The sequence below is a fragment of the Tachypleus tridentatus genome, chromosome 1 (genome assembly GCF_004210375.1).
Source record: "Tachypleus tridentatus isolate NWPU-2018 chromosome 1, ASM421037v1, whole genome shotgun sequence".
NCBI classification, from domain to species: Eukaryota; Metazoa; Arthropoda; class Merostomata; order Xiphosura; family Limulidae; genus Tachypleus; species Tachypleus tridentatus.
The window spans coordinates 152,154,081-152,442,438 of record NC_134825.1 but is presented as its reverse complement, the minus strand read 5'-3'; the positions used below and the strand labels follow the sequence as shown (position 1 = coordinate 152,442,438).

The window sequence follows — 288,358 nt, the reverse complement described above, 5'->3', positions numbered from 1 at the left end:
TAACATTGTAAAATAATTGTCATATTTATTTTTTAAAACAGAACACTATTTAAAATCTCATTTACTTAACCAAATGTTTCAAATAACTAAAAGCTAACTGCTATAATTTAAAAATGATAATTTTACATTGACAAAAATGTATCTCAAGATGGCTGGTATGGGTATTAAAACTTTTATTAAAATAAAGTAAAAAACAACGTTTTGACCTAAGAAAAATTAAGCCAATATAAAGGAACACCTTTACACCTATACTAAGATGACCTAAGAAGGTCAAAACACAGTTTTCTACTTTATTTTAATAAAAGTTTTAATACCCATACCAGCTATCTTGAAATACATTTTTACTTCACGTGGGTTTCTTCTCATCATGAATTACAGTCAAAGTTCTGGTCTTTCTATATTCTTTAAAACTTCCAAAAATCAGAAAAATCAGATATGGTGATAAGGCTAACTTAAATCTTTACTAAGAAACCTAAGAAACAGGAAAGGAAATTGTTATTACACTAGAAAAACACAAAACACAGAAATGTTAGGATCCTACAAATAATGGTGGCCACCTTCACCTGTGTACAATTTTCTCTACCTTTTCAGAATTGTTTTTTTCTATCTTACCTAACAAAACCCTTAAGCTTTTAATCAGTGCATGTAGGCATAAATAAACAGTAATTATCCATAAGTTGTTTTATACAGTTTCTACAAGAAATTTTCTTAAAACTTTCTAGCTTTCATCAGACATCAGACCACTCCTTTGACTAATAAAATACTTCAGCATTCTATCAAATTCTTGAAAATGAAAATAACTAAATTCAACAACAACGTACCCAACAGATGCTCTGGGGTCAAAAGAGCTCGAGTTTCCTCCATCTTTGGGTCGCAATGGATAGATCATGGGGTTTCTCTTACCGTCTGTTTTAATTTTGACATTTGTTCTCAAAGCATAACCCAAATCTCTTATAAATAGCTTATAGTTGTTTTGGAATTCCTATACCAGTAAACAACAATTCATGCATCAAATCTGGCAGTATTAATTCTTACTTTTTTATTTTCAAATAAAACAATGTACAAAATCATAATAGTAAAAAACAAATCTAAGTCCATTTTGTTAGTACATAAATAAGTGTAAACATTTACATGTATAAGTAGTGTTCCACTGATGAATCTAATTTTAATACAAGAATGATTAAATATCTTATGAGTTATGTACCTTGCTCAATCTGTATCATTAATAAACAATATATTACATGCACTAGGCAAGATAACTAATATAAAATACTAATAACTTTCCACTTTGTATCATAGGTTCCAAATGAAACCACATTTATAATTTTTAAATAAAATGAAATTTATAGATTATCACAGTTCTATGGAATATGAAATACAATAAATCAGTTATTATAGTGTGTGTATTTATAGGTTTTAATCAAATGTTGGGACAATATGCAATGTCTTCAGTTGGGGAGAGAGTCACTGGTTTCAAAACATAAGTGGTTTCTAAAGGATCTGTGGAATGCAAAATAAGAATTGGGATTTTGGTAGCATACTAAATGTAATTTGTGATGACATTAAAAGTGTACAGTACTAAGTCTTATTGATTACTGTTACATGAATAACTACGTACGATATCAACAGCTTCAACACAGTGACATTTACATGTTATTCAAAAAATAAAAAATGTACTTCTTGATACAACAATTAATAAGATCATTACTAAAAAAAATATAATATTTATAGCTTTACAAACACACACTGCTGGTTAGATTGGTAATAGGTAACAGAAATTTTAGTAATCACAAATACTGCACATTAACTTATTAAATTAAAAATATACCAAAACTATACAAAAGAAATATTCTTGTTCACCATAAATATTATTTACATGTAAATAATGAAACCAATACATTTTGCACAAAACTTAAAACTATATATGGAATCAAAATTCCAAGTTATAATCACATTTGGAAAATAGTTGTGTTACCTTGACAGTACATGCATTATTCAGCATTTATATAATACCAAAAGAGATGGTGTATTATAAAGCAGTTTTAACTCTCTTTTTGCATATTCCCAATTCAGATCCTTGTGACATTCAAGTTTTAATTCATCTCAACCTGAAAACACCAAATCATACAGCTTTGTTTCTTTCAAAAATTTAAATAATAGCATTTTTCATTAAAACAAGTACTTTTAACACATTTTTAACAACCAAATCAAGTTCTAATTCTAAAAATACAAGAAATATTGTCCTACTAGCCTTCACTTACCACAAAATCTATTGAGAGAATGAAAATAAGAGTTCCATCAGCCAAACGTGGAGAATCTGTCTCGCAGTCAAGTCCATCCCAATTACACTCTTCATTGTTGCACCCATAGTCACAGTAACCATTCCCATAATTACGAAGACAATAGGAATCATACAGTTCACTATAATAAAAATTTCATATTCAAATACATTGACAAAACTCGTTTTAGTCACTGTCACTCCTACAGAATGTTCTCAAAAGTAAGCAATTTCTAAATGTTTACTTATATTTACACTGTTTTAAATTGTATTCCTAAAATGAAATGTATGCTTGTTAACGATGTTGTCTGTTTTAAAGTTTTTATTTAATTTTGTATACAAGTTTTCAGTTTTTTGTTTCTGTTTTTGCTGATACAAAATTAAGTTTTGATGGCAGTTCTTGTCTTCTAAATTGTGTTTTAACTTCATCAGCAAAATGAAAGTTACTTCAATGGAATCATTAATCAACTTAATCCTAAGATATTTTCAGAATTTTAAAAAGCAAAAACCATCCAACAGGTTTTTAGTGCATAACTGGCTGATCCTACCATGTAATATAATTACATAAACTTTAATCAAAACCTAGTTTGTTATATCACAATAAAATACAAGTCCTTCAACTGTCAAATGTTATACACCCATAGCATAAAAGAATCGTCTTTAAATGGATGTTGTAGCTGTTAAGTTATGTAATTAAAATGCTTCAAATACTGTATAACTGTACTCAATATTTATCAGTCTTCCATAAAAGTTTATTTCATTCTTTCTCTTACAGGTGGATTGGCTTATACTTACTTGCAGGATGATAGTTCTTGTGTGCAATCAAAACCATCAAAGAGACAGTCCAAGTTGTTGCACTCTGCATTACATTCCCCATTACGAAAGACATCCCAACAACTAATAGCTGCAGTACAGTTAATCCATGGATTAATTCCTGAAATATACATATATACATATAATTAGTAGTGCAGTATTGAGGAATAAAAAACTTCTGTTACATATTGCATATAATCAGTAATACAATATTGGGGCTAACAAACAATAATGTGTACATATATAAATTTATTGTGCAGTTTTGCAGAACAAAATGTACACATACACATAAATCTCTTCTAAAAACTTTATTATAATAAATAAAATAATGTATAAATTGTTTCTGAAACATTTTGAAATTAATAACCAGTGGAAATATAAGTATTAGCCAGCTTTTTGTGAATCCTTGTTTGCTTATTTAGTTAGATTAAAGACTTATAAAACATTTTAGAGAAGAAACAGAACACTAGTATCTTATCTCTTTAGTATCTATTGTAATCACAGAAGAATAAAACAAAGTTATTTTTTCCTATAATAGCATTACAGACTTTTGTTTTTTTCTCCCTTTTTTTTTTTTTTCCTCTTTACAATCAGACCCACAAAGCACACACTGCTTGTTCTCAAAGAATTGACAATATTTTGAGCAGGGGCATAGATTTTTTACACCCGATAGTGGACTTATGTGGACTGTTCAATTTGCAAATTGATAATCTCTGATTACATGAACCTGAAAGCTGTAAACATGCAGTCACAGAGTAATCTTGTTGCCACGATACTTCAAGGTTTCCATGTAGGTTTGTATAAGTGAGGTGTTGTGAACAGTTTTCAAAATGTTAATAAAATAAAGACAAATGTGTCACAAATTAACTGCCACATGAATTTATTCCTGCACACTGCACAGTATAAAAGATGGCCATTATACTTGATAAGGTTACTAATAACTTTCATTGCATGAATTACATTTTCAAATATTAATAAAATTAGTAATTACCCTTGATAAGTTTATATCTACTGAAAAACTGTTCATGTTGTTTGATAAAAATAATTAAAATGTCTTTGCAAACTCTTGAAAATTACACATCAATACAATGTAGCACATAATTATTCATACTCTTCATTGAAGCAAGATTCATTTAGTCCTCTAGTCTACATGTTCCCAAATGTAGACCTCCTTTGTGATGATCTGTTTATGAATTCTTTTGTAAACTCTTCTATATTTATCTTGTCAACCTCATCTTTGTGAGTGTGACAAACTGCCACATGGTTGAGGTGGCACTGAGACATAGTTGACCTTAACCACATCTTCAACAGTCTTAATGTAGAAAAGCTGCATTCACATTCACAGCTGGATACTGGACATGCAAACAAAATTTTCATGAGAGGAAACACTTCACTAAACATCTGCTGGCTTGTTTCATGCATTTTACAGTAAGCATTCTTCGCACCTTTCAGAGATGCTGCTTTTGTTGTTCCTTTGACAAGGGCAACTGAAACTTGAGCTGTTGTGCAGAGATTTCTGGATAGTTTATAACCAAGTTGTCAATCTTGCCAAATGTGATCATGTTCTCAAGTGATAGATATTGCCTCAAGTCATTGTTGTCTGCATTGAATCTAGTGGTCATATGTTCTATGACTGTGTCCACATATTCAGAATACTGGCTTCTGTAGTAATCTCTATCTGTTGCAGAATGGTGTGCTGAGCAATCACCTGTGATCCTTCTGAAGGGTCTGCAAATGCGTGGTAGTTCAATAGGCACCAGATCTAGGGAAGTTACCTTTATCTCAGCTTCATCAAACATCTTGTTGTAATTTTACTCTGTTCGTAATACCCGCAATTGCTCAACTGTCATTGCAGATGCTTCAATCATGCCAGATACTGTCGCTGATTTTGCTTAGAATGCACGGTTTAGTTCCTCTAATGCAGCTAATGGATACCAAGCCATCAATCCTAAAACTGTCTTTCCTTTGTCAAACCTGTCCAGCAGACCTCATGCTTTCACTGCTACATCTGATTTTTCATTTGCTAATTCAGAAAAAGAATCAACAATGTCACTGTAGTGATCATTAGCACATGTAATTGCAGATACGCAGCACAACCAACGTGTTGAACACAGTGGGCAGATGTATTTAACTGGATCATTGTGGCTGTCTGACTATACAATATTTTCAAAGATTGTCTTGTATTTGCCTGACCTCTAAAGCAAGACACCAAGTTCATGTACCCGCTGGATAGAATCTAACACATTCACAAGCTTCAACTGCATGTTGCATTATTAAATTAGCCTTGTGTGCTCTGTAGTGAAAAAAAAGCTGACGGTTGCTTCTCTTTTATTTTTGTCTGGCATCCACTGTATGCACCACTCATGTTAGCAGCTCCATCATAAGTTCATGCTCTTAATCCTGACAGTGGTAAATTGAGTCTAGTCAGTACATCAAGTATAGTTGAGGATATTGTTTCACCAGTTGTATTGGAAACACTGTACAAACCAAGAAATGTCTCATGGACATCAAGGTTCTCATCTATGTATCGTACACATATTGCTTCCTGTTTGGCACCTGTAACATCTTGAGTGCCATCAACCATTAATGCAAAGATTTTACTTTGCTACACTTCGTGTGCTATGTTCCTCAGTACTTGATGGCTGAATATCTCCATTATTTCATTCTGAGCCTGGGGTGATGTGAATGTGGTTTTCTTTGACAAGTAGGCCATCAACTCAGAAGCTTCATTAACTGCAGGAAGTTCCCCTCCGTATCAGTATGTCCACGTAATGCTAAACCTTGACGCAGTAAGAAACGTAAACTTCTGAATATTTTGGCTAAACTTCTTTTGCATTCTTACAGCTGCTTCTTTTTTCCATCATGTAGCTGGACAGTCACTGGAGTTGCATCAAGTGAACCACCTGGAGATATAGCAAATTTGTGCTGGGAGGAGGATAGGTGTTCGTTGAATTTCTGTTTTGCATTTTTCCAGTTGCAAAAGCCGGTGGATATGAAGGTATACTCCACTGGCCTCTCCAATTTCCCTGTAAAAAGGACTCTATTTTCCACCTTGGCACAATGAAAGCATATGACTTTTTGAGTCTGATTGTAGAAGTGCAGTCATGGGAACTCATCAAACCACTTGCCCTGGAAGTTGATGTTTTGAGATTTTACTTTGTCGTGGTATTAGCTGTGCGTCTGGATGATATGGCTTTCCACACTATCTGTGGAGTGTCAGAATTTTCATTACTGCACAAACTTGTTTCACAACTATCTGGTGTTTCATGATGTGCAATAGTTGCACAAGCATTTTCAGACTCATCCTCTGATGAACATGGTATTTCCTCTGAAGGTCAAGTTTCTATTTCTTTGCTTGCGGTTGTTGGATTATCTGCATCTGCATTGTCACTTGTAGTACTAGTAACTGGCTTGCAGAACTGTCTAATATCGGAAAGTTTCAGACGCTTGTCATAATTGGAATCTGTTTCCCAGATAACTCAACAGGCTAAAATACAGTCTTTATTAAAAAACTCTAACATACAAGGAATGAAGATAGGTCAGAATTGAAGTAGGACTGAACTGTGCAATGTATTTAAGTCAAACACACAAACCTTACAGTGACTACAGAGCCGACTGACCACCTGGGCATCACTGGGACAATAATGTGTGCTAGTTACAACACAAGTAATTGCAAGTTTCTCGAAAAATACTTAAACAATCACAAATATATTATATTCCTGTTTAAGCTCATCAAAAGGCAAACACATTGTGATATAAATGTCTATAAGCACATCTATTAGTTAAAAACTTAAACAAAAACTAGCAATAGAATTCGAGTAGAGGCTTCAGGCCGTTGAAATGCTCCTTTTGTGTCTAATTATACAAGGAAGTACAATATTTTTACTATCTATGATAAGAGAATATATTGTTCTTTTACCATAAAGCACTAGCACTTTATTAGAGGGAGGTGATAATCTGAAATTTCATGGATTAATGAGGGGCACAAACACAGGTCAAATGAGCCCTGTTGTAAAATCGAAGCTCAGACTAAAGAGAGTGGAGGGGTTGATGTAGGACGCGTCTGGATCCGAGCAGCCCAAACCTGTCATTAACTGTGCACTAAACATACACTATGGTCAGCAGCTTCGGCAGCTAAGGAGAGTAAGGTGTTCGACAATAAAACCAGCTAGACATGCATAAGAACAAATGGTGTAGGAAAACCACACAATATACACATAAGATTGGTGCAGCTACAAGCTACAAATGGCCTGCCAGATCTAGATCACAGGAGTTTACGACTAGGAGTAATATTTTCGGATTTCATGCTATGTTCAATCCGTTGTGATAAAAATGTTACTTAATCTTACACTATGTATAAGACGTAGGTAGATTCTGTGATAGTGCTTGCAATCCTTGCATGTATACTTAGGCCTACTGACTGATACTTATGAACTCTTGCTTAGATCAAAAAGCTTAGAAGCATGCCTATGTTAAAGATGTACATTTCAGCTACTGAAAAAGCCTACATCTAGGCCTAATTATGTAATTCGAGTGGTGAGAACACAAGAATCACAAGAACAAACACAATTTGTAGGCCTGTGATGCAATAAAAAATTTAAAAGACCAAACTGTAGGAGGGGATGATTATATGCACCATATCCCCCACCTAAAATAAAGGGGATGTATCCCTCATCTCCCCATGATCTATGCCCCTGATTCTGAGTAAATGTAATTTTATGTAAATTCCACATTTTTCCTTACTGTTTATTATTTTCAAAGTAATTAAGTATGAATTATTTTATACATTTATTTACACAGAGAACTGTTCACTATCCAAAAGACATTTTGAATATCTAATTATCTGGCCCTTGGTCATTCCTAAAACTAAACTGGTTAAAAGCTTTGTCCTTTTCTTGTAATTTAATTGAAATGTGATATGGGGACACTTATAACAGGATCCATGCTCGAAGTGCTACATCTAACTTCACAACATGGAGATTTCCTATTTTACAATTACAAAAGCATACAACACATAACACTTTCAGTGTTTTGTCAAAAATGATATCTGTAATGTTGAACTATGTCAGTAAAGTAAGGGAAAGCATCAGTCAGTTGGGAAAAAACAAGTTACTATACAACAGTCTTACACATTACAGCTAAAGTGGGAATCTGGTTTGAAACTATTAACAGGGTAATTCACTTCAATTGAGGTATACAAAAATGATAGATGCTATCTGTGAAGCAAATAGAGAAATTAAAGACTTAATTATTGAAAACTTTACAAGCATACAAAATATGGAAATACATTATATTAGACAAAGCACTTATGTACTTTAGTATCAGTAAAAGTCTGGATAATTGATTATTATCTTGCTGGTAAAGAAAACACTTAAAATTTTTTTTCCCAAGCAATATGCAGAAGTTTTCTAAAGGATTTACTGTGGCTGCAGGTATAATGGCTATCATAACAAGTTAAACTTCCAGAAAGTTAATAAAAATGGCAAAAGCCTCCTGTTATTAAAAATCGCAGAGGCATCACATATTGTACACATTCTATAGTGTACAAATATGCTTTAAAGCCTAGCAACCTGTATTTGTCTCACTGCCATAGAATATGAACATCTCTCTCAATTTCCTTATGCTGATGTATTTTTACATATAAATGAGGTAAAATCAGCACAAGGAAATTGAGAGAGGTGTTCATATTCTATGGCAGTGAGACAAAGATAGATTGCTAGGCTTTAAAGCATATTTATACACTATTGGAAGTGTTCTGTGTGATGCCTCTAGCCATGAACAGTTTTAACAATAAGAAGCTTTTGACATGATTGATAAAAAAACTTTTAGTTCCTTGTTGACGATGCAGACAACACTACCAATCTGAACAGAATCTCGAAGTTAGCTTAAGAGTAATACCCTAGCCAACCTACAACAATCAATGCTTGGTATAGCTCATATCTCAAACCTTCTCACAGGCTACACCACAAACACGAATACACAGTTCATAACTGAAAAGCAATGTAAAAATTCTGTTATGCATATCCAGATGTTTCAGTTTCTAAATTTATAGATATCCAGAAGAATGAAGGAAAGATCAATTACCTTTTGAAACTATGTAACAACACAGTGTGCTCCTAGTGCTTTGCTTCGTACATTTGGTTTCAACAAATGTTTGCTTTTCAGGCTCTCACAGTATTTGAAGAAACCATACCTCTAACTAAATGGATCATCATTTTTAAAAGAAAATATCCCATGTGCAATTTTTGTTATACATGTTTTAGTACCTTTGAAAATGCCATAATCTACTTCTCTATTAATCAGTAACTTTGAAGAAAAGTAAATCTTCATCGACCAAAACCAGATGCAGAGAACTTGCAATCCACTAACTTCACATGGCCACAAACATTTTATATCTCGCATACATGTTAACATCTCTGACACCAGAATATGTCAATAAAGCATCCCACTTACAAAATGTAGTATGAAATTAACAACAAAGAAGTGACTCAGCATAAACATAAGGAAGAACTATGGACCAACTACCTATGCTGAAATGTCTACAAAGTGAAAGTGATACCTGAGAGCCAGATATAATGCCTACTCTGGCACACTGGAAAGATATGTGTTGGATATTTTTACTCAGCAAGATACTTACCACTAACCTCAGCCTAACTTCTTTAAGTATTCTTCGGTTCATAATGGTTTATGTATTGTAAAATGTTTGACAGAATTGTTCACGAAGAATTGAGTTCGAATTTTTTGTATAGCTACTTGAGAAATATTTGTTCTAACTATCTTTAATTTTGAAATGACAGAGTAGAGAGAAGGCAGCTATTCAACACCACCCACCATAAACTCTTGGGCTACTCTTTGCCAATAAAAAAAAATAGGATTGACTATTACATTATAATGATCCCACAGCTGAAAGGCAAGCATGTTCAGCGAGAAGATTCAAACCTGCAACCCTAAAATCATAAGTTGAGTGCCTTACTCACCAAGCCATACACAGCTCCAGAAGAAGAAATGGGAGAAAGAGATGACACATTACTGAATACACAACACAACAGAAAATATTCGGTTACACTTGCCAACAATTACTTATATTTGAAATACACTTTAAAATTTCTTTGAATCAGATATCTGTATAAAGTTACATATAAGGTACTTGCTCTAACCATTCCTAATTTTGAACTAACGGCTTAGATAAATAGTACCTTAGTAAACAACACCAACCATTAACTCATGGACACTATACAGTGTGATTTGACTTTCACTTTAATAATGTAGTCATAACCCTAAAAGGTACAACGAAAATTTGCCAAAATGAGATGTAAACCATGGACACTTGTTGTCACAGTACAGCATGCTAAATAAAAGGTCACACCCAGCCCACAATATAAAACAGTTAAAGTAATCTTAGTATGTGTAAATAAAAATTAACATATTTTTACATTCCTGAAATTCCCATTAATATTTGTATCAATGCACATTGTTTTAACCATATGATAATGCTAATACTCTGTTCCTTCTGTCTACTGCTGTGTCTTCAGGAAAAAAAACAAAAAACAGTAATATAAAGAAAAACTTAATTTCATTTCTAGGTTTCATTTCAACAGAAATTTAAGGTTATAAAATATGTGAAAGCAATTGGTGAACTATTATTGGTACTGCTGTAGATATTAGAAATTAATAAATTCCATCTCAACACAAGTTTTATATTTCTTAATATCATTTATACATGTATTTCACAACATACTGATCAGAGAAAAATTCACATGTTGCAACCTCCAATAATATTATTCTGTTTAACAGATTTCCTTAACTGGTTGCAAACAATGAATGATAAATATGAGATGTTGAAAGCTTGAACACTTATGATTACTGTTAATTCTAAATTCAAATTTTATCATCATTTAATATGTGAAACTCCTATTCATAGGTCAAGTATGAGATATGTTCTTCTATACCTGCTTTGATTATATACACAAGTTTTATTTGTTCAAGATGATGAATCTACTTTTTTTTTTTAGCATACTTATGTTAATTTATATCTGTATACTTAAGGGTATTTCTTACCTAACGAACAATCACCGCCATCAAAATTGCACACATAACTATTGCACTCATCATCACAGTGTCTATTTCCAGCCTTCTTTTTACATCCATTCAGCTCACACTGTTTCACTTTATCTACAGATTTCAGTAACATAAGAATATCACTACAAGATTCTTATTCCTTTTTAAACATCATAAACAGATGGTTATTATGTATTATTATTTGTCTATGTTCCCAGTTTATTATATATTTAATCAGAAACATATACCTTGACAGATCCTCCAAACTGCAAAAATAAGATCCAACAATTTTTTTCAGGTAAATCCACACTTAACTACGTGTATTGCTTATTATTGTAAAAAATTAGTGAAAACATAAAAATTTGATACATGCAGATTTATATTCCAATTATTTCAGTGAGTTTCACTCAATATTACATATGAATGCAACTATAAACAGGTGAAAATTACAGACCAGGTATGATGCAATAAGTGATACTTATAATGTACTCCTGTTTTAATACATGATTATTAAAATAATCTGAATTTCATTTATAACAATTATCTGAATTCAAATTACTCCACATTTTATTCAAAATCTGCAAGAGCATTAAAACTGCTTGATTTACACAAGTTACATACTTTTCATAACTTACAGAGAAATATTTAGAACATTTGTTCATGGGACAATCTGCTATGCAACTAAAATTTTCTGACTACATTTGGTCTTTAACACAAAAAATAAATTGTGTTACCTAGTAACTATACAAATACTTCTAAGTCTCACTGGTTTTCCAAGTTATCATCGGAAGATATTATCAAAACCACATTTGTGATACATATAAAGAAATGAAGAACGAAATAAAAAGCAGAAAAAAAAACTTTTAGCTAAATGATGAAAAAAATGTAAAACTTAACACATCACTAGAAACTTGGTACAAATAAATAAAAAAGATGCAAGTACAACACAAGTAATTTTTATTTTAGTCAATTACTTCAAAACCTTGCAATCTACAAGTTTCCTCTTTTTTTTTTTTGTTCAAATATAGCTAAATATAATGATAATCATAGGTTTCAGAACTGTATACTTTGTAATAAGGAAAACATTGGATGAAATCTTATTACTCCTTTTGGAAACTCATAGATGGAACAATTATTTGCATGATAACATTCTTAAATTTCATTACAATTGCTTCCCTGAAGACACTTTCATACTTCCATACCATTTTAGCTTAGTATCTCATAAATGATTGAGTGTTTTATCTATGAATGTGAATTGGGCAACCAATAATATAAATATTGTTATTAAGCTAAGTCTCATTATCTTAAGTCTTCAACAGGTAAGATTTAGAAGAAATATTCTAACTGGACATTCTTTACTGGAACCTACATTTCACAAATAAGAGAAACAATGGTAAGAAATATTTCAGTGTAATGTATATAAATATTAGATCACTTTTACCTATTCTATCAATAGAGGTAGAATCCTTTTGACAAAGAGGTGACAGACATTCACCATCATTAACTGTTTCACAGTGTTTTCCCGTTGTGGCTCGAGGACATAAACAAGTATAGCCTCCTCGTCTTGGACGACACTGACCTCCATTCAAACAAGGGTTACTTATACAAGTGGTGTTGGTCAAACCACAGTTGTCACCCCAGAATCCCTGAAGATGGAGAATTTGTTTTTACACATTAGCAATGAAAAATTCTGTAACTTTGTGATAATTTACACTAACATTTAAAGTGAAAAACAAAATAACAACAATGATTGTTTTTTAGAAACCATAAAAATGGTGCCTTATCACTGAATCCCTATGAAACATAAAATAATATGATAAAGGTCATTTTACCAGGTCAAATAAATTTCTGTTAATAACAAAAGTGTGAGATAATAGCAAAATAAAGCAAGAAATATATAAATTTTAACAGAAACCATTTCACGCCCATTAAAACTAAGGTTACATTAACACAATGTTTTTTTTACAAAATTACAGTCTAAAAGGTATTTCTAAAGATCAAACTAACTACACACACAAATAAAGCACAAGGTATTATTCACCTCGGGGCAGACACATGTATGACCTGACTGTGTACTGCTACATACTCCTCCGTTAAGACATGGATTGGAGGCACAAAAGTTCACTTTAGTTTCACAATGACGACCCATATATCCTGGCTTACATTCACAACGGAAGTCATTGATTAACTGAACACAGTCCTGTGTACCAGGACTTGTACAAGGATTAGACAGGCACTCATTGACATCACCTTCACATCTAAGAAAATAAAAACAATATAACACAAGACACAAACACAAATTTTACAAAAGTTATGTTTTAGCTGGAATATTAAATATACACGTTTCCGAATGAGTTAATTTAACATTTCACTTTAATTTTGAACTTGAAAAAAGTTTGTCTGCATATAGACACAGTTTAATCATTTTAAGAAAAATAAATGAAGTCCATAATTCTATGATAATTACAACTAAAAACATTAAGAACAAATCTTTCCTTTTTAATAAAAATGTGAACTGAAGCTAAATATTTGTTACTGAGCAATAATGTATCATACTCATTACTTTTCTAACATATAAATGGTATCAATATTCTTGTTGAAAAGGTAACTGCAGCAATATTTTTATTAACAGAAAATTAAATCCAAGATTACCTCAAATTATTTAACACTCTAAATCTCCTTACTATTAAACATAATCTAAGTCTAAACTTTTAATATTTAAAACTTATTATCAAGTTGGATAAGTGGACTTTCAGTCCACTCAAGTTTCTAGATCTACTGTCTTCCCTTACCTTGGTCCTACAAAACCTGGTGGACATTCACATTCATAATGTCCAACTTTATCAATACACGTACCATCGTGATGACAGGCACCTTCAAAACACTCATTAATATTGATTTCACAAAGAATTCCCACAGTCCCATGAGGACAGGAACACATGAATTTGTTGATTAAATCATGACAAGTACCTCCAAACAGGCAAGGATTTGGGTCGCAATCATCTATGTTAAATTCGCAATTCACACCTGTCAAAGCAATAAAAACCATATTAAGTCAGTCTAATTTTAAAAGAAAGGTAATAAAAATAACATTTAAAACATAGATAATTTGGTTTAATTGGTTTCAGCAGTAAACCATTAATAATAATGGCTACACTTATTTCTATCACGCAAAGAACGTGAATATTTTATTGATACTTTATTAACATATCAGCAAAGTATTCTTCATATATCCATTCTTATATAAAGTAAATTTATAGCTACTAACTCAAAATATTGCAATCTATTTAGCAAAGGCTCATAAAACATATTACAACAAAATAAAACTTTTTCAGAAAAGGTAGTCAAATATGTGCTTTTATTAGTGCTAGTATTTTGAATATGTTTAACTTCCACAAAAACTGAAACAAGTGGCTCACCAATTATCCTAGATAATTACTTACTGGCTTTATTCTAAATAACAGCACCCAAGTAAAACTCTTATGGTCAAAAGACATCATACCTTGAAAACCAGGTTGGCAAGTACAAGTATACTGTCCAATTAAATCAGTACATGTTGCATTGTTCTGACATGGTTGAGAGGCACATTCGTTAATTTCGTGCTGGCAGTAACTTCCCTCATATCCCTCAGGACAGATACACTGATGGCTGTTGCCAATATTCTCACATGTACCACCATTTTTACATAGGTCTGAAACTTCAATACCTTTGAGAAAAAGAACACATTAATGACGAACTATGCTCTCGCATAACATAATAAAGAATACAGACAACAACATGTAAATTTATTGTATTGGTTACTGAAGCTTTAAGAGAAAAGTAAAATCTAAACTATTTCAAATTTAACACTTGTAATAAAAATAACAAACAGAAAACTTTAAAACATATAAATGTATACAAAATTATTACAATATTTTTGAAATTACTGTACAAAATGAAAAGGTATTATTTTAAGCCTTTAACTCACCTTTTTGTGAGGCAGCAACTGTACAAGACACCATAGATACATCACACAACATTCCTGTCCAACCAGGACTACAAGTACAGCAATATGTATTATTGCTTTGTTTGCAAGTAGCACCATTCATACACGGATTGGTGCTGCACCAATCAACAAAAGTCTGTGAAAAACAAAAAGAGGGTAAACTCATAAGAAAATTTGTGTGGCTTTATCAGTTTAATATGAGAACTTAAGATAAATCCATATCATATAAGCTGCCCAAACCTTGATATATTATTCGGATTATGGCTAAAAATGCCAGTAAAAGCACGGGTACCCCAAATGATGAATCAATAAATTCTAATTATTATAAGTTAAATATTTTATAGGATATGATATAAACATAATTAGTAAAATTAACATTAGTTCATTCATCATAAATGTATACAGTGCATTTATTCATTCTAGTACACACTTTTTCCACATTTACAATATAGATAACACAAGTGTGACTTCACTTCGAAAACCTAAGATGATTAGATTTTAAATCAATAAAACCAAAGCCTCATGATTTAGCCTGTTTAGTTTTATTAAATTTCAATAACAAGTATGCATTATATATCTCTATTAAAAACTTAAATTTGCAGACAACACATAATGGTTAGAACGTCCTAAAAACAAGGTATCTGTATAAAACTAGAATTAATCATATTTTATATTATAATAAATTGCTGCTTAAAAAAATTGCCTAAATATTCTCTGATAAGAAAAGAAAAAGTAACATGATTCTAAATAGCAAATTCCTGAGAAGTCTCTGAATAAAGCTTATAAGAGATGACTACTAACTAATAAAATTAATAAATAACAGAAAAAAGCTTGGAGCACAACAACAATTTTGTTTAAGTCTCAAGTCAATAGTACTATAATATTCTTTATTTCCCATGAAACTATTTTACAGACTAGAAACCAAGCATGTTATTTAACCTTCAAAAATATCTCCAAATATGGCTAACAAAGTCACATCAGTTTACTAAACATTTCCTTAGTGTGTGTGTGTGTGTGTGTGTGTGTGTGTGTGTGTGTGTGAGGTAAAATTCAATTTCCTTATATAACACAAGAAGTAACAAACAAATAAAAATGAGTGTTTTCTTCTAACCAAAACTGTAATTCTGTGAAAGACAATCTGCCCCATGTGAAGTATTTAAATATAGTTAATCAGCATATACACCAAGAAACTAAATTAAACACTTATGACCTACACTTTTTTAATTTACAAAAAAAGTCTCAATTGTTTAATAAAGCTGCTTACGAAAAAAACTTTAAAATATCATGATCAAAACTATTAGTTTAATGAGTTCCAAGAAAGAGTTGATAAACAAATCTTTAAGTTAACACCAATCTACAGATATATTTAACAATCTGATTCAGTACAACCAGTACTTAGTTATTCATCACTCTTATGAATCTCACTGAACATCACGTAACTGCATAGTGTTATGAAGACTCATCTTTAAGTTCACATAAATGTTAATTCTGACTACCTCACAACGAATCCCAGTGAATCCAAAGGGGCAGTGACAAGTGTAAAAACCCACATGGTCAACACAGGTGGCTCCATTGGAGCAAGGATGTGAATCACATTCATTAATGTGAAACTGGCAGTTGGATCCTGTGTGGCCTACCGAACAGTGACAAGTGTAGGTGTTGATTTCATCAATACAGGTTCCACTATTCATACACGAGCTACAAGAGAAAATTCTATTGTAGAAATAATATATTTGAAAGAATTACACCTAAAATCAATATTAAAAGTCATTTCATTCACTGAAATAAAAGGATCACAATAACTTAGTTCACTTCCTAAGTGGTTCTGATAACACATTTTTAACTTCTTAATGAAACTCTCAAAGTAACTTTTAAACTACAAAGCAAGAAAAAACATTAGCAGTACTGAATTACCTCAGGTATTCACAATAGAAAGCTCTCACATACTTTATTTGGTATGTTTACACCTACGAAAAAATCCACAGGTATAGGCTAAAAAATTCACAAGCTATAATTTATTGAATTTTAAAAAAATGCAGTACTGAATGTTGTACGATACTACCATGAATGGCACAGTGAATCTTAAATTTTGAAGTGTATATATTTAATATTAGTAAACCAAAATTAATAATTACTAAACGATAAAAGTTGTGAACAGACAGTAACCTACATTTCTGAAGTTTTTTCACAAGTTCACCTGCTGTAATAATCATCAGAGTAAAAGAGTTGAAAAAGCTAAAAATAATGTCAGCATATACTAATGTCTTTTTTTTATACACCTTATGACTTATACAACACTTCAAGTAGAGCTCAGCATCAGAGTAATAACAACTAAATAGTCCTGTAACATCAAAAATTTATCATGATAAAACTGTGCACGTCATGAAACTTCTTAAAGTTCAAAACTCAGCTGTTTATTAATTATTGATGTCTGTCAATAGGAATCAAAACATATCTAATATGTCAAATTTCAACTTAAGTTTTAATTTCTTTACTTCAAAAGGAGATCAAACATTCTCAAACTTTACTTTTGAGCATTATGACACTTGAAACTGAATAATTTAGATAATCTATTCAATCATATTTGAATTCTGAGTATTAATGTAATTTACATATTTAAACGATTTACTCTGCTAAAACACAGTCTGATATCTTACCATTTAGTAATCTTGTTTTACTCAGACAAAAACCAGAAAGTCTAACCTGTATGCCATGCCCTTCTGTCACATTATTTTTTCCAAAATGTCAGTAATTCTCTGTTTGCTATAACACTGTTTATAACCAATACAGAGATATTTCAACTTAATGACTTGTGTATAATGCCAGCTTGTTCTTGTGACAGATTTTGGACTATGCAGCATGTGCTCAAAGTTGTTATCATTGAGTTCAGCTCAACCAGCTAGTGGAAATATTTTAAGACACATTACTTATGTCCTAAACTGAATGCATGAAAAATATAAAAATTCAGTTAAGTACTAAAAACAAGCCTAGCCAAAATTACCATTAACTTTTTATCCATACTTCTGAGTACTGAACTACAATTTGAGACCCACATAAGTATTACATTTATTGTTTTTATGTATATTTTTATTTATTTATTTTATTCTTTTAAAAGTATCTAAAATTTAAAAAAGTTGACCTTACTAAGTTAGATAATAAAACATTAATGAAAAAAATTATACACAAAGTATGCACGTACGAAACTTGTGTGTTACATAATTCACTACCATAACTTGAGTCATGGATTTGCTGGGTGATTTCTAGGTTATTTGCAAGTTTAACTAAGTTAGGAATGGTTCAAACACAAATAAAATGTGAAAACTGTTACGAACTTCAGTCTATTTAGAATAAATAATTGTAATTTTTCTCTTATAATATTCAGCAAGTATTTAAAGAAAATGGGATAATTTAGATTTAATTTGTATTTTTTGGGTTGGTTATAAGACTGGTCAAACTAACTGAAACCCACACAGCATTAAGGTTAAGAAAATAACAGAAAAACAGTTTTACTGAGAAAAAATTTTTGATATTCATTAAGTAGGCACAGGAGGCTAATAAATAAAATCTGTAAACTATGGGATGGAAAAAAGTATTTTTAATCTTAACATGAAAATTACCTTACATTCAGACTTGTCAGAGACTGCGTAAGACTGATATTATAAATTCACAAAAGAGTCTGATAAAAATGCTTGATTGAAAATTCAATATCTTTTTAGTACAAAACACTTGTATGCTTTAATAAACACTTGTCAAATTTTATGAAAATACACTTACTACAGGCATAGTCATAGTATGTATTTGCTCATGGTTATGTAATGGTTGCAAAGATGGTTAAAACGATCAAGCCCACACAGAGAGGATTAACACTACCTTACCTTTGCTGTGAGTGTAATAAATGTATTAAATAAAACACTTTAATCAAAGTTCACCCACTGCAATTACAAAAGTACTTTTTTTAATTAATATACTGGAATTGACAACCAACAAAATAAAGAACTTCTGCCAATTAAAATATTAGATTTTAATTTCTAAGTCTTATTCTACACAAGATGAAAAACAAATAAAATATTTCCTGTTGAAATAAACATGTATTAACATGTTCTATAAAATATTTCTATATGTGATAACAATAGATGTATACAAATTTAATGACACCATATAAAAATATTCAGAACTACATGTCATATACTATTTTTTGTCAACTCTGGCAAAAAGCTAAGTTTTATTTATTTCTTCATTTTTTTCTAGTTTTAGACATAAGTACTTGAGAAACTAATTTAAATACTGATTACTACATTCTTATACAATAAGTTATCTTACAAAAATAAGTGTTTGGTAACAAAGTAAAAATTTACCTAGATGTGCAGTCTTCATCATTGGTCTGACAGTTTGTACCACTAAAGCCCAGCGGACAAGTACACGTATAACTATTAACGTAGTCATTACAAGTAGCCCCATTCTGGCAAGGATTGCTGGCACATTCATCTATGTCAGTTTCACAGTTTTTACCTCCAAATCCTTCCACACAAACACATGTATACTCCCCAACACCATCAAGACATGATCCTCCATTCTGACATGGAACTATCAATGAACAGTGGTAATTCAGAAGATCAGAATGTTACTCAAAACATTCAAAAAACATTCAAAAACTCAGTACTGGTTTCCTGTATAATATGCCTTTGTATCTGATTTAATTCCTTCATATGTATAAAAGATAATAACTATACAGATAATTTCAATCCTTATATGTACACATGTTGGTACACTGTACAACTTAAGTAACATACCTTCAGATTTTATTTTGTATTCTGTATTTACTTACTACACTATACTAAAATTTAAGCAGGTTTTACAAAAACATACTGAAATTTAACAATTTACTTACATGAAGCACAATCATTGGTATTAATTAAACAGTCCCGACCTTCATAACCCTTAGCACAGTTACACAAATAAGACCCATTTAAGTTCAGACAAGTGGCTCCATTACGACATGGTGATGAAATGACACATTCGTTAATATCTTCATCACATAGGCGACCTAAAAGACAAGAAAAACTAGCATGAAAGAATTAAAAAACAGCTTTAACAAGAAAATTATTAACTCTTCAGTGTTCATATTATTAACCACAGTTTGTCTTTGCTAAGGAAACTGAAATCAACTTTTTATTTTCATTAAAACAAATCAGAATATTCAAAACTTACTTTTAAAATAGTTTTTATTATTTAATTAAATGGAAAATTGTATAAATACTTACCTGTATATCCCAGTTCACAAGTGCAAGCAAAATCAAGATAATTTGAGGATGGTGTGCACTTTGCTCCATTTTTACATTTGTTTGGACTACAAGGATCAAGTTCAGTTTCACAATTTGGACCACTATAGGGCACTTCACACACACATTTATAATCATTGACTAAGTCAATGCATGACCCACTGTTTCGACATGGTTTGGAAGCACAGTCATCAATGTTAATCTCACAGTTTTTCCCTGTATAGCCTGGCACGCATGAACATGTATAAGAAGCAAGTTTATCATGACAGCTGCCTCCATGTTGGCAGGGTTGGACTGACATTCATCAATGTTTAATTCACATCGGTAACCTCTATATCCTACATCAGAAAAAGAAAACATTAACTTTGCAATTTCTCATTTGGAAAGATCTACGAACAATTTTTTTAAACTGATAAAACTGAATAGATTAAAAATAAAACACCTAAGGATAAACATAATTTCAATTTATACAAATCTACCATTAACAAAAAAAGAAAATCATACATATGTAAATATTTTGAGAAAATTAATATTGATAGGATTAAGTAAATTAAATTAAAACAAAATCATAAGGAAAAATTGTGTTAAAAATGAGCAAATCCAAACTTGTGAATTATTATTAAGTTTGTTATAATCAAAAACAAGCCAAAACAAAACAAAAAATGTTGAACTAAATGAAAAGATCCCAGAGTACAAGCTGTAATGTGAGATATAAAATATATCCTCGATTCTGGAGTTTGCTGTGGAAGTAGGACACACATTACAGTGGGAATACACCATCTATCAGTCTTAACCTCCATTTGCCAGTCTTGCATAAAGTAAAGGAATAGCAATAGAAATAAAAATTAAAATAATAGATATAGAAATAGAAATTAGGAGAGTGCCAAATTGTTAAATGACCTTATTTATAACTAAAAATAGTTATTAGAAATGTTTAGTAAAATTTAATTTTTTATTTCTTTATATTTATTTAAAACATTCTTATATTTGTTCCAGAATAGTTTAATAATTTTATTTAAAGTTTCTTAATTAAATCCATTAACAATAAATTTGTGTATCAGTATTTGTTACAAATAAGATCATTTAACAACTTGGCACTACTTTGTGCAAATGTACACCTTACCACATATAAAGGCTTATTTAGAGCATGATTGTTACAGTAGACTTATAAAGGTGGTGGTTGGGAATTACACTAGTTAATTTAGATAACTGGATTGGACACATCATACTAGTATAATTTGTTTACTGAGCTACCAATTAGTGCCTTTCTACCATAATGGGGTCTGAAATGATAACTTCAAGAGGTAAGTTTATTTAACTTATTTACCCCCAGATGGTAGTACCTTATTTTTCTTATTTTCCAATTATTTTTTTCTTCTTTACTTTGGAGAGCAGTCACCTTCCCACAACTGTCTGCAAGCAGTGAAGAGTGATACAGATGCGAGATGATGTGGGCTTAAGAACCCACATCTCTCTCTCCTAATTTCCATATATCTATTATTTTTAATTTTATTTCTATTGCTATTCATTTACTTTATTTCTACATGTTAGACTAGCAAATAAAATTAAAGAGTGAAAGATGATGTATCCCCACCGTAATGTAAGTCCTACTTTGCAGTCATCTCCAAAACCTAGGGTACATTTTATACACCACATTATAGCTTGCACCCCAAGATCTTTTTAATTAGTGAAGCTTTTTTTTTAAATTTACTTTTGTTTCAACTTGTTTTTGGTTATAACAAACTAATGTGTATATATAATATTGATTTATATAAGAAATATACAAAAGTACCAAATTTTTCTTCAAACACATTTTTATTTCTGGGTGTTTATATGTTCTTTGAAATTTCCCGTAATGCACACAGAGTGGGTTTCTAGCATTTCACAGTACTGATTCCAAATCAGTTATGTTAACATTCACAAAAATATATTTTTAATAAAGTCCAAAATACATCAATATATTTCTTCCCTCTCTACATTTAACATTGTGTCAACAGGGCAAAACAAAAATAAATTCATTTCAAAAATTCTGAATTCCTTATCTAGATTAGTTTTCTAAAAATTGAATTTAACAATGTCCACTTTTTTGTAAAAAATAAAATTTTATCGTTCATATGCAGAACTACTTAGTTTGAACTTATGAAAAAAAAAATATACATGTATATGTACTTTCACATCAATACCTGAATGTCTTATCACAAAAAACAAATACAGAAAATCACTTAAAGTACCTTTTTGGCAGTGACAAATAAACTTGTTAACCTCATCCTCACAAGTCCCTCCATTCAAGCACGGATTACTCTCACATTCATTAACGTCAGAAAGGCATCGAGCATCATAATACCCCCGTGGACAATCACATTTGAAACCATTAGTAAGATCTGTGCATATTCCACCATTAGCACAAGGGTTGCTTGCACATTCATCAATATTGGTTTCACAGTGTATTCCTAAAAGAAGATTTTTTATCACATGAAGAAAATGATGCGGTTTCTTGATATTATCAAGCTATGTAGCCACACATTACTTTGTCTTCCTTCACAGCACTATTTTTTTTACTCAGTATAATCCATGAAATTTAAATTATACCCAAAACTACTGTCTAACTTCTGTTATCCTACAGTAAAACATTTTGCATCAATAGCTGAAAATTAACTAGATTTGCAATTTTTACTATAAACAGTGTGTATTTCCACTGTTCTTCACTTTTAAAAATCACTGCCTAAAATGACTAATAATTTCTGTTTTCTCAGCCTGTATATAAGATGGATTGATACATATCAGGTAGTTTATGTGAAATTTTCAGTTTATGTTTAAACATAGTAAAAAAACAGAGCAAACATCAAAAACACTAATATATCTTCCTTATTAAGCATTACCTTTTAAAATATAAATCAGAAGTGACTTTCTTTTTGCAAATAATCACCTTTAACATGAAAAACAACATGAAACATTTTACAAAGCTACCATTCTTTGTAGTATACAATAACTCCTACATTAAATTACTTACCAAAATCTTCCTACTCACAAAAAATTAAATTAGAAGTGCATAGTTTCTTACATAGATTTATTCTAATATAATCAATGAAGCTTTGTAAAGAATATGCAACTTAATATACATTTACATACAAATGAAGTGAATACTACTAAATCACATCAACTTACCCTGATGCCTTCATGTGTTTTGTTTTTTTACTTGTAAGTAAGCAAATACCAAAAATAAATAAACAGCAGGTATAAGACAAATTCAACTACAGCATACATTGTATATCACAAAAGTTACTAAAATAAAATTTTATTAAAAAGTGGGTGAAGGACATGATTAATGGATTGATCAAATCAAAGAACTTATTATTATATTAATAAAACAAAACAGAATACAACGAGCCACGAAATACTTATTAATAGTTTAGAAAATTTGGTTGACAGCAATACGTAAACAAACACACCTGTAAATCCTGGAACACATCTACACCTATAGGAATTGATTCCATCTTCACATGAGGCACCGTTACGGCATGGATTGCTGAAACATTCATTTAAATTGTGCTCACAATTGGGTCCTGTTGTGCCTGGTCGACAGCGACACTGGTATCCATCAATAAAATCTTCGCAATGACCGCCATGTTGGCAGGGATTACTACTGCACTCATTAATCTGGGTCTGACACAGTATACCTGTATAACCTCTATGACAGTTACAAGTGAACCTTCCAATACCATCAATACACTCTCCATAATGACAAGGGGAAGACTGACAGTCATTGATGTTTGTTTCACAAGCAAATCCTGTAAAACCTACCAAAGAAAAATTCAGGCATCAAAATATCTCAGTAAAATGCAAGTGAAATATTTTCTAACTTATAATCCTACATGAGAGACAAATATGTAGATACTCAAACACAACATCAGAAAAAATATGCCTTTCAATTTGAATTACAACCCATTTAAACAACCAGTGATACATCATGTTACTGAAAGTAAAAATGTTTTCTTTAGATTAAAAAAAAAAGTACACATTTTTAGTCATCACTTTAAACAAGTCCCTAACTTGAACGAAATATATCTGTTCCAGCAATGAGATATAATATCCCCAAGTACAGTGGTTACAAATTCTTTACCCAGTTATAACTGTATTTGAGATAAAAGGAAGCTGATACTAGCAGATGAAAAAAATTATATTACATTGTTCTACATGAAAAACATTTCATGCATCAAAAACTTACTGAGCATACTTCAGTTAGAGTATCTAGTATCTATATCTTCAGTTAGGGTATCTAGTTTCTATATCATACTTGTGTATAAAAACTTACCAGGTGGACAGTCACAAGTAAATCCTGCTACTCCATCATGACAAGTTCCACCATGACGACAAGGCTGGCTCACACAATCATCAATGTTTATTTCACATTTTGTTCCAATAAAACCCACTTGACAAAGACATTTGAATCTGTTGATTAGGTCATTGCAGATTCCTCCATTCAAACATGGATTCGGTAAGCATTCATCTATATCAGTTTCACAGTGTATTCCACTGTAGCCTGTAAAATAGCAAGTTAATAATTTTCAGTTTCCTAACGATGAATAAATTCCATTACTGAACTTTTACCAGTAAATGTAACCTTGTTCAAAGGTAGTAGTATTATTTTATTTAGTATGTAAGATGAATTTTTACTAACATTTAACAAAAACAAATGATATTGTAGTATCAGACGCTGTAAATTCATGTAGCTCAATAGTGCTTTAATTAATTATTAACGTGCAAAAATGTTCCCCTTATATACTGGAAATTAAAGCGAAAAATATCAGCTGAAAGTTCATAGCTGGGATACATGAAGATGCTTGCTTAAACTGTTAACCTTTAAATCACCGACTCGTTTCTATGTCGTTTATTATTAAATAGTTCACATACTACTAAGCAATTTTATTCTTTGCCCGTTACATCAACAAGTGTGAAATCAGTCCTCCTCAACATTACATACACAGGAGATCACAGGCGTGTTTACAGTCGTGATGTTTTTGTTTATATTTGGAGTGTGTTTAATATATTACAACTGATCCTGTAAGAAACGAAGACAAGGACCCATAAGCAAGTTAAACATACAAACAACAGTTCATAAATGTGTTTAATTAGCAACAAGAAAGTAATTCTAAAATTAAAGTGATACAAGATCATACTTCTGTCGTATCAAATTATCAATAAAAATGTTTCGAGTCTAGTAGAATACGATAAAAATACCACAGATTAAAGTAACGGCCATTACATAAACATTCCAGCCAGTAAAAGTACCACAGATTATATTAACGGCCATTACATAAACATACCATCCATTAAAACTTTTCTTAAATAGTTAAAAATATCCAAAGGTTTTGTTTGTCTGTCTTTCACGTTTTATTATTATTATTATTATATTTAATTATGTTGCTTGGCTTCGTTAAGTTAATGTTACACTGAATTAAGCCTAGGTCAGTCAGTACACGTATGAATACAGACGTGTCCTATGTCGCTACAAACATGAGACTTATATGAAGTACACAATTTTCAAGGTATTTTCATCCAGTGTTACTTTTCTGCGTTAATTTTTATGTCTGAAAATAATACTTTAATCGGCTTAAATTATTAAAATAGGCATAACAATGCCATCAGAAAACAACTTCGAAATGTAATCGCACTGCCTTCGGTCTTTAAGTTGTTTAGTAGTGAACAGGACAACACTACCAAGAACTTCCAGTCGTGACCTCTCCGTGAACTGCACAAGTTCGTTCCTTTGAGAAAGCTAACATTCCTGCAGGCTCGAGCAATAAAGTGGGAGACCGCGAGTTAAGGTGGAGATCCGGGGTTCTCACACAAAGCACGCAGGCATCCTGCAGAGCAGGTTATAGCTCCCGCCTCCCCTCCTGTTACCACCCTCTTCTCATGCATGCCCTATCAACCAAAACCATTCCTTTACTTTAAGCTAACATGTGCATACACATTAATGTGGTTTTATCATGTAGTGGTGATAATTCAACTTCCGTCAAACTTAGTGATCGGTCATAAAAAAAAGCTTGTACTAACGCAATAACATGTGAAAAAAGAAAGAACAAACGCATCGAACAACGCATGTATACACATTTTCTACCTTCATTCACTCCTAGAGCAATATGCAAGCCTCATTAATCATAAAATTCTTTTGTAAATGTAACTAGCTTTCAAGTATTCCGACTATACAAAACCTGCACTCACTTGTACACACAAAAGACGGTGATATGTGAAATTACATTTCCATAAGTAATTGTGTATCCCTTGAAACATTTCTTTATCCATGTCACTAATTAAAATACATGCTGAAATTTAAAAGAAAATTACACAGCGTAAAAATTTACTCCGCGTCTTAGTGTCAGGCTACTTCAGCTATATACATCGCTATGGTAAAATGACGCCTTCTTGAACTTGATACAAGTATGCTTAACCAGGATGTAATCCGAGAAGTATAAATATACAGTTACCCATTTAAATTAACAAGTTAAACTTTTTCCGTTAGCTTCTGTTAATTCAACCCTCCCTTCCCCCTCAAAGTACCATCATATTAACCCTCCCCCCTTGTCAAGTTAAGTGAACATCTTTGCTGTTAAGTTATCGAATCTTTTTAAACGTAAACTTCGAAAAGAGGTCTACCTCACTGGATAACTGAGGAGAATTGAAAGTATAATATGATATTATATTTCCTTTACACCAGCTGTATTTCAATGTTAGGGGAAAAAAATGTTTGATAAACATATCAGCCTTATTCTAATGAGTTATGAACGAAATTCCTGGACTACGAACTTTAAACACTCAAATTATTATTATTATTATGGCGCTCGTCCTAAACACAAACATTTCATAAGCCAGCAAAACTACTTAACACTTAATACTTTCCAGTTCAACAACAACAAAAATGTTAACTTCATCAGAAGTACCTATAACAAATTAACCAACAAAACATACATTCTGTTCATACCTAGGGAGTACAAGTCACATTTATACCATCTTATGTACACATGCCATGATAAACCATGAATCAGATATATTAAAATAATTTGTTGTTTAAAACTAACAGAAATAATTTCTTAGTCTTATAAATTTATCTTTATGCAACAACGTTTTATCACCTTTTTTTATTTATTATGATTTCTAAGAAAAATCAAAAATAAATGTCATCCAATACATTTCTGGGCAATGACATTCGACGAGTCATTGAGCTATCGCTTTAGGGTAACGAACTGGTTTTATTTTTCCTGAACACAAAACTAAATAAAATAAATTTACGAGCTTTTCAAGACCTTAATTTCAAATACTTTAATGGGACACTCACGCCAATTTTTGTTTATTTAACATTTAATAAACAACTTCCTCGCATTAAAACCAAAATTCTTGCTTGGACTGGTACCACGTTTCGCATGAATAACCAATATATGACGATTCTTTCTTTGTTTTTGAACTTCGCGCAAAGCTACACGAGGACTATCTGCGCTAGCCGTCCCTCATTTGGCAGTGTAAGACTAGGGGGAATGCAGCTAGCTAGTCATCACCACCCATCGCCCACTCTTGGGCTGCTCTTTTACCAACGAATAGTGGAATTGACTGACACTTTGTAATGCCCCCACAGTTGAAAGGGCGAGCATGTTTGGTGTGACGGGGATTCGAACCCCTGTTCCTCGGATTACGAGTTGAGTACTTTAACCACCTTCCCATGTCGTATATGATGACAGAAATCAAAGGGGTAAAGCCTCCAAACTTTTATTTGTTATTACGACAGTTTTTTCGAATACAAACTGATCTAGTTTGTAAACGTGTAAGAACATGTGATATTGAACATACAAAAGATAAGAGGGCACTGGTCAACCTTAAAGAACAGTTTCGTATGTCTCGTTTTCTCAAATTTGTAGCTTTTGACTCACAAGATCTTATTAACTTTTATTACAGTTTGCAGACTAAACTGATGCACAATAAAATAATTAAAGTAAGCTTCATAAAAGTATTACTTAAATTTATAGATTACTGTATGTAAAAAGTTGCTAAAACGACTGAAAAAACAAAGACAGATAATGACGCTACTAAACGACTGCAAAGACAGGCGGGAAGGTTAACATTATACCCCCCCCCCAAATTACCACGTGTAACATACTGAAAGCGTACTCCATTCCAAAGTACAATATTACACTTGACAAGCACAAAACACTCATGCAACCTGCTAGGAAAAGTGTACACATCACAAATGGTGGATACGTCGAAAGAACAATAAACGAAAAATATTTTACAGAATGAGACTAACAAAACCTTGGACGTTTACAGTTTGTAAAGATAACTTCGATACCCTTGTCTTTTCTTTGTTTGAGAGTTGGTAGATGTGTGTGTGTTTTATTATAGGAAAGACTCTGCTGAGTCCACTGAGGAGAATCAAACCTCTGATTTTAACGTTGTAAGTCCGAAGACTTACCGCCTGGAGGGGACATATTCAGAAGTAGAATTATTTGAATGAGAGGTCAGTAATATGAAGAAACTTTAAATTTTATTTTAATGTTTATTACAAATTTATATTCAATTTTCCTTGTATGTTTACGGTGATGTGTTAGGAGAAAATGTTTTCATGAACATTATATATGTAAAAAATGGCTGGTATGGGTACAAAAAGCACTATATAGAGGACCAAACAACGTTTTGACCTTCTTCGGTCATCGTCAGGTTCACAAAGAAAGAAAGAGGTAACTGCCTTACTTATATAACAACTCAAGCCCAAAATAAAGCAATACAAAAGAACACCTTTATACCTTCATTAATAAATATAATCCCACATCTAAGCACGCCCTCCACCTTCCCACATTCAATTACACAACTGCTTTCAAACATGTGGTCAGCTATCGGTCAGTTACCTCTTTCTTCCTTTGTGAGCCTGACGATCACCGAAGAAGGTCGAAACGTTCGCTCCTCTAGATAGTGCTTTCTCTACCCATACCAGCCGTTTTTTTACATACATAATTTTCTCTACAAGTGCGTTTTCTCGTCATCACGAACTACAAACATGTAAATGAAGAAATATACGGTCATAACTCTCAAATTTAAGTTTACCACCCAATAAATTTTTCATAACATGTCCGATCTAACTTAATAAGAAAATTTGTTTCAGATGTTCAAAGCACAGCTACACTGGGAACTATTTTCACATTACTGTCCCTAATTTTGCTCTAAAATACTAGCGAGGGTTACCTGTCAACAATACCCACCACTAATTCATTTAACCATCACTCTTATAACACATCCACAAAGCAATAGTACAGAGTTCGGTTTTAGCGGTAATGGACCACAAACCACTTTCAAGGCTTTGTTTGTATTTACCTACAAGTCACACCAGCCTATTCAACAGGAAATAACTGAATGCTTTTGACACTGCACATCTTAATAACAAAATTTATTTTAGATATAATGCCTACAAGAGCTAAAAATAGTTTACTGTACATAGAATATTATTTGAATAATTGCATAAACTGGCGGCAATCCAAGTGCTCTTTTTGGAAAACTAGTTTCGGATATGTGGTTCAAGTTAACACTGCAAGTCCACAACCTTTTACACACTAATCTTTGCTAAAGTTACCATCAAGTATCTTTACTAATGTTAGCTCCAAGAAGAGACGCATAAAGATGGATCACTACACAATCTTGCAATTACATCCTACATTTTTACATGACTGAATTCTCAAATAATCACTCCACCATTATGAGCTCAAATTACAGTTTCAAGTTACAGCTGTCACGACAGTCGTTCTTGTATACCCGTTTTGAAAGCCAATTACGTTTAACGTTTATATGTTGCTGTGTTTACCTCTTTTTACTCACTTATTTTCTTTCATTAAAATACACCATGCAACACGATGTTCAAAACTGATCAGTACCATCCTTCTACAAACCATACACACTATTAGTTCATCAGAGGACGAGAAAACCGGCAAATAAATCTATATCACAGTAATTAAATTACTCATACTACCCTAAACCCTATTTCTGAAGGGAAGAAATGAGTTAAAGGATTTATCTGAATTTCATCTTTGATATTTTACACTGCAATTCCAGCATTTCGAAATATCTCTCTGAAACATGGAAAAAAAAATTATCCAAGTTGTTTGTGAAAATGAGTAATTTACTAACGCTTAATATTATATTTTTTAATTGTGATTACATGCTCCTATTCTTGAAAATTTGTTTCAAATATTCCGACCAAAGCAACAAAAAGCCTATTCCCGCTAGTCGTACCTAATTTTTTAAACAGGCTAGAGTGAAGGCAGTTAACAGCAACCACCGTCAACTGTTGGGTAATAATAATAATAATAAAAAAAAAGCTGAATTTGACCAATTCTCTTGTAACGTCTCTACCACTCTAAATCGTAGAGCGAGTTTTCCAGTCAACATCATACTAACTATGAGCCCTTGGATTTTCGGTGCGACACTATAACGGTTGAGTCACACGGTCTTCCAAGGGAAAGTACTATTCATGTAACGGCACAAAAACTTAAGTTTCCCTTCACACATTTCAATGACTAATCGTACTTGAAAGTTATACACGTATAACTTAAAACATTCAAACCTATGTGAAAACACAAAAGTCACTTTTTGAGAATTGTTTCCTATAGTGCGATTCGATGTGTATTTTACTGAAAACATTCACATACCCAACCGGACAAAGATTTGATGAGCTAATCACCTATCTACAATCGTAGATTCAAATATCAAATTCTCACCAAAAATTAAATTGTACTGGTATTTCCAACTTCGATGGCCTCTTTTATTCACATGGACAAAGCATTAAGTACATATTTAAAAAATAGTACGATTCCAGTATGGCTGTCCCTAATTTTAAACTAACTACTTAAGACAGCTAGTCAGCATAACATGCCGCTAAAAACCTTCGTCTGCCTTTTCACCAGAGAGTAAGATTTATTATCACGCTTGTAATTATTGCCACAGATAAAAGTCCAAGGCGTATTTAGCGGCATCGCGACGCGAACTTTAGGCCTACCAGTCCTCTACCTCTGTAGTTTAAAATAACACTCCAAAGCGAAGTTGACCCTTTTGAAATTGAAACAGCAGCTCTCACAACAAGCACACTCGAATGGTCGATACTAAGTCAATAAAATACTTACCTGGCATACACACACAACGGAAACCACCTCTTTCGTCCAAACAAGTGCCATCGTTTTGACAGGGATTCGAATCGCATTCATTTATGTTAATCTCACATCTGGGCCCTGTAAAACCCTTACTACAGTTGCAAGTGAAAGAACCCGGCGTATTGACACACATTCCTCCATGCTCACAAGGCGAACCTAAGAAATATAACAACAGTTAGTTAACACATTGGAGTAACAAGTTGGATAGGTGTGTCCAGTTTACTTAATTAGGATATGTCTAGTCTACTTAACTTCTTCATCGTTTTATGTATTTTTCATAACTCTGACTTAACTGTTTCTGTCTTCACCCGACAACAGTCTCACTTACAGTAAAAGTTTTAATAAGAAAAATGAACCCAACTCCTTATAATGGGCATATTCTTAATAAAACAGGAAACTATACTATGAATAGTAATAGTTTATTTTACATTAAATGAAAATTTCTGTACAGGAATTTACTTGATATGGATTACCAATAGTGGAACCTGATAAAGATATTTCAAGTAAACCATCTTTCCAACTGTCGGACATATTTTTTAAGTCAATCTTCGCAGCTCTGAGAGAAATTCTATCAAATAAATAGCATGGTGAAAACTTACCCAAACAAAGCAAAATACCTCTTTACAAAAGAGGCACAGCTAGCAATAACCAAATGGAAATAACCATAAACTTTTCATTTGTATCCAATGGTGAAAAAGAAAACAAGTATTCGCAAAGCCTATATTTATGTCATATGTTTTGTTTTGTCAAAGAGGAACTAAAGAATCTTAACAGATTAACAACTTAAGAGTTTTAGTCCTGACACTGTTCCTACATCCAACATGAAAATCACAAAAAGCACTGGTTGACACAAAACCTGCTGCAGCAACTTTTACAAAGAAAATCGAATTAGTGTGTCTAAATACAGTTATGCTTAAATTCAATGAAACAAGACTACTGATATCTTAGTTCTGCATGGTTCACGAACAAAGGTTAAAGAGATCCACATCGCTGACGAGCAAATTGCAAAGAACTTATACGAAGGTAACGACTATATACTTCGTGTTTATATAATAAAAATAAATATAGAGAATAACTGGGCAAAAGTATGACCAAAATTTCAACCTCTGTGGACACCAAACATGGAAGAAATCATGTTAAACCTTCTGTGTGATTTGTTAATATTTGGCATGTTAATAAAGATCTAATGATCAAACATATTAATTTTAAACCTTAAATATGAGCTTTGATTAAAACTGTTGCCTTCAATTATGATAATGCAAAGTATATATTAAGCCATCAAATGATCAGAAGTTTAGAGGTGTCAAAAACTGAGTTAAAAAGTCAAACAGAAGTGAAGCGCAACTGAACAAAATAGTGATTATGCAAAATCAGTATCAAATAGTGCACATTAACTTTTGTATAAACCCCATTACTGGGTATTACATAAAATCATTATGTCTGTCGCAGTGCTTCTTCCATACAATTTGGAATTATTTTCCACCAAAATTAAATCCTTTTGGAAATGATATTAAAAGCAAAAGCAAAAAGAGTGGATGACAACGCTAAAAAGCGTTGCTTCTGCACAGTAGAAAAGCTCTGAGCTAAAACCATTCAACGTTGTAAAAACGGTTTCAGTAAATTCAGACATTGTAGAATCTTCAGATGAATGAAAAGATTATTTTCCAAAGACTACTCTGTTAGCATACAAAATAAACAACAAATTTTAACATAACAGAACTATCGTATCAATACATGGTTTAATCGTTTAAACAAGTCAAGTATTTTAAAATATGAATAACTGTTTATACACATACCTTCTTGACACTCGTTCACATCTACCGTGCAGTCAGTGCCCTTAAATCCATTGGGACACGTGCAAAGGTAAGTACCATCCGTCGGGTTGGTGTTGCATTCAGCACCGGCATGACAAGGATTGCTAGCACATGCGTCATCCAAATGGCACAACAGACCTAAATAAACAAAGAAACCCTTTAAAGACGGTGTTCTAATTAGAAACAGAAACAGATCTCGTCTGATACGTTACAAAATGAAACTTCCTTCAAAGCATCACAGCAGGTTGTTTGAACAACAAATAACACACACATCAACAGATGAAAACAAACCGTACCATATACCGTGTATTGTTAAACTAATTTTTGTTTCGTTTAATAGTGTTATTTATTTAATAAATTTAAAACTCAAAACTATCGAAATTTGGTTATATGACAGGTGGGATCCAATTATAATAACAAAGAATATATATGTTTTTATCTTTAAACACATAAAATTGATTATGTATGCATATGAATACACAATATACATAAAAACAAATTTATACAATCATTACACAACACAAAATCTCAGAACTTAATATCTTAACTTAATATTATGCTAAACTTTTTTTTTTTTACTCAATGTACTTGAAACCTGAAAATTTGATAAAACTAATCACAGGAAATACAAGACCATCTATTGTTTTATAATTTTCAGTTGCATTTGTGTTTTTTTGGTTTAGGAAATACAGTGAAAGTCAAGACACTGAAACAGATGTTCCAAATAGATAGTGGTTTAACCAACGTTACATCTAACATTTCTTACAAGTATTTTATTACATCTGCACCTGTTTTTCCGGGTGCACATTGACAATAAAACGATCCAACTCTGTCATGACAGGTGGCACCATTGAAACACGCTGCGCCTGCGCAGTCATCTATGTTTTCGCTGCAGTCTGGACCTGTCCAACCGTTAACACAAATACAGGAATAGCCTCCAATGGTATTGGTGCACGTTGCTCCATTTCTACACACGCTAGGCCTTAAAGCACACTCATCTACATCTTGACTACAGTAAGGACCTGGAAAACCAAAACAGTCATAAACAATCTAAAAATAGCAAATTCACACCTCAAAAAAAAAAAAAACGATTCGTTGCATTGTCATCAGAAAACCGTAAATTATAATTAACTGTACCTGTTTCAAAAGAAACTTTTATTTACAGAAAGAAACACTTGAATAGCTGTTTAAGTTAAGTACATAGTGAACGCGAAGGCCTTCCAGTTATATTTTGTAAACCAACACGCGACCATATATAACAACCATGTTGCAAAAATATTAGACGACAACCTCACCTTTACTGGACCATCATCAGAAAACGTACGTCTGGAAAACATACACGATAACAAAAACTAATGGTTAAAATTTTGCATGTAACCACCTTTTCTCATCCAGTTCTCGTTTAACATTTATTCATAACTGTGCTGCAACCAAACAGTATTATTTTATACGATTACACAAACATACACACGGATCAGATGCACAGCTACTGTTTGTTTAAAACGCTCATTCTATTAGTGTCACGTAAAATCTTACCAGTATACGTAGAAGGACACTGACAAGTGTATCTATTCACTCCATCTATACAAGTAGCTCCGTTCTGGCACAATTTGCCGGCACAGTCGTCAATATTGTAATTACAATTGGTCCCCGAAAACCCTAGAATAAAAGATCAAAAATGTTTTGTACCAGATGTACTGATAAAGCAAGCAAATAATTTGCAATGTCTTGCAGTATTCTTTAACATACATTCACAGAACAGAAAAACAGCATTTAGGAATAATCTCTTGGAATATCATAGACACGAAAATGGGCCCCCCGCTAGTACAGCGGTAAGTCTACGGATTTACGACGCTAAAATCAGGGTTTCGATCCCCTCGGTGGGCTCAGAAGATAGCCCAATGTGGCGTTGCTATAAGAAAACCCACAAACAAATAGAAATGGACATATTTCTGATGCTTCCCTAAGTCAAAAGCACACACAAGAATTGTTATTCCTTACTACATGTGCTACTGTTTTCAGAACAAAAATAGCTAAGTCTAAGCCGATTATGGGTTATAACAGGTGCATCCACAGTTAAGCCTTATTACTGGTACTCTCTTAACTTTGATTCATTACAGACGCATTAAAAGATAAAAATAATTAAACGTTTACCATATCCAATTTACTTCATACCGGATACAACGATAGGCCAGGATAATACAATGTTTATGAAGCAGTTACAAGTCAAGGAACTGAAAAACAGGCCTAAGATACACTGGTTATAAATGTGCCTACAGAACAGACAGATCAAACAAAATGCCTGTTTAGATGAAACAAAACATTAGTAATTTATTTATACAAGAACACGTAATATAATTACGCCTTTGTTTTCACAATAAAAAAGTGCCTATAAAAACAAAACAACTAAGTGTTTAGCATTATATCTTTAGAATAAAAATACATCATATTTTGAAAAGAAAATGTGATGCAAGATTAACAGCCGAAACGATAACCGATATTAAAATATAGGAAAAGAAATATATAAAAATTCTAGAATTTCACTACGCAAGACGAAACTGATTTCACTATTATAAAACTCACAATTTAAACTAAGATTTGAGTTAAATGTAAAATACGTTACCATATCTCAAAAATTCGGAATAAGTGATCTTACTCAAAAGTCGGTAAATAAAATATTTTTTACCATTTAATAACATTTATAATAAGTTACAGATAACAAAATACTAAAATTATTTTATATTAATGATTTAATTATAACTTTTATTATAATTTATAAGAAAAATATTCTAATTAAATTTCTCTAAATTAAAACTTCAAAATGATACATGCATAGTTTTATTAAATTAATTTTAGCATACAAATGTATTAAAATATTTATGTTAAGCGTTCCCAAAATATGTATTTTATTACTTAAGTGTGACCTACAAAATCCTTTTCTTTTAAGAAGTTTCAATAACTTATTTTTCAAAACGGAATATTTAAATATACAAATTTCTTTCGCACTAAAACTTTTTATACAGCTTAAATATCCTATATATGGGCTTCCTGTAAAAATAAACAAAACACACACACCCTAACTTTGACTCTCCCTACTTCTGAGTTTCTAAACCACTTTTCCAGTCCCTAGCTTATGTACAATCCCCCCCCCAGTCTTTATAAATAAAACGTTTCTAAGCAACTGACTCCTCAAAAACATCACATATCTCTTCAGATTGTATGTATGGTCTGAGACAAAAATATCGACGATTCTTAGAAATTCGAATATAAAATTACTTCTTATTTGATGTATGGAAACAAATTTGTTCACTGAAAAATTAATAATAATATAGTGAGGTTATATGGGATGCTACACAGAAGAAGCAACAATGCTCCTAAGTGGCTCAGTAGATATTCTGAAGGCTTACAACACTACAAGCTCAGTTTCGATATCCGTAATGGGCACAACACACGTAGCCCATTATGTAGTTTGTGTTGACAACGAAAAGTATCCATAACAAGAATATATTTTACAGCGCAGCAATGTTATAAAGTTATGAAGACGCAAGTTTGTCAAAATACCGTTGGCATAATTATTACGTTGAAAAATAGAACTTTTCAGCCTGGTACCATAAAAAAAAAAACGTGATAATTTGATAACTTTTATATGAGACTACAGAAAGATCTTCAAAAACACAGTTACGAAGTTCTTAAATCCAGAACGTTTAATAAAACTAGAAACTAAAGAAACTTGTTCTAACACATACACAGTTTCAAATCAACAAAGTATGGAAAAAAATGGGTAGACTTCAAGGTCAACTAGTTTAACGCAAGTTTTAGACCCAGGAATGCGCGCAGTAGGAAACCTTAAATTAAAGGTATTCCATAATGCGACTTCAATTCCTACTTGGCTGCTTCAGTTCGACCCTCCAAAGTAGACGGAAGATAAAAAAAAAAAAAGCAGCTATAGAATGGTGGGGTGTGCAAGCAATGACGCATACATAATAGAGGGCACACAGTGTGGAGTACCTAGAAGAAGTGATTTGCCCCACTGGGGTTCTGCAACGTTAGTCATGCACTTCATTTGTAATACATGCCCTCTTAAATATCACAAAAAAAGGGAAGAGAGGGGACTTTAAAAAAAAACCTCCTACTCAAAGATGTAATAAAAAATAAACGATCGACATTTCACTTAAGAAATATTAGGACATTAAACTTGATCATCCAAAATATATTAATTTAATATCTTCATATTCCTACGTGAAAATTACAATCTTTAATAGTTTACAAGACCTGAACACTTTCTCGCTTTCAGGTACTATTTTCTCTCTTTCCTTAACTCTAGTTATTTCTATCGTTATAACGATTTCAAGTAAAGCGGCAGCGCTTCTAGCCGATAAAAACTAGTTAGTAATTAACATCTACTAATTACTAAATAATTAATAATTACACTTTGGTGATTGTATAGCAACTAACCATCATGCAACTGATATCCGATTGCCACAAGCTCACTCTAGTAGGCCCGGCACGGACAGGTGGTTAGGAACGCTCAATTCGTAATCTGCGGGTTGCGAGTTCGAATCCCCAGCACACCAAACATGCTCGCCTTTTGAACCGTGGAGGCGTTATAATGTTTTAGTCAATCTCACTATTCGTTGGTAAAATGGTAAAACAGAAACCCAACCAAGATTTAGTGTTAGTGGTTAGCTGCTTTCCTTCTAGTCTTACACTACTAAATTAAAGACGCCCTCGTGTAGCTTTGGGCAAAATCCCACAGAAACAAACTTCGACCTAAGTATTTAACAGGATTAACGTGTCTATAAAATATCTAAACCACTATTTAACAAACAGCCACATTGTTTCATCTATCCTAATGTGTACCCTTAGAGCGCCCTCCCCCAGGGAGTAACATGGGGCTTCTGACGCACAGTTATGACCGACTCTTCAATATCAGCCCCAAGGGGAGCTCCAACGTCGTCCCGTGAGTGTCAACTAGTACTTACATAAAACGAAGCACGCGCGATTTCTCCGCCAACTTTGCATCACAACCTAAACGAATTTGGTTTTATTTTTTAAAAGCCACTTCAAGGAAACGTTAGCAAAGTTCACATTTCACAGGATTTAAACTTGTTTCTTTTTCATATATGGTTTAAACTAATTTTAATTATCAAACACATTTAAATGTATCTTCTAACTCGTACTTGGTGTGTAATATTCCATGAATTTCTGTAATTTCTTTAGGTTCGTGAGATTATTACATAACCACTTTGACCTTAAAGCACAAATAAATACTGACATTCGTTTTAAGGTTTTACATACAGATCCAAAATACCATGTAAACACAAAATGTTAAAAGTTAACTTCTGATATCGAATTATTTTAACATGTTAAATTGCACTTGTTGTTACAATAATATGACAGACAGGCAATGTGCCTTTTTTTGTGTTTAGCTGGAATCTGGTAATTTTTGTATGCGTTATTAACTGCTACTTCTTCAAATGTGTATAATTCTTTAAAAGGTTTTATATATGTAGGCAATAAAACAAATATCTTCTATGTACTTCTATGTAAAATGCATTAACCCAAACACCTGGTTTCAAACCATCAAAACTGTCAATTATGGTATTTCAGATGAAGTAACGACGTATTATCTTATGTAGTTGGAATTTATAAGCATGTGAAAATTTTCAAGTGCCGTCAGTGACGTCTCTTAAAAGAGTGCAAAACAACATATCAATGCACATTAATAATTCACTGCCAACAGTGAAGTATAAATTATAATTTTTATTCTTAATCAGTATACGAGATCCTTCGAAAGTTTTCCGAGAAATATTTTCATGCGTGATTCAGCACTGTTGAGACAAGGCGTTTGTTCAAACAAGTGCCCATTAAGAAACATGATGCTGCACAAATTTCTGTGCCAAATTCGCCTTGTCATACGCGTAGAAATTCAACTTAAAACTCTCACGACAGAACCGTTCTGAAAAATGAGTAAAACGCTTTCTAGGATTGGTGGAGCTTCTCCCAAAACCTCCCCGCACAGCCTAGCCTGTCTGGACTTACTGGCGCATGTGAACGTTTGACAAAAATTCACTCATCACTGTGAAAGTTTGTCCCCAAGCGCGACTTTTTATTTTTTCAAAACTGATAATAAAAAGCATGATTTTAGTTAACTTAAAACATTTTATAGACAGCAATATAAACAAATGGTATTTTTTTAACAACACTGAATGAAAATTTCCAAAGTTTGTATCGTATGTCATGGCATTTTTACAAGTTTCTGTAGCCTCAAAGTGATGGGCAGAGCACAGATAGCCAAGTGTGTATTAACTGTGCTTAATTCCAAACAAACCTCAAAATTTCAATAATTGATATCCAACAGCCTACTGCAATACGAAATTTCTTACATCAAACTTTAATAATAGTGAATGTTTTCTAACACGAATGTACAATTTTTACATTTACAACCAATGCTTAAAAGTTAAAATGAAAATAATTATTATAATTAGTTTTAAGGCAGTATTTCAATACAACGAAATCTATTTGTATGTAACACAGACACATCCAGAAAAGGAAAACAAAAACTGAATGATGCATTATATCAAAGGAAAATTCAATAAATCCCATTTTCCCTCATTTACTTCCAAATCTATACTTGCTGTTAATAAATGAAAACAAAACTGTCATTCCAACTTGAATTTCTACCTTCTACTTGTAAAACTTTTGTTGTACAGCATCGAAATCTTTCAGTCGTGAAGGGGGTTTAAATGTACGGTCAATCACATTTGTTGGTAAAAAGAGTAGTCCAAAAGTTGGCAGTGGGTGGTAATGACTAGCTGCCTTCCCCTCTAGTCTTTTATACTAAATTAGGGACGTGATAGCGCAGATAGCCCTCGTGTAGCTTTGCGCAAAATTCAAAACAGACCAAACTTACTAAAGAACACAACAGCAGAGCAAATTTATACTACTAACAAAACGGATTTATTTTGGTTTTGTTTGTCCACTTCCATTCTCAGAGGGTCAACTGAATCTGTTGATACAGGATTCAAACAGAATAATTACAGACTGAGTGTGATAACTTGTGCGAATACTAATGGTACCCACAAAATTATAAATACTAGTGGTTAGAAAACATTATCGCCCAGGAGCATTCAAATACGTCACTCATGTAGCTGTTACGTACAAAGGACAAAGTAATTCCAGTATGAATAAAAATATTTTTGGAGAGATTAGTTTCACTACAGTTTTGCAACTGAGGTCAAGGAACTTTATAATAACATTGGCATACCTGAAAATAAGCAAGCTATTCTTTTCTTACACAATTTTAAATCTCACCCTCGTGGATATGGCTCAGTTTCTGATAACACTGTTACATTTTATTTGACTTACAATGTTACTTCTGTCATTCAACCAATGGATCAGGGCATTAATCAGAATACGTAAAGTTATATAGAAATGATTTCTTTAGAAAATTAATCAATCATAAAGGTACTGTACAGAATTTTAAGTAACATAAAGTATTCGATGCAAACTGTGTGGTCGGTCGCCTACGTATGGAGAACAGTAAAATATCTAACATTAAAGTTGAGCTTGGAGAAAACTGTCCTATAGTAATGTATGAAGATGCGTCATCGCAGGATAAATGATTTGAAGGATTCAATGTTCAGTCCAACATAGCTGTTTCCCACAATCTGGAAGCTGTAAAAAATGCGCCTTCTTCCAATTCGTTGGCAGAGTTACAAGACAGTGAGATTGAGAAATGGCTTGATGCCGATGCAAACACTTAAATAACACGTACTGTGACCGATGCAGAAATCACAGCAATTAAAGAAGACTCAGATGAAGAAGGAAAATGGGCTGCAGTTAATAGACTACTTTGAAAAATTAATACAATTTGCTAAAAGCAAGACATATTTATATTATTCTGTAGAAGTTATGCAGAAGCATATCAATGATCTTTCCTGAAACAAAAAACAAACAACAATCAAGAAGTCACCATGTAAAGCAGATATCAGAAATCCCGTCGAAAAACTAAAATTTGCCATAAATTTTCAGAGCACGATATAAATATATCATCAGAAGAACCGTAAGACTGACTTCCACGATCTGTGAAAGATGGACAGCATCACCTCCACGGTTTCTTTCTAGCAACTACACGGTATTGTATTTGTTTTCGTATTTAAATGACTTTTCAAGAAACTGTAAAAACCTAAATCTTAAACTGCCATGTTTTAAAGGGAATATTTAGTTGGTGAGTATATTACATTATACGGCAATAACTTTATGTTTAAGATACTGTACTTACAAAGATTTTTTATGCGATTTCTGTACCGTATTTTATTACTGTTTAAAGTTATTATTATTATTATTATTACAGAATTATAGATGATGTAGAAATAATGTCCTTTAGAACATTAACAAGGTGTCAAAACTGTTTCCGGTAAATATCGTAAATGTGAAACGATTTCATATCGGTATTTTCGCCTATTCGACTCAGCCCAGATCCGGTAAAAGACGGATAATAAAGCTAACCGTGTTTGGCATTTGATATATAAATAAGCAACTGGAACAATTACGACAAATGCAATCAACAGTAAGAACTAACCTTATCAGATTACAAGCATAACTTTCTCAAGTAAAATAATGTTAACTTTCAAATAATAAAACAAGATGTAAAGCACTATATATTTGATTTGCTCCACCTAATTCTTAAACAAAGCAATGACAAAACAATGTCATTATCACATATGAGACTTATAAACACTTCCTTTTCCAGTATTAGTACAGTCCAGATATGGTACACAAACGAACAACAGATGTTCAGCGAGAATAACTTACTACAGTTTTGTTGATCTCTTATCACTCACAACTGTTTCTGTTTTGACGATACACTTTATGGTTTTTATTCTACAAGAAATTCTTGGTTGTTGTTAAGCGTAAAACTACACAACGGGCTTTGTTCTGCTCACCGCAGGTATCGACACCGATTTTCACGCTATAACCTCTCAAACTTACCGCTGAGCCACAAGGTTACGAATGTTAGATCCTTGAAAATCTAGTGTATCCACACTGAAACGCAAAGATGAAGTCACCCAACAGTAAAACAGGTTCAACTTACCTTCAACTTTACTTCCTTAAATAACACACTGCTAAAACGCTAAATGCAGCGATTAAATATACGCATTGTTCAATCTGCTCAACTATGACAAACTCTGTGATTCTTGACCAGTGAAAGCGTGAATTTTTTAACTATATTAATTCCTATAAGTTGAATAGATGAAGTCAGTATGTGTCATACACTGATGTGCTTAAGACCACAAAAGTCGCTATTAAATGACCAGCTCCTCAATGGCACAGCGGTACGTTTGCTGACTCATAGTGCTCAAAACCGGGTTTCAATACCCGTGGTAAGCAGATCATCCACATCCCATTGTGTGACTGTGCTTAACTACAAATAAGCATCGAAAACTAAAACCAAATAATGGAGAATCGAAACTCGTTTGATGTGATTTTCACGATATGCGTACGGTAGTTTAACTTTAAATATTTTCTTTAAATAGAAAAGATTCGTAACTCTCATTGCTGAAAAATAAATTTCTCGATGATTTAAGTTTCTGTATGTATAACGTGAAATACAAAGGCTTCACTTTTGAACGAAGACTTACATACTGGCGATTTGACCAGTTATATATCCACTAAAATTTTAGTTTTTCTGACAGATACTGGATAAACTTCTTATATTAAAAATCACGAAGCAATCAAAATCAGTTTTACCAGTTTGATTGTGCACATACCTAAATTAATTACGAAATGGTCCCTTAACTTGTATCCTATAATACGATGCATCACGTTTTGCCATCGTATCAATGCTCAGTTTGTAGTTTCATTTAATTTTCACCCTTGCCTGAAGTTATTCTTCCCTCCCCGTTTCCTGTTGTATTTTTTCCTCTAACAGAACATCCTAGTTTTTATTATACTTCCTAGTGATCTGTCTAGTAAAAGAACTCAAAGTCTTTTGTAATTACGCACATACTAGAGTTCAATATTACCAGAAGGAGAGCGTTCGCATAACACACATCTTCCTTACTCTATAATAAGTTGTTGTTTTTTTTCTCTTCTACATCACCTCTATCAGACAATGAGGTTGTTATCCTTCCCTGAGATCATGGCGGAACAAGACCGACACTGGCAGATAATACTTACACCATTGTGTGAGAGCTGTTTGTGAATTTACAGACAAACGGCCTGTGGGTTAGGCCTAAGACATTCCAAAAACTCGTACACAGTGTGACAAAGTCTGTGTAAAAAGCCTAAGGGAGTACAAGTACAGTTAAATGCCCTCGCTAGTCTATGGCTGTCGGATTCTAAAATGACGGAATGACGCCACTGTGGCCCAGAAGGAACATTTAATAAGCTGGAGTAATCTTTGGTTGTCAGCAAAGTTATGAGAGCTTTAAAAATTAAAACTGTTTTCATACCACTGCAGCTAAAACAACAACGGAATATTACTGTATTGTCATCTACGTAAAGCAAAATGTAAATACACTGAAACTATATAAATAGAAACCGCACAACTTTGTACCTGTTATCTCTTACTGACATGTAAAATATCTATATCTTGAGGCTTACCTTGCGGATAAGTAAAACGTACTCATGCTTAGACGAACAAACTAATTGCTGATTATCACAGTTATATATGCTTGCTAATTAGATAGATAAAATGCAACTGATTAATATATAAACACAGGACTGTTTTATTCAATAAACAAAAGGGGCAATTTCTCCTTTTGCCCTTAGCGAGTTGCGAGTATAATAATAATAAATAATAACATCTGAAGTGTGTAACAAAATAATAAATCAGATTTTCTAACAAATATCTTTTCTCTTTTTGATTTCCTTAATTTTTTATCACTAATATTTTTTTAAAGCTAGGGGGCCCCACTAGTTTATACTCTAATCAGGAGCCACCAGTGCCTTAACGCGGCACTACATAAACCTGCAAGATAGATTTGTTAATTTGTAATTAGTCATTTATTCGAGCTTTTTTCTTTTAGCAACAAACGAAGTTTTCCTCACAAATTCCAAAATTAAATGAATGATTTTAATTTTTAAAAAATTATCGAATTAAAAATTATTAATATTCAAGCATATAAAAAAAAACAGAAGTTTATTTAGTACGTTTTCCCTTTGATTACCGATTAACCTAGAGATTTCTGATCACAACAACTATGACTGTCGAATCTCAACCGACCTGATGAGACCTGGTACTTTAAGAAAGGCCTCATCGTCACGGGGGCAGGTCTCGTGTAGTGTGTGTGTGTGTGTGTGTGTGTGAACAGTATAAAGTGCTTCTTCACTTAAATTCATAACTTCTTATAATCAACTGAAAACTAAATACAAAGCTGTTCACAAATGAATCGAATAGAGTTTGTCTGGATACAAGAATATTAACCCTAAACAAATATTCATTGCAAATAACTCTGTCTGTACTCCTTATGAAAACAATTTCTACTGATACATTGGAAATTACTCTATATACTTTTTATTTTCATACCTTATAAATTATATCCTTAATTAAACCACTTTTAGCCTTTTATGAGACTAAAGGTTAGAAAGAAGTTTTACAAAAGTAGAAATAAGATAGTTTATTCAAATCAAATCATAGCAGGAATTTAGGTTTAAAAACCTTTCAAGCCTAAAAAAAAAACAGCTTCTGAGGCCTGAAATATAACCTGTAGTGGTCAGAAAGTTTTACTCCTCTTCATTCTGTGGTTTATTTAGACTACAGGGTTATTTTAATATCTAAATATTGGGGTGATTACCCAATTTCATTTCATTTTGTGATACTTCCTGAAAACGGTGGAGGTCGGAAGTCTTGAAATTGCAGAAATATAGGATGTTTTATTTATACTACATAGCTGTATTTGAAGTGCCCCCAGTGACTCAGCGGTATGTCTACGGACTTACAACGTTAAAAACCAGGTTTCGATACCCGTGGTGGGCAGAGCACAGATAACCCATTATGTAGCTTTGTGCCTAAATAAAAAATAACATAACTATTTATAACAAAAGGCAGTTTGAGTTGAGACGTTGTGGGTTCAAACACGCAACTCCTAACCTCTAATTAATTTGACATCTGCGTTTGGATCATGTTTGATAAATAATCTTCCCCATACTTTTGGAACTTATGACCACAGGCCTTTTCCATGATAACTTAATGGTAATGATTACGGATGGTAATGGAAACATTATTTCCGTGTTTTTTAAGTCTCATTGTAAACGATTTGCGTTCGACCTGTACACACACACACTTGTAAATTTTCTAACGGATAATAAATTTCTCAATATAATATCATATTTAGTGAACCCTAAGGGTGTTTCCTGTTTATGATTTTATTTTTTCAAACCCTTCTACCTACTTTTTTAAACCAATATACCTAACTACAATGGAAGAGTACAGAACACAAACAAGTCTTACCCGGAGCACAAGTACAGCGGTAGTTAAGGCTATCTACTGCTGTACAATGACCACCGTTTTCACATGGACTAGGATCACATGGGATGTACTGAGACTCGCAGTTCTGGCCAGTGAACCCCACATCGCACGTGCATCTGTTGAAAAATAAAAAAAAAAACTTACTCCAACACAGACATTTACTAGACAACTCTAACCATTACTTCCTGCCCTGGTCAAATCAGTGGGAAGATTACAGTGCATTTTATTTGGTTTTTCTCTAACCAAAAAACAATTTTGTAGATTTCTGTAAAACCTCACTTCTGTATTGTACACAGAGTTCCTTGTCTAAATCAGAGTATAGAAATCAGATGACGCAAATCCTGATATCCACTCTAAAACTATTTATCAACTGTTCTAAACACGGCTGTGTGGCTTGGCGTCTGATTTTTCAAGTTTTTATATCACATTACCTATTTTAATGGTAAAACCAGTTGATAAACAATTTAACTAAATTCACGCCATGCAATATTGTAATAGACAGGCGGTTTTATTTAGCTGTTGAATTTACTTGTTTTTCGACAATTGACTTAACAGGTAGCTCCAACAATGAATTTATTAATTAAACAAACGTTCATTTAACACGTCAGCTGCCACATCATAAATTAAGTATAATAAAATTATACATTCGGAAAGTACCGAGTAGCAATCACAATGTCCCAAACTTACATGTCACAAGAGAAATTTGGCTTTTAAACATATTTATCTGTGACCCTCTGGTGAGTCTCGTGATTCATAACTAAAAGTCAGTTGTGGCCTTCCTCTGAGGCACATGGCAGCCATCGTGACTGTATAGTGGCACCACGTTTGAAGATTTACGGAAAATTCAATCAGGTTACGTATTAAAATAGCTGAAACAACGAAGTCTTCTCTCGTGTGCAGTAACTACAGAAATAATTATAATTAGTGACCGTGAACTCAGAATCTTACCACAAGGTCCTGTCTACAGATGCTAAAGGACAATGATTTAGCGTTGACGAATTAGTAATGTTATACATCCACAAATGTAATATTACTAATTATTTTTATACCAAATGTACAACCACATAAAACTAATTTTCTAGATGTTTCTATAAAACAAATCACTTCGTTATAAAGTAACAAGCGATCCCTGTATTCGTTTATGGTAACCCTAGGATTGGTGGTAATTGGTGTCGACTAGCTGTCTTCCCTCTAATCTATCGCTTCTAAATCAGGAACGGTCATATTGTGTATTAAGAATCCTATAACGAACAAAGTAACGCATTTACTAAAGATTCTGTACAAAAAAAAAAAAATTATAAAAATGTGTTTACATCTGATGAAGTTTTTCTGTTTTTTTAATAATTCTAGGATTAATACATTTTTCCTTCTTACTTACTTGTATGATCCCACAGTGTTCTTACATCCTCCATGAACACAGGGGTCTTTGAGACACTCATCAATGTCTTGGGTGCACGTTTGTCCAGTAAATCCTTTCGCGCACGTGCAATGGTAGCCATCACGCAAGGATTCACACTGAGCATTGTTCCGGCATGGCTGGGAAGCACAGTGGTCGACTAGTTCACAATGTTTACCTTAAAGACAAAAACATGACGGATTATGCTACAGAAACTTAATTTACACACACACACACAAAGCTGAAGTTGTTCACCTGGAAAGATACGAAACTAATAGGGAAATCAAGTATTTTTATTCTATTTTATAACATTCAAGTAATGTACTATATTTACTCTGAAACTTTTTAATTGCATTTGTTAGATTAATTTTTATTTGCGGGATGATATTTTTTTCGAACTAAGATTTTTTTTTCACTAAAGACAGCTGGTATGGGTATTAAAACTTTAAAACAAAGTACAGAACAACGTTTCGAACTTTCTTAGGTCATCTTCAGGTTAACAAAGAATATGCAACCTAAGACAGTCAAAACGTTGTTCTGTACTTTAATTAAAAGTGCTAATACCTATACCAGCTGTCTTGAGAATACATTTATATTTCAAGTGGGTTTATCATCATCACGCATAATTCTGTATTTTGGATTCAAGTTCTGTTTTTTTAATTTTTATACATAGTTCCTTAGTCATAAAAACATAAAAAAAAATTGTGAACACCATCGACTACTAAAGTTTGAATATTTACTGGTATTTCGACAATACAACCGTGTTTTTGAAAAAGTTTTATTATTATTAACGTAACGTTCAAATGTCATACACAAACCACGTTCAGCTTACCTCTGAATCCAGTGGCACATGTGCAAGTATAATTATTCAACGTAATTAATGTGCACGTCCCTCCGTTCTGGCATGGGTCGCTATCGCAACTGTTAGGAACAGCAATCTCGCACAAAGAAGCAGAATAACCCACAGGACATGTGCACGAAAATATGGGCCCACTAGTGGTACTCATCTCCACGTTACAGGTACCACCATTCTGGCATCGAGGACCGGGTCCGGTGTGACAGGGATTTAAATGTTGACAGTATTCACCAACGTACATAGGTGGGCAACTAAAAGTGTAAATAAAAAAACATTAGTCCTTAATGACTATATTAATATTTCATCTTTCAAACTCGTATACTTACTTTTACAAATGCGCTTTTCTATGTCCATGTAGTTGGCACCCTGTGGCTTAGTACTACCTCGAGAACTGACACGAGTAGTCAGAACTCATGTCACTTGTACTACCATTAGTAAGTTTAAACTTGAAAACCAAACTTCTTTTACCTCACCCACTTAAAGTCAATATTAATACTTTTGATAATTCCAGTGGTTAGCACTTCGTCTGTAATACTTTTATTATAGATAAAACTAAGTTTGTTTGTTTGGGGAGAGGGCAACTTCACGCTAGCCTTCAATGTTGAAATTAATAGTCTAAAGAATGTATCTAAATGACCACGATGGGACGGTCAAACAGTATTTAAAATATAACATTGACCATTACTTCTCTTGTTTCCTATCAGGTTTCTTTGTGTGTATTGTGCCGAGTTAACAATGAATAGTTTATCTGTAATCTGCCCATCGCGAGTGCTGAAACCTAATTTTAAGCATTACAAGTTAAAAGCCACTACGGAGGCTTCCTATGTGGAATGCATTTTATAAAATCAGTTCATGAAAATGTACGTTCCATTTAAATTTTACCCTCTGTTTACGTAAATCTCTACGTAATGAGTCTTTGTATGTTTTTTACATACAATATATCAAATAACTACGTGTTTTTCATCATTAAAAGTATAAATAGTACAGTACTTCACATGCATTTTAGTATATAAAAATTATTTACACTTTATTTAAGGGCAACAAGGGACCTGTTTGTCTGTTTATACTGTCCCATCCATTACAACAAACTTAAAACATTCAAAGTCAGCCCTCACCATTCAAGTATCTGTCACGCATTCTCTTTAAAACCCCTAAATTATTAACTGCATCTATCACACTCACGTGAAGGTACACCCACTCCAAAATCCAATCACTCTAGAATAATGTATGGGAATGCTTATGTAGTTATTCTTATTCAAAATATTACACATTATGTTAAATTACGAACTGCTTTAACTCTTTTCGTTTTATCGGTGCATAGTAACCAGATATTACACCATAAGGAGTTTTTCATATTAACACTCATGGCAAAGAAATGACTACACAAAATACGTGAAAAACCTCATTTCTCATATAAAATACAGTATTCCAACATGAATTCATGAGGTTAAGCAATATTCATGTTACGTTTGTTAACATTTTTGCGTCTTTTATGTTATTATATGGACTGTAACCAACAAAGTTGACACCGAGTGACTCTGAAGGCTGAATAGACTAAAAACCGTGTTTCGATACCCGTGGTGGGAACAGGACTGAAAGATCGTCGTCTAGCTTTGTACTTAACGAACAAAGTCATAGACTCATAAATAGTTTATACAAAAAGTGTTTAAAAATACGGCGTGGTCGGTTGTTATGGGAGTAATTTCTCTCACTCCATGGTACTTCCAAAGACCCACTAGCTGTGTTAGCTTTTAGTTAGATTGCTTTAAATCATTTACGACGGGCTCTTCGACTGTTCGTACTGATCCATAATTATGAGTTCTTAACGTCACAATCTTGACTTGTGCACAACGCAGGTATTTTAGTTCCATGTACAACGTAACTACTTCTTCTGGTTCTTAACTATCATGTTTTATAGTTAACGATCAATTCCATCCGCTTTATGAGTAAATACAGTTTGTTTCTCGCAACAGAATCTAGCAAATTTAGACTTACGATTAGGTATTATTATTAAATTTAAAAAAATATATTTGTATATGCCTGTAACATCCATTAATATAGTTGGCATCTGAAACACCTGCTAGATAGGAAAACAACACACACTTAAACACTTTATGTACTATGATGTGTATTTAGCTAAAACACACCTCTGAGACAAAATATGTATTTAAAATAACCTCTCAAATAATAAGGAAGAAAAAAAGGTTGTACATAGAACACTATTACAACTTAAAACTGAGTATACAAGACGTTTTTCAATAGCAACAAAAATATTTTAAAAACACACTGGTGTACCTTTAAAACCTTCAACAACAAAATGAACTGGAGTATACAAATCATCCCATAATTCCGTTAAAATAGCTGACCCAAAAAACGTTGTCATTCTTCACATTGCTATATCTAATAATTCTTCCTCAAACTGTCATAAGAGGTTCCTCAAGAACAGTTTTGGAAACTATTGTATGTACCTAAAACATAAGCCTACTAATATCATTTACACCAGAGATATCATCTAACACCCATATCTTCTTTTTAAATAGAAATATCCTTTTAGACAATACATCAGAGGGTGTAAAAAAACGCATTATAACCTGAAACATCCGTTATTACGGGTACAATATCGACATACTTAAGAGAACCAACCGAGAACTGAAAACTGTGTAAAAGGTTTAATGGAATATGGGACTAAATAACCGTCGTTTCTGTACGCAACTTTATTATATTATAGTGTTAATAATACGTTTCTTGAAGGCTATGAAATACCACGTTAAATTCTAAAATTTAAACTCAATTACACGTGTACTTTATATATTGCATGTCTCGTGGCCCTTTCGTCTTTATTACCCAAAAAAATTATATGTCGACTTGTCACTTCATGAACGCTACTAATGTTTGTAAATTGATAAATATAACTTAATAAATCAGATATCCTGCTTATTTATCAAATATTCATACCTATTGTGACATATGTACTACAACTTGGAAATTTACACTTCTTTATATTAAGTTACGTTTATTTTCTACATTTACGTTTCATAAATTATCATGTTCATTTCACATAAGCAATTTATAAATCTATGAGATTTAATACAACGATAAGGTAGATTATAAATTAAACACATTTAACAAGTCGACTTTTCAGCCAACGTGAAAATTTAGAAATACTTTTAGCGGTGACATTTATAAACTGTCTCATATACAAACTGCACATGTATTCAGCTTAAACTGCAAAGTTACATTTAGCAACTCTTAAGGGGGTTCCCTCTAATTGGGCCCGGCCTGGCCAGGTGGTTAAGGCACTCGATTCTTAATCCCAGGGTTGCGGTTTCGAATTCTCGTCACACCAAACATGTTCGCCCTTTCAGCCTTGGGGGCGTTATCATGTGATGGTCAATCCCACTATTCATTGGTAAAAGAGTAGCCCAAGAGTTGGCGGTGGATGGTGATGACTAGCTGTCTTCTCTCTAGTCTTACACTGCTAAATTAGGGACGGCTAACGCAGATAGCCCTCGTGTAGCTTTGTGCGAAATTCAAAACAAACAAACACTCCAACTGAAATTTCTCACCAAGCGGCTTTTTCTTTAAAACCTGTGTTTGAACATGTCCAAGTTTTCTGACAACGATAAACACAAACATAAGAGCTCTCCCTCAGGGGTAAACCTGTAACACTAAACCTCAAGGCTCGATCTCCGAAGTGACGACGCACACAACAAAGCTATACAAAAATTTTCGTTATCATAACAGCAATTTTAAAACAGTCGAGAAAATTAATGGTGATAAGAGTTAGCGAAGGCTAATTTGAACGTTTATTTCCCTATACACACCCATCTTTCATCCGTCTATGTTCAAAGGCCTCGAGCATATTCTAAACCGGGGTTCAGGAAAGTCTGCATTCCAAACTCGCCCACGTTAAACGATACATTCGACACGTTTAAAGTCTAAACGGCTCTCGCATAAATTAATACTCATGTTGAAATCACGAAACTTGGACGGTTTTACTAATTCAAGATTATATTCATGATTAATATCTTCTCTTTCCTTCTGTTTCTCCTTCACGTTAGACCATGAAGGTTCGAATTGTTACTCTTGCAGTTATAATAAGCTATGCCTAATTCTTGTATTCAAGGCTGTTTAAACCCGTCCTTTGTTTCATGTTATAATGCATCAGTGGTTTACCAATGACCCTTATTCACCCTCCTCACCACACCAAACGTGCTCGCCCCTTCGGCTGTGTGGGTGTTATAATGTTAGAGCCAATCCCACTATTCTTTGGTAAAAGAGTAGCCCAAAAGTTGGCGGTGAATGGTGATGACACGCTACCTTCCCTGTAGTCTTACACTACTAAATTAGAGACGTTTAACGCAGACATCCCTGGTGTAGCTTTGTGCGAAATTCAAAAACAAACAAGCAAAATATTCACTTTGTGCTCCAATCAAGTAAATAAATTCATTATTCACAAGCTAATACAAGCTTTTGCCAAACGAAAATATTTGAACTTCCACAATTCTCTGTAGCGAATAAAGAGTGGACAGTGTTTCAATATAGTGTAATTTTACAAAGTCACTGTATTTCTATATTCTTTGTGTCTGAATGAACACGAAATTTCACTAAATAACTAGACTTTGGTTACAACGCTGTTTGCTAACATCACATCAACTTTCTGACTACGTTGTGAAAGTTAAAACTAAATTTATTTTAACTGTATAACTAACTGTTCATTATAAAGAGTTTGTTTTTACACAGAGTGCGAAAATGTTCATTTATTGGGCATTAAGCACACAGATATATGTGTTCTGCCCCCACGGGTATCGAAGCCAAGTTTCTAGCAATGTGAATCCACAGACATTGGATTCAAAAACATACAAGCAAAATATTCACTTTGCTTGTGAATACCTGCAGAGTATTAGAACGTTGGGGTTTACATAGCTGTAAACTCAGCTATGCCACTGAGGGTTAAGTTATGATTAACTAAGCTTATTTGTTACTATATGTTTTACATATATATGTAATCCTGACGTTGCCGTACGTGAAGCCCAATCGTTTATAATTTTTTAGTCGGTTTGCCCTCTTATTTATATTTTTCCTGAAGTGAGAAATTAATATTTTTATGGAGTAAAACGAGCATAACAATGATTGTGTTGATGTATATGTGCATACAGCGAGAGAAAAAAGGTGAAATGTATTATATTTAGTAAAATAAGTATTGTTTGTTTGTTTGTTTGTTTTTCTTACAGCAAAGCCACGTAGGGCTATCTGCTCAGCCCACCGAGGGGAATTGAACCCCTGATTTTAGCGTTGTAAATCCGGAGACATACCGCTGTACTAGCGGGGGGAGTAAAATAAGTAGGAAATCTAAAACATTTTGCTTTGTGCATGTAGTCCCTTATACCCTTTAGGTGGTCTTTCATATCACTTGTTTCCGTTTGTTTTTACCTCAAAGCCACAAGTGGACTTTCTACCACGGGAAATCGAATCTCCGACCTCAGCACTGGAAGTATGTAAGCATAACAGTGGCCCACAGTTCTTTTTTTTTTTTTTTTCTACCATTACAAAATAATAAAAGGAGTTACTATTCAATAATCATTCTCTTTGGTTTTGAGCGTGATTTTTACAACAGAATAATTATTTAAAAAATGCAATGAAACATGGTTATATATATTATGCGTGAAAGTTTTCTACATTAATCTAAAGCGATTAGCTTTTTTTTTTCACAATAATACAATGAGTCTTGGAAGTAAAATTACTTCTTCATTTTGCTTTGTATAACTCTGAAGAAAAGAACAAATAAATATTTTACAGTACAAGGATTTTATGACTTTCAGATTTCCCGCTATGACTAACAAAACAATTACTTAATATTGTTCGGAAACAACTAAGTGTCTGATGTAGTAACAGATGAGTTTGGTTTAAAAGATTCTAGAATTATGACAACATGAACAAAACAGGGATTTATGATATATTATGAAATTATATATATAGGTACTTCAAGCTCTTAATTGATTTTAAGAGGTAAAACAGCTGCTAATCATTTCAGATGTTCTGAAAAACACTGGTTTATTTGTTCTTGTCAATAAACATTAGTCACCAAAAAAGGACAAAGTTGCCCAAATATTAAATGCTGCCAAACGTCTTTTGTCGACAACTTAAAAATAAAGGAAAGAAAGAACCTCCAAGAAAACTGGTTTACGTGATTGCTAGAGTTTGCAGACCTTGAACCACTTTCATCTCTTGGCCTCTTTCTCAGAGACTCCAAATAAAAACTAAACCTGTCGTCTGACTGCAAGGCCAAATCCAAATATGAGATGCATTGCAATTTGCTAGCCAATATTCAGTAATTTGGTAAAAATGCTTATTTTATTGGGACACTAAAGGTGGGACCTAAAGGCCACTACGAACTTAATGTCTACCAGAAATCGTGGAAGCAAATAAACAAAGACAACATTACATCATAAAAAGTCTGAAGTTTTGTTTTCTGATAGTGGATAATGGATGTTACAGCAGGACTGATGTTTTCCTGTGATCGGTATCATACACTGAAGTGATTACCAGAAGATGCTTAAAATCATCTAATAAATGAATTATATTATAACATGTATTAACACTGAAGACTAAAATGTCATTAATCGTATTTAAAAAATGAAAGCACGCAGATACTCGATTTAACAACAATGGGCAGTAAAGAAGTATGTCAAGTCACACAAGTGCAACCATGGGAAAATTAATATATGTCGATCTGAACCTGTTCCGATAACCTGTTTTCATCCCAAAGAATCTACATCTCGGTAACTTTATCACCGAGCGCGATAGTGCTTAGTATGTAGAAATGGGCGGTGAAAAAAAATGGGTGCTGCATTCACTCTGTTCATTTACACCTTATTTAAGCACCTAATTACCATTATCGAATGTTCACAGCTTATGACACTCCCAGTATCATTGAAAAGTGTTGCTAAAATGGAGAACTGGCAACTAGCTAATGAGTCAAAGTGTGCATATTTCTTTTATATTTTCTCATGCTAGCCAAAAAATGTTGAATATTTCGCAATGGCTTAAGTGCTGTATCTTAGGAGCACTTGGGAACAGACTATAAATAAATATGGTAGTGCTTAATATACGCTAAAAAATCATAATTCCAGTCTTAAAAGATGTTTTCATTACCCCTTACAGAAATCTGGTGTTCCTTTAAAAACCTTATGAACAGAGTGAAACAAAAATCACCTGCCAATCACAGGTAAACACAGACGGCTGTAACAAGAAAAATACTCAATGTTTTGTACACCATACAATCGGTGTTTTAGGGAGCTAACCCCTATATTATGTATGAAGTGAAGAAATTTAAAAAATCAACATACATAATGTCAAATTTTATTACAAACTCACAGAATACACTAACTTTCTGTCAGAAGAATAAAATCACAAAACAAGTAATAAAAAAAATATTTTGTGAGCGTAGAGTCATGTATAGATGGCACTGCGAATCAAGTACAGAAACAACGTGAGGATAAATACACAAAATCATAAAAAAAAAATCACTATATATGTTGCAAAATCTTCCAATAATAACTTTTATCTACAACTAAATGTTGAATTCCTGTGAGTGGAATAAATTCAGGCTTAAATAAAAGCATTTAAACTTAATACCGTTATACAGTCTGGCAGCTGCAAATAACCGTAAGTTTGTAAAACAGACTCAGTACTTAATGGCTAGTTACGTAGAAATTTTATTTGGTTTTACATATTCACTCTTATCTTGTTTACGTAAGTTTTGGTGTTGCCATGCTACATCATATTTAATTTTGTTAAAAAAAGTGTTTATCTGAACTTTATTCACCAACTAAAAACTTAATGAAATACGATACACCTTTTCTTTTTTTGCCTTATTGATACAGTGATGACTATATTTTGCTGGATTTCTATAAGACTTAATAAAAGCATAAGGGTTAACATCACAACGGTGGAAACGTGAGGGTTTTTATTATTATTATTAATCTAAGGACACAATATTTAGATCCATTAACAAGAATGCATTCTTAACCAATTTAACCTTATATAAACCCCCCAGTAGTATAGCGGTATGTCTGAGGATTCCTTCTGCTAGAAACCGAGTTTCGATACCCGTGGTGGACGAACACACGTGGCCCTTTGTGTAGCGTTGTACTAAATAAACAGCCTTGTATAATCCACTAGTGATAAAATAATAAAATACGGCAAAAACAAACACTTCTAGAAAGAAATAAAGTAACAGAGAAAATAAACGATGCTCATTTAACTACCTTAAAGTAAGACCTTATTAAGGATCTTTATCATTCACAGGGATTACAACCACAATAACCGAAACATTTGTGAAAGTAACGTATCAAGCATAATAAAATATATTACAAATTTGTTACACCCAATAAATAATAAAGAAACTGTATCTAATATGTAACTATGCCAATAGCAACGATCGAACGAGTTTTTACATTATACACCCTCACATTTACCGTTCATTCCCGACTTTACTAACCACACTATTTCAACACCAACAAAACTATTCTTTATTGATCCTTTAATAACCTCATCTGGAAGTTAACGGAAAGCTATGTACGCATGCTCTGGTCTTCGGGACCAGTGTTGTTGATCTGACCGAAAGATCTTTTTTTTTTTTTTTTTGTAGCACACGCGCAACTTACAAAGAAAAAGTACAAAAAATCTGTTTTGTAACTAAATATTAAATGGATATTATATTACACTACTCAGAAACACTTGAGAAATAAAAATATATACAAGTCTGAATAAGAAAATGTTAACATAATGAGCAACGTTTGTAAAGTTCTGGAAGTTTTCTCCTGTTATTTTCCCTTAAATAACAGACAAAGCTGCCTTCTGAGGTGGGGGGTCTCCATGTGCTTGGCAGACAAGACGTGGTTTTTCTTATCAGAAACGATCTTTTGTAACTGATGTTCTCAAAACCAAAGTACAAATGGTCTTCTTTTGTGTCTGATACTTTGATTGATATGTTCGTCAGTGCATGTTATACATCGTCCATCACTTTGTCATAATCGTTCTGTACTTGCACTTTGCCCTCCCTTCAACATTATTAACGTTGTACTTCAGCTTATCACGAACAGACTCGTACTATTAAACCTAACACATTGCTGTTAATTACCCTAACTTAAAACACCTGGTGGTATAACTAGGCCTTGTTTCTTATTGGTAAAATATTATTTCTTTCTTCGTCTCTCTCTCTCTCTCTCAGTTTACACGTTCTCTCAAACATCTCCTGATCCTTCTCTTCTGAGGAACACATCTCCTTCTCAAATATTATGCCGAATACATCTGTTTCTCTCATATCCGATTACAATGTTTTATAATCAAAAATGGGGTTCCGTAATTTCTACAGTCACTAAAGAAGAAAGGCAGTCATCCGTTCCATCCTGTAATTTTCTAACGACTTAAGAATGCTGCAATCCCCCAATACCTAAAGGACGGTCCAACTGTTAACCAATTTCTCATCTCTCTCAATATTAACCAATGTTCCTTACACCGAACTTCAGAACAGTGCACTCGACAAGGTGTTTTAACTTGTACCATACTATTAAACCGACACAATCCTGCTGAAATTTGCTTGTCTCACTGAGCAGTGAGACTGCCCACTCACGAACCCGTTAATACCTAATACAAACTTTAATGACACTACAATGTCCGCTGTATAACTATTCAACAATAAAAATAATTTTCTATTATCAGCAAACAGGAGTCAAGTTCTCGCCATGCTACTTTTTGAGCTGCATTTTCAGAACATGTATTTATTTGCATATAATTTCATTAACGTGGCCAAGCTCAGGATCAATAACATTATAAAAAACCAACTGTAAAACAGCTCTCACAATATGATAAAAAAATTTCAGAAACAACATAGACAGGACTAATTAAAAGAAATTAGTAATGATATTATTTGATCATTTATAAGGCTACTGTTTTAAATGCATTTTAATCTATTTATTTACCAAATTTCTTACTGATCCATGAATTGGATGGTTAGGAAGATCCTTTGTGTGTAAAGTATTAAGCCTACTTTTCTACAACTAGGCTTTACACGGAGAAACGTGCTGCTACAACAAACAACAGTAAAAAGAATTTTCTATCCGAAATCTGAAAAAAACTACTTTTCTACAGTTGGGATTTGCACGAAAAATAAAATAAATAAAGTACTATAACAAATAGCATAGTAAAAACAATATATAAAGTTCGTTACGACGTGTTATATATCAGAACACAAAATAATCAAACCTCAGTGAATGTTGACGAAACTCATCTTTGGTCACACAACTTTGAAGTCGTAGGATGCATCAAAACTTTATCTAATCACAGTGTTACAGTTAGTAGTCTAGAATTTGCTGACAAATCAAAATAAAAAGTTTAAACTTTAACATTTGAACATTCAACAAAAAACACCAATGCATATTTTTGAAAACTTTTACCACAAATTCCCATTAAAACTACGTTTAAATTAACAGTATAAATATATGTTTACTATAACAATGTGATTCTCACATTCTAAAAGCACTTACGGGACAAAGTTTCTGCAGGTAGTGTTTGGTCAGAGTAACTGGCGTTAAAACCTGTGTACTATACGATAATTTATAAATAGCTTCAATATTATAACCAGCTGTGCACAAAAGTTTACGAAGCATAATAATACGTCTCGAAAAATGAATAATTAAGAAAAAAAGGGATAATCCGTACATAAAACTTGTATGGTACAAAATAATGTTTCACAGTCCGTTATTATGGACTAAAATTGAATAAATTAAAAATTCTTACAATACAACAAAAGTTAACTGACGATAATTATGTTAAAAATTGGAAAATGTTGAAAATATTTATATTTAATCACCCATATTTTTCCATGTGTACTTTTCCGTGCATCTATTATCAGTACTACTAAATAAGTTTATGTACTGAACTGATATTATTAATTCTACAATTTGATTCATTTCGACGAATTACTAAGAGTTACACAATTTTGTTTCAGTTGATATAGCAAAGTCTCGCTTATTAATGATTTTTATATTAACCTGCTTTGCCCTAACTACAGATGAGTTTCATCCAATTATATTTTCAACGATAGGCCTAAAGGTACCTTCGATATGATACACATTCTCAAAGAAGAGACTACCAAGTTAATTTCCTGTCTTTGTCTCTGTAATATTTATCATTATACACAGTATAAGTAAATACTTCATTCCATAAAATGTACTCTTTTAACATTTCAAAAGAAGCGTGTACACCAAAAGGCCTAACTCACAAGATCTATTTAACTAATTATATCCTATACTACTCTCTTAACAAGTCTATATATAGTGAAATAGTTTTCAATGTTTGGGATGATTAAACCTAAACAACCCTGGTAAAGTCATTTCTGCAAATAGTGGCATAGACTTTAGATTTTTTTACGCTTGATGCTGTGAAATATAACTACAATTCTTATTAAAGTTGCTGTAAAGAACAAGTATACTGTAAAGAAAATTACAGCCAATTAAACGTTCCTGCTTTAAATAAAAGGCAGAAATGTAAAGGCAGAAATGTACGATAAAGTGGTTAATTTCAAGCTAAAACCGTTTTATAGTATTTTCACTGACTAGTAAAAAAGAAAAAATGTCCAATTAAGTTCATGATAGTAAAGAAAATATTAATATAGTTATGCCACCATCTCTGTTTTCAAGCCAACCCACACTTGTCCTTGGACTTTGAACTGAGCGTATGTGCCTCGTCGGCATACAAAACACAAGGTCGTGACACACGCTCACGAGTTCTCTGACAAATTTACGTCAGCAACAAAACTTTAACAAAATCTTAAAAGCCACACATCAAGCGGGCGAACATTATGATTACTGAAAATGCACTTTGGTATTAGTGTGTAGAACGTAAAAGGTCATGACACGCGCTCACGATCTATCTGTCTCTTTCACCAATGATTTTACATGGCATAGCATAAAGTTTACAGGCGCATATGTTATTTAACACACCATAAAACAGAGTTAGAATATTTAACAGAATTGGACCTCTTAAGGGTTCTTGGCAAATATTAAATCAAATCATATATTTCAAGTGTTTCCTGTGTCCGTTTGATAGTGGTTACAACTTGCGTGATTCAGAACTGTAACAAGTGTTCGAAACAATGAAAAAATTTCTAGTAAAATAATAAATGACATCAGTTGAAGTCGTTGTTAAAGTCTGTCAGAAACAGTAACACACGAAAACAACCAAACTGTTAATAAAATTACATCTGACTTCAAAACATACTTTAAAGCAGATTACCACATCTCAACTTAAGTTCCTACATGCAACCCCATTCGCGTGAACCTCTCTCTATAGGTACTCTTGATGGTGGAGACAATCTCCAGAAAAACTTAGATAATAATCCAGGTCATAAAAAACTGCATGCGCTAGATTTCACATAACCACCCTGTTTCTACTACTATATACTTCATCTGTCCGCTCACATTTTAAATGGTGGTGTCCATAGACACCTACTAACTGTACCGCATCAATTATAAAGAAAACCTAAACCTCAAAGTCTAAATTGAATAACCTGCCTAAAGTTCCAAGAATTAAGACAACGTTATTTTCTGTATTAAGTATATATTAATAATTTAAAACACTAATAAACTTTGTTTAATAACAAACATACTACGGATGACTAACTTTATGATATGAAACTATGGTTTCATACTCGAAAGAAGTGTTGGCTATATTTTCTAGTGTTTCGTATAGAAACTTGTTCACCACTCGAAGACGTCTGATCCTTTGCTGGATTTTGGTTTTTATCTACGTAAGAAATCCTAATAGAATCATCATCAAAAAAACAATTTTATAGACTAACCTATGCTGGATAAACTTTCGAAAAACTTGATCAAACGGTCTTTCAAGTCTATAAAACGCCGATCTTGTAGATGACCAAAAAATGGCTTTAAGTGCATACAGAACAGAGACAGCTTCTGATTATTCGGTGTTCTAAAGATAGGACGGGAGAAATACCAATATATAAAATAATGCAATTACGTTACACGGTCATTACGAGAAACAAGCCTCTCAATTACTTCGGTACAGCAGTGCGTTTTATGGTTTATTTTTTACACATTTTATTAAAAGTAGTCACCACGAGGGTCACATAATAATTAATTAAGTCTTTACAGTTCCGTATTCATTTAGTCTGAATGAATACTCTTCATACTGCAGCAGTTGTGGGTCTTCATTACATAGCTTGTTGAAAAAAAGACTGCCATTCAGTTGATGCTGGCAACAACTAAAAATAACAGCATATCATTCATTCTGATACATAAATACAACTATACATGTCCTAAAGGTATGGTGGTGTTTCTTAACGTTATAAAGTGAAATCATGAAGCTAGTGAGGTTAATTGTACTTTTTTATAAGAACAATGTTGAAGGTTATTACATTTTGTCTTATAATATTCACTGTAAGAGATCCCTGCGAAGGAAGACGAGTCACTTAAGCTTAGATCAGACATCTTAATAACCCCCCACACACAAATCGTATGTTGTACGTGGATGTAGGCAAGCTTCTAAAATCATATTTATGCCAATACAAGCAACAAAAGAGTACTGGAGCTGCGTTCGTAGACTTGATAAGAATGTCATGGTGTAAGATTACCCTGGTCCTAGTTTCGTCATCAGTCTTTGTAATTAAAATTGCATGGATTGAGCTTTCGTCTTTTTGAGCTTTTCGTCAACTTCAAATGCTTGTTGATTATCTTGTTATCGGTAACAAACGATAGGATCAGGTAGAGGTGTTACGAGTCAGAGGTATTCTTTTGTAATCATAGCCTTCATTTTACAGATTGGCTAATGGTATAGCTTCGAAACCCCTTGCTAAATGGTCATCTCTAGGTTTTTACTTCTCTCATAAAGAATAATGGACAATTCATTCTTTGAAATGTTGCGTCCGTTGGTTCTACATCATTAGAATAGGTATATTCATATTCCTCCAATAATAAACTACTTTGGAGACATAAACCAAAGAAATGGATGCTAAATATGTCGACTGTGGTGTCAAACATATCACTATAAATGGCAAATAGAACTGATTCATACCCAGTAGATTTAACCATCTGCACTATTTCTGGCTTATTTCTGAAATATAAATCAACGTTCAAAGGATCTGTTTTTAAGCTTTTCATTTTAAGTAAGATTGGAAGTACTTAAAAAAAAAAATCGAACCGACACGTGACAATCATGACACATGCCAACAGTATACGAACTAACAAGTGAAAGCAAAGGAGGGTGTAAGAACTTGTCAACCACATATTTATACTTACTCCAGTACTGAGGCCTTTCACCTAATGCCAGTTCTAATTAGGCAGGGTAATAACATGGTGTGGTGGTTGAGATGCCATTGTATTTAAAACCGCTCGAAAACAGTTATTTCGCTTTCGGCAACATTAAATTGGTGAACTGTACTTTTGTACATTTTAATTAAGTTTCACATTTTGCGGTTTTTATTAGCGCTTTTGGTACTGAGAAGCCTTACACCTAATTTTTAGTTAGTTTAGTTATCACCATTAGATTCCATCAAGGAACATAGGGCCGCAGTCGCTTGCGAATTCTTCAACAGGTATTTTAAGTTAAGTGAGTAGGTTGTTAGCCCGCTGCACCGAGCCGTCCTTAATTTAGTAGTGTAAGACTAAAGGGAAGTCAGCTAGTCATCACCACCCACCGCCAACTCCTAGGCTACTCTTGTACCAACGAATAGTGGGATTGACCGTCACAATATAACGCCCCCACGGCTGGGAGGGCGAGCATGTTTAGCGCGACGCGGGCGCGAACCCGCGACCCTCGGATTACGAGTCGCACGCTTTACGCGCTTGGCCATGCCAGGCCATCTTACACCTAATACCAGGTCTAATTAGGCCGGGTAATAATATGATGTGGTGGTTGAGATACCATTGTATTTACAACTGCTTGAAAACAGTTATTTCGCTTTGAGCTAAGTACTTTTGTACATTTTAATTAAGTTTCGCATTTTGCGGTTTTTATTAGCGCTTTTGGACGGGTACTCCAGCTAGCTAATATGTTAACCACACTGTCTCCTATACCCCATGCCAATTATTTGTTCATGTGACAATAATATTAACCCCATTGAAGAAGCTATGCATTTAGTATTTCAATAAATTATAATGCTAGGTAAATTTAGTCTTACATTAAAATATTACGTGATATATGCTTAAACGTTCAAAACCACACACTGGTAAATAAAAATATTTTTATACCAATTAAGTTGTTTTTTGTTGTTTTGAATTAAGCACAAAGCTACACAATGGGCTATCTGTGCTCTGCCCACCACGGGTATCGAAACCCGGATTTTAGCGTGTAAGTCCGCAGACATACCGCTGACCCACTGGGGGGCTACACCAATTAAGAGTTGTTGTTTCGAAACTTAATACACACTGTACTTGCGCTACACAATTTTTTTTTCACATCACACATGCGTAAAGTGTTCCACAAAAAATGTAAAGTGCTCACCAAGAGGAGATATAGTATATCAGACACACATGCACTATACATCCAGATTTCCACAACTATCATAATATCCCGAAAATTTAATAGCCTATCCCCTCTGAAGCTTTACGTGAATTCCATAATGCACTGCTACGAATGGTTTATACAAGTCACCAACAGTCAGAAGTCAGTCTTCCATCAAAACGAAGTTCACAAGCCTTCTGAGAACAGTGATTATTGAATGTTACACATACTGTTCGGGTACTGAACACTTTTAAGCATCTTAAAACCATGGAAAAATAAGAGAAAACAGACGTTGTTATGTGTAATATCAACATAAAGTTAATCGCTCCTTAGGTCACGTAAACGATGAAGACTGACACGAAGCTGTATTTTTTGCAGTACGTCACCCAAGGCGGAAGGCTTACTGGGGTTCAACATATCTATGGGCAAATATCTTCATACTACCAAATTTTATGAATGGCTGCAGCCTATAAGCCGATCATCACAACCATGAACACAAATATCGGCTCCATGGCGCCTCGAGAACAAAAATAGAGGTGATAATGAACGGAAAAAACTATTGGATGGGGCAAACAGTTTCACTATTTAATGTACACTTTAGGTGGATGAGCTTGGGTTTGGCGGTGCGACTCCAACAATGTGAACCTGATTCTGCTGGTTTGAACATAAATAAGCTGACAAAGAATAAAAAAGCATCATTCATGCCTTGTTCTACTGTGAAATTCTGGACATTTCTGCATGGATGACATTACATAACAAAGAACCACATATCTTACACCAAGGAAAGGTACCATGTTGCAAGAAAGTGGTTTAAGACCAACAACGTCGAGAACCTCTTCTGGACAGCCTAGTATTCTTATCGTTTTAAATCCAACATTACCACTCGAAACACCGAACGAAAGGCAGACTCCAAAATCTGACTAAACTTAAGGCTACCTTTCATGTCAGAAGAGTGGCAAGTGGCAATCTATTCCACCAGCTGGTGGCAAATATTAATAACAAAGAACAGTTGGATTGAGTATCCAGTAAAATCGACACCCAGTAGAGAAACACGCCTCCTTCTTCAAAATGAACAGTACACATTTTGCGGTATTCCAGAATATATTTATATTGATAGAAAAACCAGAGTTTCAAGCCTTAGAAATTTTACAAGACTGCAGCTTACAAGTGTCAAACGCACGATCGTCACTGTGGTTACCCTTGGTAATAATAATATTAATCACATCGAGTTTCATTAATGAAACTTGTCAACTGAAACAGACCCATACGTTTTTCAACCTCCCTGGATACAAGTACATAAATATACATAATTAGCATCAGGTATTAATCGTATTAATGCAATAGGTAATTAATACTACAGTGAACTAAAAAGTGTCACGAAAACCATAAAAAGCTTAACATGAAAGAATTTCCTAGGCATCATCTTTTAAATAAAACTGTATAACAAACCTCTCTTGCTCTTCCCCACTACAAGCAATCACTTAAAAGCACGTAGTCTAAAAATATTGAACCGGTTGTCTGCGTCATCCTGGCAGTTTTCGAAATGCTCTGCTTTTGTTGTTAGCGTGCTCAACACAACCATGTACGGAAGATAAGTCGTGATGAAATATAGGTATCATTAAACTACAATACAGTGTACTTTGTAGACTGAATAAAAAGTAAGTTTGGCCTCAGTCGTTAACCTTTCACAGATATCCGGTATATCCACGTGCAAGTAAAACACACCTACTATTCCAACATTGTCCTGCTAACCTACCAAATATATGTATAAAAGAGCTGTATATATTTCTATGATACACACTCACATTACATATAAAAATAAAAATTTGTAAATTTAAACAGTTGCCAATAAGGATCGTAAAAAATAATAAGACTATTTTGGGTCCATGTTGTTACCTACAATTACATATGGTGAAGTGAAAATAGGGGGTTTGGCGTTTGAGTAAATAATGTATACAAGTATCTCCAGTCTTGTTTCTTTACTTTTTACGATCCTTGTTTGCAGGATTTTAAATTCCATTTTTTTTTACTTATCTTGTTTGCTGGTTTTTATGCTTAGCTTAGATAACTTGACAAAATATTAGTTGATATGGTAACTAACTTTATACACTAATGATAATAAATCACAGCTTGTAGCTAGCTCATACGGATCATAATGATTAACTGTAACTACTGACGTTTTGTTCGCATTAGTTCAAGTTGTAAAATGTTAAGCTGCAGCTTGTGATTCGTTTGGTAATACCAGTGAGTATTTATAGTTCCTGTACAAGTAAATTATACACACACACACACACACATCGCATAGCAATGGGCAACTATGTACCTAGATTAAGACAGAAACACCGTAAGCGCGAAACAAATTCCAGTATAAAAGCAGCCTTTTCAAATAAACAATATACATATAAAATATCACCTTCAATAAATTTTGTGCATTTCAAGGTAATTATTCTACAAATGTGTAATAAAATTTAATATTATGTGTGCTGTTTTTCGTTTGTTTTTTAATCCCTTCACTCCATACATAATATACGGATCAGTTCCCTAAAGACAACAATTGTACAATATACAAAGCATTGAGTATCTACATGTTACAGTCACCCAATGTTCATCTGTTATTGGCTGGTAATTCATATTTCATTACGTACTTATGTTTTTCGAAGGAACATCAGATATTCGTAAGAAAGCTAGGGGGAATGACAACATCGTTTATACCGAGATGACGTATTGTAGATTATATTATACGTAGAAGAAATAAACCAACTTTTCAATACTCCTACGTCCTTCGCAGTGTTTTACTGAGATTTCTACAAAAGGTTTGCTGTTTTTGTTGTAGGCTGGTAAGAGAATAAAAAGAAAAATTACAAACAGGCCGTTTTGAGCTTATTTTATTTTCATTGTAAATCTGACAAGCGTGTTTTTGTACATTTTTATGTATACATCCTTATCAGTCTAAACTAAGGTTTTAAAGTGCAGTATGAACTGAATCTTTACTGTTTAAGGTACTTTTTATCCGAACGTTCTATTGGGGTTTTGTGCAATTCCTTGCGATCCGGCCCAGAATGGCAGGGTGGTTAAGGCACTCGACTCGTAATCTGAGGGTCGCGGGTTCGAATCCTCGTCACACCAAACATGCTCGCCCTTCTAGCTGTGGTGGCATTACAATGTAATGGTTAATCTCACTACTCGTTGGTAAAAGAGTAGTCCAAGAGTTGGCGGTGGATGGTGATGACTAGTTGCCTTCCCTCTAGTCTTACACTGCAAAATTAGGGACGGCTAGTGCAGATAACCCTCGTGTAGCTTTGACCGAAGTTCAAAACAAGCCAAACCCAACCAATCCGTGCGATCCCTTATGGTGCATCACTTCTGTGGCAGGACTGCAAGATACAAATGGAACACAAAGTTTTCCGTATAAATACTTCGTAACATATCACAATTATATACTGTAAAGGCCTGCAGATCTTTGTTTATTATTCAGTTTAAAACTGAAACCTTACTTTCTTAACAGCTCGAAGCAAACAAGACGTGTTGTTAGTATCAGTGGACTTTTTTTCTTTTTTAAATCACTGAGAAAAGCCACTTTGGAGATAAAAGAGAAGGAAGACAGGGACTTCAGCCCACTCAACTACCTCCCTATGCACGTTACAGATACCAGCTAGTGATCAGAGATTATTTTCATATTATGAAAATAAACACATTTTGCAAGTTGTTGTTTTTTCTGATACAAGCTTTCAAGATATAGTCACAAATCTAAATTTTAAAAGAAGGCCTCTATCTTGGAGCTTAATTAACGAAGACAGAACCATCAAATTTATTAACCTCAACAGGCACAGTGCCATGCAAACAGAAGTGTTTCTAAGTGCTCTAAAACAATGCATCTGTTGTCGTCTCTGATGTATATTTAGTGTAATTTTAGAATTCACCGTATGTTACTTAAAGTACTAAGGTAAAGAACTAAACAGCGAGTACAAACTATATTTAAAATGTGCATATGTTTTGTAGACTTTAAAATCGCTTGTATTGTAAACCTTCCCATGCTTGAAAGTGTTGTTTTCTACCTACAGTTAAATATTAATAGCCTTAAACGATCTGTAACTTGCATGATCAAATCGTGGTAGCAGGGTTTCATAATTGGCCGAAACGACGTTATGCCTGCATTGGTGTGGAAAAACCAGTACCCTTAATAGCTCGGAAACACGAACACCCAAACCTCATGAATAAGGTAGTGTTCCAAAACCTCCACAGTTGGGTACTTCGACCCATCTTGAAACTTTCTTTCATTATATGCCGAGAGCGTCGGTTTGCAAAATACTCGACATGGCGTGACTAGATATCACATCTAAAGCCATACAAGTTTATCTAGTTATACGTATCATAAACTCACGCATAACGAAGAAATAGAAACAAAACACGATGGTTTGTTTAGATCTTCTAAAAGTAGAGAAATGTTGCAAATAATAATAAAAAAAAACTTATGAACGTGTTATTATTGTTACATCAATCGCATTTGTTCAACCCTTCTCAAGATTTATGAAGCAAAGGGTGCCAACTACAGTTATATTTTAAACGTAATTAGTGGTCTGTCCTAGGAGTGGTCCACAGTTCAGCCACTCCTACACAATGCTCAGTGCGAGTTCTTTCCTTCAGTTGTTTAAATCTGTCATTTCTCCTGAGGTCACCTGATGTCTTTTCATGCGTACTTCTAACACAAGATTTAGCGAAGTTTTACCTAGCTATATATGTCTCAGCCATATCGTCTGTCTCTTTTTAATGGTTCAACCATTGCAAGCACCTCTTTACCGGTTTTTCTTTCTACGCAAGGCCCGACATGGCCAGGTGGGTTAAGGCGTTCGACTCGTAATCTATGGGTCACAGGTTCGAATCCCGTCACACCAAATATGTTCGCCCTTTCAGCCGTGGGGGCGTTATAATTTAACGGTCAATCCCACAAAAGAAGCTTTTGCCCGATGCCGAACCGTTTTTACAACCATAAGCAACGCAGTAAACCATGTTATCATGAAAAAAACATAATGTAGCAATATCAAGACAAACAAATAGTCTCACAAAGTATGTAATTCAAAACAAGCACCGATAGATTTACATAAAACACCAGCACTGAAAGGAACAAAATGGTCGACGCGCAACGAAGCGTATTTGGCAACTATTACGTCATAGTTGTAAAACGTCATGGAAACAGCCGAACGACCCAGATGAAGTTGAGTTCGAGGACCCGCATTTTGTTTCATTTTTTACTCAAAAACTAAAGTGTTTGAAATATGACAACCACACAGAAATTATACCTAACCAACGTACAGTTTCTAAGGCAATTATTAAATTTGTTGAAAATTCACCTTTAACACTGAAATATGGCACACTAACCTTAACTTTCACTCTGACTTGACTTGGTAGGTATTTCGATTTAAATTATTGGACTCTGAATTCAGGAAAATTTCAATGTCAAAGGAAACCGGGAGTGTTCAGACAACTATTTATCTTCACCCCACTTCATTCAATTCTTAGTATCATCATTCGTCTCAGAAGGAAACCAAATGGTGTCTGGGGATTTTCACAAGACTGGTCAGTATACAAATAACGTATACACTTCGTCAGAGACGGTCAGACTGTCGTTACCTTTACCAACGCCCATTTGCTTGTATACACTTTTACTTTAGTAAATCTGTAGGACTTTTCATGGACATGCTTTAAAATTCCTAAGACAAAATGGAACGACTTTTTGTCGTTAAATGTAAACAGGTTATCTGTGTGCGTCAACCCCGTTATAATACCTCAGATTTACCACTGAGCCACGGATGGGGTGAGAGAAGATAGCATCAATATGTAAAAATATTGAAAGAGTTCCATTAATTAAAGATTTCACTTTCTGCCACATGTCGTTATATTATTATTTTGTACTTTACTGAATTAATTTCTAAACAACGTTAACACTTCACAAATGAATGAAACTACACTGGTAATCATAATTATAAGAACAATATTCTCATCGAGATATCATGTTCAGCATGATGTCCATTGACGAACTACTACAACTCTATCTAAAATAGTTCGCAATCTAAAAACATTAAAAACACACATTAAACTTCCAAATTTTCCACGCTTGCATATTTCAAAATTGCTTATTTCAATGTCTTTTTCCTGATGATACAAAATGTTTCGCGCAAAGCTGTTACTGATTTTGGACAAATAGACTAGAAAGAAGCTACCCAACAGTAGCACCAGCAAGCATTTAATGGACTAGCGAAGTGGCATTTGACAGTCAGTCTTAGAGCACACAAGCGACCGGACGGAATGACGAAGGGTTTTTTTTGTTTCTTCGACACTGAAACGAAAACCACTAATCGTCAAATTCCATACAATGTAATCACTAAGTCACGTCCGGACCAACGTTACTTTTTTTTATTTATTTATTTATTCATCTTTAAAACATGTTTTAGGACAATTACTATCTAAATGCCAAGGTCAATATCGGCATTCTGATAAAAACTTAAGTTCTGACGTATTTTCACAAAATTCTTGACTTGAATAACTAAAAATCAAAATTTAAAATGTCAAAACATAAATACAAGAGAGGGACATAAGCTTAATTTTTATCTTTATCTCTGGAACTAAAGACAGTGGAGTAACAGTCACGTAGGTTCACGTCCTAGAATACCAAGTCACTCTTTACTCAACACAAAAAATTTACTGGTTTATTTGAAAGTTTTATATTATGACACTTCAAAAGGTTGGCCACATGTCTTTATTCCTTCACTACGCATACGTACTTTTCTTCTATAAAGCTGATTTTCATTTGTTTACAACTAATACTCTTTTGCAAATTCTTTCCAGATTTTTTGCAAATACTAATACAGGGACAGTGATTACAAAAAAAAAAACTGCGCACTGCTGACGACCATTTTCTTCTAAAGATAGGCCATTGTGCGCCGAGAGGTGCTTATCATCCCTACCAGTAAGCACTGCATATTGTATTGCCTTTTACCTCTGTAAAATATTTTATGTTAACATATGAAACGATAAGAAAATGATAATCCAGTCTAGCGACTGTCACGGAAATCCAACATACGTACCAATACACACGTTACAACAATTACAACACTCAAACCGTCATGCTATTATATTATAACAATTGAGAAATCATATTTAAATTGTACTCATAAATCCTATATGCGACTTCATGACTAATAAAAATGTTTCTTTCACAATATTTATGCCGAGTCGACAACCCTGAACCCTAGCGGTCAATACTACTAACAACAGCTGGCAGACGAGATTTCTTCCCGCCAAACACAAACATGGGGAATATTAGATCAAGCCCTCTTAACAAGCGCTAATCTTTATGATCGTTCACCACATCTTTAATATAATAATGTTTTCACGATTAGTTTAACCACAATGATTTTACAAAATTTCCATTATTTTGAAATAGTGAATAAAATCGACACTTAATATTAGCAAGAGTGGATTTGATGAAAGCATTTATTATTCTTTTCTTCAACGGCAGTGAAATGTATATACATCCTATCCTGTTTAGAAAATTGTTATGAATTTTTGAACAACAAAGTATACCCTTCACGATTTGATACTTGTCAGACCTTCTACGTTGCAAGCTATCATACAAAACTTAACAAGAAAGACTGAGATATCCTTCTGTTGATTCTGTCACTGTTCCACTCATCAACTAAATACCACGAAAGTAATATGTGTTCATACGGCATACTCCAAATACGATACCTCTTTTCAACAGCGTACTTCTAACGCCCTTAACTAAAAGTTGAATTCACTATTTTTATATTTGTCTTTAGTATTTTAATGAAAAAAAAAACTTGTTCATCGTAAACAAAACGATCATATTTATTACAAACGTATATAGTTATTAGTTCATGTAGTTTCGCACTTTTCTATGAACACAATTGTGTTCATAGAAAAGTGCGAAACTACATGAACTAATAACGATACTGTGATGTCCAACTCAGTGGTTCGCTAGTATGACTTAATTAAGACAGAGATTCTCAAACTGTGGTATGCGTACCACTCGTGGTACGTGGAGCTAATATCGATGGTACACATTTCACACAACTAATATTAAAAAAATCAAAATACTTGTAATATGTCCTCTCTGAGCTTTCAACGTGCATGTAGTCTACTCTTGTAACCCTCTACTTGCATAATCTCGTATTTTATTCTCTTAACACTGACAAAAATGATACCACATATTCCTCAAACGTGCTAGGAAAAACAGTCGCATCTTTTTTTATTAATGGGTGTTAAAATATTAATTTCTGTTATCGGTTATTGCTTTTTTTATCTTTTTTGATTAATTAAATTAAACAAAAAGTGGTAAGGGAGTCTGAAATTTACTTTATGTATTACAATATATACGTATACAGCGTAAATACGCATCATTAACAAAAAAGAAGGTAAATAAGTATCATTACGCAATGGTCAGTGCGCTAAAGACCATTCATATGCCATACGTTTTATATCTTTACAGAGAAACCTCAGTATCATAGACATGTGCCTTTCAACGGCCATATGTACGTAGTAAGAAGCATTTTAGTGGTTTACCAATTAACTTATTGCGATTTTCATACTCTCATGTTCTTCATCCGACTAAACTGTAAATAATAAATAACGAAACACCAGAAGAGAGATACGATTAATCATGCTTGATCGTTAATCAAGTAAAGCTAAACCAAGTATATCGATGTTAATCTTGGGAAGTGATAAAGAAGGCCAATCAATCAACAGCATCCGCCGACAACTTTTGTGCTATTTTAATAGAGGAGTGGGATTTGATCGTCACTTTTATAACGCATATACAGCCCCTAAACTGCAAAACGTAACTTTTCAACAAAACGACGCGAACCATGGATACTCGAACGTAAATTCCAAAACGTAAATCATTAGCCCATAACTGTGTCGCAACAAATATATACACAGCCAGGACACGTGTCGTTTAGCATTTACAAACCAATATTTTCAGTTTCCCAACTGTAACAAACACAAAATAAAGTACACAACCTCTCATAAATGAATTGAATCAATTCACCTACAAAGATAACGTATGTAATTAAAGAAATAAAACTATTGAAATAAGAATGGAAATAGTCGTCAACTATCATATATACGACAAGATGTTAGTCTTTATATTTATAGCAAAGGCGCTAACGCCATCTGCCAACAAGTCTGATTTTTGAACTACTTAACCAGAGATAAAACATCCAACCATCAGCACCCAACTGCTCAACATTACGCTTAAAGAATGAATATCACTCTTCTAACGTATTCACAGCTAAGTGCGTGGAATATTTCACAATAATCAGTGATGACGAGAAAATCCACTTTTAGAGAAAAATATATACGTGAAAACGGTTGATTTGGGTTGAGAAAATTTTTATGTGGAGGGGCGAACAACGTTTCGACCTTCTTCAGTCATCGTCAGGTTCATCAGTGAAGAAGTCGAAACAAACGTTGTTCGCTCCTCCACATAAAATTTTTTTCAACCCAAACCAGCCGTTTTTACATATAAATATTTTACAATATTCCACGGGGTTGAGCCCAGCTCTGGAATCAAGAGTTCAACAACAGGCCCAACTCGCACCCTCACAACTGATGAATTTTGAAACGTAATCATATAACCTTCTTGAAACAATTTCAGTCAAGTTCATTTGTCTGTGAAAGAGAATTGGCACCCATTTTCGCCTTTGTTTCATTATGAATACATTGCCCATCTCAACAACTTGATAATTAACTTGTGTAATTGCTTCAAAGAAAATTCTATACATGTTAGTGAATATCAAATATTGTAATTATTTAATATTTATAATGCTCTTACAACGTTGATGAAACTCCCTGGTTTCACTGTATATCCTTGTCATTTATGACCTTTAATGTTCATAAATTACCAGGTAGTTCATCGTTACAACAAGGGCTATTAAAACTGGTCCCAGTAGTGCAATCACTAAGCTAACAGCTCGTGATTATTAAGCTACACACCAACTTGTAAGTACTAATTCCCCGGAAGACTGTAATCCAAACCCAAGCAAAACGTGACCGCTTTTGCTTAATCTCTTTATGACACTTCAGCTGAACACATTGACCTCCGAAATGACAGTCCGTTATTTCCACGTAATACTCTGTTATAAACCATTATTAAAAGATAATATTCCAAATGGACTATGTTCAACCACATACATTCATAACCTATATGAACCTGCAAGTAAACACTGAAATGTATGTTTCATCCAAACCTTGCATACGTAATTGGTATCAGGTCAGAGATGATAGAATAACAGAACTGTAGAACCGTTCTGTAACGTATCTGAATTAGAGCTCTGAAAGCTATTTACTGGTGACATCAGAGAAAACATCACATCATGACTAGAAAAACATCGATCGATCTTGGTGGTCTCAACTACAGCAGTAAATGAAGCACAACAGTTAATGTAAAAATTAACAAAGTCAATTTGGAAGAACTACTTCTACGATTGTTAATCTGCGTATAGAATCAAAACACATCTATGGTTGTTTAGTGTAGCTCAGGCGTCGTTTCTTGAATAGGTGGGAGGTTGAGTCAGATCCATAGAATCAAAATTAGCAGCGGGTATGTTGAGATATCCTTCGTATAGGTTATAAAAAGAAAAGAACTACAGATCTCGGGAGAAGGGGGACATGACAGTCTACAACAAAACTGAAACTCATTTAACATCATTCATACAAAGAACAGAAATGTTCCGGTGTTTAAACGATATTTGATCATTTTAACAGCAACAACACAGTAACTCTTGTGGCAAGTGCAGACTTTCAAATAATGTTTACGACTACTACACTGAAATTACATGAAACCAGAATGACAGCTTTGAATCAAAAGAACCTAAAGAATACGAACTGACTACACCATGTTTACTCATCACCACGACAATCATTACACACGCACGCACACATGTATATATAAATATATAACGGAAGAGGGCCGCCCTTCCTTCGCATCCAGGTGGCCAGTCACATGCTTCGAATGAGCACACATACACACCTTAAGTGTGTTTGGTGTTCTATCGCTCAGGTTTATTTTATAAAGTCACACCTGTTTTGTAATCCTTTAAAAATCATTAGTCAGCTATAAATACAACTGATTTGTTAGCTATGATCTGAGAGAATGCTCCACCAAATACCAAAATAGCCATATTTTCCCTCGTTCAGTTAGAGGCAGAAAGAATGCTTGTTAAAATCGTTGCATGAGCCCTCAAAACGCTGAATAACTGCTCTATTGTTCTTTTTATAATTATTTCTTCTAAACCAGTCCTCAGGTGGTTCAGTGGCGACTTTGAGAGCTTATAACTCTTAAAAATTCGGGTTCTCGCACAGGGTATAGCGCAGACAGTCAGTTGTGTATATTTGAGCTAAAGAACAAATAAATCATGTGCAACTATCTAGGATAAAGTTTTTTTTGGGGGGGAAGAATGTTTTCAATAAATACAAATAAAAGTGTAACTCATAACGTAACACTATTTATTCATTCTTTACGTAATTATAACTCAAATAACTTTTCTTGCATTCTGCGAGATTTTATTAAGACTTACACGAAACAAGGAATGATACTGCGACCGTAACAAAGGAGGAAACAGCACACAACTTACATTTAAATAAGGTGTAACCATGTGTTGTTTGACGCAACAGAACAAATCTCCACACACACATTTATATAGGTTCTCATGCTACCCCATTATTCGTACTTTCGACAAACAACGAGTAAATATTTACATTATTATGCTGACACCAAACTAATGTGAACAATACTTTTACTTTTCTAATCTTTGACTTTTGACCTACTTACAGAGCAGGATTAAACTTCTGGTGATTGCGCTTCACGTACACCAAGGTTATCGGCTCTTCGCGGCTTGCCTTTGTATGCGTTTCACTTTGAATCGTTACAGAAGTTTATATACTGGTACCTTTGGAACGGACGTACAAATCGTGTGCTACCACTCAAAACAAAGAGTGGCTTATGTCCCCTCCCTACCATTTATAGCACTACTTTTTAACCCCAATACTGCCAAGTGCCTTTGTTAGTGCAATATAAAGAAAATAAATACCCACGTGACCCAAACGAATTTGTACGACGAGCTTCGTCAATTTCTACAGTACCTTTACAATAATCTAGCTGACTACCGTTAACTCTGGCTAAAATAAGTTACGTTACAGTCGCATGGCAAAACATTATTAGTACAGTATCACAAGTTTCGCTGTCATTTACTCGATGTACTGATTTCGAACATACAGCCAAATATTTAGATTTCTATAAAACTGACAATTTAAATCACTGATCACACAAGACTGGCCTTCTGCTCTATCGATATTTACTGGAGACCTGAATAAAATATATACAATCTATGGGGAAAAAAAAGTCCCACTACTAATAAAACAGCATACAAGTGTAATACTAATACTTGATTGTTGTATATAAATCAAAAGGAAAAGCAGTTTGCTACTTGTTGTAAAAATGCACAATTTATTTCTATGTCTACGATAATGTGCAATTTCATTTCATTTTGGGGTTGACAGTTTTCTATTGCTCTTTTTATTATTATTGTTTCTTTTTTGCCGTGTATCCCCAAGCATTTCAAATAAGTATTATTGGATTTGACATGTTGTTACTGCCAGATGTTACAGTCTCTTGAGGTAAATTCCTATTAAAACCTGTTTCCTCTTCATTTATTTGATAATGTAAAATAAACAGTTCCGTTTTTAAAGTGCCTTAAACTAATTACTGATACTTACTAAATATTAGGTTAAAAATAGAATAATTTACCCTATTCTGTAAAACTAAGCTTGTTTCCTAATTACCAATAATTGAATTCAAATATTTAATACGCAGTTTTACACGAGTATTAGATGTACTAGATATTTGAAGAAATACGCCTACCCAAAGCTTTGATGAACCAGACAATTCTTAATATTTAATATAAGCCTTACCATAATACTTTATCGGGATCGTCTGTTACTATCAAAAATGATATAAATCGCACATTTCTACTAGCTAATATAAGATAACCACCAGAATGTGGCTAAATATAACCTATAAACTATAGTCAAACCCTAGTTACTGCAGGTCATAAGATAATTTATATAGACAATGTACTTTTGTTTTATTTCCTTCAATGTGCGTGTGACGTGAATTTCCTTTAGATGTACCACTTTCAATCAGTCTTCCATTAATAACAAATTGTTTATTAGACCTTAGGTCCTGAAAATGTTTTTTATTGTTTAACGTAATTGATTTTCTTTGTCTCGGTCTAATTCTCTTCTATACACTGTTATCCGAGAACATCTTTCAACCTCTTATTTTCTACTCTAAAAACGCATTTAATAGTTTTAACGTGTAAGATGTAGTATGTACGCAGTTCAGAGACTGGTTTGAATTTCGCGCAAAGCCACACGAGGGCTATCTGCGCAAACCGTCCCTAATTTAGCAGTGTAAGACCAGAGGGAAGCAGCTATTCATCACTACCCACCACCACCTCTTGGGCTACTCTTTTACCATCGAACAGTGGGACTGACCATCACATTATAACGCCCCCACGGCTGAAAGGGCGAGTATGTTTGGTACGACGGGGATTCGAACCTGCAACCCTCGGATTACGAGTCCAGTGTCTTTACCACCTTGCCATGCTTGGCCGTATAAAGTTGGACACGTTATAAATCAAAATTACACACTGAATAATTCGGTATACAAGTACCACAACTAACTGCAGTATGAGGACGTACAATAAGTCTGGATCGATTACCTTAAAATTCTACACCATAAAACTCAGTCTTTAATTTTCTGCTCGTAACTTGGTGCTACATCACCGACCGCTAAAAACGCCATACACATTCAGGTTTACTGTAGTAAACAGTACTATTATCATATAAAAGATCTAAAAAAAGAAAAACTTGACAGTTCTCAAAAGGATTGTTGTTTACTTTCTGATAAAACTAGCTACTCTCCAGACCCTCACGTGATCAACTAGTTTCCACAGCGCGCCTTTCCCTGACATGTTATCCCCACACTTCAAAACTTTCTGTTATGCCTTACAGTACCTTCAGCACAGCCACAGCTGCTTTTTATCAACACTGCTCATATTAAACTAGCTTTGTGTGTCACAAAGAACTGGAGTGTTGAAGTGGCGAAGATATTTTTTTCTTGATAGTATAATACTGTATAGGGAAGTAATTTTTCAATGGATAACCTATGCGTTAATGTGTTACAGATTGTATATCTTTCAAGGGTTGATACAGATTGTATATCCTTCAAGGGTTTAGCCAGGGGGTGAGGTTGGGATTGAATAACCTCCCCAATATTTGAAAAACTATTTTGTAATTTTTCCTGACTATCATGCAAATCACTAAGCCATAAAAGAAGAGGTCAATTTTTGGTTTTAGAAAACGCCTCTCACCCCACTTGGTAGTGCTGGCTGGTTGCTCACTCCCCTGTCCTAAACAATTCGTTCTCCCGTAATGAAATGACGTTCAATCTTTAGAAAAATAACAAGGAATAAAATGTAAACGACAAGTATACTTAATGTAGAGTTCACAAGTACATACAATTTTTACTCCCTTGAAAACATGAAACACTGCGGCCCGTCAGCCCCGGATTAAGGCATGGGCTTACCGAGCTGAAGCCCAGGGCCTCACACTAATTAGGCCTCACGTTACGACTATAAATGTATCGCACGTAGAGGTTCTGACACGATGGGGCCTCTGAAAGTTGAAAAGCCTAGGGCCAATAAGACCCTTAATCCGGCCTGTAAAGCCACTGAATCAATATTACAACACAATCTTAGTTTATGATCAAATACTGTGTATTATCAGAGGAATATTCCATAGTTCGTCGACTCCTCCCATACCAACAACTGAACCATCAAATTTATGAAATCATATGCGTTGACAATTATTAAATATAAGCCTAATCAGTTTAGTATTGATCTGTTTCCTCACAAGTTCAATTCCTTCTAAGCCTAACTTGTTAATCTCAAGTTATTGAAAACAGTGTACGTAACACATTAAAAATTCTGAGGGTTGAACATAAATGAACATTAGCTGATCACCTCATGCTTTCACAACACAGTAATCACAAAGGCTTCACAAGGAAATTCTGAATTAACGTATCCAATTACAAATCTTTACTCTGAAACAACATGACTTTTTAGCTTGGGTTTACCTGTATCGCTAATGTAATACAAGTAGAGACAGACAAGCAAAACATTCACGGTCAAAATAATGTCTTTGTGCAAAAATACTTTTTTTAAATACAAAATTTCTAGGGTAACACAAGAATTCTAATCACAGGTACCGAAATCTAAGTGAAATTATCTTAGTCTAATATTTGTTAAGCCTTTATTTAGTACCAACTATTATATTCCATAAATAAGATAAATTAACACTAACTTGTGCACGTCTTTTGCTTTAGTTTACTTAGGACTACATTTACCGCACTTAATGCTATCAACAGATAAACTTACAAAAGTTATTCCACGGCCTAACGTTAGATCTTTATAAAAAGTTTTAAGCTTTTAATTTGTTGTTGTACAAAATTTCTACTGAAGTATATTTACATCACTTGAAGTGGGCCCGGCATGGCCAAGCGTGTTAAGGCGTGCGATTCATAATCTGAGGGTCGCGGGTTCGCATCCCCATCGCACCAAACATGCTCGCCCTTTAAGCCGTGGGGGCGTTAATGTGACGATCAATCCCACTATTCGTTGGTAAAAGAGTAGCCCAAGAGTTGGTGGTGGATGGTGATGACTAGCTGCCTTCCCTCTAGTCTTACACTGCTAAATTAGGAACGGCTAGCACAGATAGCCCTCGAATAGCTTTGTGCGAAATTCCAAAAACAAACAAACAATCAGTTGAAGTGCGCATGCATTTTCGGAATACACAAAAGATGCGTATTACAGTAACAGATTAACTATCTCGATTCACGTCGATTTCTTCTCAGTGATTTTTTTTTATTATTAACATGGTGTTTGTCAACAACTACACAACATAGGACACAGAAAAAATACCAATTTATCTGTAAGCGCAATTGATCTCGTTTATTTATTCTCGTCAGTCACGTTCAGAATTAAGTTGTTGGAGTTGCTAAATTCAGATATCTTTAGTATAATTCTGATGTACTACTTATCCATAAAACCTCGAGAGAATAGACCGGAAGAACGGGAAAGCTCTTCAAAACTACCAATTGACAGCCAGCAGCTTACAATACCGCGTATACCAAAGCTCCACACCAGATGGCAGGTTTCGATGAATGTGTGCCTAGCTGGCTTTGTTCAGTGCGAAACATTCCCACGAGAGACAAGAGGAGTGCGTGCTGAAAGGCGGTTACAAAGATGGTTATAGGGGGAAGGGCGGAGAGGGGCAAGAGAAAGCAAAACTCTGAGAACTAAAGGTAAGAAATGAAATATTTACCAACTGACAAGCATCAGACAGTTTTTGATTATAAAAAAAAAAAAACTATTCAGCTGGGTAAGACAAAACAAAATATTATTACAAACCTCTATAACTTATTGTTACTTTTTGTTTTATATAATGACAGTATAGCACACCCTATATTCAAATTATATCCACCTATTTTACAAACGTAACATGTCAATGCAGTTGACAGAAGGTGCAATGGCAAGTTGACAGTTTCGTTAATCCTGTTTACAACTAACTCAACATTAGATCAATGGCATAGTTACCGTTCAATACACTTTTTATCAAATTACGCACTCAAGGCACAGCGTATTTCGTACCACATGTATTAGAAAATGTAATTTACTATTTTACTCTCTTTACATTAACTATGCGCAAAATCACAGTAACACGGTTGTGGTTCAGCGCCTTGAAGTTCCTTAACTTTGGACGTTAATATTTTTAAAGCGTCTGAAAAACAACATAAACAATTGAGAAATTACCGTGCACTAAAGATTCTAAATCGTGGGAACAAAATATCAAAAAGAAAATATTACTTCTCGTAAAATTACTGCAACTTAGACCCGAATAGAAATAATGAACATTATAGCAAGTCAAATGCGCACATTTTAGCTATAAGTAACTGCTACAACACCTGTTACATAATAATTGAAAACTGTTCATTACCAGAGCTATTAAGAATTACGTCAAAGCAAACAACAATAATCACAACGCGGTGAAATTAAACCACACTTTTTAATTCACTTAACTTGTTCGAAACATAAGCTTGAAACTTACGATGTAACAAATAGAGCATGGAGCAGATGATTCACTTTCCGAAAAAGCCAAGAAAATTTAAATCTAGTACAGAGAGCTACAATATACATGGCTATTTTACCATTCAACACATAAATAATCTCAAACATTAACGTATACACTAGCGTTTATATACTTCATAGTGTGCTCTATTGTAACGTGCCCATCCATCACACTAACTAGACTTCATTCTTAAGCACGGCTGAGTAAATTAAGGAAGTTGTTTTTATATTTAAAAATACTCCCAGACTTCACGTTTCAAGAAACAGAACCTTATTATTAAAACACTCAATGTCCCTGATAACTCTAACATAGATATATAACCTTTTTTCATTATATGTCTCAGGGCGGCTGGTACGGGTATTAACACTTTTACAAGTAAAGCAGAGAACAACGTTTCGACCTTCTTAGGTCATCCTTCAGGTTATATTTTTTTTTATAAATCACGTGTGTAAACTGAAACCTTTTTCTGGGTGAATCTTAAAACGTGTCTGGAGTGGAACACAATACCTGATTTATCTTTTAATAAATTTTATTAAAAACAAAATCCTTAAAGGTAACACAATGAATATAAACAAAATGGTTTCTTTTTAGGAAGTATGTACCAGGCCCTAGTGCACCGCACAATGATCGACAGACTCCACGAGCGGTATATATCAAGCAGGTCGAATTTCTTACGGATCGACGCTGATAATGCTGCTATACAATTACCGTTAAATGCAAGTTTTTTGGTTTTTTTATGTGGATAAATCTTTTCGTACTTGGAAAAGCCTTGGTTGGATTTCATTAAAGCCACATGTGTACCAAACTGTCATTATGGATTGGAGGCAGTATATAAATGGAAAATCACTCTGTAGTTGGTTGGCTTGACATTTTATGGCGTAAAACAACTAGGCTATCTGCGCCTAGAATTCCAAGTTCTTGTACATCCAACACTATTTACGAAAACGATTATTGAAATTTGTTTGTTTTGAACATATCGCGAGCCGTCTCTTATTTAGCAGTGTAAGACAAGAGGGAATGCAACTAGTCATCACCACCCACCGCCAACTCTTGAGCTACTCTTTTACCAACGAATAGCGGGATTGACTGTTGTAGTATAACGTCTCCACAGCTGAAAGAGCGAACATGTTTGATGTAATGGGCATTCAAATCAGCGACCCTCAGATTACGAGTCGCACGCCTTAACACGCTTGGCCATGCCGGGTCTACTGAAAATTTTGGGAATGTTAAGCATGTTTATGAAAGAAAAAAAGAAGTCCCCAAGTGATACGTATGTATAATTCGTTATCATGCTAAATAAAAAACAATTCATCTGAAACAATGAGAACAAAGTTGATCGAAACAATGCTTAATTGGTACAATTGGTAAATGTGACGAAAAAACAAACTGACCTGCAAAAGGACTCTCCGCTGTGGATGTGGACACACGACGCACCATTTTTGCAAGGATTAGGTGAACACGACACCAAACCTGTTAAAACATGTACGTCTTATTTTTCTCATTTCAATTATTAAACAGAAACATTATGTCATAAACAACGTTAAAATCGTCAAACATTATTTCTACTATACAGGATAATTGCTTTATACATCCAACATGCTTGTTTAATATTTGTGGTACTATAACTTTTCTTCTTATGCGTAGAAGACATTTAATAAAATTACGCTCCGAATTTCCGTATGTTAAATGTGAAAGAATGAAACTAGATTATGGCTGAGTCATTCATTATTAACAGGTTTTGAAGCTTCCACGAAAAAAAAAAAAAAGAAATTAATCATGTATATATAGTATATATATATATATATATATATATACACACACACACACATAAACGAGTGTGTGTATGTGTCCATTAATTGGTACATTTTCAGCCCTAGTGCAACAGGTGGATAATACAGCAAACCGAAGAACGCAGAACTTACAACCCCACGAAACCTGTTTAATTCAACTGGTATAATTTATTTTTGGTATGCCCTTCCTAAAACCTGTTCTGTTCCCTCGTGCCAGCACCGCAGCAACTATGCTAAGAAAGGTCCACCCTTGCCTCTACAGAATAAAGTGTAAAGACCTAGGTTGTTCCCCAAAATAACTTTAAACCGCTGGCGTAGGCACTGTTTTCGCCCTTTGTTCTCGTAAATGCACATAACACAAACACATAAACAAAGACCAAAGGTGGCTCCTAATACTGCTAATTTGTTCTGACGTCCATGCTTTAAGACAGAACTTGCAAGTCTTGCATTTTTAATTATCAACACACACATGACCAAAAATTTTGTTTAACCACCTACATTATGTATCAAAATTAATACACCAAAACTAACAGAAATAATACACAAATATTATCATTCTGTATTGAAAACTCATACTGGCAAAGTTTCATTTTTATATAAACGGGGTTTAGGATTAATTATCCGACTGAAAATATCCGTCCTGAAGTGTAATAATAAAAGTTTAACAAACATCAAAATCTACAAACTAAGTAGTAATTCTTCTTGCGTGACTGGGAGTTGGATAAAAAACAAAACAAAAAACAGGATATTCAAGAGTTCGTGTGAATATGTCTTCAGCCCATTCATAAGAATAATAACATAAAGGAAAGACGAGCAAAGAAAGCCATACGTTGATATAAGGATTAAATGCAAGGCAAACAGTCTGTCTGCCTATGGTTGACAGCGATCTCAGAGAACTGAACTGTAAAATCTGTGGTTTTAGTTTAAAGTGTGTATTGAATAGAATAACCTTTACCACTATTAAACATTTTAATCGCTTTTAGGTTAACATACAAAAAAATCAATTTGTACTGTTCGTTTAACAAGAATAAAATTAATGTGTGTTCAGTCTAACTGTAAGGTATATCAAACGTACGAGAATTTCCGAACTAGGCTTAAATGAACGTCACAAGATACACAATTGTCAGTATAATTACTCGTAACGTCCAATTAAGCCTAGTTCGGCAATGCTCATGCGCTTGATATACCTTACAATTAGATTGACTTCGCTTACCTTAACTATTACCTGTAAAAACAATATACATCAGATTCAATACACTTCCTGGAGTTCGTGTTGTACCACAGCGTACAAAGTTACAACAGTAAAACAACCACCTTATACGTCAACAATGTTACATACAACCTACTGTTATTGCAATCTGAACTTAAAAGAAAAAACACACAGAGTCATAACGATGGTCTATTAAATAACTATGAAATAAAGGTTTTTAAACGACACTGTACATAATATACTCTATGTCTACTACAAGGTCATCACACAAGGAATTTCTGATTGGTTGCTTTTTAACTCACAGCTTTTTTTTTCGTACTGTATACAGTTTGTTGTCGTTTTAAACCATATTAAAATATTTGTAACCTATAAATACGAAAGTATCAAAGAAGCTTTTAATAACACGTAATAAACAGCCATTAAACATTTTATTTTCAACTTAATGAATTTGAATTTTTTTATGTGTAACCCAGTGAATAGTGATCGTAACTAAAAGACCTATTTATCGACATATTTTTGACTCGCAAAGTTAACAGAGTCGAACTCGCATAAACGTGGGATGAGGTAAACCTTTATGTAAGAATCTCCCGAAATAAATAGGGACATATGATGGGGAAAGATTTAAATAATTTCGAAAACTGGTAATACCCAACTTTGTTTACCACCACATTTATATTATTTCAAATGCAGGGTTTGTTTTTTCTATTTCGCACACGGCATTCAAATATAAAATATATATATCTTAATATAATTTTAATACTGATTTCAGAAATATAAATTACAATTAGAAGAAATGAAAATAAATATTATTTTACATTTTTTTTACTTTGCTTATTAAACAAAGGAATTAGTTTTAGCGTTATATACATACACACACCTATATATTTTAAATGAACTGATAAACATCAAGACAATACAAAGTATCTAGTGAGAATGTAACCATGTGAAATTTTCTAAATATTTCTAAATATTTTTTGAAGAGATCATAATTTTCTTGCCTACGACGCCATATGAACTCCCAGATACGAACGAGCCAATCGTGTTACGATTAGTTTAACAATGTCGCCTGTTACGTCTCTTAACCACATTCCAAGTATTTTCAATTTGCTCAAGATTTCAAAAATTATATTAAAATTTGTAGAATCGATATTTAAGGAATGTTAAACTATTTTAATTGTTAAGAATGTTTTAAACTGTGTTATTTAAATAAGCATGTAATTATTTGCCAATTAGTCAAACTTGATCTAACCTTACATAAAGTGACCTAACCTAGCAAAATAAAAATACATAAAAATATTTATTTTCACTTCTCTAAATTTTACCTTTCTGAAATCAGCATTAAAATCTACACTTAAAAATATTTTATATTCGAACGCAGTGCATAAAACAGAAAGAAAAGGTCCCTAAAACGTTTAAATGACCATAGTTTCAAATTATTTGAAAAATTATTCAAAAAAGGAATAAACTGAAGTTAATTGAAAAAGACTGTTAAGTAAAAATAAAATACGAAGTAATGGGACAAATTTAATGAGTTTAAGTTTTGAACTAACTCTCTACCCAAGGAGTTTCGGTTCCCACGTCAGCTTCAGATTTTGTTTCTCATTTTATTAAATAGGCTGTATACTAAATGCGATGGGATACGGCCACTCCCTCTGTTATTCCTAATTTATTACATTAAAAACGGAGACACTTGACATCCATTCTAACTACAGTGTATTTCCTTATTATCTGCAAAACCGAATGACCGCGTTATGTTTTTTTTTTTTACAACTAGCCAACACATCAAGGGGTAGTTCGTATTGTTGACAGCTGCAGTTTCCAGACGCCGGACGTGAGGGGCACTCCCACGTGCCAACATCCTTCACAAAGTGTTCTGTTGATGAAGGGGTCAATCTCTAACGCCACAGATCACGTTAATTGACCGATTACTACTTCAGTACTTGTGAATATGAAAATATCACTAAAAATATGTCAATATTTTAAGTTAACTATCAACGAACGACATATTCAGTTTAGCTGTTGCATACAATACTTCATAATAAAGAATAATTTTTAGAAATACTTTATGTAAACGCAATTTTAAAAAAAAATTAATTTGTAAACTTTATGGTTGTAATAAATTATTCTGACATAAATACAATATACCTTAAATATAAAATTTTATATAGGAATAAGATTGAGAGAGAGAGGAATACGTCGAGCAATTCTAGTTCAGCGTATGTAACGAAAATAAAATAAAAACTGCAGTTTAACAGACCATGGGTGAAAATAAAAAATCTGCAAGCTACATGAAACCACAAAATCACGTTAGAAAACTATATAAAATACTAGTTTGTAATATATATTTATAGCAATAAACCTAATACGTAGAACTCACGATCGACATGTTAGAAAAACCATTTTCACTGACCAATCACAGTGCCGCACAGACCGTGGGAACGTAATACAGCCGAGTGTCATAACATATACACGCCAAACAGCGGTCCATGGAGCTCAGAATCACCTCCGCTTGGACTTAGCATCCAAACAAATAAGTATGCGTGCAACAAAGATGCTGTTCTCAATAAACATTTAAATGTATAAAATCTGATCTTAATAAACAAGAAATTGTTTTCATGGTCCGTTCCAGCAGGATAATATACCATCAACCTCTTAAGTACAATTGTGAAAATACTTAAAATAAGACTGAAGTTAAATAATCCTCAAAGTGAAGAACAAACTGACTTTAAGACGATTAATACTTCTAAATCTTAGTGCGATATAATACACTTATATTCTAGTTCAATCTTACTAATGGCAATCACTCAATATTTAAATACATTTCGTTTTGTACTTTGAAACAATATAATGTATTATAAAGCTTATTTTCATTTATTAAGACAGTCGTGGATGATTTAGTTAGAATAGACAAAACGCAAATACAAACAATTTAAACAGCTTCAACGATCCAGAGCAGCCTGACGAGTTGAAACAACAATTATATCACAACACAATTTAAATTTGACTTTTCTGCATAATTACATGGAAGTCTAAAAATCAACATGTCCCAAAACATTGTATATTTCCTAGACAAAATGATGTGTCGAAAAATGTGAATATTTCCAATAACAATATGGTACCACTACCAGTGATACTGTTACTTTTAATAATACTTGAGTCAAGTCCTCAATAACATTATTTGCCATAAATAACCCTTACATATCACAACCTGCAACCAGCACAAAAAAAAATTCACTTAAATTTTAAAATCTGTAACTCATCATCATGGCTTAGTTTTAATTATGATGTACTAGATATTATATATTTATCATAAGTAATTTATCTCAATAATTAACAATATTACTTTCAACCGTCTACCATGATAGTAATGGAAATAAATAGTATTAATACTATTATTTTCTCTGTCCTTTCTTATTATAACTGTCCAAACTGAAGGCTTAAATTTTACGGTACTTTATATTTAGCTTATCGTACTCATTTGAAAACAAGAGCAATTAATAAGACCAATTTTTCGTTAAAGTGTCACAGCCCGAGACTAACCATATTATTAGGTTTACAAGTTAAACTTACAGACCACAGTCGAAGGTATTACCCTTACCTTTGACAACGGCGGGCCCGAAAGTAGCCACGAGGACGAAAGTCAGAACACAGACCGAATTTCGCCACCGCATTCTCTATATACAAGAGTATTCACAAAGTTAATAATTCCGTTTATTCTTCATTCACCAAACGAATTAATATATCCACTGTATCCTAAAGAGGTAAAATCCGTTATCTTACACACATATACAAATAAATTACTGATTGCACATCACTCTTCCACATCCGCCTTCTTCTGAACACCTCAGTGTCTATTTTCTTAAACTTAATGTACGGCGCTTAGATTCACTGGAATCAAGACGTGTATCCTTCCGCACCTTACAAATTGAGATTGTCGTTAAACAAACGAATATATATGTACATATGCCTCTTCACATATAGTTGTAATAGCAAAGAATTTCAAGTGTTAGAAAACACATAAAGAATCAACAGATTTGGATATCTCTGAAGGCTTTCAATGATGGACTTACTTCTTTATAACTTTAAATTGGACTAGCACTTGTCCTGCCCGAATGCGAACAAAGTGCCCTATGTCTGGTACGCTCCGCTTCGTTTGGCGATCAACTCTCAGCCAATCACTGAGAAGGTACCTGTGACGTAAGGAAAGGAATGAGTTTCTCGTATTCGCGGAAGAAATCTGATAAAATCAAAAACTGATTACAGATCAATGTACTTCTACATTAAAGTTCAAGGCAAATGGTAAATATTTGCTAAAGAAAGTAAACCATTTGACGTAAGCTACTAAAATATTTTGAGCAAAATGTTTTAATAAATTCAAGTTTACTCCAGCTTGTTTTCCACATTCCTCGTAATTTTTCTACTCGTATTCAAATTGTAGGACTTATTCTTATGATTCCAATGTTTTGCCAGATTTAGATTGCAACTATAAAAACAATTATTTTACAAGTTCGTTTGTATGTCAGACGATAAATTGAATCAGATCATCCCATAAGTAATGTCTGAAAATTTATTACAGAAAGTGCATCATCATTTCTGTTTTTTGTAGAAGGCATTAAATTTAGACTAAAATATGCAGTAGGACAAGTATAAAACTGTTCAGACATATAAAAAAAACTAACCCAACTCCACTTTTTCACATCATTAATCAAATGAACCCTTATGAAGATGGATGTGTCTGAGGAGCATATTAGGCATACAATGCTTTATGAGTTCAAAAAGGCAATAGTGCAGCAGAAACTACACGAAATATTCAAGGTGTTTATGGTGAGGAGTCTCTCAATGAGAAAAAATGTCGAAGATGGTTTCAGAAGTTCAGACCAAATGACCACAGTTTAAGTGATGTGCCACGTTCAAGCCCTTCTGTTGAGTTTAATGATGACTTGCTGCTGGCTGCACTTGAAAATTGTGATGTAGCAGTTGAAGGACTAGTACAGAAGCTTAATTCAACCCATTCAACAGTCCACCTTCATCTGCAACAGTTTGGAAAAGTGTCAAAACTTGGAAAATAGGTCCCCCATGATTTGACATAAGCCAACCTTAGAGCGAAAGTGGACATTTGCACTTCTCTGTACTCTTATGAACGTAACTCACCTTTATTGGACAGGTTAGTGACTGGAGATGGAAAATGGATATTTTATAAAAAGGTTAAGCGCCACAGACAATGTCTCAGTGCAGATAAACTGGCTAAAGCACAGCCCAAAATGGACCTCCACCCCAGGAAGTTCTTGTTAAATGTTTGGTGGGATATTGATGGTGTGATCCACTTTGAGTTGCTGCCACTCAAAATAACGATTACATCAGACTTCTATTGTCAAGAGTTAGAGCGCTTGAATGTTTCATTGAAAGAAAAGAGGCCTCCTTTGATCAATCGTAAAGGTGTTGTGTTACACCAGGGTAATGCACGACCCTATACAGCAAGAATCACATCTGCAAAGATTGAAGAGCAAGACTGGAAAAAAAAACAAAAAACTTCCATGTCCTCCTTATTCTCCAGACCTTGCCCCATCTGATTATCATTTATTTCGAAGTTTACAGAACTATCTTGACGAAAGAGAACTTGGAACACATGAAGATGTCAAACTTACCTCCCTACATTCTTTTACCCCAGACTCCAAGAATATTATAGAAGTGCCATTCAGAAGCTTGGGAATCGTTGTCATGAAGTAATTAATAATAATGGAACATACATTATTGATTAAATAACATTAAAACCGTTTGAAATCCTTTCTTTTTTCCTGAACCTAAAATCTGACATTACCTAAGGGATGGCCTGATAAATGAACATATATACATAAATGTATGCACATAAAACCTAATTCTTTAAAAATTTGTAATGGTCATCGTGATCGTAAATAAAATATATTTCAATAATAAACACTTTTATGACCGCTATGGTCAGGTGGTTAAGGCACTCGACTCATCATCTAAGTGTTGTGGGTTCAAATCCCAGTCGCACCAAACATACTTGCCGTTTCAGCCGTGGGAGCGTTATATTATGACGGTCAATCTCGCTATTCGTTGATAAAAGAATATCACAAGAGTTGGCAGTGGGTGATGCTTACGAGTTGCCTTCCCTCTAGTCTTACACTGCTACACTAGGGACGTGTAGCTTTGCGCGAAATTCAAAACAAAGTTTTATTATCAGTTACAATGCTATATAATGAGTTATCTGTGCTCACTACGATTATCGAAACCCGGTTTTTAATACAAATGACAACTATAACTTTTATTCTATGATGACTGATGTGTTTGTGTAGAAATCTGTAACCACTTATACCATTTTATTTTTATTTTATTTTGGGCCCGGCATGGCCAAGCGTGTTAAGGCTTGCGACTCGTAATCTGAGGGTCGCGGGTTCAAATCCTGTCGCGCCAAACATGCTCGCCCTCCCAGCCGTGGCGGCGTTATAAAGTGATGGTCAATCCCACTATCCGTTGGTAAAAGAGCAAACCAAGAGTTGGTGGTGGGTGGTGATGACTAGCTGCCTTCCCTCTAGTCTTATACTGCTAAATTAGGGACGGCTAGCACAGATAGCCCTCGAGTAGCTTTGTGTGAAATTCAAAAACAAAAAAAAAATTATTTTGTTCTGTGATTTGATTGTTTTTCAGCATAAAGCTACACAATAGATTATTTGTGTCCTGTTCAACGCAGAGAACAGAACCCCTGAGTTTCGAACTGTAAGTGTATAAAATTATCATTGGCTCACTGGCGGACGTGTTCATTGAAATAAGACTGACGTAAAAGCTGTCCTTAATTTTGAATTACAGGTCAGAGGGGAAGTAGCCAACCAGTAGTATAGAAGCTATAAGGTTTATGTCCAGTTCTTTGAATCGAATAGCAGGATTGGTTTTCGATTTTACAATGTGCCTACAGAAAAGTAACTGCTCGAACCACAAACTTATCAATCCACAGCCCAACACGATAATCATTAGGTTGATAGCAGTTCATCGGTGAAAGTAACCTGTTGAGTAGCATTTTTATAATGCCTTTTACTCGATTCCTTCCTCTCCCGTATATATGGTGATTCAACAGTAAGATTAAGGGCTTACTCTGTTTCAGTTCAGGGTTTGATCTCATACCGCATAATTTGCTGTCGGGACTGCTTTTTGTTGATGTCATAAACACACTATATTTATATCAACAGGTCCCCAAATTCGGTTATCAAATAAGCAGAGTTAATTGTCACAGAAAACCTAGTAGGAATTTTCAATATTTGATGCCTCTTGTGGTTGCAATGATTTTTCCATCATAAATGTTTTGGACCTTCATAGTTTTGTAGCTTATTCATTTATACATTGACGTTTTTCTGAATAATTAAAAATTGATATTTTAAGATTTGGTTTGTTTTGAATTTCGAGCAAGGCTACACAAGGGCTATCTGCGCTAGCTGTCCCTAATTTAGCAGTGTAAGACTAGAGGAAAGGCAGTTAGTCATCATCACCCACCGCCAACTCTTGGGCTACTCTTTTACCAACGAATAGTGGGATTGACCGTCACATTATAACGTCCCCACGGCTGAAAGGGCGAGCATGTTTGGTAGGATTTATCATGTTCACTTTTCTTTCTTTAAAATTTCTTCTAGACAAGAATTTATCTAACTTTTACTAGAGGCTTTCCAAATTATCAAAATAGGACTATGAAAAAAGTAATTATACTATGTAACACAAATTATGTTCCTGGATAGTATGTGTTATTTCTTTATTGCTTATATTGTAAAAGTGCAGAAAATAGCCATTATTCCCTTCAAACTTTGCTTTATGACCTGGATATTTATAAATTAATCTATTTTCTATGTAAAAACTGGCAAATTTTCACATTTTTATTTACATAAGATCTGAATAAAACAACATATGAATCAAGATTTACATGTATTTATACTAAAGTTATACAAAATACAGTCTCCCATCATGTTTTTGGTATACGCTCCCAGGTCACAAAAGCAAAGTTTGAAGAGAAAAGTAGGTATTTTCAATTTACTTTAAGCATAAGCAATTGGGAAATAACACTTTCTGCCCAGGAACAAGACAAAGTAAAAATTCTGTTACACAGTGTGATTGGCCCCGCATTGCCAGATTGTTAAGGCGCTCGACTAGCAATCCGAGGATCGCGGGTTCAAATCCCCGACACGCTAAATATGCTTACTCTTTCAGCTGTGGTGGCGTAATAATGTGACGGTCAATCTCACTATTCGTTGGTAAAAGAGTAGCTCAAGAGTTGGCGGTAGGTGGTGATGGCTATCCGCGGTGTAGTTTTGCGCGAAATTCGCAAACAAACCATGTGAACCGTTTCCACTTGTGAACAAATATCATTTGAAGTGTATTGCCATTTTCCTTCGATTAAACGTCGATTAGAAATAGATGTACTTAAAAAAAGTAACAAAATATTCCCACTTACAACAATATCCTGAGGTTTATTCTTAGAGAAATAGATTGCGATGGGAAACTGTGTTTTCGATCAGTTTTTAAATTTTTCAGTGCTGACTATAGAATTGAAACCATGTTTAGGAAAAACCAACAAATAATATCAGAAGAAAAAAAATGTTTTTATTCATCCAAATTTCGGTTTACGCCATTTTCGAGGGTCTTTCACGTCACACACTATAGGTATAATTTAAAAATCTTAGCAACCGAAAGAAATACAGGCTACAACAATATGGGCTCTTACAGAAACTGTTGTGATACAATGATATTGAAAAAAGGGTGAATAAGTTACACTGCAAAAATATATACGTAAATAACGAACAAATATTTATAACGTTGCGAGCTGATAATTTTGAACTATAGTTGAATAAAACTAAATTGATTCAAAGTTTAAGATAACTAGAGTAAAGGTTTTCCGACACGAAATGTTGTGGACATTAGAAACGTCACAACAAACATGCTCGCCCTTTCAGCCGCGGAGGCGCTATAATGTTACGGTCAATCCCACTATTCGTTGGTAAAAGAGTGGCTTAAGAGTTGACAGTGCATGGTAATAACTAGCTGCTTTCCGTCTAGTCTTACACTGCTAAATTGGGGACGGTTAGCGCAGTTAGCCCTCGAGTAGCTTTGCGCAAAATTCAAAAGCACACAAACAAACAAAATTAGGGACATTTATGTACTCTTACTCAAAAATTCTAAAACGAACATTGGACAGTGTATCTCTGCAAATAAGTAGTTTTGATATGTTGTATCTATTATATAATACTGTGGTTGTTAAAAATGTAGAATATTAACTAATGGTTTTCTCACTTTATTCGTGACTTTAATATGTTACCAACTTAACTGATTTAAAATTTCAACAAAAACCGCACCAAACCACTAATGGTTAAGTGCAGTAGATTATTTAAAGGTTGTACAGTATGTCTAATGCCAATACAAAGCAGTGTAACATTATTACACGTAATTGTCGTTAGTTTATATATCAGCCATCGCTGACCAAATTTTAAGATGTTAACATTTTGAGTTTTTTATTCACATACATGTGCATTTACTAGATGTACTTCCGCAAGGTCTCCGAAAGATTCTGTTTCAAGAGTAAATAAAACCAAATTGAAAAGGTAACAAATCTTTTCCTTTTTCTTTTGAATTTTATATGTCATGCTGTGTTTCAGCCCACAGGATTCATAATTTTTCTTGTGATTCATGCAACCGCACAAATTATTAACGTCAAATTGCAACGTTAAGCGTTCCTTTGGGAAGTCATTTCAATATCTACTGAGTGACTAACAGACAATATACTACTGTAAGTGGTGTGAGTGGTTACAATAGGTGACCTCTCCAGGCCACCTTCAGCCCCCTTCAGGGAATAAAGGATGATTTCTGTTTTCTTTCAGAAACAACATCCTGTACAGCTAATATATAGTGTTTCGCTGTCATTAAAATTCCAAAACAGAAAGAAAAATACTTTGACAGAATCAGAGACAAAGTTTTACATAATACTGGTTGAAGTTAAGGAAAAAATTACAAAGAAAGACCTCAGCAGTGTTTACAAAGTACTGTGAGGTACACGTAGAATCTATACCAATAACTTCCAATCTTATGGCAAGAGAGAAAAAAACTAAGCAAAAGAGACTTTAAGTAACTTAAAACTCAACCCTTTAGCAAAACTTTACCGAAGATAATAAAAAGCAAGCACAAATAAATTATCAAGAAGTGCGACGTAACCTTGGTGAAGGGTGACAGCAAGAAGGTCCTTTCATTAAGAACAAGGACGTAGATTCTGGGGGTTGATGGAGGGTATACATCCCCCTTCATTTTAGCTGGGGAGGGGGTATGGTGCATACAATCATCCCCCTACAGTTGGGTCTGTTGAATTGTTTTATTTCATCACAGTCCTACAAGTTGTGTGTTTGTTCTTGTGATTCTCGTGTTCTTACCACTCGAATTACATAATTAGGCCTAGATGTAGGCTTTTTCAGTAGCCGAAATGTACATCTTTAATATGGGCGTGCTTCTAAGCGATAGTTCGTAAGTATACATGCAAGTATCGTGGCAACAAAATTACTCTGTGACTGCATGTTTACAGCTTTCAGGTTCACGTAATCAGAGATTACCAATTTGCAAATTGAACAGTCCACATAAGTGGTTGCAAAAATCATCACCCCATCGGATGTAAAAAATCTACGCCCCTGATTAAGAACTACTTTTTATACAAGTAATTATATCCTTGTCTTTGGGAAAATGGCACATTATGCTTTGGGTAAATGAGTATACATTTAAACTGTTGTTCTAACCTGCCCGTTCATGTTCGCCGACGGATCAAAAAGAGGTTGTAGGAGGAATGATTTGCATCAACAGACAAGGGTACAGGAGACTTTTTGTTGGTTTGGGGTACAATAACAGTTAATGATGTTGGCTATACCAAAATTGAGGGGATCATGGATCAGTATAAATACCACAATATATCAGTCCATTATGTTATACCATATCAAAATATATGCTGATTGAATAGAATTTCATGTTTCAGAAACATTATGACCCAAACATATTTCAAAAGAAATGCTGAACTTATTATGCAGAAAAAAGAAGGAAAGGTCGCAAGATCTCCAAAGAATAGAATAGTCATCACAATTCCAAACTTGAACGTTATAAAACAAACCTAGTAGTAAGTTTGTAATAATTTCCACAAGACAAAATCTTAATATTCCTACCTATATCCAATGTTTCAATTAGAAATGACTTGACATGGGCTGATGGTTAGGGCGCTTGACTCACAATCTTAGGGTCAGGAGTTCGTATTCCGGTCACACCGAACATATTAACCCTTGCAGACGTAATATGAGGGTCAGTCCCACTATTCGTAGATAAAAGAATAGCCCAAGAGATGGCGGTGGTTGGTGTTAACTTGCTGCCTTCCCTCTAGTCTATCGCTTCTAAATTAGGGACGCTCAATGCAGATAGCACTCGTGTAGTGCTGTCCGAAATTCAAGCTATTAGAAAGTGGTCGGATATAGCGTTCATTCACTAAATGTATGTATATTTACAATGTTTATATAAATATTGATGCAAGTGAATTACGTGAAACATGGCAGAGTGTGCTTGAAAAACTTGAAATTAAATACGGAATCGTAAGTCTTTTTTTTTTTATGCAAACTCTTTAACATTAACTTTGTGTCCTCACCGTTTGCCATTGTAATAAGTAAAACATTGCCCAACGTTCTTTCAGTTAACCAACTGTTCAACACATGCAATATTTAGATCCGATTTTATCTGCCAGTAAAAACGAATAACCTTTCATAATTATATTACTGTCATGAATAATTTGTTTACCTACCGAAACCTTATTGTTGAACTCAACCTACAACAGATTAAACGCAGTCACGTGGGTACCTAAACTTCCTTATTTTCCCACGAATTTACTACTAAACGCCACGCTCAACTGTTGGCGCAGCACGTGTCAATATTGTTGTTCTAAGCATGGCGTCTGATAATCTTTCTGCATGTTCCTTACATTTCGACGTACCCCCAAGCTTTGATACAGCTATACTACTAAGTGTATTTCTTTTCCAGTATTAACCACCTCTAAAATAAATACATAAATAAAATATTAGAGATGCACTCGCTTTTATTATTCACCACAGATATAAAAACCCGCACATTTTATTAACCAATTAAATAAATACTAAATTACACAAGTACATTGAATTAGGTATTAACTCTATGAATCTTTTTAATTGGTCTATAGCTAGACTGGTAGTTGTTTTGACATATAACACCCTTAAAGTCACACCCCAGTAGCTCAGCGGTAAGTCTGAAAACATAAACCTCTAAAAACTGTTTTTCGATAGCAATGATGGACACAACACAAATAGTCCATTGTGTAGTTTTGTACTTAAAACCAAACAAACACAGATTCAGATTGTTTGTTTGTTTACTCTCATATTACAACGTCCCTACGGCTACAAGGATAAGCATGTTTGGTGTGACGGGGATTCAAACCGCGACCCTCAGAGGGCTCTAACCACCCTGCCATGCTGAATCAATTTGAAACGAGGATATGATGCTCCATCTCCAAGCCATGCGATATTTCTATTACATTATTAGAAGGGTAAATGTTTTTTGTTGTTTTTTGAGGGTACGTTAGTGCGAGGGTCCATTACTCCGAAGACCTGATAGCCCGCAGATGTGCTTTTTTTTGTTTTTTTAACATTTTAACTATCTGGGATGTCTTTGACCTGAAAGATTACAGTTTCTCATAAAGGGGTGGTTGATGTTTATTACCATTTCCCTGATGTTGTCTTCTTGTATGCTTGTATGGTGTCAGCTGCAGTGCATATTTACTTATCAGGATCAAATCTGGGAATCAAGCTCTTCTAAGAGAATGAACATTGAATATTCTTATTCCATGTTGCTAAGACAACGAATGTTATATCCCCGACTAATTAAACATGTTGAAGCTTCCAGTCGATAGCATTAACTTGACACTATGCCAATACAATGAGCCGAACCTGTTGATTGTAAGGAATGGTTGGCCCCACGAACTCCCGCCAAGATCCTTTAAACTTTTAATTTGATATTATATTAATCTATTATGGACCTACAAATTTGTTTATTCATTTAATTTTAACTTACACTGCGACAACCAAAAATCTGTGACTATCGAGTGTTTGGAATATTAGGCAGTTAACGTTTATTTTTCTTTAATACAACAATTTATATAAAATTTTAAGAAAACGTTTTAAAATGCATTCGAGTTTGAAGCACTGAAAAGAAACATGTTAGTGTCCCCTTTAATAATTACATAATTTAATACTAAGATAATTAATTGTTTGACTTTATTATTCGTTATGTTGAAAACTGCCATTTTGTTTTTATATGTAATATTGGTTGTATTACCATGTTATTGAGTGAACATACAAGCACTTTTTCAGCCTTTGTCGGGGTTTTGTATACGAATTGGTTGGGATTCTTCTATGGTAGGTTTCTGTGAGTTGTTGGCGATATATTCTAACAATAAACGAATAGCACATAATCCACTTGTTTTAAAATAATATATCCAAAATAAGTCAAACGTATGTACAAAAATTGTGTACACTGAAGGATATCACTGTTGTATCTAAAACTCTAAATAATTATTTGTTCTTGTCAAGAGTCCACATAGGCTCATTCAATAGCTTTAGAATCCAAATGACAAGACGAATTACATTTCTATATTTTATTTCTAACTATACAATCTGTGAAATATTCACTTACGTTACTTCGTGGATTATCACAGTTGTTTCTCGAACTTTAAATAATTGTCTCCTTTTCACCAAAGTACTCACAGGTGAGTTCGATTACTTTAGAATATTTTTTGACAAGACAAATTATTCACCTTGTCTCTCTTAAACTGTGAAACTCACTTTATAATATTACTCGTTATGGTTAATAATTCACACGTTTGCTAACTTCACGTTTTCTAACTTTTTTTGACTGAACTTTACTTAACCTTCATCTCACCTTTTCTAGTTCTTAATTTCGCTCACATTGTTGCCGATAATTTGATTACTGAGGCCTCTAACTTTCTCTAAGTTACAATGAGTTAACAATAGTCAGTTAAAGTTCGAGTAATGTGACGTGAACAACAACGTAATTGCAAACACAACGTACGACTTTTACCAAGTTATGTAACCAAACTTGTCATAACAATCGTTGTTAAAATGATTAACTTTTAACTCTCTTATTATGAAAAACTAAATAATTATTAAATATTAACTCTCAAAATAAATGAACTAATAAGGCCTACATTAAACAGTCTTGGATATCCAACAGCCTCTTAGCTCAGTATTGTATATCGTAATATAATTATTAATTTTACACATGGTAATACTTTAACACGTTACATTAGTGGCACGTGCAAAGTATACGTGTCGGGTGTGAAGAAAATTCTGTTCAATCCTGTTATGATACTCTTGTAATTAAGATCCCTATATTTTCAGACTTTGGATGTCGTTAAATGTCTATTGCTCAGAGGGCGACGTATTCTTGTACGGAAGGTAAGAACCCAAAGAGAAAAGAAAACGAAAATAATATCTCGTAAGTGTAAGATGATAACACAGTGATGGAGCATCCTTTCAGCGTTACTGCTCGACAGTGTGTAACACCAACCATTCCATATGTCAAAAACAAGGTGAAAAGGCACGATATGGCTAGGTGGCTAGGGCGCTCGACTCGCAATCTGTGGGTTCCAATCTCCGTCACACCAAACATGCTCGCCCTTTGAAATGTTGAGGCATTATAATATGACTGTCTATCCAATTATTCATTGGTAAAAGAGCAGCCCAGGAATCGTATATGAATGGTAATGACTAGCTGTCTTTCTTCTAGTCATGCGCAAATAGCCCTCGAGTAGCTTTGCGCGAAATTCAAAACAAACAAATCTTCTAGTCTTACACCGCTAAACTAATGACGACTAACGCAGATAGCCCTTGTGTAGCTCTGCACGAAATTCAGAAAAAACAAACAGACAAATCAAGGTTAATATTTCCATCATTATTCTAAATTATAGATTTTTCAGTTATGAACTCAAAACAAAACAAAGTTGCTACTTATGTATTTTATGATTAATACAAAATTAATAACATTGTACTAAATAGTTTGGCTCGGCATGGCCAGGTGGTTAAGGCACTCGACTCGTAATCTGAGGGTTGCAGGTTCGAATCCCCGTCACACCAAACATGCTCGCCCTTTCAGCCACTCTAGTCCAGTGGTTCTTAACCTTGTTAGAGGTACTGAACCCCAGAAGTTTCGTACTTGCATTCACTGAACACTTCATAATTGGAAAAATAAAATATGATTTTTTCAAAATTCAAAACATAGTAGATATTTTATTAGTGCACAAAATGAACCACGCATCAGTTGCACACAATATCACTGTGCTCAAAGAACAAAACCAACAAAACATGAATTTCACACAAAAGCATAACTCAATGAATATTTAATACAAATCAATGTGACTTTTGCTGTTGACTTTCAGAGACAAGTTCAGAAATGCGCGGCTTCACCTTTGCAAGTGCCACTTTCATATCAATTTGCGCAACAAAGTCTGTTCCTGTTTTTCGTTTTCATGTCTACCATCCTCGAAAAGGATTCCTCGCAAAGATACGTTGTAACAAATGGTATGAGTATCTCAAGGGCTTTCTTAGCAATAAGAGGGTATGCTACGATTTAGTGATACCAAAACGTTGAGAGCGTTGGTGTTCTGAAAAGTTGCTGTTGAACCTGGCTCTGCTGAAGTTCAATGATTTCGTCGAGGTATTCATCATTGACATCTGCTGTCGCAACACTAAACGTGAACGTCTGTCTCACCCATGCTGGATATGACTCTCTGGTGGGGAAGTATCCATCGAGAGACTTTGCGAGCTCACCTAAGTGCATGGCAATTGCTTGCTTAAGTTCCCCGGGTACAGAAATGTCTCCGATTTCAGACACATCTTCGATCTTACTTACAAAATCGTCCAGCAGGGGAAAGTTTGCGAAGTTATCATTGTCTGATCGTCGTTTCCATAACGGTAGGTTTTTTGAAAAGCCTTCAGGTTTTCTTTCGCTTCGATGATGTTGACTCCACCGCCCTGCATCTGTTGATTGAGATGATTGAGAGCGTTGAAGATATCGGCCATGTACGCCAAAATGAGAATGAACTCAGATTTTTCGAAGCAATCTGCATGACAGTGTTGGTACTCTTGCAAAAACAGGGCTCATTCCACACGCATGGCAAAAACACGATTCAGCACCTTTCCCCGGGATAACCACCGAACGTTGGAATGGTACAGAAGTACCTCGAATTCAGAGCCCATTTCATTACACAGCTCTTTGAAGATGCGGTGCTTCAGGACACTATTTCGCACAAAGTTCACACATTCCACTACAATTTTTAATACTTCTGCCAGTTTTGAAAGCAAGGTTTTTGTTGCTAACGCATGCCTGTGCAGAACACAGTGCGTTGCAATGATGTGTTGTGCATCGGCTTTCACCAGCGCACCAAAACCAGAGTTTCGTCCCAGCATGACTGGAGCTTCGTCCGAACAAACTGCGGAAACCATATCCCACGAAAGATCGTTGTCTCTGAAGAAGTCATGCACAAGTTTCTTCACTCGGCAGCCTTAGTTGTTGTTGTAAGAGGCAAAATAAAAAATCTTCTTTTATCTCGTCGTTCTTTACATAGCGCACAAATACAACAAGCTGGCTTAGATTGGAAACGTCGGTGGTCTCGTCGAGTTGAAGGCTGAATTTTACTGGACTTGAAATCAGATCTGCAACTACTTGAGCCAAGATGCCATCGCTCATGTCATCTATTCTGCTGTTGTTGGTGTCATTTGAAAAAGGAATTTGGGATAACTTATTTTCAGCAGCTTTTCCCAGCATGATATTCGCCATTTTCAACGCAGCTGGTTTTACGAGTGCTTCACCAATGGTGTGTGGTTTGCCCTGCTTTGCGATCAAGTACGCAACTTCGTACGATGCTGTGAGGATCGGTTTGCGATGGGTACAAAGCCGAGAACAGGTAAAGTAGTCTTTTCATCAAACCTGGCTCTCTTTATCTTGAATTCAGCAAGCGTTGTGTTCTTGTATTTCCCATCTCCATGCAGCTTTAGGGAGTGTTCTCTTAGTTTTGCTGGTGCTAGACTAGAATTGTTCAACTTGGCATTGCAAATCATGTATTGAGAACGCTGACTCCCATCATGTTCCGTTATACACGTGAATCCATATTGTACGTATTCGTCCGAGCACTTCTGTTTTTGCTCGACATAGTTAGTATGAAGGGATTGCAAAATTAGAAAAAAACTCACAAATGACCCAGGGTTACAACAGTCACAAGTCTACTGCTAAGCGCACGAAGTTCTCTGCAGCACAGATATTCAGGCTAAGTGATGTGACGTGATCAGCCGCAGCCAATGATGACCAAGTGGAGCATGAAGTCACGAATTATACGAGTGGGGTGAACGGAACGGACACACACACAGTGTGTGTGTCTCAACCCCCGCCGAACTCCTGAGACTGACTCACCGAACTCCTGGGGTTCGATTGAACCCAGGTTAAAAACCACTGCTCTAGTCTTACACTGCAAAATTAGGGACGGCTAGCGCAGATAGCCCTCGTGTAGCTTTGCGCGAAATTCAAATCAAAACAAACGAACGAAATAGTTTGTTGTACATACGAGAGAAAACCTAACTTTTTCCATTTTACAGCTCAAATCTTCCGTATTTTTATACAGTCGAAACTGAATATTTATTTTTAAAGTGAGAATCTGAATCACATGAGTGACTTCTAAGTCTCAAGTTATTCCCGTTAATAAGTTTTGGCAAATCATTTAAAATCTCGCACAATATTCCTTCGAAGGCTTCTTAATAAACTAAGCTCCATTATAAACACAATTCATCCATCTAAATCTGTTCAATCAAAGAATAAACTAATGTACTAGTCTAATCATATGATTTTCTATTATGAACACATAAAGTTTCTCTTCAATTAAAATATCAACTAATCCACTGTTCAATTCATGATACTGTATAGTTTAGTCGATATGATATTAGGCCTAAATATCATTATTGGTCGAAATTTTCATTTGGGGTCCACAGATTTCTTTTTTTTTTTTTTTGTTGTTGTTACCTTAGCTCCACCTAAAGATAGAATATTTTGATATTCGGGACATCACGATATCTAGATGTAAACATGTGCTGTTCTAGCCAAACTGAAGTGGCGTAGTAAATGATCCCGCAACTCTCGCTGGGCGGAGGAGGACTAGCTCTAATGAATACAACGATCTGAATTCTATATCAGGTTTGTATGGAGCATTTTAAGATCGGAAGATGCACAGATAGCACTTCACATAAAAAATTAGAAACATTCACTTGTGAGGTAAATTGTGGGAAGTTTTCTTTCAAATCCTTACGTAAGTAAGGACCCTTTATCTCCTCACTTACACGAGCTGTATGAATGGAGCTGTGGAAATCTTACAGTTGACCAATAACATTGATTACTTGACTTTTTGACAGAATCTCACTCACTGTACCTCATGATCTAGTCCAATAAAAAAAATATATCATATTATTGATACTATAGACGCGGCCTCAGTTAAACACATGCCTCCCACTTGCAAAACAGACTGAGATTCCGAAGTTGTTAAAGGGATAGACGTTATGAAAGAAAAAAAGAAGTAATAAAACTAACTGCTAGTCCTGATTTTACTCTATTGTATTTCTGAAAAAGAAGAATTTTTCCATAAGGTTCTGTATGGACTATAATAATAACAATTAAACCATAAAAAAGAACGCTTACCTATTACCGAAGACCGACTTTACTTTGGAAACTTTATCTCGATTAAAATGTTTTTAATATTGCATCTGAAATGTGAACATTATCGAGTGCAAGTCTACAAAACAAGTAGAGAGAGGACAGCTTCTACTGTAGAAAATGAAGTATGGAATCGTTACTATTTCGATTATGTAACACACATACTACATTTGGATTATGTAACACACATACTACATTTGGATTATGTAACACACATACTACATTTGGACTGTGTAACACACATACTACATTTGGATTATGTAGCACACATACTACATTTGGATTATGTAACACACATACTACATTTGGACTGTGTAACACACATATTACATTTGGATTATGTAGCACACATACTACATTTGGATTATGTAATACACATACTACATTTGGACTGTGTAACACACATACTACATTTGGATTATGTAACACACATACTACATTTGGATTATGTAACACACATACTACATTTGGATTATGTAGCACACATACTTCATTTGAAATATGTAACACACATACTACATTTGGACTGTGTAACACACATACTACATTTGGATTATGTAACACACATACTACATTTGGATTATGTAACACACATACTACAATTGGATTATGTAACACATACTACATTTGGACTGTGTAACACACATATTACATTTGGATTATGTAGCACACATACTACATTTGGATTATGTAATACACATACTTCATTTGGATTATGTAACACACATACTACATTTGGATTATGTAACACACATACTACATTTGGAATGTGTAACACACATACTACATTTGGATTATGTAACACACATACTACATTTGGACTGTGTAACACACATACTACATTTGGATTATGTAGCACACATACTACATTTGGATTATGTAACACACATACTACATTTGGATTATGTAACACACATACTACATTTGGACTGTGTAACACATATACTACATTTGGATTATGTAACACACATACTACATTTGGATTATGTAGCACACATACTACATTTGGATTTTGTAACACACATACTACATTTGGATTATGTAACATACATACTACATTTGGATTATGTAACATACATACTACATTTGGATTATGTAGCACACATACTACATTTGGATTATATAACACACATACTACATTTGGACTATGTAACACACATACTACATTTGGATTATGTAGCACACATACTTCATTTGGAATATGTAACACATACTACATTTGGATTATGTGACACACATACTACATTTGGATTATGTAGCACACATACTACATTTGGATTATGTAACACACATACTACAATTGGATTATGTAACACATTCTACATTTGGATTATGTAACACACATACTACATTTGGACTGTGTAACACACATACTACATTTGGATTATGTAACACACATACTACATTTGGACTGTGTAACACACATACTTCATTTGGATTATGTAGCACACATAGTACATTTGGATTATGTAATACACATACTTCATTTGGATTATGTAACACACATACTACATTTGGATTATGTAACACACATACTACATTTGGATTATGTAGCACACATACTACATTTGGATTATGTAGCACACATACTACATTTGGATTATGTAACACACATACTACAATTGGATTATGTAACACATACTACATTTGGATTATGTAACACACATACTACATTTGGATTATGTAACACATACTACATTTGGATTATGTAACATACATACTACATTTGGATTATGTAACACACATACTACAATTTTACGACTATTGAAATGTGCTGTGTCTGAACTACTCTGGAACTTCACACTTGTCTAATTGGATAATATTATCATATGAAAAACCTTTTAGAATGCTTATGATAGACTTAAGAATGTTCTGGATCAGTTGAGGAAAAATAACCTTAACATGACTACCAAGAAGGAAATTGTTATGTCAACAAATGCGTTGCATTAACATGTATATAATGTAGTAAGCAGAGAGAGAATGAAGAAATATATTAATTAATTGTGTTTACTTGGGACAGACTTGGCATTATTTTTTACCAGATAATTAAAACAGCCTGTCGAACGATAGAAGACTTTACAACAGTAGATATTCTTTGATAGATTGCCGTCTATTTCTTCAACAATAGATAACTTGTTCAGCTAGTATGAATTCACGTAAAATTAATAATTTGATGAATTGTTGAAAAATTTGTATATTAATCGGAAGATTTTTGGACTTTACTTATTTTACCCTAAGTGTACGGGAAGATATAAGAGGATTGTAAGACAGGGTGAATGTCTGTAGAAGATTTATACTGAACATTTCCTACTAAAAAACTGGTAAATCTGATTAATTCGTAATTGCTTTTCAACGATATGGAAGTTAGACTTTAATAAGCACAAAACTTTACTTTTATCCTTCTTAGAAAACATAATTTTACTTATTATTATTACTAAGAAATTCATTATGAAATGTTAACTAGCTAGCTACTCGCACTAACAAAGGTATCTGCACCACTTGCTTCGTTTATTTCGTTGGCTCTGAAAGCTGTAACAGTCAATTTCACTTTTAAATGAATATAATTTATCATGATGTAGGTTATACGTTTCACGTGTTGTATTTTTCAGTATTTTCCTCACTCTTATTTTTTTTTTGTATTGTTTTCCCGAAAAAAAAATGACGATTTTTTTTTGAAAAGAGGAACTAAGACAGTAAGTCGGAAAGAGAAAACTGAAATGTCACGGAGTTCTCGAAAATAAGAAAGTAAAATTATAGTGCGAATTTTTTTGTGGTAAAGAGATAAAATCTGGAACCTTCGGATTCACAGTCCAGCGTATTAATTACTGATCCTTATGGTGAGTGGAGTTGAAGAAATAGATATCAACACTTTAGAAAATTGAAATAGCTGTGAAACTTCCAACGAGTAAAAAATAATTTCTTAAAGAAGCAAAATAAGGTGTTGTGAAAACATTTTGAGGCATATCCAAAAACTCTTAAATGTTTTACGGTGGTAAGAGAGCGTGAAGCTGGAAACTTTATGTTACGGACGAACAGACACCCAACCATAAATAATTTTATAGTATAGATGTATGATATTGTGTATTGTAATGGGAAAAATAGTTATTGTTCTTGAAATTAGAACATCTTAATTCGATGATAATGATTATTTTAAGAAGTAAGAACGTGATTCTGTAATTCTTGGTAATACTGGATGAACTATTACAGAGTAGTATTTAGTAAGAACGTGATTCTGTAATTCTTGGTAATACTGGATGAACTATTACAGAGTAGTATTTAGAAAGAACGTGATTCTGTAGTTTCTGGTAATGCTGGATGAATTATACAGTAGTATTTAGTAACAACGTGATTCTGTAGCTCTTGGTAATATTGAATGAATTATATAGTAGTATTTAGTAAGAACGTGATTCTGTAGTTTCTGGTAATACTCGATGAATTATACAGTAGTATTTAGTAAGAACGTGATTCTGTAGCTCTTGGTAATACTGAATGAATTATATAGTAGTATTTAGTAAGAACGTGATTCTGTAGTTTCTGGTAATACTCGATGAATTATACAGTAGTATTTAGTAAGAACGTGATTCTGTAGTTTCTGGTAATACTCGATGAATTATACAGTAGTATTTAGTAAGAACGTGATTCTGTAGTTTCTGGTAATACTCGATGAATTATACAGTAGTATTTAGTAAGAACGTGATTCTGTAGTTTCTGGTAATACTCGATGAATTATACAGTAGTATTTAGTAAGAACGTGATTCTGTAGTTTCTGGTAATACTCGATGAATTATACAGTAGTATTTAGTAACAACGTGATTCTGTAGTTTCTGGTAATACTCGATGAATTATACAGTAGTATTTAGTAAGAACGTGATTCTGTAGTTTCTGGTAATACTCGATGAATTATACAGTAGTATTTAGTAAGAACGTGATTCTGTAGTTTCTGGTAATACTCGATGAATTATACAGTAGTATTTAGTAAGAACGTGATTCTGTAGTTTCTGGTAATACTCGATGAATTATACAGTAGTATTTAGTAAGAACGTGATTCTGTAGTTTCTGGTAATACTCGATGAATTATACAGTAGTATTTAGTAAGAACGTGATTCTGTAGTTTCTGGTAATACTCGATGAATTATACAGTAGTATTTAGTAAGAACGTGATTCTGTAGTTTCTGGTAATACTCGATGAATTATACAGTAGTATTTAGTAAGAACGTGATTCTGTAGTTTCTGGTAATACTCGATGAATTATACAGTAGTATTTAGTAAGAACGTGATTCTGTAGTTTCTGGTAATACTGGATGAATTATACGGTAGTATTTAGTAAGAACGTGATTCTGTAGTTTCTGGTAATACTGGATGAATTATACGGTAGTATTTCGTAAGAACGTGATTCTGTAGTTTCTGGTAATACTGGATTAATTATACAATAGAATTTAGTAACAACGTTATTCTGTAGTTTCTGGTAATACTGGATGAATTATATAGTAGTATTTAGTAAGAACGTGATTCTGTAGTTTCTGGTAATACTGGATGAATTATACAGTAGTATTTAGTAACAACGTGATTCTGTAGTTTCTGGTAATATTGGATGAATTATACAGTAGTATTTAGTAAGAACGTGATACTGTAGTTTCTGGTAATACTGGATGAATTATACAGTAGAATTTAGTAACAACGTGTTTGTTTGTTTTTTGAATTTCGCGCAAAGCTACTCGAGGGCAATCTGCGCTAGCCGTCCCTAATTTAGCAGTGTAAGACTAGAGGGTAGGCAGCTAATCATCACCACCCACCGCCAACTCTTGGGCTACTCTTTTACCAACGAATAATGGGACTGACCGTCATTTATAACGCCCCCATGGCTGAAAGGTCGAGCATGTTTGGTGCGACCGGGAGTAACAACGTGATTCTGTAGTTTCTGGCAATACTCGATGAATTATACAGTAGTATTTAGTAAGAACGTGATACTGTAGTTTCTGGCAATACTGGATGAATTATACAGTAGTATTTAGTATTACTGCGATATTACTCGCTTATGGTATCTCACCTTTGTAGAGAAAGAAAAGATCCGGCATGGCCAGGTGGTTAAGGCACTCGACTCATAATCCGAGGGTCGCGGGTTCGAATCTTCGTCACACCAAACATTCTCGCTCTTTCAGCGGTGGGGGCATTATAATGTGACGGTCAGTCCCACTATTCGTTGGTAAAAGAGTAGCCCAGACTAGCTGCCTTCCCTCTAGTCTTACACTAATAAATTAGGGACGGCTAACGCATATAGCCCTCGTTTAACTTTGCGCGAAATTCAAAAAACCAAAACTAAATCATGAGCAGACCCATTTCTAAATTGCCCTAATCTCGATCTAACTTTAGTGGGCATTCATGTTTTACCCAGAAAGTTCAGGAAACTATTTGTAGTAACCACCATTTCTTTGTTTTCAGTTTCGGACCAAATTTTATGTTTTTTCTGAAGCTGCTTCGCACGTTTTCTGAACAGCAAAACATCATATAGATACATGCATAATAAGATTATTTGAACTATGTTCCCCGTTCTTTACTGCTCTTGGAATTATTTTTTTCGTCGTCGATAATGTTTACTTTGATGACCATGATTATGTATTGTCGCTCAACACCGCAATTCCCATTGTAACAAGCTTTTGCGAAAGATAATGAGGTCAGTCTTAGGTCACACGTCTTTCACAAAATTTATGCAAACCCTCCTTTCAGATTACCACGATTATGTTGCTATTGTTTTCATGAAAACAACCGTTATATAATCTTCTTCATTATTAGTTCGTTACAGCAGAAGGAAACTGAACAATCTTCATTGCAATGACTATATGAACCAAAGAGTTCTTTCTTTGTGACTACATCCTTCATTTTGCATGAGGACGTTCATCTGAATTGGATTGGGAATCTGGTCTCTGTTATAAACGTCTTTCTGTGCGAGTCCTATTTTAATATGAAATATTGAAGAATTCCTTATTTAGACAACTCTTGAAAATACTTCTTCTAGAAAATATTTTCATATTTCTCCAATAAAACGTTCAGTGCATATATTGCAGTGTTGAATGGTCGGAGTTCACTGTAATAAATACTTAACACTAATAACTTTATCACTCGTTCAATGAGATAGTAATATGGTGCACCGTTAAATAAAGGCTCTATCTTTAGAGTGCAATCCAGGTACTCAATGCAGATTTGAGGTCAGCTTTATTCACCTGACTGATAACTGGTTAGCAGTGAGAAGTGTATAATAAACGTCAAGCATTTTTTTGGTATAATCTAAGAATACCACAAGCATTAATAGTTATGTGGTCCGTTCAGCTGTGAAAGGATGCTACATTCTGAGGGTTGTCACATAACTATTAAGTAATATGCAAATTATGCTCACACCTTTAGGCTAAGTAACTATCAAATACTATGTAAATTATTTCGACATCTGAGGGCACATAAATTCTGCGTAATGGACACCAGAAGGCGATGACGTCCACGAAGTAGCACAAGAAGTCGCGTTGTAAGGAATGATGTTATGGTTCCATAACGTGGCGCCAGATAGCCCTGTTTTGTTAGAGTGGGGTGATATTATAGTTCAATACCAGAGGGCCTCTTACTATAGGTGATAATGTTACTATGGATCTATAGACGGGTGTTGTTGTTAAGGTTCTATAAGCATATGGTCTTACTAGACATGTCGCGTATGTTTTACAAAGACAGTTGGTGTTTTAATAGGTGAATTGGGCTACTATACTTCTGTAAAGTTGAATACAGATCTCACCTTGTCTCAACTTATTTTTGTTTATAAAGCTAATAGTATTACATGTACTTCACAAGGGCGATTGGTGTTTCTATAGGCAACAGAGTTACTATTCATCCACAGGACTGCATACAGATGCAAACTCGTCTGAACATATGTTTATAGTTTTCAATATATATTTAATATGTTTTACAAAGGCGGATGATGTTACTAGGTGGATTGTGTTACTAAGATTCTACAGATGGATGGTTTTACATGGCAAATTGCGTTGTTAAAGTTAGTACTGCTACAGTGGTTGGTGTTTCCATAAACAGATATTTTAATTGGATGAGAGGCTCATTATATGAGATAAATATTATAGACAGTAATTTACCTTACATAATTTTATAATTATCAATTACTAATTCATTAGTTGTTTGGTTTTTTTGGCTAGTCTTGGACTAGCTCTTGGACTATGCTTTAACTAACGAATAGTGGGATTGACTGAAACATTATAACGCCCCCACGGCTGAAAGGGTGAGTTTGTTTGGTGCGACTGGAATTCAAACCCGCGACCCTCGGATTACGAGTCAAACGCCTTAACATGCTTGGCCATGCCGAGCCCAAATAGTTGTGATTAATCATTACTATTTTCACTTTTATACACATATTTTCAATAATATTTGTCTAGAGCTTGTTTCTTGGTTTGGAATTTTATCCATATAGATTGGATAAGTGATATCCTTACCATTTCGAAAAATTAATTTTAATACAGATGGGTCACTTTTTCAATCCAATTGTGGATATTCTCGCCAAAGACTTCAACCCCAAGCAGTGTATTTACATTTTATACTTCAAGACTGCTGACAGTCTGAATGTTTGTTACAAAATGGGTCATTGAGCATATAGCGGGAGAGGTTGTCACGTGACCAAATAACCAGACCCATATCAAGACCATGGAAAGTCTGGAATGAAGAAATTGTAGCACACACACTTATGCCTTTTGAGTAAAATATATTGTTTCTATTTTGTAATTATATGTACGAGACTTTATAATAATTCAAACGTATATATTAAATATCTGCTAATAAATCATAAATTATATCAAATTATGACACTTATTTTAATAGTTCATCAAACCAATAATTACATTTTTCACAAACAAACGAAGGTTTATAACTGAAAAAAAGGTTAACAATCATAATCTTAAAAGGACATTTAATTATAAATCAAGTAATTATTTTTTCACGTTTCATAAATACAACATATTTATTGGTAAACATTACAGAATGTACTTTACAATAACAATGTAAAATCACAAACTTTGCAAGCATATTGAAGCGTTTTTAACAAAACTTGAAGATGCATAAATATACGTAAACATCTTAGCTTATAATGTATTAAATTATCTTTCATAGAGCTTTCATTCAATATGTTCGTCTTGCCATTTCCGTTAGAGTTACTATATTTTATTTGTGTAACATTACTGAAAACAAACATTAAATTTGTCAAAAAACATTGTACTAAAGATATAACAATACATAAATAAATAAAGGATTCCTACATATGCATTATAGTCAAACATAATTATTTTGTGACACTGGTAGTATTATTTGTTTACATTACACGTTCAATACATGTGCAATTCTAGTTTTTAGGATCAGAAATACTAGTTCATTAATTATTTCAAAACAGATATTTTCCTCACGTAAACTTTGAAACATTGTTTCGATAACATGAATTATCTTTTCATTTCAGAACAAAAATCATATCTACCTTAATCTTTTGTGATAAATTGCATCCCATAAATAACAGTTTCTAATATGGAGTACAATATTCCATTTCTCATATAAAACTTTTCTTTCATCATAGACAGTATGCGAAAGTTGGCAAAATCAGATACTTAAGTACTGCATGTACTAAAACATTTGTTATCAAAACCTCAAGATATACTAATACGAGGGCTGTTTAAAAAATACGCGGACTGACGTCATAAAACAAAATGTACTTTATTTAGAAGTTACAGGTCTGGGACCCCTTCAAAGTACTCTCCTCCCCAACGCACACACTTATCCCAACGGTGTTTCCACTTGTTGAAACAGTCCTGGTACGCTTCTTTTGTAATGTCCTCCAGCTCCTCCGTCGCATTTGCCTTAATCTCGGAAATCGTCTCAAATCTTCTTCCTTTCAAGGGTCTTTTGAGTTTGGGGAACAAGAAAAAATCGCAAGGAGCAAGGTCAGGTGAGTATGGGGGGTGGGGAAGAACAGTGATCGAGTGTTTGGCCAAAAACACACGAGTTCTGAGGCACAAATTTCGCAGCAACGCGGTGCACCTTCAATTTTTCGGTCAAAATCTCGTAACAAGATCCAACTGATATCCCACACTCTTTAGCAAGCTCCCTGACAGTCAGACGTCGATTTGCCCGCACCAGGGTGTTGATTTTGTCGACGTGTGGGTCGTCAGTTGACGTGGAAGGACGTCCAGGGCGCTCATCATCTTCAATGGACTGTCGATCATCCTTAAAACATGTCGTACGCTTCATAGCAACATCACCGTAAGCCGTGTTAAGCATAGCAAAAGTTTCAGTCGCAGATTTTTCAAGTTTAACACAAAATTTCACAGCAAGTCGTTGCTCCTTCATGTCATTCATTCTGAAATCCGCCAAACGAAAAAATCGCACTTCACTTAAAACCGCGTAGCTAATAAACAAATGAAGATATCTGCAATCGGAAAATGGCGTCGTAATCAGCTGATATGTGCGAACCTAGCGACACCAAGCGGATTCCCCTGGAACCAACTGGAGCCGCGCAATTCAAACAGTCCGCGTATTTTTTGAACAGACCTCGTATACAATATACAAAAACAAATATTTTAGTTTATAAAATATTGACCTGTACATGTCTAACTTAATCTTTTGTAATAAATCACACCTTATGAATATCAGTTTTTAATAAGTATGTTTGAATGACTAATGCAAGTTTTCATTTACATTTCTTCTTTTAAACTCATGTTTTATCATGACCCAATAGGCTATCATTAATATACGTGAGTAAAAACACACACTTAAGTATCACACACACAGAAACATTTGTTAACAGAGCCTCAAGATATATTATATACAAAAATGAATAAACTTCTTATCTTATAAAATATTGTCCTACACACGTCTAGCTTAGTCTTTTGTAATAGATTAATTTTCATGAATATCAGTTTCTAATAAGTCTAATTGAACAACTAATGCAAGTATCCATTTATATTACTTATATGAAACTCATGTTTCATCATAACCCAATAGGCTATCATTAATATATGTATATAAAATCACAGACTTAACATATACTGAAACATGTATTAACAAAACATCAAAAATTAGATCAACTAATATACTGTTTATCAAACATCTTTGTTTATAAAATACTGATCTACAGCTCGATGTAATAATACCTGAGGTACGTTCTTGATCTAGTACGTTATTGGTCAAATAGATCAAATCTCTTTAAAAGAAATATAAGGGAATTCTCGAAAGTGATTCCGGCTACACATGGTCATAGAAAGTTTCCTCATTTTCGAAACTCAACAAAACATATTATAGCTTGAAATCCATAACCAACTAGATTATCCCTGATTTTCTCTAAGTTTGGATAATAGACTCATCCCATATTCCTTAAAACTAACGTGTTTCACCATAGATTTACATACTTTCATCAGTACCTGTAAGTAAAATTACAGACTAGTGAAGTATCACCATGCTTAAACATTTATTAACAAAACTCAAGTTATAAGAAACGACATTAACACGAATTATCTCAAATAATGTGTACACATCCTAGTTTTGAACATTTCAAGAACAAAATCTGTAAAAGTTTTCGCCAAAATATTTAAATTTTATTGTTTTTACGATGAAAGATATGGTCTACAAGAAATAAGATTATTTCACATTTCATAAACACATCAAGTTTACTGCTTATTGTCACAGAATGCACTTTACCAAAATAAGTCGTATGTAAGTCTAGCAATGAAGAACGGATTTTGTATGTCACTGAATTTAGTAGTCAGTTGAAGACGAATTTATTCGTTATTTCGCTTTACATAACAATATAGAAAGTTAAATGTACGCTCATGTCATTCTCAGACGTTGTTTTCTATTTTCAAGTTAGAACTCATGCATTTATGGTTTAAAAAACTATTGTTGTTTACAAATATAACTTACCAAGATGTATATATAGTGTATTTTCTTCAGGATATATTTGTTTAGACATAAAGAAATATCTGCATCATACATCTTACAGTTTTGATTGTGTTGTTCACATTTATTCAAGGGGCAAATTGTGCTAACGACTCGATATCGGCGTGGCATGACGTGGTGTCTTAGGTGCTTGAATTGTAATCTGAGGGTCGCAGGTTCGAATCCTCATTACACCAAATATGAGCATCCTTTCAGCCGTATGAGCGTTATAATGTTCCGGTCAATCCCAATATTCGTTGGTAAAAAAAGTATCCCAAGTGTTGGCGGTGGGCGGTAATGACTATCTGCCTTCCCTCTAGTCTTGCACTATTAAATTAGGAACGACTAGAGCAGATAGTCCTCGCGTATCTTTGCGCGAAAGTAAAAAAAAACAAACAACTTGCTACCATTTTATATTTAGGAATAACATAAATTGAAACATGGATCAGTTACACTGCACAACAATTTTTTTGAAAAGTTTTGCTTCCTGAAAAGTTTCTGCTGATTGTGACAGGTACCTGGTGGGTATGCACAAATATAGTTTTGGTTTTGCTTCATCACGTAGGAAACAGTTAACTGTTTACCGGCAAAAACATATTTAATTGCGTTTATGCTTCTAATACGCTATTAAGTTCAACATAATTAAAAGTGTTTTGCTCCTGATTTTCGTTTGTATTCAATGTCTGGTGCGTCACGTTGCAGTGTCCAACAGTAGTCAGCAAGCATTAACGGATTCCAGTTTCCCTGATATCGTTTTTCCATTGTAGCAAAATTGAAGATTTCAATGAAACGGTACGCGATGGGCAAATTTGGATGTGATTTTCGTGATCAGCAGCCAAACATCTATAAGGAACACCCAACAGTGTTCAAGAAGTAAAAACTTTATTGTGCAGTGTTATAAAATACTGGACTGCCATGACTAAACTAACTTTCAGACAAGTCCAGTATAGGTCAGTTAGCGTACAATTTTTGTATACTTTATACCCAGATTCCCCTACTGACCTTTGTTCATAAGATATACAGTTGTCAATGGTCTCAAGTTTAGAATCAAGTTGTTCTATTGTCATTCAACATTTTAACATAATGAAAATGATTGTTTGTTTGTTTTGGAATTTCGCACAAAGCTACTCGAGGGCTATCTGTGCTAGCCGTCCCTAATTTAGCAGTGTAAGACTAGAGGGAAGGCAGCTAGTCATCACCACCCACCGCCAACTCTTGGGCTACTCTTTTACCAACGAAAAGTGGGGTTGACCGTCACATTATAACGCCCCCACGGCTGGGAGGGCGAGCATGTTTGGCGCGATTCGGGCGCAAACCCGCGACCCTCAGATTACGAAGCGCACGCCTTAACGCGCTAGGCCATGCCAGGCCTATGAAAATGAGAACTAATGTATTTCATCTGATTTAATAACACATAACACTGAATGTAACAGTAAAAATTAGATTTTACTCATACAGCTATTAATAATTTGTAAACGCTGCAATATTTAGGAAAATTAGCTATTCACTGAAGTAACAATAACGTTATTGATATTATGTATTATCATTCATTTATATTTTATAAAAGATAATAATCTTTAGTTGCTTTAGTGTTAAACAAATTATGTGATGTGTTGGCTTTTTTGACGAGGCAAAGTTAACACCATCAGGACACATAAAGGACAAATAATGTGTTAAATAGTTTGTTTTGTCACTGTATCATTGAAACAATAAATACCGTTAATAACTGTTTGTTTGTTTTCTGAATTTCCCGCAAAGCTACACGAGGGTTATCTGTGCTAGCCGTCCCTAATTTAGCAGTGTAAGACTAGAGGGAAGGCAGCTAGTCTGGGCTACTTTTTTACCAACAAATAGTGGGATTGATCGTCACCTTATAAAGCCCCCGCGGCTGAAGGAACGAGCATTTTTGATGCGACAGGGATTCGAACGCGCGACCCTCAGCTTACGAGTCGAACGCCTTAACCGTGAATAATAGAGTAGATGTTTCAGTACGGTGATACACTTGTAAATTTTGGTTCTTTCAACAAGAGGCACAGCCTGCAAGAAAAGACATATCTATTGTTTTACATAAAATCAATTTATGTATACATATAAAGTTTTTTTAAATTCACGCCATGTTAGACATTCACCTACGTGACTAGATTTATCTCCAGAGACCGCTGGTCAAAGACCACGCTTAATATAATTTTGTTCTAATCCTTTTGTATAACATAATAACATAACTTTAGTTGTTACGTTCGGAACGTCAATGAAATTGTTATCGGATTTGCTGTGACAAATCCGGATTCATACAGATACTTAAACTACGCTCCCAGGGGAACTGAGGGGAGGGAGCACGTGAAGTCGTTCTTTTTTTTTTTCATCCTCCAACCTTTTGTTGTGAAATGACGTTCCTGATAATAATGTAAATGTATTCAAATGATTCTATAATATATGGTTGGAAAAAAAAAAGAACTTCATCCTCTTTATATGAATAATTCAATTTAAAGGAAAAGCCGTAAGGTAACTATTACATAAAATCAAAACACAAAAATACTGATATTGTACATGATAAAAAATAATAAAGATAGTTTTATTTATTCAACTGCAATCGAAAAACTTCGACATAGTTACCAAGTCTGATCACTTTGTCGTTTGAAACGTATATCGATTCACAGTTATCCAATGGTTAAAATGTGCTTGCATTGTATGTGCCGAATGCAAAAATAAAACACAAAATCTCATTATGTTACAAACAGTGTTTAAATCAAATCGTATTATGATCTGAAAAAAGGAAGTGTTCTTTTGAGGTTATTTGCAAATATGCTAAATATACAACTCGTATCTGATGTGTACATATGCCTACGTACTTATAACATGTCTAAAACTCCTAATGCTTCATTAACAGGCACCTTTACTGCACAACGTTCTAATATCGCGTTGGATCACCTTTAGTCAGGACAACAGCCTGAACTCAAAGTGACGAAGTCTACAAGATGCCAAAAAGTGGCTTCATTTTTTTTGTATTTCTTTTATCGAGGAATTTGTAATATTGGTTTACATATGTTGACAGAGAACTGGGGAGAGATCCCTGCTTTTATCTTTTACTGCGCAGTCCAGACGTAATAAAACTACGTCTCTGTGTTTATAGTTATGATCTCAAACATTCATCTGATGCATCACTTAGTTTTATGTTTTGTTGAATTTATAGCAAATTGTATCAGAAGGACTGAATTCAAATTCCCGTATCGTATGATACATACAGTCGCAAATATATATATACATATCCTGCAAATGTATTAGAGTGAACTTATTTATGAATGACATAATGTGATTAGAAATGAAAATAGAATGAAATAAAAAATAAAGCGTAGCATCTTATGTTCAGTCGTGGTGGCCTGAAAATTTAATATAGTACTGTACTTGCTGTATAAAATTCCAGAATTTTATTTTAAACATTCTGGTATGGTTGCTGTTAAACGCATTGGGCTATCTGAACTCTGCCCACCACAAGTATCTAAACACGTTTTTAGCGTTGTAAGCCTGCAGACTCACTGGGAAACGAAAACGGCATTTTGGCATTTATCGTATTCAAGTTATTTATCCTTAATTAAGAGACACTAGCTCGCGGAGCCATTCACTGAATAGTGAAGACTAGGGGCCCAAGGGGTAACATATGGGGTTCAAATCCGAATGTCCATTCATGTATGTCACTCTTATAGGTGCCCAAGGGTAAATATCACATTTGATTGAGATATGTCAAAAGCCATAGACGCGAAAGGTGGACAGAAAGTGACCATCTGGAGTGACATGGGATGCAAATCTCTTGTAACATTCCCCAGAAGACTGTAAAAGTATATACCAAGTTTGTTTGTTTTTGATTGGTCAAAACGTGTAGGTATGGAAAGCAAACTCACAAACAACAGTGCTAATAGTCAAATATTTTCATTCAAATCAAACGTTTGTTATCTTTTGATTTGAGATTGTTTAGTGCCACTTCATAAGTGTTGCGTAAATCCAGGATATTACAACATGCGCCTATCAAAAACAAACACAGCTCAGATGACTTCTAGAAGATAAAGGACTATCCATTCCACTAAGTTCGTTGACAAGCGGTTCCTCAGTTATTAGCGAACACTCAGACTTTTTTCACATAATTGCCTAAACTGTATTCCTAGGCGTTCGTAAAAAGCTTTTCGTGAGTTTAAAATATGAAGTATAGATCATAAATATGGAAATTTACCCTTTTCTTGACCAACTATTAACTGCTATTGAGCATAAGTAAAATAATATTAAATACCTGAAAGAACAACTGTGAATGAAAATAGGCTTGTCAAAGTGAGACTGATTAAATAACGTTCATTATTGGGTGCGTTTATTGTTAACAATGTTTTCATTTCGTCTGTAAAGTCTTGAAAGACCAGCAAACTAGTTTTAACAACTTGAATTACATTTTTAATTTGGCTTTCAAATTGCTATCAACTACACAGAATATTTATTTAATCTTTTCACACAGAAACTGGTTCAGAAATTAACTTACAAAGCACCTCCGAAGAACAATTCACCGCACGTGAAATTCATTTTCCCGTATTGAAAAACAAGACAAACAAAAACTAATATATAATGTACTTTAAGATCTTATTGGAAAATGGAGCGCATTGTAACACTTTGAGTTTATTTTTACATTAGTACATACGTAGCGCGTCCCTCACTAGGACAGCGGTAAGCCTAAGCACTTGCATCGCTAAAATTCTAGGCTCAATTCCTCACTGTAGATACAAGATAGCCGAATGCGGTTATAAAATACAAACAAACATGTTTGAAGTGAGATACTTTTGAAGTGGGCTTTAAGCAACAAAAATCTTAAAACATATACGACACACACACAAATGTCTGGTTGATTATCCATAATTTTAGATACAGATGTCAAAGACTTTCCACAAACATATTACGACAATGGATGAATAATAAATTAACTTACGATAGCTTTCATAAAACAGAAGAAGTACCTGTATTAATTTTTAAAAACTAGCTTTAAATAATCGGAAGCGTAAACAGTTTACACAATGTAAATCGTGGATTACTTGACCTAATTTCCAGCGTTATACACATTTTAATAGCATTGTTTTTACACTAGCACTGAATAGTATTTCCATAGAGGGTCAATGCACGAGTAATATTACAATTGCACTTAATTGACTGCATTTTAGTAACGTTTATTTTCAAATCCTTTGGAACCGAAATAACTAACTTCCTCAAAACTAGTCAAATGTAACTATAAGAAAAACGCAAAACAGTTTGTTTTGACGAGATGTTGGGGTGGTGCACACAAACAATAGAATGATCACACCTCGCGACCCCGTTAGATGTCGCCCTAGAACAGCAGCTTAATTTAACCAGCATTCACGCACGAAGGAACATGAACAATGGTAATAGTAAGGAAAGTCGCTCGTCATTTGATATTAAATATTACAGCTTTTGTAGCCATAGGAGGTAGACTTTGTTCTTCAGTAATATAGTCTTTACTAACGATAATATATAAACGCGCACCGTCTTAGGAGAAATTGTAAAGTGTTCTAATAAAAATAATTATATATACATTACTGTTATAGCTGTAGAACGTTAACTTCACCGTTATTTCTTGGAAGTAATGAAGTAAGCACTTACCTACGTTATTTTTCATCGTATGATAACACTTATTTTCGTTATTTTTCTTTTGTTCATAATAAAGCAGGTCAAGATTTGAATATTTATGTAATTTCACAGTAATGGTGTTCATGTTGTGTTTTTGTTACAGACTGTTTGTTGTGAATTTCGCGCAAAGCTACGCGAGGGTCTATTGTTCACCCTAAACTTTATAAGGACTGTTTAGGCTAGGTGTCTTTAATTTTTAACTAACAGGCTTGAAGAGAGCAAGCAGTCTGTCAACGACACCCACCGCAAAATATTGCATTACTCCAATCGAATGATGGTATTTTACCGTCATTTCTATAACGTACTCATGGTCTGATAATGCGAAACATCATTTTGCAGCAACGGGACGCGAATCTTGGACCCTAAGATTCACAATTCGGAATGTTAACAAATTAAATGTGTTTTTTTAGATTCTGAATCATCTGTGCGGTAGAAATGAGTTATAGTGTACTTACCAGTTATGTTTTACTCTTTAATGTGTTATAATAATTGATATGAGAAGAAATCAGAGCAATAAAAACCTAAAGGGTAGCACTTGAATCAACCATTATGTGGTATATACATTTATTTTGTTGTTGTACAATGTATAGGAAAATACAAATTTCTGTACTAAAGTTTAAAAGAAGTATTAATGACGCATTAGAAAATGTCTTAACTAATAATTCAAACAACTGTTTCTATTTTAAATAAAAAATCTCACGTGAACATTATAGCGCCTTCCTTTAGAACTAATAGTCTATAGTTAATAATTGTTGCAGGTCTAATTCGAAAAATAGCTAATTAGACAAGTGTAAGTGTACAAAAGAAAAAAACAACACCCATTGCAATATTATTCGTACACCTTGCTACTCTCTCCAACAATAGATAATACAAAGATACATCGTTCATATTTAGTAACTTAATAATTTCTAAAACACACAACAAAGATAAATATATTTCGTTCGATTTGCTGTGGTTTACTTTTATTTATAAAACAGCGACGTCTTGAATATTTGACCTGGATTTTCGTGACCCATCTTGTTCCGTCCAGTAAGACGAGTTTGGCGCAGATAGCCATAAAACGCCAAACCCAATACACATCAAAACGAACAACACTAACTTCTATAATTACATGTGTACGTTAAAGCAGAAAGGCTTCTACCAATTAATACTTCTCACGTGCTTTTGAGTAGTATTTCAATGGAATAAGCAACTTTCGTGAGAGATAAATTTTGACGGTTGCTTGACCTTGACATTATTTAAGTCCAAATTTGTAATTTTACAAGAAACTCTAATTTTCAGAATATAAGCACCGAGTTAGCGGAGTATTTGTTCTTTCAATATTTGGCCCGGCATGGCCAGGTGGTTAAGACACACGACTCATAATCCGAGGGTCGCGGATTCGATTCCCTGTCACCTCAAACATGCTCGCCCTTCCAGCCGTGGGAGAGTTATAATGTGACAGTCAATCCCACTATTCGTTGGTAAAAGAGTAGCCCAAGAGTTGGCGGTGGGTGGTAATGACTAGTTGCCTTTTCTCTAGTCTTATACTGCTAAATTAGGGACGGCTAGCGCAGATAGCCCTTGTGTAGCTTTGCGCGAAATTCGAAACAAACGAAAACCAAACGCTCAATATTTATTATGGAGACACGACCTCACTAAAGTAAAGTATGTATACATGAAATATATGACATTCTGTAAATATTTGCATCAACACAGTGGTCCCATGAACTCTGCAAAGTTCGTTGAGTGAACGTATGATTTTTTTTTTTTAAATGAACTTTATCCTATCAAGAGCCGAGTGCAAAGAGCATATTATGGATCTGATCATTGTGCTAACGTTTCCTTAAAGGAATTAATTATTCGTGTTGATTTTATTATTTTTCGTTAAATGTCATTAGGAGCTCAGGATAAATGGATACTTCCGTTAGCTGATAAACCTCAGCCATAATTCGTTTCGCTCAATGGTATAATGAATTCTGTTTATATATTCAGTGACATTTCATTATTTTTCTAAAGTGTTGCCCCTCAGCGGCACCGCGGTATATCTGCAAACTTAAAATGCTAGAAACCGGTTTTCGATACCCTTGGTGGGCAGAGCACTGTGTAGCTTTGTGCTTAATAACAAATAAGAAACCCAACGCTTTATTTATTTGAGGTTCATTCCTTATTGTAATGTTAATTTACGTTTAAGTTACTTTTGCTTTCATTTTGTGTCAACATAATTGTAAGGATTTGTGTTCGTTATAAATAATGGGGATATTCTTTTAAACTTGTATCTGTAATATTGGTTTCTTAACTTATACTATGGCTAGATAAAAAGAAAGAAATGCTTCTACTCCCCCCGAAAGTCCCCTAATTGGAGCGGTAAGACTTACAACGCTAAAAGCTGGGGTTTGATTCCCCGCGGTGAATACAGCAGATACCCCAAAGTGACTTTGATCATCGATAAACATAAACATCTCCCCGAAAGTGACAGATGTCAGCGCCAATGGACTTCGTAGTAGTAAGATAATATAATATAGCTATTAACAAGATGGACCATTAACAAAGTCCATCATGGTCAACTTTTCGATATCATCTTGTTTTGTTAACTTTTATATTTCACGAAAAGTAAAAAGGAAAGAGTGAGAAACTTATTTTAGGCTTATAAATAAAATTACTAAATAAATAAGACGAGGGATTTCATTAAGCCTTAATGATAATAAATCCTCCATTTAAAAGCAAACCTTACACTTAAAATAATTACATCTTGAAAACAACTTGTCCTAGGAGTACAAACTTTCACCAGAAGCGCGTTGAAAATCATAATTTTATTCAGAAAAGTTTTGGATAAAGTACATATTGTACAGAATGTAAACTATGTTGTGTTAAAATCAATTTGAATATGGAAAGCAGAAATTCACAAGACACACAGAGGAGAAATGAAGTCGCGATAGAACAAAGTGCATAGGAATATGTATGCAAAAACGGCTCATTTGGGTTGAGAAAATATTTTACGTAGAAGAGCGAACAACGTTTCGACCTTCTTCGGTCATCGTAAAGTTCACAAAGAAAGAAAGAGGTAACTGATCGGAAGCTGACCACATGTTTGGAAGGGGTTGTGTAACTGAGTGTCGGAATGTAGAGGGCGGTGTTAGATGTTTGAACATATAATTTTATTTTATTATATTTAATATAGGTATAAAGGCGTTCCTTTATATTGGTTTATTTTGGGTTTAAGTTGTTGTATAAGTAAGGCTACTTTAATTTTGCGTTTGTTTATGTTTGTTTCTTTATTTAGTATTTGAGTGTTTTCTATGGTTATGTTGTGTTTATTTGACTTGCAGTGTTCGAAAACGTGTGAAGGTGACTTTTTATGTTCTTTGAATCTGGTTTCCATTTTTCTACTTGTTTCTTCAATATAGAAGTCGTGGCAGTTATCACATTGTATTTTATAAATAATGTTGGTGTGGTGTTTGTCAGTGTAGTTTTTACATTGTATAGACTTCAGTTTTGTGCCTGGTTTTTGAATAAATTTGGTATTAACTGGAATGTCATATTTTGTTACTAATTTTTGCCAAATGTTGGTTATTTGTCTGCTGATGTCAGGAATATATGGTATGCAGCAGTATATGGTTTCTGATTTTTTTATTCGTGAGATATATTTACTTTTGTTGGTTGATTTTGCTTTCTGTCTATGTGTGTGCGTATAATGTTTTCTACGGTTTGTGGAGGAAACTTATTGATGTTGATGAAGTATTGTTTTATTTTGTCTAATTCATCGTTAATTTTATCTGGTGAGCATAGTTTTATGGCTGTGTTTATTTGGTTTCTTAATATGTTGAGTTTTTGTTTTGTTTCATGTGCTGAGTTCCAAGGAATGTATAGTCCAGTATGAGTGATTTTTCGGTGGATTTCTGTTTTGAATTCTGTGTCGGTTTTGTAAGTTTGAGGTTAAGAAATGATATTTGATTGCTTTCTTCCTGATCACATGTGAAGTTAATGTTGGGATGTATAGAGTTAATGTGATTAAAAAATTAAGTGTGTGTTCTGTAGATCTGAATCCCGCAACCGTGTCATTTACATATCTGTACCAGTATAGTGGTGGATGTAATGCTGTGTTAATTGCTTGTGTTTCAACTTGTGTCATAAAAATATTGGCTAGAACTGGTGATACTAGGTTGCCCATGCTTAGGCCATTTGTTTGTACATAGTTGTGGTTGTTGAATATGAAGTTTGTCTTTATCTTGGTGAATTCTGAGGGTTGCTAATTGATTGCTGGGAACGTCTATAGTTGGGTTAGGGTCTCGGATATAGAGTTCTAAGGCTATCTTGCAGGCTTCAGTGGTTGGAACTTCTGTAAAGAGGGATATAACATCGAAACAGGCCATTAAGGCTTTATGATTAAGTTGATTTAGATTAGACTTGTAATTAATAGAGTCTTTGATGAATGAGCTGGCTGATGTTACATATTTGGAGAATGCCCATGCTATGTATTTACCAAGATTGTAATTAAACGATTCATATGTAGACATTATTGGTTGTAATGGACAATCTGGTTTATGAGATTTGGGGATGCCGTATATTTGTGGTGTGCGTGAGTCGGTTTTACGTAGGTAGGAATAAAGTGTTTGTGAAATTGTATATTTTTTTTTCATTTTTAGTAGTAATTTGTTCAGTTGCGTCTCGTGTGTCTTTGTTGGATTTGTGTGTATTGGTTTAAATTTGTTCGTGTCTGATAAGATGCTCTTCATTTTTTGGATGTATTCATTCGTGTTCATTATGACTATAGCGTTACATTTATCTTCTTTTAGAATTTTATGTTTTTGTCTTGTTTTAGGTTTTTAATGGAATTAATGTCTCTTTTTGTAAGATTGTTCTTTAGCTTTCTGTTTTGTGAAATTATATCGATGGTTTTGTGAGAAAATTCTTTGAAAAAATCGAAAAAGATGTTGTTTTTAGGTGTTTCTGGAAAATATAAGTTTTTAATTTTACCTGGGAAGTTTGGCTGTTGGATGTCAGTAAAATTATCTAAGTTGTCTTATTTCTGTTGGTTGTTTTCTTGTTTTTGTTTTCTGTAGAAAGTATCACAAGTCTCCTGGCTAGATCTTCTAAACATGTTTTGATTTCTATGGTTGGAATGTACCTAGGTGCTATTGCGAAGTTGAGTCCTTTGTTAAGTAGATGTATCTCGTCTGTGTTTAATTGTCGGTCGGATCTGTTAATTATGAGGTTAGTCAACGGTTTGTCGTGTTGGTGCCTTTTCTGTTGTTTGCATCTTAGTTTTTCTAGTTTTTTGTTGTGGCAGATATTTAACAATGAAACAGAAACCAAATTAATACTAAGAACGACAGAGACAAAAAGATCTATGTAATAGCCCTTTGCGAATATTCATACACTGAGATTATAAAGGTGTTGAAAAGGTCTGGGATTAAAAATTTCTCAATTAAATTAAAAAACAAAAGAACATAGATCAAGTTGGGTAACCAGAACCATCAAGAAAGAGACCTGCAGCAAGTCATATCCAAGCCATTTTAACCAAAGTATGAAGTCTTGTAACAGGTGGGAATTCACAAACACAAAAATTTGTGTCAAAATCTGCCTTCGTGCCTTAGGTAACAGCATGCAACAAAAGGATTTCTGTTTTATAAAGCAATACAAGTAATGTCTAAAATTTTATTTCAGAAGTAAATAAAACCAGAATGGAGAGTAACAAGTACTTTTCTTTTTTCTTTTGAAGTTCATATGTCATGTGTTGTAGCTTACAGAGTGTATAATTATTCTCATAATTCATAGCATGTGCACGTTCTATTAATGCCACGAAAGTACAAATTACAACGTTAAGCGTCTCTTATGCGACGTTATTTTGATATTTACTGATAGATAACACACTACTGCACAGTAATGCGAGTTGTTGCAACAGTGACCTCTCCAGGCGGTTCTCGGTCCCTTTTTTGAGGAGAGCGAAACGACTGTTCAAGCTATTTCATGCAAAGACATACCGAACAAGTCATCAGAGACTGCACCTATGGATTTTTGTGTGACCGGACTGTGAAACGGGTGCTGGGAAACCGTAGTCGTTCGATATAGTATGGAAAATTGCAGGATGGCATGCTTTGAACATGAAAGCCTTATGACGGAGCTTTTTCAATGGACAGTACGTTACAGAGTGATTTTCAACATGCACATCTGTCAGATAGAAAATAACCAGACATAATGACAAGGACTGTAACGACGTGGTTAGACTCCAAAGTATCTTAGGTGAGACATAATCTAATTTGGCTCTATATATGTAAATCTTTTTTATTTAAAATTTGCAACGCCGTTTTTGCACATAAATTTCTCAACAAGTGGGTTTCTCGACATCACTGATTGCAACGCCTTTGTTTTCCCTTTCTCTTCATTTCCATAGTACGAGATTCGTGATTTGAATCAAATGGTTATCAGTTTGTAAGATCTTGTGAGGGTCAACGGACACCATTTAGAACAGATAATATACAGTAGCTTCATTCAGGTATAGGTTTGACTTGATGATTAAAAACAATGGTAAGCAACTAAACAACTTCCATGACAAAAAAAAGTTTCAAAAACAGTAAGCACAAAGTCTGAAATGATTGGTTTGTTTGTTTTGAATTTCACGCAAAGCTACACAAGGGCCATCTGCGTTAGCCGCCCCTAATTTAGCAGTGAAAGACTAGAGGAAAGGCAGCTAGTCAACACTACACACCGCCAACTCTTGGGCCACTCTTTTACCAACATATAGTGGGATTAACCGTAACTTATAACACCCCCACGGCTGAAAGGGCGAGTATGTTTGGTGCGAGGGGGATTCGAACCCGCGACCCTCAGATTACGAGTGGAACGACTTAACCCACCTGGCCATGCCGGGCCTTGTAAATGATCCTATAGTCTAACTTTGTTCTCCCTAGCCTTCCAGTGGTACAGCGGTATGTCTGCGGATAAATAAAACCGGTTTCGCTACCCGTGGTGCGAAGAGCACAAATAGCCTATTGTGTAGCTTTGTGCTTAACTGCAATGAAACAAAAACAAACAATGAAATTTGTTCCCCACTAGAATACCTGATTTTTAAGGTATGAACATTTTTTAATATAGGAGTTTCTTCACAGCCACTCTTTGCTCCAAGGTGAAAAAAAAATCCAATTAATTTGAAGTTTCACACAATAGATAATTTATTTCAATTTTATAATTAATTTGTTTAAAAACCAAAGCATTGCATATATCCAGGTAAACAAATCACTGAAATTTTGGTAAGATTCATCAGAGTATTTTATGCATTTAGTCGATATACCTTATTAGGGTTACAATAATTTGTAAACCAAAACGTGGGGAAACTTGTATAAAAATGTGTACCTGTCTGTACTCAGCAGATACAGACAGTACTGAAGAATCCTGTTGTAATATTTCTGGTTGTATTTTTGTATTGTTTGTTTGTTTGCTTATTTTAGAGCAACACCATATTGGGAAAGTTGTCGTGCCCACCGTGAGGAAACAATCTCCGTATTTTAGTGTTGCAAGTTCACAGACTTGAGGACCTTGTCATTTTAAATAAAAGAAGTGAAAACGTTCTATGACATATTTATGTCGACTGCACATCACCACGCTAGATGTAAGCTTGTAATAATAATAACTGGCTAAATATTTATTTCTGATATATTTTGGTGCAAACTTTGTAAGAAATGAAATATGAGGCGATTTCATTCAAATTGGAGACAATTCTCCTGGTCTCGGGACATATGGTCACTTTAGTCTTGATACCTTCTTATTGCAGGACACCAAAAATGGGAAAGAAGTTTCACTACGTGATAAGTAGGAGCTTCAAACGAAGGCGACTCCTACAGCCTCCGGCACAATTTTTCTTTTTTCTAGAAACAATAAATCTTTTCTAAATGATTTTTTTTTGTGCCTGAAATTGATACAGGAATCAAGAGTTTTATTTCTTAGAGGTTGGGAAGGAAAAGGAAGGCTAATCTTGTGTTGGCTCCCTAATCCAGCTTGGGTCTCCTTGCTATGACGTCATTTTCGTACATGTGTTAATCAAGTATAACTAGAATGTCTTCACAGAAGACGACATTATCCCCCCCCCCAAAAAAAAAGAAGATGCCTCTCACAAGATTATCTTTATATCACTTTGAACCCTAATGCAAAACTCTGGGATACATATTTTTATTGTATTGCTTACATAATCTCTGTAACATTTCTATATCGCCCATATATTAAAATGTTGCACACATTTTTTACAAGTGTGTGTTTACGATTTAACAGCATTCCAGTGGATACATTAATATTAGGTTGAGGAATAATTCGTGAGCGTTTTTAAATAATTTCATTCAAGCATTACATGCAAGACTATACAATACTTCAATGCATGAACACATTACACCCAAAACATTTATTATGATACTTTATTTCATGTAATACCTAGGTATATAGTATGCATTGTTTTAAACGAAATTGCAAGAAATTAAATGCGAAAAGCAGATGGTGTCGAAAATGCTCGATTTTGTCCACTTGACATTCCATTTAATGAGCTGAAAATGAAAGCAAAAATTAAAGACATATGAAAATCAAACACACCATCTATTAGAGCAAAAAATTATCTACCAAATGACATGAAATATTTTGCGAAAGCGTTTCATTTATGAATATATTTTTGTAACTTGAAAAAACGCTCACGAATTATTCCTCAACCCAATAGATCTCTTGGTACAACTAACACGTTTTGACTATTATTAGAGCGGTTAGTGAACCCTTACTTTAATGTTAACCACGTGTATATTTTCTTATTCCATTCGTCCACATGATATGATATTACTTTTCTCTGTTTCGAACACTTTATTGTATAAACTAGAAGGACAACACTCTAAGATTTGGAAATTGTTTGTAGTAAGAAACAATAATTTTGTAACATAAACGATAAGTTGCCAATAATATTATTTCAGTCTGAGATAATGGAATGAAATGTTAATGTTTGATTCTTAAACTTACTCATCAATTTGACTTCCTCTTAGATAAATAAATTACTGTAGCAATATCGTTAAACTATATCGATAAATTGAATGCGATATATCTAGATATATCTAAATACCAAAATATGATCCGGAATGCTCGTGTAGATTTTACCTATGAATCCATGTAGGTATACTATCTTCTAACACATAATTATTAACTACAGGTTTATGTCAGCACAATCTGACAATAACTGAAGTATGAGAACATACCACCAGTAATAACAACTATTTACTATTATATGGATAAGGCGTTCAATAAAAATTTGACAAATATAATTCATATATTGCCACTAAACAACAATAACAAACCTAGGTTTGTGGGGGTCAAAGCATACTGAACTAACTCTCGTGTGTCTGTCTGTTCAGATGCGGTCCTACGTTCAGACGTTATTTATGTACATGTATTAATCTGATATGACTAAAACTGTCTCACAGAAACCGCCACATGGGGCCTACTTCCGAGCTCGAGAGGGATGGACCCCTTCATTTGATTAGCACAAACTGCGACAAAAGTTTATTTATTGTAACGTATAGCTGCACATTTATAACATGTTTTCTCGTTTATAACGTCTGTAAAATGAGGGAAAATATTAGTAACCAGTCTAATCTAAAAAGTGTAATTATTTCATAGGCAAGTTTATTTGTTTGTTTTTGAAATTCGCGCAAAGCTATACGAGGGCTATTCGCCCCTAATTTAGTAGTGTAAGACCAGAGGTAAGGCAGCTAGTCATCACTACCCACCGCCAAATCATGGGCTACTCTTTTATCAACAAACAGTGGGATTGACCGTCATATTATAAAGCCCCCACGGCTGAAAAGCCGAGCATGTTTGGTATGACTGGGATTCGAACCCGCGATCCTCAGATTATTAATTGATCTCCTTAACTACCTGGTCATGCCGGGCCTCTCATGGACAATTAACATCGTAGTTTTCAATTATTCTTTTATAGAATGACATTTGTTTAACCTGAGTAATACAAATGTTAAAAAATTAACAATAATTAGTTTTGATGCCTCACAAATATTATTGTAACAATACGTTTACTGTCTGCTAGAACAATGACTTAGTAAATACTTATAAGTTTGCTGAATGTTATAAAAATAACAAATAACGTATAATAATAGGTTTTTGTTGAACACCTGTTCAAACTTTATAAGTACTTTACATTGTACTGTATATTTCACTGTGTTTTCGTAACACCTCTCTTGCTTTTAAAGAATCGCTTTTTGTATGTCATTCAAAAGTTTCATTTTTTAACCTTGCATATCCGTAAAATTATAAATATTTCAACACTTGTAAATGCAATTATTACATCAATAACAAAGCTGGTAGTTAGCAAGTGCATAATTCATACTTACAACCTGGTATGTTTTGGAACAATTAATTTGTTGTGAAAATAGCATTTATAAAGTATTATTTTAAAATGTCTATATACGTTTTGAACCAAATGCTACAATAATATATATATATATAATTGTACATTATAAAACATAATATAGTATAATTACCAGTTAGTCCGTATGTATTATATCAGTGTTTTTTGTTATTCATTTACCTATAAAGCATTTCAACTTCAGTGTCTCAGCGCATAAGTTGTTAAATCACACGTTCTTAATATATTAAAAGAATCTCATGTAAACCAGACTTATATGTTAAATAATGTTTCAATCCCACCTGCTACTTTGTGAATAAACAGCAATTCTGAGAGCTTATAACTGGTTTTGATACCTCTGCTGAACAAAGCACACCTAACCCATTCTGTACTTTTGTATTTGTATTTATTTTGACAATGATTTTAAAAGACCTTCGTCATTAACATAAAGAAAATCTATCTCTAACTAAATGGAAACTGTGGAGATTAATTAATGAACAAAACAAATCGTATAATCACAACTATTGCATTATTATTGTAAATATTAAATTTCAAATTAGGTTTCGCAGCTCCAATTGCTATTCATAAATAACATTTAATAACCCATAATTAGAATATATGTATAATAAATGCATAAAGTTATAAAACATTCGAGAAATGAAATAAAAATAAGCGGAAAATCAGGTTAGCCATTAAAGTACATCGTTTAGCAGTTTCCAATTACTTATTCAATATCTATTCACACATCTTTAACATTTAACAAAAATGTATTTTAATATTGGGGTTAGATTAAGAGTAATGAATAATATTTAATGATGCCAAATGAAATATTGTTGTAAATTATGTTTTAACATTTTAATTTAGATGTCTTGTATTGTTTGCTAGAGGGAGCTTCGACCTGTTACATATTTGTAACTTTCTAAACCTAAAGATGACCTAAGAAGATCGAAACGTTGTTCTCTGCTTTATTTTGGTAAAAGTTTTAATACCAATACCAGTCATCCTAAGATACAGACCACTAAATACCTTTTCCAGAGGCTGTCATTCAATAACTTTTTGGAGCAGCTGTTCAATAATTATCAATACAATCAATTATTTACTTTAATCAATTGTTCATATTGAAACGGTTATTTATTTACTTTTGTCAGGTAATCTGCTTTATAACTAGTAGTACAGATATGTGATTAGTCAGAGGTAGTTGTTTCATTACTTTCATTAAAGATAACTATTTACTTTTAGTAAGTAAATACACAATATTTATCGTAAGGATGATATGTAACACCTAGAAATCTCCTGAGTGTCTAGATTTTAAGTGATATTTTGAATTTACTTGAGACTTAGGAAAGACAAATATTGTCATATAGAAACACTAGCTAAGTAGCGAGTTAGTTAGTTAGTTAGAGAGTTGATTACTTAGATAGTTTGTTACAGTATTATCTATATACTGCTGAGTTAGTGAATGCTTTAATTTGGCAGTTTGAGTTTTGTTTGTTTAGAATTTCGTGCAAAGCTACACGAGGGCTATCTGCGCTACCGTCCCTAATTTAGCAGTGTAAGATTAGAGGGAAGGCAGCTAATCATCACCACCCACCGTCAACTCTTGGGCTACTCTTTTACCAACGAATAGTGGGATTGACCGTAACATTGTAACGCCTACACGGCTGAAAGGGCGAGCATGTTTGGTGCGACGGGGATTCGAACCCATGACCCCCGGATTACGAGTCCAGCGTCTTAACCACCTGGCCATGCCAGGCACCAGTTTGAGTTCATGTCGTAGACACGAGAGGAAATTTAACAAGTGACTTTATTTTATTTATGCGTTAAGCCTATCAACTGATTAATGTTAGTTCGAGAAACCACATAAGTTGTAAGACTTTCAGTTGAAGAAATAAAACACTTTAATTTTTGTTAAACAGGCTGGATATTCTTATATTTTTGCCAAATAATGAAAAAGGAATCGTTACAATGTCGTGTCAAAAGTGGGTGTATTTTGGTAAAAATTAAATGTAAGTCGGATTACACTTCAGGGTTCGCCGTAACTTTTATGGCGCATCTGCAGCTCCTAAGTGAGTAGCACGTTTTTGTAATGTTGGAAAACGAGCCACAAACTATTAGATTCACAGTCCGGCGCATTACTCTCTGGGCATCGGTTAATAATTTACATTAAGTGTTATCTTGAAAAGCAGAGCTTTCCTTTGCTAATTTTACTTTGCAGGCTTATTATTGTATTTTTGGCAAGAGTATTTTGTGCAATTATCTATATCATTTTTAAAGTTTTTAATTAAAGTGTTTAGCTTACATAATGCATTTCATAAGATGGGTACATAATAGGCATTACCAGCATGCTTTAACTGTATCCTTTTACATGCGCTTAATCAGAAGATATTAGTAGTCTTAAATATTATTGAGTCAATTTGCTGTCTTAAACAACTAATAGCTCACTTCTCTACAACGTTAGTTAATAACACATTTATAAGATTGTTTATGGGCTTATTTATTTCAATGTACCTTCCGTGGAGGTGAGAAACATGATTGTTTTATTGTTCATGGTAAACCAAGGAGACTTCTTCTGCAGGCAGCCATTATAGCTTAAATATCCCAATGGAATAAAAAAAGAAAACTTGAAGGATCAGTCGTTTATGTCTGCCTTGCGTCTCTCATCAAGAACTTATCTGAGTGTTTAATGTGGCGGGAAACTGAGGGCCCACAGAAGTGCGACAAGCGTGGGAAAAGGTGGCTCGATGGTCTCGAGGAATTTCAGCATGCGTAACCTTTGACCTGAACAGCTGATACTGAACCAGCTTGAAAAGTTAAATCTCAAATTACATCTTGTTTTTGAAGCGTTTTTTTTTTCTCTTTAGTTGCTACATTTGGTGCATGTGCTAGAATTTGTAAATCAGTTTTAAATGGTTAAAATATATGAAAATAAGTAACCATAAAAAATCGATTTCCCTCTCATTTCTTTTATTATTTTTGTGCTATTAAAAGGCGAATTGAAGAAAGAAAGCAATCTTGCCAAAACTCCTCCCCCCCAGTGGCACAGCGGTATATTTGCGGACTCACACTGCTAAAAGTCGGGTTTCGATACCCGTGGTGAACAGAGCACAGATAACACTTTGTGTAGTTTTGTGCTTAATTCCAGACAAAGAAAACTTTCCACAAATACGTAAAACACTGTGTGTAACTCAGGATTCATTTTTCAGAAACGAATGAAAAAAATTATCTTTTTTTTTTCCTATCTAGTATCTGGTGTCCTACAATTAACGAATAATACTAGAAAATTTAACCTCACGAAGATTTTGCTTCTGTCTCAAATGCTTAAAGTTTTAACTAATTATTGTATTATTTTACTAATATTACTGGCAATTAAATATTTAATACATGAGTTTTTCTTTTTTCATTTTATTAGATTTAATGGAATTATTTTGGCAGCACAACCTGACTGTAGTAATAGATCACCTTTATTGTTCAGTCTCTCACCAACCTGACTGTAGTAATAGATCACCTTTAGTGCTCAGTCTAACAGCAATCTGAGTGCTGTAATAGATCACCTTTAGTGTTTAATCTCTTTCTTATATTTACGGTATATTAGTGGAACTGTACCTTAACATGGTTCACTCCACTGCTAGTACAACGGTAACTTTACAGCTTTACAACGCTACAATCGGGGGGTTCGATTCCCCTTGGTGAAGTCAGCAGATTAAACAACAACGTTGTTTTTATATTAGACCTGACGTTTTTTATAATGGGAAAAAATCGTGATTTCTTTGTAAACTAGCTGTATATTTATTGTTGTAAATAAACATTAATAGTAGTTTAATCGTTTGCCAAAACACATAATTATCCGAGAGAATTAGGTACGTGGACACTTTTATCATAATGTTCATCCTTAGCAGAAATATGTATAAACAATTAGTTTTTCTTAACATTTTCGAATTTTTACTTGTTTATGCACCTCAATAATATAAGTTGTTGTGCTTACTTTCATTTCAGCGTTGTTTCACTACTTGTATCAAATTTTGTTGTTCTTTTCATGACGTATTACGAATCTTTGGTGACGGAAGAGGTTTTGTCACGATCTTAACAGCACACGCAAACGGACCTGAAATGGATCTAGAAGTTGGTTTGTTCATAATTAAGCACGAGCTACACAGTGGACTGTCTGTGCTCCGCCCACCACGTGTATCGAAACCTGATTTTTAGCAGTATGAGTCCGCAGACATGCCGCTGTGCCACTAGGGGGCGATTCAGAAGGAGAGTGTTTAAGGACTTACAACTCCCCCTTTACGACGAACTATCAAACCAAGGTATCCTTAAACCTAATAAAGAAAGCGAGTCTTATAAGCTGGTGGGAAAATAAAAATTCCTAGATTCGCTTCTAATGTTTCCCTTAAACTTAAAAAGAACAGTGTTTAGAACATAATCCCAGAACCAGTAACACATATCCTAAACCTAAATGGTGAAAATATGCGTTTATCCTAATCAGTGTGCCGTCCACAGGAACGTTGGGGAACTTCTGAGAAACGACACAGATATTGTTGATTTCACCGCCGAACTTTGTGTGGGAATTCAGATTGGTGAGCTCCCTGAGTAATTTTTGTTTCGTTCTTTCTTTCTGGGATAATTTGTGGGACATAGAAGCTCCATCTTTGGATACTGGGATGTATTTTCTTATTATAAACATTTTATATAACACAAACTTTGAGATCTCGGTTTTCTGTATTGTCATATTGATTTTGTGAAGCCGATAAAAGTTGATAAATTATTTTGGAGATTTTTTTATATTTGTGTTGCCATTCTTTCTGAAAAGGCATAGACTTTTCTACGGTAAATAAATCAAATATTTATTTATTGCTTAAAGTTTTTCAACTGTTGAACTTAAGCTTGAATGATCTCGTCTATAAAAGTTTTCACATTTAATCTAAGTTTTGTAATTTCTTATGTTTAAAAACAGGGCCACAATACAAAATGATACAGGACTATTGATGCAAATGGCACAGGCTTCAAAAATGTCTTGTAACATACTGAAAATATAGGGCTACACACTTCTTGCTAACGTTCCCGCCCCGCAAAGACAAGTAACATATATAGCATGTGTCGTGTGCACTGCAAACACGTGCATGCCACTAAGGAAAATACTCTCTCCAGACACGAGCGATGACACAGTCTGCACGTGACATTTGCTAAAAAATTAATGTAAAACACACGTGTGAAACCTTTTTTTTTATTTCTATTACGAAGATATATAACTTACTTTCATGACGCTATATTAAAGCACGTGAAGCTATAATCCTACATTATTATGTATATATTATATACAGCATCCCATCGCACAAAAATATATATGCGCGTAATTACGTTTATGCATATATATTATATACAAGCACACACATAGTTATATAAACAATAAAATTTAACGCTAAATATGTTTTAACAATTTAAAAACACAAGGGGATTTCCTAATAATGTTGGGTAAACCAGAAAATTGAGTTGTGGCCAGCAGTTCTCTAAGAAAGGCTTGATCGGTATGTGTGAGGTTTTGCAATAACACATAATCTCAAGTCTCCCAGGTCTTGTATAGTCGGCGAATTCATAGTTGAAAGGTCAAACATATAAGCAACAGTTTGGTTTGAATTTCGCGCAAAGCTACACGAGGGCTATCTGCGCTAGTCGTCCCTAATTTAGCAGTGTAAGATTACAGGGAAGGCAGCTGGTTATCACTTCCCACCGTCAACTCTTGGGCTACTCTTTTACCAACAAATAGTGGGATCGACCCACGGCTGAAAGGACAAGTATATTTGGTGTGACGGGGATTCAAACCCGTTACCCTATAGTGAAGGACACATGGTCCATGGTATATAGAGTAGTGCGGATCTAGTATATATACTTAAATCGCAAAATTCCGCGTGTCTGTCTGGACCAACCTCAACAAAACTTTGTAGAATGATAGTTTCAAAGAAGGGGCATGATAGTGGGGGTTCACAAACCCTCCACTCTCGTTATTGCTATTATTGAGCATTTATTATCTTTGATGTAAGTAAACGTAGATTACATTCACAGATGGGACCACACTCTTGAACTGAAAATGAAATTTTTATAAATGTTTAATAACTCAACATAAATACAGTGTTGGGGGAGAGCACACACACATATCTTATATGTCTCGGGAAGTGTGCTAGTACTCTCTATGGAAAAATGAAATGCAAGTACTATAATACTACATAAACTCAACCGAAGTTTCTACTACAACAGCCACACCATATATGAAAAGTCGTTTTCCGAGTTATACCAACTTCCTACTTTGACCCCTGATCTTTCACCTTCGGCCCGTGGGACATTTCTGCGGCCACTGATTGTGTATTAATCAATCATGTGAAACACTGCAGAAGGAAATTAAGAACTGGGTGTTGAAAGAGAGTAACAGAAAACGCCCCCTATAACCACTATTCGACTGCTACCTCTTCATACAAAGTGACCCTGGTCATAAACAGTGTATACCACGTTTAAAGTATACAAATATTGAGTTCTTAAAGCTTAAACAAAACATTGGTAATAATGAATACTGTAATAAGAGGTTTATCTTATAAATAAATTGTGTGAAAGTTCAGATTTTTGTGTTATTTATTTATCAGAGCATTTACTCACACGGCTTATTATAATAGAGCTTACGATGAATACGTCCAAAACTTGGATCTTGGAAACTACCGCACCGATTATCACCAATCATAACTGGCTAATATTTTTTTTTTAACTTGGAAAAATTTTTATACTTGAGCAATAAGAAAAACAATCAAAATTCTCATAGAAATGATATGTTTCAGATTTGATCAATAAAACTCACAAACAAAATGGAGTTTCAGATTCAACCGATAAAACTTCCAAAAGGTTGCAAGTTTCAAATATTAAACAATCAAAAAACAAAGTTAAAAGTGTATTTGTTTTCTTCTTTAGTGAAAATTTAATAAGCGTTAGAACAGAAAAGAAGACTGTCTTTCATCGATAACTGGTCTACAAAGAAATGCTTCAATAAAATCTACTTTGTGATACGATGCAGTGACGATAGCTCGTTTTAAAAATGAAGTTCAGTACAATTATTTTTCTTATAGACGGTGCATATTATTGAATGTCAAGCACGAATACGTTGTAGAACAACAAGACAATTCCAGAAAAGTCTCGTAACGTGAGGGTCGAGGGTTCGAATCCCCGCCATACAGAATATGCTCGCCCTTTGAACAGTGGGGGCGTGGTAGTCAATCTCACTATTTGTTGGTAAAAAAGTAGCCCAAGAGTTGGCGGTGAGTGGTGATGACTAGCTGCAATCCCTCTAGTTCTACACTGCTAAATTAGGGACGGCTAGCACAGATAACCCTCGTGTAGCTTTGCGCGAAATTCGAAATAAACCCAAACCAAAGTAAAACACATCAAACCAAATTTGCATAACATTTAGTAAGCGCTTCAATGCTGACTCTCTGCACTGTGCCTACCATAAGTACCGAACTCCGTCTTCTAGCGTTATATGCTTTAAGTTTATCGCTGAGTCACTGACAGGAAAGTAATACAATAAATATAAACTTCGCGAACAGATTCACAGGGGGCGAGGGTTGTATAATATAGTAATTTTTATGTTAAAATAGGATGATGGCAAAATATGACAAATTTTAACATAATATATTCTTATATCTTATTAATTAAAATGACTCTTATTTTCCACTAGCTGTGTAATTAAAAACAAAACGCATCAAATATTGATAAATTATTCATTCTATTTTCAAATGACGATAAAGAAACACAGAGCATAAGGCGTAGCAATATACGTTGTGTTATTACAAGTTAATTGTATCTCATCTTTGCACAAACAAAAAAGGCTGGCATGGTCATGTGGTTAAGGCACTAGACTTGTAATCCGAGAGTCGCGGGTTCGAATACCCGTCCTACCAAACACGTTCGCCCTTTCAGCCATGGGGGCTTTATAATGTGACGGTGAATCCCACTATTCGTTGGTAAAAGAGTAGCCTAAAAGTTGGCGGTGGATGGCGATAATGAGCTGCCTTCCCTTTAGTCTAAATTAGGGACGGTAAGCGCAGATAGCACTCGGTTAGCTTTGCGCGAAATTCAAAATCAAACAAACAACAAGTAAAACTAGAAAAGTGCCTATCTATGTTTCTTGTATCACGTATCAAACTGAGCTAATAGACATTTCTTATATCGTTTATCTTAATTGTAACTACAACGCTAAAATCAGGGGTTCGATTCCCCTCGGTGGGCTGAGCAGATAGGCCTTTGTGGCTTTGCTATACGAAAAAAAACAACACACACTTAATTGTAACACATATCAAACTCAAGCTAATAAATATCTCTTACATTGTTTACCTTGACCGTTTCACGTTAAAACTCATCGTGAATTTAAATATTTATTCGATAAAACAAACAGGATTCTTTATAGATACGTAAAAAAGTTGGGTTACAATAGCGTTTATCGCAACAGAAATACGAACATATGTTACAGAAGCATATATTTGGCCCGGCATGGCCAAGCGTGTTAAGGCGTGCGACTCGTAATCTGAGGGTCGCGGATTCGCATCGCCGTCGCGCCAAATATGCTGGCCTTTTCAGCCGTGGGGGCGTTATGATGCGACGGTCAATCCCACTATTCGTTGGTAAAAGAGTAGCCCAATAGTTGGCGGTGGGTGGTGATGACTAGCTGCCTTCCCTCTAGTCTTACACTGCTAAATTAGGGACGGCTAGCACAGATAGCCCTCGAGTAGCTTTGTGCGAAATTCAAAAAACAAACAAACAAGCATATATTCATTGTCGTTATTGGATAACCGAAATGCAGTTTTACCGTTAAGTAAAGATTTCTTTAAGAAAAACAAAAGGACTTTCATGCAATAACAAAATTCAAAAAGTCTTGCAATGCAACGCTAAGAAGTGGGTAGGTTAGTTGCTGCGTTTTTTTTAACTCATATTACTTTGTTATGCAAAGCATAACTGACCCCTTATTGTGCCTGTTCTGTACGGCTTTCTGCCTGGAAGGAAACTCGTGCAACATTTCGCTTTCGAAACATGTAACTAAAGAGATAACCAATGATACGTGGGAACGTGAGAAATGTTGATTATTGACGAGGAGGTGTGTGGGGAAAAACAATGTGATGAATAGAGGGCTTAAAAGTCACGTTGTAGAATACTGTTGTTTCAACCTTGAATATGCGTTTGTAAGCGAGCTACAAAAAACAATAACAACAACAAAAAACATTTTAGGTTGTGGGAATATTAAGCACAGGTACTTGTCTTATTTTTACCACGAAGTTTACGAAACTGACCCTGAAGACGTATTAGAAAATGTTCTTGTTTTTTCATGCGTGTACCGTCATTATAGGTATATTGTTTGAAGAGGACTATGTTTCAAAGACTAAAAAGTCGTTTTTCTTATTTTGAAACGTAGTAACATAAACAGTAAGCGTTCTTCTAATAACCTGTTGTGTTAGTGAAATAAATCAAGTATATTTATATTCACCACAAAATATTGCAGAGAAAATTGATGACAGGGTTAATTGGAAGAAAAGTACGACTTTCACGCATCATTTGTTTGTATGTTTTATAACAAAGTCACATTAGGCTATCTGTTAGGTCCACTGCGAGAAATCGAACACCGTATTTTAACATTATAAGTTCTTAAAATTACTGCTGTTCCACCGTGGGACTTAATCATAATATAAAAAAAGTAGGTTGGGTACATTGGTGGTTTGGGGAAAAAAACTGTATGGATTTTGTATGGCCATAGGGTAAAAAAAATCATAAAAAACAAACAAGCCATATTTTATTCGTATTCAACTGAGCTTATAAGTACTTTTGAAATGTAAAAGTAAACGGCGAATTATTGTGTTTAAGCACATAATAATTATTGTATTGACCTATCAATCCCAATTTGCCATTTCATAACTTTAAAGCTGGTATATATATATATATAATCCTTAATAACATGCAGTAAGCAAGGTGTGGAATCGAGCGTATGTATCTTTTAGCAGTTTGATATTTTTGTGACTTTGGGGGAATAAGGGTAGAAAGGAAGGGGTGTAAGACCGCCCATCAACCACCACTCCCTGTGCAAGTCACTGTCACAGTTAAGACTAGCAGAAAAGAAACAAACGTGTACTTCACGAAAATTTCTATAGATAAGAATTTGTTTTTAAAGTAGAAAAATATCTTCAAACACCAGACAATTATTTTTGTATAACGCATTTTGCCATGAAACATTTTCCTTGGATCCCTGAGGTAACTATATGAAATGTCCGTCACGTGCATCACGCGGAACCAAGCTACTCCATAAGTTTCTTTCGCTGATTCAGTCCTACTTTCACGGCTGTGTATGGATACACGTAAATATCCCCTCTAATCTCTTCTATTATCATAATCTTCCCTTGGCGATTCAAACCCAGTTTCACCACTATGTACAGAGACGTGTATCTTAGAAAGAATTAACAATTGAATTGGCTGTAATTTTCTTGTTAAATATTTTATCTTGTAACATGAAAATTCTGTAATTGTGTTTTTGAATACACGCTAATTGAATCCAGACGTTATGCACGTGCTTTCCCTGTAGCTAGGACGATATATACACAAATGTCACTTAAAAAAAAAAGGAGGGTAGTAATTTGCATCGTCATGTTTATAATTTTAAGATGACTGAATTAAAATGCTGTTGTTTTTATTGTTTTGAATTAAGCACAAAGCTACACAATGGGCTATATGTGCTCTGCCCACCACGAGTATCGAAACCCGGTTTTTAGCGTTATAAGTCCACAGACATACCGCTGACCCACTGGGGGCGAATTAAAATGCATTGTTTGTTTTTGTTGTTTATTTTTGAATTTCGCACAAAGCTACTCGAGGGCTATCTGTGCTAGTCGTCCCTAATTTAGCAGTGTAAGACTAGAGGGAAGGCAGCTAGTCATCACCACCCACCGCCAACTGTTGGGCTACTCTTTTACCAACGAATAGTGGGATTGACCATAATATTATAACGCTCCCGCGGCTGAAAGGGCGAGCATGTTTTGGTGCGACCGAGATTCGAACCCGCGACCTTCAGATTACGAGTCGAACCCCTTAACCCATCTGGCCGTGCCGGGTCAAAATGCATTGTTAAAGTTGATTAGAAAGTACATGTTTAAAACACTTATGTTTAAATATTACCTCAGTGCTAAAAATTTAACCAAAGTAGCAATCATGTTGCTCGGTTGACGAATTGGTCTATACTGGCAATTCATCGATGCGCCAAGCATCATAATTCCTTAAAAACATTTTCTGTAATTTTAAGAAAAAGTCACCAAATTAAACAAACCGGACAAAATGGTTTTCTTTGTGACGTAGAACCGGAGGAAATATTGCTAACTTTCCTGCTTAGTCACGAATTTAGTTTCAAAAGCAGTCGCACATATAAGAACACTATTGGAACACCCAGTTCAGTAGAATTATTTGATAAATTATAAAAGCAGAAAGGCAGAGCTATCTATATAAAGCAGTTGTACTTTATCACCCCCGCCCCAACCTCGTTTCTTCACGGTCGAGCGCGACCCAGAATGGAGCGTTATAGAACTGTCGCTCTGTGGTTCTCGTCTCCTTACTCCCACCATCACACACAAATAACGTTCCACTATTCAGTTCGACAATAACGATCAAAGAGGAGAAAGTTGGTGGGGCTGACAAGCTGGTTTCTCCCCAGGTTATCAATTTAAAATAACGAACGGCTGGTACAGACAGAATTCGTGTCACTTTGGGCGAAAAATGACACAGAAACAAAATAATAAACGTTGTTCCTTTACAATTTTCCAAGTTTCCAAATATTCAGGCTTTCTCGTTTTTCTTTAAAAGTCTGCTTACCGGAGTTTTACTAGCGACAGGTTTCGTACTCTTTGGGAACACGCTTTCCTCACATTTTGTTTTCTGTTTTTTTTTTATAAATTATTATTATTATTTTAATATTTATAATTAATAATAATTATAAATACAGTAGTGTGTAAAAGTATTATAACAATAGAATAGTTTGTCTTTTTTTTTTTTTTTATTTGATGGGGCTAATTCTTCCATGCAGTTACTGGTTGTAAATTTCAACGCTATGGTAATTGATCCCTGTTGACAACTGAATGAACTAGGTTGAGAATACTTAACATTCTCTAGAATTCCCATATACTTGTACCAAAAGCCATGAAGGTTCTGCTTGAATGAACACACTGATCAGTTTAAGGTCTGGAATAACTGCCACGATACCCCATGCAGTGTCTCAACCGTATAGAAAGAAGTTAGCAGGAAGCTAACATATGGTACTGGTATGTGATAGAAGAAATCAATTTAATAGCACTTCACAAATAAACCTTGATAAAAATAGCACTATATATTAAGTTCTATTGTATGCCACGGCCCCCAAAACGTGAATAATTGTCAGTAAAGTAGAGAGTTCGCATAAAAGCTTCATGAGATGCTAGTTGGACTCTCCAACAAGTAAGTTACTGCAGACTTGAAATGTTCCCCTAACACTGTCAAGTACACCATAGATCACGGGACCGAGACAGATAGATTTTGAAATAGAAAGGAAATAAGAACACCTAAACTCAGTGATACTGATGCTAAGTTTCTTCGTTTATGTAGTTTTTGAGACAGAAGGAAAACTGCCACTGAACTCAAGTAGGAGATAAACGACCTCAAGTAACAGAAAAGTGTCAAATTTTCTACGAGTGGCAAGAAGATTCAACGCAAATAGAATATTTGGTCGTGTAACAGTTAGAAACATTCACTTAGATTTACAAATATTGTGATTTATCTTCCACTGTTCTTTGAAAGTAGCTTGAAATCTAATTTTTTACTTTTTTCAGGTACATAGTGAGTTATGATAAACTGAAACAGCGTTTTTACTCATCCAAAGCAAGAAATACATGGTTTGTAACTGTCGACGTTAATATTTGTTGAAAGTATTAACCCTTAAGTAGTAACATGAGAACAATATTGTGACGAAATATTTATTGCTGGCAGAGGGAGAGAACGTGCAACCGTTTGAAGGTTCAATTTATTATGGACACTTATTATTGTCGTTCAGTATGCAGACAATACTGGCCAAAAGTAATTTGGCCGACTACCAGTGAATATACTTTCGAAACCATTTATTCATTCTATATTATGAATCATTACTTTTAATACAATGCGCGTATTTGTTATTAGAACTCTGCAAATATAATCGAAACTTAATACAGTGGGTTCTCTGAAGTTCTAATAAACTGAGACCAAGACATACCCCCAGTTTAAAGAGGGATAATGAACTATCTTACAATCATCCATTCATGTTCCTGACCAATTGTCTTGTTTCCAACTGCTACCCTAAGCTCATACGTTTCGTTGTAATATCATAATTTGAAGCTGAATTTTCGACTTACCAAAACATGTTATATTTAGATTAATATATTTTAATGATTAATTAATTAAGTGATACTGTATAACTCAGTTCAGATATTCTTCTTCCTAGCGTTACGTTAACTTGAAAATTTATTACTTTTGTAAAGTACCAGCAAAAAATTAGCTATGATAAAGCAATGTATTAAGTACTTATATATATGTGTGTTCACACATGTTAGTCACTATAATAAGTTATAATTTCCCTTTGGCAGTATGAAGTTGTAATTATGGTTTTTGGACATGCTTTATACAGTATAGATAATGTACAGTGTACGTTTAATAGTGGCACTAAAAGTAACACACGATCTCTATAAGTGCCAATAATTTGATTATTTCCTTTCTTGTTCCTATGTTATTAGAATGGTTTCAGTTTATTTCAAATGTTACATTTCATCGTAAAGAAGATGACAGAGCGACGATTTGTGGATGACAGTTCATATAATATTATCTTGTAAGAAACGTATGCTTTAAAGACAATACTTGTTTGTTTTGTTTGTTTGTTTTTCGAATTTCGTGCAAAACTACACGAAGGCTATCTGCGCCAGCCGTTCCTAATTTAGCAATGTAAGATTAGAGGGAAGGCAACTCTTCAGCGCCATCCACCGTTAACTCTTAGGCTACTCTTTTACCAACGAATAGTGGGATTAACCGTCACATTATAACGCTCCCACGGCTGAAAGGGGCGAACATGTTTGGTGTGACGGGGGATTCGAACCCGCGACCCTCAGATAGCTAGTCGAGTGCCTTAACTACCTGATCATGCCGGGCCTTAAAGACAATAGAAAACAGTATACAGTTGAAATTAGTCCAACTGATTTAGAATTGTAGCCTTTGTTGTTTATAATTCCGAATTTAGCCTCACCTTTTCAAGAAAATAGGATACTTTTTGTATTCTACGATAGCTAATGTTTATTATCACGTTTTATATCACCTAAAAGTTATATAAGTGATTATTTAAAATTAATAAGTGTTTCAAATGTCAAGCTTACGTTAAAACAGTACTATATTCAGTAATGATGTTGTGTTAAGTGTCCATTTCCAAGAACACTATTCCTGTGTCTTAAAGTTATAAATAAAATATAAGTAAGTACCGCCGTGATGGAACTAAGTACCGCTAATGGAGCGTCGAAACAAAAAACAAGAGAAAAGAACGCGTGTTAAAAAAACAACACTTTTTAAAGCCGGCAAATCAAAAGAGTACAATGTACAGGCCAAAACACTGGTAACTGAGATAGAACGGAAATCAACTCAAGAACTATTGTATAGTACTTAACAACGTACTTGACATTTCTTGAGTTTGCAGCCAAATATGATAACTTTGAAACTTAAGTAAAACTTAACTTTGTCAACGTTAACGTGATACTTGAAAAAAAAAAAAAAATCGCCCGGCATGGGCAAGCGCGTTAAGGCGTTCGACTCGTAATCCGAGGGTCGCGGGTTTGAATCCCGGTCGCACCAAACATGCCCGCCATTTCAGCCGTGGGGGCGTTATAATGTGACGGTCAATCCCACTATTCGTTGGTAAAAGAGTAGCCCAAGAGTTGGCGGTGGGTGGTGATGACTAGCTGCCTTCCCTCTAGTCTTACACTGTTAAATTAGGGACGGCTAGCGCAAATGACCCTCGAGTAGCTTTGCTCGAAATTAAAAAAAAACAACAAAACTCGACATTGAAAATGCAAACGATGACAAATAGGCCTCACATATTTTTCTTAACATTTATACAATATAAACGCCAAATCAGAACTATCGTTTTCAATCATTTGGCTACTATTTGTGAATATTGTGTAATTTGTTGGTTTTCTGCCGCCAGAAGTATACCATCCATCGTGACGGAAAGGAATATCTAACTAGGAGAGCTTGACAAAAGCATTTCGGTATCATAAGTATTTCACCGCGCATATTGTCACGTGCATGGTCGTTGACTTGTGGATTAGGTATAAACAGAACATCGCGAATACGACTTTAATTACAAACCTTCCTCTATGTAATGTTCAACCATTATGTGACATCTTCAAGTCCGGCCGATGTTGTAATATTCATCCTGCGACCTAACGTTACCTGTGATCATCAGCAGTGTGAAAAGAACCATCTCCATAACGCCGCCATTGACCATCAGAAGCGTAAAGAGAACTTTTTCAGAAAAATTAAAAACACCATGAGAAATCCAATGAAATCAAAACAATTAAGCGGACTCGCATAGATTTCTTTTTGCTGAAGCCGCATGCGCTAAGAAGATGAAGGTTGTTTCACTGAAATAAAAATTTCATGGAACAGCAAATACGTACACTAAGCTGTGGATAATTTTACAATGTTTCCTCAAAACTCACCACTCTCTATTTATGATGTGAACGTCTTTGTATATGACTGGGTGGATTCCGAAGTTTGGTTTGGAGGCTAAACCTTTGCAGCTTCGTTACCGTCTGTTTCTTGGCACGAGTTCTCTATGATTGTTTAATTTCAGTGTCACAAAAAAATAAAAGATAAATGCATGTATCCAAACGGTCTTAGTCACCTTCTAAAGTGTTTTTGTTTTGATGTTTGTCCACCTAAAGATTTTTAAATTTCCTCTATTTATATGTATCTACTTTCTCCCTGTCTAGTATGGAGATTTAACCTGTCCTGTCTTAGTTTATTTAGATATAAGTACGGAAGTGAATGCCATGTACACAAAGAAGAATAAATATTTTAAAAAACATAAATGTAAAACTTCTATATTAGGGGATTACACTGATTACATACTTTTCATTTCAAGGAATCCGTAATGATTTGCTAACATGGAACATTTCAAAATATATACCTGCTTTATGACGCTATGATACAATTTTAAAGCTTCTATTTTTACTCTGCTCTGACTTCTGTTGATCACACATTAACGGCTTTTATTTTCTACAGTCTGTACATATAACACTGTTGCTTCACTACAAACGTGTAAACTACAGCTGAACTTTTTTAAGAGCGGTACAGATCTTTCGTTTATATATTTATTGTTACACATAAAAAATTAACAATTAGATAATTTAATTTACAACTTAACAATAAAAACATGTGTATGTAATTCGATCGTAGACCTATGTTTCGATATCACTACATAGTCTTAAGTCTGCTGTTCCTTCGACAAAAAAGAACATCTGTGTCTACAACAAATTCGAAGCCAAGAAAAAAAACAACAAAAACAATAGTAAACTTATGTTCTTCCCTTTTCATGTACTCCGCAAGTCAGTTACGCGCTTAAGACAAGGTTATTATTAACAGGGTTAGACTCTTACAAAAGGAATGAGCGTATTTTATAGAGTTACCAAACACGGATATAAAATACCAAGATTTAAACCTTCCAAAATATATAGCAGTGCAGATAAGAGTATGAAGAATTGCGTTTCCTAGAAAATATCTAGTGAAGATGGCGTCCATCCTCGAATCTGTCACTAATTATTACAATTGATCATTTCACATACTATTAATTGTAATCTAGGTCCTTCAGTCTTTAGAAATTATTAGAAGTAAGTAATATTATTAAGTTATCTTGTCCTTCATCCACTCGTGCAGATACTGATTTGTAACAGTTTTCAATCCGATCGCGGGTTACGGATTACGCTAGAAATAATGTCGGATTATTTTCGTGTAAAAGTAAAACGATAACTATTTTTTACGTATTTTATTATTAATTACAGCTTTTATATGCTATAAAAGTTTATTGTGTGATATCTCTCATTAACCAAAGAATAGGCAAAACCACCGAGTTTTCAGTTTTTCACCTTTCTGCACTATTTTTTACAAGCTTTGACCCGCTAGACGCCTAACAAGAAGACCTCGGTTCTTCATGGTTCTTAGACTATATACAACTCTTCTGTTATTGTGTGTTTTTGTGCTTTTTATCGGCTTCTCCTGTTCCGTATAGTAAGTCAGATTATTTTATAAATTTAATCCTGAACACAAACTATCATTATCATTGCACAATTGTACAAAAGAATTTAAAAGCAAACACGATACAGTTTTTATATATAAAGTAATTATGACATATATATTTGTGTGTGTGTATGTTATACAATTACCTGTCTGATTAGCCTAACAGTTACCGTGCCGAATTAAGAATCTGATGTTTCGTGGTTCGCGTTTCACCGCCATAAAACTACACTCCACCCCTTGGAGACAGTCAGATCACTCCATTAGACTTTGCAGGCTTAAAACCTGACAGTAAATGCTGTTTACTAGCTGTCTTTCCGTATCGTTTATAACTGTAACGACTAACAGGGATAACCTCTAGTCTAGTGTATCTTTGCGCTAATTTCCAAAATAAAATATAGTACCTGTTTCACTTTGCATCTACTTTAAACGTTTAGTTGCTAATAGCGTTTTAATTTTGGCATTGGCAGCTTGTCAAGGTATTAACATAAAATTAAAATATTGTTTGAAATATGTTTCATTTAGTTTTATTTTACGACTGCAGTACGTTAATAACGTGTATCAGACCTTGGACCCTCAGCGATACAGAAGTAAGTCTGGGGACTTATACCTCTAGAAACCGGGTTTCAATAGCCGTGATGGGCACAACACAAATAGCCCACTGTGTCGCTTTGGGCTTAACTACAAATAAACAAAGCAAAACTTGAGCAATAAAAACTGTCATGCGTGGAATTGAAATCAGAATGTATTACTATGTACTTTAAAGCTAACTGCTTCATCTCAATATGTGATGGTGTGTGCAATGCGATATATCATGTTTTAAGCTACAAACTCGTTATACATGTTGATAAACATTTATTCGTCTGCAGGGCACTTGTCGCGGCTGGAGCGTTCAGCCTTCCTTGTGATTATTTTTCAATGTCATGCCCACCCACCCCTACTGTGTCGTTGTTTTGCTAACTAACCGCATTGGTTCAAAATACAAAGCTGTGTTTCAATGCTAAGAGGGGGAGGGTATGCAGTTAAAGTTAAAACATGCAAACTATAAAAGAAAGCCTTGAACCGCTTAATGGGGAATGACACGTCTTCCCATGGAGAACTTTGTCCCAGCAGACTAATTAGATTCCACCTTGAAGTTAGTCAAAACGTGCATTGTGTATAAACTTTTCAAACTGTTTGATTAAAAAAAAACCACCAACAACCTGCGCCTTGTTGTGTAGAATATTAAAAAAGGAAACTCAAGCTATTGCACTAACACAACGCAAAGCAGTTTACTTGTGCGACCGATTATTTTTCTTCTTAAATTAACTACAAGAAAAATGTGGGGTGTGGACCTACACGGTTAAGTTATGGGCCACCTTACAAATTACAATGAATATACGGCAGTTTTGCTGAGGCCACCTTGCCCAACGACTGTACTTTAAAAAAAATAAAAAAATGGCACCAGTATTAATCCAAAGTGAGATAAAAGTACACAATTCAAGCTCTCAACACACAAAAAATACAGCAAAAAAAACATAATTATGATTTTTAAGTATTAATTTTTCTCATCTTGTACTGTTGTGAAGTCGTTATTTTGAATTTCGCGCAAAACTACACGAGGGCTATCTGCGCTAGTCGTCCCTAATTTAGCAGTGTAAGACTAGAGGGAAGGCAGCTAGTTATCACCACCCACCGTCAACTCTCGGGCTACTCTTTTATCAACGAATAGCTAGATAAACCATCACTTTATAACGCCCCACGGCTGAAAGGACGAACGTGTTTGGTGCGACGGGGATTCGAAACCGCGACCATCGGATTACGAGTTGAATGCCTTAACCATCTAGCCATACAAGGGCGAGTCATTATTATCAGACATCATCTTAACAATTTTGTTTTTTGTTTTTTTTTTGGAATTTCGCACAAAGCTACTCGAGGGCTATCTGTGCTAGCCGTCCCTAATTTAGCAGTGTAAGACTAGAGGGAAGGCAGCTAGTCATCACCACCCACCGCCAACTCTTGGGCTACTCTTTTACCAACGAAAAGTGGGATTGACCGCTACATTATAACGTCCCCACGGCTGGGAGGGCGAGCATGTTTAGCGCGACGCGGGCGCGAACCCGCGACCCTCGGATTACGAGTCGCGCGCCTTACGCGCTTGGCCGTGCCGGGCCCATCTTAACAAGAACGTACATTCAAATTTTCCACTGAATGAATCGCATATGTTGATTAAATGTTAATTACAACTTCCAGTGACTCAACTTCCAGTACACCATTTTTGTTGGGGGTAGCAGGAACACTTCCCTAAAAGATAAGAAAAAGCTGACAATAAGTTTTAGTTATAAGTTTTTACTGTCTCTCTCTCTCTCCTTCTGTCCCCCCCCCACTGGCATGGGTGAGCAGAGCACAGATAGCCTGTTGTGTAGCTTTGTGCTAAACCTAAAAAAAAACAAAAAAACTCTCTCTTCCCACCCCACAGTTCAACTTAAAATAGCATTGCTAGCTGATGCAAAAGTGATTAGTTCTGTGGTAATTTAGAATCAATACTTTCCCTTGTAGTGGTCCCCCACTGGTACAGTGGTAAGTCTACGGACTTACAACGCTAAAATCAGAGGTTCGATTCTCATCGGTGGACTCAGCAGATAGTCCAATGTGGCTTTGCTATAAAAAAATACACACACCCTTGTAGTGATATAAGTATGACTCCACACCCCCTGCAATTGCGGAAGGGGTTTCAAAAGAAAGGTCAAGTCAGCTAGAATCGTAACTACAATTATAGAGAAATAAATATAGAGACCCGTTTATTTTTTATGGGGGTGGAGCATTTTTTAGTTATGCCGCTACTCCGTCTATAGTTTTAAATCAGAAAATAACTGATATTTATTTAGATTGAAATTTTGACTTAGAATTCTTTAGTATTTTTACATGTGTTTAAAAATACTCTAGGTTTTCATTTAGACTGATTCTTGCTCGAGAAAAGACTATTTTTGGGGTGCTGATTACAGTCAGGTTTCACAAAGTTTATTATCGATAACTTGTTCAAACATGTTCGTATCAGGGAAACTTTACTGATACCTTTAACATGTCTATGATCGAACTAGAGTTGGTCACTTACAATAAGTTCCTCGGGGAACTGGTATTTTCAATTTGTACGTACTTCATGGACTAATCATTAAGTTCAGTTCAGAGTCCCAAATTCTGAACTAATAACAAAAGGAGAAAGCACCCAGTCGTTGCCCTAAAGGCATTTTGTTCGGCCTTTGATCTGAATAATTGGATTGTCTATTACTTTAAGTCATTCATCTCACAGTTCGAATCACTGTTAATGAGCATCATGTCTGGAACCCTGCATAAATGTTAATCACTAGGCCCTGTTCTGCCCCTTTCATTTGGAGGTAATTTTAATAATATTAGTAATCAATGTGAATTTTATATGAAATCTTTTGAATGTTTATAGCCTGACGCGTCAATAAAGACTAAAGGTTTATTTGTTTGTTTTGAATTTTGCGCAATGCTACACAATAATTATTTGCGTTAGTTGTCCCCAGTTTAACAGTGATAGACCAGAAGGAAGACAGCTGGTCAACATCACCCTCAGCCAGCTCTTGGGCTAGCCTTTTATCAACAAGTAAGTGAGATTGACCGTCACATTATAACGGCTCCACAGCTGAAAGGGCGAGCATGTACTGAAAAGTTCAGTGTGCAACGTTACGGAAGTCGTCAGTCATTCAAGTGAAGTGCTTCAATTCACTCATAGTAACTATTCCCCTTATGATGAAGCTACGTCATATACGGACCATACGCCAACACCTAGTCGTATTTTGCAATCAGACATAGCTTCCTGAACTCTCTTCTCTCCTAATTCAGCCATTTTAAATTGAACCTGCTACAGTTTACATATCTAACTATATAGTATAAGAACTATCAAAGGTAACTGTGCATTGTTCTTTGACCTTTCTACACGAGTGAGTTGCACACTTGAGACTACAACACACGTCTAAGCTGAGAACATACTGGTTTATTATGACTGTATCTGAATGCTCGGGACTTTGGGCTTACACAGACATTTTCACATCCGTCTTCTCAATAATAACAAAACACGAATCGAGTGACAAATATATCTACACGACTAACGATCTTTACATCTGTGTTACAGCTTTCCGAGAACATGACATATGTTGAGCAAAGACACATATATTAGGAAAGTAATGCCCACTTATACACTATTATCGTAGGGGAGTTATGTCATTACTAGATGGCCCCCCATTGCACAGTTCTATTGTTATTCATTTGGAAGGTCCGCACAGATGAATGCAGTATGTCAACTGTTTTATCAACAGCCATATTGCATAAGAAGACCGGTAACCGAGTGAATAAAAACAAAATTAATCTGTTAGAGATAAAGCGATACGTTCGTGGATTTACAACACTAAAATCCGTGGTTCGATTTCCTGCGACAAATGCAAAACATAACCCGGCTCTGTATGGTAGCCATCCATAATTTAGCAGTCATGGACTAGAGGGTTTGGTTTGGTTATAATTTCGCGCAAAGCTATTCGAGGGTTGTCTGCGCTAGCCGTTCCTAATCTAGTCCCTAAGACAAGAGGGAAGGCAGCTAGTCGATACCAACTACAATCAACTCTTGAGCTGCACTTTCATCAACGAATAGTAAGATTGGCCATAACACTATAAAAGGCGAGCATGTTTGGTGATTCAAACTCGCAACCCTCAAATTGCATATCGGGTACCCTAACTATCATGCCCCGCTATTCCGAGTTGTATTTTATCGCATATTATAGCACAACCCGTCAACTGACAAATACAAAACAAATTAATTAAGGTGTAAAAACTTAGTTCTCTCAATTTACATTATGCATGTCAGTAACGTCACAATAACCTATTACACGTGTTGTTTTTTTTAGCACAGTAGTTCAAATCTCATTCGCAATACCATGCAAATACTGGAATGTAATAAAACATGTTCCTGTTTTAGCGCAAAGTTCTGATTATCGATGGAATCCAACCACGAATTTTACCATCGTAAGTCTATAAACTTTTCGTCGGCCAACAGTAGGGCTTGATCAATAAAATATGAAACAGATCACAATTTGTTACATATACTTAGGGAAAGTTCATCTTCCAATACACCTGTTTATGCATACATATCAAGTGTTATCAAACAAGACAACACGTAAGGTAAGTTGATTATATCTTTAGATCGTACATTTCCTTAATAGACTGCATACTATCGGATTATTTTAACACTAAAACTCTAATTAAATGGCTAAATATTATTATAATAAATTAAACATCACATATTTTGTAGGACTTTTGCAAGAGATAAAAATAAGGAATACATTTATTTTTAAATGTTATTTTCAACTCTCCACTACGAGGTTGACACTGTAGGTTTGGACGAAACCTGTGTTAGAAAAAATAAAGAAAATTGAAATCGCAATCAGCATAATATAAACTTTCATTTTCTGGACACTTTATTAACTCTCTCCCAGCACTTATACACCAATTTAATTACATACATATATATAAAAAAACTGAAGCAAAATTTAACTTTGAATTAGAACTAATTGGAATTTTTTATTATAAAAATGAATTACAAAATCACTTTGTCAAAAACGATTATTTCACTTTTATGTCATGAAGGGCCTGGCATGGCCATAAGGTTAGGTTCCTTGACTCGCAATCTGTGGGTCGCAGGATCGAATCTTCTCCTCAAACAGGCTTGCTGTTGTTGCCATGGAGATGTTATAACGCTAAGATCAATATCACTATTCGTTGCTAGAAGGTAACCCAGGAACAGACGACGAGTGTTATTGACTAACTGCTTTCTCTCTAGTTCAAAAATAGGAACGGCTAGCACATATAATCTTTACGAAATTCATAAACAAACAAACAAATGTCACGAAAAAATTAGGCTCAAATATTTTGTCGTTGGAGGTCTGATCAAAAAGCTCTAAGATTTCATCTGTTACAGGAGCTAGTATATAGGCAGTGAGTTTCACTGAGGTGTTTACAAAAAACAAATAGTGATCTACCTCATAAACAAACCATTCTTCCAGACTTGATAACCATGTTGCAAAATACGTTTTCAAAGACAGACGTATCTCTTGTCCCTGTTGTAATAAAAATGGATAGAAAAGAAGAGCATCGTGTTTGCATCAAGTTTTGTGTGAAAAATGGTAAAGGAAGAACAGAAATCCTCGAAATGTTAAGAACTGCTTTTGGTGATGACTGATTAAGTAAGGCTGTCGTTTATCAGTGAATAAAATGGTTCCAAGGTGGCCAGAAATTGGTCAAAGATGGCCCACGTTCTGGGTGACCGTTTCATCAGTGGACAATTTCGCGGATGAACTGATCATTTTCTTTGGATTTTGTCAGGCGATTTTAACTGAAAAAAATCTCTGCATCCGTCTTCATCATGGCAACGCGCCTTTACACACTACTGTGTCTGTTCAAGGATTCTGTGGCAGAAAAAAAACGTTCCTGTGATACTCCATTCCCCGTATTCACCCCATCTTGCCCCCTGTGATTTTTTTCTCTTCACAAAATTCAAAATTAAGTGGAAAGGAAAGAGGTTGATGACATTTCAACCATCCCTAATAACTTGAAAGCAGAATTTAGTAGCATAACAATTGAAGACTTCCAGCATTGTTTCCAAAAGTGGCAGAAACATTGTAACAAGTGTGTATCAGCTGGGGGAGATTACTTTGAGGGGGACAACATATAATACTGATGTATGTACATTACTCTTCGGAATAAAGTGAAGTCTTAGAACTTTTTGATCACACCTCGTATAATATGTATCTTTATATGATCTGGATTTATATTTAAATGATTGCTTGTTTGGTTTGTGTTGAAACCCAAACCTAAAGAATGGACTATTTGCACTTTCACCGCCGTATGTATAGAAACCCGACTTTTATAAGCTCACAAGTTTACAGCTGAACCACCAGGAGTTCTATAGAAACAAATATAACAATAAAAACTTACATTACAATCCTTTAGAACCCTATAATTCAAGCGCTTTCGAAAGGTGGACCTTTCTTATTCAGGGAATAAACTAGGAGTTGACCCTGAATAAGAAAGGTCCACTTTTCGAAAGCGTTCGAGTTATAGGGTTTATATTTCATCTCTATCATTTTTGAACCTATGTATTTTTAACATCATGAACTACAATCAGTTTTTATTAGTTAAATTTTACCGTCTTCATGTTAGCACAAACACATAAAAACAATCATACATTAATTTAATTTGAAAGTTAAATTCAACTTTTCCAAGTTATATTTATATTTTTCCATTTAATGCAAAGCTACTTCAAAAATATTCAACAGTAAGAATTATTAAATTATGGTACCGCCATCTGTTGACACTTTAATGAGACATAGTTTTTATCTGTTTAAACACAACTTCAGATTAAACTATTCCACAGAGAGCGATTGTTTTATAACCAAAATTACTGTTACAAATTTTTATAACATATAAAATTAATTTTGGTGTAATAAAAACTTTACGGGATTCAGTTCCTTTCAAAGACAATCTATAATATAACCGATAAATTTAAACACACGAGATTTTTACAAGTAACTTAAAGTCGTTTAACGCTAGGTTTATTATGTAACTATTGAACATATAGCAGCCCAGTAGCTCAGCAGTAAGTCTGAAGGTATATGTATTAAAAAAAAAAAGCGGCGTTTGGATACCCATGGTGAGCACATCACTAACCACCCATCGTGTAGCTTTCTGTTTAACAGAAAAGTTTGTTTTTTGTTTTGTTTGTTTGTTTTTGGAATTTCGCACAAAGCTACTCGAGGGCTATCTGTGCTAGCCGTCCCTAATTTAGCAGTGTACAGGGAAGGCAGCTAGTCATCACCACCTACCCCCAACTCTTAGGCTACTCTTTTACCAACGAATAGTGGGATTGACCGTAACATTATACACCCCCACGGCTGGGAGGGCGAGCATGTTTAGCGCGACGCGAGTGCGAACCCGCGACCCTCAGATTACGAGTCGCACGCCTTACGCGCTTGACCATGCCGGGCCTAACAGCAAAGAAATAGCCAGCATATATTAACTTCATTTTTATGGTGTGAAAGTAAAATTGTTTTTTTTTTTACAAAACAATTCATGTTTTTATATTATTCAAGAAAATGTTGATTACTCTTTCTGGTAGTTAAGAAAGAATTTTTTATAATTTATTATTTGCTATAAAAACACAGATATAACTATTAAGAAAGTAATTTGTAAAAATAAAAGAAAAAAGTGAAACAGAAGTTATTAACAAGGGTCAATTGATAACTGAGTTGTTTGGGTACTTTGGCTAGCAAAGTAATGGTTTTTGTTTTTATCCATAATTCTCATTATGGTTTATCATTGATTAAGAAAATTGTTATATTATTAAGCTTTATGCGCGTTTTCAGCGTATTTATTAAATAATAACACAAAAGTAACCTTTTATCATTTAGTATTACATTGCACAACCTTAATGACAGGCCCAGCATGGCCAGGTGGTTAAGGCACTCGACTCTTAATCCGAGAATCGCAGGTTCAAATACCCGTCACACCAAACATACTCGCTCTCCCAGCCGTGGGTGCGATATAATGTAACGGTTAATCCCACTACTCGTTGGTAAAAAAGCAGCTCAAGAGTTGGCGATGGGTGGTGATGACTAGATGTCTTCCCTCTAGTCTTACACTGCTAAATTAGGAACAGCTAGCAGACAGTTCGCGTGTAGCTTTGCGCGAAATTCAAAATAAAACCAAATAAACCTTAATGACTCCTGGTGCTTCAAACAAAGCACAGAAACAGCGACTGCAAAACATGATTGCAGAAGTGAATGAAACGTGTTAGAGTAATCTAACGAAAGACATCTTAGGTGTGAAAAATGTTGCGACCAAAAAGGCTTGTGTGTAAGACAGAAAGGGACGAAATCAAAATTGGCGGCTAAATTGCTAGCTACTCTTACAGCACTAATAAGAATGTTATAGCACTAATAAGAATGTTATAGCAAATATACATTCATCAGTTAGCCAGACCACGTTGTCATCGTTTTTTAACTTCGGACATGATGGTGGGTAAAGCAAATTACGCAGTCTAGTTAGCTAGTAAATTATAATTTGTTGTAAATTTCTTGTAAATGTTATTAGTGTAGCTATCAGTTTGTCCGCCAATTTTGATTTCTTTAAGTCGCCTGCTGAATCCTTTCTGGCCTCAACTTTTGTTTGACACCTGAGGCTTTTTGGATTAAATATCGTAACTATTTGTCAGCACACACAAACAAAACACACCCAATAGAAAGTGACATTTGAAAGTAAATAACATTAAGTTTAGGATCGCAACATTTTTATTTAGAACAGACCTATGCTTCACAAAACAAACCAAATTCTTTAAAATATATATTGGTAGCGTTTCCCCTCTAAAACAGTGTTAATAAATTCCTTTATAGTAACGCCACGGAATCTAGATTAACAGTTTATTGTCATCACCTGTATGCAATTGACAAACCGTACCAAGCATAATTATTTACGTTAATTGCTTAAGCTCCTATCACGTGACGGTAAACGCTCTTTAATTAGAACAATGTCATAAAATTTAGCAAATCCGTGCTTAAAAGTTTGCAATGGATAATAAAAAAAATAATCGTTCACCCTTATGATGTATTTGAAAACTTGAGTTAAAAACTGTTAATCTAGTTTTCTTGACCTAACCAATACTTATGTATCTGTATGTGCTTCCGCTCTATAACTTTGCTGCTTTATATCATTTGCTTTTAACCCAAATAACAAAAACCTAAAGAGTATCTATTTGTACTCTTAGTAAACATTTTAGACCTATAGCTCATGTGACTTTTAGCGTAGACGTGCGCAGAACTTTCGGTCAAAAGTAAGCGTTTTTTGTTGAATAACTTTGCACACGTGCTTATAATTAGGCCAAATTTGACACTTAATTATAGTTTGTAAAGATATATGTGTATCCAAATTCAAAATAAATCGATAAAAGTTAGATGTGTTTTCTATCAAATAGATTTCTGTACTTTCGATGCGAATAAAAAAGTAAGAACTTAGATAAATTATATGTAATTGTATCGCTAAACTATCACTTCTGTTAATATCATAAGCAAGTTCCGCTTGTTCTCTAAATTTGTAGAAGATTATCCAGAGTAAGAATCAACAATATATGTATTACTATAACACTAGCTTATCTTCGAATATTGTTGAGCCAATTGTACTTTCTAGAACTTCGCCTACAGATTATAAAGTGATGCACCAAGATACAGTTTTAGAATATTATTAGTCTACCACAGTCAGTCAGCTAAAAGCCTCAGAAGCTGTAATTGTCATAAACTCTTATTAATCGGCAAACTACAGCTATTTGACCAGGAACGTTTATAGACATCGAATATTATTTCAGAGAATTAACTTCGGACTTTGGTATTTTTACAAGACGTTAGATATCTTCCTCGGTAAAAAGTAAGCTTATAATCCGCGTTGGGCCAAACAAGAATAGATCTAGCTGGTATTTTTGTCAAGTGAAGTGTATCTGTGTATCAACATGAAATTTGTTTGTGTGTTTGTTGTTTTAATTTCGCGCAAAGGTACACCAGGGATATCTGCGCTAGCCGTCCCTACTTTAGCAGTGTAAGACTAGAAGGACGACAGCTAGTCATCACCGCCCATCACCAACTTTTGGGCTACACTTTTCCCAACGAATAGTGGGATTGATCGTATCATCATAATGCCCCCACGGCGGAAAGGGGGAGCATGTTTGGTGCGACGGGGATTCGAACCCGCATCCTTCGAGTACCTTAACCACCTGGCTTTGCCGGGCCATATTGTTTGTGACTTTGTAATTTTTTTTTGTATGGATAATTATTTGTAATAACCATTATAAATGATATTGTTGTTTGTATATTATAAAAATATTTGTGTTAAGAAAGAAAATTGTGGATATCAATCTTGTTGGCAAATATAATAAATTTAGTACACATCAATATTTAATTAACTTCTAAATTAAAATTTCTGGCTATTTGAAATTTTAATACGTAGTCTTCGTAACACAATAAATCGGAGATTTGTCCGGGATAAACTGTAATGCGTAACACCCTTCATTATTGATGAATTAGTTATTTCAGCTAGCTCTGTTTTTTTGTTCAATAAGAAACTTTTTGATAATGCAATACGCCGTATTGCATCTAGATTTGATGCATTGTACTTTCTTCCTGAAAGTTTTCTCCAGTTCATTAAGTGTCTTTGGTATTCCCATACATGAGTCAGTTCCATGTTGAATTCTGTCACTGACTCCTGGTCATGATTGTCATATAGTGGACAACCTGTTTTCTTGTTTCTGGCTGTATATCTCATTAATTTTTTGTTCATTTCAAGACATTCATCATTTACTCCTATGTCCTCTGTGACCATACCACACATTCACAGAATACTGTTTTCATAATTTTTGCCAGTTTTCAAATGATCTTAGTGTATTGGTAGTATGGATCACATATCTGCCAGAAACAGATCAGTTTAATTAACTACTTCTCTCTGCTTAATCCTGGAATTATGAGTAATATTTATTAAATTGTGCTCTATTCTCCTTCATTTAACTTTGTTTAATTACATATTTGGCCTAGGTGTTTGCTTTGCTGGTCTTGATTTTCGTTTTCTAGGCTTGCTTCATTGAAACTGCCCCTATTTAAGTTTATTGTAACTACTAAATTTGCTTTTATGACTTCATCATTCTTTTTTTTCATTACCTTTCTGCATTTACTCATGAAATTTTGAATTCTGTTTTATGTAGAAAGCCAGTAATCTGACTGGGTTTTTGAGATGTCTTTTTCCTGGCTGGCGCAAACATCCCAGATGCTTTGCACCAAAAAAACACCTCGAATGAACAGCAATAACAGTCTTGGTTATATTCATGGATATGGATTTGTGGTCCATTTCCCTGTAAAGGCGATAATTTTGCATTCCAGTTCGAGAAATGTAGAAGTTGTAATAAAGGTGAGGTCTATGTTTGAGTCAGAGTCTCCACATCTCTCTGATATTTTTGCAAAGACAATGTTATTGGCCAGAATACAGTTTATATTCTGCGGTGCCTTCCTCTAATGATCTTTCATTCTTATTTCGGATAGTGTCCAGTCAGATTGCATTACAGGCATTACATTTGCTTGTTATGACGTATCTTGTGCTCGTATTCGCGATTGGATTCAGCAGGTTAATCTACCTACTTCTTTTTCACTATCATCATAGGTGATGAAATGAATTTTGAATTGGGAGTATCAATGAATAGGAATACCTTATTTGGTATTTTAACTGTAACTATTAACCTAAAAGTTGAAACAGCGAATTTACCTGTTAATTATGAAAAAGATCTCTATTCTCCATTCAAAGAGGCGCTTTATTACCTGTTAGAATTTATGACACGTATGCTCCAATATCTATACCTATATATCAGGGGATAAGCAAGTCTGTTTTCCTTACCTTTATCATTTTGTGTCTAAAAAGTGCTCTTTTTCTCAGTCATACAAATTGTCCCTTTTTACTGAAAGATACAATTGATTACACATCTTGCTTGCCGTGAATTATTACAAAGAAAAGGCTTTAAAACGAAAGACTTGGAGGTCTTTACAATAAAACTAATAATAATTGTGATATACTATTAAGTATTAATACCCAAGACTTCACTGTTTGATTTTTAGTTTTGAAATTTGTTTATAATATCAATGAAATAGAAATAAAAGAAGATATGTTTGCTTCTTACGGGTTTCTATCCTTTGGGTACCAGAGGTAGCCCGCAGTTCCCCATAGTCTACTCCCCCCCCCCAAAGTCTTGCCTTTACATGTTTGAAAAGTACCCTTTTTGTCAATGTACCCTCTCTCTTTTAATATCCGTTGTACGTAATCGTTGTTCCAATAATGTTTATAGGAATTGGTACTTGAGAGCATTCAATGTTGGCATTCATAAACGTACTTCGATGTCTCAGACATATGGTAGTTCTTTCACAGCTTTTTTTCACAATTACGACATTTTTTATTCAATACTTTTCTAATGATTACTCTTCCCAGTTTGTGTGTAATAATTTACAAGATATTATCCAAACACATTTTGTAGTCATTTTTTTCCCATATACTAAATGTATGCATAGCCCAGATTGTGAAATTTTGTGACTTGACGTTCGTATTGTTGCTAATGGCTTTGTAAATGGATAGCACCTCAAAGAAGAACGTTATTACCCTGGGGTTGCTGTCAAGATTGGATAGGGTGGTACCCATTACTTGGATCAGTATTTCTCTCACTGTTGGCACCTAAAATTGTCTGTGCCGTCCATGAACCTAGAGCTATAATTAAATCGTACGCATCGTTGTTCCTCTCTAGCGAAGCCAGGTGGAGTGTTCACTGTTGTTGACTTTACCCTGTTAGTCTCCTTTCCAGGAGGCCTGGCATGGCCAAGCGCGTAAGGCGTGCGCTTCGTAATCTGAGGGTCGCGTTTTCGCGCCCGAATCGCGCCAAACATGCTCGCCCTCCCAGCCGTGGGGGGCGTTATAATGTGACGGTCAATCCCACTTTTCGTTGGTTAAAGAGTAGCCCAAGAGTTGGCGGTGGGTGGTGATGACTAGCTGCCTTCCCTCTAGTCTTACACTGCTAAATTAGGGACGGCTAGCACAGATAGCCCTCGAGTAGCTTTGTGCGAAATTCCCAAACAAACAAACAAACTCCTTTCCAGGAAGTAAAATTTAACACGACATACTTGACGGTCCACAATTTTATATATGTATTAATTTATTAAGTTGCATTATTAACTATTTATTGTTATAATTTTCTTTTCTTTTGTTTTCTCCTTCATTACTTCTACTTCCTTCTTTTTTGTCTCTTTATCACCCAATATAAATAACAGTGGATGGTGCCTTTAATAATAATAATGATAAAGAAACTTGAGCTTGAATAGTTTTAATACTTTAATAAGTTCTTCACGCCTCCAGTAGTTTAATGGTATGTGTGTGGATTTTTAAAGCTAAAAATCGGGTTTCGTTACTCGTGGTGGGTAAATCACAGATAACTCATGGTGTTGTTTTTTGCTTATATACTAACAAACAAATACGTAATTGTACAAAATGAATAGATTGATTTATCGAATTTCATATAATTATTACATCATTTCCACTTAGAATAGTTCTTTGCTTCACACGAATGGATCCTAACACTGTTTTGCTATTGTGTAGTAATAACAGCACTATCCTAATTAAATTAATATAATTAAAATCTCAACAGTCTAGAGAGACAGCTTAGTGAACTAAGCACCGAAAATTTTTAAGCCACACTGGTGACTCATTTCCTCATAGGAATAAGTTGAACTTATTATCCGCTAGTCCTTTTTTTTTTTTTTTTCCATCTATCGTACCTATGTGCGTGTCCATTCCCATAATTCTCTGGAAAGTGTCGTTTTACTGTTGAAATAAAATGGCTGACCCGTTGAGTTTGTTACGTCAATATAATGTGAACAAAAAAGAAATAATAGAAAGGACTGGCCAAATAATATTTGGAGAATATTCGTGGCCTAAAACTGTGAATACAAACTATTTGATATGGGGGTAAGCATATTATTTAAATTTTCTTAAGTTTATGAATATTTATAAAACTACTTTTAATTTTATTCCCGATCTTGATCATACATTTCATATACCAATACTGATAGTGATAGAAAAAATATAATTGGTCAAACCTAAACGACAAAGATAATCAAAGAGTGAAGTAGGCCTAAGTTAAAATTGTAAGTTTGATAAATAAAGTTAAAACTTGACGTAACTTATAATAAAGTTTATTTTAGTAAGAATCTGCCATACTAATTCATAATGCCATTCATTATTGCTGTTATACTAATTACTAGTATTGCTAATATTAATAGGACTGTTGTTATTATGAGTACTATAATAGTAGTAGTGATAATAGTAATTAAAGTACGATGTTAGAATTTAAAGTAAGTTTATACTGTAGGCGTACAACTATTACTACTATTATTATATTTATAGTATTAACTAAGTTAAAAGAGAATGGTTACTTTTACTAGTAATAAACTGGTATATGCCACACACACATATACGTGTATATATGTACACCATCTGCTATGCTAAAAAGATTTTTTTTTTTTACATTTGAACAAAATGAATTGAAGGCATAGTACTAGTATTGCTGTTACCAGCATTTACCACTGCAGTGACAAGAATGTAAAATGCTTAATGTTTCTTATAGTTATCATTTTATGTCAGTCACATGTTGATCCTGAATGAAAAAAAAGATACATAAAACATGATGTGTTATTTGTGTCCCATGTATATATGTGGGAAAGCAAATTCATAATCCCCCCCCCCAATGTAAAACAATTTCTAAGTTTTCTTTTATGAAAGTTTCTTGTAATATGTAATGCTTAATTCATAATACATATGTTAGTTTTTTAATGCTGCCATTAAGTAAGATATCAGAGAGAGACTTAGTATTTTAAATATATAATAATAGTCTCCATAAAATAATGTTTAAAGTGAAAGTTGTGTTATGTTAAATAATGGATTCCCCTTCCTTAAGAATGCAATTGAAAAATGTTGATTTGTGGCCAAAAGGTTTTTGTGTCAAATTAGGTGACTATTGCTAAAATAAGACATGGATTTTTTATTACAGTAACCACTACAAGCAAATGGCTAATTTTTTTAAATGCTTTTATTTTTTAACTAAATTGTTTATTATGTATGGTCATGAGAACCTTTTGTATCCTTCATCTATAGGTTTCAACATTACTAATAATGAAATTAGTTCATATATTAAAGGTATAATAATTCCTCACACTTTGGATAAGTAGTTGCAAATTACAAAGGGAACTTACTAATTTAAATTAAAGATGAATAATTTATAAAATTGAAAATAAGAAAAATGGACAAGGGATTGTTATGAAGGAATACAAAATTATATGTTTGTGATATACATGAATAAAGTTGGTTAATCCTTTGTTTAAAATTCATCTATTATAACCAGTTTAATTTGTAATAGTGGTTCAACTGTAAGGCTCATTCAAAAAAAGCGTGTAATTCAAGAAGAAATTTTTATTGGTATAAATAACAAAGTGAATGCTAGATTAATGCATGACAAATAGTCATTTGGCAGTAGAGTGTACATACTTTTTGTGAATAGCTGAGGATCTACTTCCATTGTCTTTCAGGAACACCAGAAGGTTGTAAACAGTGTGTGATAGGATATAAGACATTTATATGCTGCATTGTATTAAGTTAACATATCTAATAGAATACATTAATGATTATTTCATGTGACTGGTTGGCAAGTAAAAAAAGAAAATGTTTTCATGATCAGATAATAGATCTAATCAGTTAATGGAATTTGATAATCAGTTAATTGTTAGGTTCATTAGTTAGTTATATTCAGATAATATATTATTTTTGTGTGAGATTTGGATAATTGGAATAATAATAAACAGAAATACTAACTTTGATTCATCTGTTTAAGCATAATCCCAAGTGATTAGTTTTCATGACATTGTTTAATGTAGTTGATTGATTGATCATTTAAATCATTCTGTACTAGTTTGCAGTAGAAAGAAACGTGACCAGTTGGATCATCAAGCAGCTTGTCTGTTAGGTGGTTAACTTATCGTGAACTATTATTTGTTATGTCTTTGAAGATGAACAGTAACAGGCATTCAGCCGTATCATTAGACTAGAGGATGACTTCTAAAAGTGTAATATTACATAATGATCACAAAAATTTTATTTAAGTGGTGAAAATGTACATCTTTTTACTAGTGTCAGTGTGAGTATTTATTGGATTGGATTATAGTATCACAAAAAACATTTTCTTTATTTCCCTCATCACTAAAAAAAAATTCAAAAATCAATACAAATGCAGGGAAAATGAAGATGACATTATTAAATGTATCAGTTGTTTTGATAGTTGTAATAATTGAAAACGGTAATTGGAAACACTGATTTTGTTTATTTGTGTGAGTTGTGTCACTGGTTTATTAAGCTGAACAACCTTGAATTAAAAAAAATATAATACTGAGAAATCAAAGTAGTAATATTTTAATAACTTGTGTTTTTCAGCACCATGGTAGATTAAAATATCTTTCCAGGACAAGGTGTGCCATTGTAGCTAGTGTTAGCTTATGCTTTTAGGTGTTTTCTTGACACCATTGATCTAATGCTTTTTTTTTGGTCTTCCTGTGTATCTGTTTCCTGTTAGTTGTAACTTGTATCCTTTTGCTGGAGGTTAGTTTGGATTCATTGACACTAACTGGCTAAACGTTTGTGTGTGTGTATTTACTCGAGACTAGTAAATCTTCCTTAGCAACTGAGTTAATTACCCATCTCTATTTGTAATACAAATTCTATCAATACCAGTAACGTTGAAGAGTCTGATTTATAACCACAGAACTAAGTGTTCATGCAATCCAACTTTAGTGGTTTGTGTTGTTGTTTTTTTACAATGCATGGTATTGTGAAATTTGAGAAAAATAAGTCCTTGTATCAGTTAACTCATGAAAATGTTTAATGCCTAAAGCAACTTTAGTGTATACTGTAGGGTGCAACTGAAGGGACTGAGTTATCATAGAAATCATGATTTATTTATAATTTATTAAAGTTCTTGCACAGTGAAACAGTCCACATTGATCAAAAAATAATAAATATTACATTTTGAGTTCATTTGTGTATGAGTAAGAAAAATATATTCTAATAGAAGTATGGGAACATTGAAATATGAGATAATAAGTGTTAATATGTTATGCATAGGAATGGCTGTTATAATAACTGGACCATAATCATCATCTGTTATAATGGGCATGCTGACATTTTTTACATTTAGCAAAATTTTAAAGTTATGATGCAAACATAGTTAATCAGTTATGTATGCATAAATTACCCATTTCAAACAACTTGTGCCATTGTTTGAATATTAAAGTTTCTGTAAAAGAAAATTATTTTAGACAAGTAGTAACTGCACTTTTTGTGTATCTGAGTCTCCACAATTTAAACTACTGTTATCTTCTCCATCATTCACTTGAGATCAAAATAGAGAAATTCTAAAATGATATCTCTTAACATAGAATAACTATTTTTCGTGCATCTGCATATGAGTCTTACATGCCACAAGCAGTGAGATCACTCTTACTTAAAATTCACATGCTTAACATGAACTTTGCTAATGTAAGATGGCTTTGTTAAGTGACAAGTCTTTCTCCAGTAGGAAGGCAACACAACTTTGCACAGTAGTTTCCCTTAAACACTTGCACTGAAAATTTTTTTATTCTTTTCCTTAGTATAGTCTAATTCAGATGTGTTGATTTTTCAGCATAATTGCAAGTTACTGAGGCTGGTACTTGTTCAGGTTTTTTTTAATTTTATTTCAAAAGCAATAAAGATGATTATGAATTGTCAAATGAAAGTAAATTTGTCTTTGTTGTGAAAAAGTTGCTAACCCAGGAACTGTTGCTACTGTATTGATAACATTATACCTATCATACAGCATGTTGTGTTTTCCCTTCTGCATTACTGAGCCTTCTCCAATCCCTTCACTGCTGTTTGAGAATGTCCAGGAGGACAATGAACTTAGCTGAATGTTCTTCGTACCTGGGCTTGCTTTGGGTACCATCTTATTGATCAAGGAAAATTCTCCCTTTCAGTTTTATTCTGGATAAAGTTTTGTGTGTGTGTTCTTTTGGTTCTTTTTTATTTGTTGATTCTTTTCTCAAGCAATTTGGCACCTATCATCATGTGTCTTGTTCTCAAACAAAGTATGTCCTGGCAGAAATTTAGGTTTAAAAATCTTTCAAGCCTCAAAAAAAGATTTTGGGACCTGAAAGACAACCCAGAGTGGTCAGAAACTTTGGGAAATGAAACCTTTTGCCTTCTGTTTCATTTTCTAGTGTTTAGTTTTATCTTTATCTTTTTTCTCACCAATTTTTGGCATTTCCTCTACTCCCTACATCTTATATATGAGGCATTTTATCATGCTTCAGAGGGATTTTCTGGATAGTGTCTTTCCCTTCTGTTTATTACCTTGGTCCATACCACTTCAACTCTGTCTCTCCTCACATGGTTCCTCTGCCATTGGAACCTGTTGGGAGTCTCTGATGTCTACCTCCTTACCTGTGTAACCTTTGTCAGTCTTCCTTTCATTGTATGAAAGACTTGTGTTATTTGTAATTCACTGAAGACCAGGGCTGAAGCAGCCCAGCATCAGTCCTTAGTGTCTTTTATAGTATCTCATCTTTCACAACTTCACACTTCTACTCCTTTTTTTTCAGTGGGATTACTTTACTGCCACCCTTTCCATTCTACCTTTCAGGCCTTTCTCCTCCTACTTCTTTATGTTAAGGTATAATGCTTTTGTCTTTGGTGACTGTCTTGTTGAGTCAGGCTAAGTGGGCACCAGTCTGTTTCATTTTGCCAACCTTTGGTCTCAGTTTTTGGCAGATAAATAGTTACTTCACGTTCTTATGTTCTTTCTGTTTCTCTTCTCTGTCACCTTCATCGTCTTCCTGTTTCTTTTTCTCCTACCTCTGACCCAATCTGTTTTTTACATCTTGAGAATGCTGTGCGAGATCTTTGGGTCATCAAATAGTCAGGGGGAGTTTACACCTTATCTTTACGTTCCTAAGGTAGACTGGCATCCATTTATCAACCTTCTGTTTCTCAAGCAGTTTAGTTCCTTGGTTCTGGATAAAGAATTTCCTTTTTGTCTGGTAGTCATTTTCACCTAGTTTATGGATGATCAAGGTCAGTTTGTCAGATGTCTTTCTACATAACCATATTGCCCTGTCTTCCAGATGTTTTCTATTATTTGTACAGTTAGAATCTTTGAATTTCATGCTTTTCCCTTTGGCATGTCATCAGCCCCTTATGTCATCAATCAAATCATCAGGGTCTTTGTTCATTAACTTTGGACAAAAGCTGAGATTCCATTTCTTTGCGGTTGAATGGCTTCTACTTGTCCCTTTTTTGGGATGTGCTATTCTCCCCACCTCCCTTCTTCATCTCGAAGCTAGTCAAATGGGATAGTTTGTCAAGTTTTCCAAATCATTTCTCTTGCCAGTGCAGTATTTTGTTAATCTGGGTGTTTTCTTCAGCATTCATCTTAGTGAGGCCTAACCTTTTCCTCTTTCCATGTGGGCTATGGAATGTCTCATCACCAAGGTTTTCAGTTCCCATTTTTATCCTGCACAGGAATCATTTTTGCTTTTGAGGACTTTGAATTTCCTTAAAATAACTCACTCCTTTGAGACATGTACACATACATCTTATCTGATCCTCCCTTCTTGAGGATTTGTCTTTGTAGCTGGACCATGCCAATACCACAGTTAGAGTTGCCTTACCATCTCTTAATTGGATCTTCATTTCTTCACATATGCTCCCTTCTTTGGTTTCCTTTCACTCTTAAGTATGTTTATGCTTCTTACTGTTCATTAAACATTTCCATTTTCTTCCTCTTCTAGTGTAGCCATTGGTCATTACCATCTCCAAAACTTCTATGGTCATTTCTCACATCAACTGTCAAGGGGTCACCTTCTCCAGATCACTTTGCTTTGGCCATTGGACATCATCTTCTGGGCTTATATCATGGCTTGTTATGTATCAGAGGCCTTAAACTGGTGGTGAATTGCTTTTTCTCCTATCTCCCTTCTGTTTATTGCTTCTGTGCTTGTTCAGACCTATATTGACTTCTGTATCTTGTTTGAACTGTTTAATATTACTTGATATGATCTTCTTCCTTTTGGTGTCTCTGCCATCACTGTTTCTTGGTCACTTCCTAGTTTTTATTGGGCATATACCTTTAATAGATTCTTTTTCCACTCCTCCCCATTCCAAGCTATGGTCCTCAGTTCCTAATTTTTTTTGCTCTGATTATTGGTACTTTCAGCTATGACTAGTCTCTCATTTTCCTATCTGCTTGTCCCCTCATCTACCCCATTTTCTCTTATATCCTCTCCTTGATATGCTATACTGCTCTTGGTGGTTTCTTGATAACACTAACTTTCAACACTTCTTCAGTTGACATCAGAACCCCGTCTTTTCATACACTGTATTTTATTTTTGTTGGTTCAACCTTGCAAATCTCTTTTTATCCAGGTATATCATCTCTTCATCTTCACATGTGGATTTTGCCTTGTCTACTGCCCTTACAACCAGACCCTCAGATTGCATAGCCTTCTTCTTATCCTGTTTTTATCATCCTTCTATCTTGTCTATCAAGAAAAGTGGGAATTTTTTTATTGTTGGTTTAACTACTGTTTCTTTCCTCCTAGCCATCTTCCTGTGCCACACCTTTCCACTTTTTTTTTACTTGGTTGTTTGACCATGGATTGTCTCCATCAATGTTGGTTATTGGACAGCCTTAATCTACTATCCTTCATCTTTTCTATTACCATAGGGTGTTTGCTTATGTTGTCATCTTTATTCTTTTTTGATCTCTCCTTTACCATTTCCCTTGCTCTACTCCTATGTATGACTGTGATTTTAATATGATGTTGCACACTCTCACCTGTGCCCTGTTTGGATTCTTGTTTTTTTATACCACCTTTTTTATAAGACTTATTTACTCCTCCTTGCCTGTGGTTGTTGTCATTGGCATATCTATGATTTAATTCTTCTCCCATTTATTTACTATCCTAACCAGACCAGTCATTCAGCCACTTGAGATGATGACTGATCTTTCTCTCCTATCTCCCTTCCTTCTGTTTTTTTTTTTTCTCTTTGCTTGTTCGGACTCATATTGACTTTTGTGTCTTGTTTAGTCTGCTTGATATTATTTGGCATGATGATCTTCCTTTTGGGGTCACTGCCATCACCTGTTTATTTACTAGGACCCCTCTTTGTTCAGGGTCCTCTCATCTTTTACCTTTACATGATGGGTCCATCAGCTCCTCTTGTTTCTGTATGTATTTTTTCTGAAGGTTAATGCTAGCAGGCTCTTTTATGTGTTGTCATATCAGAGTTGTTACCTATATCATTCTCCTCCTTATCTTCATTGGTCCTTGTATGAGATCCTCAAGGCAGGTATGTGGACAACTTCCCACATTTATCACTCAATCTTCATCATGTGGCTGTTTGATCTCCTTTCAGTTGCCATTCTTCAATCAATTCTCCATCTTCATGATAGGTAAATATATATTTTTACATTACTTATTTACCTGACAGAACCCTGCCAGGTAACTGATGATTCCTTCCAGGTAATGTATATTTCCTAATATCTGCATCAGGCAGAGGTAACAGAAAGTAATCAAACCATTCACCCTAACTCTATCAGTGTTTACTGTTTAGATGAAGTGTTCTGCAAGACCACTAAAGGTATCCTAATGGTATACAATATTACTCAATTACTCAATTCAGACTGTATCCTTCTATGAATTATAATAAAAAAAAAACTGGTACTGGGAAAGAGATTGCCTACTTTGGCTTGTGCTTGCTAGCTTTTCAAAATAGGATTTTGCAATCACACTTTACACTGTCTCCAGTGAAAGACATTTCTATTAGGCATCTGATGGGGATCTAGGTGCTTCTACATATCTCCCCAGTACAAAATATATATAGTATAGGAGACCCTTGCTACATACAGGTTTCTAGCCATCAAAGTGGTGTGTCCTGGAGAGTTATATACTGATAGGGCTGATGATATTGTTGGTGAAGTACAGCTCCTCCCATAAACAGTTAGTGTGCTCTCCTTTTGCAATTTGTGTTTCTCCAGTTGATCTGAGGTGAGTACATCTGTATGGTCTGGCTAAGTCTTAATCACATTTCATTTATTGAATCACTGACCACTTGTGTGTAACTGTTTGGATGGTTGTCTTCTTATTCTACGCATCTCTTTGCCATTTAGTTTTCATTTCCTCTCTCCCTTTTCTTTCCAGGTGAAGAGTATACCTTGATTGAGATAAGATGAGGTTATGGAGCCCATGCTGTTGGTTGTCACATTCCATGAGCTCTTCATTTGGACACTTTATAAAGGTAGCTCATCTAGGTTTAACCTGTTCAGTGCCGTAGATGAGATAACTCATCCAAGCTGATCGGTAACACAGTGCCAAGGATGAGTTAATTCGTTCTCAATAATACCTAACTTCAATGCTAGATGTCAGCACCATACCTGCATTTGACCTACTTACATATTGTTTCACTTTCAATCCAAAATGGTGTCATGAAAAAAATTACAAAATGAAGAAGCATTAGAGTTGTATTTTGAACTTGGTTCGGAGTTGCCATAGCAGCTGAAATACTTGGCAGTCAACAGGTTAAACTTGCACTAATTCTTCTGACAACTCAGTGTAGGGTACAAGCTATTCTATGTATGGAAGTGAGGTACTGTCTTAAAAGTTGTCACTGTTCTAATCTGAAAATTTATTTCTTATAGGCAGTCACCTCCATATGTATCTCCACCTGACTTCCCCACATCTGGTGCACCTTATTCTTGCCTTGTTTAAAAACAAATTGCTACTGTGTATGGAGGTTGTGTTGTCCTTGTATTGGTGGAGAATTTTTTCCATATCTGGCTGCCTTTGTTTTTTTAAGCAGCATCAGTTAGATGCCATATTAAACAGTTGGTTAAATATGAGTGCTTTCTGTTGCTTATTGTACATTCAAATCTTGAGGAGTTAGGTGGTATGTGATGTAAATAATATATGTGCTTTGTGTTTTTCATATAGCATAGCCACATTGGGCTATGCTGTGGCCATGGAGGGAAATCAATACCCTCATTTTAGCATTGTTAACCTGTAGACTTACTGCTGTCCCAGTGGGGAACCAAAAGAAATGTAATGAGAATGACAAGAGAAAGAGAGTTGAGAAGCATAACATTGAATTATTATGTACATATTATACCTACTCATGGTCAAGTATGTATTTTAATTCAATTTTTTTATGCTAAAAATGCTCATTTAGCATTTGGAAGTGACTTGTAGGAAGGAAAATGATGTAGAAGTTGGTAGAAGTGTGGTATAATTTGAATATTTAAACTTTGTGTAAAAATAAAATTACATTTAATCATTAGACTGTGATTACTGGTTCTATTAGTCTATGAAGTAATAGTTGTAGTAGAATGCTTTTAATTGTTGATATTACTTGTTCTCTTGGCCAGAGAATGTGAAAAATTATGAGATAGAGAAAATAAATATACAGTTATTAGACACAAGAAGAATATATTAATATAATTATTTGGTTTCATTTTTATCTAATATATAATGTATATTAAAAATAGTTTGGTTCATTTAAACAAGTTTGAAATAAATGAGATAATTCGTTTTAGATTATTTTTACTGTGGTAAGAAAACATTAATTTAACCATTAAGCCTCAGTTTGAACCATAAACTTGTTTTGACTTCCTGAATTTTCATTTTAAACTTAATTTTATTGGGAGATCTAAATGAAAAATTAACTTGACAAGTATAAATTGTAACTCAAATGTTCCCTGTGGCAGGTCTGTGGAAGTTGGGAAATAGTTAGGTTGCTTAATGACTTTATCGTTGCTGGATAAATAAAAGCATCAAATGTTGGTTGAAGTTTCTTTTAGTAATACTGATCAGTTTTGAAACAGGAGCCATTGTGAGATGCATCACATTTCCATATAATTCATGAAATCCAAAATGGCTATCAAACAATATTGATTTCTTATTAAATTGGTATGCCTGTGTAAATGAAAGTAAATAATGAGTGTCTACTATGAATTGAATTTAATAAAACAATTATACTGAATTTTATGTGGATGTTTTTTGCTATATTTTTTATGCTAACAGACTCAATGAGTGATAAAAGCCCTCCTCCACATTGCTGTAAATAGTTGTTATATGTTGTAGACTAAGCCAAACATCTTGAACTTCCAGAAAACTTCAACTGTAAGGTCTTGGAAGATTCTTTTATAGTCTGTATTGTACAAATGGCGGGGATTACGACTTTTGACAAGTGTAGAGGAGAGGTCTTTAAACTTGATTTTGCAACACAACTGGATGACAGAACAAGAATAGATGTTGTGTGGAACACTTACATTTCTGATAGTTTGAAAGAATGTACATGTGAGAAAAGAGAAAAGGGTGTGTGCTGAAAGGTTTTAGGTCAGTTGGAGCTTTTAGGAAAATAGATGAATTTTCTTGGGATTCATTGAACAAAGGGAATTGTTCACTTGTTTTGAAAGTGGACATGCTTGATTGTCCTCAAACAAAATTTCACATCCAACCAATCTGTGTTGCATATTGACTGTGATATAGATATGTTAGACAGTAAATGTGAGGAAACTGACACTAATTGTGAACCATATATTACATGCTCTGGAACAAGGAGACAAATCAGTCTTAGTTCATAAGGTGGATACTAATGTTGTCCTTGTTGGTACATTCCAACACATCAGAAAACTCAACCTTTGTTTGGCATCTGTGTTGTATTTCATGTGCATAAAAACTAATAGATTCTACAGTATCAGTATGTACCAATGTAGGACCAGGAAGATGAATAGCACTGCCAGTATTTCATGCCATCACTGGGTGTGATACTAAATTAGCATGCAAAGGCTAAGGTAAGAAATCTGTGTGACTCGCCTGGCAAACTTATGAGAATGTTACTGCAACACTTCTATTTCTTGCTACGCATCTGTTTGAGATCCTGAGTGAACACTCAGATAATTTTAAGAATAAGAGAATTATTGTTATTATGTATGACTGAACTAGTACCAAATTTGTAAACCAAACATGAAAACAGTTATTTTGTTTGATAAACCTGTTCATGGACAGCTTGTCACCTACCGATAATGTATTACTTTCACACTTGTGCTGTTCAGTGTATCAAGCTAGGATATAGACAACCACCATCCATTCCACTGGATGGTTCCATTGCCAGCTGACTTTGCATGGACATAGGTTTGAGGATCATGAACACCAAGTTGAATAATTATTCCACAGGTTTCAAAGGTGTGTAAGGAATTGATAGTGTTCCTGCAAAGGAAACTCTGTGAACTATAAATATTGTAAAACAAATCTTAATTATTCACATCTTTGCAAATTCAGTAAATGCAACATTAACGTATAAATAGTTATTAGCCAATGAATACACTAATTATACATGATGAGATGTAATGATGCCTCTTTCTGCAATAGCCTTATGAAATGAGCATGTCACTTCTTGTGTTAGTAGGATTGTATCTTCAGTATATGAATCATTTATTAAAATGTTCAATAATAGTTATATATCCTGAATGGAATGAAAGAGTACAGTAGCCCTAGTGTACATATGTATTTTGTTATCTTTTGGTCAAAATAGAATTGTTCATTTCTATGGTATACAAAATCATGTTAGTGATATACTTGGTTAAAGTCCATTTGAAAATTTGAGCTTGTTTATTGCCCTGTGGTTTCAGTGTATTATATCGATCAACCACATCGGTATTGGTTTAGGTTTTGTTATCTCTGACATATGATAAACTTACATAATACTGTCAACAAGTAATTTTCTGTTTAAATTTATTCACTCGTTAAATCTAAACTATTAGGGTTTGTTTCTGTCAACACTTGTATGCCACTTTTTGAATGAAAATAAATGTTGAGTGGTGTGCATTTTCAGTTTGGTGAATTAGATGGAAATGTAATATATTTCACAGTATCTCTTGTTCTAAAATTGGTCAGCATCACTAAAAGAAGCTTCATACAACATTTGGTGCTTTTATTTGCTCTGTAACAATAATCCCAAAAACTGACATCGTGAAACAACTAAAACTATGCTATAGCTATGGTTGTGTACTCAATCCATGGAGTGGAAAAGTTGGTAGCTGCTGTCCCAGTGTTGATTTATAAAATTTAATCATATTTAGGTCTAACTTCATGAAAATTGCTGACATTTGTTTTAAATAGTGCTTTTCTTTCCTAATTTTTACTTGTATCCTATTCTATGTAGATCTGGAAAAGATGGCACCCCAAAAGAATACTACACTTTAGAATGTTTACTTTTTCTTTTGAAAAATGTCCACTTGTCTCATCCAGTATATGTCAGACAAGCTGCAGTAAGTATTCCTGTTCTTTTTATATTGGGAATTAAGTAACTAAAAGCAGGTCTGGCTTTGATAATATATGATGTGTGAGAGTATATGTGTCAAAATTTCTTATCAGGATAAGCTATGTTACTTAGAGCAAAAAAGTCAACCTGATCATTGGTGTAGGTAATTTAATATACTTACTTTTGTACTTACAAAGGTGAAAATGCATTGTTTCCTCCTTTAATCAGTGATGACGAGAAAACTCACTTGTAGAGAAAAATATATATGTAAAAATGGCTGGTTTTGACTGAGATAATTTTTTATGCAGAGGAGTGAACAACGTTTTGACCTTCTTCGGTCATCATCAGGTTCTCAAAGAAAGAAAGCGATAACTGACCAATAGCTGACCACACATTTGAAGGGGATTGTGTAACTGAGTATAGGAATGTAGATGGCATGCTTAGATGTTTGATTATATTTATTAATATAGGTATAAAGGTGTTCCTTTGTATTGGTTTATTTTGGGTTTAAGTTGTTGTGTAAGTAAGGCTTCTTTAATTTGTTTATGTTTGTTTCTTTATTTAGTATTTGGTTGTTTTTTTGTGGTTATGTTGTGTTTATTTGATTTGCAGTGTTCAAAAACATGTGAAGGTGACTTTTTATGTTCTTTGAATCTGGTTTCCATTTTTCTACTTGTTTCCTCAATATAGAAATCGTGGCAGTTATCACATTGTATTTTATAAATAATGTTGGTGTGGTGTTTGCCAGTGTAGTTTTTACACAGTATAGACCTTAGTTTTGTGACAACCCCCTTCAAACATGTGGTCAGCTATTGGTCAGTTACCTCTTTCTTTCTTTGTGAACCTCATGATGACTGAAGAAGGTTGAAACATTGTTCGCTCTTTTGCATAAAAAAATTTTCTCAACTAAAACCAGCCATTTTTACATATATGTTTCCTTTTTTGTATGTGTGTGTGTATGCATCACACACACACAACCAAAGTACAATTTTCATATGCAGATACATATATTAAACTACTTAAGTATCTTACAGTTCTGTTTTTTCATTCCTGTTACTAATTTTGTCTGTTTTGTTACTTCATAGATTACTTGTCATGATATAACTTTACAAAGCATGTGTATAAAAATATATATGTATATAAAAATACCATTTCTCAACTAAACATAAATAAAAAATATATTTCAAAAGTGAAGGTAATCAGATGTATTTTTTAATTAAAACCTTATTCTAAGTGTACTTTCTCTTGTTTTACAATTCCAACTGACTATACACAAGCACTACTACTTCTGTACTTTTACCTCTATCTAGGTGATACCACAACTATTTATGAATTATTGTTTGGAGAATAATTTTGTTTGTTAAACTTTGCTTTTGTGTTTTGGTTTACACCTTTATACATAATTTGTATTATTTGTTAATAAACAAACTGTAGAAAATTTTTAGAAGTTTTCTCCCTTTGTAGGTCTTTTTATTATTAAAAGGAATTAAAAAGCTTTATTAATAATCTTTAAGATCTAATAACTAAACAGAACAAATAAAGAAAGATTCAATGTTAAAGTCAGAAAACAAAAGTATGCATGTTTCTCATTACTAGGTATTGTAATTATGTCAATGTATCATCAGACTTAAACTGCAGAACAGAATTTTAAGTGACTTATAATTGCTTCATAATGTAATTTTAAGTGAAAGTTCTGTTCTGTTAGAATAATCTCAGTGCCTAGTGGAAGGCATCTTCATTTTGAAATGTTTGTAAAGTGCATTGTTGGGGCAACAACAGTGTCAGCTAGTGTTAGAGAAACAACCTATTTTTCCTGCAAGTGTATCCAGTTGAAGTAGCTCTTCTATTGTTTGATATAATAGATACACAGTGGGAATTTTATTGAAGAACATAAATTAATCAAATAGTAGTTCAACAAAAACTTGTACAGGTCAACAAATGCAATGACATGGCCTTTGAGTTGTGATCCATTGCAAGAGAGTTAAAGTGAAAATGTCTGTGACCATAGTGGCCAAAACCATTAGGGATTCTAATGTATACTGTCTGTTGGACATAACCAGAACAAGAGATATGAAACTGTAAAACAAGCTATAGATTCAATAAAAGATAAGGAAAAAAGTGCTAGAGATCCCACTATCATTTACTCTCTGTAGCTGGTTGTGAGCATAATAGTTGAACCTAAAGACAAAAATGGAAACTAATAGCCACCACCACCTCCTCTGTTGTTTATTATATATATAATAATAATAGTGATACATGACTGATAATTTTAATACTGTAATGATATATTGATATAAACTGTAAACAAACCTCTGTGATAGGTTAGTTACCTTTATCCCTGTTGTTAATAAGAACTTAGTATTCCAAGCAAAGATATTTAAAAAGGAAAAAGTCACTGTTGATGGGTTGAAAGAGAAGAATCTTTTGAGTTTTTATTTTACTAGTTTTATAGAAAGTAAAATGTTTAACTTATTTATTGTATTTATTACAGAAATTTAACAAATGTTATATCACCAGCAACAGCCTATGATTAAAATTGTACACAATGAGTTTTAGAGATTTCTGATAAATTTTGTGATTTTTGAATTAAGACTATCAGAACTGTTAATACATTAAGTGGGAAAAAAAAATTTGCTGTTGCATGACTAAAAGATGTACATGGGTTTATTTGCACAGGACTTTGTTACATTAACCAGGAAAGAATAGTTTATCGATTTAGATTATACTCAATGTTATTAGAGAATGGTGTATTAATAATGGAAGTTGCATGGCTAAAGAATTTCCCAATATGGAATTTTGTGAATTTGTGTCAGGGTCTTAGCCTAAAGTTATAAGTAAATTTACTACATTTTCAGCATTCCTGAAGATTAAAGATATACTATCAAATGTTATACTGTGACATCAAAAAGTAACAGGTTTTCAGTGGTGTGGTTGATGATATTAAATAGGTGATGCCAGTCAGTAAAAAATTATACAGAGAGAGAAAAGCATAGAAAATCATGTTATTTTTGGATATTTCCACTTAACCCTTTTATTACGTGTTGTGAGTAATTGTTATGATTTTTTTTGGTATTGTATGCATGTTTACAAATGTTTGCATGTTATTGGTAAACATTAGAAGGCTTTCATACACAAATTATCAGGTTTTTCACCAATATAACAATAACCAAGAACTAAAACAATTACACATGGCAACAGGAGTGTCATGCAAATCCAGGTGAATGCGTGAAAGTGTAATCAGTGAAAAAAATATTTATGATCTTATGCTAAAGCTGTGATGAGACAAACCTTTTGCAAATGTGTGAAATAGATGGAATCATTATCCAGGACATAATGAAGCTATATAAAGTAAATAAATAATTCATTTTATATATTATATATATGATATATGAATATTATATGATTATATATATTATAATTTTTACATGATATAAAGTTGCTCTTTAAGAGAAACATTTGTTGAAAGACAAAATGTTGATGAGCTAGTGAAGATGTGATTATTGAGAAATTTCAGAATAAGGTATGAAAATGTTAGTCTCGACAAATTATGTGGATGGTAATCTGTGATCAAGTTTTGAAAACATAATTATAATATTCCTCTCAAGTTTGTCTTAAGAATAATTAAATGAAGTTTAAATGCTGTAATTATTATATTTTTCATTGTCACATTATAATTGATGTAATTTTGTTACTTGTTAGATTATTTTCAAATGTTTTTCAGATTTAGATAACTATGAAATCAGTAGCATCCTTTTTTATGTTCTCATACATCTGGTTCAAGTTGTCTTCAGTCTCTTATGACACAAGTAAACTGTGTCACCTAGGGCACCTCTGACTTGTATGCAGGTACATTACTTGCACTGAAAAACAAATGAAGATCTGTAAACATGAAATTAAGGGTTCGAGTTAAAGTTGTTGTATACGTTGAAATTTTTAGTGTTGAATCATAATTTAATAAATACCATTATTTGTTTATATTTATTTTTCAATCAGGCCGAGTCGATACCTGTTGTAAGGCGCCCAGATCGTAAGGTGAGAAGTAGTTTTTGATTCTCGTTAGTTGTATGGAAGTTTTTGCTGTGGTTAACAATTTCTAGTTTTTTTGGCATTGTCTGGTAAGTTTTATGATCCGACATTTCTCGTGTGAGCAACCTGTTTGCCAATGAGTTTATCTGTTAACCGTACAATATCATATAGGATTTTTACATTCTGTGTTATTCTGCAGAACCACTCACTTGCTCATGGACATCATTATTTGTGATTATATGGGCTGTTCAGTTATAATGTTCCTAAAATTATTACTTTCTGATGTAAAAAATATACAAGCATGAAGTTTTAGAAGAGAAAGTGGTATCTGAAGTGTTACAGATCATTAAAGTAAGAGGAAGCATACTTTTAGTAGAGAATAATAAGGTATTACCAGTTTTAAACCTGAGGTGTTAAAAACTGTTAATTAATAGTTAAAAGATGTCACTGGAATTAATTCTTTTTTGGAGGGGACCAAGCAGAGCTGTTGAATGACTGTACAGTATTGTTACCCTAAAGATTTAAGGTTTAATTGGATATAAGTAAGTTAATGGAATGTTGGGTTTAAGAAAATAATGTATGAATTTATGTTGTAAAATAAGGCCTAAACAGTTAAAATACATAATGAACTGTTTGTCTAGTCCTGCAGTTTCTAAAGAAGCTTCTTTCAGGAAATAGAAGTCATGGGATTTTGGTATACCTGTTTTCCAGGTCTTGAAAGTTTTGGAATTAAAATAATTTTATTGATTGCAACAAAAATATCTTAAATGTTATTACTGGTTTTTCTTCAACTGATAACAGTGCTTCTTAATTAAGTAGAATACATGGTACATAATAATTCAGTATAGTTTAATGACATCAGGTCTTTATGTTTGTGAGTAAGACATACATAGTACTTTAATTAATATGCATATGTGTGTGCGTGCACATACAAACACACATTTCACCAGTATTCTGTGATGTATTTCTTCTTGATAGGGATAGATATGACTACGTTACCACTTGAATTATTTTACAACTCCAGAAAAGTACAATAACACTATCAGATTTTAGCTTTAGTTCTAAATCCTTGTGTTTGTTGGTCTGTATTGCATTTGTATTGATATAAAATTAATTTAAAATGTTTCATCAGAGATTCACCAGATTTTATACAGCAATTATGTAGCTATTTTATACAATTTTAGACGTGTATTATAGAGTTTTTTAAGAGAAAATACTGATTGTTCACAAGTATTAAATGTAATAGATGTGTATTCTCAGTGTAGAAGTGGCACTGGAAAAAATGTAAATTAGAATGAAAATGCCATTTAGTTTGGAATTTGGAAATTGGTTAAATTTGGTTAAACCTACATGCTTTAAAGGAAATTAAAAATATTTTTGTTTCTAACTATCAAATAATTAATGAAACATTTGGAACAAGAGTAAAGAGAATTAGTGATACTGACAAATATTAATAGATCTTATTTCTGATTAGACAGTTCAGTATGTCTTTTGTGTTACAAAACTAATGTTACACGTGTTTTAGTTAGTTAAGAAAATGCCTATTAACTATCAGGCATAAGGGAAACACTGGGAAACAATATTTTTAAAGAAATTAGAAATTAGGCTTAGGAAAAGAACAAATCATGCTAATTTCTGTTTCTTAGGACATAATTATTGTAGAAACCAAAACACTTACAAACTGTCAATGTGGAGTAGGTTTTGAAACTATTTAAGATAGTATTTATTGATAAAGAGATTGTGAACATACCACTTAATATTTAGGATCTACTGGCTTATCTTAATGGAGAAACTGCATCATCAGGAAGCATTGATAAGAGTGCTCCTATTGAAATACCAACACAAGGTTTGTGGATTATACCACTTGAAAAATATTACTGGTTTAGTTAACATTAAAAATCAGTATAGATTCCAATATAAGAAAGATTGATGTCTTTGTTTTTTTTTAACAAAAATAAATTATTATTTGAGTTATTTGGTGGATTATTTTAATTTTCCAAGAAAAAAGACAAGGCTACCTCAAAAACTAGGCTCCTCATTTTATCTCTCTAGTGTGTCTTTAGTATAGTTTACTTTCCTAGGATGGGTAGTTTTTCAGGTATACAACTTTAACTATAGATATTTCTTTGTATTGAACCTGTACATACTTCTGACTTTTTAATATATTTTATTTCTGGACTTAATTGAAATACTTCACTAAATAGTTTCATCAATTTTGTAATTTTATCACTAAATATTAAACAAAAATCAATTGAAATATGTAATGGAACTGATATTACAATGATATCAGGCAGTAAAGTTATTTAAAAATAAGATATTATAGGGTAAATTTGAAAATATTCAGTCAATTTGGATTGCATTTGTTTTCATGAAGATTAGACATCAATAAATTTTGATATGGCAGTTAATATGTTAAATTATTAACTATTTGCAGTGAAGCGTGTCAATGAAGAACCGCAGAATGAATCCATTAAGAAACCTAGGTTTGAGGTAACTAAAAACATTCTCTTTGTTTAAAAAGTATTTATTCTTAATTTTCTGTTAGTATTTAAATAATTTTAGGATACTTATTTTATTAATAAATAAATGTTTTTGGAGTAATTCAGCTATCTTAGAGCCATGGTTTAATTAAGTTTACGGTTCAGAATCTGTGACAAAAAATAAGTTATGAAAAATAACTTATAAATTAAAGAAGTTGATCCAGTATTAAAATCATATTAATAAATGTTTAATAATTAATTAATGTTTTGATAAATCAATATGCAAGACAAAAAAACAACAACAAAAAAAAACATCATTTGAATGTAATGAATAATCATTTTGATTTCCCTAACTGTTTATGATTTCATAACTTTTCCAAATAGAAGTTAGTTTTAATGTGCTTCTGTTGTAATTTAGTTTCCATAAGACAAGTAGTTTTTCAGATACACTAATACTGAATGTGAAATTTTCTTCATAATCAGTCTGTACTTATTAATTTGGAATTCTAAGTAGTAATGTAACAAATATCCATAATTATGGACAAAAAGTACAGTATATTTTAAGTGTTTCTTTTAATAATAATGATAACAATAAATGGTTTTACTGAGTGTTGACAGATGCAAGCATTAATAAAGAATTTTAATTATATATTTTCATTAAAAATTAGCATTGGTCCTCATTAATTACATCAATGTAGTCAAAGTGCATTAAAAATATTAACTATGTATTATAGAAAGTGTAACATGTAAGTTAGTTACAAAGTATACTGACAATATTATATATGCAAAAAAAATAATTTTAAGTGTTTTTCAAATGTTATCCCATCACTGTTTGGTATATTCTAATCATCCATAGTTCTTTTTGATTTATTATTTATGTTTATAACAATTTTGGGTAATTGATGTATTTTTAGCAACAGAGATTACAGTAGAGTCTCAAGTTAAAACTTGTCATTCTTGTATTTCTTCACCTTTTTACCAACCAAATAATGTATGTATTGAAAGTTCTTTACTCAGATTGTTAGCTACATGATCATTGTCAAAATGGTTTAGAACATTTCAATTATTGACAGTTATCTGATACTTTATGTTTGGTTACTGTGGATAACTGAACTCAAATGAAGTGGGGATAATGAAATTAACTAAGCCTAAAAGGATATAATAAACTAAAGGTTAATAAATAAAGATTGATATATGAAATCTACAATCAAATCATAAATCTGGGGTGTGTAGCAATGTACATGTTCAGTATGAGAGTGATGTGTGAAATGATTTTCTTAATGTTTTTGCATATAACAGGAAGGGCAGGTTCAAAGAGCAAAAGAACAGCTTGCAGCCAGGTTGGATGCTCCAAAAGAATCCTCCGTAACAACTGAACAAATCAGGTACTGTTGTAAAATTAAGTTTCACTATCCACATGTGTATGGGTGAGGTCAAGATACACATGTAACTTTACAAAGTTACATTAAAATTTTAATGAAACTACTGCATTATTAATGTATATTAAGGAACTATTTTTGTATTTTAGGAGTTATTTTCTTACTTTAGTAGGAAATAGTTGCTTGGAACTCCTCCATGTCACACGGCACATACGCACTGTGAGTTGTTAATTTTACATTTTATTACTTCTGTTACATAATATCACCAGTGTTTAACCAATTAAAGACTCAAACTTTACAAGCTGGAATATAATAATAACCTGCTGTCTTGTTTTGCCAAGATATCAATGTATTTAGCAAATCCACAAGAGAGCATATTTAAAACAAACAGGTGTGAGTAAGTGAGGACTTAAAGAACAAGAGGATGGGAGGGCTGTTTTTATAACCTTAATAAAGAGCAGGTCATGAACTACATAAACCTGTTAGTTGTTTAGCCATCTTGTGGCAAGAAAAACAAATGTTTGCTACAAAATTAATCTTTTTAATCTATTTATAACAGATTTGTACTTTGTAGGCCAACTTTACTGTAAAGTTATATATTCTTCTACTTAATACACTTCATTTTTTGATATGGTTGTAAAGTGAGTATCACAATCTTCTCTTTACAACTTTATAATGAATTTATGCCAGTAAACGTAGCATTAAAGCAGTTCATAATTCAACTTTTAATATTTTACATGTTTTAAAAAGGTTTAAACTGTAAATATAAGTAGTTTTTAACTTCAATGTCAAAGTGTTACTCGATTTGTTTCATGTTTTTCAAAGATTATTTTTGTTATACTTAGATGATGTCTCTTAAGACCATGGAAACAAGTATGCTGTTGGTATAAATAAAATCTACAGATCAATATGCAATACTACTGAAAATCTTTTTTTTTTTTTTAATTCATTTAGAAAGGTACAGTTATTATGCAGATGAAATATGAAAATTTGAAAATACTTTTGTTCCTATCATGAAATTCACCTTTCATGCAAACTAACTTGGTAAATCCTTTAAAAATTCTTTGGTGGAAATGCATTATTAAAAAATATCATTTTTGGTGTACAGTATGCTTTTATGTGTACTAAGATATTGCCAAATTTCATGAAGATATTTCAAGTAAATTTGGAATTATAGTTATCAGTAATTATTCTCCTGTATAGGTTTTATCTAATGAACCGAGCCCCTTTATCGAAGGCTAATTAGTTAACTCTCTCATCACAGGCTTGATCAAGTTGACCGAACACATGACTTCTTTATGTTTGTTTGAAGTTTTTAAAGATTTGATACTTCTAACTTTCAATGTAGTATGTATATATTCACAACATTTAGCAGTCTTTCAGTTAAAATATAAATTTTTCACTTACAGAAAGTCATATTTTTAGTGAAGTATTTTCAACAAATGATTTGTTTATGAATATATTGAGTATTTCTTTGTGATAATTCATGTCCAAAATAATTTTCATGTGTAATCCCAAAATCTTCCCAAATACATTTCAAATTTTTCTTTTCCAGCAAATCTGCTATTTCTCAACCTTATTGCAAAATTGGATTGGTCAATTTGACTGACCTCATAACCACAAAAAAAACTAAATAAATCTAAATGACTTTTTTCTAGAATGATTTCAGATTATAACTTATTAAAACTACATTTGTTTATCCTAAAGTAGCTTTAAACTTGTAACAGTATACATCTATATGTAATTACATTTTATTATTTTACAGCAGTTTGAACTGTCTAGATACTATCAGCTATTATAAGTTGTACTTCACTATCATGAGTTTTGTAATGTCCTTAGGTTTGAAGGATATTGTCATTATTGGGTTAATAGTATTGACTATAGAACAGTGTAATTGCAAATGTTGTCTGACATCAAAGTTTAAAGGAAATGTATTGCTTATTAGAAATTTGAAGTTTACTCATTTATAGATATTAACTGCTGTTCTTTTTCTGACTTTGCATTACATTTAAAATCACTATCAAAATATAAATGATTGTTTAATAAAAAATGCACAAGTTGATTATTTGTGACTTTTATTCTCTGTACTTTAACTGGAAATATTCATCTTCTCACATATGCAAACTGTAAGAACTTGGGTAATTTAACTGTGTGTGTGTGTAGAATGTACAAGTTTTACTATTATATTCAGCATTGTACTTGTTATTTAGTGTTTTTATTTAATTTCATTTTCCTTAATGTATAATTTATAGTTCACGTTTACGCTACTGAAGATTGATATGTAATAAAGTATTTTAACAAATACTGGGCAAAATAAAACTAGAATCAACAACGTACTTTTCTTGAAGATAAATAATTTTCAGACTGTTAGTTAAAGTAAAATTTATTGTTATCTTAATATAGAAAAAAACATTCCATGCCAAGGTGTGAATATGGAACTGCTCTACATTTGAATTGAAAGCCATGTTCCTTCTGCCACACCTACCTGCAACATTCTCTCTTTTAAACCTTGTAATACTTTTCTTTCATGTTTAATTAAAATCAAGTAGAAATCAAGGTTTTCATGTGTCAAATGATATATTGTATAAATTGTGTTCTGAACAGATAAGTATCAATTTCACTTGGAATACAAGATTCATTCTCATGGGAAGGCTGACTAGTTTGGATGTAAAGGCTCTTGTCATTGTTGGAAAGCCAGAAATATCTTGAGAGCTAGGGGAACTTGTCTGCTTTATGGATGTTATTAATCTTATGTGTTTTGCATTACTGAATTAAATAAGAATTATTTAATACACTACTACCATTAGCATAAAATATGTTAGCTTATTAGATATAGTCGACAATTGACAGCAAGAAAAAAGAGGATTGGGTAAGTAATTTATTTCTTGTTTTTCATGTTTATTTTTTAGTTATTATCATTGAAGTAACTAAAATGTAAAAGTAGTGATTTTTTTTAAGTTAGTTAAGATTGGATAAGGGAAATAATAGTAATATATTAAAAATGTTTAATGAGACATGCATGAGAGCAACATGCAGGTAATTTAATTTGACAGCATAACGTGAGCTACGTGTGTCTTGAGTGATTCACAATTTATATTCAAAGGGTAATCAAACAATGAAAATTAATTGTAAATAGATGTATATTATTATGAGCTTAAAGCTACTTAGGATAAGTTAATGTAGTTTTGTGTTAGAATTTGAAGATATAGATAGAAAAAAAGGTAATTTATATATATTATTTGGTGGTCATGAGGTTGATCAAGTTGGCATATCTTTTTTTGAGATAGGGTAGAGAAAATGACATTTGAAATGTATTTAAGAGGTTTTAGGACTAACGGAGGAAATTTGAGATTTTTGAAATGAGAAACATATTTTTCATATTAAAATTATAATGACTTTGCACGTGGACTATTCAAGACAAATTCTCAATATATTCTTGGACAAATCTTTATTTTAGTTTATTAAAAATGTTGTTTTTGTATATTAACTGAAACACTGCCAAATTTTGTGAAGATATCCACATTATATTAAGTTAGAAGTATTAAATCTGTAAAGACTTAAGTACAGAGGTCACATGGTTGGTCAAGTTGACTGAAGCTGTGTTGAGAGAGCTGATACTATATATTTTGGCACATGATTTACTTACCTACTAGTTTTATCCTTATAAATGAAATACTCTTAACTCTCTGTTTCGTAATTTAACACACAAAATTTGTGTAATTTAAATAATTGCAGATCTCGGTTGGTGGAGGCCATGTCAGTGGAAAGGATTGCAGCTATTAAAGCTAAACGTCTGGCCAAGAAACGAGCGACTATTAAGGGAGATGATGACATTGGTTTGGGAATTCCAGATATTCAAGGTATCTTGGAGTATGATGTTGATGTTACCAAAGATATCATCAGTAGAGAGAGACAGTGGCGGACAAGAACCACAATATTACAGAGTGCTGGAAAGGTATATTTCGTTATTACAGAAAAGAATAAAACCTGTTTTATGTACGTTTATTTGAATATTTATTATGAAGGTGAAACAAATATTGAAGTTGCACAGTTTGAAAAATGTTACAGCCAAAAATATTCGTGCAGTAAAAGAATTTTTAAAGCATTTGTTTTTAAACAAATCCATTGTTTCTGATATAATGTTTATATATTTTCATATGGAATTTCAAAAGTATTTCTTATTGAATTCATGAAACTGCATGATTCATGACCAGTGGCTTCATACAGTAACGACAAACATTTGAAGAACAAATAATCTTCTTGTTAGTTAAATACAGGTTTTTAAGGTATTTTCATTTGTTTAAATGAAATGATGATTTACAGCTGGTGTTATATATTCATATTTTTTTCTCACCAATTGTGTTATACAGTGATTTTAACTGTAAAAAGAATTATTATTCCAACTTAACTTTATTATGTGTTTCTCCAATAAACAGGTTTATAGTATGTGTGTGTGTAAAAATCAAGAACATTATTTCAGAATGTAATGTATAACTTGTTGCAGTACCAGAATATAGATGTTCTGAAACTTCTATTTTCTTTATGAATTAATTGTGAATTGTGACAAATGAATGCTTTCAAAAATTTGTAGTAATATATGAATTCATTCATTGTAAGGTTAAAAACTTTTTCCATATGTGCATGAATGTTAGCTTTTTTTTTTATCTTCAACATCACTATCATATATGAATGTGTTAAGAGACCAGTTTTCTGTGAAACTTTAGATCGTGATGAAAGTTATATATATACACGTGTGTGTGTCTTAACTAGTATCTTAGTTTTTTGTTGTTGTTGATAACTGATAAGATAATTCTGAGTATTTTATGCAAGTAATTAATTTGAGATGTCCAAATAGATTTTCAGACTCTTAATTACTTGTACTTTTAGTGAAGTTGACCTGAAGTTTAAACTATCAGATTTATTTATTCTATTTAATCTGTTCTTTACAGTGACAAAATAGTATTGTTTCAGTACATTACTATTATTACTATTGACCTTTCTTTTACATTGAGTGTCTATCAAGGTAACAACTTGATCAATTTCTTGTCCTTCAGAATTTTGCGAAGAGTATATTTCCTATGTTGCAATCTATAAAAACAAGAGAGGAAGGAGGAAGCCGAAATGAGCCCCAGGAACAACTTCAGACACCAAGGGTATGTCAGTTTATGTTCTGATTTTGAAATGCAAATATGTTAGTTTATAAAATAAACCTGAACTACAAGGACTTTTAAATAAATGCATCCCTTTTTAGGCTACTCCAGCACGTCCTGTTCCTCAGCCAGCTGTGTACAACAGATATGATCAGGAAAGATTCAGGGGAAAAGAAGGTAAGGCTTTTACTTCCTTTTTAATGCACTAGAATTGGAGAAGATGATTGCTATTTTAGAGCATTTTGTTAAAAACAGTTATGATTTCATTAGATTCAAAAAATAATGAAAATAAATACCTTATAATCTTAGCACTTTGTGAAAGGTGAACCTTTCTTTTTTAAGAGCAAAATGTTTTTGAAACTTTGTGAGTTAAAAATATCACGTGTTTACTGTAGAGAAACATCTATAGTAACAGAAAATTTTTTACGACACTTAATTCTATCTCAATGGGGCAAAAGCCATGTCATTTCACATTTGCCAACTTGCATACATAATTTTATTGAACTACTATTTTATGAATGTGTGTCAGTAAGTTTGGTATCAACCTGCAGATTATTAACCTGGAGGGGGCTGAGGAAACTGTGGAGAGGCTTCCCAAAATGCCATCAATATGAAGTATAGATGGTAAATTATAATAATGTAATTACCAAGGTACATTTCAGAAAGATGTGCTATTTTGAACTGTGTTTTCAATGCAGTTTTCATTGGAAACTCATACTCTGATTAATAATTCATCATTACAAATTAGAAATAATCTGTTTATGAAAATATGCATACATGTAAAAGCTCACCTAAATTCCACCCAAGGTAATACATAATAATAAAGAAAATCAAGATTAGCTTAGATTGAACATTTAATATACCATTAAGAGTAAAGCTACAAATCAAAAGAAATATAACATAAAGACATAGTTTACATTAGCAGAAACGAACTATCTCATGTGATGTTAATACACTCTGAGGAAAAGTAAGGTCACTATCAGGTTAACTGTCTTTCATCATGTTGTGTTTATAGTCAATATTACTTCAAAAGAATGCACCTGTTCTGGTGATTGGCAGCAAATATGTCTATAACAGTATCAATATCGAGTTGTTTTGCTCTCCTGGAGTTTACTGATATGACAGCAAGGTTGCTGGTGCGGTTGTTACCACTGCTGTTGTGCAAGTATGTCTTGAGAAGCTTCAGACTTGAGAAACTTCTCTCACAGGCATCTGAAGTGACAGGCAGGGTCACAGCAATGCATACAAATTTGTGGAGATCCATGAAGGTATCCTTGTATGGCTCCAGCATGGTTGCAAGCTCCAATGATATGGATACTTCCTGCCCCTTGTTTTTCTTCCTGGCAATTAGCCAGTTCAACTGGTGGACCTCCACTGCAAGGTCATCCTCTGCCACACCATAGTTTGCTGCCATTCCTAAGAGTGCTTGCTTGTCCAGAAATGTGGAGTGTTTGGGGTTCAATGCAGTTGCACCCATGAGAACACTGCAGGCATCAGAGGAGAATCTTCTATTCAGCTCGTTGAGCATCCTGTCTATGATGGCATAGAAGATGTGTCTCATGGCATCTGGTGTTGGTTCATCTCTTTGGCCAGTACTAGATGTGATTATGAATTCGTCCAGGTGTCTGGGGGCAGATCACTGTCCACCTTGACACACCGTCTCAGTGCATATTCCCACTTTTTTACATATATCCTCAGCAGACTCTTTCAAGTCTTTCCATGCTGCTTCAATTCTCATTTCTTAATGAAGACGTTAAGTTCTACAGATCTATGTCTCTTTGATGTTAATTGTTAAGCAACAACGAGGATTGTGTTTCCCATATTTTATGAATATATGTAGGTAACAATATTGGGGGGCTGAGGGGAGCTTGGCTCATTTGGCACTGCCACTGACTATTATAGAGTGTATATAAGTCTGCAGTACAACATAAACTAACCTTACAAATATCAAACCCTTCAAATCTGACTGTGGTCCCTTGCATGTTCTCTTGACTTTAATGGCAAAATGTTGAAGATGGATCCATCTTCCCCTGATTTTGACATTGACCTTGAAAAATATTTGCAGATCTCCATGTACATAAGATGTATATTGTACTTCACAGAATAATTAAAAACTAGGATGACAAAGGAAAGACACACATACATAAAAGTGAACAAATAAAATTAGTGTGTTATGTATTGTGAATTCATACTTAATGGTTTGCTTCTTAATGTTTGAACTGAAACTTGTGGCTTGGATTGGATTGGCCTTCTTTTCACATCCATATTGAACATTGACTGTAACAATTTTTGTACCAATTTAGGCAATGGGTCCAAGTGCGATATACCATTACTTCCAGCTGCATACATTAACAATTATTTCAAGTTGAATATTGCCCCCTGCTAGTACAGCAGTAAGTCTATGAATTTACAATTCTAAAACAAGGGTTCAATTCCCCTTGGTGGGCTCAACATGTAGCTTGATGTGGCTTTGCTATAAGAAAGCACACACACCCAAATTGAATATATATAGAGAAGATACTTTTAACTCGTACCACTGTGTACAGTTGTGTTTTTCACTCCTTGATAACTCCCCCAACATATCAGGAAGCAGACACAGGGCCAAAGTAATGCAAGTGTCTAGCTATTACCGTATATAGCCTTTACCTAAGTAAAAGCATTAGCACATTTTTCACCTTTAGATACATGCAGAACACCTGTACAAAAGTTTTATCAAATCTACATCAGTACCTGAATAATGATGTATTCTAAACTAGTTATGGAAGAGTGAAGTACATTTGATAGAAAAATGATTCAAATATGTCTAGAAATAATTTTTTATTGAATTTTAAGTATAACGTGATCTCTTTTAATTCGTTTGTTTTCAAGTTTGTAGCCTAGTTATAGGAGGAAGGGAAGAAGCAGGTACTTGTTACAACAACAACAAATTATACTTAATGATTACATATTTAGTAATTTAAGCTGTTTTACTAATTATTTTCTTTTCAGAAACTGAGGGTTTCAAGATTGACACTATGGGTACTTACCACGGAATGACTCTAAAATCTGTGACAGAAGGCACTCAACCAAAACGAGCTGTCACTCCTGTTGCACCTCAGCCTCATCCCGTTCCTGTGGCAGTACCAAACAGAACTCCCCAGAAACGAGGTATTTTTAGCATCAGCACCAAAACATTATTTTGTTGCAGTTTTTTAATTTTTTATTTTATGTATTATTAGGGCTCAGCATGACCAGGTGGTTAGGGTGTTTAACTTCCAGTCTGAGGATTGTGGATTTGAATCCCTGTCACACCAAACATGCATATTTTTTCTACTCTGGGGGCATTATAATGTTATGAGCAATCCCACTATTTGTTGGTTAAAGAGTAGTCCAAGAATTGGCAATGGGTGATGATGATTACCTACCTTCCCTCCAGTCTCAGCACAGATAGCCCTCGAGTAGCTTTGCACGAAATTCAAAACAAACCCTCTAGTCTCACACTGCAAAATTAAGGATGGCTAGTGCAAATAGCCCTCTTGTAACTTTGCAATAAATTAAAAAACAATGTATTATTATTATTGTTCTTTTCATGAAAATATTTATGACTAGTTCCAATAGAACATTAAGAATAAGTGAATGTACATTTTCTGTTAGTTTGATATTGTGATAAATTAGATGTAGCTAAAACTTATGAAAGTGTTTGCTACTTGCTGAGTAGGGTATATGCAACTTAAATGAATTCAGTAAAATCTTTCTTCATAACCAGATTTATATTATAGAACTTGTTTGTTAAACAATGGTATTTTGCCAGGTTAATGTTTTAAACACAAGAAATGTAAATTTAAAATCATATGGTTTATATTTAAGAATTATTTAAAAAAAAGGTTTTTATCACATTTATATATATTATTTATCTCAGTGCTAATATATAGATATTTTTTACAGTTTCTAAAACTCCAATTATCATAATACCAGCTGCAACTACATCCTTAATAACCATGTATAATGTCAAGGATATCCTACAAGACTTAAGGTAAATGTTTTTTGAACTGAAAATACCATTTTGAATATATTTTTGTCACATTTAAAATTTGCATTGAACTGCAAAGTAATCATTGGGATGTCTACATTAGCTCAACCCTATCCACCCTGGTATTTTCACTGTGTATAACACAAATCTTTATGAAACTACTTTTTGTTTATCTTATTCCAATTAGAATAGTATAACATCTTAGCTAATAATGCATATTTTAATAGTATACAAGTTCTTAATTCTACGAAGCAATGTTTTAAAACATATATTGAATTTCCTCAAATTTGATACATGTGACACATTTTCTCTAAGCATGTTATCATTCCTATTTCATTCACTACCTTTTGAAAAGATATAACATTAAATGTAAATTACTCTCTATAAAATCATCATTGTTCAGATAAGCCACATTTTCTATTGTCTTCAACTTTGTTTGGTTACAAAGCTATCTAAAAAGAAAATCAGGCCACTTCTGCCACACCACCCTTGGTACAATCTTCTCTTTCATAATTCATTAATAGTTCACTTTTATGTTTAATTGTACATTACCTATCACTAATAGAAACTTAGTTCTCTTCTATCAAGTGATGTGTTATATAACATTATATTCTGAATGGTTAGATGTTAATTTCATTCGGAATACAAATATTTTTCCCATGAAAAGTTAACAGCTGTTGTCACAGTTAAAAAGCCAGAAAATTTTTGAGAGATAAGGCAGTTTGACTATTTTTTGCATGTCATTAGTCTATATTGTTTAGAGCATTATTTGATTAAATACAAATTATTAATTGCAATACTATGAGTAGTATGAAACAAATTAGGGTCAACTCTCTTCGACAACCAAGAGCATGAAAGAAAAAGATTTGATAAGTATTTTGTTTCATGTTTATTCTTTATGTATAATTATAAAACAAGTAAAATGTTAAAAATAAGGATATTTTTAGGTTAATTAAGATTAGATTAATTAAAATAGCTAATAATAAAATAATATTTAAAATGCATGCATATGAGCTGCTTGTACTAGTTGTAATAACTCATGGGTAATCTAATTCAATTGTGTAACGTGAGCAGCACATTTTCCATGTGATTTACAAGTTGTGTGGACAGTAGTTGGTCACTGTTATGAACTTGGAGATAATGAGCTTAATTAAATGAAGGTGGTTTTATATTATAATTAAATGAAGGTGGTTTTATATTATAATTAAATGAAGGTGGTTTTATATTATAATTAAATGAAGGTGGTTTTATATTATAATTAAATGAAGGTGGTTTTATATTATAATTAAATGAAGGTGGTTTTATATTATAATTAAATGAAGGTGGTTTTATATTATAATTAAATGAAGGTGGTTTTATATTATAATTAAATGAAGGTGGTTTTGTATTATAATTAAATGAAGGTGGTTTTATATTATAATTAAATGAAGGTGGTTTTATATTATAATTAAATGAAGGTGGTTTTATATTATAATTAAATGAAGGTGGTTTTATATTATAATTAAATGAAGGTGGTTTTATATTATAATTAAATGAAGGTGGTTTTATATTATAATTAAATGAAGGTGGTTTTATATTATAATTAAATGAAGGTGGTTTTATATTATAATTAAATGAAGGTGGTTTTATATTATAATTAAATGAAGGTGGTTTTATATTATAATTAAATGAAGGTGGTTTTATATTATAATTAAATGAAGGTGGTTTTATATTATAATTAAATGAAGGTGGTTTTATATTATAATTAAATGAAGGTGGTTTTATATTATAATTAAATGAAGGTGGTTTTATATTATAATTAAATGAAGGTGGTTTTATATTATAATTAAATGAAGGTGGTTTTATATTATAATTAAATGAAGGTGGTTTTATATTATAATTAAATGAAGGTGGTTTTATATTATAATTAAATGAAGGTGGTTTTATATTATAATTAAATGAAGGTGGTTTTATATTATAATTAAATGAAGGTGGTTTTATATTATAATTAAATGAAGGTGGTTTTATATTATAATTAAATGAAGGTGGTTTTATATTATAATGTGAACTTATTATAGAAAGAAAAAACAGGGGTAATTAATTTGTTGTTGTTGTTACTAAGTCAGTCAGATTTACTGTTCCCATTTTAACTTAGAGAAAATAACATATAAATTATTAAGTTTTACTGACAAAAATAAAGTTTGAAATTCATTTGGGATGTTTTATGGATTACACAAAGAAAGTTTTTGATACAGGACAAGTATTTTTAATTTTAACATGAAAATTACTTTGATAGTGGACTATTCAAAATACTTCAATAGAAATATGATTTCTGTTGATGTTAAAGACTTGTATTTTTAAGTGAAATACTGCCAAATTTTGTGAAGACATAAACATTATATTGAAGGTTAGAAGTTTTAACTCTACAAAGACTTTAAACAAGTACAAAGAACTTGTGGGGTCAGTATATACGACCAACCTGTATTGAAAAAGTTACATGGTACATATGGTACATGTGTCTTCAAAAAAATTTGGTAGTCTTTTGTACAAAAAAATCAGATTTTTTAATAATGTATTTTTACTAAAGATAGGTCTGTGGATATGTGGACTCAGAATGCCGACTGTACCAAATGCAAATTAGTTTTGTGTTTAGACTAAAAATACATTTCCTTATGTAATACGTTTTAAATTCCAAACTTATATTGTGTTATTTTGTTGATGGTATTGAATCAAATTTTGTGAGTTGAGATGTGATATGACTTTTGGTCTGTTTATTTTTCTCGATTGTCCTTGTGTTGGTCTAACAGCTGAACTATATGGCTTATAAAACATTACAAAATTAATGTAGTTCAGTTAGGTTTTAGTGATGACTGAGTAAGTTTCTTGCAGAAGGTTATGGAAGTTTTAAAAATATTTGCTTCACAATTATTTTTACAGGTATATCACATCAGATGAGAAAAAAAATCAGGGCTGTAAGCGTGAAAATGAAATACTCATTCAGAGAAGGAAGGAGGGAGGCTTCACAGTTCCTTATCGTGTAATTGATAATCCACTCAAACTATCTCCAAGTGACTGGTAAGTAACTGTTTATATTTTATACAGGTATGTGTATTAAAAAGATTTGCCCAAGTACACAGACTTTCTCCTTTTTTTAATTTTTAAAACTTATAAGAATGTATAATAACTGTTTTTCTGCCCTGTAATAAGTTTTAACTCAATTCAGTTTTAACATAACATAATGTTTAGGGACCAACCTATTGGTCTGTTTAGGCTGTCCCATCCTTAGAAATTTATATTTTTGTCCCCTAGTACTACCATTTTCACCATTAATTATGAAAAACGATTATGTATCAACATTATTAGTTCCTTTAACAGTCTTCAATACCTTAACCAGATTTCTTCTAACTCTTTGTTTCATGACAAAATTTCTGAGACCTTGATCTAATCTTGTATAACAATTATTGCATCCTAGACATTATTCTAGTAGCAGTTCTCTGAATCATTACCAACAAATCTATGCCTATTCTGAGGCAACAAGCCCAAGACTGAACACAATACTTCAAATGTGGCCTAACCAGTAGAGTATACAATGAAATTATAAATTATTTAGACTTGTATTCAGTATTTCTGTAGATACAATTTAAAATCACATGTACTCTACCATTATCAACAGCACACTGCTTGGATGGTTTAAGAGACTACTCAACTACTATATAAAGACCCATTTCTTTCATAATACTGTTGAGATCGTTACCATCCAAATTATAATTCAAATTATGATCACCCACAAACATTGTATTGCATTGATTGTATTTAAAACCCTGTCATTTATTTATCCAATTCACTGTGCTGGATATGATTAACTTTATTTCTTTTTAGTTTGCAAACATCTTTATCTTAATACATTTATTTTTGGCATACACCCTTATTGAAGTTATTTAAAAGTTTACAATTGATTTATTAATAGTACTTTCTTCTTGTAACTACAGGGACCGAGTAGTGGCAGTGTTTGTACAGGGCCCAGCATGGCAATTTAAAGGTTGGCCATGGGATGGAAATCCAGTTGAAATCTTTGCAAGAAGTGAGTGTTAGAGTACAGTATTTTTCATGATTTTTAGAACTTAAATAAGTGGTAAATGCCAACTAAAATATGCAACTCTACTGTTTTAAAATAAAAATTAAATGAAATTTTATTATACAAAAAACTTAAGAAGCATTCAGTATACTTACTTAAACCTTTGCAGTTTTGTTCCCAGTGGCTTTAGTTTAAAATATTAATATTTTTCTTTTCTTTTAGATATTCTAATTAGTTTGTGATATATGTAAATTCAACAATTAACTTAGGTTAACCCTTTCATGGTGGATCATGGGTCAAAGGCCATGTCATCATGTTTGTTGACTTATATTCAAAACTACTATTTTATGAATTTAAGTCAGTAAATTTGAAATCAAACTGTAGATTGTAATTTAAACTTTAATATTATGTATGAGTTAATTTCTTCATTTAAAAGTAAATATTAACAGAACACATCTAAATATAAATTTTTAGTGAATCATATGGTAAATTGAATGCAGCAATGTCAGAATACTAAGTCTGTAGTTTCATACAAATTAGGAACTCAAATTACTAATATTATCAAGCTATAATATAAAATAAGATCCTTGTAATTTTTTATTTTGCTGAGACATAGCTTATGTACTGAATCAAACAGTGGCCCGTTCACTTTTTTCATTTTTGGAAACGGTCCCTTATACATACCTTCAATATATGGCATGTGAATAACCAATCTACAGCATAGAATGTCACCAGAGTGGTATTTTCAACCATTTTAATGGCTACCACTTTCTTTTTATTCAAAATTTCAAGGAGGTAGGTGGTATCTTTAGTCTGCTCGAAGTTTCTTATTTTTTTCAAATCTAAATATTTCTTAGTTACTAAGCTAACTAACTCATAGTAGAATTCTATGGTATCAGTGCAGTTAATTATAATTTTTTTGTTATAAAACATAAAAAATTGTTTGATATCTTCCACGTGTGAAATTTTAAAAAGCTTAGCAACCTAAGTCCAGCAGCAACAGAGTTCATAGGTCATAGTGAGAAGAGGTAAGTGTTTACTTTACTTCTTGATTTATTGTTCTGTATTTAAGAAAAATAAATTTAGTATATTTCTAAATAGTAGTAATCTATATGCATATATATAATGTATAATAATTGAAATGTGACTGTATATTACAAAATTCCAATCTGCTAAAACAAAGCCAAGACAAGGAAGACTAAAGTCAGTTTTATATTACTGGATATGTAACATGAATACATGTGCACTGCATCAGTGCAAGTTATGTAATGTTAGCTAGGCATGGCTGAAAGGTCAGTATAACAAAAAATACATTTATAAAATTATATAGCATTATGAGACTTAAGCTACTTAGATTAAACATTTGGATTTTTGTGTTATATAATAATTCTAGCAAGGAAAAAGCATAATTTATGTTTCTAATTTTTTATGATGATTATGAGGTTGGTCAAGTGACAACCCCACATAGTTAGAACATAGAAAATAACAGAAAATATAAAGTCTCACTGAAAACTAATGTTTTAAGTGTATTTAGGAGGTTTTATAGATTATGCAAATAATATTTGAGATTTTTGGAACAAAGAATAGTTTTTTAATCATAACATAAAATCACTTTGCACTCAGGCTAGTAATGAAACATTTGTTTTCACAAATAAATCTTTATTAAAAATATTTCATTAAAATATTATTTTTTGTATACAAAATACTTATCCTTACTACAAGTCTAACAAATTTTGTGAAGATACACACGCTGTATCAAAAGTTACAGTACAAATAATTAGCATGTGCAAATGTGTAGACAAACTTGAGTATATTATACTGAGCCTGTTGCAAAAGGGTTAATTTACTTTGTTTGTTCAGTTGTATACCAGTTGTTGAGGCTTATGTTTATTTGTCCTGTTGCTATAATATCAACCAGCAATTAGCAGTCTTTATTTTCACCTTTTTTTCATATTAAAATCACAGTCAACTCTTATTTATTTTGGGAACTTGGTAGAAAATAAAAATGGTGTATAATTATAATAAGTAAAATAAATGAAATAATAACAAACTAACTAACATACATGTAACACAAAAACCAGCAGTAGTTTGCTGTGGAGTGGTTGCTTCTGTGTAGTCAGTGGTTCAAATTTATGAACAGTGCCATGCTACATGATCCACACACTGATAAAATTATTGACAGGATTCCATAATTAGATGGAGGAGAGCTTGTGCATTGGTCAAGTCAAAATATTCATCTAATGTATCACTATGACCATGGAAATGAACCAGTAAAAAAAAAATTAAAAATTAGATGGAACAAAATTTTGTAACTTTCTCCCATGTATGTTTTAGCTGGTAAAGGCTAGTTATGAATATCTTCATTCACACAGTTGTGCAAGTGTTACATTTATTGTGCATCAGAACTCTAATTGGTGCAACATCATTTATAAAATAGTTAAACTAATGAAATTAAAATATTTTCATCAATTTAACGTTATTTTAGACACAATCCATTGTTTGCTTTGCTGATATCGTTTCGAAATATATTGCAGGTTTATGTATTATACATGGTTGTAATTTTCTAGGAAACGTTTTTTCTTCTAATATTGAGGTTTTATAATTGACTTTTATTAGATTTATTCACTAAATCTTACAAGTAAACACATCTTGGACAATAGGTAAGATTTTTTTAAAAGTATTATGTGGGAGAAAAAGTGTATCTATCATAGAGTCATAAAAGTACAATGTTATATTTTGTACTGAATTAAACAAAAACAGAGTGAAGTTCCATTAATAAGCTATAATATTTTACAGTACGAGCATTCCATTTGAAATGGGATGAAATGAAGCTGGATGCTAATGTGGGCAAGTGGGCAGTGCACATTATACAGTTGAGTAAACAAAAACGGCACTTAGATCGTGCTAATCTCCTGAAGTTTTGGGAAGTGTTGGACAGGTTAGTACTGACATTATATAAAACAACATACAATGTGAGTTAGCTCTTCTGTCACTTGTTATGCTGTATAATCTCAAACTTTTGTCAAGAGACTGGAAAAAAGTATCAAAGCACTTCATTCATTTTAGAATTTCATTCTTTGTTATTGTTATTAGATAGTTCAGTTTTATACATACAGTCAGATTATTAATGTTCATTAGCATATTTCTTTTCTATATTTAATTCTGTCTGTTGTAGTTGTCCCTATTTAAAGTTATAAATTCTACAGAACACTGACAAAGAATTATTAGTGCCATATAACCTGAACTATCATGTCAGGTATTGCTAACAATAGTCATGGTTCATATACATTTATATCTAATAAGTATAGTTTTTCTTTCAGTAAGTTATTTTAGTTATCAGATTGTTTAAATATAACAAAGTTAACAGTGATACTGAATTAATACATATTTTTGTCATCAGAATATTTTGCCATTGTCTACTTTCCATAGCTTTCAAAAAATAGTTAATTTAACTTAGAAACATTTTAAGGAACAAGTAAAATATCCAAAGAAACTATAAAAAGTTAAATCTGTGTTTTGTTTCTAAGTCTCTTTAATTTCCAACCATGAACTAACCTCATCATTCTCAAAAAATATACCTTGTACCACTTTACATTGATGTAAATAGTTTTAACTCTGTCCAGTGATGTTAAGACTTTTCATGCATATAGCTGTTTTCAAAACAGTTTCATTAGTGGTTTTTCAGATCAAGTGTTGTGTGGTCATAAAAAGATGTGAACCAGATACTGTACTTACAGAATCAATAATAAAAGAAGGAAAGTTACGTCAGAAAGCATAACTCTCATGAGATGATAATTGCTGAAAACTAAACGTGATTTGGAAAGGATACGTACATTTTGAGTTTGAAGATTTTTCCTTGTGAATTACATGATTAATGTTACAGAATGACAAATTATCAACTCAATTTTTTAAGTGTAAAGTATTGAAATAGTTATTATTGATATCTATGCAACTACACTTGACATAAGTCCATATAGAGTTAAGCAAGTTCACACACAGTCCTTGTAATTGTAAACTACAATACAAGATTTTAGTTTTTCTATATCTTATATTATTTTAGACGTTTATACTAGCTTGAAAGGAGAATTTTGTATATTTTAATAATCTGTTTTGTGTTAGTTATCCAACTTTTCATGGACAACACTAAAATCAGAGGTTTAACTCCCTGCTATGGACAGCAGAGAAAGGCAGTTGATAATAGTGTTAAAGTATTTTTATGAAGTTTTACATTTTACAAACATTATTTCACTAGCAAGAATTACAGATTTTGAATGGTTACATAAAATATCCTTTGGTTGGATCACACATACATTGATAAAAGCATTTCAGGCGTACTTTTGTTTTTTTTGTATCTGGAAACTGTTTCAATTTAATAATGTTGGACACTTCTATTGTTTGTTGTTAAACATAAAGCCCTCAAGAGTTATGCTGAGTCACCATGGAGACACAAAAAAAAAAGTATTGTACAAAAAGTTTCAACTGTTTAATTCAAATTTGTTGTTTTAAGGTTTGCTCGACTAAAGTGCTATAATCTTGTATGTGTGTGATGTAACTTGTGTGTTGAAAGCAAGTGATCATTAGTGAATTATGTTTACTGGAATTAGTTGTAGCATCCAGTTAGTTGATACCTTTGTGTTAAATCATGTGCAGTGATACAGAGATTTAAAAAAATTGCCTTATCTTACAGTTATGCAGTAATTTGTTAAAGGTATGTATTGTAGTTTTGTTTTGCTTCTGAATGTAGTAATTTCTAAGCTAACAAATTCTCTCTACTTTCAGTTTCATGGTGAAACACAAACACCATCTTCGTTTTTGAAGAAAGATTTAGAAGAGAAAAAGGAGAGGACAGAATAAGATAGAACAGATTGATAGAAATTATTAATACGTTTTGAGACCAGTGGTGTGGTAAAGGAGAGTACTACATTTATATATGTCCAATGGAGTTTTTAACACTTTGGGTGGAAAACCAAATTTTATGTTACAATCTGACTGGATCACTGTAAATACACCACGAGCATAGAGAAACATGTTCATTGTTGTCTTCCTAGTTCCCGTTACCTTTTTATGGAAATAATTGATGAAAGTGCTGTAAATACTTTATGTAATAAAGCAGTTTAACTTTATTGTTGGTAGTGGTCAAATTTACATTTTGAAGTTATTGTTACTATTACTACAACCTTGTTTTTTTATGATTGTGATAAAAAAATTAATGATTTTGAATAGGTTAATTTGCTGATTGGTTTAGTCATTTTTCTAAAACCTACTTCAACAAACATTGTATAATGCTCTATTTTTTAAAGACATTCACTAAATGTACTGTGTTGATGTTAACATAATGGAAATCTGGAAAAGCGACATCTATCTGTAATCTTTCGTCCCAGCAATTTATTAATATAATAATTATCAGTTAATTAAACATGCCCTCCATTAATAATCAACAGCATGCCTGTAACTGTGTTCTGAACTATTTGTTAAATATATCAGTGTGGCATGGCATGGGCTAATATTTTCTATAAAAGGTTTAAAGTTTAATGAACCATATTCTTATTAAAGAAAGAAGAAACAAATAAGTAATAAACTTGAATTACTGAAAGATTTCATTTGTGGGAAACAAAAAAAACAAAAAAAAAAAACAGAATAACTTGTTCCTGAATTTGTGTGTCTAAAGAGCATTCAATAAGTGAATACACTGTAGTCTTTTAAAAAAAAAAAAATGTATTTATACTTATCAGTTGTGCAGTAGCACTGACCATGTAGAGATGGATGGCTTGTTCTTTTAAATATCTTCTCAAAAGGTCATCAGAACTTTAGTGTTTCCTTTTGTAGCAATATCTATGTAATGACTGAGTCAAGTTTTGGAATTGTGTTTTTCTTTCTGCTACTGCTTTTTTGTCACATGAGATCTCAAAAACTAAAGCAGTGGTGTCAACCAATTTCACCGAGGTGACAGTTTCAAATGGAGTATGTTTTGTATGCACTATTAATAACTAGTAGTAATTGAAAAAAGAAATTATATTCTAGTGCAAACAGTGTTATCATTACCCCTTGAAGTTAGCTTTCTTACTGAAATTTGCTGTTCTTCTAAAAAGGTTAAGTACAGGGTGAAAGAAAAATTCAGTAATGGATAAACAATAAATACTTGAATCTCATTATATTCATATCTTAATAAATATAACTTTCCTACATCTGTTGAAACAGTGCATTAAAAAAAAGTTTACAAAAACAACTAAATATTGGGATGGCTAATTATCAACCGTGCATAATGACGTGGGGAAAAATTAACATATAGCAATGCACACACTTGAACATCTATTCAAAAATTGTTGAGTTTAATTTATCCTTACTTTGAATTTCAACATTCTAATACACTGTGTGCCTGTGTCTTTATGGAGGGATGGCATTTCTTATTTACGTTGTTTTTGAAGGATTGGTATTAGCCATCCTTAAACTTTTCCTTTGAATAGTTTATTTCATAAGATATAGAGAAAGAATTAGTGTTTCAATTTCAAACACAAAAAAAGTTCTGTTATTATCTGGGTGCTAGTGTATCTTAAACTGTAATGAATGTAGAATTATTCAGCTAATCTAGTAATTTATTTTTGGTCTAATATGTGGTTTATGTGTTTCAATACAAAATAATATTACCAGTGCAGGCAAAGGCCATGTCATCACATTTGTTGATTCATATCAAACATTTTAATAAACTACTATTTTTTGGATGTCTATCTGTAAGTTTGGTATCAAATTGTAGGTTATAATTCAAATTTTAGTAATATAGGTTATTCTTAATTTTAAATAAAAAAATATCAGTTTGTGTGTCATGCAAGTATGCTGAATGCAGTATTGATTCAAATTAGATACTCATATTACTGATATAACAAGGTAGAATGTAACCTCCTATTTTTTCCATGTTTTTAAATGTATACTTGAAAATCAACCAAGGTGTCCCTGCCCACCTTTTCAAGTTTTGAAAATACCAGTATATGTACACCTACTTTACTCAATAATATGTGCATAACTAATCAAAAGCTAAAATTATAATTCCTGATGGTTTTGTCAGCCTCTGTATAGTTAATTCATTTCATGATAGGTTTAGAGCAGTAAAGTAAGACATTAGTGACCTCATTTTCATTTTTGTCTTAGATCCAGCTACAGCTTAATTACTAAATATGATATAGCTCATTAAGCTAGGGCAAGCGAGTACAAAGTTCATAACTAGAAGAGATAATTGTTTGTTATACTTCTGCATGTAGTCCTATATTTTAAGAAAAATATTTAAGAACTAATTTGTAATAATGTATATCCACATATACTTGTATTATAAAATACTAATCTACTAAACCACAGCCAAGGCAGGTCACTGTGTAAAGGTCAGTTTTATGTTCTTGGATACTGTAATGAATGCACATGCCCTGCATTCTTGCAATTTCTGTAATGTTAGCCAGGCATGGCTGAAAGGTCAGTATAATAAATATATATATACATGTATAGGGTTACGAGATTTAAGCTATTTAGACTAAATACTTGTGTTTTCATGTTACAATTTGTAGTCATCCTAGAACGAAAAAAACTCGTATTTATTTCCTAACATTTTATAGTGATTAAAAAGTCAGTCAAGTTAATCAAATCCAGCTGGAGATTAAAGATTTTGCATGTGAAATTTTAAAATTTTCTGATCCACAAATGCACGTTTTCGTCAAATCAAGATTACTTTATCTGAATGTTGACGTTTCAGAGGTATGAGAAAAACATTACTTAAGATATCTTAATACAAAATTTTTTTTATACACAAAATATCAGTCTTGTAATAACTGAGAACATACAAAACTTCATGAATAGTTGCTTACTGACTTAACTATAAAATGTTTGAGGTTGGTCCACACAACTGAACCTGTGTGAAGAGAAAGAAATAATAAATTTTGTGTTTTTATCTTTTTAAATGGTAATATGAAAATACTGAAATGTTCAAAAGCTTTCTAATACTTAAAGTAATCTTTGTGTGTTAGAGATAGGAAATTCCTTCTGACCATTATTTTCAAATATTTCTTTAAACATGGATGTGGTATTATTCCCTTGACATATAGTATATGAATGGTTCAAAATACAATACCTGAAATTCCTGTTCATTGTTCTACATTTCATTAAGTTACATTGAATAATTCTGGGTGGCAGATGGGACATCATTGTACAATAATTAACTTTTCTCTTGAGAAAAACATTTCTATTTTGTAGTTCCTTGATTTACAAAAGACAATCAAATCACGCCATTTCTACAGCAAAATAATTACAGGCACTCATCATTTTCACCGAGTAGTAACAATACAGTTCTAAACATATTTTATAGCAGTACAAATAGTGACAAAGCATATAATCTTGTTTTTACAACAAAGCACAGTTCTATTTATTTAGCTTACTATCAACTGATCACACAGTTGTACTAAATATTAAGTGACCTTATACACAATAACATGTTATTTTCATCATACAAAAAACAAACTACAATACTTTTTTGCCAGCATTTTCTAATTCCCTGTAAAAAAAATGGCCCCTTCATATACAGATTTTTATTTAAATATATAATATTGTGTGTGGCTGTGGATAAATGATATTACTCCTTTTCTGAAAGAAGTCATACTATAAATAAGTTTCCAATAAAATTTCTCTGAACAAAAAATATCAAAGCACAATAACGACATAGAAATATGAAAATAAAAGTTTGGGAGGCACATATACATGTGTATATAATCCACAGAACAAGTTATACAACAAACAGCACAATGACTGGAAACCTTAAGTTTGTTGCTTATGTTCAAATATTTTATACACTTATTTAATCACACAAAGAAAAACATCTTCCTGTAATTGCACTGGTTTCAGTAGGAGTGAAAGAAACTATTGTAATGTTAGTACAATCCTGAAGATTATATTAACTTCCTGATACCAAAATATTCATGGATCACGTTATATTACTTTCTGACGTACATAAAGGAATGCTGACAAGATGTAGATGACTTCAAGAAGTTCTATATCATTTAATTAGGTCTAGCTGGAACCTGAGGTCGATCAGGCAAGCGAGGTGGTACAGACGGTACAGGACGCCTATAAAATAAATAAATAAATCACAAACAAATGGTTAAGTAACTAATTTTATATTGTCCACTAACGATTTTAACAAGTGTTATCAAAGAATGAAAAATATAATTAACACTGAAATTAATTTGAAATTTTTTACAGCATAAAATATATTAAAAGTTCACTTTTTAAACAAATTTCATATAAAACTATGATTTTAAATTGAGATATGAAAGTGAAATTTAAAATTCTTAACTTGTTATTTAAGGGGAAAACCAAAAGATTTTTTGTTGCTAATTTGAGATTTATTATTACAAAGCTGCATGTGCTGTCTGCACCACATTTCTTTTCAACAACAAATTAAAATACATATGTATTAAATAAACTAACATATCCAACTTTTATATTAAAAAAGGTTGAAAAATAAAATATAGTTACAAAGGCCTATGTCCTATGAAAAACAAGCAGTTGATCTAAGCCAGCAACACTGCCAAATGTCAGAGGAAACCTAAAAACCTATTTAAAATAGTACTGCTCCAATGGTTCTATAAAAATGGCATGATGGAAATAACTGGGAAAGTGCAAGTTGAATGTCATTCATTGGTTGGTCATTTCCTTGCAAGAGAAATCTGTATCAGTGAGGACAACTTAATTTGATCACTGCACAAATTTTACAGCCCATGATTGATAGCAAGTTTAATCTGGAAAAGTTTGTTCGTACATTGTTTACACTACATTACCTACACAAAGCTTTGTCTTATTGAGGAAAACTCTAGTGATTGTTGTTTGTCTTGGTTTTGAAATGTGCTCTGGAGTGCCTTGTCAGAAGTTTTTTCATTTTGCTAAAACAAAAATTTCTAAAGTTCAGAGTGGTTAACTATAAATCCTCCCCCAAACAAATAGTGGAATTGATTGACATATTATAATGCTCCCCTATGGCTGAAAGGGAATCAAACACGTGACAAATTACAAGTTGAACACCCTGACCATGTCAGGCCTACACTGATGAGAGCAAGTACAGCTGATAGATGTAACATGAGCAACGTTTTATACAACAATTAAAACAAACCATAAGAACTATATGACTTAATTAGAAATAGCCAGCTTCAAACTTTGTGTTCATCAATGAAGTTGTATTACATTCATTGTACAAAAAATAATACCACACAAACATCCATCCTAAACTGATAAAGTTTCATTCAATGGCCAACCCTCTTAACAGCTCATGTTACATAATTCAAAGCTACAGCTCTCGTCTCTCACCCTCATGTAATCTATTATAGTTCATATTAAATTCTATACCATACTTAAAATATCCTCCACTTAAACCCTGTACTGACTGACTTTATAGTATGTAGATATACTATACCTTTACAAGTCTTCTGCTACTGTGGTTTGATAACATCTGTTAGTTCATATTCCATTTAATATTACATTATGGGAGTGAAAACTTTCTGATAAAACTTCCACTAGTAATATACACTTCATGTATGTGCTTAACAAAAAAAATGTTATAGGTAGATAACTTACGACGGTATGAGTGGTTGTTGAAAATTTCCAAAATTCCCTGCTGCTCCTGATCTAGGCCTGTTAGAATCTGGTCTGTTTATGGTAGGCCGAGACAGTGCAGGTGGAGGAGGTGCAGCTCTTGTTATCATGTTTCGTTTTAACCCTGGTGATGCTGGTCTACATAGGAAGGAAATTTGTAAACAAAGGTTTAAGAAACAACAAACAAAAATGTTTTACTGTCTTCAAAAGATATCATATCAGATGTTTATTAACTCTCAAATGACCACATTTTATGTAGGTTCATGTGTTGCATGATACTAAGACTAGTATAAATTAGTTGAAATCACTCCTTTTTTTACTTAAATTCAGCAGTAAATGGGTAGGTTGATGAGTGGGGGTAATTTTGTTAATGTTTCTGTTGCTGAGGACAAGGCTACACAATAGAATATCTGTGCTTTGCCCACCACGAGTATTAAAATAAAAGTTTTAGCACCTCAAACCTATATTTAACCACCAAGGTGGAGGGCATGTATCTTTGTTAAAATGTTTTGTATTATTCATTATTAAGGACCATGCAACCAAGACAGTTATGGATTTTCAAGCAATATGATTCTTAAGTAACTTAGAAAAACTTGTCTATAAAGCTACTACTGGTGTCCATATGAGTGAGCAAGAATGAATATCCTATGTATGAACTGACCATGTAGATAAAACCAGTATAACTTTATGTCTGGTTAGAATTTAAAAGCACCCACAAACTTTAGCTCCCAATACCTGGAATACCAAGACCAATATTCTACTTACTGACTGGAGTTCAATCATTTAGAATTAAGTTATTACAGTGTTCTTAAATACCAGTTTTTATGTAGGTAACCAATTAGATAAGAAGAAAAAATTATCACTGTAAAAACAATTCTGATATTTATTAATTTTAACTAATTACATCTGACGATACACAGAAGTAAATGATGTTTAGGTGCTATGCATATAGAGTCTATTATTTACCTTGGTAGTTCTGAAACACTTGGCTTTAACCAATCATCCTTGACTGGTGGTGGAACAGGTTGGTAAGTTGTTACCATAGAAACATCACCTATAATTTTTAAAGCTTCTTTGCAAGCATGATATATCCGCAGCATATCTTCACGCCTTCTGCTTTCCTCGGCAGATTCTTCCATGAGAGAAGTCTAGTTAAAATATAAATGCAAGAATTATGTTTGTCCTCGATTTCTCTTGTACCTTCATTGTCTGTTTGTTTTGCTAGATTTTGCTAACCACTGGGCTGCTAAATCAAATTATAAAGTTGTGTTTCATCATAACCATTTAATTTCTAAGATCATACTTTTCCTTTTTCTAAGATTCTCAAAAAGTTTTATGGTAATAAAAACTAAATATATTTGTTGGGTTAATGAAACAACAAAAAACACCCTGAAGATTTAGATGTCAACAATGACATGATTTACTTCCTTGAAAAATGTCAACATTTCTGCTTTTCATTATGGCCTCATAAAACAATGTCCACATTCAAATCTTAATACTCCAAACCAAATTACCCACATTATGATGAAACACATGTTCCAATAGAAACATTTTTACAGAAACTTTAACTTGTGTAATACTTCAATCAGTAGGTACTGTCCATTTTATTAAGGTCAAACTTGTATCCTCTCATGTTTTTACCTCTCGACATATAACACATCCTATAATATTCTCCTTTTATTCCACCTAATGAGGTTGAAGAAACAGACTCTTCTCTGATATATATTAATTAGCTAGCCTTGGCAAATCTACCTAATTAGTTTGGTGTAAACATATTTATCTCAACCTTCTGTTATTTTTTGTACTTATAATAAGTTTAACTTCCTCTGAAGTCCCACTATATTGAAAAAAATAAAGGAAGCAGAAAACTGATCACCCCCTATCAAAGATTACTTTTTTTTAAAACAAATTCATACATTTTTGCAAATATTAGTGATGGATTCAAGATTCCATATAAGGTTGGTTTTAGTATATCTGGAGAAGATGAGTGATGTATAAATGGTATTTAGGTTAGTATAGAAAGTAGTGTCCCTTTCTGTTGAACTAAGCAACCTGGGGTAAAACCATTGTTACTACTCACACATTATGCATCTAGAGTCCTTAAAAGACAGTAGGAAGCAAAAATTCATAAATAATGACATTTTTTTTTTCAAAATATCAATTAATTAGAACTATGAAAAATCATTTGAAATTATGGAACACAACACAGGAACTACCCCTCCTCTCCACTAGACACTTCAAACAAAATTTACAAATATTCCTCCATCAAGTACCACCTTATCATGCCTGTCATAGAATTAGATACACTATACATAGTATATACTAGCTTGCTCACACTTAGCTAACTGCAGTGTGCTTGACTATAATATCAATATCTTGGAAACGTATGGTCAGATGTGACCTGAACTAAGATTTACATAAAATTCTACAGTCTGATTTAAAAAATTATAATTACTGCATTTTTTGTTTGATTAATTGTAGGCCCTACCTTTATAAAATCATGAGATTAAAACCCTTCAATCCTCAAAATAAACGACAAGGTAGAAAAATCTCTGGTCTGAGAACTTCTAAATAACGTTATTATTAAACCTGTTTTCATGTCCTGTATACAAATTTTAAAACTTGTCAACTGTTTAAATTCCATGTCTTTCAGGTTTATTGGTAAATTGTGTTTAATCCATTTTTGTTTTTCTGGTGTTCCCAACCGATGGGTAAGAGTTAAAAGGTCTGCCTGATTTATAACTACAAGTTGTCAAATGGCAATTTACCCAAATCCTTCAACTTAAGAAATTGTACACAATATGTACACAAACGGTGTTATAATAATCCAATACAATTAATACCTTGTACCTTCCCATGATATTAGGAAAACATAGGTTCAAGAATTCTATTTAACACAAAAATATGATACCTTATAAAATGAGTGGTTTCGAAGACAGACTTTTCTTTTTCTTTAGGGATAAATTAAGGAATGACTGTGTAAGGCAAAGTCCGAGATTAAATGAAGTTTGAGTGACATCAGGCAAACCACCACAGAAATTCAGGAGTATTCTGAGTAGCTTTCAATGTATTGTTGTAAGTTTCTTATTTCGCGTGCAATACTACTGTTTAGTATAAAGAAGTTAGAGATGTATTGTTTTAATAAAATGTCGAGAAATTATTCTGATGTTGATAACATAACACATGATACGAAAAATGATAAAAAAGGAATGTTAAACAGATATTATTAAAAAATTGCAGAAAACTGTCATAAATAAGTATTAAAAAGATTAGGGGTAAAAAATTTGAAAAAGTTAACAACACTTGACAAAAAAACATTAAAAATACATTTAAAAAATACTAGAAAAAGGTATAATACTAAGGTTTCAACCAGATTTCCTCTCGTTATTACCTAACACTTTAAACTCAGAAACATTTCTTGCATTCTGAAACAAATATTTTCGTCTACTATAACTGAATTATTGCCTTAGACAAATACATTCCGACATCCCCACTGTCTCCTTCTAAAAAAGAAGTTTTAAAGAAATCTTTGACCACAAAAAAGTGATTTATACCCGATCAAAGAAAGGCCATCATCTACAAAATAAAGCTCAATGTTTATAACCATAAACAATTTAAAACTTCTATAAAATGCACAACACAAGTTTTCCATTTTTAGAAACGGTTCCTCATATACAGACTTAATTCAATATATGATATGTGAATAACCAAATAAAAGCTTAGGATGTCCCACATGATTTTCTTAGCCATTCTCAAATATAATGATAGTGTCTCTTCTTTTTAAGACAAATCTTCGTGCTGGTAAGTTGAGTCTTTAGCCTGTTCAAAATTTCATTGTTTTCTTTTTTAACTCAAATACAGAGCAGTTACTAAACTTGATAAATTATAGTGGAATTCTATAATAATTTCTGATTTTGTGGGTATTCATATGTATATATAAAACCTACCTAGGTACACAAAAAAGTTGATATCCAGCAGATGTAAGCATTTGCTTTACTTCTTTATTTACTGTTCTACATTTTTGAAAAACTAAGCTTTAAATTTTATTTGTAAATAATGTATTAGAACTGAAATGTGACTATTTTATAAAATAGTTGTCCACTAAAACACAGCCAAGACATGTCACTTTGTAAAAGGCAGTTTTATATTCTTGGATACAGTAACATTAATGCATGTGTGCTATGTCATTTTAACTTGTACCAAGTTAACTGGCAATGGCTGAAAGGTCAATATAATATATAATGTTATGACACTTACGCTATTCAGATTAAATATTTGTATTTAAGTTAAAATTTGCAGTCATTATAGAAAGAAAGAAAAAATTATATTTCTTAATTTTTTATGGTGATTACAAGGCCAGTCAAATCTATCAAACATGCACAAATTCCAATTCAATTGTGAAAATAACAGATAAAGATTTTTTTCAAACACTCAAAGACATGTAAAAATTATTTGGAGGTTATAAAGACTTCTTGTGTAATTTGAAAATTTTTATGCATAAAAGTACTTTTAATTTTAAAATGAAAAATTACTCTGCATCTTGTAAAAAAATTACAAGAAAATCTTTAATTAAACTATGTTAATACTTAATTCAGAAACTTGATATTTTGAGTATGAAAGTCTTGTAATGTTTACCAAAATAACCTTCAAAATTTTATAATCTTGTATACACATCATCAAAAATTATAGTGTAATTACTCTTGGATACTTTCATGGTTACTGGCCGGGTGGATTCCACTCTACCCCAAATAAAAGGGTTAATTTTTTATTTAAAAAAAAACATTAACAAAACTTCTAAATTTTCCATATTATGAGAATGGTGACATTTTCTCTCTAGACATCTCTTCTTGAAATGGTGGTAAATAAATTAGAGAAGAATGAAATTAAAATTACTCATTATAAATGTGACATAGCTCAGACAAAGCATAGTTTTTATAGTCTTCCATGTTGTATGATTACAGATCCAGAGAGAAAATTAGACCACTTTTAGCATGCCTAACTATTACCACCTCTTTTTCAGAAATTGCAAGCAGCTCCAACATTAACATTCAATATTACTTATAACTAATACAAAGCCAAGGTTTTACTCTATCAAATGATTTATTATATTGTTTTTTGTACAGAGATCTGTCAGTTCCACCTTAGGTTCAAGCTTTATTCCCACACAGAACACGTCAACAAGTTTAGCTGAATTTCTCATATCTCTTGTCACACAGTTAGAAAAGCCAGAACAATTAGATAGTTATGGAAGATATTCTCATTTTTTGGATGTTGTTATTCTGTGTTCTTTGGGGCATTACTTAATTATTTAGTAGCAGTACCATTTGTATAAGAAAGTAGGATTAAATGTCATGAACAGTTGAATGGCCAAGATAAGTACTTGATTTCAGGTTTTTCACATGCATTCTTTATTATTATAGAAATAACTAAAATGTAAAAATAGGAAACTTTTTTAAGGTAAGTTACAGTTAGATTAGGTAAAATAAATAATAATTTTTTCACAATGTCTACTTACAAGCAAGTTATGATAACATAACTTGATAGCATAAAAAAGTGAGTTGCATGTATGCCAAGTGATCTATGGTGAGAATAATAATTAAACAGGGATCAAAGAGCAATAAAACAAAATGTTACTTCATGCTACAATGTGAATTATTACTTTAATGATTATGAAGTTGGTAAAATAGATGTGAAATAGATACTCAACCTAGTATTCACAGTAAAAATATGACAGATTAAACTGAAAAGTTGAAAACAATATCCACTTACAAAGAAATATAATTATTATTTCTTTAAAAAAGCAAAATGTCATTTTTTTTCTCTTTGTGATGGGCATAATAATAATAATAATAAATTTATTAAGCAATAAATTAGACACAAAAAATCAAATAACAATATAAAACCATCAACAAAGAGTTAACTCGTCCTGTGATGGTTAAACACATAATAAAGTAAAATCAAAACTTACAAAATCAAAATAAAGTTCCCAGAATATTATCATCAGTATTTAAGATCCATTGTTTTAAGTATTTCTTTTGATTAACACGATTAATAGAAGATCTTATACTATAAGGAATAAAATTATGAATACGAGGTGCCAAATAAAGATATTGATGAAGTGTAACTGTTTTACGTGGTGTGGGTACATTAATTGGAAAAAAAGATTGAAGTCGTGTAAAATATGAAGTGACTTTAAAAGGCCTATTAAAAGAAACATGCATTGTAGATAAAGCTAAAAAATATAAATAAAGTTTATCATATGAAAGAGGGGAGTTAAATTTACTGAAATCGGTATCAAGCCTATGGGTAAAAATAAGAGAGAAAACACTTTTTTGGAACTTGTGAATAGGAATTAAAAAGTCTTATATGTGCCACCCAAATTGAAATACAATATTATAAGAAAGATTGAAAGAGAGCATAATATACACTTAACAAAATATGATAAGGAGCACAATGACTAAGTTCAAAATTAGCAAAGAACTATATTTTAATTTATTAACTAAAGAATTAATATGAAATTGCCAATTTAATTTTCGATCTAAAATAATTCCTAAATATTTAACAGAGGAAACTTGAGTCAATTTGGGACACTTACAATTAGGGTAAGTATAACAATCATTGGAATGATAAAAAATAGAAGGAAAAGCTGGAATGACACCATAAAGGTTAAACTGAAGAAGAAAAGATTTAGATATATTTAAATATAAGCCATTACAGAAAAGCCAATTTTTAATTTTATTAAGATCACTAGAAATAATGGCTTCATTAATTAGATTTGGCTTACTATAAACAACAGCAATATCATCGGCATAGGCTTGGATATCTCCAGAAAACTGTTGGTAAAGAATATCATTTATATAAATGAGAAATAATAAAGGGCTCAGAACAGAACCTTGTGGTACTCCAACATTAATTGTAAGCCAATCACTATAATTATTATGGATACAAACCGATTGCTTTCTATTGTGAAAGTAAGAAAAAACCAATCAAAAACAATGCCTCTAAAACCATAATAAGATAATTTATTTAACAAAATTTTATGATTAACAGAATCAAAAGCTTTGGCTAAGTCAAGAAAAACAGCAATTGGATGAAGATCAGAATCCAAAGCTTCTGTAATACTTCCCACAAGTTTAGCAACAGCAACCTCCGTTCCAAGCCCAGGCGAAAAGCCAAATTGAGAAGGAGACAAAACTGAATGTCTATCAAGAAATGATAAAATTCTAATCTTCATAGATTTTTCAAATAGTTTAGAGAAATGTATTAATAAGGAAATAGGTCTATAATTCGTAAAATCAAAAATATTACCAGATTTATAAATAGGAATGACCAATGATAACTTTAAAGCATTAGGAAACTTCCCTTGAGTAAAAGATAAATTAATTAAAAAAGTCAAAATTGGTGCAAAAAGATTAGCATTAGCTTTCAAAATCTTAACCGAAACACCATTAGAAGTTGAATTTGATAAGGAGAAAATATTATTCATAGTTTCAGATACAGTAACAGGATATAGGTAACAAGAAGAAGAAGGAGCAGGAGGCATGCCCTGAGAACAAAATTTAGGATCGAGCAAGTAGATTTAGCAACATTAACAAAAAAAATAATTCAAATCAGATAAATCAGTAGTACCAAAATTACAAAATTTCTTTTTTTTTTTAACATCAATAATAGAGTTAACAATATTCCAATTCTGTTTAATAGTTTTAGCATTCTTAAACAGGTTATGATAATAAGTCCATTTAGTCTTACGGGTCAAGCTAACAACATAATTCCTTAAACACTTAAATCTAATCTTTAGATAAATATCATCAGGAAATTGATGTACTTTCTTTTTTAACTTATCTCTTTTAATCATTAACAAAACCAATTCACTGGTAATCCATGGCTTAATTTTTCTAAACTTTCGTGACACAGAAACAGTAGTAGTACAACTTTGAATACAATCAGTTAACACTTCAGCAAAATTATCATAAGCAACATTAACATCAGAACAATTCATAACACAAGACCAATCTGAAAAATTCAAACAAGAACTCAAATCATTATACTTAATCTTTTGAACATTTGAGACATGTTCTAGATCCGATAAAATGTCTATACATAAAACAATTGGAAAATGATCGATCAAAAAACTCTCAACAATATAAGAATAACAATTTTAACAGTATTTCCACTAATTAAAAAAATGATCAATACAAGAATTAGTAACATTGGTTATCCATGTAGGAGAAGAAATAATAATACGAAAATTGTTCTCAGACAAAAACTTAAAATATGCATTTTTATAACAAACATCATCAAATGTCAAAACATCTATATTAAAATCACCAACAAGTATATTAATATCATATTTGTATAAATTCAATTCTAATGAAAGCTCATCAATAAATTTCAATACAGGCAATCTAGGAGATCGATAAACAACAAAGAGATTAAATTTCTTATTTTGAATCATACAAAATAAAATTAAAGCATCAGACTTAATATACTGTACTTCTTTTATCATAGTCAGTATCTCAAATTTAACAAAAACTGCCACTCCACTAGCCTTATTTAGACCAGAAGATGAAGAATAAAAGGAGTAACCTGGAATCGAAAAGGAAACAAATCCATCCTCAACAAACCAAGTTTCAGAAAAAGCTATTATATGAAATTTAACAACACTTGATTGTAAAAAAACAAGAAATTGGTCAAAATTTTGAGTAAGACTTCGAATGTTAACATGTATTAAATTTAAATGACCAACAGAAAAACATTTGGTAAATCAGAAAGAGAAGACAAAGTTGGTGTAACACCAACAATATCATCAAAATCATCAGCCATTGCAGTATTTATAAATTATTAAGATCAATCAAGCAGCGTAAAACAATGGGCTGAGTAGTTTCTGATTTCCTAATAAGAATATTACCCTTCGATACCCAAAGAAATTTATAGCCAAGATCTTTCTGTTTTCGTTTTGCTTGCATGAAAATATCACGATAATATGGGAGAGATGTTCGTTAACATAAACTGGATAAGATTCATTACAGACCTTAATATCATTAGTATTAAGAGAGCGAAATTTAGTTTTCTTAAGTTTAAGCAGATCAAATTTAATTTGCTTACGACAAAACTTAACAACAATCTGTCTCGGACTCTTATTTTCAGTTGTTTTCTTTCCTATAATGATGAACAGTGTCAATATCTGTAGGAGCACAGTCAACACCAAAAGTAGTTGTAATCTTCTCAACAACTTCTTGCAAATTCTCATTAGGCTTCTCTGGAATACCTCCAATCAAAACATTATAGTTATAAGAATATTGTTCGCGTCACACATCTTCCTCCGAAAACTTGCCATCTCCTTCCACAATTCTTCATTTTCGTGCTTTTAATGTTTTATTTTCCTGTTTACACTCCTTAACTTCAGCTCTCAAAGTTGTGATATCCTTACTCATAGTTTCTACCTTCTCTGAATAAAATTGAAAGGAAGTCACTAATTCTTCGACCTTTACTTTAATTAACTGAAAGTCATCAAGTCTTGACAAAATTTCAGTAACTTTTGTCTTGAGCCACTTCATATCTGCCTCCCCCATATTTAAATCAAGCTCAAAATTCTCAACAAGATTCAGTGTCTCCCCCTCTAACGAAATGGACACAGTCCTTCTTAATGGAGATTCACTATTTAGGCTTAACTTTCTTTTTCTCATACAAAAATCACATTCATAACTTTTCCCAATTTCATTAAAATATTCCAAATCCTGTTCAGTAAAGTTCTTACATCTTAAATGATACCATTTTTGACACTCACCAGAGCAATGAAGGGCTTTATCACCAACTTTAATATAAACTTTACATTGAGCACAAAATCTATGTGGCATGCTAGTCAGCCATTTTGAGTGCTTTCTTTTTGTATTTTTTGTTTTAAAAACCAAGTTGTGAAATAATGGGTGCTGAGTTTAATTTTTAAAAACAATTATGAATCAATCACACATTTATGTCCATCACAATGAGAGGAAAAACTGCTTTTTGTCATTTTGCTTTTTAAAAGAAGTAAATTTTCTTTGTGAGTAGATATTGTTTTCAACTTATTAGAAAGTGAATTTCAGTTCTATGCGTGCATCCTTTTGCTTACAACATTTTTAGTTAATAAACAAACAGAACTGTACACAACGAGTCAAATATTTCAATTATTGTATTAATTTTCATCACCTTTGCATTTTTATGATTATTCTATATACATTTGTTTAGTGTTATTCATGGCCTACATACCTGATCACCACTAGAATACAAGTACGATAACAAGTCAGTGTTGATGAAATCCTTGGTCTAAAAGAATAAAAATACATTTTTTTCTTTTCAAACAACTGGAGTGAATCACCAAAGGTATTAAATATTTAATCTATCAAAAACTTTTATCACCAAGGTTTATAAACATACAAAAATAATGACTACTCACTATTCTAAAACCAGATTTACATAAAAAAAAATAAATTTAAATGTTTAGCTAAATGTTTAAGAAAGGACAAAAACTGATGTGGCATGAGCTCAAAATAGAAAAATGAATTCCAACACAAACATTCAACAAATTTAAAATTACAAAACAAATGCTTATATAAAATTATCACATAACATAGGCCTTTTCAAAGAAAAAAACAACAGTAAATCTACATCAAACTAGAGACAATAATGACACGAATGATGACTATATATACTTGAAAGCTATGATGAATGTGTATTCAGATCTGAAACAACTTTTATTCTGAAATGGGACTACATATATCTAAGATGAAATATTGGCTATAAAGTTAAATTACTTAAAAACATGAATAAAACTCAATAAGAAATAAATTACATCATTAGGCTAGATGTAATAGTATAGACACAGTGTTATGGTGTGAACCAGAATACAAAGATGAAGTACAATTTTTATAAATTTATTTAATTAATAAATTAATATCAGTCACCTACAACACAGATTTATAGCAATGATTAATAAAACAATATATATTTATTTTAACAATAATTATAATTACTTTTACTTAAGTTAACTTATCATTCAGAAGAGCATTTAAACAGCATGTTAGTATTAACTAATGTATTATCATCAAATTGTAGGAATTCAAACAAACAAAGGAAGGAAAAGATTTTTTATGACAAAGTTGTGCACATACCATATTAGCAATTATTATCTTATTTTCTATCCACACAGTGGTGAGATAAAAGACAGTCATACAAGGTTGTTTTTTTCAAATAATTATTTAAAACAAACAAACACTGCTATAAACAGTAAATTGTACTACTTGGCTTCACAGACAGTTTATTTCTTAAACATTCATTAATCAGTATCTAACATAACTTGTGCTTTTGAACATTAAAACCTTAAAAACAAGCCTATTTTTCAGGACATCACAGTTAGAAATTAAACTTCTAGCAATAATCAGCAAGAAAATTTACAAGACATTTATAAAAGATACTTAACTCTTTCGCTGCCAAGTTTGACTGTAGTCAACCCTACAGCTTTGTGCCATTTGCAACTAAAGTCGAATTTTTATATTGTCTTTTTAATTCAATAAATAGCAGCACTTTTATGGGCAAATGCTAAGCTCCCACTTAATATTCATGAGCCTTAAATGGACTATTTACATATTCCTGAACCTGATTACATGATTAGTCCTGTTTCCAGGATGCAAAAAAAGGGGAAGAATTTTGTCAACAAAGTTTCCAAGATGGCTTCACGCAGCTGTTCAACATTCCTTGCAGCTCAAGTTTTGGAAATAATTTAGCAAGATTTGGACTCGGGGAGTGACTGTTTTGAGCAAGAAAGCTCGCAAGACAGTGATGAAGAAAGCAGACCAAGCACACAAAGCAAATTAGAAGCAACCAAGGGAATAGGTATAGTTAAAACCACAAGGAGGTGTGGTTCCACTCACAGGGGAATAAGGCAACTAAATCACAGGGAAGAGCAACTGCAGTTTGGGGAAGGGCCTGAGGAAGCAGTTCAAGAATTCCACACCAGGTACAGTCCCCATCTCCACCCGAACCTGAACCACTACCAGTTCAGAATAGAATGCCCAATGGCAGTGGGAAACTACAGAAGAAATGGAGATGTTTGAACAGGACTGACTACTCAACTTTGCATGTTCCAAACAGCCTCTGAAAATTTCATGTTTATATGTTTGTTTGTAGTGAAGCTATAAATTTTTTATGTAATGCACCCCTATTTGGTACTAACAGGCAAAAAGAATGTGGCAATCAGCAATAGCTAAAATAATAATTTGGCAACAAAAGAATTAAACTAAACTAATCTTAATTGGTTCTCTACGAGTTATGTTCATGTGGCATGCATAAATAGGAACAAGTTTTAAAATTTAATTTGACAACTCATTATTTTGTTTTAAATCAGTTTCAAATCTTAAAGATAAGGTTCTTACATTGTTTATTAGCATATGCATAATACTCTTAGGAACCAGATCTCGGATGTTTTTGGTAATAATCTTCATATAAGATTCAACAAGATTCCGTATTGTTTCCACTTGTCTCTCCAGCTGAGGGTCCATGGATTGGCTATTTCCCTCAGATTCAGATTCCCCATTCATCTCTCTCAATGATGACCGATCTGGATAGACACCAGCTCGGAGGAAAGAAGCTTTCCAACTATCTACCTCTTCTTGGCTTTCACACGATAGTTCCAACTGTCTGTAATCCTTATAAACATTTCTGTGCAAGTAAAGTATAACACAGCCTTTAATGCAATGATAAAAATTTTACACACACCAATAAGGTATATTTAACAGCATCTGTATTCTGAAATGATTCAAGCAACAAGATCAGTACAGTTTAAGTACACACCCTTGTCATGATTGTAAAATACGTTTAGAAAAGTTAAACAGACTTTAAACCTTAATTACTAGGCAAAGAGTGATGGATTATCATATGTAAGTTATTAATGTTCAATACTCCATTCTTAGCAAGCCTAACTAAATGAAAGGAAAAAAAATTGTTTTTTTTCTCCTCACTGTTGTATCTTAACAGGATGGCACAGCAGGAAAATCATGTATGAAACCTAAGACAAGCTTACATGGAAATGTCCATGCATTCACTTACTTATGAACCCTGGTACAGAGCAAAGGGCTTCAGCACTGAATATTGCACATACAGGAAAGTTGACATGACAGATTGATATAGATTTGTTATTACTTTCATTCATACGTTTTTAAAATTAATGGAAAGTTATATCAAGCAACAAGTTAGTCAGAACACTGACAGTCTCACCTTGATGATTTAACATGATACTTTTTACAAGTCTAAAATATTTCCTGCTTGTAAGTTTCAGTATTAAAAGTCAACAGACCATTATCTTTCAAGTACTCAAATCTATGATTCCAGACTTCACGCATTGCACTTGTCAAGATAAGCAATGGTCTAAAATACCATAATAAGTCTTTCAACTCTTAGTATTCCAGTGATAGAAAGACTCAGTTAAAAATGTTAATACTTTGTGATTAGGAAACTTTACCACATTAAAAGACCTCACTTTGATATTTAATTATATCTTTCATGTATACACCCCCACCCCCCAAAAAAATTTCAAGCTCTCTCTATTTCTTTGTTTTTATAAACTTTAACATTAATATCTAATGAAAGTCAGAAACAAATGTCTCAAGACTTTTCATACAGCTGTCTATCTGAAACACTTCTATTGTAAACTACAGTAGACTTAAGAATAATTTATTGGTAATCTTATCGTGACATTTGATCGCATTTTTATTACCTAAATGATTTCACTTGTCCACCATTACACATCTAATGTATTACAATCTTTTTGTTTCTAAATGGAAAACAGTTCAAAATAAGTGCTCAAAAGTAATAAATGTGCACTATAACAGCTTTCTGTTGATTATACTGTAAAGAAGGGATTAAAAGTGATTTAAGTCCAGTAGTTTCATATTATTTTTCTTTTGAGAAAAACAAACTGTTCTTGTATCAATTTGTTTACCGAAACACAAACTATACGTATAAAATTGAAATTAAACTCCTACTCTAAAAAATAACAAATATTTGGTTATTTTATTTGTGCAGTATTTACTTTGTAATGTTTAAAACATTTAAAACTATTAAGTACATATATGCAAACAACAAAAAAATTATACTCCTCTAAAAATATATTACCACAAAAAAAAAAAAAAAAGAAAGAAAAGAAAAAGAGTAATTTTTAATATTGTTTTACATTAAAACAAATGTTTTCAAAATCCTCACTTTATATAGTACTTTGTGGAACAAAATTAAAAACCAGATCACTGGAAAAGATTTAGGACATAAATTAAACATTTATTTACCTCTGATCTGGATTAAAAAGAACAAAAATGTGCCGACGAACTGACATAAAACCAGTTTCCCCATCCCGTAGCTTTAAGTTGTCTAAAGGCAGCAAATATTTCTTCTCTTTTTCCTATGCGAAACAGAAATAAACTGCTCGCTTTATATCAAAGCAAGACAGTTGTATAAAATTTACATAGAATACATAATGTGATGATAAAGTCATGACCAAATAAATCAATTTTTTGTAACATTTTGATATTTTCTGAATCCAATAACTACTTTTATAATTGTTAAAATGTTCAGTTCATTTCAATAACATTTGATTGTTTAATGAAACACATGATCATAAACCTGGGCCAATGTTTTACCCATACTAGACAAAGTAAGTTAGCAATTATAGTTTGAAACTACTTGCAGTTACAATATGGCTCAAGAGCAGCTAAAATAAAGTTCTCAGAAAGTTTATGTCCTTATTAAGATATATACACATACATTCTGAGTAGCCAGCACATGTTTACACTACTGTAAAAGTCTTAATGTGGAGTTACTATCAAAACATTTTCCAGCTAACATAGTATGTGTTGTGAATGAGGCATATCTCTGAAACTGGGATTGAAATTCATAAGAAAATCTGGCCTGCCCACTAATAAAAGGGTAAAGTAGTGATAATACTGTACATAGAGATGATAATCACACACTAACTCTTTAAAGTGGTTTTGATATTTTTAACATAAATCTAATGACTGCCACATCATTTACCACACAAATATGTCAAGATTAATGCCAGTTGTCAGAGATACAAAAATAAAAATTTCCTAATAAGAAAAAAAAATTTTGTATACCCAGTTCCTATTATAATCACAATAAAATATATTATTCTCTAAGCTAATTCATCACTGTAAAGCTTCAAAGACTTAATGTTACCATGTTACCCTGAGATAATCTCACTACAGATAAAAAGCTGAGGTGAAAATAATATGTTAGTATTATGTATTGTCAAGAACAGTTACTATATTAAAAAAAATAATTTTATTGCTAAAAGAAGAGCTATAAAACATCCTAACTGATAACTGAGAAATAAAAAACTGATTAAAACCATTGCCCTGTACAGGCTATAAAGTTTGACTAATATATATCAGGTGAAACATCAAACTTGAGAGTTTATCACTGCAATTGTTCTTATAAGTCTGTCTACTGAAAATCTTTTTAAAAATATGTTTACTTTTTTGAATTTAAGTAAAAATTACTTGTTCAAACATCTGGGTCAATAACTGTGTAAAATATAGGTGTCATTTTTAAGAATTTGGCCACTATACAGAGATAAGATTTCACTCCTACTAACACTGTATTCCAGCAGCTTAACCATGTTGAATACTTGCACATACTCTGTTACCTGTATGCAAAAGGATATCGAAACTCCTAAAAATGTTTATGCCCTATAACAATAACTGGTTCTATTAATTTACAGAAAGAAAGCATGTTTAATGCACGTAATTTATGCCAACTGAGACCTGTGTATTAGTTCTAATTAACTTTTATTCCTTTGTAAGAACAATATAGGTATGTAGTGATCTTCACTAAAAATGTTGCAATAATGTGATTAGGGGTATTTTAAGTAGCGATTATGTGTGTTACAGAAATGTCTTAAGGTTATAATTCACAAATTTGACATTCCTTTGAGACATTTTATAGACAGTGCTATCATCTCCACAAACAAAAAGTACTTTAGTTATGCTCTACAACTTTAAATATTTACGTATCTCTTCCAATTAACTATCAAATTCATGAAACTTTATACGACAGGATTGTGTAATGTTGGACAATAATGCTGAATAACCCAACTAGAAAGAAGTATAATTAATTATGTAATATTCATTTGAGCTTTACAAGAGATTGTGGTACATTCCAAACAGATATAAAGTTTTAACATGTTCAGTGCCGTAGGCAAGATAATTCGTTCTCAATAATACCTAACTTCAATGCTAGATCTCAGCACCATACATGCATTTGACCTACTTTTAAAAATTACTCAATTTTGCTGAAAAAACCCGGCATAGGAGCTGTCGTAGCAGCTGAAATACTTGGCAGTCAACAGGTTAAAGTAATTTTTTATGAATCCATTCTTTATTAGTACACTTGTAAAAATTATATCTAAGTCACAGGAAATTTAAGTATATGCACAGTCATGGCAAATACACATTATTTTAAGCAAATCAGTCTTGGATTAATAAACATAATGTACTAAAATTGTAAAAGATTTACCGTTACGTATTTATCATAATACCTATGCTTGTTTCTATACAGGTTTATTTTTGGCATGTGATGTATATTCTTGACTGTGTATTGCACAAGTCCCACCTCTTTTCTAAATTTGCAGAATGTTCTTGAGTGTATGAATCAACAATTTACTAAGGTGTGTACGTAATACTAGTGATTGACAGTACTGTTGTCAAGTCAACTTTTGAGAAACTTGCATGATTTAAAAAAAGCAAAACACCAAGAGAGAAGATTATTGTTAGATCACTATGCTCAGTGTGATTAATGCCTTTTAATCGGAAAACTACAGAATCTGACCAGGAATGTTTATAGATTTCAAATACTACAAACCGTTCAATTTCAGTGAATTACTCTGGGCATTATTTCTATGGGGACATTAAATATCTTTACTGGAAAGAGACATCTTGTATCTGGTATGAGGCAATACAAGAAAAGACATTGTTAGCTTAGGCTATGTGTAACATAATCAACTTGGAATTAGTTTGCTTGTCATGGACCTGGACCATCAATAAAATTTTCAGTTATGGACTAGATATAAAATTTAGTATTGTCTAAGTTTGTAGAATGCTTGTATATACACCATTATGTGTGATAACTACTAGTAATAACAATTATTATAATCTGTACTGTTTTTATGTTTGTATATTAAAATATATTTTGTACTAAAAGAAAAAAATTGTGTATATCAATCTTGTTGGCAAATAACATAAATTTAATACATATTAACATTTAATTAACTACTATATTCATATTAAAATTTCTGGTTATTTGAAATAGTAATATGTAACAAACTACATATGAAATAAAGTTGCCAAAAAATACGATACTATGCATTTGGTGAAATACTGCAAAAGTATCATAACACACATCTCTCTTTCTCTCTCTCTCTTCTCTCTGTGTGTGTGTGTGTGTGTGTGTGTGTGTGTGTGTGTGTGTGTGTGAAAAAATGTTTGTGTGTACAAAAAGCTTCTCAAAATTTTTGAAGATACACAAAATATTAAAAAGTTATAGTATGGAATACTTAATGTAACTTTAGGCTTACACAGCAGCTAAGTAATTTCTTCCTTTTGAATATATATCTTAACTATACAATGCATCAGTTTCTTTTGGTCTCTTCTGGACTGCATGTTAGTTGCAGTTTAAAATATTTAATACAAGCTTATTAGGTTATTTTTTTTAATAAGATGTATTGTTAGAAAACTTGTTGTATAAATATATAAATGATATAAATGGGATATCCAACCATTCTGTTATTCTCGCATCATCCTTACATGAATTATTAAAATGCACAAAAATACAGCAAGTTTTGAAAGAAATGTCATTTTAGTTATAACCACTGTTGAAATTTTTTTAAATTCTTGGTCATTTTAAAGATACTTGTAATAATAGACTAATCAAATGTTATCTCAAAATGAAATATATCACATAAAGTACTCATAACTTTGAACCTTAACATAATGACAAGTACAGCATAAATTATAAATTAGCATTATCAGAATACAAAAACTAAAACTAAAATTATTTTATCATTATATATATATTATGAATAAAAATTTTTTATACATAAGAAGTGTCAAACGGTACCTCACACCGACAAAACTCCAGTTTTGCATACAAAAAAAGTGTGATTTTAGACCTTTGGTGTTGAGAAACCTAGTTCATGAACAGCATAAGGACTAACAAAAGGCAAAGGAAAGTAAAATATTGTCTTTTAAATGAAGACAACAAATCTAATGTCATTTTAAGTTTGGATAGTTAAACAAAGGTTTACCTCTTCATCTTTAAACCAGGACAGTGATTCTGAAGTCAACACAAACCAGTAATCTCTTGAGCCTCCCTTCATAATTCCAAGGTTGTTGATACACATCCAACCTTTCCTAATTACCTGTATTAACAGATAACAAACTGCTTTTCTTAAGCATTGTATTTTACAGAAAAGTAAATGCAATATAATCTTGTAAGCATTTATCAATGACATGTAACATCCAAGATATAAATACAAAAACTAATTTTTAACAAAACTGGTTCACAAAAGAATGACAACAGCTAATTGATTACTTCTATTAAAAAACTTGTAATTAATAGCAGCTCAAAATAAGTAATAGATGATGACTTTTCTTCAAGCTCTGATAATCATAACATCATATAATTGCAATAAAAATGTACTCTTTCCTTGGAAAATGTTTCAATAAAAAAATTATTTTTAACTGAAGCAATTTAATTTCATTTGTGTTTCAACTGCAGCATTCTTAAAAAAAAACTAATTTTTAACAATGGATAATATTTACAGCATCTGGAAAAAACAACAATTCAAATAGTTTCTTGGTTTAATTTGTTTTGAATTTTAGGCAAAAGTTACACAAAGGCTACTTGCACATGTCATCCCTAATTTAGCAGTAAGAAAACAGAGGGATGGGAACTGGTGAACATCACCCACTACCAGTTCTTGGGTTACTCTCTTATTAATGAACAGTAAGATTCACTGTTACATAATATAACACCCCAAAGTTGAAAAGGTACGCATGTTTGGTGTGATAAAGTTTTAAACATATGACTTGCATATTATATACTGAGTGCCCCAACCAACAGGTCACAAACAGTTTCTACTAGTAAAATATTTACCAGTTGATCTCCTATTACCTTAAACATCACAAGTTATTAAATGAATATGTTTCAAGGACCTAGGTGAAAGACTTTTAGGGCAACAATCCATTATTCCATCAGAATAACACTCCCTTTCACACATCAGTTGTGTGTCAGAGTAAGAAAATGGCTCACCCACAGTCAAGCCATCAACTCTGTAAAACATCCACAAAAATACCTGGAAGATTACTTTTAAAAATGTTGGTCACACATTTTTTAATTGCCTTCAATTGGTCTTTTAATAATTAAAATCAGTTTTATCAGATCATTTACACTTACTAAATTTTAAATTATGTTTCTTAAAAACTTGAGAACAGAACAATAAGATTGTCTTAAACAAGTGTGGGTACAGTGCAGACAAAATCTGAAACAAAAAATTAAAACTGAAATTCTTGAAAGGAAACTTCATAATTTAATTCTAATACACATGCAGATTCCACCCCCATCAAACAATTCTCTTATTTTTGTATGAAAAATCATAATATTTAGTATAAAAATACCGTAGGACAGTGAAAAGTGAAAATGTATTGTTTTCAACAAATATTTCCTTCAGAATAAAAAAAAACACTTAAAGTTGATAATTAAAAAATACCTGATATTGAAATTCTAACAGAGAAACTACACTATTAAGCAATTTTATGATTAAAAAAAACCCATCGATTTTTAATCAACTAAAATAACATATAACATTTCTCAATCCTAAGATTCACAAACCTGATTTCCAAGGGTTTTTTTCCCTGTGTTGGATTCAGCATGCTGTTGAGCACTGAGAAAAAGCAAAAACAAAGATTTTTTAATAACATTCTAAAAATATGCGAGGAGACACAAAAATTCATGTTTATTAAACAAGAAGAGGGAAGAATGAATTTTTGTAACAGAACAAATAACCTGTACTAGGAAACAAGCCAATATTTCATTCACAATATACTTTTACACAATGAAAGTGAATTACCTTCTTTGGAGTAAAGCCATTTTTTTTATGAACTGAAATCCAGACAATATTCTTAAAATAGTGATATATAGATAGTGATCTTATGAAGTTACCAACAAACAAACATACTTCAAAAGACTCTCACACATACACCATATTATAATTACTGAATCAATACTGAAATATACAACACAAAATACAATTTTTTATCAATTTCTTTCACTACTAAATTTCTCGTCCAAATTGCAATGCTAGCAAACATTTCTCACTGTTTTATTTTATGCTGCTCATGGCATGAAGATGAGCTTCGTGCTGTCATTGTCACTCGAGGAGTTTTCTCCAGGTAAATGGACGAGAGAATCTACTGGTATTTGTAAATTTGTTAATACTCTGAAAGAGACACCTCAGGCTTTCAAGCAAATTGATATTTCTCTGATGAAACATTTGCTGAAGTTAAACAGTTCACTGTTCTCATGCCATTATTCTTCCAAAAATGTTCACAGCAGATAACTTTTAATTTGAACCATATATTATTCTGTAATCTTCTCCCTTGCACTTTAGGTTTGCTGTCTTTATTACTATGTATATTTATCCTTGTTGTCACTAAGTGCAACTTCTGGTGGTACAATTGTTCTAATAGTTCATGGAGGATTTCTCAGATATAGACTGTGAAGCTATATAATGCTAGTAAAAAACATCAAATTTGTTCTTCTGTACAAAATCTCAAAATGCGATCTTCTTCCAAGTTAATTACCCACATACATAATAATCTGTAGAGAAGGTCCCATAATGATGGTAACTTCTAACTTGCCTCTCATTAGAATTTTCTGACCACTTGAAAAATCCATCTTTCTAATTAATCTCTACAGCTAATTTCCCACCTTTCAATACCAAATCAGGTCTATCAGTTGTAGTTGCAGGACCAGTGTCTACTAACATGCTGCTTGGCTTTCCATCAATATACATGTTGACTGTTTCCTTTAAATAAAATACTCATTACTTCTACTAGGGTAGCTGGAGTATTGCACTTTCTCAGTTAATTATACAAGCCTATGAACTTAAACTTCATAAAAATTGTTTTAATTTTAATAACAGATTTTTCATAATTCAACTACACAAATTTTGAAAATTTTTTTTCCTATCACATAAAGATTTTTTACAAATTGAGAAAAACAACAACTTTTACTTAAATCAAATTATTATTTCATTTACTACAATAAACATTTTTTATTATTATGTTTATTAACAAAAGTATAAACAAACTGAAGGAAAGGAAAGAACACTGATGTCAAACAAATGTGCATCCTCATTCATCCCATTCCTTGTGTATGAAATTTAAGTCTTATAATCTTAAAACTATGTATTGTGGTTTGGAGTATCTCATTTCAATGACTAGCAGTGATCAGCCATCATGCTGATGTTCCACATTTCCAAATACCTCTTTCTCCATCTTCCCGACATCCTGATGAAACTTTTACACTTGTTCTTCACCAACAGCACTGAAAGTTTCAGCAAAACAGTCAATATGCGAGTGTAAGAAACAAACTTAAGCTCACATTACAACTCAAATCTTTGAATTTATCAAGCATGTTACTGACAATATTTTTTTATAATTTGGGTCCTTGTTGTTTCCTAAAACTTTGAGAAGAAAATGAGGAAGGTTGAGGAGGAGGTATGGTGAAATACCTTTAAAAATGTTATTGACAAACTGTTCAACCAAACTTTCACATTCAATGTTTTTCAATCCTCATATCAGACTGACTGTGTGGCCTTTGCTCTTTTTTTTTAAACCAAGTGATCATTTTACGTCCTGCCGTCCCATTCATACAAAACACATAGAAACTTTGTATAATTAGATTGTTGACCCAACAACATACAAAGGACTTTTAAGCCTCTACAAAGTAGCCAACCATGTTCTTTGTACCTGATCTTATTAAGAAGTTCTAGATTTTTTAAATGTTTCCTTCAAGTAAAATGAATGAGCAATAAACAGGTGCTTATAATGTTACCACTGTGAAGAAAAACACCTTTTAAACTTCTTTTTGGGGGAACCAATAAACAATCACCACGCACTTGGTTCACAGACTACAGCTTTTAGCATTGGTATTAGTTGGTTGGTTGACTTTTATTAGTGCAAAGCAACTGGGCTACTGTGCAAAACAATCGGTAAAAAAAACATGAAAGTAAAATCATTGTAAAATATAAAAATTAATCAAGATAAAACTAATGAAATTTTGAAAAGCAGGTAAAATTTTAAATAGAATCAAAAGGCCAACAGTCCATAAAAATTTACAAACACAAGCAAGATGAACAGTGTCACCATTGCCAATTACATTGTCTAATATCAAGGGTAAACCCATGAAAAAATCATGTCTAAAATGGTGTCATTGTAATGATTGCATAATAGTAAAACATAGGCTACTGTGACTTGAGTCTCACAAAGGCCAATACTTGTGCATCAATTCCAGATAAAAGGAAACATTGAGTTCAAAAACTACAACCAATGTGTAGCCTTACCAGGATAGCTTCCTCTTTCTGATCCTTATGGAAGCAAGATAATAACACAGCCCACTAAGAAAGGAAGACACAGCCCTAGGTAAGATGCTGTGAAGAGAAGGTTCATAAGACTTGGTGTACAAATTCAGGACTGGGAAAAGTGTGGAAATTCCTTGTGTGGAACTGAAGCTCCAGATGGTGATCAGAGTCCAACATCTTCAACTTCAAGGCTGAGATCCTAGCAGAACCATAGACCAGAAACACATAGTCCAGTTTGGATTGAATGAGGGCATAATAGATCTTTAGCAAAGAACATCAATCTGCTCCCCAAGAGGTGGAAGAGAGGGCATGGAGGATGTTCAGTGCCCTTGTACACTTGACATGTAGCTGCATGATGTGTGGAAGGAAGGTCAGCTTATGTTCAAAGATAAGACCCAAGAACTTTGCCTGAAGAACCAAAGGAAAAACATTGCCCAGACACAGCTTGGGATTGGGGTAAATACCCCATTGGCAGCAAAAGTGCATGCAAACTGTTTTAGAGAAAGAAAATGTAAAACTATTTGCTATGGTCCACTTCAACAAACAATTGAGGGCAGTATGAAGCTGCCACTCAAACCTCATGCTCAACAACTGACACGAGATGTGGAAGATGTTGACAAAGAACCAGTTTGCAATGGTAAGACAAAGTTTTGCAGTGATATCATTCATCTTTAGACTGAAAAGTGTGACACTCAAGACACAAGCCTGAGGAACTCCAAGTTCCTGTGGAAAAGAATGAGAGAATGTCAAGTCCACAAGAACTTGGAATAACTGGTCCATTGAAAAGTTTTGGATAAAAGTGGGTAAATGGCTACAAACTACTGTACCTTCACATAGTATCATAAGCCTTCTGAAAGTCATATACAAAAATAAGATGTTGTCACTTGAAAAAGGCTTCTCTGATTGACACTTTTAGTTGAATCAGGTGGTCCATAATGGAGCACTGTTGTCAGAACCCACACTGGGTGGGAAAAAGGAGGTTGTTTGATTTCAGAAACCAAACAAGATGAACATTAACTACCCTCTCAAAGACATTACAGAGACAATTCTTCAAACCAATTGGATGACAGATAAAGGAATCCTGGGATCCTTCCCAGGTTCAGATAAAGGGAAGACACTCTGGGAGGCAATGAGGAGAAACATTCTCTTGCCAGAACCATTAAAAAATAACCACAAGAATAGAAGGAGAGGCAGGAAAGAGATGGTGTAGCATTTCATAGTGAAGATCATCAGGTCTGACTGATGAAGAGCAGCCTTGAGTTCTACCAGTTCATAGAGATGATCTGTTTGAAAGGAAAGAAGCGATCACTCTATCTGAGACTTGAATGCTAAGAATATTGGAGATGAAACAAAAGTGCTAGATACACCAAAAAGCTTTCACTGAGAGTATAAGCAATGCTCTGAGCATAAACAACATCCTGGCCATCACAGAGGAAGATCAAAAGGGGAGGAAAGAAGTATACTGCCCACTGACCTTCTGAATCTTGTTCCACATAATTTTGGAACTGGTGGTAGAGGATATGATTTGTTGTGAACTTAATTCAAGATTCCTTCTGGTTTTGATGTTTAACTTGCCGATCATGGAAATGGCCCCACTGAAAAGCAGTGCAGTTTGAAAATGTGAGATACCTACACAAGGTATCTCAGAACTATTTTTGAGCCTTTCATGCCATTTGGTGGACAGGACTCCACCATGGATGAGAATACTGCAGATAAATGTGTCAAGGACTTAGGAATAGATTGAGCAGCTTCCTAGACAATACTGTTAGTCACAGTTGCTATGCAGTTATCTATCAATGCCATACAGACAATAGCAGGATTAAGATCCTAGGGAGCAGTGAAAGACAGCCAGTTACATCTAGTCAAACTTCTACTAAGGTACATGGGTTGGGTGATATCAACCATGGTCAGTCTCCCTCAAAATAATCACTGTCCCGTGGGCCATTGTCAACCCTTCAACAAAAATGATAGAAAAGTGAAAGGAAGCAGATGGAGAGGCCAACAGCAGTAAAAGACTGACAAGGTGCATGAAAATAAGTATAAGAACCAGTACTGAAGAAAGAAAGGTTGTGATCTGAGAGCATACACTCCATGGAATAAACCCCCACATCAATATCAGCACTATTCTAAAGGGGGATTATGTCTATTAACGTTTCCAAAGGTTAAAACAGGAGACAGCAATTTTTCAATGGGAGCATTAAGATCTGATTGATCACAGGTCTCCCAGAAGACATGTAGAGATAACAAAAAGTGATAGCACAACAAGGAAACACAGATGGCAAATGGCCTCCAAGGGTGTATCAAGTAACAAAGACAGGGTGGGCATGTGCTGGTTGACCGGTTGTGCCACCCTTCCATGATCTCATTCATCATACAAACTGTCTTTACAGCAATATAGAAAACTACCAAAAGGTAACTGTATCAACAGGTTTCAAAAATGTTTCCTGCAAGGAAAGACAGGATGAAAGGAATCAACCAAGGCCTTATGTCATCCAGATTAAAGTGCTCACTGACCCAACTCACCACAGAGCCCTAAAAGAGGATGTAGTACAATGCCAAACAAGGAAACTGCAGCAATGTCAGGATTTTATGAGGACTATACCAAAACATCATCAGACACAATGTCCACAACACCCATTAAAACGTTTGACAATGGTACTCAGTTGACCCTAATCCAATAGAACCAGCTGACTGACTCTGGAGGGCCACCCAAAGGTTGTCCACTTGTGGGAATTCAAGACCAAAGTGTTGTGTTGAGGTTAGGACTACTCACCTACCACGATCTTCTCCTTCCCTTCACTGGTCACCATGCAAAGCAAACATATTGGTAGATGTTTAGATCCCAGAGGAGTTTTAACTGAAAGTAGAGAAACCCTCAGTACTTCTATTTTTACCTAATGTACAACAAAGTAAGTGATATGAAAAAAAAGAAAAAATCACAACAGAAATATGTGAAAGTCTACAAGGAAAATGAGAAAATATCAACTATAAAAATGTTTATGAAGCTATTGTGACTAAGCATTACATATTTTACACCATATGTAGAATATGCATGTTGACTACAATAAATCACATGAGCTACTGTTTTTTGTCCATGCATAGCCAAACATAAAACAAAGTTTTTGCCAGAAACTCTGATTCCACACCACTGTGTCACAATTTGTTTTTTGTTATTGTTACTGTTTTTATGGCTACACCATTTTATTTACAGCTGTGCAATTTTTGATTATGTATATATTACACTCTTCAAGGAAGGGTGGTTGGTTGGTTGATTTGGTCTTTTATGGCACAAAGTAAAAGGAGATCAGGCTTTATTATTTATTTCATACAATGTAGTTTTCACTTCAAGAAAGCATGTCAATTACAAATTTTATTCTGGCTAACATAGTTAAGTTTGTGTCATTTCAGCCCAGTTTTCTAGACTTTCCTCAGGTCAGTCTTTTGCTTCAGGCTACTTTGTCAAATCCCGAAAATGTGAATGTTTCTAAGTTCCTATCTTTCATTAAGTCTGTAACTGTGAAGGTTGATGCATGTGGAATTTTTAAATCCAAATCTATATTGTTAAGGACAAAAGCAAGAAGAGTTTATTTAAAGTGAATAGTGCTTTTATCAAACTGTTATTAGAGAATCTTAATGAAAAGTTTAAAATCTTATTGTAATAAATGATTTAGTTAGTCATGCAAAAACTGAGGCAAACAATTATCCAAGCGAAAACCAAGTAAACAATCACACAGAACTGCAGTGGTTTTATCATCTTGAACATTTCACTTGTACTATAGTTTATTCCTGCACAATAAATTCTTTTCATTGAAAGTGGGTCACATTTAGTTATGCTTGAAATGTTGACCACCACTATTAATTTTTCTAGACCAATTGCAAAACGTGAGAGTTTTATCCGTCATTCTACAGGGTGTTCAGAAAGTCACTATGCACTTACATATTTATTAACAGACATGTTTCAATATAGAATACAGGAGGTAAATCTGAATGACAATTATAAACAATGTTGAAAGTGACCCCCGTTGGCATCAATACAGGTCTGAATCCTTCTTATTTTGTTTCTAAATACTGCTATCAGTTGCTGGCTTGAAATAGACTGAATAAAATATGATTACAAAACTGCACAGTGACTTTCCGAACACCCTATGGAACGTAAACATAGCAAACATAATAAAAAAATGTTCATTGTGTTAATGAAATAATTTGATCTAATTAAGAGCATTTTTTGTTCCTTCCCTATTTGTAAAAATTCCTTATGTAACAGAAATAAATAAAGGTTATTTTCAAAATCTGCATAACTGGATTATAGCAAATCCATTATTAAAACAAAAACAACTTTTATGAATTTAAAAATCACAGACCTATGTTATAAGTTCCATATTATTTTTGTAAGTATTTGAATCATGTGTTAGTTTAAAAAAAATGAAGTTGAAAGCCAGTACATCAAACTATATGTTACTCAAAACATCAGAAATGAAACTTACAACATTATAATTATTCTAAAGTACAAATTCAATATAATCATGTTAAATCTTAAATTAACAGTAACAGCACATTTGTAAATGAGTTACATTCAGTAAAACATTATATTTGTACAAAATACAAACATCATACAAGTATTTAACTTAAATTTCAAACAAGAATTAAATTTAAAATGTCTTCAATACATCACAACAGCCAATTGTGACAAAAAGAGTCTTAAAGTATTTATTTTAGTATTTTTTCCATATTTTTCACAGTAATGTATACTATAATGCATATTCACTTTTTTTAGAGATAATGGACTGAAAATAGACTTATTTTGCTACAGACAGCCTGTTATATTTTCAAGAGGTATTTTCTTGTGTTTAAACATTGAGTTGTTTCCAATATTACAATTTGTGTAAAAAAAAAAAAATTACAACTAATTATCCTGTAAAAATTAATCACAGTTTCAATCTATTGAAATTATTACAAATAGCAGTGAACATTCTTCATATCATAATTTGATTATTTGATAATTCTATCAGTAAAACTACATGATTAGAAATAATTAAGTTTGTTTGTTGCAACAAAAAACTTCACAATGGGCTATCTGTACTTTGTCTACTGTGGAGAAGTGAATCCTGGATTTTAGCATTGTAAGTCCAGAAATTTACTGCTCACCCATCCAGATCATTATTTTACAACAATATTAGAACTTTACGTTAAGAGCCACTAGAAACATGCAAACACATCATACTAACTTGGTAAATCCCATGAAATCTTCATGATTAGTATTGATATAAGACAACTCAATTTCTACCAGAAGAGCTAGTAGTTCTTTTGTCTTCTGCTCTCTATCACTTACATGAGAAGTAATAATTCTATCTGTTTCCTCTCGTAGTCTTGGATAACGGTTCATCTGAAAATACAATCCTTTTAAAGCCCCACTACAATTTCATTCAATTATCTAAAACAGAAAATGTCAGAAGCTACAAGAAAGAAATTTAAAAGTGATGAATAAACCTAGAAATAATTTATTTGTATGTTGTATTTGTTGCAAATCAACACAAGGATCACCTTATTAGTCATTCTAAGTTTTGAAGTAATACACATGAGCTATACTTATATGACTGAATAGATGGACCTGACCATTACTTTTATAGCTCATCTCTAAGAGCATACTATTTTTCAGCAACAAGAAAAAAAACCTCGAATCCTAAAATTCACATCTGGTAGGTTAATCATTAGTCTACCTCTAACCAATGCACAAAAACATTTTAAACTGAACTGCCTCACTATTTATTATTGGTTAAATATAATTTTATTATTGTAATAAGTAGTCTGAACTTTGTACTTCAACTTGTCAAGATTACAATTTTAATTTTTTTAAAACCCATAATACATTTTATTTTTTAATTGTAGAGTTCTTAAAGAATTTTTGGCAATTTATAACCAGAGTTTCATTGAAGTTTAAGAAACAGGTTCCAAGATCTTTCATAAGGTGAACAATTGTAGTTTATTTATAAAATGAGATTTTAAGTTTTACAGTAATGCTTTTAACAGTTTTTTTTTTAAATTTTGTTTACAAAATCATGCACAATTTAAGGGCCTAAATGTCTATCATCATTGGAAAGCCAGCTTGTTACAAAGTTATCTAAAATTAAGAAATTTTATGCTCTTTTCGTTGGTTGTGGGTTTCATGGTGCAAAGCACCAAGTCTATCTGCACCAAGTTTTTATAAGATTAAAATTTAGGCTAACCATATAAAAAGGCTTACTAAAAACTTTTGAAAAATACCAAGACACTTGACTGTACATTTCACATGTTAAAATGCTTAGGATCATTTGTTTGTTTGTTAAACACAAGTGGTTATCTAGTTGTGCCAACCATGGGTATTAAAACTTTTAGTGTTATAAGTCATTAGAAAAAGTCAATAGTATTTGATATATTGCTTAAATATGTCATACAATAGTACAAAATTTCATGAAATTTTTATGAACCAGTCAAAATATTCGTTTTTGGACTTTCTGCAATTTTTAAAAAAACAAAAGCCCATAATACATGATCTTTTGTAGTGTTACATTAACAAAAATAATTAAACCACTTTATCATCAATAATACATTAATAAAATCTAGTTTATAATTGCATTGTTTACACTGAGGTTTACATGAAAAAATTGTAAATTTCTCAGTTAAGCCTAATAAAGCTTTAGTAAAATATCTAAAACTACACATGCTTGTCTTCATTTAAGATAATAACCTCACAATTATGTGGTGTTTACTTTAAGTCTAAATGAAACAAATAATGGACTCCCACTGTGATCCATTGCTTTTCACATGGCAATTACTATTTCACAGTGGGTACAAGTACAAAAGAGAACAATGAAATCATAAGATCAAATGTGAAAATTATAATAGTTGAAATTGTAAATTGGAGCTTTATCTATGATTAATACTGCAATCAATGGTGAGGAAAAAAAGTATTATTCTTCACATTTCATATATTTCAACTTTTTATTTTACTGTGCATCAATGGTTTTGTTACATTTAGAATTAAGGTAAAAGAAAAAAGGGATAAGTTGTGAAGTTTTACCAAAACATATTTTAGATATTCATTTCAAAGATTCTAAATGTTATGCAAATGGAATATGAAACCACATAATTCAAAAAAGTATTTTCATTCTTAGTATGAAATAACCTTTCATTCAGACTAAGTTGGTAAAGGGTTTTGAAATCCAAACAAACTTTTAATACAAAGGCTTTATTCAACTTTTTTTTTTCTTTCATGTATGTATGTATGTATGTGAAAAGATTTAATGTTTTAAAAACTTCCCAAATTTTGTGGAAATACATAATGTAAATTCAGAGTTACAGTATGCACAGTTTCAAAGAAATTGGCTCAGTCCAATGGGCTGATATCACTCTTAAGTGTTAAAATGATAAGATGTTCTATTATATCCTATGTAAGATAGGAGAAACTCTAATATTGTCATCAGATTTAAGACCAGAAGATTTAAGGGCAAATATGCACATAGAACATAGTGTTTCTTGCTCCACTGACTAATCAAAGTTGTCCTGGTTGAAATCTAAATGAATCCTATTTGCATATTAGAACAATTATTTTGTCATCAAGATTGCAAATCACTAGTTTTCTGTGTCAAATGACAAAAGGTTCCTGCTTTTAGTATTAAAATTAAGCTGAACAATTTTTCATGCTAGCATCCTTCACCTATATCTACCTAAATGCTGACTATTACCTTGCCTCTTAATATAACTACCTTTTATTTAAAATGTAATATTAATAAAATAATACACTACTGAAAAAAAAATGCAAGTTTAACAGAAAGACAAGATTAAAATACAAAATCACCTTTACTGTACAGTTTCTGATAATTTTCCCTAATTCATTCACTACTAAGTCAACACATTTCAAAGAAGGTTCTTGCAGCCGTTCTATCTGTTTCTTAACAATAGCTTCAAATGCCAAGTCTGGAGTAAAAAGTCCAACTCTGTGAATGGAACAAAATACAGCATTTATTTTAATTTACTAAAGCAAAGTATTTAACAATGCCAAAGCATCTAATGCTATCAGTATGGGTTGACAGATGTTTAAATTGGTGATTAAACATATCTGGTTAAAATATTCTACCTTTATTCAAACATAAATCTGAGTATGGAGTGAAAAACCCTTAGTTATTTTTAATTTTCCAAAATCCTTTGCTTATTAATAATTCATGAGAAACAGTAAAGTATAATATTTAGTATACAAAAAAACATCATATAAACATTTACTGGTATATTGTTAATTCCAGAATGTTTAACCTTTCCACACAATGAGCATAAAGCCGTACGTCGAGTTTGAAATTTTAATTACAAAGTAATTCTGAATATTTCAAAATTTTCTTTGCTCAAAAATATTTCAGAATTGATATCTTGTAATATTTATTAAATATAATTGACAAAGTAAAAATGTAAATAATGTTCACTTTTGTATTTTTCCACAACATTAACCTGTTCAGTGCCATAGACAAGATAATTTGTCCAAGCCAATCGGTAACACAGTGCCACAGACGAGTTAATTCATTCTAAATAATACCTAACTTCAACGCTAGATGTCAGGATCATACATGCATTTGATCTACTTACAAATTGTTTCACTTTCGATCCAAAATGACGTCACGAAAAAAGTTACAAAATGAAGAAGAGTTGTATTGTAGCAGCTGAAATACTTGGCAGTTAATAGGTTAAGCAGTTTCACGTGAGAAAAAAATACACTTTCAGACTATCCTTGAATTTTTCCACCCAAGCAAAGGCAGAGGTTTTTTTTTTTTTTTAAAGTTGTTAAGAAACTATTATCCTTTGAAAATATAATTAAGTTTTGTTTCTAAAGTGGATTTGCCTTGTCTGTCTCATTATTTATTATTACTATACTTCTATTTGTATTATATGTTACAAAGGTTGTACAAAAGGGTTGAGAACAATCTCTTTAAGTGAACACTTTTGAAAATAGCTACAAGTAAATTTTAAGTACCATTGAGTACAGAAGAATATAATCTTTTTTTACTACAAAGCAAAATTATTTGAAGTTTCTTAACACTCCTACGAAAAGTGGGGCCTAATAGGCCCCGAGCAACTTGAAAGGTTATATTAGGCTATTAGGCTAATAATTTTGTATTTAAATGAAACTGCCATTTAAATCCATTAATGAATGGATTAACGAGATTCCCACTGTCCCTATCTACTATCTAGCGAAACCACAGCCAGGGGAACGGGCTTGGAGAAATCAGGACTAGAAACGTCTTTTCGTAGGAGTGTTAAGAAAAAATTGGATATATTTCTTGCTGAAATAAACAACAGAATTAAGTGCGAAGTTTAAAAAGAATCAGGAACAAACAACAAATCTGGGAATTTTGTTTAGTTTCTTCAGACATTCTTTTTGTTGCTGAAAATGTTCTCATATTAAATTATAGTAAGTTCCTTCTATGACAAGACATTAGTTAGGTCTTACTAGTTTTAGTAAATATGGTAGCAATTTTAAAATAATTCAAAATATTGTAGTGACTCAAAACCTTATTCAATGAATATTATGTTTATGACACTCAAACAATGTACTTAAACAAAGTAACTTATAATTCATTGAAAATAAAGTAACTGTATTAGATATTTATTGATTTCACTAAGAATAATGTCAAAAGTACTGTTATATAGCCTGACCTGACATGAAAGGTCAGACCTTATGTCATTGATATGGTTTTTGTTTTTTTCTCAAGTTATAACCAGAAATGGTAACTACTTCAACCAGCAAAATAAAGCTTGAATAAATTTGTTAAAAATTAATCAAGTTAAAACTGTAGTAGATACATAAAATGGAATTTTCTGATCACAAGTATGAAAATGTAAATTCTATGATAAAAATAAAAAGAAGTATTGTTAATGTTTTTCTTCAGATTGAAAGTTTATCTTGCATTTCTTCAGATCAAGGATTTGCTCGTTTGTTTGGTTTTTGAATTTCACAAAAAGCTACTCAAGGGCTATCTGCACTAGCCATCCCTAATTTAGCAGTGTAAGACTAGAGGGAAGGCAACTAGTCATCACCACCCACTGCCAACTCTGTGGCTACTCTTTCAACAACAAATAGTGGGATTGACCATAACATTATAATGTCCCCATGGCCAAAAGAGTGAGCATGGTTGGTGTGATGGGGATTTAAACCCACAACCCTCAGATTACAAGTTGGACCTTAACCACCTGGCCATGCCAGACCTTCAGATCAAGGAAATAAAGAATTTATTTTAAGCCTCATTGGTCTTAGAAACCCAGAAAAAGTAACTAGCTATATGGCACTATCTACTTTGTGCATGTTACTAGTCTGTGGTCTTAGTTGCATTAGTTAAATAAATAAAACTATTTAGCATACTAGCACCATTATGGTAAGAAGAGCAAGAAAGAAAAAAAAACAAAAAGGTCACAATTACTATATTTCATGATTTTCATATATATATATTTTATATGTTATTATAAAAGTAAATAATTTGTGAAAATTAAAAACTTATTAGATTAGTTAAGAAAAAAATATTACAAATTCTTCATGAGATATGCTTGTGAGTAGAACACACATTACATCATTTAACAGGGCAACATAAGCTTCACATTCCCCAAATGATTTACAACTTGTATGGAAGGATTAACAGCAAGACAGATTCAGTTCAAGGAACAATAACATTAGCTTGAAACAGATGTAGTGTAGACTGTTACAATCCTTAAGCTATGTAGGACAACTATAGTTTTCAGTTTCAATCTGAAATCACCCTAGAAAAAATAACAGATATTTAGGTTGTTTCTTTGTGGTGGTTATGAGGTCATTCAAATTGATTGAATCTGTACAGAGTTGGGGTAAAGAAATAATAGTAAGATATTATAAAGTACTACTGGTATGTTTGATATTTACTTACTTAGATGGTTTTAGAGGTTACACAAACAAAAATTGAAAGTTTCCAAATTAGGAATAATATTTTAAATCTTAACATGAAAACCACTTTGCACTCAGAACAGTCACTTTTCCACCAGACCAGTCTTTAGTAAAAATACTTCATTAAAAAGTTTGATTTTGTGTGTAAAAACATGAGTAATGTTTATTAGAAGCTTACCAAATTTCATAAAAATGCACATACTATATTAAAAGTTATAGAATGAAAGTGCTGATGATTATTTTGTATTTATAAGGTTGGTTGCATAGTCCAATTCAGTACAGAAAGAATTAAGTGTAAATAGATTTCCATGATATGAGTTACATTATTTTATTACATTACTTAAATTCTGTACTTATAAGAATTCAATATAGTAAACATCTCTTGAGAAAGAATACTAACTCTGACTAATAACTTAAGCAAGAGAACCAGCCCTACTTACCTAATACCATGAATATTTCGAATTGCAAAAGAGATTTCTCTTCTGAGTTCTTTCTCATCAAACTCCATCTGTGAAAAATTAAATGAGGTTTATACTAAATACCACAATAAAAACTTCTAATTTTTTTTTAGAACAAATAGGTTATTCAAAAATAAAACATTCATTCTAGTGAGTAACCTATGCATTATGTAATTTGATAGGGTAATATGAGTTATACATTCATCAAGTGATTTAAAACTTGAGTGGTAATCTTTGAATATCTGCACTGGTCCAGGGAAAGAAAAATTTTCAGATAACATAAAGAGTGAATAATCAAGGCACGAGTAAATGTCATTAGTTAGCTCATTATTTCATCTATATAAAAGATCTTCACTTCCATTTTTTAATTTATAATCCTTTTTGTACTCATTATTTATTATTAGGTCACATTATCACGACAAATTCTAAAAGTTATACTGATTTGTTTTTCAAACTTCATGACTTACAGACGAATTCTATAATACTTCCCCTTTTGGTTGCCCATTTCCATTTTAGCTGAATTTAATAATCACAAACATTGGCATAAATATGCTCTTCATTTTGGAACTTTTTCTGTTATAAAACACACAAGTGCATTCCCACCCTAATCAACAACTGTGAAAAATAAGTACACGATGTTTTTATTCACGAATCAAATAAAGTTAACAAAGCCAAAAGTATTTTATATTTGTGTCTTAACAGCTAAAAATAAAAGACATAAGCTAGGCTTGAACCAACCAACTCACAATCTAAAGGCAAACCAGATCTTGCATGCAAAAACCCTGGATAATGTGCAACATCTAAACTTTTGCAACAAAACATTAGGTTCCGAGTGACGATTTCTCCAAAACCTGTAAACTGTCATTGTACAACTAGTTATAATTTTAAAAAATAAAATTACATATTTCAGAGAAGAGAAAAACTACAAATAATGAAGGACCATGGATAATGGAGGCATGAATAATTGAAACACTTGTTTATTAGTAGACATGGTTCAAAGGTCAATAAAATAATCAAATTTATGTATAAATAGATGGATGTATACAAGTTTAAAGCTTTTAAGGATAAACAAATGTAGTTTCATGCTATAACTTGAAGTCACTACAGAAAGAAGAAAGGGTACTTTAGATTTTCTTTGAATTTCGTTTGGTGGTTACATAGTCAGTAAAATTAAAAAACAAAACAATGCTTTAATAAAAAAAAACATTTAACATTTATTTAGGAAGTTTTAGAGATTTTTCAGATGAAGAAAAAGTATTTTCAACCTTAACATAAAAATTACTTTCTACTTAAAACAGTCACCATTGACTCAATGTATTAATGGAGAAATTTGTAGTGAAAATGCTTTATTAAAAAATTCTGATTTTTTTGTCTACAAATGACTCTTAATGATTATCCAAGGCCTGAAAAAAAGTTCTGAAGATAAACTACATATATTAGGAATTACAGTATGGAAAATACAAAGGTCAATCTGGGGTCACATGAATGGTCATTTCGGCAAAGCTCGTAGCAAGAAATCTAATTAGATGATCATTAAGAAACCAAGGTAATTGAAATTTTCTACATCTATAAATAACTATCTTTAAAGCTGTATCTTTTTAATGCACACAGTTTGCAGAATTGTAGATTTCTCTGCATAAAAATTCCAATTTCATTGAATGGTGTGCCACCTATAAAATTTATATAGTGGTTTCTCAACCTGATGCATTCCAACTGTTGGATTTGTTGAGGAAAAAACTAGCTGTTCAGTTGCTTTGGCCAACTAAGCTACCATGTTTCATCTTTGTAAATTTCAGTTTTAACTTAATTTGTTATGAAGAACAAAATTTGGTAGGAATCTTTAGGATATACCAATCAGCTTGCAAAGTTCAGAATCTTTTGATTCTTTGCGAACTTGCTAAAATAACTATTCTATATTATATGGTGAAAATTTAACTTTGTAACACAAGCTGAAGAAGTTTAGACAGTTAAAGCATCAACATAATTAATAGGTTCATGGGTTCCAAAACTGCCCAATCTCTATTTTCATTTCTTCAACAATTTTTTTATTTCACAGAGAAGATCACCTTATAACTATACTTAAACCATTGAAGTGAATTCTTCCACAAAAGGCCAACTGCTTAGCCCTACATTTCATATTGAAATGACATGAAAAACAACAATTTACAGCAATTGAGATGTACAAGCTATCCCAATTTTGGATTTCAATCTGACTTGAATATGTCTTAAGTTGTCAAACAAAAGAAACATCTAACAAAAACTTTTGAATTCAACTAGCTTATAAACTATCATCAACAGAAGGGACAAAAACAAATTCAAATGTCCAAAGTAGCATATGGTTATTATAACAGACACACTAATGAAATATTGCATAATCGTCATATACAAACCTGTTCAACTTAAACAATGATTATCATCATGCACAACTTACTTTAACAATTTCAAAAGGAAATCGTTCATGAAATAAGCGGTTGATTTTTGCTCCACCCGATAATTCATTGGTATTGATGATAGTGGAGCCAGAGCCCTCTATGTTCTGTTCAAACTGTGACTGTAACTGTTGGATTATCCTGCATAAAAATAAGAAAAACTAAGAACTTTCTAAACATGACTCATATAATAAATCTTTATTTAGAAAACCACATAATACTGCCTTTAAAAACAGTCAAAATATAAAAATGTTTTCATACCTAATGCAACTAAGTATGTTTCATTATATATCTCCAAGTCAAGCATTGAATTATGGCTTGTAATAATCATCTTAATTAAAATGTGTTAATTCAAACAATTGTGGATACAAATGGTTCATTAACTATATTCATCTAATGAAATAATTAACAAACAGTACCCATGGAAACAACAGCTCTTTCCAATAAGAGCAAGCATTTGATCTTAATTTTTCAGATTTATAAAAATTCAACTTCTAATATTTGTTTTGAGATTAGTAAAAACCTGTATATAACTGAAATTACATGTACAAGAATGTGTAATGTATTCCCAGAATTTGATTCGCTTCAAACCTTTTACTAAATCTTCAAAAGTATTGTTTATTGTTTCTCTCTTAAATTATTCTTGGCTGCAAGAGAAAAAAATATCTTGTAGGAACATACATGATTGCATTACAGATTCAATTTTTTTTCTTATTAGTTTCAAATATTTGAAACTTTTTTCTGTGTGTTCTAATAATCTTCAAACAATTTTCAAGACAAGTAGACACAAAATTACAGAAGTATAGATTCATTTTTTTTAGATGTTTTAGATGTAGTCTTTAAGCATATGTTAAAAAAAACATTCCTTTAAAATTACCAAGCCAACGAATTATGACAGATCAGTGGAAAAGAAAAACCCTCCAGAAAGTTTTAAGTAGATAATAAACTTTCACTTAGAATAAAAATGCCTGTTTTTGAAGCCAAATGTACACATTTTTCCATATGTTAATTCATAAAACACATGATCCTTGCTGTGCCTTATATACAATAGTTTGGACTAGATACCTCAATTGATTTAATACAAATAAGTGCAACAAAACAGACTACTTCAAGATAATTTTAAGTGTTTAGTTGTAAAAACACAACCTACTGTAACATGGCCTTAGCTTTCCGTGATGGGTCATCTGGAGAAAAGTTCTTGTATTCTTCAACTTCTTTTTCCATTGAAAGCATTTGTTTCTGCAGCCGATCTCTCAGTGCTGGAAGGGTGTCTCGAATATGATTGGTTAATTGCTGATTTAGCACCTGCTGAAGGTAAGGAGTTCCCATACGGTCTGCCATGTGTCTATAAATAATAAAATGGATATCAACTATAGTAATACATGCAGCATTTGATAAATAGAGTATAATTGCTAAGTAATATAAATATGCACTAGTAACACTGTATTGAGTTCATAAGCTGGTCTTAGGAAAAATCTAATGATAAATGGTGATGATCAATTTTAAGTATCCAAAACAAATGATATCTTGGATTAGACATATAAAGTTAAGCTTAACTGTAAATACACGACAGCAAAACGTTAGTGGGTAATGACTATATAATACAAAAGGAAAACAGTAAGTGACAAAAACAAAACAATATTTAGTTATAAATTACAAAATTAAAAGTTACCATATACTCTAATATTCCAAGCAACAATTACTGTGTAGACAATATTCATGGATTCTTTGTTTCCAAAATAAATATCCACATGACTAAACACCTAAGCTACAAACTCTTTCATATTACTGTGTTTTTCAAGCCTTTAATGTTCAACACACACACACACACACACACACTGAATAGTATATTTCACTATTATGTATTGAAGTTTTTAACCCTACTATTTTTCGAACTAACTATACACCTATTATGACCTTCACTTATTATTAGTTGAATCATCTATCATCACAATAACAGCTTAATTTTAGCAAGACACCAGAATATATCTTGTACAATTAGAGCCCATCTGTTGGTGAATAGGTCTGTAACTGGGTCTCAAATGTCTTAGGTTCATGCCAAAAATAAGATCCACTGTCTGTGCTAACTGTAGATATTTTGGCATTTTATAAAATCAAAGGGCATATCTCCTGTCTCACAACATTCCCTACAGCAGTACATCACCTCTGGTAGCTGGCATTCTTCTAGCAGACCAGTCAGATCAAGTGCTTCACACAACTTTCTCCATAATTTTACATGCTTTCAGGAGTAAAAAGGTAAAACATGACTCAGACAATATTATATATTTTTAATCACTTGTTTTTCACATTTTATGGACTAATGAAAAGAAACTGTTTTCCTGAGCCATCATCCTCTACAGGGGTCTGCAAGCTGGATCTAGCCAGCAAGCCAAAATCACCCGGCCTTCAGTCTCCAGATGAAATATCACACTCACCTGGCCCAAAGTGATCCTAAAAAGAATTCAACTTTGTAACTTAATATGGCCCTCCATCCACTCACAGACATGGCCTCCGGCCTCTGTGCAGAAAGAGGTTGCCGACCCCTGATCTACTGTATAACTTTTTTTTTTTAATACTATCCTTAACACAGTGGTAGAAAACAGATAAAAAAGAAAACACTGAAAATACCATAAAAATGATATACAGTACGACATTTTACACACTTTATACGTCTGGCTAATTACTGTTTTCTTAATTAGTCACAAGCAATTAACCATAAAATCTTTGCTTGCCAGTTCTGAAAGACAACAAGGACAAATGTCTTTGAACAACTAGTCAAAAAATGGTCTTTTACAATAATGCTCCTAATAAATGGGCATTGCACATCATGTTTCTTTGAAAGTCAGGGAAAGAACCTTGATCTTTTTCTCCTTGAAAGCATTTTTTCTCTGCCAAATGCTCCTGTCAGTCAAAATAACTGTTCATTATTCTTGTATCTTAAAAGTATATTAATTCAGCAATATTTATTAATAGCAAACTTCAGAAATATAGATTTATCTTTCATAAAAACTCTAGAATAACATGAAGAAAAATAACTTCCCACAAGCTTGAGAATCCAATTTAAAACCTAACCTTTGTTTTCTCTAATTAAATTTGTATATATACATATTCATTTGTGCTCAACAGTGAATAAAGAAAATGTTATTTATACAGTTAAGAAAGCATGCATGTGACATGTGCAACAAAAGCTGTAAGATGTTCCATGTTTACTGCAGGGACTGAATCCCAAATTTTAATGCTTACTGCTGAAGTACCAGGTAGAATAACATTTCTGATGCAATTATGTTTGTCATTTAAAAGTTCATAAACATGAAAAATTTGTAGATGTTTGCACAACCAATTTTTTGATGGAAAAAAATTAAAAACAAATAGCTTCTAATATTCATACTTCTGGGTGATACCTTGCTTTGGTAATTTAAATCAATCAGGTATTTTACAATCATTTTTTAAAATTCATATATCCGTCACATTTATTTGAATACACAAATTAAACAAATTCTACATGTAAAGCTTCATAGTTCCTTATATAAACTTTACCACATCATTCATTTTGAACTAATCAAGAGTCTACAGTGTACAAAATTAGTTAAAGTTATTTTAGAAAAAACACAAAAATTTGTTTGTTTAGAATTAAGCACAAAGCTACACAATGGGCTACCTGTGCTCTGCCTACTGTGGACATCGAAACCCAGTTTTTAGCAGTGCAAATCTGCAGAGATACTACTGTGCCACTGGAGGACTTTACTTAAAGTAAATTTGTTTTCTGGTAATTTACCAGTCAAACTTAACTTTCATAAAAATCTGATGATTTTTACATCTATTTCATTCAAAAATGTTCATGTTGGCTTTTTTTTTTTTTTAGCAAGTTTACTTTTTTTTCTGTTAGGATATTTAAAACTTTATTAAAAATTTGAATTACAGTATACTACACTGTTGTACAATTAAACATACTTTTGTTTTTTGCTGGTTGTTTTCTAAACCAATATCTAGAGGTACCTATCCCATCAAATATGTGAAACTGTAGTGATACTTAGATTTGTATAACTACAGAAGCTAACATTTTCTCAAATTGCTGACACTATAACTATTACTTGACTGCTAGGGTTTCCTTCATTTACCCATCTTAGCTCTGGCCTCAATTTTTCTCGTTTGCTCTAGGCCTTTATTCCACACTTAACTGCACATAGCAATATCTGTCACATGACCTATGCCCATGCACCCTTTATCCTAGTGCTGTATTATAACCATCTCAATCAGGTAAATATTATCATATTTTTTGATCCAATCTGCAGTATTTAACACCAGCTTTAGTGGAGTGGGAGTGTGAGTAGAAGTGAGTATTATATGTAATACATCTTTGACTTAAGAAAATGTTAATTTCCAAAACATACGTACAGCTACTCACACTAGAGCTAGAATAACACATTGATATGGTGGAGGGGGCCAGTGAGGGTATTATCTATATAAAAAGCATCTGCACAGATGTACTGTACTAGTAGTAACCAGAAGTCCATGGAACTGTGTGTGCACTGGCCTAGGGAAAAGAAATGATGAGAAAAACTCAGGTAATTGAGCATAACACATATGGTGCTGATAGTAGTCTGAAAAATAGAGCTTTGAATTGCTGCATCTGACCTTTGTACCCAAAATGCATATAATGGCAGGATGCAGCTGTTATGGAAACATGCAGAGAGAGATAATAAATATCGAACTTGATAATATTATTTGAAATGAGGTGCTTATATACAGTACCAGGATAGAGGGTTCACTGACAGAGATGAAAGTGTCACATGGCAGATATCACCAAGGGCAGTTAAGTGGGGAATAAATGACTGAAACAATTGACAAAAATTCAGATCAATGCTTAGATGGACAAAGGAAGGAAATGTTAGTAATTGAGTAATAGCTGTTGTGTGAGTAGAGATAATATGTTTTGAAAACTGCATATTTCAATTTAACAGCACATCAGATCACTCTGAAGCTTCTTACTGAATCTTATATTACTTCATCTTATCAAAATGTTTTTTCATGGCAACAATATGGCTGCAAGTTCACTGGTCTGCGTTTTCCAAGATTTAATGTGCAAGTGAGATTTTAAAATAATCTGGGAAGCTGTTTATGGTTCTGTTGGTCACAAATATAAATACATTGCACACGCTAATTTTTATGAAATATTTAACAAGACATAACAGACCCCTCCCACATCTGGTATGTTTGCTTAACATGGATACATAACTGAAATAATTTTCTCAGATGATAAACATTTGTTTAACTTAGGTGTATGGTTATAAACATACCTGTATGAAGGATGACTTAAGAAAAATCTTCTTTCAGCTTCCATGGCTGCCTTGATATCTTTTCTTCCTTCAATATCTTTTTGGCTTCTGTTCACTACTCCAATATAACCTGAAACCAAATATAAATTTTAGTTACATTTCATAACATATAAAAAGGGTATTCAGAAGTTACATTAACAAACTGACAACTTGCGTGAGTAAACTTGTTAACAGAATTTATCAACTCTTTGCACATGTTCTACTGCTCTGGTCCCCAATTACTTTTTGCTAAGGACTGATCGATTGATATGACCAGAAAGGGATAAGGGTGGCACAAGTGAATGGTTTCATTTCATATCCAAAAATGTCTACTTTGAAGTATTTCGGTTGTTACATATTTAATGATTGAATACATATAAAATCTCTATAATAAATTGCTCTCAAGCAATTTTAAAAGGAGAGAATATGTAACCAGAGCTCAGATTTTCAGAACCAGCAGCTCACCTGTTGAGGATAAGAGGTGTACTGTTTGAAACCTAAAAATGGAACAATCTTTTGTTTAATCTTTCAGGTTCTCCAAAGTAGTTCATATAAAAATAATATATTCTCACAGTTCAACTAATGTACAGAAAGTGATATATGCAGGAAAACAGCAGGGCAATCAATTGTAATATATATTACCTCTATGCCAAATTTTTATTGAAAGCTTTTACATTCTACTAATATCTAAAAATGTATTACTTAATATTACCGTACCAACTTTTATATGTACACTCTTCATAATAACCAAAAATGATGTAACTAAAGATTATTACACATTGTTACAGTAATTAAATAAAATTATTTATAAATTATGTTCTTTCACTTGTCATTTAACATTCAGATTACACTTTTGTCATATTTAAAACTGCTTGTTCTACCATAAGACTACAACATTACTATAACGTAAAGAAGACTTTGTAATATCTAACACAAGCATTACATCATACATTATAATAATTATCAAATTATGTAATACTTTCACGTTTATTTTTATTTTCATGTTACACAAACGGAAAATGCATGTGTATACGGCTTACCAACAAAGTAAATAAACATTTCAACTATCAAAAACCAACCACTCCCACAATTTCAATGTTCAATAATTGTGATGAATAAGTAGCTTGGTAAACACCACAGAATGAAAATAGCCATGTCATGAATTAATCACATGTTCATGTATAATAGTTCTGCAATGAGAGAGTAGTAAACATCAGCAGTACTGACAATTAATTTGAATACTGTTGTACACAATGAATTGGGTGACAGCATAATTCCAAATGTATTAGAAAACAGTTACTACATGATCTAAGTACTGAAAACCACAATGGGATAACAGTTTCAGCTAATAATAAAAACTGGAAAAAATGACCCATGTCGAATAGTCATTATTTTTGCAAACCAAGCACAAGTTTGACCCCAGACCAGGCCATCAGAAGTATTTTTAAGCAGTGGCTACTATGGTATAGTAGCTGGACAGAAGTAAATGGTCAGACAATATCATGTGTATTAACAACAGTGGGCATCACACATGCACACTTATCTTCCTGCTTTATGGAACACTGTTGTTTTTTCAGATAAGTCCATGTTTGCTTAATTCTTAGACAGTGGACTCACCTGTGTTTGGAAATTATCCTTCCAAGAACTTTTGTTAAACCATTATGGTCACATTTCCCCATTACAGTGTGACATTTTGGCAGTTGAATAACCACTAGGGAACAGGTCACTACTTTTTCATACCTTTTATGTACAATACTTGATACAAGGTCTTACACCTGTCCATGCCAATGACCAGATTAACTGACCAGGTTGTGTTTTCACACAAGATGAACCTCTTGTTCATTCAAATAAAAAACAATGGCTTAATATCAAGACATTACCACTCTCATTTGGCTGGACTAACTACAAGATACACATATTACTGAGCATATGGTGTCTATCACTGATCATTTTCTGCAAAGTACCCCAAACAATCAATGCCTTTGGACACCCTCACCCATGTTCTTCATCAGGAATGGGACACAGTCCCACAAGCACAGATTTTAGATATTGTTTTACCCTTCACTTCTTACTTGTTGATTTAATAAAGTAACATTATTTTTGGAGTAGGTGTTCTTACTAGCAAACTGCATATATCATGCTATGCAACAGATTATGGTTTATTTTTGAGGTTTAAATCAGCTTCTCCTATTTTCACTTAGTTTTCACTCATTATTTACGTAGTACATGTTGGTACTTACAAGACATTTTAATACTAAACATAAATGGCTTTACAACACCAAAGTGTTGTCATTAAATAAAAATCTATATCTATTACAACCAGTTCAGTTTCCACATTGTCTTAAACAACAAATATAAAAGGATGAAACTTGTTACACATCTGAGACAAATTTATCTTTCAGTTATAAAATATCATCTATTTTGTTCCTATCAAACTATGCACTGTCTTCAAATGCATTTTTTAAGGTACATCATCAGACAAAAAAAAAGTTTCTCAGTTTTTAACATTATTCTGATTTTGCTATTAAGAAAAGTATTACTCATTAACCAATTACGAAAACAAAAATTGTAGTTTTTAAAACTCTAAAAACATATTCTTTACTTCTGACTTCATATGCAATTTCATAAAAACACTTTGCAATTAAAATTAACTGTGAAGCTTCTTACCCCTACGAAGTGGGAGGATCTTATTCTCTAAAATATCTTTGGCATCTGTTCCTTCATCCATCAGATCTAGCTTTGTAAGGACACCAATTGTTCGTAGACCTAAACATCATTGTTAAGAAAAACAAAAGACAAAGGAAATCTTCAAACTGTCTACTTCTTATGTCTGTATTGTATCAAATGATTTTCCTTAGGTTATTGAGACATAAGAATGAAAAATTTACATTTAATTCTCTTAGAACAATTATGGTTTTTCATGCAAAGAATTGCTCAGTACTAAAATGAAGTAACTTTTACAATCACTTTCTCAAAAAGGCAAAATAGTTTTTCTCAGTTTAATCCACTAATCTACAAAACACCTCTCTAAATATTAGATGATAGTGATACAAGTCTAAATTTTTCAACTACTGTAGTATCCCAGTCTTCAGTCATGCGTGATTATTCCAATTATTTATTACTTCATCTTATATAACAGGCATGTTTAAAACCATAAAAGCATATATGATAATATAAACGTAAAGAAACTGTTGCAAAATCAAATCTCTAAAAATTATAATATTGTGAAGTGCTTATCCTTAAGTAGCCTGCAAGCTTTCTTCATTATGAAGGCTTAATATAATTACATGAATTTCCCAGTAGCAGTTGACTACTTCTAACAGCATATGTTTAGATGAACAGACCTTAAAATAAACATATATGGTCCATAAGTGAGCTCATACAAAAACCTTTCTGTTCCTTGTACCTACAGAAATAAAATATTAACTTGGAAATTTCATAAATATAAGAATTGTAGAATTGCAAAAAACTGCACAAAGAAAACAACTTACACCAATATTGAAGTGATTAGGTATATACAAAAAAGTACAGATTTATTTAATTAATAATGCCAAACACTGGATTAAAATAATTAGAAAAATTAACAAATCACAATAAATAAGACCCCATTTTTTCATCAGAAATTTCAGCCATAAGTCATGATGTTTTCATAACTGCTATATAAGGATAGTGCACAAGAGACCAATTTCAAAGTTATTACGTTACAAAAAATCACCTTTTTAACAGCTTATAAGAATGCTTTAAATATTGTAATTATATCTTAATAAGATTGTGAATGATCCAAAATGAGCAAACTCTAATAGACATTTTAAATTCAATTACCACAAGCAGTTAGGCTACATATGTTTTCAGTTGCATCTACTGCAATCCAAATCAGTTCAGCTGAAATGATACAGGCCACTTTTTAATTTGCTTGACTTACAAACAATATGTCTTTGGGACAAATTAGTTTGGGATCACTTTAACAAATAAAAACTGTTAAATTGTCTCATGCCAGGCGATAACATCACCTAAGGGGTCTGCCTCTTGAGCTAACTTTAAACCATCAGACGTAGCCACATCACTATTAGCTGAAGATACAGCTAATATGAGACTGTTGGATTTAGAGATGTAATAAAATATAAACTCATGAAGTTTTCTTTCTACATCTAAAGGTTGGCTACCAACTGGTACTCAGGTCATACAGGAAAGATCAATTATAGTAAGGTTTAATACTGAAAAAGGAATGAAACTCACATTAATAACAGTTAATTTTCTCATGACATAAATTGAATGTAAAATGTCATACCTTCTGGATCGACTTCTTTGGCCAATTTTAGAGCATCAGATGTTGCCAAATCTTGATTGGCTGCTGATACTGCTAGTATAAGACAGGTCTCCTTTCGAATATAAATGAGTAGCATGTCTCTAATTTGTTGTTCAATATCTATAGGCTGATCACCTACAGGTACTCTGGTCATTCCCGGAAGGTCAATGAGGGTCAAATTTAATACTGAACAAATAAATAAACAGTAATTTAAAAATGCATAATAATCCTACAGTAAAAAACTGTAATTAGCTTTAAACTTTCACAAAATATTAATGCTTAATTTAACCAGCTGAAAATGTGGAAGCTGTTGTAGAATGTTAGAACTTAGTATTCTCTAACTTTTCTATCTATAAATAACAAAGTGCAAACATAATTTTTGGTTATTCACACTTCAGTTAAAAACTACACAATGTGCTGTTTGCACTGTGTTCAAATTAGATATCAAATCCAATTTTTAGCATTATAAGCTCACAAGCATACAGCTTAACCACTATAAACAGAACTTGAAAAAAACTTTACTTACAAGAGCCAATTCTTCAGAGCCATATCTGTTACCTTAGTTAATTGCTCAAATGTTTTCAAAGTTACACATATACCAAACATTTGTTTCTGAATGCAGTTCCGTGATCATTATAGTGATATATATAGATTTTTTTTTCACATTGTACAACTAATTTCAGTATCAGATAAACTAAGTTAGCTAGTTTGAGTATTTAAATTTCATTTAATTTTTACTTTTCTAAAATAATTCTAAAAACTGTACTATAAATAATCTTGATACATAATTTCTTTTACACAAGATGGCTTGTTTTAATCAAATTTACTCCAGTAACGGATAAGCAATAGTTTAAAACAAATCAGAATCATAACTTTGTTATAAAATAAAATGTTTATTTTAAAACAACACAACCATTTACTTTAGGTACCAGTAACTCAAGTCCTACTCAAGTTGAAAATTAATTTATTGTGACCTGTGAAGAAATTTACTTTCCTGTAAGGTTTAAATTTCCCTGTGGCTAGATGAATACCTTGCAGTAACTAATCTCCTGATTTAGCTTATGCTGCTACTTTTATAGCCAATGATGAAAATGGTCTTCTCATCCCATCTGTACATGAATGATCTGTAATAAATTTTGGAAATACCACATCTTGTTCTTCTATCCAGCTTGTGGACATAAGATTTTAGTAATAATTTGCATCTTCTCTACCATCAAATACTTCAGTGTTGCAAAAACTTAGTTTTCTTTCAAAACATCCTATTCAACCATCAGTGTTTGTGGATGTAGATTATATTCATCTTAAGCTGAAGTCCTATACTGTTACCATTTACCATAAGGTAGAAAAGTCCATAAGTCTCGACTCTCTATGCATACAATTGAGAAGATCTTTATTATAATACTGACACCACTTTTTACTCTAATTTAGCTTCTACTGCAGATGTTCAGATTTCAGACAGCTTTATCACATTGTTCACAGACAGAAAAACTTGCTGGTTCCCAGAGACCGAGTTACTGCTTATGTTGTACAGAAACAAAATTGACAGATTAAGATATTAATTAACCTAGATCTTAAGAACTTTCAAAAATTTCAGATACAAAAAAAAAACAAAAAAACTGTTCTGTTGTACAGAGCATTCGTGACTAAAATTTCTTGGTAGACAAGGTGTTTCTTTAAAGGTCCATGACAGCAAAAAATTGTCATTCAACATAAACCAAGTTTTAACAAATAAAGGAAATACTTTGGACATAATGAAAGTTATGTTGATTTTATGATGATCTCATGAAGAACCCTCTTCAGAAATTCATGCATTTCAATAAGAAATTCCAAAATGCATGCAGTGATGACCATGAGGCATCACAAAGGAGTAAGGGAAAATTTTGTAACATTTCTTTCCAAAACTACAGTTTTAAAAGTGCTTCATGTCATTTTGATTTACCACAATAAAAAAAATCATTTTCAGCACTGGTTCAAAGACATTTAACCCTTTAAATGGATTCCATGTAAGATATTAACATAATGGATGAAACAATACCTATCATGCAGTTTATTCATGGTAAAAGTAGAAAACAAAAAGAGAGCTCTTCACTACTGTGCAAATAACAGAAGGTAGTAGCAATGGCATTAAAAACTGCATCACTAAACACAAGCTTAGCACGTTCTTTTACAGTACAGTTAACATGCATGGGGAGTTTCATAGCTTTCAAGCTTGCAACATTTACAAAGTTTCTAATTAGGTTTATGTATGTTGTTACTGCCACATACTGAATTTGTTGATTCTGTAACCCTTTAGAGGCAAAACAACTTGAGTTACGTGCAGACTAGTAACTTTTATCAAAGAATCCCATAAGATAATGGATGTTTGGAGAAGCAATATGTGTGAAGACTTTGGCCATTCCAAATCCAATAAGCTTTGAAAACTGGAAGAAACAAGGTGATCCTCTCAGAAGAAAGCAGGTAATTTGTTTTTCAGTCAACTAACATTTTTCGACTCAATAGATGTTTTATTATAAAGTCATAAGCTCTTATGATTTTCATGAGAAAACATTTTCAGATACTGACACATTCCTTATTGAGTTGAAAATTTTATCAAGTATCCAGCTGCTTACAAACAAAAAGGTTAAATATTTTATCCACGTATCTAATAGTAGAAGAAGCAAGAAAGCATTTACTGTTTTTGAGCTTTGATTCTGTATTTCAGCAAATACCTGAATACAAGGATTGAAAACTCTGATGGCATTTGATTTACACTACTCTAAGCTACCAAGAAAAGAAAAATGTAAAGTGAAAATGTTGGAAATAAAAAACTGAATGATCCACTGAATTGTTTTCTTATGAAGTTTTTCATTCTGTAGTAAATTTAGCATCTATTAGCATTAAAAAGTGCTTCATAAATACACTTTTCCTTGATAACAAATAATTTAATAAGATAATCACAATGTAGTTCCAGTTCATGGTTTTACGACAAATACAACAAGTAAATATAAATGAGAAAGACCTGCAAAAGGAACTAATTAGTTTTGCATAGATCCATCCCTTTCTTATCACCCTACTAGACAATGAATGCACATGATAGATAGTTAAAAAAAGACTGGGATGGTATTATTCTCATTTGTTTACTTGATGTGGCTGGTCCTAAAAAATCTGAAATGTTGAAGAATCTAATTCAGATGAAAAGATGAAGATCTGGAACACAAAAATTCAACAGAAAAAACAAACAAAGTAAAGAAAAAAGTACATCAATTCAAGTTGCTTGCAAAAGTTCACTGTCTTTTGTACACACACAATATTTTGTACAGATACAATGTGTGTACAACAGCCTACACTAATTTTTACACTGCCTATGACTAGCTTTTAATTCTTTAATTTTCTTAGGTCTCTAAGGAAAGAACTTTGGTACATTGTAAATAACCAAAACCAGGTTAAGGAGTAACTTCAAACAGTTGATTGATTGATTTAGTGTTTTATGGCACAAAGCAGCGAGGCTATCTGCGCCAGACATTCAGTAAAAATGTAAAATAAATAAAATAAATAAATGTAGTAATAGATATAAATGGAAATGAAGGTAAAACAAAAAAGTATAAAACCAATCTTGACACCTAGTTTACAATGTTAAGATAGAAGGCAGAGTATAAGAAGTTGCAAGGTATTTACTCTAGCAAAAAGGTAATGATCATAACCCGCCAGGAAAACTAACAGGTAAGTTCAAGAACCACCGTCAGTCACCTGAAGTTGGTCTTTCTAGTCCTGGTTCTGGGTTATGAGTCAATATGGCCAGTACTAAAAAGTAAAGTAGTAAAAGTGTGAAATGATATGCAGCAAAGTATAATAACAACTTCGCCAGGACAACTGAGTAGTTCAAACGGATAGTTCAAACAGTAGCGTTAGTCACCTGAAGTTGGCCTTTCCAGTCCTGGTGTCGAGTTATTTAATGTTCTGGCCATTGTCCAATGTCAAATTGAATGAGAGAGATTAAAACTGTAAAAAAGGAACCACAATTAAAAAGGTGTAATGAATAAATATGCAACACTTAAATGAGATTAAAAAGATTAATGGCCATTAAAAAATTAAAAACATTATCAAGATGGACAGAGTCACCATCACCAATAACTGTCCAATGTTACAGACTGACCCTGGGAAAAAATATGTTTAAAATATTGCCGTCGTTGAGAATTGTAATGATGGCAAGAAAGTAAAACGTGGCTGATAGTGATTTGAGTGTTACACAAACTACACATTGGTGCATCAGTTCCAAATAAAAGAAAATGATGAGTTAAAAACTGTGACCAATGCGTAGCCTAGTGAGAACAACTTCCTCCTTCGAACTTTACGGAAGCTAGATGGCCAAAGTCCAATTTTGGGTTTGATTTGAAAAAGTTTGTTGTAGCGTTGCTCACTCCAAGTGAACTGCCAGCTGGCACGGAGCCGAGCCTTGAAGACAACACCATAGTCCAGGTATGGAATAGGCATAGGAGTGATGGTGCTGAAGCAGACATATTTAACTGCCATGTCTGCAAGCTCATTCCCACAAATACCAACATGGCCTGGTATCCAGAAAAACTGGATTGAAGTAGCTGCTAATGAGAAATGGGCCAGTCGGTTTGAATATCAGCGAGAATAGGATGTGAGCTAGCGTGTAGCGATTCCAAGGCAAGTATAGAACTAAGCGAATCAGTATAAATAGTGCAGTTGGAGTACTGCTCAGCTGCAATATGATCCAGGGCAAGAGATATGGCATACAGTTCAGCAGTGAACACAGAAGCTGTAGTAGGGATTCTGCGCGCAACTACTGACCCATAGCAAACCATAGCAGAGCCCACTGAATTACCTGATTTGGAACCATCTGTATAAATGGGAACTGAATGATTGTTTGAAAGATATTCATTGAATAAAAGACGGTACTTCCAATCTGGAGTATCTGCCTTTTTTAGGTGACTGAAAGAAAGGTCACATTTGGGGGCTGTAATAAGCCATGGTGGGATGGGCCAACCTGTGGAATCTGCAATGTTATCAAGGACAGACCCAATTCATCCAATTGCGCCGGATCACGAAGGCCAAAGCGAGCAATGACAGATCGTCTGTTCTGAAAAGTACTGCCCACCGAGGAAGGAAAACACATTTCCAGGTGGGATGCTTTGGTAAGGAATGAAGTTTGAAGTATATTGTAAAGACAGTTGCAAATGGCGAAGGTGTAGAGAAGGTTCATGAGATTCAATGTATATACTTTGAACTGGAGAGGTACGGAAAGCCCCAGTGCAGAGTCGAAGTCCTTGGTGATGAATGGGGTCCAGCATCTTTAAGGCCAAGGGTCTGGCAGAGCCATAGACCATTGATCCATAATCAAGTTTCGATCTAATAAGAGCACGATATACCTTTAACATTGAACAGCAATCTGCCCCAACTGGTAGAAGAGATAACACGGAGGATGTTCAGTGCTCTTGTGCATTTGACCAAGCTGCTTTAAGTGTGGTATAAAGGTCAGTTTACAATCAAAGATAAGCCCCAAGAACTTGGTCTCTGGGACCACTGGCAGCAAAACTTCACCGATATGAAGTTCAGGATCAGGGTGAATACCCTGTCGACGGCAAAAGTGCATGCATACAGTTTTGGAGAGAGAGAAATTAAAGCCGTTTGCCAGAGTCCACTTCCGTACACAATTGAGGGCGGTTTGTAGTTGCCCCTCAATATATCTCATTTTTGACGACTGACATGAGATGTGAAAATCGTCGACATACAGCCCATTCGCAACAGTGAGAGGGAGTTGTTCAGTGATGGCATTTATCTTTATACTGAAGAGTGTAACACTCAATACACAGCCTTGAGGGACTCCAAGTTCCTGTACAAAAGAACGGGAAAGTGTCGAACCCACATGAACTTGGAATCTCCTGTCCATTAAAATTTTTTTAATAAACAAGGGTAGATGGCCATGTAACCCATATGTATGGAGGTCTCGCAAAACCTATGTCAAAAGAATATTGATACAAGATGTTGGCGGTTGAGAAAGGCTTCTCTGATAGATGTTTCAAGACGAATTAGGTGGTCTGTAGTGGAGTACTCTCAACGGAACCCACACTGGGTGGGCGAGAGGAGGTTGTTTGATTCAAGGAACCAAACAAGACGAGCATTAACCATCCTTTCTAATGTCTTACAGAGACAGCTCGTCAAAGCAATTGGACGGTAGTTTGAAGGAATCTTGGGATCTTTCCCTGGCTTAGAAAAATGTAAAATAATAGACTGGCGGCAGGCATCAGGAAAAACATTCTCCTGCCAGATTCGGTTGAAAACAATCAGAAGGGCATCAAGAGAAGCAGGAAATAGTAGCATCAATAATAGCACTTCCCCAGAGGGGATGATGTCCATTAAAATCCCCTAGGATCAGAAATGGAGATGGCAACTGTTCAACGAGAGCATCAAGATCTGATTGATCATATGTCTCTCCAGGGGACAGGTACAGAGAACAAACAGTGATGGTATGACCCAAGGAAACATGGATGGCTTCAAAGGGTGTGTTGAGTGACAAAGAAAGGGTGGGCACATGCTGATCAACCAATAGTGCCACCCCTCCATGTACTCAACCATCACACAACCTGTCATTTCTGTACAGAGAAAACTGCCAAATGGAGACAGTATCAGCAGTTTTAAGAAATGTTTCTTGTAAAGAAAGACAAACAGGATGGTAGGAAGCAATCAGAGTTTTGATATCATCCAGATTAGAACGTAAACCTTGACAGTTCCATTGTATCAAGGTGGCCATTTTTAAGAACGGGTAGGTGAAGTGGCTGGAGAACCCTTCGGTTTACAACCACGTCTTTTTTCTTTACTGTCTTTAGTCGGAGGAGGTCTATCAACCTCCATGGATCCTGCTCTGGGTCGGGTGAGCAGGTTTTGTTGTTGGAAGGGGAATCCAGTGACTGAGGGGCCTTGAGCGAATAATTGTTTTGTCTCTTGTGGTGGGAGAAAAGATGTATCAGAAGAAATGCCTGTATTTGAAACTGAAGGACGTGGATCTTGAGGTTTGTTGGAAGGTATGGGAGGAACAGAGATGGGTGTGGAAGTCGATTCATCAACCTTTTAACCACAGAGGTCAAAAGGCTTTTCATTTGTTTTGAAAACGATTCTCTTGGAGGCACAGAGATCTGTCTGCACTCCCACTGTAGTTGTGGAATGAAGTGCAGCAGCATATGTCTGAGATGGAGTTGTGGACAGCAATTTCGAGCCTCAGGATAACCAATGTTATGTGTGTTTTCAAGCGCTGCACCTCTTTTCCTCCAACCATTTTGGGCAAGAATGAAAGTAAGAGGGGTGAGAACCATTTCAGTTTACGCAATGTGGGTTCATGTCACAGTCATAGGCATCGTGGTCCTTGCCTCCACAATGAGCACATGTCAGGGAACCATGACAAGATGTCTTTGAGTGGCGAATCTCTGACATTGAAAACATCGAAGAGGGTTTGGTATGTATGGCGAACCCTGCAAATGAGATAACCTGCCTTGATGGTGGCAGGTGCGTGGTGAAGTAAATGTTAAAGCGAGGGTATTTGTTGGCAGTGTAACTCCATCTTTGCAAGTGGAGATCGCCTCACTGCAGAAACTCCTTGAGTGGAGAGACCAGCGAGAATCTCTGACTGGGAGCGTTCTTCAAATCCCTTTCAACAATAACTCCTCGTGAAGAATTCAAGGTAGCATGGGGTGTAACCTCAATAGGTATATCCCCAATTGCCTTTGAATTCAAGAGGAGTTCACTGTGTTGGGATGTGGATGTTTCAACCAATATGTCACCAGATCAAAGTTTCTTTACTGATTTTGGAGAGCCAGCAAGTCCCTCTAGCCCCTTTTGAATAAAAAAAGGGGACATTTGTCCTAAAGGTTTTCCAAAGAGAATGTAATATAAGAAAATGAGGTAAGTGTGTTACTGATGTTAAAGATTGCTGTTCTGAATATTCAAGGCGTGGTCGCTTACCCATTGACTGTTTTTTACAATTTTATTTAAATTTTTTAGAGGATCCATAGGAAAAAGGAAAAATTTCGGTACCCTCTGACCCCACCCACCATGGAGCCCTACAAGGGGACGCACTACAAAGTCATGCAAGGACAATGCAGCAACGCCAGGGTTTCGTGAGCACTATACCCAAACACCAGCATCAGGCACAATGTCCACAACACCTGTTGAGAACTTCCAACACTGGTACTTGGTTGACTCTAGCCCAAGTGGACCAGCTGATTGACCCAAGGGGGGCCACCCAAAGGCTGCCCTTCTACAGGAATTCAAGGCCAAAGTGGTGTGTTATGGTTGGACCTCTCAACCACCAGGATCCTCTCCTCCCCTTCACGGGTCGCCACGCACGGCAAACACGTGGGTGGATGTTTAGATCCCAGAGAAGGTAACCAGATAGAACAGAACCTTCCTTGGGAGGTCCCCTCACCACGTACAGGAATCCACACCGAGGGGAACTTCAAACAGCTGCACTTAGAAGCATGAATAATGATTCACTGAAAGAGATATTTAGCCAATGCAATTTATTTTGAAAACAACTGAACACTGAACACTTCCATAAATGTTAAAATCTTATGAATAAAATGTTATTCATTTAGTTTTGCATTCTTAATTATTTTTTTGTGAATTTGACACTTCTTTATAGTCTATCAAAAATAACAACAATAAATCATGTCTTTACTTTGCACATTTCTTGGTCATTATTTTGTTATACTGATATTTTTTATGATAACGTAAGGATATGCAGCTTTTCCAATGGTCATTCAGTTTTGCCACATGTTATTAGTCTGCCAATCTACCCTCTCTAAACATATTAGGAATGTTTGCAAATGTATTTTTTGTGTGCAAAATGTTCAAATATAAAGATCTCTATAAAAGCCAAGTAATTAAAGGAATTTGCTAATGGGTTACATCCATTATTCACAAGAGACTAATCTTGCCATTTTAATCCTAAATTAATGTACATGAAACAGTATCACATGTAATGTCTTGTGAAAATTTGTTAGGAAGAAATACATGGAATGGTATTAATGTTTTTAGCTTGTCAGAAATTTCATAAGACTACTTCATAAAGTACTGAAATTAAATAAATTAATTTTGTTAAATTTTATTAATCTTCACATTTAGTAAAAAAGAATCACAGTGGAAGTGATTGAGGTCAAAAAACAGAAAATATTTTGCATGTCTCTCTTTTCTTTTAACAAAAACAGACAGTTTTTCGGGCATTGTTGCAACATACATAAAGTGTCCTTTGGAATTTCACTCCAATTATCTCTAACACACCCCCATAAAGTTTATTTGGAAGTATCTTTTGATTTGTCAAGTTTTTGATCAATCAAATCCAGATATGTTCAACAGGGTTCAGATTGGAGCTCTGTGGAGTGTCACTGCATCATTTCAATGACTCTAGCAGCTTCTTTCTTAGCTAAGTAGTTTCTGAATAGGTCAGATGATCATTCGGGTTCATTATATTTTTGGTAGCAGAATCATTTACCAATAACATTCAAACCACTGGGTATACTATAAAGAATCAGTATCTGATGGTACTTACAATGGTACATTATTTCACCTACTTTGCTAAGATATTTGGTCACCTCAAAAGAAAAACACTCTCAAATCATCACACTAGGTGTTATGCTTGAGAAAAGTCTATTTCATTTACCTCACACCAGATGTACAACCTACATTTTGAACCAAATGTTTCAAACTTGGACTCATCCATCCATAACACCCTTTTCTAATCATCAACAGTCCAGTTTTTGTAGTATTTAGCAAATTCCAGTCTCTTGGCAACATTTGGAGAATTGAAATAAAGATTTTTTTAAATGCCACATAACCAAATATTTTATTCTAATTGAGTCTTCTTCAAACTGTAGATTTAGACACTTTCCTGTCATTTACTCGAGAAGAGTGACAGTCTTCCTTCTGTCCTGAATGCTACATAAAGGAAGATACTTAACATCAGTGTAACTGAGTTTAGATATTCTGCCTCTTCCTTTTCCATTTTCAAAAGCACTTGTCTCAGTCTCATGATTAAGGGAACATTTCAAGTCTGCAGCAATTTATTAGAGTCCAAACAGCATCACAAAGTTTTTGTGCAAATTCTCTGCTCTGCTGACAATCATCTTTTGAGCCTTAATGTATTGTGTTAATCACTGTTTTTCTCAAGGTTTATTTGCAACAGGCTGTTAAACTGACTTCTTCTATACAAATACTGATAACATATGCTAACTTTTTTCTATATAGTTAAAGACACTGCATGGAAAACAATAACAGTTATTTCAGACCCTAAACTTGACCAGTATTTCAACTCAATCACAACACTTATGACATGCCCTTGGTACAAATATATGGGAATTCTAAAGAACTCAAGTATTCTCACCCAGGCTTATTCATTCAATTGTGAACAAGGATCAGTGACACATTACCATAGTGTTGAAATTTACAATCAGTAATTGAATGGAAGAATTAGCCTCATAAAATGAAGACACACAAAATACTCTCTTTTCCTAACACTTTTGCACAGTACTGTAATTCAGTGAAAGTATATTCATGAAAATTCTAGAAAAACAAATATTTATCAAAAGAAAACAAACTACGTGATGTTTTTGTAGAGTTAAAATGATTTATAATGGGGAAATTAAAGTATTATAATGAATAATAAAATATTGGTAATATGAAAAACTCTTTAATAACAGATGCTTGGAATTTTTTTCTCATAATTCCATCATCATCAGTGTGAAAAACTTCAAAATAATTAACAGCTCTGCAAGGATAAAAATATCAAATTTTTAAGTAAGAAGTTAGTATTATGGTCAAAAGTTTAGAAAGAAAACACTTAATGATTAATACATTTTACAACACTAGGTTGGACAAAAACTATATAAACACACTCGTGTTTACAGTCCTGGTAAATCAAAAACAGCCTAAAGCATAGTGTACTTGGCAGGGTTAAGTATCCTGTCGTGACAGAAAGACTAATTTTCCTTTTATTTAATGTTTTCTATCTATCTAGAACATGTCAGAATTAAACTTGTGTACACAGGCTAACATAACAGTATTAAATACTTTGAAACCATTATAAGTCCATGGTTAGTAATTTCTGACAAATACAGTCAAATGAGCAAGTTAAGAAATAAATACTTTTTGATAGAATAAAGAATATCAGTTTGCTATAACCTATTTTATTAAGACAACCTTAGCCTACAAAATAAGGTTGCATTTCTAGCTTGTAATAAATAAGCAGTATATCAAGTTAAAGCTACATTGTTATTTAGAGATACAAAGTAAACCCAGAAAAACAGGTCACAATTCACATTCTAATATTCAAGAGTTGTGTTTAAGCAAAAGCATACCACTGCACATAAGTCATGCCAATGGAAAAAATAATAGCTAATATTTTGATTACTTCAACAGCTGGAATACTTTAAGATAGTAATAGTCATAATAGTACTATACAGTCCTGATTAACAGTACAGCGTAGAAAATGGAGGTTTTTTTTCCCTCCTTACTTCATGTCATGTGATCTTCCAGGCAGTTGGTTATCAAAAGGCAAGGTAGTAAAAAACAAGCACATGCTTTTCTAAATTCATTCTTCACTTACACGAGTCTCGACAGGTTAGAGTGCTATAATTATATGGCCTAGCTCACATTTGTTTAACTCACAATAACTAAAGTGAGTGATATCAGCAGATTACCCTGCCTAATGAGCCAAATTTTAATAACTGTACAGTCCTGAATAAATATTGCACAGGGTAGAAAAGTGCCTCAAAATACATAATCATGCATGTACAATTATTTGGAATTCTGTAACAGTAGTAATACATAACAGTAAAGAATAGTAATAACACTAATTCAGTTTAATAGTTTATTTATTTTCATGAGTTATGACTGGCACTAATCCAATAAGTTGAACATAATACATTAATCAAAGAGAATAATGAGAAATCATAATGATAATATTTCAATGACTCAAAAAGTTGGAATAATTGCAAACAACTATTTCAATTAACTTAGTATTTTCACAATAGTAACCAATTTAGCAGATGCTCACTGGTAACTGATTATACAAGTTAATCAACTTAATCACTTAGCTCTAGTGGATGAAAAGCATTCTATATTTGCCCCATCCCTAGAACTACCTTTGCACTTAGTTAAAACCCTCAACATTTGGTGAATGACATACAGTTAGGTACCAAATGTTGAGGGAAGATTATAGTTAATTTATAAAATGGGAAAATCTATTCACTTAAATGTATATGTTGAATGAAAAACTATTAAAATCTAAACTGTACATGTGCGCATGTGTCTGTTAACCAAACATTGTAATGCTAAAATTACAGTAACTATCTACAGTAAGGTTTGTAATCTTCACATTTTATGTAATGAAACTACTTTAGTTTTTCTGACAATGTTTGTATTTCGAGAACACTGTCTAGTATGTTTCTTTCAATATTGAATTACTCTTTATAAATACAGATGGAGTGTAAAACTTCTTTCAAAATTTTTGTCTTAATTTAACCATGTTTTTCAAAACTAACATTTATTGCCTCCGATATAATCACTAAGCATCCATTTTAAGGTTTGAGCACCTATTAACAGATGTGGCCAATACCTTTTCTCATCCCTTTACAACAGTTTTTGATAATTCCCCAGTTTAAGATCAAGCATTACTTTTATTGAATTCTTAAGAAAAATACAGTATGTTTAGACACTATTTAGTAATGGTTTTCAAGTCTGTAATTAATTAATGTATATTTAAGCCCTTCATTGTCTAGGTAGTTTACAACTGCACATTGGAAGAGTTTGTTTTATTTTAGTATATCGTTAAATATACAGTAAAAGTCTTCAGTAATGCTACAGATACTGTAAACCAGAGAAGACCCATACTTTGATCATGTGCCAAGCACCTAATACAAGGGTTATATGAACACTACAGGGAGAGAAATGTCCTCATTTCTTCATCTACAATTGTCTAGCTTGTACTTCAATCCTGTTTTTAAGGACCTTTTCAAACTTAGAACTGTGAGATAATTTATAGAAACAAATCAGAAATACCATAAAGTTTATTCCACAAAACATATGCCTCCATGAATTTTGAAAAGAAAAGAGGTTGTTCTTTTTCACCTCTAGGATACTCACTGGGGATTAGTTATCTTGAAAAGGTAATTAAAACCAAGGAAGCCATGGTAGACTATTAGGCCAGTCTACTTATTAATATCCACAGTCATTGAATAGTGAAAGTTTCAGTGTATAGAGGAGCAGAGTACTAGACCAGTCAATCTCATATATCATCATAAAACTTGAAATGTTGTCCAAGATGATTTCTATATTCAAGAAAACATGGTAGTACCATGAAGACACTTTCTAGAAACTATCCTTGTCACCAGCTGAAGAAGAGGAACTGATAATAAATGTTTTTCCAGCTGCTGAGACATTTCATTTCATCCTGTCCAACAAACAGTTTACACGTTGGATACAAGTGCCTGGAGGAAACTGAGCAGAAGGAAGTAAATGTGATCACAAAGGCAACTAAGCATATCTTCAAAATGGAACCTACAGATGTTGTGTGAATTACTGAACACAGAGCTAAAAAATACTATTTAATGCAAATGTTCAGTGGAAACTATAGTACCACTACACCTTTAGCATAATGAAAAAGATTTGGAGAAGTAGGCAGTTATTTAAAAAGTTGTTCTACAACTGTAAGACTTTCCAACTACTTCAGTTCATTGTAAACAAAACTGGACAGCATTTAGTAGAGTAAAAAGTATTTTTGTCCACCTCAGAGTGAACCAATTATACAATGTTAATGTATATTCCACACAATCTTCATGATGAGTACATGGTGGTTCCAAGTGTGAAATTAGTAAAAATCAGAAGAAATTAGTAAGAATGAAGGCAATGAATGCAGTGGCTCTGTGACAATAAAGAAAGGTAAACAGCAACTCAGTAATTTGTGGATAAAGCTGAGTAATCAGTGCTATTTGATTAATCATTTAGTTAATTAATTGATTACATTCAATTAACCAATTATTAACACATCAGACTTGATAGGTAGAATAATTAAAAATAGTGATAACCAGAAACATTTTAATTAATTAATTGCTTTCATTAATCATGACACTAATCAATCAAGCTGAACAATCTCAAATTAATTAAAAATGATGAGAAATCATAATTGCAATATTTCAAATATTTGTACAATCAGAAGAATAAGAAATAGCAATGACTGGAAATGTTAATTATGAGTGTTTGATTATTTTTATAATAATTAATTTAAACAATTTTAATTAATCTATCATTTTACATGAAACTAATTAATGTAATCAAAGCTCACAGGTAATTAGTTATATTGTGTTAATTACCCAGCTCTGTTAGTGCACAGTAACTGTTGTTGATATAAATCATTTGTTTTTACAGCTGTTCACAAACAGTAAACAGTGTAACATAACAAGCACTCAAAGAAAAAAAAGTTATAATTATACCTATGCATTGTAATTCAATACAAGCAAAATTTTGATTAAGTTTTTTGTAAAGTATCTAACCTTCATTAGCAATATTTAAAACTGTTTAACAACAAACAATTTTTGGATATTTTCTAAAAAAGTAACATCACTGGCACTAAACCTATATGTTCTACATACTGTTCAGTCAAACCTGTTTGTAATGGCATACAATATGATGAATAGAAAACCTTTACTTAGTATGCACACATTTTAAATGTACAGCTACCTACTACAGACATCTTTAGTGGTATTTATTTTTAAGAAAAATCAAACAATGACCAGCATTTTCAATAAAGCAAATCAAAAGGTTAAACAGGTATTGTAAATCAATATTTGATTTTTAAGATTGATATAACAGATTACTAATAGCACATATTACTGTATCTGTTAGTTTGGACAGATGTTTCATAAACAATATCTTCAGGTAATACCTACCATGTGGGGAGTACACTCTAAGATTAATGGGAATTGGAGATATTCCTTTGTTACTTCCAGTAAGTCTATCAGTTTCATCTTCAATTTCTTTCCTAATGTCATCAAAATCTGTGAATTTCTTTCCTCGAGCATGAAGAAATTCCCCATATTCTGTAAAAGGAAAGAAAACTTGTAAACATGTTCCAAACTAGCTTCTGTAGTTCAAAGAGATTTCTAATCTCATTTGTGTCTCATACGTTAACAGTTTCTTAGAGTCTAATGTTGACAAGATTATCAGTTAATTTATACATAACATACAAAAATCCCATACAAGTAAACTAATAATAAATCATCTTGTACATATAATATATCATTATACCAAAAAGGCAATTCTACACTTTTTTGAACACCATCAGACTCATATAATCTTTAGTTATATGATGCATAAACTGTTGTTTTCCAAGAACAACAGCTGCTGTCTGACTAAGTCTTTTGCTTCAGTATAACATACAAGTGGTGAATGAAGTATCAAAATGGTCCAAAATATCACATTCATAGCTATTAATTACTTAAGTTTACTTGATAATCATAGAAATTCTTCATAGTTTAACTCATTAACCATAATGTTTTTTGTTTTTTTTTAACATATCAAAGACATTCTAATACACAAACTTATATTGAAAAACATTACTTCTAATGTGTTAATACATAGACGGTTCTATAACAAAAAGTTAAATATTGATTAGAATTGCTTAGTTTTAAATCATTATTGTATACACATTATCAAAATTGTGTTTCTTTTTCATTTTACTGCATCTTTTACTTTACTGAATTATATCTTTTTTCAATTAATACTGACACGTTCTGCAATAGGAATAATAAATAATTATTTTGTATTTGTTTATTTTGTTCATTGTAAACCACTTTTTTACTTACTCATCATGCCTTAAATTTGAAAACAGTTAAAGGTTCCAACAAAACTTGTAACTGGCAATTCATATTATTTTCAAACATTCAAGTATACACTTAAATATTACACTTCAGAATACTGAGCATTCTTTTCAAAAAGAAACAATACCAAAGCTCTAAACTTTATAAGGGTGGATATTTACTGCAGCTTTTTTGTTTAGTTACAGTAAATAATAATTTAATTATGACACTGTAATTTGTTTTAACTGTTTTAATTTAATGAAAGTATCACTGTTTGATTGATCTCTTAAGTTGTTGTAACAATGTTTATAAACTTAAAAAGCTTAGGTACATTTTTTTTTCTGTTATTTATAAAAATGGTATTTTACTGCTTAGAAAAAGTCTCTCCTCCTTTTATTACAACAGCTGGTTGAGAAGTCATTAACCATGCAAGAGATATTATTGTGACATGTTTAGATATCAACAGTGCATGTTTCAAACAGATGTAAAGGCCAGACTTAGAAAGGTCATGCTGACACAACTTTTGCATCACCTTGAGTGTATGTTTATAAAACCTTTCATTGATGTATCTAGGAAATTAAGAAGGGAGGGGGGAGGTCTAGAGGCCACTATATAATCAATATGTATTTTTTACCATCATTTCTAATATAATTGGAATCAAAACATTCATGAGCAATTTGAACAGGAATTTTAAATTCTAATAAAAGGGGAGGGCTACACACTATATTGTGATTCCAGACTGCCATTTCTGCTATGTGATAACATCCTAGAAAACACTAGTTAATACCAATGTGTGTATAATGTATATTGTGAATTAACACTTGTTCCTATTGGTGCAAAACTGTGCATACTACTAAATGTGGATAATATCCTTTCCAAAATCAATGTTTTCAATAGTGTAATACCTTTTCCAATAACCCAATGTAAATTAATTCTTACATATATTTGAAGAAACAAGCTACCAAAATCAAACTCCTTTTTTTTTTAAACATGAAAGTACTACTATTAAATTTAACACAATTTACTACAAGTTACTTTTAGTGGTTCAGCAGCAAGTCTGAATGCTGATGAAAATACCTATGGTAGGCCCAGCACATATTACCCATTATGTAGCTTCAGCTTTACTACAAACACAAAAATAAGCTAAAATGCTGATTAAATCTTAAATAACAAACATTTGACTGATGATGGCAGAGATTAATTATAGTGATAGAAATAGACTAAAATGAAATTAAACCAATCTACACTGTAGATTACACTGTTGGAAAAAAAATCATATTAATGTGTCAAATGAAATACTACTAGCACTTTCTCAGAAGAGTTCCATAAGTGGTTAAACAACTAGTGGTGATAATTACAAATGAAATTTCATGAACATTGAATGTTACAGACTATTTTTCAGAAACTAACTGCAAAACTAAGCCAACTTGATCATATTAGAAAAAACATTTCCATTGAAAATTAGTATGATGACATTTTCATTAAAGTATTATAAATTGTTTGATAAATCACCTCTATAAATATATACTGTACAAGTTCCATCTTTAATTCACATACACTGTTAATAGTGCAGTGACTATTAATATAGTATATAATACTGAACAAACTGTTTTCAGTGTGAATAATGTCAACATTTTCCTTACTTGAAAATGCATTACAGATAGATATTTATCTCTTTGTATCACAAAGTGATATTATCTTGTGTGCACTGTTATCTGGTGCTATTCTTTTTCAAATGTAAAATGCACTGATAAAATATATATGACACCACCAAAACAGTCTTGTACGTAATCCTATCTCAACTAAGGGCATTGAGCAGGATCAGATGGGGTTACCATTTTGTGATGCAGAAATGTAATATTTCTGAATAAATATATAAAATGTAGAATACACATTTATTTCAATTGTCTAATCTTCTAGGTTACAGTTTTGTTTTTTTGTAATATAAATGAGAAAAAGAAATTGTTTATAAGATATTCTGAAGACAACACAAAAAGGTGATGCAAGTTTAAGATTTGGAAAAGACAAACTAGGTTTAGGTTAAAACAGTTTTGTTTTGTTTTTTAACATGGTGATTTGGCTTTTGGAATGATCTGTTTTTGACAGTAGAGGAAGCCAACACTTTACAAATTTTAAAAGAAGCAATGTTTTCCTAGAAAATAATGGGCAAACTTCAGATTTTACTTTTCTCAAAAGTGGATGAGCAAGGATAGCCTTGAAGGATAGCCTAAGTTTTATGAAATATTCTGAAAGTATTAATGACAAACTTTAAAAACATTTACAACTTAATTTTCCCTAAGAAGCAGCACACTCATAATGAATACTTATAAACACATGCTAATGTCCTAGCCCAACAAGCAACATTAATTTTATTTTTCATCATAATGGTATAATAGTGTACATCTCATTTAGTTGATTGATTGATTTAGTGTTTTATGGCATAAAGCAGCTAGGCTATCTGAGCCAAACATCCAGTAAAAAGGTAAAAATAAATTAAATGTAGTAAAATACATAAAAGGAAATGAAGGTAAAACAAAACATCATTGAAAAACAGAAAAAGCATAAAACCAATGTTGACACCTAGTCTACAACATTAAGAGAGAAAGCAGAGTAAGAGAAGCTGTAAAGGACTTTCTCTAGCAAAATGGTAATGATCATAACCTGCCAGGAAGACTAACAGGTAAGTACAAGAACCACCATCAGTCACTTGAAGTTGGTCTTTCCAGTCCTAGTTCTGGGTTATGTGTCATTATGGCCAGTACCAAAAGGTAAAGTAAGAAAAGTGTTAAAAGACATGCAGCAAAATTGTAATAACAACTCGCCAGAACGACTAACGTGTAGTTCAAACAGCAGCGTTAGTCACCTGAAGTTGGCCTTTCCAGTCCTGGTGTCGAGTTATTTAATGTTCTGGCCATTTTCCAATGTCAAATTGAACTAGAGAGATTGAGACTCTGAAAATGGAACCACAATTAAAGAGGTGTAATGAATAAATATCAAACACTTAAATGAGATTAAAAAGGTTAATGGCCATTAAAAAACTAAAAACTTGATCAAGGTGGATAGTGTCACCATCACCAATAACACTGTCCAATGTTACAGACAAACCCTGGAACAGAACATGTTTAAAATAGTGCCGTCGTTGAGAGTTGTAATGATGGCAAGAAAGTAAAATGTGGCTTACAGTGATTTGAGTGTTACACAAACTACACACTAGTGCAACAGTTCCAGATAAAAGAAAACGATGAGTTAAAAAACTGTGACCAATGCGTAGCCTAGTGAGAACAACTTCCTCCTTCCAAACCTTATGGAAGCTAGATGACCAGAGCCCAATATAGGGTTTTATTTGAAAAAGCTTGTTGTCACATTGCTCACTCCAAGTGGACTGCCAGCTGGCACGGAGCCGAGCCTTGAAGACAACACCATAGTCCAGGTACGGAATAGGCATAGGAGTGATGGTGCTGAAGCAGACATATTTAACTGCCATGTCTGCAAGCTCATTCCCACAAATACCAACATGGCCTGGTATCCAGAAAAACTGGATTGAAGTAGCTGCTAATGAGAAATGGGCCAGTCGGTTTCGAATATCAGCGAGAATAGGATGTGAGCTAACGTGTAGCGATTCCAAGGCAAGTATAGAACTAAGCGAATCAGTATAAATAGTGCAGTTGGAGTACTGCTCAGCTGCAATATGATCCAGGGCAAGAGATATGGCATACAGTTCAGCAGTGAACACAGAAGCTGTAGAGGGGATTCTGCGCGCAACTATGGAACCGCAACAAACCATGGCACAGCCCACAGAATTACCTGATTTGGAACCATTTGTATAAATTGGAATGGAATGATTGTTCGAAATATGTTCAGTAAATAAAAGATGGTAGTTCCAATGGGGAGATCTGCCTTTTTCAGATGACTTAAAGAAAGGTCACATTTAGGGGCTGTAATAAGCCATAGGGGGATGGGCTGGCCAGTGGATTCTGCAATGTTATCCAAGGACAGACGCAATTTATCCAATTGCACCTGGATGCGAAGGCCCAAAGGAGCAATGGCAGATCATCTGTTCTGAAAAAATATGGCCCACTGAAGACAGAAAACACATCCCCAGGTGGGATGCTTTGGTAAGAAATGAAGTTTCAAAGAATATAGTAAAGACAGTTGCAAATGGCAAAGGTGCAGAGAAGGTTCATGAGATTCTACATATAAGATGTGAACTGGGGAGGTGCAGAAAGCCCCAGTGCAGAGTCGAAGTCCTTGATGATGAATGAGGTCCAGCATCTTTAAGGCCGAGAGTCTGGCAGAGCCATAGACCATTGATCCATAGTCGAGTTTCGATCAAATAAAAGCACGATACATCTTTAACATAGAACATCGATCCGCTCCCCAACTGACGGTAGAGAGGACATGGAGGATGTTCAGTGCTCTTGTGCATTTGACCCGTAGCTGCTTTAAGTGTGGTATAAAGGTCAGCTTACAGTCAAAGATAAGCCCCAAGAACTTGGTCTCAGGAACCACTGGCAGCGAAACTTCACTGATAAGGAATTCAGGATCAGGATGAATACCCTGTTGGCAGCAAAAGTGCATGCAAACAGTTTGAAAGGGAGAAAAATTAAAGCCGTTCACTGTAGTCCACTTCAGTACACTACAGTTTGTTGTTGCCACTCAATATATCTCTGTCTAGTGGATTATTGTCAACCCTCCATGAAAAATGGGAAAATAGTGAAGGAGAGCAAACTGAGAGATCAATAGCAGTAAAGGACTGACTAGGTGCATGAAAATCACTGGAAGAACCAGTATTGAAAAGAGAAAGGTTGTGATCAGAGAGCATACGCTCTACAGAGCGACCCCTCCCATCAATAAAGTCCCCCAGGATTAGAAAGGGAGACAACTGTTCAACGAGAGAATCAAGATCTGACTGATCATATGTCTCTCCAGGGAACAGGTAGAGAGAACAAACAGTAATGGTATGACCCAAGGAAACATGGATGGCTTCAAAGGGTGTGTTGAGTGACAAAGAAAGGGTGGGCACATGCTGATCAACCAATAGTGCCACCCCTCCATGTACTCGTCCATCACACAGCCTGTCATTTCTGTACAGAGAAAACTGATACAGGTTCTAGAAATGTTTCTTGTAAGAAAAGACATACAGGATGGTAGGAAGCAATCAGTGTTTTGATATCATCTAGATTAGAACGTAAACCTTGACAGTTCCATTGTATCAAGGTGGCCATTTTTATGACAGGTAGGCAAAGTGGCTGGAGGACCCTTCTGTTTATGACCACGTCTTTTTTACTTCCTGTCCTTATTCGGAGGAGGTCTATCGACCTCCATGGATCCTGCCCTGGGTCTATTGGGTTGGTCTTTGTTGTTGGAAGGGGATTCCAGTGACTGAGGAAGCAAACGAATGATTGTTTTGCATTGTGGGGTGGGAGAAAAAGATGTATCAGAAGAAATGCCTGTATCTGAAACTGAAGGATGTGGATCTTGAGGTTTGTTGGAATATATGGGAGGAACAGAGATGGGTGTAGAAATTGATTCATTAACCATTTTAACCATGAAGGTCAAAAGGCTTTTCATTTGTCTTGGAGGCACAGAGAGATCTGTCTGCACCCCACTGTAGATGTGGAACAATGTTCAGCAGTATATGTCCAAGATGGAGTGGCAGATAGCAATTTCTGAGCCTCAGGATAACTAATGTTATGAGTCGTTTTCAAACGTTGCACCTCTTTTTCCTCCAACCATTTTGGGCAAGAACAAAAGTAGAAAGAGTGGGAACCATTGCAGTTGACACAATGTGGGTCCGTGTGACACTCATAGGCATCATGGTCCTTGCCACAACAACGAGCACATGTCAGGGAACCACGACAGGACGTCTTTGAGTGGCCGAACCTCTGACATTGGAAACATTGGAGAGGGTTTGGAATGTATGGCCGTACCCTGCAAATTAGATAACCTGCCTTGATGGTGGCAGGTGCACGTAGTGATGTAAATGCCAAAATGAGGATATTTGTGGGCAGTGTAACTCCATCTTTGCGAGTGGAGATGCACCTCACTACAGAAACTCCGAGTGGAGAAACCAGCGAGAATCTTTGACTCTGGGACGTTCTTCAAATCCCTCTCAACAATAACTCCTCGTGATGAATTCAAGAGGAGTTCACTGTGTTGGGATGTGGATGTTTCAACCAATATGTCTCCAGATCAAAGCTTCTTTACTGACTTTGGAGAGCCGGCAAGTCCCTCTAGTTCCTTCTGAATAAAAAAGGGGGACATTAGCCCTAAAAGGTTTTTCTGAAAGAGAATGTAATATAAGAAAATGGGGCAATGCCAGGGTTTTGTGAGCACTAACACAATGTCTCCCAAACACCAACATCAGACACAATGTCCACAACACCCATTGAGAACTTCCAACACTGGTACTTGGTTGACTTTAGCCCAAGTGGACCAGCCGACTGACCCAAGGGGGGCCACCCGTCTACAGGAATTCTAGGCCAAAGTGGTGTGTTAGGGTTGTACCCCTCAACCACCAGGATCCTCTCCTCCCCTTCACAGGTCACCATGCATGGCAAACATGTGGGTGGGTGTTTAGATCCCAGAGGAGGTAAACTGAAAGAACAGAACCTTCCCTGGGAGGTCCCCACACCACATACAGGAATCCACACCGAGAGGGGTCTCATTTGGAATACAGATCCACTCAGTGCTGCCATAAATTTTCAGAAATGTAATTGTACTGACCAACTTCTTCAGCATTTTATCTAACTTGCACTTCTAGGTATCCTGAAAATCTTGGCCATAACCAGAGCTCTTAAAATTTATGGTGATCAGATTTCAAGAAGTACAATTAAGTCATCTGGAAGGGCAGAAACTGAAATGACAGTCAAAACTGTAAAAATGAGAAAGATTAAGGTGATGTCTAAAAACTCAAAAGATTTTATGGTGATCAGAAGTCAATAAGATGGAAAATATTTGACAAGATTAAAACACAAACATTTGCAGAAAACAACTTGCCATCCTATCTTGATATCAGTTCAAGTGATAATGCCTTTACAAGCAATAAGATAGTTAACAATTAAATCTTTAAAATTTCAGACACTTATTAATTTATCCAAATTTGATAAAGATCAGATTTACACATAAGAAGTGCTTTATAAAATTTCTAGCTTGTGCCCCTTCCTGACCCCAAATAACCTTTGACTTTAGAACTGTATACAACTTTTATGCACCTCTATCAACTTATTACTTTGTCTAACTTTGAGAAGGAGAAATTTAAAAGGTCTAATTTCTACCAAAAGAACTCAACCCCAACATCTCAATTACTTGTTCAAAATTTACAAAAATCAGTAACAAGATCTCCAAACAGCAACCATTTGAAAATCTTGAGAGACAGACAGACATAGATAGATAGAAACACAAAATTGAAAGTCAACTGTCTATTTCTAAACAATACTACTACTAATCTAGATCAGTGACAAACAATAAACTAGGCTTACACTACAGTGTAGCATGTGGTCAGAACTAATAAATCACACAATGCACTGCACAACTCACTACTTGTGATTCAGTAATGTTAACCCTATCTGGCTAATATAGTCAGCCTAAGCCTTTCATGGGTTTTCACATAAAATATATCAAATCAAATTATTGAAATATCCTATTTTCCCTTCATTTTCTAAATAAGAGGGAATCCTCTATAGCTGTAGCATTTTCAATTCCTTTAGGCAAGAATAGATAAAATTAATATGAGGCCTTTTTTTTTCCCCCTTTTGTTGTTAGTTATATATTTGTACACCAGCAATACCAAGTGTGGAGTGTTGTACACCTAATTTGATTTCATCACTCATCAAGACCTTTATCAGGCTATCTTTAAGGCACCATGGTTATTTGAGACTATTTATTTACCTTCCATAATTTAACAGCACAAGTAGTTTTCCTGATTTTTAACAAAACACTAATGACTATTTAAATCACTGAAAGTAAATATAAACATCTTTTAAACCTATATATTCATATTATTAGAAAAATAACTATCATTTTGCATAAATGGAGACTAATAGATGATATGCTCAATGTTTGTGCAACTATGTATCTGTACAACGTATGTCTGACATGTCAGTTATTATCTACAACTATACAAGTGCATCCCTACTACAAACTTTTATGTGTCATGTTATTTCAAAGACCAAAAAGTGATGTACTTCTGATTTCATCTATTTTCATAAACTGGTACTAGTTCTTTTGATGCTCTTAAACTTGGGTGTATGGATAATAAAAACAAAAGATTCTATATAGCAGTTACAGTATATGGTATTTTTTAAAAACATGATTCATCTACACTAATACCTCCATTTAAACCTAAAGTCCTCATTTTTATAATTAAATCAAACTTTCTTTTAATAGAATGATACAATCTGAAAAAAATAACACAACATATACAACTTAATGAGCCATACTTACCAACATTGGCATTTACTAGTTGTAGAATGAGAGGCCTTCTTGTCACAATACCTGAGCCTCGAGGCAGAAAATCTCTGCAGTTAGAGAGAATTAAAGAGAAGTTAGTGAATTCTCATAAAAATTTATAAAACAAAATATTACAAGAAAAAAAGCTATATTGTAAATGTAACACACTTCAAGAGTGTCTTGCAACACTGACCTAGAGGCCATCTGAAACTAATGAAAATACATAAATTGCTTGCAAGTTACATGGACACTAATGTAAGTCATATAACTTTAAATAAAAAAAATATCATCAACACTGTAATTAGTCCCATTAACTGTCAAAGAATGATTCCCAAGATGGAAACTTATCTTATGATAACAGATGAAGATCTAACTTGTTTTCACACTAGGCAAGAAAAATGAGATAATTTTATTGAAATTTACAATATTATCTAGAGATCAGTAAAATGAGAGCTTCAAATTAATTTGAGCTGGAACAACAAGACAAGTCTAAGATTTTAGAAAAAGACAGGTTAAGCTCCAAGCAAGTGTTGTATTCCTCTAACAAGGTTATTTCCTAATGAAATAAACTGCCAATAGTAGTAGCAGTTGAGGCATTGTAGCCAGACAAGTCCACCCTCCTAATCAACAGTTCTCGTTTCAAAAGTACTTTTCAACCATAAACCTCCAAGAATATTGTATCATTTATCCTGACCACTTCAAATATTACAACCACAAGCAATGTTGGACAGAAACTACAGTTCTGAGCACCTATAGTTGTCCAGAATTAGTTAGAAAATTTGATTCAGAGTACATATATGAATTTCAAATTTTAAAAGGGCAAAAAAATTCTATTTCTGTAAATGTAAAATTTTTAAAGGCTAAAGAATTAGAAAATAGACTGAGCTTTAAAAAGCTTTTTAAACAATTATCTAAGCTTTAAAGAGTTCTGAAAAACAAGTTTTAAGATTTGTTTATTAGTCTTCTGTACCTCCAAACCTATATTTGCCCATATCATTACAGTTTCCTTATCTGTTCCAAATGACATTATTTTACCTAATTAAAGGCCAATGACTTTCAATTTGCCAGCCACATACACAAATAATGTGCTTTTCTATCATCAAGCTGTGAATTACATAAAAAATTATAAATGGTCCTCAATGGATTTGTATATCTAATGTAAACCACCTGTTTCTTCCCACAACAAAACCTTACTTAAGCTTGCTGTTTTAAACTAATTCATCAGAATGTTGAGTAAAGACAGTAAAAAGAAGCAATAATAATAATAATAAAACTGGTGTTAAAATAAGTAATAATGCATTATCAATCCTATTATTCTGATCTGTAAACGAATCTTATAAAACTGATAAAGATTACAATTCACCACCTTATTCTAGTTCACTCCACAAAAATTGGTGCTGATACAACTCAATTATATACTGTACTTTCTTATCCTTAGAAGTTTAATTTCACCAAGTACTTTTCTATTATTACAAATTCAGAGCAATTTTGAACTCTGTAACTGTTTCTGAGCTAAAATTGTTGTCATTTTCTTCACAACATCTAAATCCTGTAGTTCTGGTAAACTATTTAACTTTTATGGTGGCAATTCACCTTTTGTTACATAATACATTGCACCCAATAACTTTTTGTGTTCCTGGTACAATAATGTTTACATTGTCTTCATCACTGCTGACAAAGATAGAACTGACTTGCAATCTATAAAGTATCTATATAATTAGATATGTCTCGACATGTTCGATAATTCACCTTTACTTCACACATTATTTTACACATATCTTGGGTCTTGATCATCAGTAGCCACATTTGGCCATAACTTTTTAGTTTGCCACTCACCACAGTTCTTTCTCTTACTTTGTTTTCCAAAATATTACTTTTTTCAGTGATCTTAACTGCATTCACAAGAATCTTATATACAATTTTGTAAGTAAAGAATTTAAGACTTTCTTTACTTTTCAACAGAAAAAATCTAATGTATTTTTTCAGATATTTATTTATTTTTTCATCAGTCTACAGACTTGTTATTCTCTTTCTCTGTCAATGTCTTCTTGCACCAGGCAGCTAAACTTTTACACCACTTTTCTAGAAATCTTCCTTTCTCTCACTCATTTGTTTTCTATCCTTTCCTTCTCAACTCAATAGACACACAGACTATAAATTAAATAAACAACATTTCCCAAACATATTTTAAAACATAAGCCCACTGCAACAATGCAAAAAAAAAATGTGTTCTTTGCTTCATTGTCTTGCAAAAAATTATAATGACTATCCAAACCCAAAATATTACATTTATTATTACACTTGTCTTTATTGATATTCAGTTACACATGTTGTTGATTCCAAGAAATGCCTATCAAATTATTGCAAACAAACAATACAAGCAAAGAGGTTCACCGAGAACCAAATCTTATGTGTTACGTGCTTCCAGGAAATAGTTATGCAGACTAAAACTGGTTGAGGCTCCCGACACCCCTTTGATTGCTTACAACTGCATACAGTATAGGCTGAACTTAATACAAATATGGAAGGAAGCAATAAAATATCAAGAGTTTAATGCCATTGGAAGTCAAGCTATGCAATAACATTTCCTTTCACAGTGTATTAAAATGCCATGCATAATTCATATTCCTTGATGTGTGAAAAACTTAGTATGCAGCTCATCTGGAAGAGCAGTCTGTGCATTGAGCTAGTGTACTATCTGAAAAGATATTACACACAGAATAAGATAACTAAAAATTATTGAAATGCAAAACGAACATTTGAATAATTAAGAAAAAAAAACAATTAATAAAAATTAAAATATGAAACTAAATGCACTGAAAGTTCCCAAAACCTTATTTATAATTATTTATTCAATAATTATTTTCTTTTGTGTTCACATTTAAATGGTCTTAATTAAAATTAACTTGTTTATATTAAAACAAAATACTATTACACTGTATGGAAACTACACAGTATATTATGGGTAAACAAAATGCACTATTTAGAATAATAGCCAACCGACTTTAGAAGTAAACTTTATTTGTCTATAGGAGTAAACCCTGTTGTTATATGAAAGCCATCTTTATAGATTAATACAAGATAAAATATATGGAGTGGAGAAAAGTGACTATACAGTTGTTTCATACAGAACACAATTTAATTTTCAACATCTTACTCTGGAATAAATGATTCAATTGGCTTTAGTTTTCTTCCCAAAACATTACGCAGTACCAACTATGCCAGCTGTATATTACTAACTCCATAGTAACTTTTTTCCACTCTATACTTTCATTATTTTACTTTTGATAATGTGAACTTATAGATAGAAACTTATTTTGTTTATAAACTGGCCTAACAGACATACAAACTGTTTTAGATTGTTCCATTTTATTTATAAACTTCACTAATGGTTTACTTGTAATGGAGTTAGTTGTATTCAATAACCAAAATATCAACAAAACAACTACCTTACCTAGACAGCATTCATACTTAAAGTAATGCTTCTTAACTGACATTTCTACTCATGAAATAAAAATATGTAAGCAAGATTTTGAAACATATTAAGAGCATTGTTGGGTCTAGGTTGTTCTAACCTGATTTCTTACTGGTTGTAATGTTTTAAATAGGACAGCATTTCTGCACTGATAGAAGTTTTATGATTGTCAACATATTTTCTTAAAATAATTTAAGAAAATAATACCATGAGGATAAACAGCTGAAAAAGTAGAAGAAGATTAAATTTGGGTTTTTAAAACAAGATGCATTATTATCTTAAAGGTGGAAAAAAAGAAAGAAAATTGAAAATTTTATCCAAACTTGTGATGTACGTAAACAGCATTCTTGAAATATTTTGAGAAGTTTTTAAAACAGACCTATATGTGTTACCATGAAAATTAAAATAACTTACACTGGAAATATGATAAATATTCTTTAATTGCTATTTTAGAGTCATGGGAAGTTTCATGGATGAAAAAACCAAAACCAAAAAAAAAAAAAAATCACAGAGAGATACCAAAATAACAGAAGTGGGAAAAAAAAAAACATTTAGGGTTAAGAAGAAACAGTGTTATTTTTTTAATCTAAAAAGAAATTACTTTATTAAACATACAAATATTCTGCAATTTGAACCTTTTTCATATCAGTAAGAGAAAGGAGAATAACATAAAGACTAATCTCTTGGATTTAGTATTTTTTGTACTTAAACTGACAAAGGATTTTGAATATACAATGTATAACCCTCATTATCCATCTCATTGGATGGCAATATACAATCCTATATGTGATTATAATAAAGATTTCATACCCATAACATTTGAGTGTAAAGCATACTTTGTGTTTTGGATATGAGCTAGTAAAATTTAAGTATGTTTTCACCAAAAATATTTCCAGTAGATATAAGTACTGTACTGCCTCTAATAAATGCCCCTGGGTCATTGAAAACTGCAAAAAGGAGGTACACCAAACTTTAATTTGTGATTAGTTCATTTAAATGCTAATCAGTGTGTATTTGTTTTCCTTTTTTTTTTTCAAATCACAATTATAGTAATAAAAGAGGATCATATGTTGGATAGCTACTGCTGAAAAACTTAAAGTAATAAAGTGGATTGCAGTAGAGGATTATATACTGCATTACTTTTGTTACAAGGTAAGCTTTATAAAAATACCAGAGAAGGGGGATAATTAGAGAGGGAGCTTTAACTAAGGACAATATGATAATCACCCAACTCTTATTATAAATGGCAAGTCCAAATACCCGACTTATGATAAAAGTGAGTAAAATATAAAGGTGATAAAGTATTTAAATAATGTTCAAATGCTGTTAAAGGACTGAGAATCATGTTCCAATGACAAATGCCATCAATAACTCTAAGACACAACAGATTTAAAGATTTATTACAAGATGCACCCACCAACTTTTGTGCTACCTGTTTATATACCTCATATGCCTTTAAACACATATCCTGCGACTTCCAGTTCCTTGAAAATTCGCTTAGAGCTTTTCATCTTTTTTAATAATTTATATTTTTACTTACTCTGTTTTTGTTGTTTTCATTTCAGTATTTGCTTTATCAAATCTAAGAGCAAATGAGTAAAAGTAAAGTTTGGTTGTTTTGAATTTTACATAAAAGTTAATCAAGGGCTATCTTCCATAGTTGTCCTTAAATATGAAGTGAAAAATTTGAGAAATGTTAGCCCACAAATGCCACTCCCAAACTCTTGGGCTACTCTTTACCAAGAAATAGTGGGATTGGCATACATACCATAAAAATTTCAGGAAAAAGCATGTTCAAAAAGTTTCAAACCCATTACCCTAAGATTATAAGTAGGTGCCCTATTAACCAGGCCATTCCGTGTTCATACAAAAGTTAAAGAATATTGGAAAATAGGTTTAGAGATAAAAAAAAAATGGCTGAAGTATAGCATATCCAAGAAAAACAAACACACAACAACAGCTTTTACAATGCACATTTGTGAAAGCTGAATAATCTCAACTATATTACGTAAAAGGCATGGCCATTTTACACAGATATGTTACAGGTTATCGATTAATTGTACAGTATGTCTTGGTAAGACATAACTGCCCCTACACATGGGAAGACAAGCAACACACTGCCATATAGGATGTGTAACTTTCCAACTGTAGAAGTATGGTTAACCTAATTATTTCAAGTAATCTTTGAAAGGGCTTATTTTAAAGCATAATGCAAAGTGTGCATGATATTCAGCTTCTTATGCTAACTTCTTCAATTGCACTGTTTCATTATTATTAACCTCAATAGCTGCCAGTTTCTGACAGGTCTCATATGCACAAGAGTTACAGTTGCACTAGCCAGGTTCACTCAAACTTTGAGATAAGCAACTACCACAACTTGTACAGTTTTTCAAGCAAAAGCATTCATGAGCCATTGGGTGTGTTAAACTTATTGTTTGATTAAAACCATCGAGTACAAATTAACAGCGATCAGAAAAACCTGATCCTTGGCATAAAATGTAACTAGTAGTGTGTTCTGCCCATTAAAGTTTACATCACAGATTATTATGTTATTACTAATCTTCAATATAAGAAAAACAATAAAAAGGTTGAATAATATCCTCAGCAGATACTCTAAACATGGCAGCTTATTGGTATTATAATTCAAGATAAATTATTCACACAACACATTTATCAAAGTTAAATATGAAAATTAAAACCCCACTAAAACGCATCATATGCAAATGACAAATACAAAAAATTAAGAAACCTTAACTTCCCCAAATTCTAGTTAAAACTGTTACTAATGGCAATGAAACTCTTACTCTGAATATGACTGTAAAGCATCTCACCTTCCAACAAAATTTTCAAGTACACTGCTTTTTCCTGCGCTTTGACCACCCACGACTGCAATTTGAGGTAAATCGAGTGACAAATTAACACCTAACTGTGTAAAAGAATCTTGAAGTTTGTTAATCAGTGGAATCAAATTTTCCATTCCCTCGTTCCCTGCCATATTGTTTTACAACTATTTCGCTTTACACAAGATATATATCGTCATGCATTTATATCCGCACTTCAATAATTATAGTTAGGCTTAATGAGCTTTACGTAAACTTGATGTGACACCCTCTTCTTTTTTTATCATAACATACATTAACTAAGCTCATGTGCGCATGAGTGATTTGCTTCCGTAGTCATATGATTGGTGGAATAATACCGATATGTTAAAACGACAAACATTTACTGTTCGTGATAAAGTAGCAAACTCCAACTTGATCATTGTTTCACCTGAATATCTGTCTTTAAACATGTATATATATTGCAGTATTAACACATAATAACGTTTTGTAAAACAAACGACAACCAAAAAACATGTTTTATGCCTGATCAATTGTTAAGAAAAGAAATATTAATCATCTGCAACTTTTACAAAGTATTCTAAAAAACAACTACCCTATACAAATAAATGTATATCTTTAATAAGATTATTCATTATCCCAAGCAGTTTCAAAATATAGAATAAAAAATTCGTAAACAACTTGTTTAATTTTTATAAAAATTAAAAAGCAACAGGAAGATTGTATCTGAATATTATTATGCAATAGCATTTCGTTTAGTTATTCTAGATGTGTGGAATAATTTCCAAAAGAAAACTTCGGAATATAAAGATAAGCCAGAAGTAACAAAAGTAAACCATTTTATCATAACAGTTCAATTATATTTTAACATAACAGGATCTGCGCGTGCCCTAATATTTAGTATATTGGATTAAGATTTGAGGATCTCAAATTTGAAAAAAAGGTGCTAGCAAATACGCTCGCACTTTAAGTTGTGGGTGCATTATAAATATAACAGTCAATCCAAATACATTCAGTTAAGAGTAACCGCTGCGGATGTTGGTTACTGCCGACTAGATGCCTTCCTTTTGGGCAGCAATTTGAAATTAGGAACGGTTGTATTTGAAATACTGAAATTTTGACCTGACTCTTCAACCTAGTGTGTATGCATGATATTCATTCAGGTGAATAAACAAACAAACGATCGTTCTCAATCACATAAATTTTATATAATGAAATAACTAAATGAAATTACAAAATCTCTATGGAATATTATTAAGCACTTTAGTAATGTTACTGGTCATAATAGATCCAAGTAACGTAGACTACTAATTTAATTGTTTGTTTTTTATTTCGCGCAAAGCTATTCAAGGGCTATCTGCGCTAGCTGTTCCTAATTTAGCAGTGTAAGACTAGAGAGAAGGCAGCGAGTCATCACCACCCGCCAACTCTTTTATTAATGAATAATGGGATTGACCATCACATTATAACGCCCCCACGGTTGAAAGGGACAGCATGTTTGGTGCGACGGGAATTCGAACCCGCGACCCTCAGATAACCAGTCGAACGCCTTAACCCACCTGGCCATGCCAGGCCCACCAGTAAATGAACCGAAAGCTCGCATCAATTAATAAATCGTTTTTTTTTCGCGTAAAAAAAAAGAAAAGTAACAGAATATCCTATTGTTCTCGTTGATACGTACTTCCAAGTACAAAAGTTACAAAACATTCAGTTAAACGAAAATCGTCAACTATGACAAATTAGCTTCGAGTAGTTATTTATGCCATTTCGGATCGTCAATGGCCTTAACATTTATGGACTCAAAATATAAACGTGTGGCAAACAATTATTATAACTTGAACATTTTTTAGTTGCTTAACATGATTATCTGTAGATCATAGGTAATTTTCAAATGTTTTTGTACCAATTCTGTACTTAACTACGGGTCCACCCTGATCTCTTTTAAACAGGATCCCAGGAGCTTTTACGGGCAGTAGTTGAAGAACCTGTTTATCTTTACTTATTGTTGCTGAGCTCGAAAATCCTATAAACAGCTCTTTATGATCGCGTGAGAAAAAAAAAAAACACAAAACATTTTCTGTTTTGTCAGACTGGACGACCAAAGCTGATGTCAAGCCATTGTGGGAGTTAAAGTGTAAACATAACTCTTATTTATAACATAACCCTTAGTAGATTTGATAATTTCAGAACTGTGTTTCTAATTGTTTTGTTCTGTCATTTCCAGGTCTTGTGATCTTCAACAGAACAGTTATTCTAGAGAAAGAAGAAAAAGTAATTTATATTTGTCTTGCTAATGAGCAAACGTCACATTCATTTATTTATTCTTCATTATTTTATTTGCAGTTTCCGATAGTAAAATATTTTATTTTTATATTTTGGTTAAGGCATTTATAATAATAACGCTGCTAAATAACTCTCTACGATGTAGTTGTTGTTTTGAATTAAGCACAAAGCTACTCAATGGCTTGATCGAAACCCGGTTTTTAGCGTTGTACGTCCGCATACATACCGCTGAGCCACTAGGGGGGGGAGTCTCTACGAATTTTTAATTATTGTGGTAATAATGTACCAGCCAGTTCAAGTTTTATTTTAACATATCATGTACTAAGTTATTTAGAACAATTTTAGCACCATGGCTAAGAATTAATACTAAAACCTTTACGCCTGTCATACTTTCCTGTTTTTCCTCTACACTCTTGTAAGGTGCCAAGTTTTAACTTTTTTTTTAGGATGAAAATGTTATTGATATTTTGGGAGCCAGAGTCTCAAGATCGCCATATCAACTTCTGCTCTGAATAAAGTTGGCCCATTTAAGTTTGTAAGAAAATGTTTCAGTTAATGATTTTTTTGTATTTACCAATAGCAATGTCTAATTACTTTATGCAGGGTTTAATTTATTTTAGATGCATATGATGGTTAAGTCAGATGAATGTTGTTTCAAGTGAAGGAACGTGGAGGAAATGCGTGTGAGCTATATGTTGACTACAACAAACAATATTACTATAAAAAATAATTATTTATTGATATAATAATTATGAAGAACTACTTCCACAACTTGTATGAAATGGAGTTCTCACTTAGAGTGAAACATACAGTTTTGAAGTCACCATAAACTTTACTCTTGAAATATAGTTTTCTTCTACAGCATTGCAAGAGTACATTTTTGTTCTACAATGTTATTTTCTACGACAGATATGTAATGCAGATGAATCATCTCGCCAGATAAGGAAAATTTGCCTATTTACTGATTGTCTATATTATGACATTGCAATATTGCAAAAAACAAAAAAAAAAAAACCAACTATTACAGTTACGACATCAAACCATTAATTTTCCCGTATTTATTTGTTTTATTAAAATATTCGTAAAAACCTACTCAAGAGCCATTTATGTTACCCATCCTTACTCTTGAACTGATTGAATACAGAGAAAGCAGCTAGTCTGTTGAACTACTACTACAATCTAAACAACTCGTGGGATTTGACTATGATCTTTTTCAGTACATTAGATACGATAACTACTGGACTATTTACAGAATGGTAGTGATGATGAAAACAATGTTTATGTATACTTGAGTAGAATAATCAAATTTAACGCCCAAGAAGACCTTTCTGAACCTGAAACAACAGAAATATTTGTTCTTAACACTGAAAAAGAGACACGCCCAGAAAGTCACTGTAATATTATAGCTTCAATAAGCATTTCAACTAATCTCAAGACTACCAGGACTACTATAGTAACGGTACTGGAGTAACCAGTGTCTATTACAGTTAATATTATGATCAAAAAATGCTTTGACGGATATACAATTGTTGTCTGAAAGATAAGTGGGAGGTTTGTCCTAGCTGCATAAAAGTGGACCAAGGAGAGGCTATATCACAAAACAAAGTCAATTCTGAATTTGTAAAACAGATTAAGAAGAAAGATAAAAACAAATATTTGAAGGCTATAAGTATTTGCTCAATCCAAATAATATTATCTGTCACGTGTTTAAGAAGGGTAATGCTTATCAGCCGTCCTTGAATATACATCACCATCGTCTGAGTAATAGCTTTAGCAGCTCCAGATAAGCCTGTAAATACTTAGAAATAAATATATACATATATTGCTCAGCGTTTATGCATGTAATAATCTTGCTGTAATTGTATATGTATCATGTTGTTTTTTTTACTTCGCTAGTTTTTAGGTGTTCTTACATTATAAGTGCTCAAATTAACATAAACCATTTTTTAGCTTGATTCAGTCTTTTAAACATATGATTTGGAGATTTATTTTATCTCGTAACCTTCATCTGAGACTTACAGGTGTATATTAGAATGAATTTGGAGCCTCGACACAATGTTGAAGTTCATGTCGCTACTTCCGGTCGTACCCTGTCTGACGACCTTACATCTTGACAATCGCCTTGCAGCATAGTTTCCATTGCAAAGGGCTTCTTCGTAAGGCTATCATGTCCAAAACACGCTACTCCTACTTGTGCTGTTTCTATAAGCCATCTGGTGTACGAAGACGACAGTTTCCCAGTGCCAATTTCAACAGCCTGATCCCACAGAATAGAATATAGACACTGTGTCTGGCAACTTTATATAGGATAGCATGAATACTCAGTTAATTCTGCATCTGCTTGAGCTGATATGTTGTGGAAGCAGCTTGTGTTCACGTGATTTGTGGTGGTTTTCGAGACACACCGTTTACAAACGTCTTCTGTCATCTCAATAAGGAAAATTGCATGGCATTTGTTTTTAAGCAAAGGAGACTGAGTGCAATGTATTGTTCACAAACATATTTGGTTTCGATTAAATATATGTATTTAGCGCGCACGTTTGCTAAGTAATCACATAATTTTTTTTTCCATTGGTTGTCACCGTTCTTGTCATTTACTGAATGCAAGAAAAGATCATTATCGAAGTGAGTGCTTTTTGACAGTTGCCATTTCTATAACGAATGTCAAAAGGGAGATATTAAAGTCCATTCAGATTATTTTATTCAACATAGTACAATAAAATCATACGTGTATTTGTTATTTTGAATTTCGCGCAGAACTACTCAAGGGCTATCTGCGCTAGCCGTCCGTAATTTAGTAGTGTAAGATTAGAGGGAAGACAGCTAGTCATCACCACCCACCGCCAACTCTTGGGCTACTTTTTGCCAAAGAATGGTGGGATTGACCGCCACATTATGGCCATGTGATTAAGGCATCCGACACGTAATCTGAGGGTCGCGAGTTCGAATCCCCATCGCACCACACATGCTTGCCCTTTCAGTCGTGGAGGCGTTATAATGTGACAATCAATCCCACTATTCGTTGGTAAAAAAGTAGCCCAAGAGTTGACGATGGGTGGTGATGACTAGCTGCCTTCCCTCTAGTCTTACACTGCTAAAGTAGGGACGGCTAGCGCTGATAGCCCTCGTGTAGCTTTGCGCGAAATTAAAAAAACAAACCAAACTATGGATATCGAAACCCGATTTTTAACGTTGTTAGTCTACAAAAAAATTGCTGTGCTTCTATGGGCGAAACATTTTTGTTCTTAATAAAATTGACCATTTAGCATATACGAAGACTGATGGATCGATGTTGATATTGTTTTGAAATTGTATAAATTTCAAAAATTAAATTATTATCCTGTTACATAGTCATAGAAAAAAAAGCACTTTCATACATAAGTACTTTTTATCTAATTAACTGCTCAGGAGATACAGATCTTGACAAACAGACATGTGGTTGGCTATCATATATATATATATATATATATATACACGCGTATAGCCCGTCTAAAAATACGAGGCAAGTATTATTACCACAATCCCATAGTGTAT

At 33.2% G+C, this 288,358-nt stretch overlaps 3 protein-coding genes and 1 long non-coding RNA gene across 6 annotated transcripts in view; 2 read left to right on the top strand and 2 right to left on the bottom strand.

The window, feature by feature from the left end:
* The window catches only part of LOC143227428 (uncharacterized), a 97,484-nt gene extending 9,402 nt beyond the window's left edge, over window positions 1-88,082 (bottom strand). Inside the window, 26 exon segments of the mRNA XM_076458880.1 lie at window positions 822-982; window positions 2,262-2,421; window positions 3,074-3,212; window positions 11,150-11,263; window positions 12,591-12,795; window positions 13,191-13,407; window positions 13,942-14,176; window positions 14,652-14,855; window positions 15,117-15,270; window positions 16,631-16,832; window positions 19,490-19,718; window positions 20,023-20,178; window positions 20,396-20,704; window positions 20,707-20,751; window positions 22,645-22,863; window positions 23,863-24,210; window positions 24,726-24,953; window positions 31,570-31,752; window positions 33,393-33,548; window positions 34,199-34,432; window positions 34,947-35,069; window positions 45,868-46,001; window positions 47,264-47,459; window positions 48,114-48,388; window positions 82,319-82,397; window positions 87,526-88,082. Coding sequence (XP_076314995.1) covers window positions 822-982; window positions 2,262-2,421; window positions 3,074-3,212; window positions 11,150-11,263; window positions 12,591-12,795; window positions 13,191-13,407; window positions 13,942-14,176; window positions 14,652-14,855; window positions 15,117-15,270; window positions 16,631-16,832; window positions 19,490-19,718; window positions 20,023-20,178; window positions 20,396-20,704; window positions 20,707-20,751; window positions 22,645-22,863; window positions 23,863-24,210; window positions 24,726-24,953; window positions 31,570-31,752; window positions 33,393-33,548; window positions 34,199-34,432; window positions 34,947-35,069; window positions 45,868-46,001; window positions 47,264-47,459; window positions 48,114-48,388; window positions 82,319-82,397; window positions 87,526-87,598 — 4,778 coding nt within the window. The 5' untranslated portion in view covers window positions 87,599-88,082.
* On the top strand, window positions 79,967-82,245 carry LOC143227434 (uncharacterized). The gene is made up of 2 exons (XR_013014997.1): window positions 79,967-80,103; window positions 81,519-82,245. It is a non-coding gene; the product is annotated as an uncharacterized LOC143227434 (long non-coding RNA).
* Window positions 88,083-161,436: 73,354 nt separating the features above from the next.
* hyx (cell division cycle 73 hyrax) lies at window positions 161,437-200,308 on the top strand. Of its 2 annotated transcripts, XM_076458867.1 has the most exons (15): window positions 161,437-161,655; window positions 173,989-174,094; window positions 178,081-178,119; window positions 179,878-179,959; window positions 180,548-180,603; window positions 181,893-181,978; window positions 185,708-185,927; window positions 187,027-187,125; window positions 187,224-187,299; window positions 190,111-190,269; window positions 191,047-191,134; window positions 194,048-194,185; window positions 195,100-195,191; window positions 197,982-198,123; window positions 199,965-200,308. In XM_076458867.1, the coding sequence occupies exons 1-15, from the start codon at window positions 161,525-161,527 to the stop codon at window positions 199,999-200,001; spliced, it is 1,551 nt and encodes a 516-aa protein (XP_076314982.1). In that variant the 5' UTR covers window positions 161,437-161,524; the 3' UTR covers window positions 200,002-200,308. The 2 variants fall into 2 exon arrangements, with proteins under 2 accessions (XP_076314982.1, XP_076314987.1); XM_076458872.1 differs by lacking the exon at window positions 197,982-198,123 and having other exon boundaries at window positions 161,439-161,655; window positions 199,965-200,108.
* A 3,071-nt stretch (window positions 200,309-203,379) lies between these two features.
* Window positions 203,380-282,859, bottom strand: LOC143227393 (dynamin-1-like). Of its 2 annotated transcripts, none has more exons than XM_076458848.1 (19): window positions 282,533-282,859; window positions 276,221-276,294; window positions 266,867-267,016; window positions 251,913-252,116; window positions 250,292-250,390; window positions 247,607-247,715; window positions 243,460-243,654; window positions 242,312-242,450; window positions 239,863-239,930; window positions 236,324-236,462; window positions 233,715-233,872; window positions 225,738-225,789; window positions 224,152-224,265; window positions 220,121-220,233; window positions 218,216-218,501; window positions 216,054-216,110; window positions 206,772-206,953; window positions 205,788-205,943; window positions 203,380-204,284 (listed from the first exon to the last, which is right to left on the bottom strand). In XM_076458848.1, exons 1-19 carry the CDS (start codon window positions 282,694-282,696, stop codon window positions 204,218-204,220), a joined length of 2,526 nt encoding a protein of 841 aa, XP_076314963.1. In that variant the 5' UTR covers window positions 282,697-282,859; the 3' UTR covers window positions 203,380-204,217. The 2 variants fall into 2 exon arrangements, with proteins under 2 accessions (XP_076314963.1, XP_076314971.1); XM_076458856.1 differs by having other exon boundaries at window positions 282,506-282,804.
* Window positions 282,860-288,358: the final 5,499 nt, after the last annotated feature.

What these genes read in the sequence shown, in the direction of transcription:
- hyx (XM_076458867.1), top strand. Translation starts at nt 161,525, where the DNA reads ATGGCTGACCCGTTGAGTTTGTTACGTCAATATAATGTGAACAAAAAA. An exon ending in TATTGAAATACCAACACAAG is followed by an intron (nt 179,960 to 180,547) that starts GTTTGTGGATTA and finishes AACTATTTGCAG; the next exon opens with TGAAGCGTGTCAATGAAGAA. An exon ending in AAACTATCTCCAAGTGACTG is followed by an intron (nt 194,186 to 195,099) that starts GTAAGTAACTGT and finishes TTGTAACTACAG; the next exon opens with GGACCGAGTAGTGGCAGTGT.
- LOC143227393 (XM_076458848.1), bottom strand. Translation starts at nt 282,696, where the DNA reads ATGGCAGGGAACGAGGGAATGGAAAATTTGATTCCACTGATTAACAAA. An exon ending in CAAAGAAGTCGATCCAGAAG is followed by an intron (nt 250,391 to 251,912) that starts GTATGACATTTT and finishes AATGATGTTTAG; the next exon opens with GTCTACGAACAATTGGTGTC. An exon ending in AAAAAACCCTTGGAAATCAG is followed by an intron (nt 224,266 to 225,737) that starts GTTTGTGAATCT and finishes CTGTTAATACAG; the next exon opens with GTAATTAGGAAAGGTTGGAT.